Source organism: Chelmon rostratus, chromosome 3, assembly GCF_017976325.1.
Source record: "Chelmon rostratus isolate fCheRos1 chromosome 3, fCheRos1.pri, whole genome shotgun sequence".
In the NCBI taxonomy this organism is placed as follows: Eukaryota; Metazoa; Chordata; class Actinopteri; order Chaetodontiformes; family Chaetodontidae; genus Chelmon; species Chelmon rostratus.
Genome location: NC_055660.1, coordinates 12,220,442 through 12,508,799, shown reverse-complemented (window position 1 = coordinate 12,508,799; position 288,358 = coordinate 12,220,442). Strand labels below are relative to the sequence as shown.

At 42.8% G+C, this 288,358-nt stretch overlaps 8 protein-coding genes across 12 annotated transcripts; 4 read left to right on the top strand and 4 right to left on the bottom strand.

Annotated features, from left to right (window-relative positions):
* Positions 1–1,960: 1,960 nt before the first annotated feature.
* mfng (MFNG O-fucosylpeptide 3-beta-N-acetylglucosaminyltransferase) lies at positions 1,961–20,420 on the bottom strand. The gene is made up of 8 exons (XM_041965570.1): positions 19,678–20,420; positions 14,279–14,324; positions 14,032–14,134; positions 11,294–11,447; positions 6,746–6,831; positions 5,936–6,101; positions 5,738–5,823; positions 1,961–2,876 (listed from the first exon to the last, which is right to left on the bottom strand). The coding sequence occupies exons 1-8, from the start codon at positions 20,038–20,040 to the stop codon at positions 2,825–2,827; spliced, it is 1,056 nt and encodes a 351-aa protein (XP_041821504.1). The 5' UTR covers positions 20,041–20,420; the 3' UTR covers positions 1,961–2,824.
* Positions 20,421–25,342: 4,922 nt separating this feature from the next.
* On the top strand, positions 25,343–38,364 carry LOC121604530 (E3 ubiquitin/ISG15 ligase TRIM25-like). 2 transcript variants are annotated; one of them, XM_041934070.1, is made up of 9 exons: positions 25,343–26,177; positions 27,270–27,365; positions 29,039–29,119; positions 29,537–29,689; positions 30,913–31,072; positions 31,266–31,304; positions 31,903–31,977; positions 34,287–34,364; positions 35,488–38,364. In XM_041934070.1, the coding sequence occupies exons 1-9, from the start codon at positions 25,578–25,580 to the stop codon at positions 36,039–36,041; spliced, it is 1,836 nt and encodes a 611-aa protein (XP_041790004.1). In that variant the 5' UTR covers positions 25,343–25,577; the 3' UTR covers positions 36,042–38,364. The 2 variants fall into 2 exon arrangements, with proteins under 2 accessions (XP_041790004.1, XP_041790005.1); XM_041934071.1 differs by lacking the exon at positions 31,903–31,977.
* Positions 38,365–39,146: 782 nt separating this feature from the next.
* On the top strand, positions 39,147–51,733 carry man2b1 (mannosidase, alpha, class 2B, member 1). 2 transcript variants are annotated; one of them, XM_041933051.1, is made up of 23 exons: positions 39,147–39,260; positions 39,572–39,674; positions 41,164–41,337; positions 41,424–41,617; positions 42,072–42,204; positions 42,283–42,428; positions 42,769–42,968; positions 43,069–43,189; positions 43,766–43,844; positions 44,006–44,115; positions 44,456–44,563; positions 44,803–44,919; positions 45,248–45,430; positions 45,729–45,826; positions 45,943–46,063; positions 46,153–46,271; positions 46,424–46,525; positions 46,858–46,945; positions 47,180–47,260; positions 47,372–47,596; positions 48,968–49,117; positions 49,278–49,380; positions 50,898–51,733. In XM_041933051.1, exons 1-23 carry the CDS (start codon positions 39,150–39,152, stop codon positions 50,996–50,998), a joined length of 2,967 nt encoding a protein of 988 aa, XP_041788985.1. In that variant the 5' UTR covers positions 39,147–39,149; the 3' UTR covers positions 50,999–51,733. The 2 variants fall into 2 exon arrangements, with proteins under 2 accessions (XP_041788985.1, XP_041788983.1); XM_041933049.1 differs by having other exon boundaries at positions 50,895–51,733.
* A 61-nt stretch (positions 51,734–51,794) lies between these two features.
* trmt1 (tRNA methyltransferase 1) lies at positions 51,795–65,063 on the bottom strand. Of its 2 annotated transcripts, XM_041933052.1 has the most exons (16): positions 64,928–65,063; positions 63,309–63,671; positions 62,974–63,163; positions 61,678–61,865; positions 61,048–61,163; positions 58,784–58,896; positions 57,728–57,876; positions 57,244–57,327; positions 56,607–56,676; positions 56,195–56,329; positions 55,966–56,051; positions 55,654–55,762; positions 55,399–55,475; positions 55,032–55,151; positions 54,254–54,368; positions 51,795–52,544 (listed from the first exon to the last, which is right to left on the bottom strand). In XM_041933052.1, exons 2-16 carry the CDS (start codon positions 63,656–63,658, stop codon positions 52,470–52,472), a joined length of 1,977 nt encoding a protein of 658 aa, XP_041788986.1. In that variant the 5' UTR covers positions 63,659–63,671; positions 64,928–65,063; the 3' UTR covers positions 51,795–52,469. The 2 variants fall into 2 exon arrangements, 1 of the variants encoding a protein (XP_041788986.1); XR_006006714.1 differs by lacking the exon at positions 51,795–52,544 and having other exon boundaries at positions 54,259–54,368; positions 55,032–55,146.
* Positions 65,064–68,311: 3,248 nt separating this feature from the next.
* On the top strand, positions 68,312–83,800 carry nacc1b (nucleus accumbens associated 1, BEN and BTB (POZ) domain containing b). Of its 2 annotated transcripts, none has more exons than XM_041934014.1 (8): positions 68,312–68,375; positions 75,418–75,568; positions 76,559–76,801; positions 78,617–78,838; positions 80,395–80,857; positions 82,111–82,408; positions 82,730–82,827; positions 83,054–83,800. In XM_041934014.1, the coding sequence occupies exons 2-8, from the start codon at positions 75,443–75,445 to the stop codon at positions 83,386–83,388; spliced, it is 1,785 nt and encodes a 594-aa protein (XP_041789948.1). In that variant the 5' UTR covers positions 68,312–68,375; positions 75,418–75,442; the 3' UTR covers positions 83,389–83,800. The 2 variants fall into 2 exon arrangements, with proteins under 2 accessions (XP_041789948.1, XP_041789947.1); XM_041934013.1 differs by lacking the exon at positions 68,312–68,375 and adding an exon at positions 68,975–69,064.
* A 14,743-nt stretch (positions 83,801–98,543) lies between these two features.
* On the bottom strand, positions 98,544–110,635 carry LOC121603850 (syntaxin-10). Its single transcript, XM_041933110.1, has 9 exons — positions 110,579–110,635; positions 109,990–110,065; positions 108,577–108,670; positions 107,946–108,040; positions 106,500–106,562; positions 104,724–104,825; positions 103,797–103,903; positions 102,218–102,312; positions 98,544–101,481 (listed from the first exon to the last, which is right to left on the bottom strand). Exons 1-9 carry the CDS (start codon positions 110,611–110,613, stop codon positions 101,405–101,407), a joined length of 744 nt encoding a protein of 247 aa, XP_041789044.1. The 5' UTR covers positions 110,614–110,635; the 3' UTR covers positions 98,544–101,404.
* Positions 110,636–119,016: 8,381 nt separating this feature from the next.
* Positions 119,017–120,568, top strand: ier2b (immediate early response 2b). Its single transcript, XM_041933912.1, has one exon. It carries the CDS (start codon positions 119,158–119,160, stop codon positions 119,716–119,718), a length of 561 nt encoding a protein of 186 aa, XP_041789846.1. The 5' UTR covers positions 119,017–119,157; the 3' UTR covers positions 119,719–120,568.
* Positions 120,569–134,208: 13,640 nt separating this feature from the next.
* Positions 134,209–287,219, bottom strand: cacna1ab (calcium channel, voltage-dependent, P/Q type, alpha 1A subunit, b). Its single transcript, XM_041933435.1, is given in 53 exon segments — positions 134,209–139,738; positions 140,473–140,711; positions 142,728–142,929; positions 147,028–147,063; positions 147,561–147,578; positions 149,626–149,739; positions 152,243–152,378; positions 152,965–153,062; positions 156,393–156,496; positions 158,647–158,754; positions 159,152–159,257; positions 167,559–167,655; positions 168,308–168,435; positions 168,727–168,877; positions 169,000–169,097; positions 169,488–169,553; positions 169,651–169,767; positions 174,256–174,339; positions 174,732–174,842; positions 176,005–176,169; positions 176,282–176,483; positions 176,918–177,055; positions 177,430–177,590; positions 178,174–178,273; positions 180,981–180,992; positions 186,745–186,747; positions 187,776–187,882; positions 188,184–188,243; positions 190,008–190,137; positions 190,354–190,483; positions 190,822–191,129; positions 192,327–192,907; positions 195,252–195,444; positions 196,421–196,533; positions 196,850–196,917; positions 197,134–197,254; positions 198,056–198,128; positions 198,237–198,368; positions 198,600–198,712; positions 199,590–199,702; positions 200,615–200,812; positions 201,314–201,406; positions 201,836–201,880; positions 201,998–202,113; positions 202,273–202,376; positions 204,843–205,030; positions 205,355–205,507; positions 205,642–205,733; positions 224,442–224,581; positions 225,015–225,120; positions 253,943–254,242; positions 286,827–287,074; positions 287,076–287,219. Coding segments are annotated over 53 exon segments (7,689 nt in total). The 5' UTR covers positions 287,217–287,219; the 3' UTR covers positions 134,209–139,009.
* Positions 287,220–288,358: the final 1,139 nt, after the last annotated feature.

Genomic DNA, 288,358 nt, shown 5'->3' with positions numbered 1-288,358 from the left:
AGATTTTAATACATTTAGTTTAAAATGCCAAAGTAACAAACCTAATCTTTTCAGAAAGAGCAATAAAAGACACCTGTGAGATGAGGCTGGTGGACGGGAATAATTCTCACTCCATCAAGCAAGACAGGGACAGTTGGCAGCGGCATTCATGTTCATCTGATGTCCTGAAATCTGAAATGTCCCGTGTTTGACATCGTCTGTCTCCCAAAGGAACCATCCCTTCTGATCATGCTCACGCAATAGATTTAGCACTGACCCTGCCAAGGCTGGCGGTCCCGAATGGGCCCATAATTTTTATTATCGAACACTTTGGCTCATGACCAAATACCTGCACGGCCAGCCACAGCTGCGCTCTGGGTTGAAGTGGCAATCTCACAGATTTCAGTCCTGACTGATTTGGTGACACCTGTAGTTACTGATGGTTACAGCAATTGCAGTTTAATACTACAGGTCACAGAATGCTGGGGGCAGCAAAAATGAACTATTGTCATATTAATAAAGAAGTCAGGCAATAATTGGCCTTTTTCCACCATTCTGTGAGCAACTGTCATCAGATTTCACGCTGCACACGGCACGAGTCTGCAAACAGCAGGACATGGTGAAACTGAATGGAGTTGGTTACCTTGCTGAGTAGTTTGCAGCCTGTCGCCTGCAGCTCTTCATTTACCAGCTCAGCGTGGCTGCTTCTTCTTGTTCCATTACTCCCTGCGATATTTCAAACTGATCTGCCGTCCAAAAAAAAACAGCAAAATGACTGTTGTTTTGTTTCGTAGACACGTTTTTGATGAACGAGCGGCGCCGACTGCTCCGTAACAAAAGTCAGCTGGTGTTTCACCGGTTTAATGCTTTTAATGTGAAGCTGCAGCAGTAGAAAAGGTTCAGTTTGCACCAGCAGTAACTTCATAGAACACTTCAACTTCAATGTACAGTTCATATCTCTGCCAATTTATAATTATTGCAATACTTTCATCAGTGGACCACAGGCTCAATCACCATTATGTTAATAGTGATTTAGCAGATTCATTTTTAATGAAAAAATTCTACATTATAAGTTTAAGCGCTTATTAGCAGATGCTAGCATTTGATGATGAACATGTTAAAACATCAGCACATCCATGATCACATCAGCTTTGTCATCATGTTAGCACTGATGTCACATAGCTGCTTGTGTGGCTACAGACTCATTCTATCATTTTGGTTGTTTTTTTTTTTTGCCCACGTCACTTGCACTATACATGCACCAACGGTTGCATAAAGCACTTTAGATGAAAACACATCCTCCAAATGTTCCACTCAGTATGTGCAGCTCCAGTGAAATAAATCCTCATTGGTCACACATTCTTCTAAACGCTGCTTATCGTCTTGCTTTCCACTCATGAAAAGCCAGAACGCTTTGAAAAGTCTCAATATAAAACTAGTCAATTCTGTAACGGTGCGGCAAATTGATTTCACGTTCACAGCGAACTTTCGGCTCGCATTCAAACGCGCATGTTGTTTACTTCACACGGGAGGTCTCAGTATTCTCGTGGAGACGGGCCGGGGCCACGCGCTCATTGCCGCGCGTTCTCAACCACTTTCCATCCACTTCACGCGAGGCCAGCCCCAGACGCATTCGCCAGCGTATCTGTATTCACCACGTCTCCATTCACAGCAAACAAGCAGCCGGCGGGCCGCTGGCAGCGCGGTGTCATCTCTCTGCACATAGCCTCAGCCTCCCGCTTCAACAATAACATTCGACTGTGTCCGTGTCGCTGTGAGATTCATACTCTCATTCAGATTCTGATCTTTCCAGCTCAATATGATTTGCCTGCAAATGTGAGCCAGTTTTTCAGGCCATGGTGGAGAGCAGGTTTCAGACGTGTCCGCCGTGATCTCCTTCCCGCCTTCACCGGTTTGTCGTTGTTGTTGTTGTTTTCAGTTGAGGTGAAAATAGATAAATAAATGCAGCTGAGGCAACAGGACGAGTGGAAGTTCAGTTTACTTTCAGCCGTGGCCTTGGAGGAGGCACAGCGCGGTGACTGTGGACAAAACTGAGTAAACAGAGAGACAGATGGAGGGGTGGAGGAAAGAAGGGAGCAAGTGAGAAAAGGAGGGAGGGAGAACAGGAGGTTTGGATAAGGAGGGAGAACGGGGTGGGTCAGAATGGGTCAGTGTCTGCACACTTCATAGACACAAGGACATAGTCCCCTTCATAACGACACACACACACACACACACACACACACACACACACACACACACACATCAATGAAAACTAAAAATAAGCCTGCTGCAGCCGTGCTATTTGCACCTTCTGTGTACTTCAAATCATCAGCTTTACAAAATTTGACAATTTGTATGATCATGACGAAAAAGTAAAACAAAACATGAATCTAAATGTCATCAATGTAAACAGAACTTTCTGTCAGTTTTTAGAAATATTTACAATTTCATGTCTTAAGTGCTTCACTCCCACAGATAAAATGTTCCAAACAAGCAAAAACATTCAGTAGTAAAGACACAAGTCCTCAGTTTCTTCATTTAACAGTCTGTTTGTGACTCTGAGCTGAAGAAGAGAAAACTGTCCCCAGTTTAGAGTCAAGATCCTGTTTTCTGTCCGTCTGATCACTCGGAGCAGGCCCAGGAGGACAACTAAGAGCGAGCGGTCGTAGGTCAACAGATTTCCAAATCTTCACTTCCACTTCCTGCTTCTCAGACCGCTCCATCCAATCACATCCATCTGTTTTCTCTGCATTCAGACGATACCCAGGGGAAGTACCCCGACCAGCACGATCACCAGCCTCATCCCGTGAGCGTTTGGACGTGGTAGTCCTCCGTGACGAGCTCAAGGACACCAGCTGGTGAACGGATACAGTATGCAGTGGACAGTCTTAAACCTGTAGAGGACAGACGTGATTAATAATCAATCTGAGCCGAGATGACGTGTTGAGATCCTTTTTCTAAGGTAACAGCAACCATTAATGACCAACCGCGCTCTAGTGCAACGCAGGGCGTAGATGAGAGTATATGAGTCATGTTTTTCCAAACGAGTATCAACATGTGCTGCCGTCTCTGCACAGCGAGAGAGAGCAGCTGTACAGGTCAGAGTCTGCAGCGACCCTCACCGATATATAAAGGTAAGATCAGGTGAATCAGATCCTCTGTCACCTGGACAACAAGGTTCCTGCTAAACTACATCAGAAGATCAGCATCGCCGTTCATTTGAAGTCCACATACTATGCGGTGTGCATGGTGAGCCGAGGCGTCTGTCAGTTTGCAGTGTGTGTTAAAGGGTGCATTAAGTTATCTGTGACTTTGCACTGTCCTCTGTGAGCAGCCAGTAGAGACTGCGACAGCACCGATACAGACGATCTGCCACTACGAGGAAAGAGAGGAAGCTCAGCAGCTAAAAATAGTCGGGCAGAGGCACCTAATGAAGATGTCATGCAATAATATCACAAAGCCTTTTTATGATTTTTTTTTTTTTTTTACCTCCAGCAAGGACATTTTGTTTTTGCTCCTATTTGTTTGTCTGGAATCTCAAAAACTTTCAAAGTTTTGGTTTGGTTTTAAAGGATTTTCTGTTATCACCTCTATGACTACTATTATTACTTCTGTTTTTTCTGTTCATCTAAGTTTTGACTTGACCGGTGGGGGTGGGAAACTTCCAGAGAATTTCATTAGCCTCACTTTTTGTGCTGAGGGACAGAACATATCTGACACTCTGTCCCTGAAGAACCGCTTCGCTGTGAAACCATGTCAGCAACTTGTTGTCAGCGCCCTGACTCCTGACTGTGTCCCAGACTGTCCACGCGACTTGTTTTTTTTTATCTTTTCCTCTGATTTATTATTGATTGCATTTCCCTCTGACGAGATTAGTATTCTTCCTCTGCGGTGCTGCCTGCAAATCTCACGCTGCTGCATTCATGACCTGATTTCTTTGGAAAAAACAAACTTGATTTCCACAAACAGACCGGTTTAGTAAGCTTGACCAACTCGCAGACGAACATTTTACCGGCTCCTTTAAGGCTGCGGCGGTGTTGAACATAACTCTGTGCGACACCAGTGGATGGAAACAAATGGAAAGAGCTCACTGAGGAGCGCTTGTGGTGATATGTTCTTACAGCTGGTGACGGCGAGGACGAGGAAAGACAAACACATCTGTTGTTCCGCTGTGTTACATCAAATTGCTTTTATCTCTGACTGAACAGAGATCGAGCTGAACCGGAGCTACAGGCGCGTCACGTCTTCAGTTTGGATCATCCAAGCAGCGAAACTTGACTGCTGCTGATTTCTAAAAGCAGAGAGGCCCACAGTAAACAAGCGAGATGAATTCTTCGCAAAGACGTCTTAATATTCAATAATAATTTGCACATGTGCTTAATAGGTGATGTCTTGATTGCAGGTTGTAAGCGTTTATTTCCACATTTGGATATTCAAGAGCTGCAGCAAGGTAGCGTCTAATTTTGCTCTGACTTCTCAGCACCTCCAACAATATGAAGAACAGTATAATTGTGGTCGCCCAGGAGAATTTTACTTTGGTGAGTCTTTTTGTAGCACTGCCATCGTGTCAACTGGACTAACGCTTCGGGCCGTGAAATAATGTCGGGAACTTCATTAAATTTGTTCACAACAAATTTAAATTGGTCCAGAGAGGAAGAATCAGAGTTTTCAGACCTTTAGTCTCATGTCCCCATGTCGTGTCTCGTCAGGTCTGTCGATGTGTCTGTTCACAGTGTCATGTCTTGTTATGCGGTTCCTTTCTGACTCTCCTCTCATTTCAGACCCTTGTCTTCCTGGTGTCCTTCCCGCCTGTCTGATTTTCTGCCCCACCCTGATTGTCTCCACCTGTTCATTGTTACCTCATGTATATATAGTCCGCGTCTTCCTTTATCCTGTGCCAGATCGTCTTGTACGTAATGTGCCCTTTTGTGATCGCTACCCCAGTCCTAGTTAATACCAGAGCCTTGTCTTGTCTTGTCCTTTTGCCTTTTGAACCTCAGCACCTTTTGTTATTTGCCCTTCTGCCTAAGTTGCCTTTTTGCCTAAGCGCCTTTTGTTGTCTGATTTTTGGAAAGAACTATTTTGTTAATAAACCAGCCTGTTGAGCTCGCCTTCAGTGTTCTGCCTGTGAGTCCTGAAGCCCTGAAAGCCCGACAGGCTTATCACCCCATCAGGCCAAAATGACGAAATTGGTACAGAATATACCCCATAATCTAACTGTGGGAAATTTTCTTAGCACATTCATGCTCTCAGCAGAAGAGAGAGCGCTTGATTGGTCAACGCTGAGGAACGTGTCGTGGAAGATGTCACACAAGGCGCGTCCAGACTAAATCATTATTTTATCTTATAAAGTCCAATGGTGAAGGATGATCTCACTAGCTTCTGATCAGCTCAGCAGTTTTGTCGCATTAATCATAATGAAGATAACTCGTTTGCCCTTTTGAACTATATTACGGACTCATTCGTTGCCACAGCGGCTAACGTTAGCATTGCTAATTTGATGTCATCTGTGCTCTCCGAGACAATGTTGCAAGTGCATGCTACACACACACACACACACACACACACAGAATGTTAAATAGATAAAACAGGACTCGACTCACAATTGACCATATAAACCGTCAATGTATCAAACCCACATATCTGTGTACACCAACCCAAAGAGTAGTTATCAAGGACTCTACACAGCATGATGTGGGCAGAGATATGTCGATCACATCTCCTGATTCATGAGTCAGGGGCGGTCCAGACAAACCTGGAGGGGTCTTCCTCCTTAGAGAAGCTCCCTTTCACCTCAATGCTGTTCATCTTGTTCTCAAACATCCCATAGCTCAGAGTCACCTGCAGTGGAGAAAACACACACACACACACACACACACACACTCAGCCGTTAGCAGAAGTGCACGTGCGGGCTCTTCCGTGTGTTGTGTTGTTGTGTGTTGCGAGTCACGACCTGGTGTGGCAAGCTTCTGTGGCTGACGAGCAGCAGGTTTTCCAGGTGGGAGTGGAATAAAGGACAGTGGACCATGGAGATGCCCAGCCTCTTCTCCACGATGAAGCCCACCGTGCAGTCGTCGGGGAGGCGGATCGCCGCCGACGTCTGCTCGAACCGGGAGCCGCTGAAATGAACGCATACAAAAGCCCACAGGCACACATTAATGACTGCTGATTTACACATGACAGAATACAGATGACTCACAGATCGAGATTTTAAATGGCTGTTTAGCATTTTTCTAATTTTCCAAAAGAAAAACTATTAAAACCATTAAAACTTTCATCCTAAACTGACACTACTGGTGATTTTGCATGTTTTGGCCACGTTAACTACTGACTGCATGCACTTTACTGCTGACCTTTTCCAAAGAACACTGTAAATTTTTAGATTCCCCACCTTCCAGCCCTGGGCAGCCATTAGTCTCAGTTCTTTGAGAGCAGTATAAAAACAACCTTGCAGAGGCCTGACACTTACTTTAGATTGGTGATAAGTCACTCTGAGTCAGCCTTATTTTTTTGGTCAGAGTTATGATGCTGGTAAGCGCAGCTGAAGAAAGAGTTTTTGAATGGTGGTGCATTCAAGTGTTCGCAGGAAATTGTGACAAGCACCAAACAGCAAAGGAGGCCTTTGGAATCACATCATGTATCATTATTGTGTGTCTGTGTGCGACGCTAACAAGCACCTCAACGCTCTGGACATTTGGTTCTTATGAAGACAATGTACACACACACACACACACACACGCAGTGAGTATCAGGTCTTACATACCTGGCCCAAGGAGCCATTTTCTCCGCCAGCCGCCGACTCAGACAGAATCCTGCTCCTCCAGTAGCGAACCAGAAACGCACTTCCCTCTGAGACGAAACACACATGAACACATACTGTTTATTCATTTTTTTCATGTTCATTTCAACAGGTGCACTGAGCTGGCACAGAGGGGGCTAACTGGAGTCCTCTTCCCATGTGGAAGCTTGTGTAGCCTTCACTTTCTGAATGGAATACAAACTTAACAATGGCTCCTTCTGTCTTCATTATTATTCTTTATTCTACTCTCTCTCTCCAGCCATGTCTCACTTCCCCCTGGCTAACGTTACTTTGGAACTGTCCAGATTTTCTCCATCTGTCCACCAGATGCCCTCAGACTTTACCCACCTGTCCCAGTCACCTGACTCCCACACCCACCTGCTCACCTGTTCCTCATTCCCCAATCACCACCCACAGTATTTATACCAGCCCATCTCCACCTGCCCCTCACCAGATGATCTATACTTTTTCCACAGCCCCAAAACTATTTATATTGAAACCTTTGTCTGTACCTGCCTGCACCGCTTACCTGTCCCATTCCTGTTCAGCTGTGGATTCTCAGTTAATTCTCAATGCTGAATTGTTCCTGTCTACCTGGGATGTCTGCACTGTTGTGGTTTAGGGTGTTAGTTTAGTTATTTCGTGTTTGTGTTATGTGTTAAATGCTTTCCTCACATGCCATCTTTTGCTTTACTTCCTGTGTTTTCCCTTTTGTGAGTGCTGATTTGGTTCACCTGTCCCTCATTAGTCTTCCTTCCCTCCTGTATTTAAGTCTGTGCTTTCCCACTGTGTGTGCTCGCTCATTTTTGGACTTTTGGATTCGGCTCCCTCTTAGGATTTGTTTGCAGTTTGAGTTCTTTAGATTTAATCTTTGCATGCCTCACCCTCCTGTAAGCCTTTTGTTAATTGCCTTTTTTTTTTGTAAATTATTTGAACTGCACCTGCTCCAATTTTTCATAACAATGCATCATTATAACAGTTCAAAACCAAAGCTGTGTGTTTTTGTTGAAAAAGCTATGTGTATTGTTTGTGGGCTAAACATGGCTACACTTGCTCCAGCCAGCAGCTAACCATAAAAGTTAACAGAACATCTCCACATTATATAGTATACAGTATTATATCCCTCTGTTTTTGAGTGCTTCTCACACATATAGACACACATCTACTGTATAATGTGTCACCATCTTCATATGGGAAAAGTCCTTAAAACTTAAAATGCACAAAATCTGTATTCACAAAAGTGTAGAAAAGTGCACACATACACAGAAATATTATGACTATCTGGCTCACACGCATGTCTGCAATAGACAAGAAATACAGAAGAGAAAGAGTGCCTCTATCACTGACCTTATATAATAAAGTGTAATACTTTTCTCTTCCTCTCTGGTTTCCCTTCAGACTTGTATTGATTGATCAGCCTTTTCAAAACCAGCCTGATATGAATTGCGCATCTTTATCTGCTCACTCGCTGCCACTTCTGAAGCAGATGTTTTCTTCAGACTCCCTGCGGTATAAACTGTTCAGGTGATATTTTACAGGAGGAAATGTATATTTCTGGTGATTTGTTTGCGTGTTAGTCACAGTGAGATTAGGAGTTTAGCGCAGGCTGTAATAACAGAAGCACGTCTGTTTTCTTTCAGTTGTCTGTGTGATTTATTTTGTTTGCTTCTTTCTACCAGTTTCCTTTCCTTTACTCTTTCCTTTTGTTATCCTTCCATCCACTCCTCCCTCTTCCTAGATTTTCCCTTACTGGTATTTCCTTTCCTTCTGTCACTTCCTTTCCTTTCAGTTTCTTTCCTTTCTTCTTTCTGTCTTCCTTTTCTTCCCATTCCTTTTCTTTACATGATTATCATTTCCTTTCCTTACGTTCTTTCTTTTCCTATTTCCTGACTTGTTGTTTGCACCTCTGTCTTCCTTCCCATTCGTAATCCTCCTTTTCATTTCTTTCTTATCCTTTCATCCAGTCCTGTGGATCTTTATCTTCTATTTCCTTCCTTTTTGTGTCGAAGGCCATTGCTTTCCTTTCCTTTAATTTCCTTTCCTCTATGTCATTCCTCCTTAATCTAACCATTTATTTCCTTTGGCGCTCTCTCTCTGTCTTTTAATTCCATATTTTTGTTTTATCGTAACCTTTCCTTTCCTTCCTTTTCCTCCTTCCTTCTCTCATCCTCCTCTCGGCCTCTCAATAGTGACAGGAAATCGAAGAATGTAAGAAAAAGAGGCCAGGAGACAGAGAGAAGCCTGACATTCGTTTTTGTTTTCTCCATCACCCATCCAATTTCAGCAAAGGATGGAGATGATGAAAAATAGGAAGAGAACAGTGAAAGGCACCGATGGGAACAGAAGGAAGGAGGAAGGAAAGAGGGAGAGGAAGAGTTCGGAAGAAGAGATAAATAAAGATCTATTTTTCGGTGTAAATGGCTGCAATCAGAGTGGAGAATGTGACACGGGAGAGATGGAGAGAGTAATTTCAAGAAATGAGTGAGAGAGATTGAAAAGTGCAGGGAGAGGGGGAGAGTGGGGGGGTGACATGCTATTCAGAGAGCCTGCTGGAATCAGGATGCACTTTAACTCAATAGGAGCATTAATACTACTGTAAAGCATGTGAACTCAGTGAAACACACACACATACACACACACACACACACACACACATACACACACACACACACACACACCTGTGAATAGCTGTTTGTGAATTTCAAAAACAAACTATCGACCTCCCACAGTTTGACAACCTCCATCCCCCTGGGAGTCTTCCTCATTGTGTGTGTGTGTGTGTGTGTGTGTGGCCATGTATTACTCATGCTGTGGGGACATAAATCTGTTTACACAGTCACATTGTGGGGACTCGCCTTCCTTACAGGGTCAGTCACCAGGAAGTGATGTAGACGCGTGTCTGTGTGTAAGTGTGTGTGTTTTACCACCAATCAATATCCCGACAAGATACTAATCATTCATTGATTACTCGGGTCTGAAAGTCTGTCCCATGCTAACAAAAGCCACAGAGTTACATGTTTCCTGTGCTTCCATACATAAATGCATAGTGTACATCCAGTGTCTCCAGTCATGGAGACTGCGTCTTCCTCTCATGTCCCTTCACTGGTGAAGGCAGTCAAAATAAAACATGTATGAATTTTGAATGGCAGCGGTTAACCTGGCTTGGCTGCGTTTTTGGCACAAAAGCAATAACAGGAAACCTCAGCCTTCTGTCACAGTTCGTCAAGTTCCTCCATGAGCATCAGCGAAGCGCATCGGGAAGAGGGAAAAGTAAAAAGAGAACAAGAGATGTGAGAGAAATGAAAACATTTTCCTCAATGTCTCTGTCACATTTTTGTAGTTTTGCCCATCGTTCTTAACAGACTTAAACCAAAGAGAGACAAGATGGCACTACCCATCCACAAAGACTCCAGATTCCACTCCTGAGGTGATGAAATGGCGCCCAAGTGTCACGTGTCCTGTGTGATATCAGATAAACCAAAACAGCTGCTCTGTTCGATGGGCAATAATAGGTTTCAGTATGCCACATGAAAAGCATATGGGAAGGTTTCTTTTATTGATAGTCTTTTTATTTTCCTACGAGTGAAACAGTGCGCCCTGATCCACAATGACACCAATTATAGTGGTGCGCAAGTTCATCTCATAAAATACAGGAAGTAGGAGATTTAGTTAATTAATTCAAGTTTGAATGGATACGAATGGAGTTTATGATTCACTTAGCATGGAGGATAAGAAGAATTTGACTTGCATTGGAAAAAATGAATGCGCATTTCATGCGGTTGATGTGACTCGACATATTTTTAGAAATAGAAGCATATTTAATGAGAAATGATGACTGTATAAAAATGCTGACTCTGCGAAGGTGAAGGTTAAGATTATTTCTCATAGCTCTCATTGAAAATGCCGTCCTAGAGCTCCTGAACTACCACTCAGCTGTTTTTAAATGGGATGAATGATTATGCTGTATATTTAACACGTGAATATGCGGAAAAAGTGCTTGAGTTTGCTCCCAAAAGTGAAAATACATCCAAATGTATGTTATACAGAATGCTTTCTCCGATGAAGAACGTCAAGAGTTAGAAAAACAGTGGGATGTGTGGCTTTGCATGGCAGCAGTTTAGCCGTCCACAGGGGAGGACTTAGCAAAGAGAAGAGAAGGAAGGAAGGAAGGAAAGAAACAAAGCAGGCAGGAAGGAAGGGTGCAAAGGAACAAGTAGGCAAAGGAGAAAGGAAACAAGTATTGGGAGGATTCATGAGAAGCAGTGAGTGAATAACATCGCAGGTCTGTAGAGATGGATAGAAGATACGAGCAGTCGGTGAAAAGAAAGACGGAAAAACAAATGTGTGGCGTTAAAGACTGTCATGTATCACAGTGGGGTCACACGTAAAAGCGTTTCACTGCATAAAACCTTTTCAATGTGTATCTGTTTGTTCATTTGATGACGTGACGTGACCTGGGATCTGATCATCTGCTGAATGTGTGAAAGTTGAATAAACGCTGAGCTATGGTACCGTCGCATTGCCCTCCAGCAGTTCGTGAGCAGTGATGGGCTTGTCCAGACTCGGTTTGCCCACGTAGATGTCGCTGTCCTGGGGGAAGGCCGACAGCAGGGAGAGGAGGGCCTCCGGGTTCACGTAGTTATCATCGTCCACGTGACAAAACCACCTGAGGAAGAGGGACGAGGGAAGACCAGAGAAGCAGTTGAAGTAAAAAAAAAAAAAAAAAAGTTGCCTAGATTTATGATCAAACAACATTTGAAGAAGATTCGAGAATTTAAAATGCAACAAGAGTAAAACATGAAATATATTTTTGGGGACTTTGTGTGGAAAACAGTTGAGCATCAACAACAAAAAACTAAAATTCAAATGAATGGAATTAATCTGATGCATCATTCCGCCCAATTTACCACCTCGCTTTTGGAACTTTTAACTTTTGTCCCACTGCCTCCGTCAATTAATGCGACTCATGTCATCACCTAAAGTTGGGAACTTGGGTCACATGATAAGAAATGGTCGTATGGAGGGAGATCATAACCAACTGCGCTTTTCAAGGATGGTCAGATGTGGCTTATATGTAAGGTACAGAGTCAAAAATGCTCTGAAAAAACTTGTAAGTGGAGAATATTTAGAATATTTTATCACAGATGTGTGTTATTACTCTTCAAAACAAGGAAAAATACAAGAAAAACACCTGCACCTCAGCGTTCCTGTTGTCCCCATAGCATCGCTTCATTTCTCTGTGAGTGATCAAGCTGCTTGATTTCTTCTGCCACCTTAATGACTGGACATGATGTCGAAGCCTCCTTCCAAAACCAAACAGACTCTCGCTGCAACATTAGAGGCCAAATCGCAAAGCTGCTGGTACCAAACTCAAGTGCCGTCTCGTATCCCCTGCCATCCAAACGGCTGCCCAACATCACGCAAGGCTTCCGTCCAAGCCGAACAGCCTCGCTTCCCTCCTCAGTCCAAATAACAAAATGGGCCCTGGAATCCAACTGAAACGCTCTTTCATTTTCTCAGCCATCCTAATAACAAGACGGCAGTCGAAGCACACCGACGGCAAGCTGCCGGGCCTCATCAGAAATATTACTGAATGTCAACAACACTTTTTTCAGCATCCTGTATGGCAGCCTCAAGCAAGGAAATCAAATAAAACAAATCACAGTGTATTTATGTAATACGAGATGTAGCCTTCTCAAAATATTGGTTTTCTTTGCAGTGAGTTAACTTGTTTTTTTTTAGCTTTTTGATCACTTGAGGGCAATGGGACGAAGCTCTCACCACAACACTGACATGTTACCACCTGTTAAGTGAGCAGCTGCCCATTTACACATCCAGAGAAACGCCGGCCTTCATTTCAAGACGTATTTCTGTCTGTCTGCCAAATGCACGTCCAGTATTTACCCTCCTTTTAGCTCTGTTTTTGGTCTGCACTCACTTCTGAGTAAAGAAACCCCCTTCTGAGCTGCTAAATGCTACAGCACGTCCACATGGTGCTTGCTAACTTTGTCTGTGTGGCGTTTGGTGCCAGGCAGGTAGCATCATGGTGTTTTCTTTTTTTTTTTTAATCCATTGTTAATATAAAAATGCTGACAATAGTCACTTTATTTTTACAGCATATTTGCCCAGATTGCCCTCTTCAGGCTTGGAATGACCAAAAAAAAAGTGAGGGATAGCTGTAATGTTTGAATAAATCTTTTAAACATGATAAAAGGCCAATAGCAAAACAGAAACATGGATGCCTTTAAGTACTCCTCTTTAATGGCTGAAGTTGAAAGTCTCCAAGTTCATCATCAGAAAGTTTTCCGGTTTGAGCCCTGATTTAGAAAAAGACAATATTCCCTCTAAGCTGCTTACACGCATAATGAAAATGAATATTCCACTAATATTCTCTTTGCATGCAGCCGTGCGTGCTCTCAGCCTCCCTCCCTGATTGGTTCAACCACCTTCTTGACACACTTCTTGCCTGTTTACAGAGCTGACTGTAAACAGGCGAGAAGCTGTGTGTCACACACTGATAAAAACCCCAATGGAGACACATATATTTGTACATAAGTACATTTACTCTAGCACAGTTTTGAGGTATTTGTACTTGGGTATTTCCATTTTATGCTACTTTATTCTTCTATTCCACTACTTTTTGAAAGCTACTATTGCTCTTTTTACTCCACTACATTCATTTGACAACATTAGTTACTGGTTGCTTTGCAGTAGTCAGTAGTTCATTTGCACATTCAGATTATTAATAGAAAATACAAATCAATTTACACATTCTTGTGTATTGCAATGGATTAAGAAGCCTGGTAGCCTATAAAGGAAATTAGCTCCACCTTTGCCAGAGTCATCATCAGTGATGCTTACGCAGTAATGCAACACAAATTATAATCCGGTGACATTAAACATATATTTATATTTTTCTTAAAGGGCCATTTTGCATGATGAGCACTTCGAATGATGTAATCCATTGCAGATGTCTTTCATACATCAAGGAAACACCTCTGCTCTGCCCTCTGGGAGATACTGAACTAAATTAGTGTTCACCAACAAGACGTTATTTCCCATAATACATCTGACTGTAGTAATTATCACCTGTGTGTACTTATACATCTATAACCCTAGAAGATTAATGACTTCTTTGATTTTCCCTTTCACTATCTGCTCCTGTAACAGCCTGATTTCCCCACGGTGATCATTAAAATCTGGACTCTTAATCCGAGCTTTGAATGCAGTGGACCTTGAATGTGTCTCACCTCTTGTCTGAGGCCATGAAGCCGTCGTACTCGGCAGACATCTTGCAGGACAGAGCCTGTTGGCTGTGATCTGACTGGCAGCCTGTTACCACCATGTTCAGACCTGCAGAGAGAGAGAGAAGGGGGAGATGTGTGCGTTTGATTTACACAACTGGACTTCCTCAGTTTCACATGTGTGTCCACATGCTTATACTCTAGATATTGATGACTGTGCAATAAGTCAAAATTTGAGAGTGTAAATGCTCACCTTCTGAACGCAAGTCTTCATCCTCTGCGTCTGTGAAAATGAAAGTCTAGAGAAGAAACAGACAAACGAAGAGAAAGAAAGGGATTTAAAGACACCAGCGTTGATTATGTCCCCCTCCTGCTGCACGTAACAGAACGTCCTTAAAGCCCCTTCGTTAAGGAGTGAACACAAACACACTCATGCACACGGGATCGATATCGTTTTGAATGGAGCGAATTCGGTGTGACAAAAACAAGGCTCCCCGCTGTGAGCTCAAGAAATTACTCATTGCACACAAATGCAGAGCGCACACACACCGGCACACGCACATTTAAAATCCAAAGTGGTCAGAGGGGCACTAAATGGACGAGTCAATTTCTTATTTGGCGGATATATGAGTCAAATACTGCACCACAATACTGCTCTCACAGCCCTCACAGCCTGTCCTTACAGTCATTCAGATAGATAGATAGATAGATAGATAGATAGATAGATAGATAGATAGATAGATAGATCTGTAGTACAACACTGACCTCTGGTGGTGTAAAATTGTGAAAACACTCAAGCTTTAAAGGTTCCAAGCTGCAGATTTACTTTTATTTCAGTCTTTTGGGAGAAATTTCGATATAATCTAAACGTTATAAGAACTGAAGAATTTTTTTTTCTTTTTAGAAAATCAATATTATCATACTTTTATCTTTGTATTCAACTCCATGAAGGCAGTGCTGGCATTACTGGCCATGAAAAACAGACAATATATACATGATTGTAGAAATATGCCATCTAACTGTTTTGAATGACTTTTTCCACAGAATTCAATTCACTCAAATAAAAAATGTCTTCATTCATCTCATTTCAGTCGCTTCAAAAGTAATTACAACTTGAGAAATTAGAGAAAACCAATTATCACGTATTTGCTGACTTGCATGGAAATATGGATCATATTATTGGGCTTTTTCTCAAATTCAAATTACAAAATCATTCCCAATCCCTTCAAATTTCACCAGCGTTTCCGAAATTTCACAACCAGTTGTGCCAGATTCATCTGGCGGTCGCTTCACTTAACAAATAGCAATCTGTCTGCATGAGTCACTCAGGCTGGGGAGGTTTGCACCGAGGGATTTGAACAAGCAACCCTTGCGTCACACTCCATCTCCGCAGCCCCTCAGGCTGAACCGTGCGGTGTGTTCGACTTTCTTTGCCAGACGGGCACTAAATAACCTCAGAGTGGGACAAATCACCCGTTAGATGAGGTAAACACAAACCATAACTCATGTTTTATTCAACTCCCGGAGATGTATTAATGTGTCTCGCTGCCTGTTGGTTAGAAAACAAGGATGCTAAAGTGTTTCAAGCATTTTAAAGCATTTCAGTACAGAATTCAGGCAAGTTCCTGCTTTTGCTGCTTTTGTTCTTTATCCACACATGACTACTGACCAGTTTTCAGAACCAATATGAGGAGGAAAAACTTTTTGTGTCCATCACATCATCTCATGAATTTAAATGTCCATCGGGTTTCTGTTTTTCTGTAAGCTTGCAAGGCTATCTAGAAGGAAAGGGCAGAATAAGCATTAATGAGTATTATTGGCTATATTCAAATCCAAAAGAGTCTTCACTGAGGACATTTGAGGTGACTGAAGGTTGTCTGGCAGGCCTTTAGTTTTCCAAATGCTCTTTTTTTTTCATATAAACACTTAAATGAGATGGTAATATTTGTGGAGAGCAGAGAGGAGGTCACAAGTAGATAGAAAATAGAGAGAAAAAGAGAGAGAGAGAGAGAGAGAGTGTGTGTGTGTGTGTGTGTGTGTGTGTGTGTGTTCTAAAGAAATACAGATAGGAAAAGAGGAGATAGTCGGGTTAGAGAGTGAAGCGAACAGGGTGTGAATTTCCCACCATAGAGAGACACTGAATGTATGTGTGTCAGTTTACGTGTGTGTGTGTGTGTGTGTGTGTGTGTGTGTGTGTGTGTGCGTGCATGTGCGTGTGCGTGTGCACAGACAGCATGAATAACCGACATGGAGTGAGAGAGAGGCTTTCCAGGCTGCCTGACAGGCAGCTCCAGCTAATGACTGTAATCCCTGGATTACATGATCAGATTAGAAAAATATCATCCAGGGATAAATTATTTTTGTTATTTTATATCAATGACAGGAATAATTCTGATTCCATAAACCTTTGATGGTCATAGAAATGGGAGAGAGGCCCAGAAACACAGACGAGAAATGTTGTTCTGCTGCCATCCAGTAGATGGCGACAGAGCTACTTTCTCGCAGGTGTTTGTTCTTGCTCTGCTACCTTTGTGATGCTTTGAGTTTTAGACTTTGAGAGTGGGGACATTTTTTTGGACAGTGGGGATATCTTGGCCAGTCAAGACTCCTTCAAATGGCTGTTTAGACTTTTTTAGGGTTAGGGTTAGAATTAGGTTTAGTTTAAGGTTCGGTTAGTCATTGTGATGTTTAAGGTTCGGTGAGGGGCAATAGAACGAATTATACCTGTGGGCCCTTACAAGAATGTCCACACAGACATGTGGCTAAGCTAACCCTAAGCTTGTTTAGACAAAAACCTGTTCATAGACTTACTGTCCATCTGGGGACAGAAACCTTGTTAGGGTTAGGGTTAGCGTTTGGCTTTTTGTTTCAGGTTTAATCTGACAATAAATTCTGAGGTTCCTCTTTCTGTTTCGTCCAGGAGTTTCCACCACATCTCATGGCAAAAATGAGACATTTTGGTTTAACAAGCAGCCAGCCTTCTGTTCTGGAGACATTTCCTCACCATCAGCAGCTATCTTAACCCCGGTGACTGCACACGACCACCAAGAAACCCTCACCAGAGCCCAGAGGGCGATTAGCCTAGCTTAGCATTCAGACACACAGGGAAACAGCTGGCCTGGCTGTTCACAGAGTTTTACAGTAATGTAAACATGGCAGTTTGCAGCTTGACAGCAAATAACCTGCAGTAACAGCCCGGAGCAGTCTTCTTTTTCCAGCGAGGCTGCCTGCCGCCGGTATAGACACTGCACACAAGTGCTGGTCTAATCATAACTCCCTCTAAAAACACAAACTGTTGGTTTCACATGTCTGTCTGTGTGCAGATAAAACAAGTGAGATACAGCGTGTTTGGCAGCTTTAGAGGTGCTAGCAGGACAGAGCCAGGCTAGCTGTTTCCCACTGCTCCCAGCCTTTCTGCTAAGCTAGGCTTATCGCTTTCCGGCTCTGCCTCCATGCACACTGCACAGACGTGAGAGTGGTACAGATCTCACCATCTCGCTGTGAGGAGGACGAGCGTGAGGATGAATCCTGAGGACGACTTCAGTTATCCCCTGACTCCACCGCCATCAAGCTGAAATTTCAATGTCTCCAATATTTTGGTTTTGGCCAAATACCTGCAAGATTTCTCACATTTGCGCTAATCAGCATCCTAACACACTAAATGAAGATGGTGAAGAAGGTAAAGGTAAACATTCCTGCTGACAGAAAATGACAGCTCCGAGTCACTCTGTCACAGCGCTCCTGTTTCTGGCTCGCAGCAGATTCGCTGTTTAGCGGCAGGAGCTGCCATGCTGGTTAGAAATGACTTTTCACCCTGTGAAAATGGACAAAGCATTGTGATGTGTGCGTGTGTGCGCGTGAATGCACGTGTGTGTTTGTGGGTGGAGGTAAGATGAGGTTCATTCTGTTCTGCAATCTGCCTCTCCACTTCCTGTTCTATGACCAGCTTCCGTTTCAGTATTGTTAACAGAGTCACTACACGGCGGCTGCTTCCCCTCGACCCAGACAACCTGCCTGCACAGCTTCCTGCGTGTGTGTGTGTGTGTGTTTCTTGTATTGCTGTGTTTGTCTCATTTTATGTGTTCGTATATGCGCAGCATATAAGCGGGTCTGTTTTGTGCCATATTCTCCAATGCAAAGACATAGGAAGACGGCATGAGGACGTTCCTCTTTCACTCTTAAAATAACGTCTTACTCGCACAGCGATTCTCCACTGTGAGACCAAAAACGAGAAGCTGCTCATCTGTTTCACTTATTTCAAAAAAGGAAATGAACTCTGTCTCATGACTCACAACATGGAGTCAAATAAATCAAAGAGTTGTCAAAGAGCTTGTTTAAAAGACGTGTTTGTTACAGTGGTCGTTATGCTGTTGATGCATATATATTTGAATAAAACACACTGAAACCAAGTCATTCTGTGATTTCCAGCGAAATCCCCCACTCTTCCTGACTGGATAGGCCCTGTGCTGTGCCTGCGTACCGGTCAAAACTGCAACTCTGTGCCGACAAAGCTGAGCTGTATTGATCCTGAAGATGAACTCAGCTTTGATTTTTCCAGCCAGGTTGGACAAATTAAGGCTCTGGAGATTCAAGATGCTGAACTCCAAGATAATGTTCCTGCTAAAGTGTTGTGTGTTGTTTTGACAAGCCACTTATCACTGCGGGGCTGGCGAAGCCTCGCTGCGGAGACAAGCAAAATACCAGCCAGCCGACTGTGTGTGTGTGTGAGAGAGAGAGACAGCAAAATGCTGTTTGAATCTGATTACACTGTTATTTGTCGATTTTTCTTTGGCAGTGACTTATTTTGTATTTCATGCCAATAAAGCAGCTTTTAATGCAACAATAGCTGAACTGAAAGAGAAGATTAGGACAGAAAATGAACCACTGCTGCCTGAAATTCAGCACTCGATACCAGAACTCTTATAATAAAACCTTTCAAACTGGAGTTATGGCAGAATAACAGACATCCAAAGGCAAACAGGGTTTGCCATTTTCTGACTGAGCCTCGCAAGTTCTCTGATGGCAAATCTATCGCACACAAAAACTGACCACAACACCTCATCTCACCTTCACTGGAGTCTTTAAAACCAAAGTAAGCCCTTAAACAGCGATGACTGCTCCAGTTTCGAGTTAAGAAAATCAATCTATGTCGCTGAAATCCCTAAATGTCACAGGTGAGAATAAGAAAACCAGCCGAAGTTGTGCCTTTTCAGACTGACACCAAAGTGTCATCCGGCTCTAAAAAGCAAACAGATCCCATTTCTAATGTTTCTGTGTTTTTGAACTCTTTACATCAGCTGCCAGTAAAATGACCAACCAAATCACTTGGGCACACAACTTAACCTTAATCAGCTAAGTCAATAATCAGACCTGAAGCCTGCAAACATGAAGGAAGTGAATGTTTTTGAACTGCATGTCTGCTGAAAGGCCCCATGATGGAGCAGATATTTTAATGCTTATGCTTATTTTAAGGCTGAAACTGAGTCCTTCTGTATCTCTCAGGACTCTTCTGTGGTGATCAATTCGGGGATCAGCAGTAAACTTTGATGGCGCATCAAGTGAGCAAATCTACTGGTTCAGCTGGAGATGCCGCATCATTCTGCTGTTTTACTGGTGCAGGTGAATTTGGCCCAGACCAGCACAGACACTCACGTGCGCCCTGGTTCTGGAGATCCACGTCTCCAGCAGGAGCGCGAGGCGCGTCTTGTGGAACCTGCGGGTGGTCTTCACGGCGACGAAGATGTCCTCCAGCTTCAGTTTCGGCCGGGTGACATGTGCGCCCTCAGAGCCCGGGTGACCTCCGGCCGCGCTGCTCCCGTTGCTAGCCGGGTCCTGCGCGTCCTTGGCCGCGGATGGAGGCTGCCGGATGGACCTGGGTAGCGCGCCGGGTGCCGGATGATGAGCCACGCTGCGTTTGGGAAAGCTGCTGGTGCGTAACTGAAAGTCCACGTAAAGAATGATGAAGAAGGTGAAAACCAAGATCGGGAGCCTCCGACATATCCATCGCTTATGCATGGTAGAAAAAAAAGTTATTTAGAGTCCATAAAGCGTTAAAACCACGTTCTTGGTCCCATCATAAGAAAATAATCATCAGTCATTTGTTTTTGGACTAATTTCGTGGCGGTTCCTCCATCACCTCAGCGTCTTCCTCCTGTTTGACGTTACCATCGCTGTTCCTCATTCATCAGCTCATCATTTAAGTGACTGAAGGCAGTTTATCAAAACGATTTAGCAATCAGCAACCCGATCGCTTTTTTAGAATTTCGCCCATTGATCCTTCTAAACAATCCACAGCGTGACTCGACTGATTTCCTCTCATTTTCTGCGTAAAAGCCACCGCCACCAGGTTTTTTTGACTTTGTCACACTCTGCCCACTCACTGTCACCAGCGGCAAGCTACACACAGCCAAAGGATGGGACTTCCGGGTGTGCGTTTCAAAATAAACCACGACAGTGCGCATTACAGTATACTTCCGGTTCTATTCAGCTTTTTTTGAGAGTACGTTCAACATGCATCATATAATATGGGACAAAGATACTCAACAACACCTAAATAAGACATCTCATTCTAAGATATCTTTAAATATAAGAGTAAAACAGTTATAATATGTTGTGTAGAAATATTTGTACATGATTAAAATATTGTGCTATTGCACCTGCATCTCTTCTGCAGAAGCCGGACCAACAGGTCATTTCCAGGTGTCACTAATGACCAGATTTCCTTCAGTCAATCAGCCGTATCCTACCTGGTGATTGATTTAAACACAGCATGTATGTAGCATGTGACACACAGACAGTCAGCTTTACAGCCTCACAGAGAGCATCGGCTTGTCTGCTGAAGTCTAGTCTCATTTCTTTTAGGTATACAATACAGTACACAGAGCAATGTGGGGTTATGTGATGATTTTCTATGAGTGAGGGTCATTCTTTTCCTAAAATGATGGAATGTAAGTATGTCTGGACTATAAAGCTTCTAGCTTGAGCCATTTCTTTGTCATGGTCAGTTTCACAAGACTGATGGTTGTTGACAAATGTGGGATTTTTGAGAAATTCAAAGAATGAAAATAGATGTAAAGGGAAGGATTTTTTTTCAGACTTGCAACATAAATTCAAACCACCTAAATGCAGTATGTTGCGCTGACTCCAGCCCTTTTTGAATTGCCAAGCAATGCCTACTCAGGACGACTAATCACAGGTTGTATTCTTCCATGAGTTGTGTTTAACCAAAGAGTGATTTTACGTTGTTGCTTTTAAAATCCCGAAGAGATGAAACTTCTGTAAGAGAAATCATCTTTTTCTTGTTAGAAATCCTCTAACCCCTTTTCTTGCGACCTCTCGGAGGGGTCCCGATCCACAGGTTGGGAACCACAGATATATATATGACAAGCAGGCAAGAGAATCCACAAAATGAGAATCGATCAAAAACCATACACCAGACAACTTATCACAGCCCGCTGGGCCTGGTGTCATCTCGTCGCTCAGCCAGAAACAGCAAACCACAGCAAAAACACTCCGCCTTCTTCCTTCCTCTTCAGCAGACACTGTTGCACAGTTTTCTGAGGGCTGAATCCAAAAACACAGCAAAAACCCACTGTATATGAGCTTTTAAAATTAGGACTTTGCAAGTGGAGGGTTTCATTCCAAAGCACAAGTCCAGGCTTCTGTCAGGATCCAAATCCACAGGTTTAGGCCGAGCAGTCTGTATGGAGCACTAAAGGTGAAGGTTTCAGAGCCGATTTAACACTGATGCAAAGTGGAGAGTGATGAGTATTGACGTTATTTATGATCATATATCACCTTTGTGTGCATCTGAGTTTACATGTGTGACTGACAAAGGGAACCTGGATTAATTAAAAGGGAGTAAATTGATTAAATGTCACAATGATGATGGATTACGGTGGCAGCTGATGAAGTCACCTCGAGTGCGTCCTCATTCGGGAGGATAATTAAGGAATCAGTGTAAAACCTCGCACCTTTGCTCTGCTGGCTGCTCTGAATTAGGCTGACCAACAAAATAAGAGATACTGTATCCTGTGTGCAAAATTAGCATTTTGGCTTGAGGGCGATGCTAAAGAGCAGATCATGAAGCTTGCAAGATGAAAACGGTTCACACTCTGCACATCGTGAATGTGATCTGTAAATTTCAGATCATTAGTGTACGGTATTCGTAGCCGTGCTCACGATGTGGCCCCAAGGATGACAATGTCAGTCGGTCATGTCAACAACCGGCGGATGGATTGCAGTGAAGTTCTGCCAAACATCAGCATTGTGTGTTAGCATTGTCCATGTGAGCTTGTGAGCATGCTGGGATTAGCATTTAGCTCAAAGCACCACTGTGCAGCCTCAAAGAGCCGCTACTGTGCCTGCAGACTCCGAGCCTTGTGAGATTTGTGTAGACGGAGAAGGCAAAGCAAGCTTTTCCATTTGAGGATAAATGAATAAAGACAGACCAGTGACGCTACAGTATAGCCCTGAGTACAAATAACTAAAAATGTGTCAAAGAAGGCAGAATATTTCACAGCGAAGATGTGTGCTGCATTCTGGTTTACCGCCCGTGCTGCATCAGCTGTCTCTTCTTCTGTGAATGTTGAGCGTCTGCATGTATTTATCTAATCTAATCCCACATTTAGTTTTGATGTTAGAAGGTTTTAAACTAATTTTTACCAACAATATGATTTTTATCTGCAGAAGCACATTGACATGAAGTCACCTCATCGATGTTTAAAAGACCCATGAAATGCACGTAGCGGGTTGAGTCTCAAAGAGCTGCAGGTCTGCCTGAGCTGGTCTATAGTAGTCCAGTACTGTATCCGCTGTCTACTGTTCCCTGTGCTGCTGTCTCTGGAGACTGTCACCAAAGAGAGAAAGAGCTTGATACAATTAATTCACCTCAGACCCTCATCGCCACCTTTGTTTATTTGTCCTTTCTCAGAGTTCTCGCCTTACATCCATCCCTCCATCCCTCCCCTCCTTTCCCTCTCTCTCTCTCTCTCTCTCTCTCCCTCTTCCACTGACCAGCTGCTTTCCTCTTCTCCACCCTGTCTACTACTACCTGGCCCAGGGAGGACCAGCCCACCCTACCCCACCACCCCTCCTGGTCCCGCAGGTAAACCAGAGACGCCCGGGGCACACCCTGGCTAGGAAAGGCCCAGGATCGCCTTACGGCCCAGCTGAATAGGGCCCTTTCTAAAAACAGTGAGTACATCACAGCCCCACTTTGAACAAAGGGCCGGGGGAGTCGAGGGACCAGACCCCTTTCAGGGCTTTGTCTGCCCTCCTGCTCTGAGCTCCGAGTCAGACAGAGGCTTGGACAGCGCTCAAGAACTGGGATTGGAGAAAGTGAAGAAGTAATAAGATCAAGGGCTGCAGGAGATTCCACTGCTTTTTGACGCTGTCTAATAAGGAAACATGAACTTTTAAACAGTATGACACCAGAATGGAAATCAGTCTTTGCATAGTAAGCATCGATTTTATATCTACATTAAAACTGGACAAAATTTGCTTGAAAAAAAGGGTTTTTTTTAGACATCCATCTTAGATATAACCCTCATTTTTATTAGTACTTTTAAGTTTGAAGCAGGTTGACTCTAAAATATTGTTTGTAAACATTGTGTTACCTGCTAGAAATCATTTTGTAAAAGCATCAGTGCATTTGAGGAGATCCTGGGTCCCACCGACAAACCAAATCTCCCAGAGGAAACCACTTAACTCCATACACAGGTAAAGTGACCTGTGTGTGTGTGTGTGTGTGTGTGTGTGTGTGTGTGTGTGTGTGTGTGTGTGTGTGTGTGTGTGATATGGCTAAGTCAGGGCAAACTTTAAGTACCTGAAAATCCCCCTCTTAACCTCCAATCTCCTGCTGAACTGCTGCTGAAACTCAAGTCACAGAGGCGGCACAGAATGGCAGAACACATCAGAGACGTTTAACCCACACAACAGTCGTGAGTAGAGTCGTAGAAACTTTTATTTGGCAGCTGTTTACATATTTAGATGGAAAATATAAGAGGTCCTTTCACAATTTAGTGTCACACTTCAAAAATGCTTGCAAGCTCCAAAAGCTTTACAGCTTCCCATGATGCAATGTGTCTTCTGTCTGATAAATGTTTTGTCACACTAGTATGTAAAATGTCCTTTATCCAGCTGTGAGTCATAAAATGTGCACATGTGACAGTAAAGTCGCCAGTTACAGCATTTACACTGATGTCGTGGTTCAGAATAATAAAAAATACAAGAAATCAACATGATTGAATGTGGAACCACCTGTTTCACAAGGGATCGCTACACCGTCGAATGCTCCCTTTCAAAAACATTTCTTTCATTCATTTTAGCAAGAGACGTTCCGATCCCAGGTTTGCTCTTCATCAGGTACAGAGGCATCAAGGTAATGTAGGTGTGTATCTTTGACTGGAATGTGGGGTTAAGATAACTGGTGCATTCACTAATATGAGAGACACTGTGGAGGTTTTACTGTGGTCCTAACAGCAGTGACAAGTGAGAAGTGATATGTATTATAGGAAATGGTCAGCAGAGGGCGTTACAGGCTCTATATACAACTCTGCACTCTCACAACATCACCCCGTGTAAGAGACAGAACAACTTTAGGGCTTTAGGATTTGATTTACCAACAAGGTTGTCCACACAACCATATAAAATGCAACAAGAAGAATACTGTGTGTTTAAAATGATATATAATACACATAATGCCATGTTTATTGTGCCCTGTCCCTGTTACATTGTCACATTTAAATGTATTTGACTTTGCTCCAACAAATTAAATATGTTGTATGCTGTCAACTGGCCTTGTTTTTAATTCTCAAATGTTTCGAGGAGTTGCAGCACGTTGCCACGAGGGGTCAGTGTGACCACATCCACAACCAGCATCCAGATCTGAGACAGTAAACAATAATTCATGATATTAATATGTGCATGGCAGTTATTTTCTGTTTAGATTTGAGCCTTCGTGTTTTTGTCCAACCTTAACATAAAGAATAAATCACAGAAAATACAAAAGAAAACAGAAAAGGAGGCCAAAATAAAAGATAAGGAAGAAGAAATTTTCAAAGTAAAAAATCAAAAATAAATTGAGACATTTTTTTTAAAGTCATCAGATCTTAACGTGAAGTTTAAAAAGTTTTATCACATTCTTCTCTTTCAAAAAAGATGCTTGCGAAATTCATCAGAAAAAAACACTCAGGTCACATGGAGCCTTATTATGAGACACTTTGTACTATAGTGGAAGCAGAAATATCAAGATAAATATAATAAAACCAAAACTATATGCATGATTATGGCACTAGAAACATGTGAGTGGTGAGTGCCTGTTTTGGTCATTTGAACCTTTCATTTCTTTAGTTGCCTGTAAGACAAAATTGAGGGTGGTAACCGGTCGGGACCCTGATGGGCTGGATGACATTGCGGAAGGGCTATTCCTGTATCCTGACCCCTCCCCTTCACAACAGCACACTGGGAGTCAGGAAAAGCTTCTTCATCAACAAGACCGGAGTCAACAGGCGGATCAGAAACCAGCCGAGGTCCGACACCCCGCCGCGCAGATGGCCCAGGCGAATATCTCGGTCACGGAGAGCCAGTTCAGGTGTCCCGTGTGCCTGGACATCCTTAAGGACCCGGTGTCCACCCCCTGCGGACACACCTACTGCATGTCGTGCATCAACAACTACTGGGACCAGGCGGATTCGGGCCAGTTCAGCTGCCCCCAGTGCCGGGAGACGTTCAGCCCTCGGCCGGTGCTGCGGAGGAACACGGTGCTCGCCGAGGTCGTCGACAAGCTCAAGCTGAGCGAAACGCTCACGGCGCCCGAGCTTTACCTCGGGGGAGTCGGGGACGTGCCGTGCGACTTCTGCCCGGTGGAGAGCAAGCTGAGGGCGGTCAAGTCGTGCCTGGTTTGCCTGGCGTCCTTCTGCGAGCTCCACGTCCTGCCGCACCGGGAGGTCGGCACGCTGCGGCGGCACAAGCTGGTGGCCGCGGTGGAGTGTCTGGCGGAGCGGCTGTGCGCGCAGCACCGCCTGGGTCTGGAGCCCGCGGGGGGCGGCTCCGAGGCGGAGGCCACGGTGGAGTGGAGCGGGGACTGCCTGCTGTGCGAGGCGGACCAGGAGGAAGTGCACAACGTGGACGCGCAGAGAGCCAGGAGACAGGTGCAGAGACATGGCTTAGGTTTTATAATACATTGTAGGGCTCTTGGTTCCCAAAGTCGTTCTGCTGGATTGAGGCTCAAACATGTGACCCTCTGGCTACGTTAAATTTAATTTAGACAAACATTCCCAGATTCTTTATATCTGACAAACCACAAGAATTTCCAAAACTCTCAAATGGCAAAATATCTGATCAATAACATTTTCCTTTCAGCTGCCAGAAATAAGCATGATGTGACTAATCAGCCTGAAATTAATCAAAATATAATGGTTTTCATAGGTGTAAGAAGATGGATGTTGCCAAATAATGATCAAGACAAATATGATGGAAACATGCAGACTGGACTGACTCATATACATAAACTTTGGTCCAGCTGATGAGCTGCTTCTGAGTCAGTTTGATGTTTGTTCTATAGTGCACATAGAGCGACGGGGCACTGCGCTTCTAAAGGATCCAGACAGCAAAAAAAGAAATAAAGTGTAATAAACTTTATAACTATGGTTCGGATCGAGAAAAACATACTGGAGGACGCATGGTCGCACCCTGACAGACTGATGGCAGCAGGCTGAGCTGATTTCATTGTGTGTCATTGTATTGTCATTGTGTCATTGTCATCTTATTGTATTATTATAGTCAAATCAGGATCAAATGGCAGGAAAAGCAATAACAAGTGTAGCAGGCAGAATAAACTCCATAACGAACAATAATCAGGTCCAAAATTATGTTTGCATCATAACATCAGCTCATGTTTTTGTTGTATAACTTGCAACAGTGTTTTCCATCAACAATCATGACATCATGGTGGATGTATTATTATTACAATAGGTACTTTTAATATCTAAAACAAGTGTGTGCATAAGTAAACCTCCACAGCTCCCACCCACTGGGAAACCATTAATCCCAGACAGTGTAAATGTTAACAGATGTTAGTGCAATTGTGCAAAGAATCAGTGCAAACTATACAAAACTCAAAATATATGAGACACACAGGAAGAACTGAAAAGTAAGGTTTTAAACACGCTCAGTGCAGGAGAATAAAAACCCGACTGTCTCTCTCTGTCTTAATGTCTAACAATCGTCTGCGTGTCTTTCAGCTCCAGCTCCAGGAGTCTCAGAGGATGATTCAGGAGAGGACGCGCAGTGGAGAGAGAGAGCTGGAGGAGCTTCAGCAGAGCCTGGAGTCCCTCAAGGTGAGACACACACACACACACAGACAAGATGACCGCTCTTCTTCTTTGCTACGCTCAGCTGATACACAAAGTTGTGAGTCCAGGTGTTAAGACACCTGGAATTCACCTGAAACACACCAACAGGGTCGGCGGTTCGATCCCTGGCCTCGGCAGTCTACGTGTCGAAGTGTTCCGGGGCGAGTTACTGAACCCCAAATTGTGTGAGTGTGTGTGGATGGTTAAAAAGCTTGTAACGAGCAGGTGTAATGAGCATCGTATGAATGTGTGTGAATGGGTGAATGCAGATGTGCATTGTAAAATATAAACACATTCCACTTACCATTCAAACATTTGAATTAAGCATCAGTAAGTTTCAGTTAGAGTAAGATTAAAGAGGTGGCTCTTGAGTCTTAAAGGAATTAGCAGTTGTTGCATGGTAGATATTATAGTCAGGTTATTCCACAGTCCTGGTCCATAATAAGAGGAGGCAGCCTCTCCAAGCTAAAGCAGCGGTCAGGAGTTCAGGGGGAGACTGATGGCTGAGTATGAAGAAGCGTCAGAGCACTGAGATGAACAACGATAACACAAAGCGTGAATTGTCTCACATCAGTATCTGTTCTGACTTTTGCAGTATTTCTCAGATGAATGTATGCGCACTTAGGTTCAAATCATTGTCTGTGAGGACACCTGACTCACAGTTGCTCTGCTCTGCCAGAGTCCACTTTGAATTTTGTGTCTTTTAGAATCGGCACAGTTAACTCTTCATTTAATGTCAAATAGTTGTTAGACATCTTATCTGTAACATATTTAAGGCCTTCTGTCAAACGAACTTGGAAGCAACGTTTTGCATTTAGATTCCCTGCGCTGGTGCTTTAAACCCAGCACTCTCTATCCACAAGTCTGACCAGTTTGTTCATTTTAAGCGCACTGTGATCACTCATTCACTTCTTCCCTCACATTCTGTTTATTTTTAACAAATCACAGCGAGGTCGTGTGAAAGTTTGCATATTTTGAATGAAAGATTTGCGCATTTCAATCAAGCTATTATAACGAGTTATGCTGTAATTTTGGGTTGGTTAAGTACAGCATGAGACTGAAGGCGGTTTCCTCTCCAACTGCAGCAGTTATATAGTCTGATCAATGATTGTGATCCCAACAATAAGCAAAGTAACTCATGCCCGTCATATATACAGTAGTCTATCATGGTACAGTCTGTGCTGTGAAAAGCACATGAGATAAAGTTGCATAAATAGACTTGACTTAACTGTCCGGGCACAACACACACACACACACACACACAACCTCCTCTGTAGCATCAGGCTCACACACTCGCCTCTCTCTATCTCCCTCACACACAAACACTCCTGCCTCACAGGAGCAGTTGTATCAGTTTCCACTGCAAAGCTAATTTGAGTTCCAGTCTCTATGCCACTCCCTCAGTCTTCCAGGAAAGCCTTTTCGTCTGCCTCCCCTGAGCATCATCCCCATCCGTGCTGCTCGCGGCGGCTGCTCCAGCTTATTGGAAAACCACAGCATCGGCTCACTAGAACATGAAAGTGGAATCAGGCTCTTATGAGACGCTGGATATCAGTTTCAGTCACAACATAGAGACAACGTGTGCTGCAGCGCATGTTTCACGAAACACATGATGTCTGCTCTTGAACCACTATTGTGCTCCTCTGCGTGTGCTTCAGGTGTCGGCGTCGGCCGTTTTGGAGGACAGTGAAGCTCTGTTTGCAGACATGGCGCTGCGCCTGGAGAAAACCAAGGCAGAGGTGAGGAGCAGCAGTATCAGCTATAATGTTGCCAGCAGTTGTAGCAGCTGGAGTTGAGGGTATGAATAATAGCATTTCTCTTAGAAAGCAGTACATCAGCAGTACCAGTAGTGCCTGGAAGAGTAGTTGAAGCAGCCTCAGAAGCAGCTGAAGCTAAAATCATACCACTAATTGCAGTCCTGCGTTTAGACTGTCAGTTATAGCAGTAGCTGTAAAAAGTAGCACAAGTGATAAACTTCAACACATGCAAGGGGGCTCTTGGGAAGTGTAGTTGTGAAATGCTAACAGTGCTACTGACATCTAAATCCATGTATCGGGAGAGGAATGTGCAGCAATTCAACCGCAGTGCAGTAAAACTTTGCTTTTAAAGGATCGGTACACCCCTCCTTTGGGTTCCAACATGTACTTGTGTCGCAGGTTCGAGCGAGGCTGGAGGCGAAGGAGCGGGCGGTGGTCGGGAGGGCCGCCCGAGACATAGAGATGCTGGAGAAAGACCTGGAGGAGCTGAGGAGGAGGGACGAGGAGATCAGTCAGCTCCTGCAAACCGAGGACAACGCCCATTTCTTACAGGTGAGGCGGAGGAAGAGGGAGGGAAGGGGGGGTGGATAAAGGGAAGAGAGAGGAGCAGAAATAAGGGAAATCATAGGCCAGTGAATATGTGTGTGAAGAAAGTTGTTCCCAAAACAAAACAGATCAATCTGGAAATCAACATATTAGCAGTGCTGGAAGGTAACCGAGTACATTTACTCAAGTATTAGTTAAAAAGTCCAATAAATCTATATTGATTAGGATCACAAATCTGTTTTTATGTTTTTCTTACATCAGCAGTCATCTCATGACCCCTCAGATTGGAAACAGGTTGGAAACAACTGGACTATATTAACTTGCTCCACCACCAACTACAAGAGTGAAATGCTACTTAGGCATTATTAGCTATCTAATGATTTAACATACTCAACATATATTATTATTATTATATGAGTGCAGTCACGGACACTCATATAATAATAATTATATTATTATATGAGTGACTGTCTCGATGACAGTCACGGACACGCCAGTGGAGATTCTAGTATCTAGTATATTATTCTTGTTACTCAATGTTGCTCACCAGATATATTTCTATATAGACGGTTGCTATTTATTGTAGGACACACACACTTTTCACATCTTTAAATCTGCATATTTCATACTGTTTATTATTTATGGTGGATTTATATTGTAGTATAGTGTACATATTTATATTTTGTACACATTTTTTACATATTCTTTAAAACACATCTTATTTTCTATTTCTTTTTTTATTTACTTCTACAATGGGAGAAACTGCAACTGAATCAGTTTCCCCGCAGGGATCAATCAAATATTCTGTTTTTCTACTTTACTCAAGTAGGATTTTGAATACAGGACTTTTACTGGTAATGGAGTATTTACACTGTGGTATTGGTACTTCTTAAATAAGGGATCCTAGTACTTCTTCCACTACTACACATCAGCAACTCATGCATTTGATATTCACACCTTACGTCTAATGCATCCTGGAGACCATAAGTTCACCAGAGTGCTCACTTAAGAAAGAAATGCCCAGAGAGATGAGTCTGTAGATGAATGATGGTGGAGGAGGGATGGACGGGAGCGGAGAGTGAGTCAGCAGTGAGCAGTGGAAAAACCAGCATACGCTTAAGTGCTATTTTCAAATTCAATTGTACAAGGAATTAAGGGAGCGGGGGAGGGCGGGCGGTGGATGCTGTGCCAGGCTGTATTTTCCGCTCTCTCTCTCCTTATCGACCCAGGCGGCTCCTCTGCTATGCGTCCCTCTCACCACCGGTCGGCACTCCAGAGCCCTCAGCCTGCCCACAGAGGCCTTCAGCGGCGCCAGGAGAGCGCTGTGCCACCTCCGCAGCCACATGGAAGAGGTCTGCAGGGAGGAGGTGGACAAGATTAGCCGCGCAGGTAGAGCAGATGACCTCCAGGCAGGAGGACAACAGCCATTAAGGATGATCTGATACACTCAATGAACTAATGAATATACTAAAGGAACATGAATATGAATGTACACTGTACCATTAAATACAGCAAAGGTCCAGCATGAAGGGCGTCGATTTTAGTATACAAAACTCACACTTTGATTACGTTTCTCTTCCAGTTAATGAGAATTACGTGTCTGGCGGAGAGTGTGTAAAAGGTAAGCGTAAGAAACATGATACACACACACACACACACCCTGTGTGACAGTGTCAGGTCTGAGGTGACCCATTTTTACCAGGCTGCAGGTTTTGACATGACATTAAACACTGCGAGGGACAGCTGGACGCCTCAATTATTCACGCTGAAGAGGACAGGACGGTGTCTGATACGACGCGCTCTGGCCCGCGTCCAGCTGTGCCCCGTTCTGATCAGCTCAGTTTAGTTCAATCGGAGGCAATCAGATTCTGTCCAGCTGTTTAAATTTAAATGAATCCGTTTTTTGGGAGTGTCTCGATGACAGTCACGGACACGCCAGTGGAGATCCTGTGTTGTTATGTAACTTAACAAGGCCAGAAACAGTGAGATATCTGACAACATTCGTGTTCTCATTTTGGCCTCATTACATTAAGGTAGACAGCAACATGTACGTCAGAAAAAGCTTTGTCCTGGTTATGTCACAACTTAAAATCCAGTAGCTCTCAATGAAATCTGTTCCTGACTAACTTGAACATTATTTTGCTGTTTTGTTATTATTGTTATTGTTGAGTTCTTAAAAAAAAAAATCAAATACCGTTCATATCCATTGTATTGGGGAGGTGGCAGAAATCTCAGTGCAGGGAACTTCAAACCGCAGCAAATACAACCAACAGTATCTGCAGGGCAGCTTGGGGGTAAGTGGATAAATGAATCAAACTGACCCTTTAACTCACACGCAGCTGACTGTGCCTTCATTAACACCAGCCAGCTGGCTAATTCAGCCAGTGTGTCACCCTTAAAGGAATAGTTTGGCATTTTGGGAAACACGTTTATCTGCTTTCCTGTGCAGAGTTAGATGAGACGATCGATACCACTCTCACATCTGTAATTTAATACGAAGCAGGGGCTTCATAGCTAAGCTAAGCTAACTGTTCCCAGGGCCCCCAGCTTCATGTTGAACAGACAGATGTTAGAGCTCTTACAGCCCGGACAGGCATGAAAACTTTCCAGTTAAATCTTCAGTGCAAAAGATTAAGAATTGTGACAGAAAATATATCCTCCTTTGAAGGTACAAGGCTGTGTACGTAAAAACTTCGAGGTAGACATTAACTACTACTCCCAAGGTACGTTTCAGCAAGAAACGCCCAGTAACTTGTCTTAAAATTCAGTGACGTGTGCCACTAACAGCAGGTGGAACCTAAATGGTGATGAGAAAACAGTAATCTAAATGTAAGTTTAAATTCTCGCTCTGCCAATAGGAAGAGAACCAGGAAGAGGAAGTTTAGATAAGGTGGGGGTGTGGCCAGCTAGAGTCTCTCTTTGGGACCATGCGGCCTGTTCAGGTGAGTTTGCGTTGTAAGATACAGAGTTGGCTTGTTTTTTGATCTTTTTGGTTGTTTTCCTGTTTTGTTTGCTTCTTGAAGGAAATGTTAGGGTTTGTTTTCCTGCTGTGTTTGCTTTATGAAGGAAATGGTAGGGTTTGCTGCTTCTTGAAGGAAATGTTAGAAGAGGCTGTTAAATCTAGTCTGTGGTTTAGGCCTCCACCTTCAGCACCCTCTAAATTTTCCACCCCCTACCCGAACAAGGGTATGTATCCAATCCCTACTTTCATCTTTTGACTCTACCTCTTTATTTTCTATCCCCTACCCGAACCAGGGTTTGTATTCCCACCCCGCTTTTTTGGTGCAGTTGGTGAGAGGCAGGTGTAGATGATGGTAGTGTGGCAATCGACAGTTACATGTGGCATCTAGGCCTGTGGTAGCATTGTAGCAGCTAACAATAGCTAAAGTGGTGAGAGTATGATAGTATGTTAGCAGTTAGTATTGGTAGCTAGCAATTAACATTAACAGTATAGGTGAATCTAGCTTTATTGTCTTCTTCTGTTCCTCTTAGCAGGTAGCGGTTAGCACGTAACATTAGCTAAATGGTAGCATCGGAACTGTATTGTCTTCTTCTGTTCTTCTTAGCGGTTAGCATTAGCAATAGTTAAATGGTAGCATCGGTACTGGCCACTACCTGGAGCATCTCTGGGTCAGTTGACCGTGGCGGTGCTGTTTGGATTGTGTAGGAGCAGTGTGAACTGGCACTAGGGGGGTGACTCTGGGACGCTGGAGTTCCCTGCCTAACCTCCTGGAGGTGTAGTGGGACTAAGTAGGCAAAACACTGTTGAAGGGAGGTTTCCACCTGATGACCCCCAGAGACGTGTTAGGAATCACTGCTCTTTGGCATGTATAGAGGCAGATTAGAGCTCCAAGGTTCTTCACTGAGAATGAATCCTCTTTTTGAGCACAAGTATCTTGTGTTTAAATTAACTGTGGTTGAATTCTGCATCTGTGACGCCACGTTTTGTCCAAACTGTGACAACGAAGCTTTTGGAGGTAACTCACGCTTTAATTTTTGCCTCTCAAGAGCCAGAGGGAGTGCAGGATGGGGGGGGAACACACGTCCCGACCAGCTGCCCTTCCCACCTCGACTGATCTTAGCGTCTAACTCTCAGCAAGACAACAACACAACATATTTCCCAAAATGCTGAACTATTCCTTTAATAAAAAAGCCACAATGTGTAGGATTTGAATATTTCGTACTTTGGCTCCATTTGCTGGAAGCGTCAAGCGAGAAATGGGCTGAAAGCGACACATAAACTGCACCGATTTTCACACAGATATTCTCATTTTCATGCAACAGATGGTAATAAAATGACTTCTAAAAAATTCTACACGCGGTGACTTCAGTATCTGGTGCTGATGCTGCATGCACAAGTGCTTGGTAGGGTTTGCTCATTAACAGGGTGTCATCACTAACTCGAAAATGGATCTGATTTGCTGGATTTATGGCATCATTATTTCTCAGGTTCTTCCCTCTGTGTGGGTGTTCGTCTGCTTGTTCCTTCCTCTTTTGCCAGCCATTCGTATTTTGTACGTTTATTCCACTTTTTCTTTTGTGCAGACAAAAGTATTAAATACCAGTTTCTCTTTGTGTCTTTTTCTCGTGTGTCCCTTATCAGCGGTGCCGGTGTCGTTCCCTCTGTCCTCTTTGTCCCTGCAGCCGGCTGATCAGAGGATGAGGGCAGTTTTCCTCAGGTGTAAGTACCGTGTCCTTCCTCCGTCCCCTCTCCTTCTCAAACTCTCCACCTCTTCACAAATGTTTTTCTCCTCCCCCTCCTCACTGCACCGTTCCTCCTCTCTCTCTTTGACCCTCTTTCCTCGTCCTTTTCCATCCTTTCCTCGTCTTGCCTCTGGTTCAGCAGATAATAAGAGTCCTGCTGTGAAATCTGAGAGCCGGTCTGGGTCCTCATCAATGATGGATGGCGATCATACTGTATTTATGACATCCAGGTCTGTCATTAAGACCAGTGTCTTGTCCCAGCAGAAACAAGCCAGCTGACAGGATGACAGGGCACCATCACCTTGTTGGACATTAATAATTAATTAGGTCAGGGGAGGATTAAGGCTATACGTGTCATTTATCTTACCTGAGCCAAAATGTCAACCAAAACACCGAGCGCCTTAACATCTGTTGACCAGTCTGGTTCCCGCTCAACTCCGCAAAAACTCGGAAAACTGTTTGAGGTCATAGATAAAGTGTGGGATCGCCAAAGTCAGTAGGATTCATCCACTGGGAAACATGAAATTTTACAGTAATCTATCCAATATTTCACAGGTATGGCACTAATGTGGCTATAAGTGAGGAAAAATTCAAGTATTTCTTTTCTTTTGTAACCATTGAGATATCTAGTTGATAGTTCTAAAAAACAAAACAGTACATTTTCAAATCTGAGATGATGGAACTTGTGATTATGTTCAAATCTTGCTTCCTAAATGGCTGAAAAAAGCTGATTATCAAGGTTGTTTCCAGCTAAATGTTGGCCTGTCAGCTAAATGAATAAACGACTGATCACATCAGTAATACCAAACGCCAGCTCAATGACCAGCTACTCCCCAGGACGATGAAGAGTATATCTGTTGGGCCAGCTGCTGCAACATGTCAGGAGTTGGGACACTAGTTGCATCAGTTTCTGCAGATCAGAGCGAAGGTTGTGGTTGCTGACAGTACAGCGACAATCTGTGCATGGCTACTGGATGTTCTGCTCAGGCGTCTGGACCTCCTGACTTGTAATCAACAACCCCGTCACTCTCTCTTGCAGGCATGTGGTGGCTCTAATTTCCTGCCTCTTTATTTTTTTTCTCTTTTGTCCCCTCCCTTAGTTTCATGTCGTCTGTCCTTGGACCCCGACACAGCCCACCCGACTCTGGTTCTCCTTGAGGGGCCTCAGGGTGCCCACTGTGGCGAAGAGCCCCAATCCTACCCCCCTCACCCGCAGCGCTTTGATTCAGTGGCCCAGGTCCTGTGCAGGGAGGGCCAGTTTGGTGGTGCCAGCTACTGGGAGGTGGAGTGGAGGGGTGGAGGATGGGTCGACATCGGTGTCACCTACCGAGGTATCGGACGTAAAGGTGGCGGAAAGCCCTGCCTGCTCGGGCGCAACGAGAACTCCTGGCGGCTGAGGTGCACACACGCTGGATACGCCGCCTGGCACGACAACCGCAAGACCACGGTGGCTGCGCCGCCCTGCCCCAGAATCGGCGTGTTCCTGGAACGGCAGAAGGGAGCGTTGTCCTTCTACAGCGTGTCGGACACGGTGGTGCTCCTGCACACCTTCCGCTGCCCGTTCTCACAGCCGCTGTACCCGGCCTTCCGCCTGGACCTGGACTCCACCCTGCTCATCTGCCCCCAGGAGGGAGGCAACGGAAACCCGACCTGATCTCGCCCCCTCCTCAGCCAGGACCCTTCGTTTAGATACTGCAGGAAAGGGCTGCTCACTTAAAAACTGAAGCATCACAGTCAGGAACTCTTTTCTCTCCCTCTGTGAGCGTCTCTCCCTCTCGATGAAAACATTCTTCTTCTTAAGCATTTTTCAAACAAATCTATTTGATTGTAAATACCTGTTTGGATCACTGTCACGCTGAGCTGTAAAGCACAGTGTTGCTGTTGAACTGTCCCAGTAAGCCATGACAGTGTGACAGCACCAGGACACTGAGGCGGAAACAGCCATCATTCATTTTCTTATTTCCACCTGTGCTCTTCCTGCTGTGACCCGTCAACATGTCTGCTTTGAAACAGGCACATTTAACAGAGATTTTCGAGGCAAAGAAGTGCTGTGATGGATGGAAACATCTGAAAACCGTCCGCTCTTTTATGCTTGGAAATCTTATTATTATTATTTTTTAATATGCCAATCAACAAGAAAAGTATGAATGGGACGATATTTTTTTGCCTGAATCAATTGATACAAAGGTACTAAAAAGTATTCACCCCGATTTGTGTTCAAAATTGTTTTCATTGTACTAAAAAAAAGTACATTTGTGGCATTTTTTTGTACATTGTTTAAGTATAAGAGGGTGGATTTTTCTTATTTGACTCCCTGACAGGCTGAACATTTAGTACCTGCGACTACTTGAATATCCACAGCAAGAGATTTTTCTGTATCAACCTCACTGCCATGTGACATGAGAAACCTCATTCAGATTTTCGTAATAAAAATGTTACCTGCAACAGTGACCTCAGCTTCAGATTTAGAGGCATTAAAGGCCATATTGTAGCAAATGTTTTTTTGAGGCTGTTTGAGGTCATGTGGGTGAGTTTTTGTGTCTTCAGATTAGAATGCCATGAATTAAAGGAATAGTTTGCTGGCAGCCGGTTAGCTTATTTTAGCTGAAAGACAGGAAACAGCATGAACCAGCTCCAGTCTCTGTGCTGTGCTAAGCTAAGCTAAGCTAAGCAGCAAGAAAGCAAAGCCCAAATGTCAAACTGTTCGTTAGGCTACAGTCACAGCGTGGGTCTTCATTCTCAATTTCAAATTTCTGTCTTTTCCATATCATCATATCATAATATCTGTACGTGACTCATATTCAGTAACAATATATGATTACATAATTTAAAGTGATGTTTTAAAGGACGCAAATACACACCATCATTTCCATGATTACCTCCACAATATATGCTAACGCTGTGTGAGGCCATGCAAGCCACCACAACCTGGCAATAACTTGGCGACCTGTGGTGAATGAGTTCAAGTATGCTTACTGTCATGGCAACCCCGGTTAGACATGTTTTATCAGAGAGAAACATGCTTTGCATGCTTCCCATCTTATTATTATCTTATATCCAATCATATTTAATCAACTCTGGTCTCGTTATTACTTCATATCCACTCAGTCAAGGTCAAGATTTGAAAAAACGTGACACGCAATCTTAATCTGATCATGTGGATGAGAGAACGTCAGATGGGTGTTAAATAAGAGGAAGCATATCTGAACGAGGTTTAACTAAGACTGCCACTGTAGAGACAGTTCGATTGTAGCATTAGAAGGACGAAGGATCTGCTCGATCGTAACGCGATTTGAGATGCGGGTGACCCCTCCTCCCATCTGAATGGACGCCATAATGTCGCCACAGGTTTTCTTGTTTTCCTATGCCTCGTTGAAGTTTTGCTTTTGAATGGTGCTATTCCAGAGGATCGTGATCACATGACCAGGCACTGTGTGAGGCCTTTAAACCAGTCACCTGTTTTAATTCCAAAGACACAACAAAATCACACAAGTAAAGAGAATTGAATCCATAACGTGAAAATTTTTCAAGGGCATGTTCAAAAGTAGTCTAAAAGCAGACAAATAAGAGCTTCATTAGAAGGATAGTAAGAAAATGTATTACACATATCACTAACCTAAACCTAACAGGTATTACATCGTTGCTACACAATACGTTGGAAGTTACAATTCCACACAAGCATCTCTGGAAATGATATTTCTGAATTTGCCAACCCGATCGTTTCTTATCAGTCCAAAGTAAGACACGTTTTTGCCATGAAGTGCATTATTCCACAAGCTGTAACATGAGATGGACTGTCCATGCCGCTCTGTAAACTTAATCTTGTAGCATTTTTCTCCACCTGTTTACTCACTGCACTGCAATTACTGTTCTTTCATGTGACTGTAAAATATGCTGTAATTTCTCTGGGTGTTGCTTTTTTCCAAGTTGAGTTCATTCCGCCTTGGCTCACAATAAACTGGCCCGTGGAGGTTTGAATCGGCAGTCCGAGGCTGTTTTGTGTTGTGAACTGGAAACATTAATACACATTAATTTATGGAAGAGTTGTAGCCACAGCTTAATACTGCTCCCCATCACACATTATCCACAGCCTTGTGTTATTCCATTGCCATGCAGATAGCACTACGACATGATGTCTTTTAAACCCTAATGAGCTCAACGGTCTTGGGGAAAGCTAGGTGACTCCCGCGCTGGGAGCTGAACTGTGGACGTTACAGTTACACGGTAATCACCTCAATCATTAGGCTACCAAGGCGCCCTCAGAAGGGGATTTGAGGGTGGAGGTAAGTGTGCTATTTGCTTCATCATTTGACATAAAAATAACTGAAAACAGTAATTTAGCACACCAAGCTGCTAAATATTTGCTGGGTGCTGATTCACAGATGTGGGGATTTTCTGCCTTTATATATGTTTTTTAATAATTATGGTGTTTTTTCACAGTAGGTAAAGCAAAACAAGAGTTTGAAGACCTCACTTGTATCAATTAATTGATTAATCATTGTCTATTAAAAAATAATGAATCAATTTATCATTAATTGCCTAACAAGTACACTAAATATAACATTCCTGTCCAACAGTGTAGCTTATAGTCACCAATAGCATGTGATTAAGCACCTGCCTATCTGCAGTCTCTGTTTTTCCCCTCTGTGCTGCCTGAGAGTCTGAACTGAGGGAACACCTACCAAACAGATTTCGGAAGTCTTGTCATGTGACCCTACCAAACATAAACAGATGTCATATGATTTGTTGACTATTTCCCAACATGGCGGCCGGGTGGCAGCAGCTGGCTGCAGCCTTCGTGTTCGTCGTCAGTGGCGTTTTAAGTTTTCCTCTCGGCCAGGAAACCAGACAGCCCGGAGCCTGCGGATACCAGGTGAGCTGCGTTCATATTCCTGCTGTTTTATGGTCGTATTTGAGATTCAATGAGTGTGTTTTAGTTGTTAAACATCAGCAGATAACTAAAACTGAAGACTTTCTACTTTCAGTTTCACTCATCCGCCTTATTTTGCTTTTCTGTTTGTTTGAAGAATGAGGTCAAACTGAGAATATAAACTTTATGCCTCCTTTTATCATCTCTTAATCTTGTTTTTTCCACTGACTCGCCCTCCTTACCGGTAGAGTGGTGTAGTAACGTCGGTCCAGTAGCTGTAGATGTGTCCTTAGTGTGTGTTTGTGTGTGTGCAGTCATGTCACGCCACCAAGCCAGACATGCTGAATGTCCACCTGGTCCCTCACACACATGATGATGTCGGCTGGCTCAAGACCGTGGACCAGTACTACTATGGAGGTCAGGACACACACGCACACACACACCAGTGCTCGAATGTAACTAAGTACATTTACTCAAGTACTGCACTTTAAGTATAAAGTTTAAGTACTTGTACGTTACTTGAGTGTTTCCATATTATTCCACTACATATGAGAGGCAAATATTGTACAGTTTACTCCACTACATTTGTCTGACAGCTTTAGTTGCCATAGTTATTTTTGGATTGCAATTTCCTGTCCAGTGCAAACCACGTATCTCTGACTTTGAGGTTTTCTAATAAGATGAAGGATGTAGTGTTCCTGTATGGGCTGAGTAATTCTCCTCCTCCTTCAGCTAAGTAAACTCCTTTAAAAGCCTCTTGGATCAGCTGGAAACTCATCACAAAGCTGAAAACAGGCTGTTTTTCTGAGCTCATTAAAAGTCGAGTTTTTAGAGATACGTGGTTCTCACAGGACAGCCACACTACAAACATATGATCTTATAGAGCATGATGCAGTGCTGTAGATTTAACTAGCCAACAGTATATAAAATAGTTAAAATCAGACCAACCATAAACATCTACAGCAGTAAAATGCAACATACACATTCATGCAGCAGCAGCAGCATTAATTAATCCACAAACATCAGACATGACAGTCCCCACAATGTGCAAACAGAACATAAGTAGTACATGCCCCACACACACTTGCTTCCCTCTTTTTTTTTAAAAAAAAAGGAAGCAACATTTTTAATTTGCTTGCAGAAAGAACACATTGAGTAACAAGCTCCCTTTTACAAGTGAGCCAAGCTTACACTTAAAAAAACAAGAAAACAAAAATAAAAATAATTTGCACGAGTAAGCACTGCTAATTTGTGCTGCAGTGACAGAATGCGTAAACTTGATTAATCAGTACGGGTTATTTATATAGCATATCAATTACAGTCAAACCAAATGATTATTATTACCTACACATGGACCATGGTGCTTAAGCATCTATATAAGATTCATTAACTTTTTTACAGCACTTTCTACAGCTGTTTTCTGATGGCTTTGGTGATTTGTCTCCTCCCTCAACAGCATGTTGGAAATGATCCCTTTAGCTCCCTCGTTGCCGTTTTATGTCCCATCATACGCCTTCTGTCAGTGGTCTTCACCAGTAAACACTGAAACTGAAACAGTTTTATAGTTTTATTGTGATTCAGTGACTGGCCTGCTTATCTCAGCATCACATGTGTTGTTTTTATAGTGAGGAACTGCATGTTCAGCAGGTGACCGTCATCTGTTCTTGACCCTTGCGTTAGCTTGAGTAAGCAGAGGTCATCTGCAGTGTGGATGGACTCATAGTGTGTGCTGTGTGTATGTGTGGGAATGTTTTGCAACATGTTTAATTTTCCCAGATGTTCGGTTACCGTAATTTTATTTTTCCTTACAGCTTCTTACAGCTTTCCTTACAGCTTCTTGAAGTTATAATATCACATTTGTCCTCTATATGTGCATGCGTATGTTCATATGTGCATCTGTGTGCAGATCGAAACGACATCCAGCATGCGGGGGTGCAGTACATCCTGGACTCCGTGGTGGACCAGCTCTTGAAGAATCCGGACAGGAGGTTCATCTATGTGGAGACGGCGTTCTTCTACCGCTGGTGGAAGCAGCAGAGCTCCAGCATGCAGCAGACGGTCAAACAGCTGGTTAATGAAGGTACGTGAACCGACGCCGTACGTTAAGATGGAAGGGTTTTATTCCATAACCTGATTTAACACTTCTCCCCTTCCGCCTTCCTCCAGGCCGTCTGGAGTTTGTGAATGGCGGCTGGTGCATGAGTGACGAGGCCACCACCCATTACAGCGCCGTCATCGACCAGATGACCATGGGCCTGAGGTTCCTCAATGAGACGTTTGGGTCTTGTGGTCGGCCCCGTGTCGCCTGGCACATCGATCCCTTCGGCCACGCCCGCGAACACGCCTCCATGTTTGCGCAGGTAGTTCATCTTAAAGGATGAGTCCGACACTTAGGAAATACTTGTCACAATGTGCTCAGAGTTAGATAAGAAGTTACGGTTGTACAGGTGTTTATGTGCAGGACCATTTCTTGGTTGAATGAGTCCTGTTGTCAAGTGGTTGCCAGGAAAACTTTGGTTTAATCAAATCGGATATAAAGAGTTAACTAATGAGCTGTAAAGGTGCTGGTATGCACTAGTTGCTGGCTGTAGATTTCTGGTTCTAGTACAAACCAGAGGGTGAAATCCTCCTCATTTAAATCTCACAAGAAAGCAAACAAGCACATATCAGACAATTCCTTTAAGACACACAGTATGCTGCGGGGTGTAATGCCTTAGCCTTCGTTGTCAGTTCATGAGTTCAAGCACGCAGCCGCCCAGTTGAGCATCCACCTCTGAGCTTTAGACTAACTGCTTTCTGTGTGTTTTTTTCCAGATGGGGTATGACGGCTTCTTCTTTGGTCGTCTGGACTACCAGGACCGGGCTCGCAGGATGACGGAGAAGGAGCAGGAGCTTCTGTGGAGGGCGTCTGACAGCCTCGCACCCCCCATGGCGGACCTCTTCACCGGTAACAAAACTCTACTTCTCTCTTTGACCTATTCTTTAATTTGGTTGATTAACTTTTGCCCTCCCTCCCACTCAACAGGGATCCTTCCAAACGGGTACAACCCCCCTGAAGGCTTCTGCTGGGACCAGTTATGTGATGACCCACCAATCAGAGACGACCCTGACCTAGAGGACTATAATGTAGACGATGTGGTGAGGCGCTTCCTCGCCATCGCCAACAGTCAGGTGAGACGCACACACGACCAGGCTCTCAGCTAAACGTAAACACACCATATATCTCAGACATGAATGGTTAAAGGATATGATGACTAATGACAACTTAACAAAGTCATAAATAATTAGAAAAGCAAGCTCCATTCATTCTCAACCTGAAGCCAATAAAAACAGACTGCCACCAGGAGTCACCAGATATCAGCATTTAATTTGACAAGAAATCCACAAAGCAAACTTTTAATTTTGATTTGATTATATGTGGAAATGTGCTAAAAAATACTCATAAAAAGCCAATGTCATGTTTTTTGTTACCTTTTTGTAATTATTCATTCTCATCTTTTTCCTCTCTCAGGCAAAGGTGTACAAGACCAACCACATTATCATGACCATGGGCTCAGACTTCCAGTATGAGAATGCCAACCTGTGGTACAAGAACCTGGACAAGCTGATCCACTACGTCAACGCCCAGCAGGCGAACGGCGGCAAAGTCAACGTGCTCTATTCCACCCCCTCCTGTTACCTGCAGGAGCTGCACAGAGCAAACTTCACCTGGTAGTGTGAACTTTAAATCAGCTTGTTGGCGTTACGACGTCAGAATTTCACCCGTAGTGACGGCATAAAGAGCTGTCCTGTCATCCTCTTTTCAACCCAGGGCTTTGAAGACGGATGATTTCTTCCCTTATGCGGACGACGCTCATGATTTCTGGACCGGCTACTTCACCAGCCGACCAGCGCTGAAACGTTACGAGAGGATCGGCAACAGCAACCTGCAGGTATTTGAAGGTGACAGCGTTCACACATCATCACATTTGGGAAGTTGTTTTAACTCACTCTGGTTGGTATGCAGTGAAAATGTCGCCACCAGAGGCCGTTTAAAGACATCGCACACCGTCTGACTTGACTCAGCTAACATTTAGCATGTTAGCATGAGAGGACACTATTATTTAGTTTAACTGTTATCATGGTAACACACATTAACATGCTAAACCTTAGCGTGTTAGCAAATTCACATGGATTTTGTGCAGTTAGCATGCTAATATGCTAACCTGCAGCATGTTCACTAACATGGTGACTCATGGTATGGCATGCTCTGTCATTTGGCCCTGTATTATACTTTTGTTTGCATTATGCTATGTTAGCATGAATCTTCAAGTACTATTCATGAATTCAGCCAGGTTTCGTTTTTATAGTCAGCAACAGGTCAAAATGCCACCATGTTGACCTGTTGATGGCATCAGCCAGCAGGATGCATCCTCTGGGACCACAGATGTCTGTATGAAATATTATACTACACCGTCTTACTCTTCTGAAGAGGTCTGCAGACTTTTGTAACTGTGTTTTTTTCACAGACGTGCAATCAGCTGGAGGTACTGGGTGGTCCGGCCTCCAGGAACGGACCCTTTGGGGAGGGCGACAGCCAGACCATGAGTGAGAATTGGTTTTTAATACAGCTGCTGTTAAACATCACTGGTCAAATCAATCAACCATCATCAATTCTCAAAGTCACAGTGGTCTTAATATTAATAAATTTAACTGGAAACCATACAGAGGGTTCACTCGCAGACGTTTGTTTGTGCTGTCGTTGTCAGAGAAAGCCATGGCAGTGGCTCAGCACCATGACGCGGTGTCGGGCACAGAGAAGCAACACGTAGCGAACGACTACGCCAGGAGGCTAGCTAACGGCTGGCAACATTGTCAGGTATGTCGAGCTTCACACGGCATTATCTCGCTCAACATAAACATCAGTTCCACCAGTTCCAAGTTGGGATGCTCTGTAAAACATGAATAAACATATACTCAATTGAAAACCGTACAGAGACAATATTTTTAATGTTTTACCTCATCAGCTTCTTTGATTTTTGTAAATATCTGCTTATTCTGAATTTGATGCAGCAACAGGTTTTAATTTTCCAATAAAAGCTGTTCATTTTGGATGATCAGCTGTTAAGATGAAACTTCTTGTTGTATTATTTTGTACGTCCATTGTTTTTGTAGATCCGATTGTAGAGAATTTAACGCACCTTTCGTTTCTCTCTCAGGTTTTGGTCAGTAACAGTCTGGCTGCTCTGAGCGGTTCGTCTGCAGATCGAATCTACTGTGACAACCTCAACATCAGTGTGTGTCCTCTCACTGAGTCCAGCAAAAAGGTGACACAGTAGATGATTTCCTGAGCTCCTTACCCAAACATCTACCCCTAACACAACCTAATTCTAACTGTAAAAACAAGTCTTAAACCCCTCAACCCCCCACAATATCAGTGAGTTTGGCTCCTCACAGTACGACATTAAGAGCCCACAAATACATACTTAGACTTGTGTGAATCCTCCAAGACAGCTGTGTAAATATATATGTAGTAATCAGCATTGTTCTCACCTTTCTCTCTCAGTTCTCAGTCAATGTTTACAACCCTCTCGCTCGCCCCGTCACTTGGCCGGTCAGGCTGCCGGTGAATGGAACAGCATACGCCGTATCAGACGCTAACGGCAAAGCTGTGGACTGCCAGGTCAGTGTGTGTGTGTGAGACATGGTATTTGACAATGTGTTGGATTATCCAGTTTTTATAGCAACTTGCTAGTGTTTATAATCTATTAAATATGTTTTATTCATATTTCATGATAATGCACTTTTCATATGGAAAGTGTTTTTGTCAAGTTTGGGATAAAAATTGCTTAAGGTGGAAATTTTCTGCGGCCATAGTTTAATTACTTTGGATTAAAGCATTTCATAAAATAGTCCACATCCTGTAGAATTCAGATGATGCATTCATGGTGTGCGTAAAGAAAATGCATAAAGCTCAAATAGATTCAAGCTCCTCTGTGTGTCTGCTCCAGGTGGTGGCAGTGTCCACATCCACCCGGGACGTGAGGAGAAACCGAGGCTTCGCTGTCAATGAGCTGGTGTTCCAGGTGCAGGCTCCTTCTCTGGGCTTCACCACCTACTCTGTGTCCCTGCTTCAGGACGGGCCTCCACCTGCCTCCACACAGCACCGCACGCCCACAGCCATCCAGAACAAGGTCTTTACCACGGCGTTAGCATACACTGGCTTTGGCTTCTCAGTGCAGTGTTGATATGACCACATCCATCTTATTTTGAAAATTCTATAAACTGTGGAGGATTTAAATGAATTTATTCCATTAGATCTTGATTCAATTCGATTTGGGTTTTTCATGCAGTGGCTCTGTTATGATTTAGAAATTATTGCACTGATGAATTTCCCTCAATTAAAGACCTGTGTGTATTTTCTAGGCTTGTAAAGCAAGATGAAGTATCTTTGTATTTTCTCCTGAGTATTTGTGTGTCCATGTTTTCCAGTTCTTACGAGTGACCTTTGACCCCGACACCGGCCTCCTGAGCAGCCTCAGCAACCTGGAGACCAAACAGACCATCAAACTGACGCAGAATTTCTACTGGTTAGTGTCTCTGATAGAAATTCACACACCTGCAGATGCTTTAGTCCAGCTTTTTTCCAGAGACAGCAGACTTTTGCTTGCCTTGCTGAATGCTTGCTGTTACGTGTTTGTTCAAGGTACAATGCCAGCGACGGTAACAACTCAGGGAGTAACCAGCCTTCAGGTGCATACATCTTCAGACCCAACTCCTCCACACCTTTCATCATCAGCAAGACCGCCAAGACAGAGAGCATTCAGGTAGAGAGCGGTGGTCAGCTTGATTTCATTATATTCCTTAATAACTCATTTAACTCACAGGCTGACGTTATTTTGTATCTTCCCTCCAGACCTCAGCTGTGCAGGAGGTGAGACAGTGGTTTGCTCCCTGGGTGTCTCAGGTGGTTCGTCTCTACACTGACAGCAGAGCTCTGGAGCTGGAGTGGACAGTCGGGCCGCTGCCCATCGAGTGAGTGTGTGTTTATCACATATACAGTAAAGCAGTATGTTAGTCGTTAGTTAGTGTTTAAGAGATTTTGATCATTATTTTACTTGTTTATTTTGTTTTCGTATGGCCAAAATGGATCACTTCATCCCTCACTTGCTCTTTTCATCCATCAGTGACGACCTGGGGAAAGAGGTGATCACTCGTCTGGACACCAGCATCAAAACTGGTGAATATTTCTACACCGATTCCAATGGCAGAGAGGTGCTGCAGAGAAAGTAAGCTTAACAGATTTCCTTTTAATGTTGGATTTAAATTGTAACATCTGGCAGATATTAAATTCAGACATTATCTGCCAAGATTGACTAATTTGTAGTTTAAAGCAACAACAAAGAACTTTGATCTTGTGTTGATTTTGGCGACCCCTGTGGACAAATGCAGTAGTGTTTCCAAGAGAGCAAAAGAAAGACGAAACTTATTTTGTATGCCTTATAACTATATAGAAACAGCCAATCCTCTTGCCGATGGTCCTGTTTGCTTGTGTGGGTCATATAGCAACATCAGTATTAAACTGAGACTTGTTGTTTTGTGTTTTTTTTTTGTTCTTAAGGACAGATTTCCGGCCCACTTGGCATCTTAAGCAGTCGGAGCCCATTGCTGGAAACTACTACCCCATCAACTCCCGTGCCTTCATCAAGGTGTGTGCGTGATGAGCTTTTCTGAAATAATCCACCATTTAGAAGAAGTAGCAACTACTTTTTAATAAAGCAACAGCCCAAATGAAAGCTTTTAACAATAAAATCTTTAGATTATCCAGAGTTTAATGGTATAAAATCATCAGTGTATTTAATTTCTTCTCACTCCTCACCTTAACTACTCAGTGTGTGTGTGTGTATCCATCTCGGTGTGTGTGTGTGTGTGTGTGTTTTCAGGATGATGAGCACCAGCTCACTGTGGTGACGGATCGCTCTCAAGGAGGCGGCAGCATCCAGAACGGCTCTCTCGAGATCATGGTGAGTCATGCACATCCTTAATCCTTGTCAGTAGTTAGCCTGCTTCAGACCCAACAAGACTGACACACACTCACATCGAGTCCCTTTTAACTCCACCCTCCTATCCGTCAGCTCCACCGCCGGCTGTTGTACGATGATGTTCGCGGCGTTGCTGAGCCTCTCAACGAGACATCTCACATCTTCCCAGAAGGGCTGGTGGTCCGAGGCCGCTTCCTGCTCTCCCTGGACCGCCCGCCCAGCGCGGCTGACGCACACCGCCCCCTGGCGCAGGAAGTAGTACTGCAGCCGCTGCTGACGTTCACTGATGGAGATCTGCACCCAAACACTCAGCTGGAGGTGAGTGCGGAGGAGCAGTATAACAAATAGACTTTGTTGCTGCTGTACAGATCTCAAAGCAAACATGCCAGGCGCCATCGTGGAGGTCATGTGAAGAGTTGGCTTTATGCAAATAATGTTAGTCTGGACTGGTCAAATTATTTAATATTAGAGGTAAGAACGTAAACTCTGGTAAGTTAGATTTGTTTTTTGCACCTCTGTGACACAAATGGTGTCAGCAAGCATAGCATAAAATGCTAAAAAAGGAGACTGAATGTTCTAAACGTTAATAATGTATAGGAAAGTATGTCCCTTAGCTACAAACTGAACATGATAATTTCACTTGTTTGTTTCTGGAAGCATTTTTTGTTTTCAAACCACTTTTCTGCCAACGGTGGGTGCCGAAGACAAGACAGGAAGTATAAAACTAAATGACAAAAGGAAGGCTGTAATCACATCCAATTTGAATCACTGTTCCTTTCAGCTGTTGTAGTTTTAAGTGGCCTAATGTTGTCTTAACCTTAAACACTTCAGGCTGGCAGCGAAGTCAGGGGCTGAAAAATAAAGCCAATAGGAAAGTAACAAAAACTGCAAATGGCCACTTGAGGCTGGCTCCAAAAGCGGCTCAGTCCCCATAGACCCCCATATTAAAATGGCTAACTTTACAGCAGAAACAAACATGTTTACAGACTGGTGCACAAAACAGTTTTGCTCTTTTGATGACAACTGTACAGGGATGAATTTATATATAACTCACTCGTTTAAGTTATATTATGGCTTAAAGTTAGCTAAATTATGGGCATGGCTGCTTTGAATGACAGCAAGCTGCTAGGTTCCAGCAACTAAGCTTCATTCAGCCCGCTCAGCTCCACCCATGCTCCACCTATTTGCCCATTTGTGGACTAGCCAGGGGTCAGGCACTGCCAAAATGGTGACGGCCAGGGCCACTGTCACTGAGCCTCCCATTGGCTCTACAGAAAGTAATGGCTGACATCAGAGAGACTACATCCATGTTTTATAGTGTTTACTGTCTACTGCCTGTTTGGATCTTTGCATCTCTGCCCTTCTTTTGTACATGTTCATGTTTTCAGACATTTTTTTTTTCATTTCACTAAATCTCAGGAGAGCAGGCTGAGCTCTCTTTGCTCTATATGCTGACATGTTTACAGACCCAGTAATAATAAGTGGCACTAGTGTCAATGTCTAATTAAGAATGACAGAGAAATGACAGCCTGTGATTCATGTAAAACTCGATCGACAGGTCAGTCAAAAAGGAACGGAGCAACTTTTCATTGTTTTTATCCAGCTGAATGTTGTGAATCATCCATCTGGCTTGTATGACTGGGTTTACAGCAAGTCTGTGGTCTTCTGCGTCTGTGTGTCTGTCTGTAGTTCTCTGGGCTGCAGGCTGCGCTGCCCCCTGCTGTCCACCTGCTCACACTGACACAGTGGGACAAAGACTCGGTGCTGCTGAGACTGGAGCATCAGTTCCAGAGCTGGGAGAGCAAACGGTACTCACAGCCCGTCACCGTCAACCTGCAGGTGGGACATTCATTTTGTTTAAACCCATTTCTTGAGTTAATCCTAAAAACACTACAAGATTACTTTGCTTCTTTCTGTTTTATGGATATATTGTTGCTTAAGTAAAATAAATAAATATAATGAAATGTAAATAATTACTAATTTACCCCTCCCCATACAGAAACTGTTTTCCACTATGGAGGTTCTGGGCGTGTCTGAACTGAATCTGTCAGCCAATCAGTGGAAAGACGAGATGACACGCTTTCATTGGACACCACAGACAGGTACAGGACACCTACACCTGTCATTAATATCAGTGCAGTAGATCTGAACATGATACACAGATAGCTAAGATAGTTTATGATTTGAATCTAAATGTAGCTAATTTAAGACTATTTATTCCTATAGGGCTGCTTCTGCTACTTTCTACTGATTGTTATTTATAGTTCAAAGTGTTCTGGCATGTGCATCGAAACTTAAGTGCTGTATCAGCAATAGTATGGAGAAATGTAAAACAATACCCAGCCCTGCACTAGAGTAGAACAAATGTCAATAAAATGTCATCAAACATGCCAGGTATTCAAAACAAGAGTAAAAATCCTAAATATATATATTAACCTGCCCTGACCTTTAACCTGCTGTTAAGACAAGGAAAAGAGAAATCAATTGACAATCACCATGAACGAACACCAGGCAGCCAACTGTCGGTGAGTTTGTCTCATCTGTCAGCTCTCTTAGTGAATTTCTCCATTGTGAGATCAATAAAGTCTTATCTAATCTGGCAGGAAGCGGCTGCTGGTGAGCTGCCAGTCACTGATGGACCTCTTGGCTGGTGGTTAAGGTTCCAGTTCAGTTTGAACGGTAGACTGAAGAGAGGAGGGCGAACACGGAGCCTCACAGATGCATTTTAATTCTACGAGGGTGGTAATCACTGCTCCATTACAGTCAACTTAACTGTAAAGACTATTTCCCTGCAGGGTCTAATCAAGCAGGCAATGTAACATAATGAGCCATAAATGCATTGTTATGGTTCAGAGCTTTAATAGTAAACTGCAGGGTGTTTTAGTGGTTCAACGAGACTCATTTTCTAAGAGGAGGGAAAATGAGTCTCTCTCACCTTCCTGTTGCTGTAGGTAAGTTTGAATACCTTGTATCTATTGCGAGGGGCCTGTCTTTGGGCCTTTGACCTTTTTATTGCTGGCTTGTTACAAGAAAATTGAAGCCAACGTGGAAGTGCCCAAAACTGCAGTTCCTCTAATGGCCACTTGAGTCTGGCTCCAAAAGCGAGTCAATCCACATAGACCTCCATATTAAAATTCTTTATATAACTCGCTTTTTAAAATTATATTTAGGCTTAACATTATACATGATTTTGGGCATGGACGCTTTTAGCAACAACTGGCTGCTAGGTTTCAGCAACCAATGATTGATGATGAACCAATGACAAGTTTAGTTTTGAATGTGCTGTTAAAGGACCAGTATGTAGGATTTATGGGGATCCATTGAGTGTTCATTACCTTAGAATGAGTTTTTTATATCTACAGAGGAAGCAGGTCCTCTTCCATGGTGTCAGCCGCGCTTCTACAGTAGCCCAGAAAGGACAAACCAAACACTGAATCTTGAGAGCACCTTTCACTTTTTTAGTGGCCACCATAGGTTCTCCTACATGTTTGGAAGGGAAGGGTGAGGCGAGAGGTATTCAGTTGGTTGCAGTCCAACACACTGGACCTTTAAATAGTTCCAGGATGACAGGAGATTTTTTTTTCATTTATTCACATATTTTACACCTATTTTTCAGAAGAGAGGCCCCTGTTGAAGAAGTTCGAAGAACCCTCTGTGTGGGAGGTGACCTTGAGGCCAATGGAGATCCGAACCTTCCTGCTCAGAGTCAGCCTCAGATAGCCAATCACATGCCTCCATTTTTTCCAACAAGTTACAGATGAATTTGTGATTCCTGTGGTCTCTCGCTTGTGTTTGATTCGATCAAGCGAGGACAGTTTTACACCAGTTACTGAATGCATGGACACATGAGAAAGGATTACAAGTGTTCATGTTTAGGGCTTGATTTTCAGTGTGAACCCAGGAACAGACAACACTGCCCACCACATGAAGTCAAATCAACTCTGTGGCCGCACCAAGATCAGGGGTGTTATACTTTTATATTAAGAAATAAGTTGTATCTGAAGCTGTTCTGGGTTATAAAGCTGTGATTTGTTAATGGCTTGTAACCAAGAAAGCAAGTCTTCCTCACGTCTGTCCAAACAGAAAAAAAAAAAAAAAAAAGACGATTATTTGCCACTTCGTGACACAGAGTGTCTGAACTTGTTTCTCCTTTTAGACGCTCACAATTTACAGGATTTGCTGCCTTTTGTACTGCAGACACATCAATCCCTCCAAAACTGACACTGGGACATTTTCTCACCCTGACGGCTAACTTTTTCCACTGCATGTACGTCATACATCACACACATCCTCAGACATTTTCTCTCTACAAACAGGTGCCCTCTTGTACTGACTGCCTGAAGTGTGCAATAAGTGCAACCTTTATACTTCTGCAAATGCCGTGTGTGTGTATATAGTGTGAAAATGATTTTATACTGATCATCAAGCAGCTGACAATAAAGTCTAATATTCTTACTTTGTGTTAACCTGCGCTTTAATATTACAGCTACATGTCCACACACTTACTGATGCCTGTTTTCTCTTCATAAGCCGTGTTGCACCGCTGCCAGAGACCCTTTAAATCATCCTTTAAATTCAAAGTTAGGATTTCTGAAGTCGACATTTACATCTATTAAAAACAGCTTCCAGAACAGTTTTAAAGACAAAGTTTTACTGCTGTTGTTTCAAGTTAAATGCTTGCTGGGGTAGGTTTACATGCAGTTCTGTTATTCATCCCGAGTAGTTAGAAAGCTATAAACGATTGTCAAATATTCATTAAATACAGTCTTGAAACAGTGGGTCTGTGACCTGAAAGTTACCAAAGTTTAAATGTCTGTATTTCAGATATTTAAGTTTTGATAAGACAGAGCACCCTGCTGACACACGCACACACCAAGTCATACTAACATCCCACAGTGGTTAAAAGTGATGACTAACACTCAGCCAAAGCACGTAGACCAGAAGAAAGCAGCATGAGTAAATAAAGTCATCGTGGGGACTTTATTGGACTAAAACAGAACTGGCATAAAAAAAAAAATAAAAAAAAAGGCTATGGCTTAAAGCTGAATAATGTTCTGCATGTGAACAGTTTTTAGGTTTTTCTCCCCATCTAAATACAACGTGATCGCAGCACATCATTCTTTATCCAGGCTGCATGCTGCCGTTCCAAGTCCAGAAATACAATGAAAGAAAAAATAAAAGTAAGATAGGATCAATCCATTTTCTCTTCATTCGTCTGCTCCAGGTCGTGGGAGTAGCAGCATTTGTCACCATGGGTGCATGTTCCCTGAAAAAAAAAAAAAAAGAAGACAATAACATAAATCACAAAAGTCAGAAAAGCTGATGTGATGTTAGTCTCTGCAACAGCTAAAGGTACGTTTTGGCTGCAGCTGGTGAAAGCACTCAGCTGCTCTGGCAGAAAACCAGCAGAGAGCAGCTGATGGAGACGACTTTCATTTCCCACCCCAGGATATGAAGCCTTTACAAGTGTAATTACTATTAAAGTAACTGTCTCCCGTAACTTCTGTTGCCAGCATTATCATAAAGAACACGATGAGCTGAAGTAATCCTCAGCTGCAGTAAACTGCTGGAACAAAAACCAGGTTAATATTCATCTGATCTGTTTAAACTGTGCTGTACTCGAATGTCAAAATGTCAGAACATTCCTACAAAGCAAATTATTTTCTAATAAATCCTGATGAATGATTCGAATCCCTGTATCATCAGAAATAAACTCAATCGAACCTGGTATTGAATTTAAGGTCAGGTTTTTAAAAAAAAACACTAAATTTCTGGCTGAATGCAACAAATGACGACTGCATTAATATAAATGGATTACACAAAGCGGGACATCAGGAAGCTTTAGTCTTTATTAAGTCCTGTAGAATGGAGAACAGCAGATGAAGAGTAAATTATAATCCTATAACGCTAAATACAGCATCATTCATTTATTTTTATCATTCATTTGGAGTCATATTTCTGCTCACCCAGCAAATCCAAGTCAAATATTCACTAATTTTAGCTGTTTTGGTCTCCAGCAGCTCCACCAAAACCACCTGCTAAATGCTCCACTATGTTCGCCAGCTAGTCGCTAACTCTGCCTTCAGTTTCGTACTGGGCAGATTGCACACAGTGGGCTGTAAGACATATTTCGCTAAAAAGAGCCGCTGTGGTTGAAAACGATGCTGACGAGAGCGGAGATGATGAACCAAAACCTTAAAGCTGCAGCCATAAAACCAAACCGATGAGCTCCAACAACACTAAAACACTTCATTGTGCTCCTCTGCACGTTAATCACTATGAATAATTTGAACCATTGTTCAGATTAATTCATGTAGCTTTAGTCATTAAGGCTTGGAAACAACAGCACACCTTTTGACTGTATTATACAAACTGACAAAACTGCAACTAAGAGCACAGCTTTCTCCCATTGCTCCAACTTGGAACAGTTTGTGTGTAACATTTTCATCACTGATTCTGTATACAGCCAAATCCTGGAAGTGGCTCTCAAAGCTGTACCAGGTAGGCAGTGAGCACCTCTGAATAATTCATAAAGCAGTAAAGGACTTTGGTGTCATTAGCGTTTGTGTTAAGATGGGCATGTCTTCAGGCATCAGGACAGTTTTATCTTCCAGGTTAAACGTGACTGGATCATTTCAGATATACAGCCACAGACAAACGTGTCTTCCACTGCTGTTTTAGGAAAACAAATGAGGAGCTGCCGTGAATAAAAAAAGAGTTCCACCGACAGAAGCCTCATCAGGAGAAAACCAACGGAAAAAAGACACCAGAGCGCCTTCCAGTCTTTTTGATTGGCAGGTAATGTTTAGTGAGTGCAGTAATGAGCAATTAGCTTTAACTTAACTGAAAGTCCACACATTCAAGATGTGTGACTACGCTATATTAAAAATAACTGACTCATGCATGATGACAGGGCTGATCCCAGCACAGCTCACAGGTTCCTTCATGCCGTTTCCTGCCTGCATCTGAACTGACCTGTCTGAACTTCTTGCAGGGGAAGTCCTTTAGCTGAGAAGAGTCTGTTGTCTGGTTCTTTCTCTTGTTCTGGCACTTCTTCCTCTTGTCCTGCAGGTCAGCAGATATACCACCTCTGGAGGGGAGAGAGAGAGCAGGGAATGAATGGTTAAAGATGGATGGAAGAGGAGGAGGAAGGAGAATGAGAGGGAAGAAATTGTAGGAAGGAGATAATAACAAGAGAAACGATGATGATGGAGAAGTAGGGATACAAGCAGCAAATTAACCTGGATGGAGAAGGGGGGAATTCAATAAATTCACAGCTTTGTTCTCTAAAATGTCAGTAGTTTAAGTGACTCAGGGTGTATAAAAGTCCCCCCAAAAAGCCAGAAATATATCTTTCAGTTTGATTTGATCTGTACTCGGGTGAAACTCTTGTGAAATGCAAACTTTTCCTCTGTACTTTCAGCTTGACATCTCAAGTGTGATGTTTCAGTGCATAATGTCTGGTGATGAATCAGCCCCTTCATGCAAATGTTTACCCTGTAATTATTATTCAGTCTCAAACTCATTTTGTTGATGAATTCGTGCTTGCAATTAATTAATTCTTAGCAGCTTTAAAAATGCAAAGAGACGTCTGTCTTGATGACGGTGTCAGAAACGTTTCCAGACTTTTTGCTTAAGTCCCATTCTAAGAAAATAAAATAAAAAAGGTCTTATCTTGGACCGTCCTATCTTGGACCACTTGTGTGATTTAGTCTGTCAGTGTGTGTGTGTGTGTGTAGGCTGTGTTAGTTACCCAGCTTTGGCACGAGCTTTGGGTCCCCAGTAGGCCTGAGGATTCTCCTGAAACCTGGTCAGGTGGTGTTTACGGGACTGAGGGTTGGCATCCTCCCTCACAGTGAAGCAGGCTTCTAGGCTACACACACACACACAAGCACATGCACGCACCACACACACACCACGCACAATCCAGCATAAAGATGTTCGGTAAACTCTTTAAAGTTACACAAAATGTGAAAAATGTCGGGTGTTCTGTTTTACAAGCTCACATGAATGGCTAAAGAAGTCTCTGAACTGTACTTTTATAAGACAATAATACAAAACTGTCTCAGTTAGTATCAATCGTTTGATTGGTTGGACTTTCAAGTCTCAAGTGGTCTCACCTGGGCTCAGTGGACAGGATCTTGAAGGCGGGGCTAGTCTCTGACAGCTTCTCCCTCTTCACAGGATTGGCCTTCTCCTGTGGCAGACGACCAATCAAACACATATAAGTAAAAATGATGCATAATGTGATTGAGGAGAGCCTAGTTTCATTGGATTCTGGGAATTCAAGCATACCATCAGCATCTGACTCAGGCAAATACAAGACTGGGGGGGGGTCAGCTTTTAAACCTTTTTGGTAAATAAGTAATGTTTACCCAGCAGCGCATAATGTCCCAGAGGGCTGCAGGGGGAGCGTCCGTCTTAATGGCGTTCTTACAGGCGTGAGAGAGGGAAACTCTGTGGCCAGCATGAAGGAGAGCAGACCTGCAGGGAGAGAGAATATTTTATAAATATTTCTGAATTTAACCAAAGACTCGACTCGATTGCTTTATGAGATTTTATAAACAATAAAACAATTGACACATTTATGTGCATGTGAATCACAGCTATTTCTGAAATGTGCAAATATCATAAAATGCCCTGGTGTTTCTTGACAACACTGTATGCTCAATTGAGTGTGTGTTTACCTAAACTGGAGCAGAGGTGGAGTATTGCAGTGTATCGTGCTGCTCAGATTGTCCACAGTGTAATAAAGAGGAACGTCCTCCAGCTCCTGAAACAAACAGTGCATCGACATCATACATTCAATGTGTTTGTCACACAATGTGAAGTTACCTGATGCAGCTAACCGCACCCACAGGACAATACCAGGCAATGATACCAAGCCCTGTAATGAGAGCATATATAAATGAATACCTCCGTCACCATGCTGAGCACGCCCTCAATGCGTTTGGACGTCCCAAATCGGGACGGGTTCCCCGACACCGCAGACAAAACCTTCTGGACGAATGCCAGCTCGTGGATGGGCTCTGCCCACAGAGGACCACCCAGCTGCAGAGAGGACAGACGCAGGCTTCAGCTGGAGTGCATAAGTGTGTTTGCACAGTAGCAAACTACATACAAGCAGCGAGGTTTTGACACAGCTGACACCAATAAAAAAGACATCCTGAGTAAAAAGATGAAATTAGATGTAAATGCTGAGACTAAATCTGCATCGTGTAAAACAAAAGCCATGAAAATCAACAATAAAAGCAAATATAAGCAAGTTGGTGTAGAACTATGAATACAGAAGATACCAATAAGTAATGATGGGGTGTGTGTGTGTAACCTGATGTCTCTGTCCACAGTGCTCACACGCTGATCCAACTGGGGGTCCAGTGGCAGGAGAATACTTCATACTGAAATGACAGCAGGTTCATCTTTACTCCAGACGGACAGACACAGACACAGACAGAAACAGACACAGACACAAAGACACACAGACACACACACAGTCCCCTGGAGCAGATACAACCAAGAGGCAACACTCAGCTGCCACAACTTTGTTGAAAAAGCTGAGAGTCTCCAGCCATGCTAGTGACTCTGTGAGACCATACTTATGCATAGAGGTGCTTTTCACTTCGAATGCTAACATCAGCATGCTAACATACATCAAACACTAACACAGATGCTAAGCAGGTACGAGGTTTACCATATTAACAATCTTAGTTTATGGTGTTAACATGCCAACATTTGGTAATTAGCACTGATGATGGCCCTTGAGGGAAGGTTAAGGAATCACCAAAGTGATTACAGTTCAAAACTCCCTGTAACATTTTAGCTCTGATGTCTCCAACCGTCTGCCAGAGGCCAGGACACCGAAAGGCTCCAGGTGAGTTTGCTGATGGCCAGCGCTTCACCGGACATTTCCATTACACATGAAAAACAACAAAAAAGACTATGCTGTACGGTGTGGACTGTCTTACTGTTTTCCATTGCTGGTTCTCCTGCCCATTCTCTGTAAGTGAAAAGAGCCGCAGCCCACACAGTTGTAGACCAGAGCCTGTTTGCTGCAACACAAGAAACTCAATGTAAGCTTTAAATACTGTGCTTGTGTGTGTTTACCCATCGAAATAACCAGTTCAGTGTGTGTATGTATGCTGTTCATTCAAGCATGTCAAGAGTACAGCTAACCTGTAATTACACTATTCCTTTGGCTTAATATTCTCATTTTGACTCCACTTACAATTCAACGGAACAATCAACACTAAATTTCCAAACGTGTCAATATTTCTAATGTTCATTTTCCTTTTTTCATTTTTTCATATACAAAGAAGATGTCCTAACTGACGTGCCAAAACTATAGTTCACTGACATAAAATCTGTGTAGTGGTTAAAATAGTTTTAATGACTTAAACCAAGGTGTAGGTAAACCTCTGACTTCAACTGTGTGTGTGTGTGTGTGAGCACCTGGCTGAGTTTTTGACACTGGCCTGTCCCGTGAAGACACGAACAAAGACCCTGATGTAAAAGTCGACGCTGACGGACAGCAGGGGCTGGATATATCGATGGTACACCCCGGCCCGCTGGTCCAAACTGTGGAGGATGATACGAAGAGCCTGCAGGGGAAAAAGAACAGGAGACACGCAAATTGTTGAAGTCTTCTTGCATCAGTTATGAAGAAAAACCCTTTTCAGTCTAGTATAAATAAAGGGGAGCTCTTATGTTTATAAGTTACTGTCACAGCAAGAATGAAAACAAAAATATTCATATACACACATCGGTGTGCTTGAACATGAAACACAGAAAACACGCTTTGTCCAAAAATGACTGGTTGCTTGTGTCATTTTTTGACAGCCAGTCAGCCAGGAGCAGCAACAGTGAGCTGCAGCGAGAGGCTGCACACCTCCAACTCCTCAGCAAAGTGAACAACTCGACTGTGCCCCGCTGCTGTGTGAAAAGTGACTTGCACTGTGCACAGTGTGAAAGCAGATCAGGGTGGCTCATGGCATGATGTAAAAAGGGCAAATCTTTATTAAAACCACAGGAATCTGTTTGGCTGCACTGCAAACAGGTACGTCAGTGGATGCTTTCTGACAAAGTAGCTGATGAATTCTGGGAAAATAAAGCACGCCTGCTGTTACGACCAAAATCAACCTGGCCTGACTTAAAATTCATATTACGTGATTATTACTGACGCCAGGGCAGCAAAGCATCATCATCAGTTTGGAAGATTTCTTTCCTTGTGTTTCTGTCTTTGTGAAAATTCTCTACGAGTGAATATGAGTACAAGCGCGTGCACACCCACACAGACACACACACTCACAAAACTCCAGTTCATCAACTTGCAGCCTCAGGCCAGAATCCATGACATGTTTCTGTCAGAGCCAAGCACATACTGTATGCACACATTCACAAAGGATCGAGACATTGTGAGTGCAAACATGGTGACATGTCTGTGCATGCAGTCGATGTGCATTTTGTATGCGTGGGCGTGTGTGTGTGTGTGTGTGTGTGTACCCTCACCATCTCATGACAGTATTTGGCTTTGATGGAGACTGAACCGTATTTGCTGTAGCAGGTCTCTCCACTGTTTCCTGCCATCACCGCCATGTCTGTACATGTTATACACAACAGACCTGAGACAGAGACACAGAGAGAGAGAGACACATACAGAACAAGTGAGTCAGCACAGATGACCTAAGAGAAGGAAATACAAAAGACAACTTTCGAAACATGGGTTAAAGGTAAAGTAACTCTTGGTCTTTGTTCGTTTTAACCTTCTGGTTGCCTCACATGGGTGGAGATTTGCAAATCAGGTCAGTATCCTATTGGCTGTCAGGTCTAAACGTGGCTCACTGTCCTGTCCTATAGCAGTGGTCCCGAACCTTTTCTGTACCATGGCCCAGTTTAATGTCTGACAATATTTTCACGGCCCAGTCTAAAGGTGTAGCAGAAAAAAACAAAATAAAATGATAAGATCGGCATTAAAAACTGTGGTATTTTCTCTTTAATAACAATAATAACAATAATAATGAACGTAAATCCACTTTTTAATCATGTCAAGAGGACCTGGCTGCAGACTGGCACTGTCAGGCACCACCTGTTTTTCAAATTATGTGAAAAAACAAAATAATGGAAATTATTTTTTCTTTCTGTGCGGCCCAGTACCAAATGACCCACGGCCCACGGGTTGGGGATCAATGCTATAAAGCAGATTCATTGTGAGGCTCAAATGGGATAAAACCAAACAAGACTTATTTTACAAACAATATCTGACATACTTCTGATCCAACTGTCAGGCTGATTTTAAGCCATTTGAAATGTCATGAAGAATAAAATGCGATTTAGGTGCATTTTCTTCCCTGAGTGAAAGCAACAAAAATAAATGTATGAGTGATAATCAAATCCATGAAAGAAAAGGTGAGTAAAACAAGGCTTTCAGTGATGATTATTATTGAGCAAAGTGATGCTATTTGAAACATGCCTTCATTCGAAAAAGAAGAGCGATGCAACTGATATTTTTTAAATCCATCACAGTCACCAAGAAGAGAGAGCAGGTACAACACCTGTAGATGCCACAGAGGTCAGATCTTACACTACTGACATCAGTGACTGCATACTCACATCCATCAATCCGGCTGCTCAGAGAACATTTTTTAATCATTTTTGACCACAGCACCAATCCACTGATGCCAAGTCCACACTTCCTTCGACCTCTCAGCTGTTCAGGAAGCAGTCTGAATTTTCACTCTAAACGTGTGTTTCATTTCAGGCTTGCTTGATTTGAACAAACAGGAAGCTCCTACAGGACTGTTCTCCTTTGCCCTACATCACATCAGGAACACGCTAAAAACATTTAAAATCCTGACTGTACAAAACCTTTGGATGTCACATTTAACATCAGACTTCTGCAGATGACAGTTGCAAATGGTCATGCTGTTATTTCAAGCAGGGAAATAAACCACAAATCCATTAATGCCGACATTTACAGTCATTAACCGACACAGTTTTGAGTAATTCAAACACAGCAGTTGGCAGTGTGATAAACAATAATGCTTCAATAGTTAAGCCAATTAAAAAAATCTTTCAGCAGATTTGTAGTGTCAGTAAGCTCTTTAAAGTAAAATAACTTACCATCGGTTACAGTGTACAGTGTGTATTTACAGCTGCAGGCTATAGCTGGTTGATCCAGAATTACTTTGACATTGTGTTGCTAACTGACGCTAGCTGGCTGAATGTGGTAGCAGCTGCTGAGCTAGCTTAGAGAGGCAGCATGCATGTGATTGGTAAAAAAAGAAAATCTGTAATAAAATTATCTTCATAACACACCTCCCTACTGTAAACCCCTTCCTGTTTGTCCAAATGTTGCTCATGAACTGGAGACTGTCCATGGTGACCGACCCTGTCTCATGGAGATGAATACAGACAAAATGCAATCGTTAAACTCAGCCATCACTAACGGCCAGATTCAGGCTGTACATCACGGTGGGTGTTATATTAAAGATAGATGATCCTGATTTCATCCTGTGCAGCCACAGCAGAGCTCTGCCATTCCTTTACACACTTCATTTATGATGACAGGGATGAAATGTGATGTGACATCAGCTGTCCAAATTCACAAAATGATGATTACAAAAAATACTTGGATGAAAACACTGGAAAAACAGCGAAACAGCAGTTTAGCATCAAACTAAATCATACTCAAAATAGACCCAGAGGACGTAGAATGAAAAGCAGAAGAGTCAGAGAAATCAGTCAAAAAATGACTGACAGACCGAACTACCAACCTCCCTCACTGACAGCCTGCACAGCAGCATCCAGGAAGCAAGCAGGGCTACCGTAGGGGTCCAGATCGATTACATCATAACGCTCCTTCTTCCCTCGCATCTCATACATCAGCATGCTGGAGACAAATAAAAAGAAAGGAGAGAAAAGAAACATTAAACAGATCCATGTCCATGACCAATGAAAGAAAAGACAGAGAAAATAATCTAAAAATGGAGCAGAGAGGGATGGAGGAAACAGAGTAGAGTAGAAAAAAAGATGAGTCAAAGCCAGTTAAAAAAGAAGAGCAGATTAGTTCAGAGGAGAGACAACTGAAGAGGATAGAAGAAGAGAGGCATGAAGACAAGCAAGCCAAGGAGTAAAGAGGAGAGCGACTGAAAGGGCCAAACAAGTTCATAAAAGAAGAAAAGCAAAGAGACAGGAATGGAGGAGATGAGAACAGGAACAGAGGAATGAATAGAACAAGAGGGCAAAGGTGAAGCCTGGAGAGGAATGAAGATGAGAGAAGCACTGGATAAATACAAGAGGAGGAGGAACAAATGGAGAGCAAATCAGTGAAGCAGAGAAATAACAGGGGAAGAGGCAGACCAGCAGCAAACAAGCATTTCCCTGAATGTGCTGAGTAAGCGCACCTGGCATCCTTGCAGCTGGCCTGGAGCAGGTGGCTGACTCCGTTGTACTGGGCATTCCTGGCGATCAGCGCCGCGGCCTTGCTGGAGAAGTCGTTGGCGGTGATGCTCTGCAGGCCCGGGACTTCCAGAGCGAAACGCACCGAGCGCAGACCAGACGCCGCCAGCCCCTCCAGAACACGTAGGCCGTGCTGAAACGGAGGGTGGAGGACACAACCTTAAAGCTGCATGAGCTGATTCTTTGGCCACTTGGGGGCAGCAGAAACAAGCTGTAAACACAACACTGACACATCCCCGCCCTACTTAGAGCTGAGGAGTGATCGTTCTCCATGGGTTCATCACAAGATCGACTCCTTTCACAAATGTTGGCATTTGATTCACATAGTTTTAACGAAAATACTGATAAAACAGAAGCTATACAGTTGTAGTAACACAGGATGTTTTGGCAGTTTAAATTCAAACCGTTCTAACAGAGAATGTAACTCCTGTAGTTCAGAAGCTGTAAATATTCCACTAAGGAATTCATTTTTCCATCTGCCTTGTCGGTAAACAATGAGATGAAGCTCAGGTTTTTACTGACATCTCATGTTATTACTTCAACATAATGAAATCCTTCAAAGTTTCAAACTGATCTAATTACCTCTCTCTACCACTTGGGGCCACCAGAGTGTGAAATTGCCTCGTGCAACATTAACATAAGTCATTTGATGGAGGCCTTATCCAAAGTGCTTCACGCCGGCATCAGTCTGTATATTTTTAGGATGGGAAACCCCACTGGGACTCAAACCACCAACCCTGACAGTGTTAGTGCTTTGCACTTAGGCTCACGGCCTCAGAACATTTGTCAAGAAAGAACATTTCCTACTTTTCCTGCCAAGCTCTAATTTCTTTGATTTTCAATATTGGTCAAGCTTTATGTTTATTATGCTCATCAGTTAGTCCATCATCTCTTCTTCTTCTTCTTCCCCTTCTTACCAGTGTTTGCTATGTCAGCAATATAGCATACAATCATACCAGTGTGTTGTACTGGGAAAATTTACATATTGTGCCTTAACAACTGTATAACTTGTTTTTAATAGTAACTACACATGAAGAAAAAATTCATTTACACCAGATCTGTAGCAAAGAAAAAAATTAACAAAAGACAAAATTGTATTTACACTACATGTGCTGCACACATTTTATATTCCTAAACAGATTATTTCCATTAATGACCTCAGTGGGAATTCTTGTGGGAAGATAATTGTAGCAATAAAATTTGCGACTTCACAGTTACACTGTAAAATCAGTCCTACATACCTCATATTTCTCCCCCACTGTTACAGTTACAGGTGGCTCCTCTGCTCCATTTTTCTCCTCCGTCTGTACGTCGGCCTCGTTTGTCTCCTCTGCCAGAGAGACCACCACCCTCTCTTTCTCTCCGGGCACCACCACCTTCACGCCGCGCTGAGCCAGCAGATCTCTGGCAAACTCTGTGATCACAGCACATCTGGAAAGGAAAACGTATTTTTTATAGGCAGTATAAACATTTATATGTTTATAACTTTATATATTATACACAGACTTGTGTCTGTGATGTAAAGTATTTATGCGTCTACAAGGAAAAGGCCAAAGCAGCCAGCATTTATGCTTACGTCAAATCCCTGTTAAACTCCTGGACTGGGTTGTAAAACACCTCATTAGCACTGGGAAACAAGATGGTCGCCTTGCCCTCCTTGACCACCATCTCCCCTGGTAACAGTCCCGCAGGAAGCTTCTTCTCCTTGTCAGCTGCTGTGTCGGTGGGTGCCGGGCTCATACCCTCTGCTGGCGTGGTAGGAGGTTTGGTGGTGGGAACCTCGGGCTCCATGGATCTCGGTCCCCAGCTGGCAGCAGCAGCACTGCCTAAGCTCCACCAAAATGTCTGTCTTGCAGAACGGGCGCACGAAGGATGCAGATGATGGGAGATGATGAGGGGGAAGAGGTGGGCTGTCCGAACCAGCATCAGCTTACGCCCTCTGTAATGAGACAAATGACATGCTGAATGCAATGAATGCTGCAAAATGTTGGTGTGCAGATTAAACATAGAACCCTTCCAACACTCAATATTTTAGGCTCATTGCAATGTCAGTATTTGACAATCAAAAAAACAAAACAGAAAACTACACATTTTGTTTTTTAACATAAACTACACAAAAACAATCACTTTCAATACATATCTCTTTGTTTCTAATGATTTGGCTATCACAGAATTATGACCAAAATTTGAACTGAGCCTGAGATTTCTGAGTTGAAGAATGAACTGCTGGTCACTGCTGGTGAATAAAAAATATAATGACAACATTATGTGCAATTTTCCTTAAACATATATTTGGCATTTCTGCACTGAAACTTGAACCTGAGGTTACTTAAAAGCCAACGTATGCACCAACAACGACATACTGAAATCTGCTGAAATGCTAGTCTGGCTGACTGAACATTACAGATTCTGAGCGGCCTTGTCAGTTAAACAAAAGTGTCTTCTAGGACTGCAATTAATGAATATCTTCAGCATGGGTTCACGTTTTGATTACTTTTTCAGTTAACCCAATTCATGCATAAAATGACGGATAATATTTAAAACTGACCATCACCATTGCTCCTGAAGCCCAGGTGTCATCTTTAAGTTGCTTTGAACAGTCCAGAGACGCAAATTACAGTGATAACACCTAGAACCAGTGAAGGCTTTTATCTAAACAAAACACACATATGGTTGAAAAATGTTGCTGATTGATTTCCCGTCTATCCTCTCATCCACAATTAAGTCATTTGAACTTTATCTCTACTGTCAGCTCATTTAACATTAAGCTAACGTGTTAGTGCCCATTACTGTAAACTAGTAGGGCTGCAACAAAAAACACCCATTATAAATTTCCAGTTCTCAATGTGACGACTTCTTTGTTTTGCAACCAACAGTGCTAAACCCCACAAATACTCAGTTTACAATGATATAAAACTTAGAAAAACAGCAAATCCTCACATTTACGATTTACTATTTGGCATTTGGCTTCAGGACCTTGAGCTGCCTCTCTTTCAATACAACGTATTTGTCATGTCTATACCGCTTTCAGCACGGCTGTGAAGACAAAATGTTTGTTACTTTGGCTAAACTGGTTAAGTGAACGCAAACGTCAGATGTTAAACAAGCCAGATTTCATGATGCGTAATGTTGCAACATACCAGCAGTTGTTAGCTGGTTTGCTAGCAAGATAAACCTTGTAAACGTTGTATTTACCTGTGACACCCTCTCCAGGTGGACACTGCTTTCCTGGTTTGTTAGGGGTTTCACTGTGTGAGCGACACAGATTGTCGTGCGGTGACTGTTTCCTCACTGCTGCAGTGTAAACTCGGTTTAACGTTAACTCTCACGTTAGCACATGGAAGCGGCCATGTTTGGAGCGTCTCTACGGAAACCCACGCGGCCCAGAAAGCGTTGCGACGGCGCTGTCCGCCCCTCCGGCAGAGCCGAGTAATGTCAGGGAAACGGTGTAATGTAAGGACAAGAGGGAGAGGGTCGATCAGTCAGCCGCTGCACACACTGGCCTACTTTCCCCCGCAGTGAACATGTGAGGAGACTGGAAAACACATGAGTCTGCTTTCATGAATAATCTAATTTAATCTCACCGTGCCTGAAGTTGGCGATGCATTCTGATGAAAAGGCTAAACATAGACTATGGATTAACCAAAATAACCCAGACCTATGATGTGAGGAGATAAAAACTGCCTTAGAGAAAAGAAGGTCAGTCCAGGTCAGTGCTGAGCTGCTTATGGGAGCAGTAAAGTGAATTCAGGTCGTTATGGCATGAGTGTACTGCTGCAAAACAATAAATAAAACAGACCGTGTTGCTTACAGTTTTGTGTATAGAAAAGAAGACTCATTGAAGACTGTCATTACTTGATAGGAATTCTATTCTTTAAAGTGAAAAATAAACATTTCAAAGATTTATGATATTTCCATGTTATTCTGTATTTTTTGGCTTTTAGTTTGTCATCAGACAGGTGCAACATTTTGTTATTACTGCAGTGAGCAAGGCTGGACTACACAGAAAATGCAGGCTTACTGTGTGTTTACTGGTTTGTCAAATGCACTTGAGAATATTCACCATAAGCACAATATCGAGGGGCCCTGCTTTACTACCTGTTCCTAAAGCCCTGCCTGGAAGACAGCCAATGAGTCAAAATCCCAGTGTAACGTCTTCATTATTTCAGGTTTCATATTCCTAAATCTGGGCCCAGGTAGTATTCCAGCATAGGAAAATTGTGCACATTGCTCAGGGAATGAAAGGAATGGGGACATCTCAGGACCCCCAAGTAGATCGGTGTGATCCTGTGCCAGTGATGTAAAGTAACTATAAGTTCAATGAATTTGCTCATGTACTGTACTCATGTACTTATGCTTTACTTAAATATTTTCCTCTTATGCAACTTTTGTACTTCTATTCCACCACATTTAATACGCAAATATTATATACAGCCTTATTTATGGTGAACATTATGACATTTGGCAGTTTTAGTTACTAACTTGCACATTCATATTTTACACAAGAAACCTCATCTTTAAAGACTAGATTGCATTGTTGGTGATTAATTACCCACAAGTAAACTATGTCAAATAACTTTGCAAAGTAACTCTGTAGGCCTACTTCGCAGCCACAGTTACCAACGTACCAGTATACCAGTGCCAGTATTTGTAGGCTCAGTGTGTTGTAATGTAACCAACCAAAATGTAACCAATTTAAGACAGCAATATAATACTAATATAGATGCTTCAGAATTGAACTAACAGAAGTTCATTCGACTTTCATGTTCAAGAATAATTGAATAATCACCTGAAAAAATACAATAAAATCCGAAAAATCCAACTAATTAAAAAGAGAGAAATTAATGGCGAAAAATTATGTGACAGCAGTGGTGGTGTTGGTAGGAATTCATGCTAAAATCCTGACTGCAGCCCTGCATGTAATTGAAAAATTTTCACACTTCCACTCCTCCACTACTGCCTCGCAAACGGGCCTGTGTCTGTGATTCATGACCTACATTGAAACGCAATATACATTCAAGCATTTCACACTTGCTGTCAAATCATCCGCCATCATCCGTTTATTTTGTGGTTTGCGCCGAGTTCCTTTAAAATAGGACATGGATGAATGTGGATGGTGGAAAAATTGCCACTACTGTACGCACACGAGCCTGAACATCTGGATGGGGGCGCTGTGACAATAAATGCCCAGAGAGCGTGGCGCTATACATCTGACACAGGAGAATTATAGAGTTAATAGTATTTGGCATGACAGGGAGAGAGAGCGGGGAGCGCAGTGCCGTGCCTGAATGCAGTCTCATCCTGTTTAGTATTCACTGTGCGCAGCGCCTGGAGGCCCCGGAGGGCTCACCTGCCCGGAGTCTAGACGCACTATCACACACGTTAAGACAGCGGGATCGAACCGGCGGCCCCCTGCGCGGTGTCGGTCAGGAGAGAGTCAGTTCCACCACCCAAGGGAGAAGACACTCCGGTGAGTGTGTGGGTTGAGTGGGTGGACTGGTGGGTGGGGCTCAGACAGTCGGGTCGGCTGGGGACGCTGCCTGTCTACCTGCCTGCAGCGGCGCGTCGGCTCAAACCGGCGATCCGTTATTCTTTCGAATGTAATCCCATTACTTCTAAAACCTGTTTGGCTACATTACTCGTTACATTAGACATCACCGCCAAAGAGATCATTTCTAGCCTCTTACAGGCTAGATTCAAAATAAAATAATACGGGATACTATAAAATGAAATGAAATTAGATGTGATGAAATTTCAAAAGAACAAAAACAGCCCAAATAAGCATTGCTTTTGGCTATGTCGCCATTGTTTTGACTGAGTTTCCACGTGCATTAAAGTCAACTTTTCTGCCATTACTCATCCAAATGATTGCGCCTGGGCCAAGTTATTTTTAGTAATGCTGAGGAAAGCAAATTAAATGTGGAGGTGATCCTATAATTTACCACCAGCCATACTATTTAAAGGCTTTTGGTGACAAAAGTAAGGATTTAACAAGGTCTGTTATGATAACCACGCGGGTAAACTCAGCTTTTCAGTTGGTTTAAATTATGACACTGACAAAGCTTCGTTTGGCCTGACTGTATTACCAGGTGTGTGTGAATCATTGCAACGTTTAAATGTAAAAACTAGTTTTTATGCGGGAAGTTAAGGTTTGAGAATAAGCATAATAATTTCTGTTTCACCTATGACGATGGGAAGCAGTCCAGTTCTCCCACTGAAAGTACTGGACACAAGGCGTTACTTCGTTACAGAGCTGGCGAAAGTAACGAGCCTACTCATCTGTCTGTCCGTCTACCTGTCTGTCTAGCTGATCGGTAGCTCTGTGATCTGTCTGCAAACCCTGGGAGAGTAAAAAAAAAAAAAAAAAAAAAAAAAAAATCCCCGCTCTGCTCCTCTGCGTCCCCCTCCTCGATAGCTCTGCGTTCGTCTCCTCGCCTGCATGTGTGGGTGCGTGCGTGCCCCCCGCGCGCGCACGTGTAAGTATGTACGTGTATGCATGAATTGTGTGCGTGCTCCGGCTGCTGGTTCACAGCATACAGTCACAATGAATGGCTGCCTGTAGCGAGGCGGAGGGAGACACTAGACTGCTTATTCCGCGCTGGTCCTCCATTGAAACACTTTCCAGCGGAATACAGCCGAGGGGGTGAGTTGAACACGGCGGGTCACCGAGGACAACGGTTCGAGCTCGGCCGGCGAGACGGGTCGGTCAGTTGTCCCGAGCCCCGAACTGTATGTGTGTGTGCGTGGGGGTGCCTTCGTCATTTCGGATGGGTGATTTTGGATGGTGGGGTGGTGTATGGTCTGCGGCGGTGTGCTTAAGTGGGGGTTAAGCTATTGTTGTTTTTTTTTTTTAGGGTATGGGGTGGTAAAGTTGTGCTAGCTACTATGGGGGATGGGCTCATGGGGACAGACCAAACTTTAACCACTTCACCGGCTTCACTCAGTCGTCGCCGCGGGCTGTCCCCCCTTTCCGTCGGTGAGTGACTTGATGAGTCCTCCGCTCTTCCTTCTCCCGCATTCCTGAACTTTCTCAAAAAGTACTTGTTTGGGGAGGGGGTGCCGTTTTTCCTCTTAAGACGCTGCATTTGAAAACCGCAGGCAGTCGTTGATTCGCCCAGTATCATGGTGTCCTGTCGGTAAACGGGTTAAGATTTTACAGCCAACCCCCTACTTTCCTTTCCCCTCCTCTCCTCTCTCCTCTCGCCATGCCGGATCCATCCGTCTGTCTCGCCCACAGTTGCAGCGCATTTGTGTCCCGGGATGACCTGTTGATGTCGGCTAAAGATGGAGTGCCAGTATCGCCGTCTGCTATAGACCCCTTTCTCCTCTCTGGTAAAAAAAATAATATAACACAGAAAGATTCAGCCGAGTGAACGTAGCCCGTGTGGCTTCTTGAGTTCCGTTTTTTGGTGGAGATTTAATAAATAATTTATTCGCTGTGATATATCATAAGCGACATTTTGGAGGGGAACAACGCGTGTCTGTCCCGTATCGGTAGCTGCCATTCTGCCTGAGGAGGAGGAGGGAGCTCGGTCTAAACGGACATCACACCGTGCTGGCACGGAAAGAGGGGGAGACGGGGAAAGCGCTGAACTGCTGAATATTTTATCCCCTCGACTATTTTTGTGGCAGATTCCGTGTCCCCGGTTCCTCGGACGGTAAACGTGTATGTGCTGGGGGGAGTTGAAACCGGGGTTGGCATACAAAATAAAGAAGAAGAGCTCTCTTTTTGTCCCTTTTCCGCGTGCTGCCCGCTCCCTCCCTCCGCTGAACGCACGCACGCACCGGCCCGGGCCAGCCGAGGACTCCCAAATCCTACCGGGCATCGAGGCTGGCACACGGCGGGGCACTGAGAGCTCTCTGCCCAGCCTGACTGCCCTGCTGCCCCGCTGGCGGCTGGCTCTTTCTCTCTTGAGGCGTTTACCGACGAGACATCGGCTCGGCTAGACTTTCATGTGAGATTAATTGATGTATAATTGATGTGTATAAATAACATTTCGTTTTTGAAGTTTCAGCTCTAGTGGTGCTCAAGGGAGGCTACACTATAGCCACATTTTGGTGCCTTTCTACACACGAGTGTAAATGCAAATACAGCATTTTCAGCCAGAGATGTCTTTAAACTAAAGACCACACAAGGCTTGACTTTATAACATGTGATTGAAAGGCATTTTTGCGAATTAAATGTATAGGTGATGTGTTTTACTAATGCCAGTGTTAGCCTTAGCATAGCTTGCTACTTGCTAACAGGCCACCTTTAACCTCCCTAAACCAGGAAACTGATTATGATTAGGCAGTGACTGATGTTGATATCGCAAGCTTGTGTTAAGATTGATCCAAATAGTTGCTTGGATTGATTATATGCCAACAAGATGACTGCTGTGATCAAGTTACTTTTTTGGGAATTTGGGTGTTAGCTGGAGCATGTGGTTAGTGTGCATAAAGTAAACCCGAGTTTGTGACACTGGAGATTAATTTTAAAAGTTGTACAGGACACACACTCAAACACACACACAGTTTAGCATTAAGCCGGAGCATATAATGGGGCACATGGGGACTGCAGGGCAAGGGTCAAGTGGTGTGAATTAACGCCCCTTGATGTTTCCTGGAAGTTGTTGTGACCTCTCTGACCTGTGAGGAGGAAAAGGTGGCTGGTGGGATGTCCTTGGATGACATCTCAATGCTCCATAGTGTGTTTGAATCAGATCAGGCAAGCAGTTCACTCCTTTGAAACAAAAAGTGTGCTTTTAGGCTACCATAATGCACTTGAACAATTTCACAAATGCTGGTGTATTATTGCAAATATCAGCATCGCCACTGCATTTTCTGTGTTGCTAATTTTTGTTTCCGCCTTTAATAATCGAGGGAAGCTCTTCGTCATACAAATTGCTTGTCTTAGTAACTGCCTGCTTATTATTTATATGATTGCACAAATTTACACCTGGAAACAACCGCTGGCATCTACTAGTGGTTGCTGAGAAGCTCCACTGGGACGCCTGTCAGTTCAGTTTCTCGCTCAAGGCCACAGGAAGTGCAGATGTGAGGCAGCACACAGTGTACATCACACATATTTAATACTTAAGAGTTTTCCCAGCCAGCCCCATGGTCAAAACGAGCAACTCTAAATCTTAATCCTGCTGCTCTATCAGCACATTAAGCACTGTAACCTGTTTTGATAAGATAGAAACCCACAGTACCATTAAGGTCATGATATACTAATTAAAGTAGAGGTAATGTATGTAAACAAATCCTGGATAAGACCCAGAATGCATGGAGAAAATATCCCTCTGAGCCACTAAAGTTGAATAATAATTATGTTAATGTAATGCATATCGATTTCTTTACATCGACACAAACTGTCAAGGTACAATAATGTCAAGGCACAATGGCCAGCAAGCACTGATTTGGTTATGTCAATTGATTTTAACAAAATAAGTAGTAGAAAATGAAATTGTAAATTATACACTCAGGCGCTAATAGTTTTGTTGTTGTTTTGATATTATGGGAAAGTTATTCAGATCAAATTGTACAAAATGCTCCCAATCCAATAAGCAGTCTGCAATCTTAATTGTTTTTGTCCAGAATATGGCAGCCTAATTAATTAAGCATAATAATATTGTAATGGCAGTTTGCACAATTAATACACATATTAATATTGCTTGCTGGCTTTTAAAAACACCAGAGATGCTGATAACCAAGGTTGTTATTTTAACCATAAATGTGTTGGCACTAATAGGATTTTCATCTCAGAACATTAGAAAATAAAATGAAAACACTTTCAATGAAATGTGTAGCACAGGGATTGTAAATAGTCATGCTTTACTCTTTCTCTTAGCCCACTGCCCTACATACAATGCCTATATCTATCAAAATTAATTAGTTGCTATAAACATAAAAATTAATTATGATGAAATGTTGATGGCCCTCTATTCTCAGTGCTACCCTTATGTAGGCGTTAGGCGGGTGCTCAGGACTGCTTCAACACACTTTTTTCAACTAGGAAAGGTCTGATGAGCATGGATGCTACAGCACCCTGCTGCACATTCACACCTGGAAGTTTCCCTTTATAACCACCATCTTTTTTTTTCTTTTTTAAAGAAATTGTTTGGCTTTTTTTCTTCCTTTATGAGACAGCAGAAGCAGACAGGAAACAGGGGAGAGACAGGAGTATGACATGCAACTTAGCTTGCCGGCTGGAATTAAACTGGCGATGTAGTGAAGGGCACACGGCAACGATTTGGCTGCCAATGTGCTCCATACAACCACTATCTTTTATTGTTGGCTAAGGAGCAGCTCCGCTGAAGGAGCTGAATTTTTTCCATGCACCACCCCTGCCCAACATGTTAGTGATTAAATGCTTTTTAGTGCAAATTTTTACTTGAAGATCCTGCTCAGGAACATCTGGATGGTAGCTGTTGAAGGAGCAGAGAGCCATCCCCTCTGGGTTTTTCTTTTTGTCAATGATTGTTGCAGGGAACTAGTAGCTTCATAGATGTAAATGATAGAGACATTATTGTTGGTGAAGGACAATTGTGTAGATTTTGTTTACATTCTCAAGTTGGACCCGGTTGTTGGTTGGTGCAGACTGTCAAAAGTCCCTTGTGTAGTGAGAGCGGGCTGAAGACGTCTGCCTCTAACAGTGTGGCCCAGAGTGAGAAGTCCTCCAATTCCTCAGAGTGACATTTACGAAAGCAGTGGGGTTTAACGAAACTAACACCCTGCGATGCACTGCTTGTCAGTGAAGTCCCAACTGTTTTCATTCTACTCATGATAAGTTGCCATGCGATTTCTTATGAGGGGATAAATTTCGGTGCCTGTAATCCCTGATCAGTCTGCATTTACTTCACTAAGGCTGAACACTCAAACATAGTGCTGAGCAATACAGCAGTATTTCTTACTCAGCATTTGTCATTGCACCCTTTTTTTGTGTCTGACTTGTAATACACAATTTTGTTGACAATACGAGCTCTACATATCAATTACAACATCAAATTTCTACCCTCTTGATTTGTGAAAATTGAGATTGAAGTTGAAACTTGCAGTTGGATGTGCTCTTGTCATGTAGTCCAGTGCGACGGACGGATGGTTTTACACCTTTTTTAAGGTGACCTTTTTTATATGAAGAATATGTCTTTTCTGTATGCTCCAGCGCCCACACTTAAAATGAAGCGGGACACATATATTATTCAAGTGCAAATTAATACAGTTGTTTCTTAAACAATTACATGTATACAGTTATTTTATCTGTAGTTTATGTAGATCTGGGTTGCCCAAAGTGGGGCCTGCAAGCCACAGTTGGCCTGCCATGAGGTTTGATTTAGCCCATTGGATGTTTCTACTGAAGTAGGAAAGTAAAATAATAAAAAAAAATGTCTTATGCTGTTTTATTTTTGTGAGGTAAAAACGCTCATATAAATATGTACAATACTTAATTAGTCAGTCAATTAAGGGAATTTGGGATCCTTGTACAATTTCGCATCTTAACAATACAATAGGTGTTTGCTTTTGGCCCGTGGCCCCCCATTAAGTTTTAGTTTTGTCCCTCCTAGGATAAAGTCTGGGCACTCCTGATGTAAATGAATATGAATACTGTGGTGCATGGTGCTGAAATGATTAGTCGATTAATCAATTATTCATTGCATTGTCATGAAATGACAAGACAATGTTTTGCAAGCATAATGACAAACTTGAAATGAATTAGTTCATCAACCGATGATTAAGGACACAATTTTTAATCAATTGTGTGAAGTAATTTATTGAATATAAATGTCAAACGTTTGTAGGCTCCAGCCTAGCCTCCCTGTTATGAGGATTTTTTTGTCAACCTCATACTAACTCATATAATTACAAAATAGGTTAGGTTTTTTTAATGGTAGGCACTTGGAACGCAGCAGCTTGGGCTCTTGGAATGTGCATTGGGCATTGTCTGTAGAGTAAACAATCAGTCATAAATTAATAGATGTACTGTTTGATAATGGAAGTCATCAGCTCAGTGAAGGAACTTTCTGTGTATGTAGTAGCTGGTGATTGTGTCTTTTTCTGCAGAGCAGAGCTTTAACGATAAATAATCTTTAATGTGAACTCCACACGAAGCTCTTTTACTGAGAAACAGTTGGACAAATACTGGTTGATATGTATTTTGCATGTGACCTCTTAGCGGCACATTCACAATCTCCCATGGACCACTGGTTGGGTGTGACCCAGACTTGATGAACGTTTTCTTATTATCATGAAGTTTGCCTAGTTTCCATTCAGTCAAGCAGATGGCAAGGAGTCATCTTGAAATGTGGAATTTCTGCTGACCTTCCCACTCTGTGACCTTTTGGTCTTTGGCATCAATGTACATTCTCCCCAGCAGTCATGGAGAGCTGGAGGTCATGTAACAGCCTGCTGTTTTTGTTTTACATTTGGTCATAATTGTATACTGTAGTTTTCTGTTGTGTGAGTTTATTGTGTGCACACGACATCTATTGCATGTGTGTCTCTATTTGGAGAGGGATCCCTCCTCTGAAGCCCCTAGAGGGAAATTGTGAGTTGTGATATTGGGCTATATAAATAAAACTGAACAGACTTGACTTGCTGTTTGGGTTACTAGGTCTCGTCTGCAAGTCTTCCTCCCAGTGGAGGAACAAGGCTAATCTCTATCATATTGTTTCCTATTAGTGCTTTTTTGGGGTTGTAGCCAGGCCAGGACCTCAACATCATCTCCTCAGAACCAGCTACTGTCCAAATACTTGTGTGTAGCCACGAATCTTGTACACCATTATTCACTTAGAGGTCATGATCTTGTATTGAAATGTATTTGTTCAGTGGACCAATGACGCACCTCTTTGTTCTTATTTGTTTACCTCTGCTCCATCCTCCTCAGCATTAGAGTAGTTCTGTGTATATATTGTGCATTTATGAACAAAAATAAAGGGTCCACGCGGAAGCGATGTCCTCAGACTTAAGCAAAAAATGACTTAAGAGATGGAGTCCTTGTTTATTTTTTGAAGTTTGACAGCTTCTCCACTTTGATCACAGGCTTCTTTGTTGCATGGTGACGAAGACAAGTGAAGTAGATGAGTTATGTAAGCCAGTGTGTTTTGACTGTGAAGGAGCGTGGAGAAAGTAGGCCAAAAACCACCAAACAGTTTATTAACTGTGAATTAGATGTAATGAAACAAGGTTTCAAAAAAAGAGAAAGATGGCTTATATAACCATCGCTGGTGGCCCAAAATTCTCTTTCATTGGAAATCTAGAGTTTTGAATTAAAGTTGTTTACCAAATAGTTAATTCATTAATCATCATACACTTTACTAACCCTGTTCCTTTATTTTAAGTCTCTTTCCCCCCTCATTTATTTCTTGTTTGCCTTTTGCACAGTCGTGGTCTAGTTGTGCGATACTCTGTCTTTCTGGTCTCATCACTCCTTTATTTACTGTTTGCTGTTCTGTCCTGCTGCCTCATCCCTTCCTCATCAATTCTCTGATATCTCTTCTTTTATCCATTCCTTACACTCCTCCTCACCTTCCCCTTCATTATCTATGTCCCCACCATCCCTTCATCTATGTATCCCTCCTTCTGCCCAGATATCTCCATCTTACTTCTATTCTTCTGTCCTACTCCTCATCCATTCCTCTATGACCCATTCAATGACGTAAATCCTGTTAAATCTACTCTAACCTGTACCTTTCTGTTTTTTGCAGACCCTGTGGTGCTGGGCAGAGCGTTATGGCTCAGACGCTGCAGATGGCGATCCCTAACTTTGGCAACAACATCCTGGAGTGTCTGAATGAACAGCGGCTGCAGGGCCTCTACTGTGATGTCTCCGTGGTCGTCAAGGGACACGCCTTCAAGGTCCCAAACTTGTTTTTTTAACAGTGACCTGTTCAAGGGATGACAGCTCATAGTCAGAGTTGTAGAAATGTTGACCAAGGAGATGCACAGTGTGACCACTGTCCTCCTTTATTGATTACTGAACAGCTGCACTGGCGTAATTAGTGGCTAAGGGATTTGCCTAACGAACTGCATTTTTTCTGGGACATTGACTTATTGTTCATCATACCTGCCAAGCAGGCTCATAGACAAACAAGATACCGGAGTGGCCAAGGTGTAATTAGAATCAAAACTAAAAGAAGTTTAAATAATTTCAGTTTTTATTGTTTTTGCTGATTTGTTGCTTGCCAATTTCTGTGTTTTGGTATACATTTTTTCAGTTGTTCATTGGACCTGTAATACTGGTTGTGAGGGCTGCTGTAAGGTGTAATTAGGTCCTCGGTCGGGGATATTGCCAAGATTTTGGTCAAAATCAATATGAAAGACAGGAAAATATGGCCCAGGTCAAAAACTGCCAGAGTCCTGCTTTAAATAATTTCTAATAGATTTTCTGAGCTCCCTCTGGTCACCCCCTGTGCCAGGAGGATAAATCTTTGGCTTTGCAACTGTTCAATACAATTTGTAAGGCTACAATTAGAAACTTGGCTGTATTTCAGAAGTTGCTGCAACATAATGGGAAATGATTCTTTAAAAGTTAGATACTTTTAGAAAATAAAAGTTCTTTTTCAGTTGCAGTTTTAAATAGAGACGTTAAATGTAGGGTTAACTGTAAACATGGCTGAGATGCAGCCCGTCTTCCACTTCATACATGTCATTTGGGTTTTCTGCGTCCTTATCCTTCACTGCACTCACAGGCAAGTTCAGATCAGTAAAACCAGTAGAAGTTTAAATTTACCCAGATCAGCTGCATTTTTTATATGAATCATGATATTCACGTTGCACGGATTTCTTTCAGAATCAATATATTTTAACACCCGCATGGCTTACCTTTCCCTGCTGTTTACCCCTCAGGCCCACCGCGCGGTGCTAGCAGCCAGCAGCTCCTACTTCCGGGATCTGTTCAACGCCGGGGGGAAGAGCTCGGTGGTGGAGCTCCCCCCGGCCGTGCAGCCGCAGAGCTTCCAGCAGATCCTGGCCTTCTGCTACACAGGACGCCTCAGCATGAACGTTGGAGACCAGTTCCTGCTCATGTACACTGCCGGCTTCCTCCAGATCCAGCAGATCATGGAGAAAGGCACAGAGTTTTTCCTCAAGGTAAACTGCCAATGAAGCATTCAGAAGCAATCATTCAGTTGTTCCTTAAAGTTGAATGCAGGTGTTTTTCTATAGTGGTAATAGCATTTTTTAGGTGTGTGTGTCTGTGTGTGTGCGAGAGAGAGACATTATACATGATGTTGTCATTGGGTTGTCTATGTTTGGAGACACATTCTTGTGACAAAAGAATAGTTGAAACATCGTACTGACACTACGGGTTCCCTCTATAGTAGCAGATGATCTGATTAGATTTGAGTGCCTTGCTGCATAAATCTGCATATTAATGAGAACGAAACTGATTTCCTTTAAAGTACCCCTTAACACCTCCAGACACAGAGTTAATGTGGCAGTAGATATGTGTTACGTGATGTATGTTAAGAAAAATTATAGTATCTGCTACTGCAGGATGTGTTAAATTGCTTGCTGGGCTTGAAATGCAGGTTGTCAGACATGGCGGTGTTTTGTAGAGTTTGGCAACTCCACCGGCCACTTTGGCAAGCTACCAAGGAATATTGTGAACTTATGTTTGATACTAACCAGAATTACCACCTCGCCGTTGTATGCCTGATGATTATAGTGAATAATTTCCAGTGAGAAACATGCTCTCTTCACTTAGAGACTATTTTTACAGAGGAGCACAGAGCACTGATGGAGAGCTTCATCACATGGTGCAACAACAATCACCTCAAGCTCAATATCAGCAGAACCAATAAGCTTGAGCTGGACTACTGCTGTATGTCTATTAGTGTCTAAGTTCATTGGGGGAGACAATAAGCAGAGTCAGATTCCCTTCATGTGTGCACATGTGCCAATATACCTGATCAGACTGCACAAAGTTGTTGTCAGTGTTGGCAGCATGACCAGACATGATGAAACGGTGAACGAGAAAAGTGTTTTTGCAGAACATTCTGATGTCACAGTGAAGCTGACCTTTGACCTTTTGGATATAAAATGCCATGACTCCATTATTTTATCCTAATTGGTATTTGTGTAAAATGTTGTCATTATTGGCGTATGAATTCTTTAGTTATAGCCAAAACCGTTTTGTGACATCATAGTGACCTTTAACCGCCATAAGCTAATCTGTTCATCCTTGAGACCAAGTAAACATTTGTGCCAAATTTGAAGACGTTCCCTCAAGATATTTTTGAGATATTGTGTTCACGTGAATGGATGTTGCGCACAGACAGACATACAACCGGTAACCAAAAGGCCTCCGACCATGGCTGTTGTTGGAAAGAAGGCATTAACATTTGAGTTTTTAGAGTTTGTAGTATAGTGAAAGTAGTCAATTTGTCCAAAAAGGAGGGAACCTTGTCCTCTATATTAGCAAAAAGCAGATATGATTATGGCAAAAAGCAGATATGATTATGGCAAAAAGCAGATATGATTATGGCAAAAAGCAGATATGATTAGCAAACTACCGAAACTTTTTCCAAACCTTATTTGAGCAATAATAAACCAGGCTCTGGAACTAAGGATTTTTAGTATACTAACTACTGAATATGTCGGGAAAATTGTCAGAAATACACATCACACGTTCCCTGAGCCCAGCAGTGTTAAACTGATCATAGCATATGTAAATGAGATTATGAATATGACCAAGTATTTGATGCCAGGTTTTGGTTTTCCATTCTTGATGTTATGGACGCATTTCAGTTGATACTCAGCCCTGCTAAGGATTGGGAATTATAACATGTTAAACCTGTGTAAACATGAAATAGTGGCATGATATATGCGTGTGTTTATGTATTTTCATAGGTAATTATATCAATGAAATAAAACCTATTCTTCTTTATATCACCACACCTCCAGGTCTCATCTCCAAGCTGTGATTCCCAGGGTCTCCACACTGAGGAGACCCCAAGCTCTGAGCCTCAGAGCCCTGTCACTCAAACGGTGGGAGGTGGCGGAATTGGCGTTGTTGCCACAGCCGCTGGAAGACCCACCTCTTGTCTGACGCCCCTGCCCCTGGTGTCCAAGGTGAAGACAGAACAGACAGCCTCCACACCTCAGCCCACCCCACAGCCACAGCAGGTACCTTTTAAACAAGCAGAGTGTTGCATTGATGAGGGAATTAACAGCAACTCGGCCTTTTCTATTTGTGAATTATGTGAAGTAGTCTGAAAAGATAATAAATCATCATTCTGTGTTAACATAATTTAAAACAGGGCATCATGAGTAGGTGGCTCTTTGAGTTTGAGATTTGAAAAGGCTTTGATAGGCTTTCAAGGAAAGCTCACTCCCAGTAGCTCCAGCTGCAAAAAAGAATCATCTTGTTGTAACAGCAGCTGAAAAGCTTTTTTAAAAAACACCATATATACATTTTTTTTATTTTGACGAATCATAACCTGAAGGTTATTTCTGAGATATGTCATAAGGAGTTCTGAAAGTTTTTCTGGCAAAGACATCAATTATCGTAGAGGTCAGAGGTCGTCACTGAAATTGTGTGCAGTCAACCACTTTACAAGCGCTTTAACTGGAGGTGTGAAAGAGCCTTAATGTTGAGAGATGAGTGTGGTTTGTGTTTCATCATATTACCATCCATATTAATTAATGGTGGGTGTTAAAGGAGCACATCCCATAGTAAAGGGTTTGTCTCACATAATTGACTGCCATATAACAGCGACTTAATACACATGCTTTCCGTGTTTTCTTTTCATTTCCTCTCACTTACTTTGAAAAGCAAGTGATAAGAAGTTAGTCCACTTAAAATACAAGTAAAAGAGAAAGTGAGGCAACCAATTTACTGTAATTTAATTAGGGGAAAGCATCTGTGGGCATATGATTTTGGGCACTATGTGCATAGTGTTTTCACTACAGTCCTCACTTTGAATCATCTTTTGATCAGTGAAAACCATAATCAGATTTGTTATTTATCTGATTAAGCATGAAATGTTGGTAAAACGTGATAAAGTCAGCACGTTGGTAACACTGATTTCTGTACATTTCGCCACCAGATTTTTCTGAACAGTCGGCATTTGAGATTGTATTTGTGATTTGCTCACAGTTACAGATTTGTAGAACAGAATAATTTAAAATCTTGCTGGAAATGTCAGCAACGAGTGAACTGGGAGAACTATATGGATTTACATGCCAAAGATTAATGGAACTGCCATTTGGCACTTTGCAAATATGGCTGAGTATTGAACCTGAGTCCCTTTTTGGTGTTTACTGGTCTGTGTCTGCAGCAGCGAGTATCAGCTGTTAGATACCAAAAGTTTGCACTGAATGTTAAAATTTGGCCTGTTCCATACAACAGTATTTTAGTGTATTTGATGTAGGCCAGGTTCTTGTACAGCAGCCTTTGCATTTAATGTGCAAGATCTTGAGATATTTGGTTAAATGAAAAATTGTGTTTTTCATTTTTGTATTGGGTCAAAGTCTCCGGTGTTGGCACTGTCATCCAAAAATGTCACATGAAACTCAGCCTCACTCAGGACTTTCTTCTGACCCTGTTTGGGAAGATAAATATGGAAATTGAAATTGAACCTTGGAAGCCATATCACAGATGGATTTGTTAGTTTTTTGTTAATTATCTTTTTTTGTAGTTGTCTAGAGCTGAAAATGAATAATCACTGTGTCTCCCTCAGCAGGAGGGCTCTCCCTACTCGGTGGTCTGCACCCCAGTGGCCAAGCGCCTGTGGGAGGGGGGCAACCGTGATGGGGGAGGGGGGTCTGGGGGCGGTGGGGGAGGCGGGATGAGGAAGGCTGCACGCTACTCTTCCTCCTCCTCTTCCTCCTCCTCCTCCAACAATGCTACCCAGGATGCCTCTGGGCGCGGACCTGCAGCCAATGCTGCCATGGTCGGCGGCGCCACTTCGGCGGCAGTGGCCGGACTCAACAGTAACCATAACCATAACAACAACAACAACAACGGCGGGACCCCTGAAGGCACCAGCCCGGGCACACTGAGCATGTACACCAGCGACTCGCCAATTAGCTACCACGATGACGAGGAGGAGGACGACATAACGGATGACAGTGCCGAAGAGCAGTACAGACAGATCTGCAACATGTACACCATGTACAGCATGCTGAACGCCGGTGCAGCAGGTAAGCTCTGACAGCGTGAGTTCATTTCAAGGTCCCCGTGTGTTCATGTAAATCTCAAGTTTTTGCCATCTGATCTGCAACTCTTGCTGTAGTGTGTTTACAAGTAGCAGTCCCATAAAGTTTGTTTATCCGAACTTCTCAGCAGTGGAGGATGTTGGGGAGAATGAAATGTTCTAAACACTGAAACCACTGAAAGTTGTGGGTCCTGCCTTAAGCTTATGAATTGTTTATAATTTATTTAATCAAAAGGACTCGGATGGTTGTTTGAATTAAATATCCAAAACACTGATAGCTATACAAACTGGAGTTTGTTCAAAATACATGAGAAATGTGCATAAAATGAGTTGAACGTTATCATAAGCAATTAAGTCATTTTGCACCACAACATGCTTTCACTGTTGTGTGGCCTTTAAGTCTAAAGCCCAGGTTTGTTTTGAAAACACAGGTTGTTCAGGTCATCCTCTGGATCCGCACAAACCTCCAGTGACCTAGAACTGAATCATCGGAGGGTTTGATATCAAGTGGACTTATGTTCTTTAACTCTGACTTACTGAAGTATGAATAAAAGCACTTCCAGAGGATGACGATTTTAATGCATGAATAGAGTCAAAGAAGCGCCCAATGGAAAGTGGAGTGTGATCGCCTCTATTACAGTCCTCTCAACACACACTTTGGAATGAATTATATTGCTTTATGTCATGGTTAGAATCAGAGCTCTAAGGGTTTTTTTTTTTTTTCCAGTTGAATGTTTTGAGAAAAACAACATTACAAAGTTAACAGGGCTTTGGGTTGATGGCTGAGGGTTACATCTTCTTACGGATAACGCTTGCTTCTGTATATTAACATATGGTAGTTATCAATTTTGTCAACATTGAGTCGTAACAGTAATGATGTTTTTGTTCTAAAGTGCAACATGTCTGCATTTAAATGCTGATGTGCACACACTCCAGCCCATCAGAAGTAAGTATTGTCACAGAATGTGGTGTAAGTGTTTACTACCTAAAATCGTATTTTGAGAAGTTAACAATTTGAAAGCCATTATGAAGAAATAAAACATACAACCAGTGTGAGACTGATTTTAATATTTGAGAAGTTTGGAATCTTTTCCTTATAAGAATTTGTAGAAAAAAAAATCCCTCAAAGTTAGATTTTTGTATCCGCTCTGAAACTCAGGCACTGGTACAGTCGAAATTCAAATGATGCCCAGCCCTTAATTGTGAGGAAAGAGCTGATAACTGATAATCCCTCCTCAGTGGTTGGGGAGCGGGTGGAGGCTCTTCCAGACTTGGCCCCGGACTCGGGCGGCGGGCGGGGCGGCAGAGGGGGGCGATCTCGGCAGGACCTGGCGTCGCTGCCCGCCGAGCTCATCAGCCAGATCGGGAACCGCTGCCACCCGAAGCTGTACGAGGAGGGCGACCCGGCCGAGAAGCTGGAGCTGGTGAGCGGCACTTCCGTTTTCATCTCCCGCGCCCAGCTCATGAACTGCCACGTCAGCGCCGGCACCCGCCACAAAGTGCTGCTCAGACGCCTGCTGGCCGCGTTCTTTGACAGGTTAGTGTTCAACAGGTTTCACCTACTAAACATGTGGTTTAAATGTAGTAAGGTGTGTGAGGGATGGATACTGTACTGTATAAGCTGCAGTGAGTGACTGACAAACTGTGTGCTAAACTACAAGCCGAGCCAGTCCACTTTTGGCATTGGATCAGTTTTTCTTATCCATCTACTTAATTTGTATTTTGAAGAAATTGTGTGTCTCAGTATGCACCACATCATGCCTTTTAGTGGCCTTAAAACATCTGTATAAGATCATTTTATGTATCTCCTGTCTGTTGTTAATGTGATGTTTGTCTGCTTTTCTTCGTTTTTCCCCAGGAGCACTCTGGCTAACAGCTGTGGAACTGGCATCCGCTCTTCAACCAACGACCCCAGTCGTAAACCCCTGGACAACAGAGTGCTGCACGCCGTCAAATGTGAGTCACACAGACACACACACACACTGCTTTTGATACTGTAAAGAACTGTGAGTTACATCTGCTGGAGCCGTCTATGAGCAAATATTCCCATTACAGCTTTGAAATGTACTTTTTAAGACTCCTCACCATCCATTCTTTTTCTAGTTTTGCCTGTGGTGTATACCTGTGGTTTGTTTCTTCATTTTCCTGTCTTTCCCTTTTGCATCTGTTCTCCTCCTTGCAGTTTACTGCCAGAACTTTGCACCCAGCTTCAAGGAGAGCGAGATGAACGCCATCGCGGCCGACATGTGCACCAATGCCCGCCGCGTCGTCCGCAAGAGCTGGATCCCCAAGCTTAAACTGCTGATGGCCGACAGCGATGCCTACTCCGCCTTCCTGGCCGACAGCGTGAAGATGGAGGCAGATGCGCTGGGGGCGGAGCAAGGCTTTGATCCCGCCTCCCTGGAAGCTGTGGCGGCAGCAGCGACGGCGGCAACCAACAATAACGAAGTGGGAGGCGGAGCCACGGCAGCAGACACCCTCCAGGTGGCGGGAGGAGATGGCAGCACTTTGTTTTGAGTGAGTGAAAGGACAGTGAATGGACAGATGATGGAGGGAGGGATGGCATTTCTCTGGGGCGATGAGATGAGAATGGTGGCCGCTGTGGTCGCGATGGTAGTTGTCACTCCTAGCCGCCACGTGTTTTGGGATCTGTTTCTTCTTTTACGCCTCTTTTGGTCACTTTGTTCTGCTTTCCTTCCTACACTTGTCCACATTTCTGTCTCTCTCTCAGCGGCAGAATGCCTCTCTTCGGGTTGTTCCTCCTTCCTTTTCTGATAGAGAGAGATTGAAAGGTGGAGAGAAAGGTAGCAGAGGAACGAGGTTGACTAATAGTCCCCCCCACCTCTTCATTCCTCTGTAACCTTTCAACACCTGATTGCTTTTATTTTTATGTTTTTAAAGTGTGTACTGTCACTATGGCCCTTTTCTTACCATAATCAATCACAGACATTCCCTGGGGAGGGGCGGGGGGTGGGGCGGGAGGGTAATCCTTTTTGGAGAAAGCGACGTTTCCTTCTCCAAACTCCGGTAACACTGTTTTGATATTGAATGTATGCGTGGAGAAGCATCCAGACCGCAGTGTTGTAAGTGAGTGGAGGTTGCATGAGCTTGTACAGAGCCCTGTTTTTATTTGTTTGTTTGTTTCTGTTTTTGCTTTATTTCATCTGGACGGCCAGATGAAAGCATCTCTGAGAGCACGGGGTTGATGAGGTCAGGGGTTGAAATGAATATTGATATGTATATTGGCATGGTTTATGATCTCCCTGACCCCGCCGACCCTGTTCTTTAATCCCTGCTGGGCATGCTGGGAACTGACCCACCAGCTTGTACAGAAATGCTGGTGAGTTCTGATTGACAGTGTGGTGGCAAATGCGAAAAACTAAGGTTTGCTTGGTTAAAAACCTTTGCCCCCCCAACCTCCCCCACTTTTGACCTTAAAATGTTTAAAAAAAAAAAAAAGTTTTATTTTTTTGCCTTTAAATTCTTAATCTTTCCTTTTTTAGTGTGATTTTTGCCAAGCCTCCTGAGGGAGAGGAAACTTGTTACCGATGATTGTCAAAGAGTTTGCGTGTGATAAATGCACTGTGTTATTTCCTGCGGTATGAGTACAATCGAACTACGTTTTTGTACGTATCAGAAAGAGAGGAGGGGTGGTTTTATTTAAAAAAAACGCAAAAAAAGGAGAAAAATACAAGTTGCAATTCAATTTATATATCTGTCTATCACCCATTTTTAAAGAATCTGAAGGAAGGTCAAGAAATCAAGTTTCTGCCTTTGAGCTTAGGAACGATCTGTGTGTGTGTGTGTGTGTGCTCGTGTGAAGATACAGCAGCGATGTTCTTTTGTTTTCAGCTCATGTTTAAATAGTTTAAATTGGGTTCTGCAGCCTGGATGCGTGCTCGCCTGGCATGGACAAAGGTGCTAATTCAGGCATTGGTACATTGCAAGGAATACAGCTCCGTGTGCATGTGTAGGTGTGTGTTTGTACGGCCGCATGGTTTGTGTGCGCGCTGCAGCAGAGACGAGAGCGGGAGGCCAGACGGTGTGTTTTCACACACGCTTGGTTGATTCATTCACCCATCACTGCGGTGAGCACACATACACGCTAATACGCATTTGGGCGCTGTCAGCCGCATCAGCTACAGTACACCAGAGCAACGTAGGAATTAAAGGGGAATTACACCAAAGCAGGCGTGGGAGACTGTTGTTCAGCACATGTAAGCATTCGCCTTAAATTTATTTTGTGTTTAATGAGGCCACAGTAGATGTGATGGAAAAGGTAAACTTTGACTGCACTGGCTGGAAGTTGTGATTGTTGGTTTGACAGTAAAATTCCTGGCTTTATGTGAGGTATTTAGAATTACAGAAAGAAAGCTGCTAAATAATGGAAATCACAGAAGAATGTTGGCATAGAAACAGCCCTGAAAGTCATCTTGCAGTCATATTCGCCTTTGATACTTGTGTGGCTGAACGATAGCTTTCAGAAAAAAGAACAAGAATACAGAAGGAGAAATTTCTTCACTTTAGAAAAATTGACCTCCACAATACAGCTAAATACACTCATCAGCTAAACCGTGGAGGGCTTTTTTTTCCCCCTTATTCAGTTTGACGTTGAATGCAGGGGCTCCAATTGAACTTTTTGATCTAGTGCCACTGATATTTTCATGTCAGTTTGACCTCAGTCTTTTGACGTTTTTATCATAAAATCAATCCCAGACAATCAATATAAAGTCAAACTTTCTTATGAAAGACGACATATGTGTCTTTTTGGCACCGGGGAATGAGAGGCCTAATGACAGGCAGTAGTGTGAGTAGCATTCAAGCAAAATTAGCCAGCTGTAAATGTATGTACTCTCTTTTGCGTGTTAAACAGATTTGATCAAAGCCAAAACCATGGGCAGCCCATTAGCTCGTATCTCAGAAATCAACACTGCAGTGTAAAATTAAGAATAGCATCTCCATGTATTCAACATAATCTGCGGCAAATTCAAATGAATTTCCGACTCTATTTTTTCTCACACCAATTTGAGATAACTCACTGTTTTGGTGCAAGTCAAGACTGAGACCAGAGCCGTGTGAGTCCTGTTGTAGATGACACATTTAAGATTTAATCTCACTCATTTTAAAACAAATAGTTTTTAAATTTTGTAATGGGACATTCATAATGGCAGAAATTAGTATTGATGTCAGGCATATCTGATCCCTGCAGCCATAGGTTATGTTACAGCTGATAGGTCAGTTTATTTGTTTTAGGTAACATTAGCTACTAATAGTAATCCATCATAACTTAATGACCATAATCAGTTCATTAAGAAATTGATTATATACCAACAGCTGTTTTGGTTTTAAGCATGAACACTAAAAATGGATTGAACTTTATTGGAAGGTTTGGTCCTTTCTTTGTTACTACTCTTTTGTGTAATGGAAACATTAATTTAATTCTTTTGGTGAAAGAAAATATGAAGTGGCACTAGGTAATGGAAAGTTTCACAGGAGCCCCGAGTGCTGAGTTTTTTGTGTATGACAGAATTTTGGCAAAAATGATCAGATTAGAAACAGACACTGTTCCTGTGAAGGTCTGGAATTTGTGGAAGGCAGATCCATATTCTGCATCGTGATATTGTTATGTTATCATGACGACCGACCTTCAGGTTACAGCATGTTACGTAGACCAGCAAACATCAGTGAATGCCAACCAAGGTCATTCCAGTTTGGTTCGTCAGTTTGCTTTGGTAGTTTTGGCTAAAACTGTGATAACTGCTGGTCACACTGCGTGTGTTTGGTCAGCAGATTCTCCAAGAATACCCTTTAACTGTAACTGTAACTGTAACTGACTGTAGGGGGCAGCAGTTTGCCTTCAGAGTGCGTTAAGTGTTTTATTTCAAAGAAAATCCAGCTACTACATCCACATTTATAGTATATAATTTCCCCTGTGTTTATGTACCATTTACTGTGTGTTTAAAATTGAGTATCTGCCTGGATTAACAAACCAAATTTACTGATACATCAGAGACATTTAAGCATGATAATCTTGATGACTAATACTTTAAAACTCAGTCAAAAAAAGCGTTTTATTGTAAACTAGACATTTTGGACCCAGCTGATGTTCTTTTTTGATTGTTTTTCTACGTGTATTTGGCCTGTTTTGGTGTTTTGTTTTGTTTTTTTCCTCTAAATGAGAAGAAACCTCGTGCACCTTATTGCCAGTATGGCGTCAGACATGGGCAGAGGCCGCTGTGGTGAACTGTTTAATGTCACTGTCACAGCTTTATGTTGATGTTTGGATTGCTGCACACACACACACACACACACACACACACACACACACACACACACACACAGACCCTCAATGTGAAGGGTCTGTCATTGAAACGTCTCTTAAGCGAAACACAGAAACAGCGTTGCATGTTGAAACACCCCGGAGAAGAACCAAAAACAGCCTTTGAGGCATCATCTAACTCTGTCTGAACTGAACCAGTTTTGTAGACCAGTGTTATAAACAATTCTCTGCTTTTTACAGCCTGGCTTTTGAGGAAAGATGTTTACGTGACTGTTTGTTTTTTTATATATATATTTACATGTATATCAAGTTTTTTATTATTCCTTTTAAAAAAGGCTATCAGTCAAAGAACCCTTGGTCCTGAGACGAGCGCCAAAAGGTCCTACTGTCAGGAGGTGGAAGGTAACTTGGGGTATCTTTTTTTTTTTTTTTTTTAAAACACCCCACCTGCCCCACCCTCTATTCTGGGCGCACATGGTACGATCCATGGAGACTTAACCGAGTTCAGTAACTGAGGACAGAGGCGAGAAGAAGCAAGAGATAAAGAAAAAAGTGAAAGGGATTGGGGGTAGTGCAGAGAAGAGTGGGGGGATAGAGGAGACAGTTTGCACATTTCTGTTTTGTTTTCCTTTTAAAAAAATCTTTTTATTCCAATGCTTTGTTTAAAACCGCCGCCTTAAATGAGAAAAAAATTCAGAGAGAGATAGAGAGGGAAGAAGAGGACAGTCTGCCTCCCTGGAGAGGAGGGATGAGTGGGGGGTGGAGGTGGGGGTGGAGGATGGCTGGGACGCTCGGATGATTTGGTGTGAATGCATGCATGCATACTGGTGTGTGTTTCTGTGGGTGTGTGTAGTTAGTTGCAGGGTGGGTTTGGGAGCTGTTTGTAAAGGCTTTGTGTGTGTTCATCTGTGGGCGAAAATAATGCGTGGGTGTGTTTTTAATGTTTGTGTGTGTATGTGTGTGTGTGTGTGTATGTGTGTGTGTGTGTGTGTGTGTGTGTGTGTGTGTGTGTGTGTGTGCATATTAATGTATGTATGCAGTTTTTTTTTTTCCTTTCCGCTCGCTTCCCTCCATCTCCATTTATGGCATGTTAATGTCTGCCTCCTCACTCGAAAGAGCCTTTGACTGTGTGTGAGTGTGTGTGTGTGTGAGTGTGAGTGTGTGTGTAATGCGCATGCCTATGCCAGGCTGGGTCTGCGTCTCGATCTATGTGCTGCATACGTGTGTGTCTGGCTTCATGTGGCGACTGCGCATGTCTGTCACTGTGTGTGGGTGGTTTGGGTGCTCAGCTCTGCAAGGTCTGTATATGTATGTGTGTGTGTGTGTGTCTGTGTGAGTGCGAGTGGGTGGGTGGTTTGTGCGCAGAGGTTGAGATGAGTGGCTGTTTGTTTTTGTCTGCCTCCTCTGCCTTACACACACACACACACACACACACACACACATCTGCAGAGTCACATATCTATATCCACAGCACAGAGTCATTGGTGCCATATCAAAGCAGCAGATGTATTGCAGCCATGTTGCACATCATGGCTGCATCTCTGCTGTTCCTGGATTTTTATAAAAATCATTTCAATGTAAAATACACTTCAGACAAAGCAGATCTTCAGCACTTTTATCTCCGCTTTAATTTCAGATAATTTTTTTGTCCTCCCGTTGCTGCCTGGTTGAACGTCCTGCATGGGACAGCAGCACAACTGCAGCCAGGACACACACACAATTTCTTCCCCCTCCATCTCTTAATTTCTCTCCTCAATTCTCCTTCCCTCCCTATCTGCCCTCGCCTGCCTCTCTGTTTTCTATTTTCTTTGTTTACATGTCTTTCTGCCTTGCCCTCCTCTTTATGTATACATTTGTCTGTCTGTCCCTTGCTGTCCCCTGATGTCTCTCTCCCTCTCTCTCTCTCCATAACACACACACAGTAAAGAGCGTCGGTCCCTCGTTGCTTCATTACGTAAACCATCATTTTCCATCCACCGCTGCTTCATTTCTGTGTCGACTCCATTTTCTTTATAGAATGCAAATCCCTGCCAAACTCTCACCCGTATATCTACCCCTGTGTGTATTTGTATGTACGTGAGAGTGTGTGTGTTTGCTGTCTGCAACAACAACAGATGGGGCTTCCAAATATGTTGCTGAGCGTGTGTGTGTGTGTGCATACATGTGAGCTATTCGAATGCAAATAAGTGGGTGTAGGTACATCTGACCAGGCACATCAGTGCTTGGTGTGTGTGTGTGTATGTCTGTGTGGGTGCTGCCCACCCTCCTCTCATGGGACACTGTGGTCCAGTTGTGTAATTTTTTGTGGCACCTTTAATAATCAGACTATTGCTGAGGAAGGTCTGGCTGTCCCTGCACTCCCTTGGTAGCTACGATGGACCGATCAGAAAGTCCACACGAGAGACGCTGCCAATCATGACGCAAATATCAACCATAGTGTTGGAACAAGTGACCAAGTGGGGTTAAAAGATAATTACAATCATCCTAGACTTGAGCAGAGAGGGGAGGAGGAGGAGGAGGTGGTGCTGTTCTTCCCGAGGAGGAGATGTTTGTTAAGAATCTCCCAGGACAGATGAGGCATTGCGGCAGTCTGCCGTCACATGAGCGGAGCCACAATCCAGACAAAGAGAAAAGAGTGAGAGGAGAGAGGAGGAGAGGAGGCTAATGACAGAGAGGGGGAGGAGGAGGTGATCGTCTCTCTCTGGCCCTGTGCCACCAAGATAAATACCTGGGTTCTTGTTTATTTATGTAGCGTGGCATTTTGCAGAGGGGTGGGGTCGTGGGCTGAATGAATAAACGGTAGACTTGTCTAAATCCCTCAAAACGACTCCAGCAAGACAAGCACCCACTTACTGGACGATAACGGGGATCCAGATGAAGAAGAAACGCTTCCAAAACTTTCGTTAAGATTTGTCGGGAGAACAAGGAAAACAAGCTTCGATCCCTTTTCCCCCACAAAGTTGAAATTGCACTAAATACCTGTAAAAGAGTGGAGAAAATGTCTTTTATGTCCAGAAACACATTTGGCTGAATGTTTTACCCCTTTGTCCTTTTGAAGCACTGCGATATGATAATGTGAAGACATTTTTTGCTGCGACTGTACAGGCGATTTTGGCCTCATTGGCAGTCAGTTTGCCCGGCTTTTGTCACTGTGTGTCATGTTGAGCAGCAGGCGAATCTTCATCTGTAGACAATTACATGCCAGGGAAGATGATGGATTTTTGAATGCCTTGTGTATACATCAGATTTAGTAGCACAGTGGTTCCCAACCTTTCCTGCTTTTGTGACCCCTTACTCGGTACAAAATCATGTGTGAATACAATCCATCGCAAGTTGCATGTTTAGTCGAACCATAATGTCCCATTCTCAATTGTTTCATTTGAATACCAACAATAATTAAATAATTTGATTAGTTTATCAACAGAAAATTAATTGGATTTTGATAATTGAAAATCGCTGGCTCCAGCGCCTGTTGTGATTCCAAATGTAAATATTTGCCCATTTTCTTCTATGATAATAAACTGAATATCATCGGGTTATTGGTTTTTGGACTGCTGGTCCCATTAAGACGAGCGATTTGAAGATATTCAAGCGAAACTGTGGTGGGCGTATTATTACAATTGTCTGGCTTTTTATTGACCAAACAATTTATCGAGAAAGCATTAAGATAAGCGGTATAATAATAATCAGTTAAAAATATCCAAGATTTGATATGAAAAAGCAATAATGTGTTTAACTCCTTTTTTTTCCCCCCTTAAATTCATCAGTCACACATGGGGGAAGCCACAGGTAGGAAACCACTGTAGTGTTGGACCCCAGTGTTGTTTAGCTGTCTAAATGTGGGCTTTAATCGTCTAACACAGGCAGGAAATCAAGATTGAAGTTGAAACTTTTGTACTTTTAAACAGTAACTTTTGTCCCTGTGCAAGATTTTGAAAAGAAAAGAATGTAGAAGTCATGATTAAAGAGGGTTAAGTCAGATCCAACAAGCTTCTTGTCCAAGTTTCCGCCGTCTGGCGGTGCTTGGCCCGTTCTCCTGGGGCCTCGGGTTGTCGGCTGGGTGCATAGGGGTTCCAAGCGGTTTTCACATCCAGGGTTTTGAAGACAAGTTTTAGAGAAATTCGGCATACTTCAAACGAGCACAGCAAAAGGGATATTTTCTTTTAATATCTGTGTCTGTTTTGTTTCCTCTTTGATTAGGAGGAAATTGTGAGCCAGTAGCTGAGTGCTACTGAGACGAGAAGAAAAGGAGAGAGGTTTTCCTGAAGAAGTTTCGGAACACTCCTCTGCCCTGCAAAGAGCAAAACTGAAACATGAAAGTGAACAGCGCCCAGTACCATGGGCTGTATATCACAAAATATCGTTTTTATGAAATATAAAACCCAACTCTGACCTTTGGCTTTTTAGGTCACAGGTTGCAGCTCGTTGCCTCTTTGTAGGGCAGCTATGTCTGAGCACAGTTTTACGTCTAAAGGTTGAGCGGGGCCAGAGCAGACGTTTTTTTTCAAAGCGATACGAAGTTCGGTCGCGCTTCTAGAAGAGCTTTGTACACATTTCAGAATTTTTCTTTTCGTTTTAAACATCTACGTTTCATTTTCTGTTGCTGTTGTGTTTTTGTTTTTTTCTACATTTGAGCTAGTGTACTGTAGTCCTTGAGTTATTATAAGACAGATGCTACTAATAATTCAACATTAACACCTGTACGTAGAGTTGCCAAGTTGTGTAAAAAATTTCGAAAAGGAGGAAGTGGAGACATGGTTAGCTGTAAAATAGTTTAGAGAAAGAGAACCACATATTTTTGCATTGCGATTGTTGTATGACTGAGGTGCTGCGGGCGGGAGGGTTGAGGGTTGGGCTTTTAATGCTGGACCACATGTTTGGTTTTCACTGTACTGCAGCTGTTGTCGGGGCGGGATCGGGCACTGCAGAGAGCAGATGGACGGACAGACTAATAGATGGATGGACTGTCGAGGCAAACAAAACACTGTTGGGCTCACATCATTTTAAGGCTACTAGTCTGAATGTCTGTTTAAAAAATCTCTTCAAGGATAAAATCTTACTCTTCATTGTCTTGTGATGATATAAAGACACTTCTTAACTGAGCTTGCATAAACTTCCATTAAATATTGACCCAAAGTAAGTTTACTTGACCTGGTTTTCGAACCAGCTTCTCCGCAAAGAATAAGCTACTGCTGCTTGAATGTGTTTTTTTTCTTTAGACGCCACCTGGTGGCTAAATGCAGCTACTGCGGCATAGAGACGGGGGGGCTCCGTGCCCGCAGAACCTGCCAGTGCCGCCAGAGGGCGCAATCCCAAGAAGCAGTGATCCTACACAAGCTACGATTGTAATAAACGAGTCTCGATCACTGTATTCATCCGAGCACCTTAACAGCAGACCGCCGGAGGCTCCTGCTGCTCATTTTACAAATCTGACACAAGACACAAACCCGCCAAAATGTCCACCGCATGTGGGCCAAGATGCCAAAAAAAGTTGTCAGCAGATTGAAAGTTGCTGACAAGACTTCCAAAAGAAAAAGAGCACTGCAGCCGTTTTTGTGCTTCGACCCGTCCATCCACAGCTCTGTCCGTTTTTCACTCCTGATCTCCGTCTCGGCTGCCGATCCGCAGAAAGGAGCAAAAGTGACAAGGCGAGAGTGGAATGATCTTTAAAAAAAAAAAAAAAAAAAAGCACCTTTGGGCGAGCGCTCAACTGTCCCGGAGAGCCAAAGCCCTCTGCACCTTTCTGAGCACGCTCACTACGTCACTTCCTGTCTGTGGTTTGGATGCTGGTGTCAGAAGTGGGACTCTTGTTGATTTGCGGGGTGGGGATCGAGATGTAACGTGAGGGTTCTTTTTGTAAGTTCCTTATTTTTGTTGTTTTTATCTTTTTGTACTATTATTCCCTTTTTTTATTTTGTATGTTTTCTCCTCTCTCTCTTTATGACATTTGTTGTTTACTGTAAAAATGATGATGTTGATGTGCCCATCGACCTGTCTCCCCCCACGTGGAAAGTGGGAGCATAGACTGTGCAAACTCTCCTCTGAATGGGGGTGGGGGAGAGTTCAGGTGGGGAGGGGTAAAGGGTGAAGACTGGAGTTTAGACAGGGTTCCCACACAGATCTGGAAATTAGGATGAAGTGAATTCTGATCATTTCTTTGTCTTTTTAAAAGAATCCCAGAAAAATCACCAAGAACCGCGTGTTCATTCGGCAAGCATTCAATGGAAGGCTCAGTGTCGTCCAAACAAGCACAAATCTTTCAGTGTGACATAATCATTGCAGTCAAAAAGAAATAATAATCAATGATAATCAGGCAGATGTTCACGTCTGATTTCAAATTCAATGAAGTAAACAAAGATGGACGACTTTGAACTATCAATTCCATCAAAATGCTTGTGAGGCTTGACTTGTGCTGATGTTTTTCATGGAAATATGTGTGATCTGGTTGAAGGTTGTATTGGCCCTTTTTTTAACAAATTTGTCAAATCCAGTAAAAATGTTAAAGGAAAAAATCCACCCTCAAACGCTTAAACACTGGTGTTAGAAATCACATGTTCCAATGGTGAACATCAAGTCCTGCTGTCTCTCTCTTGAAGCTGCGTTAGCTAGTTTTTTTAGCCACTCTGGGGGCTCATCCAACACTGCAAACACAGAAATACCATTCATGTGGTGTCATGGCCACTTGATGAATAAAAGTCCAATATTCACTTTCCTTTTAGCTCTGTTTTGGTCTCCACCAGTTCCTGCAGTGAAACGCTCCACTATCTTCACCAGCTAGTCACTAACTTAGCACGTCTGCTGTTTGATGCCGGACAGTCGGCGTGCAGTGAGTTAAAGTAAGCTTTTTCATCACACGCCGGCCCACTGATGCTTATCACCAGTCAAACCACCAGAGCCGCAGTCTGTAAACAACCAAAACAGTTAGCTGAACGATGCCAAAATGCTAAGTAAGGTGGCATTCTCGCTATGAGCGACCCCTTTCACATTACTATTGAAGGACTTCTTTCTAAATCAGAATAAAAATCAGAAGGTGATGAAAGAGGCGGCCTAGCATTCTGACTACAAAAACACAAACAGACAGTAAATTTCAACATTTGACAGCAGACTAACTTCTGGAAACAGAGGGTGGATTTTTCCTGTGTAGGGACCCTGCTGAAAATCTGGAGGAATGTCACAAGTTGTGTCGTCAAGTGTGTAAAAACTGGCTAAACTTGAGAACGGAGGAGCGAGGAACGCGGATGCGAGACTTTTTACAATCGAGATTGTGATCCTGAGGTGTATCCTCGCCGTTTTGTCCCTCCCTCTCCTCCCCAGCGCCTTCCTCCTCATCTTCCTCAGCGCTGCGGTCTGACCTCATCGACCCTCGCCCGATCTTTTCCTCTCGAGCTCCTCAAGCTCCGCGAGTCTCTTTTCCTGCTGCCTGCAGGTCTGTAGTCTTCTATCCAGAAACATTTACTCCGCTCTTTCCCAAATCCCCACACACCAGAGACAACACTCACACACACACACATATATATATATATATATATATACTGTATATGTATAAATGAATACAAAACGGGCAAACCTCTGAGATACAGAAGCTCACACACACACACACACACACCTGCAGACTCTCAGGATGTGTTGCAGGACGTGTGTGTGCGTGTCTTCGTGTCACTGATGCAGTTTTAAAAAAAAAAAAAGTACCAGTTTACCTCGGGAGCTCTCAGCCATAGCAGACCTTAATCCCCACAGATATCTCAGCGCTGCGAGCAGCTTCTGAACTGCTGTGGCTGCCGTTACAAAGCAGGTACATTTTTGTTTTTCAGGAACAAACCCGGGAGCCTCAGCAGAGCGCTCCCGGACCATTTGAATGCATACAGCGCAGGGTTTTTACAGAAACGGGACACAAGTCGAGAGTCCATGTCAACACAGTCTTACCTCAGAATCATACTACAGAACAGGGGGGGGCGGGCTTATATATGATCATAGCAGCCGTGAATGACTATTTTTTATTCCTTCTCTTCCTTGTCTCTGGTGTTGTTGGGCGAAAATACTCTGCAGAACTCTTTTTTCTCGTTTTTCCACTATAAATATATAAATATATAAACTGTACATTATGACATAGAAGCACTATCGAAGTTTGATTGTTAGATGTGCACTCGCAGCATGAGGTATTATTCTTTACTACTCTTCATAACCCAGAAAAATGAAAAAGTGAAATAAGAGCTTTTGGAAGTAAACAACAAAGGATAAAAAAAAAAAACAAAAAAACAATGCAGTAGCGTCTACTGATGTCAGAGAAAATACCCAACCTCACCCTGCCACACACACACACACACACACACGTGCCCCACAGACCTTTACCCCGGCCCTGCCGTGTTACCCTGCGCCCCCCAACCCCCACCCGCCCCGACCCCCATCCAACCGGTGGCCATGATGCCCCCTCGCGCCACCCCCTGCCCTGCCCTGTGTACATGCCAGTGTTTCCCCCATGTGTTCCAAGTGCCAATAACTTTGTGAATTCCTAACTGTGACCCAGTAATAAAGATAATTGCACATTAACTACTGTAAAGAGAAAAAGAAACCAGACTGATTAAAAATGAGGAAAAAATCTGAATATCTTAATAAAAGGTTTTTAACAAACAGGATTGACCTTACGGCTGTGTCGGGTCCTTTTTTCCTTTTCTGAGGCTTTCGTCCAAAATGCCCTCCAGTGTGAGTGGATCATGTTTCAGCTGATATTTTAATTTAACATCTTTACAGTGAGAATGTGTAACAGTGGCTATTACAGAACAGTGACTTGTTGAATTTCCTCACATGCCTGCTTTAAAGACGCAGCCATTAGGTGGCCTGCTCATACACTGTATGAAACATGGATGTATTCTCTGGCTACGTCCTCCGCGCTGCCTGTCGCCATCATTCCAGCAAGCTCCAGGCTAATCCAAACATGGGTGAAGAGGTGGAGCTTGGGTGGAGCTGAGGCAGGCCAAATGACTCTAACCCTTAACAGAACACAGGTGTTACAGCGGTTCTGCTTTGCCACATTATGTGGTGATTAGTTTACGGCAACATCACATTGGACGATTATCAAAACAACAGAATAAAACGTATTAACAACAAAAGGTGACAAATAGATAGATAGATATACTTTATTTATCCCAAGCTGGGAAATTGCAGGTGTTAGGAATACGTTACCTGGAGATGCAGGTTGTTGTGCTGTTATTGTTGTGCAGGTGTTTGATAATTAACTAACCTACTGGGCAACTTTTAATTGTGACTTGACTGGCGTTTGATGGAAAGTCAACCAAAGTTATTGCAAGTGGACCACAAATGTTGACCTCTTGGTGGCGCTAGAGGAAAGGTCAGGGGATCGCCAAGCTCAGTAGGATTCATCCTGTGGGGACCAGGAATGTCTGCACTAAATGTCACAGTGGTTCATTCAGCAGTTGATGAGACATTTGAGTCTGGACCAAAGTGATCAACCGACTGACAGCGTGCCGCTAACATGCTAATAAAACCAACAAACATGGCTCCTGGTAAGGTATGTTGCATTTTCTGTTGTGCTAAAGGCAGGGCAATTTTTATTTGTTACACACTAAAACAGAGTTAACGGTTAAGTTAAAAAAAATAATAATAAATTGCTGACTCAGCAGTATCTGTTTGACTGCAGCATCTTGATCATGATCTACTGCTCATGCCAGACCAAGGACTGTGTTTTCTTAGTCTTGGTGCTTTCTTAGTATGTCTTGGGAATTCAACTTCTCATTTCTGAGAATGATTGTGCCACTTCCTTCGAAAGTCACATGGTTTCACTTTAAAGGGCCCTGCTGGCGGTTTTCTGGAACGTCCACACAAGAACCAGTTCAGCTTTTTCGGGTATGTTTGAGATCAATCATCCAAAGTTAAAATATCAGTCGTGATATTCAGATGATGTGACTTGATTCCTATTTCCCACCTTAAAAGGATTAAAAAAACAGATGCTGGTGGATAATTAGTAGATATTTGATGATTCAGAACAGCCACTGTGTTTCTTTTCCAGTCTGACATCTTCAGCAGAAGCCAAAAGCAGTCTGGTCAGCGTTTTCTTTCAAGTAAATTGACCATCAGCGATTCAGCCGTTATGCCCAACATTACTGTGTCAAAACATTTTCAGGAATCTGGAGTTTTTCCTAAGGTGGCTCTTCATGACCAGACCCCTGAGATGGGAGGAGCTGTTTGCATGCTGAAGGCCGACCCGCGCAGGTAAGAGCAGCCATTACTGTGTTTTTTGGATTGTACGTTGGTGGAAAATTTTCGGAAACTGGATTTAGAGGATATTGTGAAATTTGAACTCCAAAATACAAAATTATGACACCCTGATCTGAGAGCAGATCATACTGTGAAATGCTGTTTTACAAAAAAAAAAAAAAAAACCCTTCACATCATGTGTGACTGTCCTGGCTGATGGCTGATAGTTAAATGCAGAAGGAAGCAGCATTAGTGTCATCCTCATGTACTGAAAAAGCTTGAGTTTGAGATCAAACTGTATGCTGTGTGACAGGACTGAACCTTACTTAGTATTTTTTTTTACTACTGACTAATGTGTTGATTGTATTCAATAAACCTTTTAGTCTACGAAATATCACAATTTAAAAAAACCCCACCTTCTTCAAATTGCTTGTTTTGTCGAACCAACAGTCCAAAATCTTCAATAATAATATATTCAACTAAAAGTACTGTACATGAAACAGTAGAAAGGCAGCATTTGCTTGATTAATATTTTCAATTGTTCATCAATTTTAGAAATAGTTGCCAATTAATTTTCAGTCCATCAGTTACTCGATAAACCTGTTATTTGGTTTTGCTGATTCTACAATGGAAATGTCAATGTAGCTTAAGTTTAAAAAAAAAAAACCTCAAACTATCAGTCCTGTAGAGTCTGTTCTAGATTTAGCTCATCGGGCTAAGAGTGTGAGAGCTGGTTAGGGATTTGATTGACAGCTGATGAATTGGGGTGATTCTGTCTTCCGCTCCTGCACAGTCTGAATGAGTCGGACCTGCGGCTGCTGCCTGCTTATTTTCACAGCTCCTTGCGGTTCATGAAGCCACCGGGGACTCGCGCTCTGCTCATTACGGCTGAAGTAAATGTAATTTCACATGATGGTTCTGCTCTCAGAATAGTATGTGACGGCGTTTCCATTTTTGAGGAGTGCCTCTTGATTAAAACTCACTCCTGTAACGTGCAATTTGGTGAAAGCTTTTACCTAAAGTATGAATAACAGAGGGAGCTGGGGCTAAAAACACTGTACGGTTAACTGAGCCGCCGTACAGGTCATGGATTTATGTTTAAAAACATCTTTTAGATACATTTTTAAAAACCAGAGGAGCACTCATGATTAAAAAATCACCGCTGCCGCTTAGTCGCTTCATGTTCAAGTTTAATGAGACTTAATCTAACTGAACAATGTCAGAAATCTCCGAGAGCCGCTAAGAAAACATTCATATTCAGCTCACTTTCTGGAAATGTAATGTTTCGTTTTAGTCAAAGAAGCTGCTGCCACGTGACCTTTATTCTTCATGTAGTGTGTGAGAGTAATTAGCTAAACTATCCGATATAGCAGAGCAGTGAAATGGGAACAATGGCAGCCAGTAATGAATACAATTGTGCACATTCAGATCCTCCCAAAATTCAGCGAGATGTCCCGTTCAAGTCCTCCGACAATAAGTTTGGTTACATTCAGAAGAAAATCTTCACACCGAAAGCTGCTGGTGGATGCTTTAACAGAGTCAAAGAAATTCTGATTGTTGGCACTTTAACTAAAGTTAAACTTAGTTTCATCGGCAGTTTGTAACCAGTCAGAGGTCATTTCCTCAAATCCACCTTTAATACAGACAAGGTTTGCTTTATTTTACCAAAAGTGGACAACTGACAGAGTGATCTTAAAGCCTCGAGGCGTGTTTTTTGTTAAAGTAGCAAGTCATGATGAAGGCAGGTGAGGATGAGTCATAAGATGTTTTGAAAAACGTACTGAGTTTTAAATTTGACGTACAGCAAATGTAGTCAGCTCCTTTCACTGCCTTGACGCAGTACAATCAGCCCATCTCCATTTTGGACAAAACAAAAGACTTTCTTTAAACCCAGATCTGGAAACACGCCAGAAAAGGGTGAGCTCACTGTTAAACTCTTGCATACAGATGTGGTGGTACAGTATCGTGCTGTAAAATCAGATGCAGTCAAATCCAAACTGAACTTAAAAAAAGGGTTTACTGTATGTTAGAAATCCTTCAGTGTTTCAAGATAGCTTTACCTTCAAAGCCTTCTCTGGAGTGTGAATGACTGGAGCGGAAACCGCACCAGTGCTTCATTTATGCTTGCGGCCATTTTCCAAGTATTCCGTTAATTTCCCCCAGCGAAGCATTTAAGGAATGAGTGCTTGAATATGTAAAAGTTCACATGAACTACTGAGAGAATAAGATGAACAGAGCTCTGGCAGGGAGGACACTCTATGCAGTGCAACATCCCTGAGCCCCACCTGCATTGAAGCCTGGGCGTCTGACCCCTGACTCCTTTGGTGCAAGCAAAGGGGAAATGCCTCGCGGGAACTCTCACGTGACCCCTAAATTCTAAATTTTCTCTACAACTGAGTGACGAAAGCGAAAAACCATGAGTGAAGATAAATCTGGATCACGCAGGATTAAAAAAAACAAGATTGAATCTGGATAAAGCCTTTGTACAGAAATCACGTCCATTTACACCAAATTTAAAGCATAACAGTATATATTTATACAGCACTGCAACACACCCTAGCGTGGGCAGCGTTACCTGACATGACACAAAGAAATAACATGACCAGCAGCCTCCAGCAGAGGGAGCTGTAAGCCTAAATCTGGGCTGTGTGCAGACACATCTTGCCCAGCAACTGTTCGTCCTCTCATTAGCTAAAGCTTTTCAATAAAACAGGCAAACCCATTCGCTCTGAGCCAAGGCTGTCTCTCATCACCCAGTGAGACTAACAAGGCATCAGCCAATCGCGTGCTCAACCGCCTGCAGGGGCGCGAAGGCGGCTGGCTGCAGACCTCACTTCACCTCGCGGAGACGGATCAACAATCAGGGCGGGAAATAAAACGTTTCTGTCAGATGGCCACAGAGCCGGGAATCTGTACATGTCTGACGGAGTGGGCAGCAGAGCAACACAAAGCAGCATCTGGTATCAGGGATGGGCAGCCTCGCGTCAGCCTCGCTATGAGTCTGCATGTTTGTTTTGACCACAGACAGCACAGCAGCTGATTTCAGAGGTGACTAACACGTTTGAGCCAGGAAGGACGAGTTAATCGGTGAAATCGGCTGCTGTCACGCTGGACAGACTGAAACGGCTCATTCTCCTGATTTCACTGATGACTTGGTGTTACAATCCCATCCTGATTCACATGTAGGCACGGAAACATACTGCACTTTTCACGATATAAAAATATATTTAAGGCAACACTAAAAACCCCCGCCAACCCAACATCTCCTCCCTCCCACGCTGCTCCTGTGAGATTAAAACACAAATGACTGCTTTGATTTTTCTTGTTTAACGGCTAATAAATCCATAATTATGAATGTCCCAGAACTTCTTTTTGGCTGATGACTCAGCGGACAGTCAGCTTTCACCAGCAAACTGAAATGAATATGCTGCAATAGCTGTTCTCCGTCACGTCTGTTCCTTCTTTAAAGCACTTTGAAAACTTTTTAAAACCATTTCCTTACAAAACAGATCAAGTTTGTGGTTCGTTACAGAGCGCAACATCATTCAAAAGTTATTCATGATGATGGAAACAAGACTGTTTTGTAGTTTGAACAGTTGTTTGGTGTGAATTTCAAACCCTCATGTACATGATAGTAGACGGGAAAATATCTTGATTCGCTGAACTTTTTTTTGCTGATCGGTGTTTTTTACCTGACAGCAGCAGCCTCCAGTCCCGACCCTCCCACTCAGTACCATTATTTCCAAAAACAAGCTAAATGCACCAGTATGAAATAGATAATAACACTGGGGTTTCTCCGTGTGTGGAGCTCCTCTGCTCACAAACAGCAGCAGGGGTTTGTTTTTCCACTTGAATCATTAAAAGCAGGAGGGGAGAAGAATTTCATCCTGACTCCTCTCTGCAGGCCACCAGTTTCTCCTCGGCGTGAAGAAAGGGAGGGGGAGGAGGAGGGACGCGTCCCTCTTCCTGTGTCTGTCCATCTGTCCGTCCGAACGGGGAAGAGTCGCTGAACATAGTCGGGGAGGTCAGAGGTCGCTTCCATCAGAGGGCGAAGAAGAGGATGAGGACCACGATCATGATGGTAACCAGCACGCCGATAGCACACCACTGTCTGCGACCTGGAGAGCACACACGTCTTTAGACAGACTGACAGTAGTGACTTATAATTAGTACAATTAGTCCATTGTTGTTGTTTTTCTAGGCGACATTGACTACGACTATACACACACGTTAATATATACGCTTATTCTGAGTGGATCATTTTCTGATTAAGACATGTGAGATATGCTGATGTCATTCAGGTTTCAGGAGCATTCTTTGGACATTTAAACAGCACATTCAGAATATGTGTCTGAGTTGGCGTTGACATACAGCCTCTTGCCTGTTGACAGTCTAGCCAACAGTTTTCAAGGCTGGTGAGGAGATTCATGCACTAAAGAAAACAAACCTACTTTTCGACATTGTGAAAGACTTGGATATGAACAGGTCTTTGGATACGTGCAAATCAATGCCAGCCTTTTCAAGGTGAATGAAAGAGGGAGGCTGTGTTCATTAACCGGAGTAAACAGGAATATTAGCTGAATATTCATTTCATTATCCACGTAAAACAGCTGAGGAGGAATACTGTGTTTTTCAGAATAAGGGACAAAACTGGAACATGTTGACAGTCAGTGTAACAATCAGCTAAACTCACGGTTCACTTGAATCTTGTGATTATATAAATGTCAATAAAACAACTTGCAGCGACACTTTCAAGAGCTTTTATGTGTTTGGGTTGGACGCAGCCGTTACCCATAAATACAAATTACAATGAGCAGTAGGTGCAGAAATGTAACTGTGTGTGTGTAAACTTACTGCTGGTCATGTGAGACACCTTCTCCAGCTTCTTTAGGACTGAGTCCATGCGGGACGATGTCTGATCCATCTCGTCTCCAAAATCCCCCAACATGCTGCGCAACAAGAGGAGCACATGGTCATTTCAACCAAGTAACATCGCAAAAACTTCCCTGTGGTCACTTCCAGCCGCGGCACCAAACACAACTGTGAAAACATATTCAGATTTTTTTTTCTGCTCTGCTCAACAAGTCAAATTCCATGTTCTTGAAACTTTTTTAGCCATTAAAACTGTTTATTGTGATCAAGCCTAAGTGTCCTTGGCCGCTGCACACATTTCCAGCTCCACCTGATACGATGAGAGGAAAGTTAAATGTGGTCTGAGTGTCTGAATGATGAGGAAAAACTAAACCTCTAAAGGTTTGCTGGCACCCTTGAAGGCCACAGTGTTTACTGCATCCCACACTATTAAAGTATTAGTTAAACGACACATATTGGCGTTTTTGCTGTTCATAGAGCCAGTGGTGGGGCTAGTAGTTTGTCCTGAGGGTGGCGCTGGAGTTCATTGAAATTGAACTGCTTTAAAGACGGAGAGGTCTGCAGGTAGCGACAGTCAGAAAATGTGAACATTCATTCTCTTGTGAATCTGCTATCACTGTGATTCTGTTTATGTATGTTGCAAACTGTGTTTCTCCTTCTCAGTCCTCAGCTCTACCTCCACTGTTGTCCTCTGGAGAACGGATCAGAGTATTTAATTAAAAAAAAAAGCATACAAAGAAAAATATTGGGAATGAGTTGCAAAGCACCCACCGGCTGTAAAAAGGCTTCATTATTCAGACTTGGCCATTAAAAACTCTTATAAATAAGCAACAAAGGGATTCTAATATAACTAACTGCTCTACTCCACTTTTGTTATGATGATTTCCTGCTTTTCCCAGAATTCCTTCAATTAGCTCCCACATAATGGCAAAGACTGTCCTGCTTTCAGCTCAGGGGCGATAAAATGCACTTTGATGGTAAGAGACGGGGGTTGTTACTAATCATCAATTTATCTGCCAATTATCTTCTTGAAAAATCAATTCATCACTTGCACAATAAAATGTCAGGAAACAGAGAAAAGTTACAAATTTTCACAAATACACTTTCCTGAAGCCAAAAGTGATGTCTTCAAACTGCTCGTTTTGTCCGACTAACAGTCCAAACTGAAGACATTCACTTTACTGTCATGTAAGACAGAGAAAAGAAATGAAAAGGCTGAACAGCAGAAAAAAAATTAATTGACTGATTAACTAATCGATTGAATAAAAATATTTCTTTTTATTGTCTCATGAGTAATTTAGTCGACTAATCACATCGAAACCTGAAAGAAGCTGGTTGTTAATGTTTTTAGCTTCATCACATGGACTGAAACTAGAAAGAGAAATTTACTTTGCACTTATGAAAGGCCAAAAAGAAGAAAAGGATTCAGTTTTAGCTGTCTGTGTATTCTTCAGCAGAGAAACAATGGTTTTAAATAATATCCTGTGGATATGCGCCGTGTGTTTTCTTACTTGAGTTGCACACGACAATGCAACGTCGAATGAAGTGTGTGTTTACTCACACAGCCTGCTCGTCCAGCTCGTCCCCGATGCGTCCCGACATGTCTTTGAGGACTCTGATGCTGCCCGACACCAACTCCAGCTGCTCATCCTGCTCCTGCATGATCAGCTGCACACACACAGACAGTTTCTGTTATTTCCCTGGTAAACATGGGTTTAATTCACGTCTGTTTTTGCATTGATAACATTGGAGTTTGCTTGTTTTATTGATTACAAAGCATGCTGGTAATTTGCTTAAAAGAGAGCCACACACGTCTACTGTTGGCAGAGCAGATGAGACTCCACAAGAGCAGAAAGATGCTGCTCCTCGATCATTAAATCAAAGGTATGAACAAGCGCAGCGTTTTCCATTCACTTCCTCCTAAAACCGCAACCTGACACAGGATGTGTGAAGACACATTTTCATCATTCAGCACCACAGGAAATAGAAGCCACCGGCTCATACTCCGACACTGAAAATAACCTTTACACACTGATTTAATCCTCTCTCATTTCATTCACAGCGTGACACTTTGTCAAGCAGATCTCGTCTACCTCATCTTTATAAAAGGGCTGCAGCAGGAATCCTACGCTCTGTGCTCATTTATTATTCCTGTAATGGGATCCTTTGATTAGGTCTCCCTCCCCCTCTGTTAACGTAACCTAATGAAAACAAAAATCACAACATTTTCAGGCTTCAGTCTGGCAGTTCGGATGCTCTCATATTGTTTATGAGAAGTCTTGTATGTATAAGTGCAAATAAAAGTCACATTATAGTTTAAAACGAATCCTTCTCACTTATTCGCTGCTGCTGCATGTCAACTTTTCTTCACGCTTTTTTCACACTCAGACTTAAATAAAGGAGAGAATATAAAGCCTTCCTCCTTTTTCACTGCCTTGTTCCCCTCTTCCTTTCACCCTTAATCAAACCCTACTTTCTTCTCTTCTACCTGCTGTTGCTCCTGTTGCTCCTCGATGTATCTGGAGTTTGCAGACACCATGTGAGCCTCCAGTCCCGTTGACCTGCTTTGGCCTGACGACGCTAGCAGAGCCTGGACAAAGACACACACAAGACATGGAGTTAGCAGGGAAAAAAGGAGTGTGCAGATTTTATTGTAGTAGCTGCAACAGCCAGCCTTTAGCTCAACCAATCCGACCTTTGACAGTTTGCTGGAGCGTTACAGCTGCTACTGACTGCAACACTCCACAAATCACAAGCTGCTGCAAGAGTTTGTGTTTTGTATCAGATGGCAATGTGTCAGAGCGACCTGCAAACATATCAGCTGAAGTGTGAAAAAGTTAAAATGAGAGATGACTGAATCAGGCAAGCTGTGAAAAACTATGAGCTGACGTAAATTAACACATTAAAAAAGTTCTTGAAAGCACGGATGACAGACGACACGTCAGCTGACTCCTTTAAATGACAGGTGACTTCAAACTGCTGAATGTCTACTCGTTACAAGTACTTTGTCATATTAAAACAAAAAGCATGTGTACATGCTACTGTTAGAATGCTAACATGCTGGCATTACTGTATATTGCAAATATAACAAAATTAAAACTGTCCGTTCAAGGTATGGCCAGGTCTGACAACATAACGCTACTCTGGAGAACTAAAACGGCCACCGTACAGACCTTTTTATTTACTTGTTTCTCCATCTTTCATCCATCCAGCGACTTTGTTTTCTGATATGTAATAAGGATTGCTGCCTCATGGGTACCCTACAGCTGTCACTATTTATTCAAAAATTCACATCACCATTATAAAAAAATTCAGGTCAAATTGAAAATCTTATCTGTAATGATGTGCTCAAATTTAGAATTAAATGGGAAAGATGCAGTGCCTTGTACTCCAGCAGGACCTGTTCCTACAGTGCACTGTGTTTAGATATTACAGTGATTGTTTAACAGCATTTTCCCATATACAATCAGTATGAAAACACTTTATCAGACTTCATAAACACCCCAACACGACTCTCCTTATGATCAGAATTTGATATAATATTTCTAATTATTTTATTGCTTTCATGTGTGTGGGGAGCCAACAGGAAGTCAGTTGGCTCAGTCAGCAGAAGTTTCCCAACATGCACGCTGTCAGCTGCCTCGTCTGGAGACTCGACTGAACATGCTCCAAATGAACTGGAATGAACGGGGCGCCATCTTTAAACCCGGTATCCAGTCCTTTCTAAATACCTCAATGGTGACCTCTTGCCCTACCACTAAACTACGCCATTGTTTGCCATCCTAATACCAAACCATCTGATGTGGAAACATTTCCGATTTGACCCCACAGGATTTAGAAATAATTTAAACTTCACAACAGTCCGTCTGGAAAAGTCTGTCTTAGCTGTTTGTACTAAGACCACATTAAAAACAACAAAGCTTTTGAGAAATCTAGATTTTCCTATGGTGAGGGGGGTGACCAATCCAGACCTGCACCAGGGATACTGCTGTTATGTTATGTATGTAGTTTGGTCTGTACCTGTTCTGTATGCAAAGTGTCCTGAGACGACTTCGGTTGTGATTTGGCGCTATATAAACAAAACTGAATTGAATTGTTATGTGTTTTGTGTCTTAGACCACTAGGCCACCATGAAGAATCATTTGGATACTGGTGCCATAAATGTACATTGGCCCACATTTTAGATGATATCTCCTTCTGTTATTTACAACAAAGTCCAAGATGTACAAGCTGTTATTCAGTGTGTGTTTAAACATCCACATACCTCTCTGTTCTTCTTCTCTGCCTGAGCCACAGAAGAAGGGCTGGACAACTGAACCTTCATCTCCTGCGCGCGCGCGCACACACACACACACACACGCACACGCACACGCACACGCACACGCACACGCACACGCACACGCACACACACACGCACACGCACACACACACACACACACACAAAGAAAACCATTACAACTCTCCCTCCACAATGTTTCACAATCGCAGCAAAATTCACTTTAAAGGCCCGGCTCAGAGCAGACAGCTTCATTAATGAGATTTTCTGCTGCTGTTCCAGAAACGCCGGCTGGCAAATCAAAATGTCAGAGGGTCTTTTGTTCCCTCTCAGTAAAGCTCTTTTCTTTGGCTCAAATGACTCAGTTCTCTTCAGATCTATTTAAGGATGCTACCTTTGCCTGTAAGACTTGTGTTGGAGAGTGACTCATATTTTCCATCGTGCCAACAGTGCGGACACTGAATCAATTCAGCTAAAACAGCAGCGGCGCAGGTAAACGAGCTGACAGGTATCGATGGATAATCAAACATACATCTGCTTACAATAAAAACACAGTGAAAACACATAAGGAGCTGCTGCTTTGACTGATGTTTGACTTTGTTTGACCTGCACAGTCTGTGCGCTCTATTAGAAACACTTAAGTCACCAAAACACAACAGAGGCAATGTTTGCATAACTGTCTCTTTTCCAACATGACCACTCGTAACCACTGTTGACATCTTTCAAAAGAAAACATGCACGTTCTGTGCAGCGGTCAAACTCATACTGTGTAGAAATATCAGATGATTAGAAAGAAGTCAATTGTTTTAGTTTTTTATTTTTCTTTCACAGTATGAACACACTATAACCACATGTTTTGCAAATAATAGCAAATAGCATATCGTCCTCTTCCAACATGGAGTAAATCCCAACACTCACAAAATCACTCCCTCGTTCACTATTCCTCGTATGATATGTACTCAGTAGTTTACACTTCAGTGCGCATCAAATAGATTCCTGCAGCTGTTAGTTTTCACATCCATAAAAGAGAAATCTGATAATCTGTCTTGGCATTCAAGACAGTTGACGCAGCAGCACACTTCAATCAAACAACAGGAAACGCGCAGCATCGCCCCCAGATTGATAAACACCTACAGGTCTGTCTACATTGGCCGTCTTTGACACGTCTGTGCTACAATATTTATCTGCAGACATCAAGAAATCTGGGCAAAACTAATGTCAATCGCCCATTTATCAGTCTGTCTTTAATAAAATCCTCTTCATCATATACCAGATAAGGGAATTCATCTACTTCACAAATATTTATGTACACAATGACACGCACGCACGAAAGATCAAGCAAAGACTTGAAGAGTTGACATCCCACAATGGCAAAAACAATGTGCTAGAAAAAACAATTTAAAAAAATATATGATTTGAGTTGATGACATTTACCTGGACAGATTTCCTGGTTCGCTCCACAAAGTCTCTCCTCTCTTGAAGTTCATTGTCACCTAGTTTGAACTTCCCCGGGTTCGACTCCACAATATCTGAGACGGTTAAGGACACACCAACTTGTCTGAGGACCCTGCATGTACTTACTGTTAAAACTCTGCAGCACTCTAAGACCTTTTAATGCATTAATTACCAACAGCTAATACAACTGAAGGACACAAAAAGGTTTGAGAAAGAAAATAACAAAAAGGAGAGAAAGTTTATCAGGAAATTGTTGCGTTCACTTTGAATATCCCTTCGATGTAATCTGATAGCTCTCTTAATCTGTCATACAGTCACAAAAAAGAGCATTTTAATGTTGTCTTCTTCCATAATTTAATTTGTATCCAGTTAAAGGGATGTCACAGCAGAAAATATTGTTATTGTTTAGTGTCTCTCCTGTCACACAAATCCACCATCCTCTGATATACAAGATAATAACCACAATCATGAGTCTGAATAAGTAGAAAGATAAAGGGAGGAGTGGGTGACACAAAGCAGCTGTTTGTTTTAAAAATACTGACAGTCATGTGAAGATACGGGTTGTGAGGATGAGGGAAATTTCCAAGACTTTTTTCAGTTTAAAGGATACTGATGGTCTCACTGAGGTCCTCCAAGTCCCAGTCTATGGCCCTCAGACAGTTCCTCAGCTCATTGGTACTCCAGTCCAGTTCGTCACGACTCACCTGAGACCACAGAAACCAGCAGACACTCGTTAACTATAGATATAGTATAAACATTCTACTCAACCACTATGTGAGCAGATTTCCATTCCAACCACAAAATCCACCAGATGCAATTTTGTTTTCACAATTTCATGTTTCCAACTACCATTACCACCTCATGGTTGTATCTCTCCACCACAGTTGACATGCACGTCTGTCCTGACTAACTACACATATGCAGTGAAGACTTTGAAGGAATTTAATAAAAAGGTGTAAGAGTGTATTTTTGGTGAAATTGAAGTTATCACTAAATTGACATATATGATTACAGAGAACAACTTCCAGTGAAAAACATGCTGTCTTCACTTAGACACTATTCTGACAGAAGAGTAAAGGGGAACGAGAGAGAGCTTCATCACATGGTGCAACAACAATCACCTGGAGCTCAATATCACCACAGTTTCAAGGTGGACACCCAAGACTGGTGTCATCAATGCACGTCCTGTGCATTACGCATTTTTTCCCAATCATTTTTAGCAGAGATTAAAAAATTAAAAACTGATTTTAAAGTTATGCTGGGAAGTGTGCTCACACATTTTTTTAAGTTTATCAAACATGGATCATTAAAGGAAATCGACAAGTTAGTTAGTATGAGTAGATATAAGAAGCAGATTTAAGATCTTCACCATACATTGCATTAGCAAAACATTGCAAACAAACAGCACACAAGCAAATTAAGAAACACATTAACCAGTTTGACAAAAGATATGCTGGATAAAGAAACACACTGCAAATTCAGAAAATATAAGATGCATGTCGTACATCCACCTTTATCTGAGTGTTTGTGTGTGGAATTGGCTGTAATAACAAATCTCCCTCTGGGACAAATAAGTCTACAGAACAAAACAAATGATTTACAATACAACATATGTTTTTGAAGGACACTAAAAACTGATGAACACTCTAGCAATTAGTATAGCAAATGCATCGTACATAGCAAATATATTCTACATGATAGCAAATATGCAGTAGAATTTTTTAAAACTAAAGTAAAGACTCTTGGCTCATTTTCCAACACCTTTGACAAGTTGTGTGTTTTGATGTGTTGTGCACAATTTTCAGTGCTTTTGTATCTGCAGCGTGTTTATTTGTGCCACCTGAGTGTTGTCAAACTGGTAAATAGGTGTGTTTCATTTATTTGCACTGTAAATCTGATGTGTGTGCTGAGCTTTCTTGACCACCATAAAGCTGGGCTTCAGATCCTGCCTTCTGGTTTGCCGTGTGTTAATGTGTGTGTTTCAGGACACTGATTTCTGTAGGGGAGGTGATGGACTGCTCACCTGTGTCCCATCCTGCAACAGTTCCTCCCATCTATGAAACAGGCCACGAGCACGAGTCAGGGCCTTCTGCACCTCCCTGAACACACACACACACACACACACACACACACACACACACACACACACACACACACATTAATGGCACAGAATCGAAAAGCTAGTTTTCACCTTTGAGACACCTGGTTGATTCTGCCAGCAAACACGTTACGCCCCTCGCGGAACCAAAACAAACACAGATTTCACATCCTTCTCTAACTTCACGGCGCCTTGCAAACTGCCTGACAGCAGAGTCCCAAAGCTGCCCAGGTGTTCGCAATGAAAGCCAGATGAAACAAACACAAATGCCATAGATTACTCATTGCGGAACCGACTCGTTATACCGAACAAACACGAACACACTGATTACCTCAGCGCAGCTGGTAGCGATGTGGCTACTTAGCTACAGCTAGCCCTTTAGCTAACTTCGCTCATGTAACTTTGTCCTTGAGTAAAACACCAACTCGCTGTCGAGTTCAGATTTCAATGTGTAATTACTTGAATTAGTTTGAGATAACGCTGAGATGTAGGTCTTATTTTGTTGATTTCTTACCCCTTCACAACGAAAAACGGGTCTTCTACCGACATGATGCTTACTTCCGCTTCACCTCTTGCGCATGCGCAAAACTGAAACCGTCTCCAATGACACTGGGAAGCATGTGTCGCCTGTGGACTTATTCAGACATTTCAATTAAACACAGCAATGATCATGTATGGCACATAAACTATATAAATACCAAAACAATCACTGTGCTTCTTAACTGCACTGCTTTCTTTCCCATGCCAGTTCGCAAAAGATGGAAAAAAGTAGAACGTACCACCTCCGTCAATCGATTCTAGTAAAAATAATTTTGTTTGATCCCGGGATAAAGACGGCTTAAGTGAAGGTTTCAGTGTAACCAAAGAAGGACGAAAACCTGGCTGGAAGATTAGAGGATTGGTCTGACAGAAGAGCAGCAACCGCTACACATCTGTGTGAAATTAGTTGCCATGGTAACACATATGCAACCGCTGCTAGCATTTGCAGTAAATTACAGAGATTTTATATACGGGCAGAAGGCAATGGACTGTATTTAACTCTTTGTATACACATAGTCAGAATATTTCCAAAACAAAAAATACAAATTTTGACTGTAGAGAAAGAAGAGTAGTAGGAGCAGGGCTAATTCTTTGAGGATGTCTTCCTCAAGAATATACATACACAGAAAAACTTAACATCTACAGAACTGAACTACAGTTTTATGACAACTGTGCCACCACGCCCATGTTTGCTTATATTTACTTGAATAACGATGGCTGTAAATGTTCAGTCTACTGAACGCCACAGAAAACAGCATTTTTGCCAAATACATAAAAAAAAAATATGTTGCAGGGTCATGGAGCAAACTTTATCTGCTTACAAACACAATGAGTTGCAGTTGAAAGCTCTCAAAAAGTTGTTTTTTTTTTCTTTTCAAACAAATATGGTTTTATTAATGAGCATTCATTCAAACCTACTAAGAAACCTGCATGTTGGGGCCTCCAAATGTCTGCCAGATGCACAAAAACACAAAATCTGTGTGCATTTTGTTTCCTTACATATCAAGCCTCTGATCATAGACTTTATTTTATGTGACAAAATCTAGATTTTCATTACTTTTTACAAGTAAATTGTTTTGTTTGAGTGATGTTTGGTTGTCATCAATTGTATTTAATCATTGTTGTCGATATGTATATATTGTAGTGGGGGGGGGGATCAAATCTTTGGGCCACAAAAACACAATATAAAGTAAATTAAACAAGCAATGCTAAAAACTTGAAATCATCATCATCATCAATATGATTTTTGATTGGATTTTCAATTTGATCCGTTTGTCAATCAAAGGAAATGGAAATCTCACAGAGGTTGGTCTTCTGGATAAAAATGAATTAGTAAAGGATTCCACATAGATGGACACAGTGGATCAATGTAAAAACATGCACACTCAGCAAATCCTCCAGTGTTCTGCTTCCTGTCACACCCATTTGTCTGTATTCCTGTGGGGGGTTTTCTCTCAATCCCACCCTGTCCTGTCCTACTCCTTCCTTCCTGTCTTCATCCTGTTTCCTCCCCTCTTCTCCTCCTTTACTCCAGTCCCTCCCTTCCTGTCCTGTGAAAATTCACAGCCATTTATGTAGAAACCTCTCTCTCTTTCTCTCTCTCTCTCTCTCTCTCTCTCTCACACACACACACACACACACACACACACATACACACAGTTATTCCCCATCTTATTTTACATTCATTGTCTATCCCTGTTTTTATGTTCATTCTGTTTTTTATGTGAAACACAGCTACAATTCTTGTGTGAAAGGTGCTATACAAATAAAGTTTGTTATTATAATTATTATTACTTTTTGATATTTCTCTTGCTTCAGATCAAGACTTCCAGGAGCCCTGAAAGCCTCACATTCACCTTGTCTGTTGGTTTGTGGTAATTTGAATATAATTAAATCAACTTGTGAATGTGTACCATTTAATCACAATATTAACTTAAGAATAAGACATTAAAGCAGCATTATTACATAATCTCGTGGCCTGATTTTACAGAGAGGCTCTGTGTGAAAAAGTTTTAAGATCTTTGTATTTCAGTTGTTATTGTACTGACAGTACATCATTCTTATCAAATTTTGTTGACTCAAAATGCCACAAATTAATTTGACACAGGGCAAACTGGGGGTCAGGTGATATTCTATCATAAGAGTATCTGTATCTGTGGCAGATTTGATAAAACTACCATGTGTGGTGGTTTGTACAAGACGGGCACTTGAAGCTGACATGCAACAGTATCCCAGTTTCTACTGCAATATTCCAGCATATCCAGGTTTCTCAGAAACAGGATAAGGAAAACACAGGGATGCATAAAGAATACATGCAGCACAAATAACCAATCGTAAGTGGAATACTATGTCAAACATGTAAACACACTGGAATTCACCAGCAAATCTAACCAGATGCCTTGCAGTGTAAAATGGAGAGTACAGGCAGGTATCAAATACACTGACGTCTCAAAATGAATGTGGTGACTATATCTTGTGACTGGCAGGTCTCACAGGTTACATAGTTTCAAAGCATTCACTATCCAAGAGTCTAGTTTTTCATCTATTAAAACACTGTCTCACTCTGTTGTTTTGCATCACACATAAAGCTCTGCTCTGTTCTTCAGAATACTCTGTGTTCGATTGATTAATTAAATATTGAATTTATGAGTCTGTGCATGAGCTCGAAAAGCTCTTCCTATCTATCACACCAAGGCCATGGAAAAGTCTTGATTCTGATTGGCTGGAAGGTGTGGATTCACTTTTAGTATTATTGCACATATAACGCACATGTTTGTCTGCAGTTCTACATGAATGCACCAGAATAAAAACTGGAATGTGGAAACAGATTGCAGGTTAATCAGCTGATGGATCCCAGTCATTCCAGTGATGGAATGCAAACAAACAGTGTGACATAATAACAAATAGGTCGAGTCAATTTTATTGATGTAGCCCAAAATCTAAAAAGTGCCTTAAAGCACTTTGTAATCTGTCCAGTGAAAAGCAGCCTCAAACCTGACTGTCACTTCAGATGAGAAAGATCGCCTGCAAAAAAACAGCAATCTTAGACAGATACTTGATGACTGAAGACATGAAGGTGTTTTTTATGACTCAAACGTTATTTTTACAGCCCACAAAGTTATTTTCCACTTGCTGCATTTGATTTATCTGTGCCGCTCATCCGCTGTCCAGCTCAGCTGAATGCAGATCTGCCTCGGTGGAAAGTTTGAGTCATTTTAAAGCACAGTGATGTAGCAGGAAAAACTCTGCTGGAACCAAACAAAGTCTGAAATGAAGCGAGTCGCTCTGGCATAACAAAAGCAACTGGCTGAGAGTCAACAAGCAGGGAGAAACAGTCAGAGTAATGCTGTGTCTATAAATAGACGCCCTGACCCATTCCCTTACGATGCCTTCAAGTGCTCCTTGCAAGGATGACCTACTTTTACCTATGGAAGCCATTAATACAACTTTCTGCAAAGCATTCATAAGAATATTGAAAAAAAAACAGGTTGTTTTGTTTTGTTTTGTCTTGGTTTGCTGTTTTTTACTTTTAGAGCTGAAGTTCATGGAGCTGCTGTGCGGAAGGAAGAGGACAACACACACGTCATGACCTTAACTGATAGTGAATGATGCCAGGATGCAACTGAGAGCCACAACAAACACCAGGCTGTGCGTCACACAGCTGCAGCACAATTAAACAGGCCCGGCCACATTAACCACCACTAGTCTACACTCACTCACAGTGTCTTCTAAAACCATTCACATCCTGCAACGAATCCATTAAAACAATTAAACAGCAACAGCAATTAAAAATGTTCATTCAGTAACTTTGTTAAAGGTCCATCCCAGTGACTTCACATGTTCCAGACATTTTTTTTAAAAAGGTTCTTTTGTTTACAGCCAACCTGGTTTGCTGCTGTGTTTTCAGATATTTGCCCTGTGATTCCAGGCACCAACTGGTTTCCAGTTATTTCTATAGCATGTGAATATCTGTTAGCAGACTCTGGAAACTTGCTTCAGTTATGTAATGCAAGTTTGCGCAGATTTTTTTTGTCAAAGTTTAATTATAAGAAGTTAATATGACAAGTATCTCAGCAAATTTTGGCTAATTTATACACTGAGCAATATCATCATTAATTTGGCGCTTCCTGCTAATTATTCTCTCGATTAACTGATTAATCATTTGGTCTATAAAATGCCAGAAAATAGTTGAAAACGGCCATTATACAGTCCTGACTCCAAAAATGTTGGGAGTCTGTGTACAATGTAAATAAATACAGAACCAATCATTTATAAATTAACTGTATTTACTGACACAAAGTGTTCTGAGTCCATGAAATATACTCAGTATAGTATCATCCTTTACACAATCATGTGTTCACAAAGAGGTGAACCTCGCTCCATCCTTGCTTGTGAATGACTGAGCCTTTCGAGGATGCTCCTTTCATACCCAGTCATGATACTATCACCTGTTACCAATCAACCTGTTTACCTGTGGAATGTTCCTGACAGGTGTTTTGGAGCGTTCCACAACTTTCCCAGTCTTTTGTTGCTCCTGTGGCATCAAATTCAGAATAAGCAGATATTAGAGAAAATCATTGAAGCTGATGAGATAAAACATGTAAATATGTTGTCTTTGTACTATTTTTAATTGGGTTTATGTCAGAAAGGTGAATGAGAGATTGATGCGAGCAGTGAGACTGAACCAAAACAGTAAAGTTGTGAGCTGTAAAACCGAAACAATGTGCTGGAAGATGCTAAAACACTACAGAGCTGCAGTCAGGTGATGATTTCCTGTGGATTTAACACTGAGTGAAAACATTCATAATACACAAAGTAATTTGATCCATTGTAAATTTAGAAATAGTGATTACAACAGCTTTAAACTGCAAAACAATAATGTAACATTGACAACAAATAACTTGGATGTTCGTGTTTGTTGGATGTTCGTGTGATTGATTACACATCTCAAGCAAGTCTGAAGATCTGCTGATTTTCAACCTTACAGAAATGAATGGAAACCAATGGCCACCTGCGACTATGAGAGAAATACCTTTAAAAAATCTAAAAATGCACAGCCTGCATTGGGAAATCATGACTGGAAAATTAAGAAAGCATGATTTGTAGTTAAGAAGCTAAAACTTTAGCTAAAACACACTGGTAATGTCCTTTAGAATCTTTTTTAAAGGAAGGAAGGAACATGTAACAACATACACAGAGTGCCAGACGTTGTTAATAAAATTGATCATTTTTAACTTTGTGTAAGGTTAATTGTGGCAACAGTCTCCATGCTCTCTGCCTCTGAAAGTTCATATTTTGTCAACTAGGTCATTTCCCAGTCCTACCAACCAGTGTTTATACTGTAGAGGGAAATACTGCAGGGCTTTGAAAAGCAGGCCCCACCCTATGGTCTGCACATACACACACATGCACTCACCGACTTGCACACACATACAGTCACACACTTCACCGCCCATTTGGCCTCAGGCAGAAGCAGTGTGAGTATAATCACACATAACACTGTCGCCATAGCGACCGGTCGGGTACAGACCTGAAGTGAAGCCATGTTTGGTTGTTGTCTTTGCTTAAGAAGCGCTCGGCTTATAGAACCATAACTACCGTGAATCTAAAAAGCAAACTGGGTTGTGATTTAGTCTAAAACTTGAAACAGTTTCCAGTAACAATGGATCAGTTCATATCTCACAGTTTCACCTTTAATGTCAGATATGACGGGTGAGTGCAGACTGTGACTGTGGACATGAGGGTTCAGCATGAATTCTCATTTGTGTCCGCTCATGCAAGCTTTGTCTTTATACTCTCTCATGGCCAGAATGACATCTTTGATGAAATCTGGCCATTCAGATAACATATTTTTCTCAGATTTGAATGCATTGCAATGCATCTTTATGTATTTAAATATGCAGTTAAGTGTAAAACTTACTAACTGAAATCTGATTGAAAATGTCCCATAACATACAGTGGCCACTTCATTAGCTAAAACCCTGATTGGAAAAAGTTGTTGCTCTGGATCACATTTTTAGAAGCAGTAAGACGTTGAGATTTTGGGCAGTGGGTCACATTTTTCTCAACAATAACCTTCATTGTAAATACTGATTTTTTCATGTGTAAACATCACTGCAGACTGTCACTGACAGATGATTTGTAACATCTTGGTATAATTGCCATAAGGACGTTTGGTACCCATTATAGTGTTAGTGTTTCTGATGCCATGTTCACGTCATGTGGGCAGGAAAAGTAGTGATGGGAAAGGTTTCCATGGATACAACTTGCATGTTTTTACAGCACCAGACAACTTGGGGGGGGGGGGGGGTGACTGCCAGTGTTACTGATAACAAGTGTAATTAGCACTCAGAATGAATAGCTATCCAGCACTGAGTTACAGTTTTGTGACAGGCGGGGTTAGTCATGGGTGTAAAAAGCATTCAAAAAGGCAGATTTTTAGTTGCCTAAGTCCCCTGTGTCTGTTTTCACATATTTCCATTGGCTTTTTTTCTTTTTCTGAATTTTTGGGAGATGAGAATTCATGTCTCCAGTTCCCACTTGGACATTGTCGTGATGGGTATTGTTTTTACGCCTACAAGTAAAAAGAAATACAGATTCATTTCCAAACTTCAATGTGTAGCATAGGTGATGTGCATATTGATGCATAGATGTAGCTGAAGGATAAAAGCGGGACAAAATGTAATGATTTTTGTAGGATATGTGGTTTGATTCTATTTTTAGCATGCCATTTTAACATCTTGCCAGACAAATATTTGCCTGACCTGTAGCTTATTTATTGGTGTTTTTTAAAAGAACAATGTGCATCAAGGAGCACTGTCCACGTTAAGGAAAAAGATACAATAAAAAATAAACAGCAAATAAATCAACCACTGGGCCAGTGTTCAAAAATGGAAGAATGTACACAACTAATGGTGCAATCATAATTTTCATGACTGCACTTATTATAAATGCAGTCACGATGTTTTGTGTTTTAAATACTTCACATTGTTAAAAGACAGATGTGCGACTGCAGAATGCGCCCCTTTTTTGGGTGTCAGTGCATAATGTTTACATTTCCTACAGCGCTTGAAAGCATCATCACGGTGCTTCGGACTGACAGCCTCCTGCCGTTTGACCTCAGCCGAGCCGCCGTTCACAGTTTACACCGGTGACAGCTCCATATATGGCGCAGAGATGACGCCATCACCGCTGTGCCCGGGTGCACGCGTTGGGGCGGAGGGGGCTGCGGTTGCGCGTTCGCGTCATGGCTTTTCCACTGTGCGCGTCCCCACGGGGCTTTACTACCGGATGGACCATATATGGAGGCTGAGAGTGCGAGTGTGTGTGTGTGTGTGTGTGTGTGTGTGTGTGTGTGTGTGTGTGTGTGTGTGTGTGTGTGAGAGAGAGAGAGAGAGTGCGAGAGAGAGAGAGAGAGCAGAAACTCCCGAGGAATTGGAGACACGTTTCTTTCTCCCACGTAAATTCTTCGAACTGCCGGCTGCGTTTTTTACCAGAATGTAAACACTGACTGACGTGACCTCACTCTTACTGAACTTTCTGAGCTCGTTTCTTTTTCACGTTTCCTTCTTATATTTACAATCGATCGCTTTAACAGCACTTCCTCAAACAGCGCGCGGCAGATCAGCCCAACACTTCCTCCTCTTGTGTGAAGGTCTGAAATGTGGAGTAATGTCAGAGAATCTCTCAAATGAAACTTACTTCTATAAAACAACGTTTATCATCCTATACAATCATCATAGAATTAATTATGGAAACATTATTTTGTGGCATAGTAAATGCTGAAATGTATCTGTTATAGATTCAAATACGTTTGATTGTTTTAGTCTAGCTAATAATAGCATATGTGTACACTTGTATTACTTTTTGCCTCTGCTAGAATAAAATGTGCTATAAATAATGTTTTGCCTGCTTGCTCGCTTATAATAACCTTGTTTTTTTATTTTTAATTCATGGTATTAAAATTAGAAGAAATTTGCAGCAATTTGAGTAGAATTTAAGACGTCTGTTGAAACACATTTGAGCCATAAAACGAGAAAAAACCCTCTTCCTTCATGTTTATAAGGAAGCAAACAAATAAGCTGAAACTGAGGGAGATGTATGATAAAATGTATCCTTTAAGAGTCGAATCTACTAAATTAGACTTTTATCTAATGAGCTTCGGCAGCGACAAATGATTTGCAGCAGAAGCAGAAATAATAAAAGAAGAGAAAAAATGATCAACTGCGAGAAAAAACGGTAGACGGAACAGATGGTGTGTGTGTGTGTGTGTGTGTGTGTGTGCGTGCAGGCAGCTACAGCAGGTGTGGGCGGCGCCTGTTTGTCACTTACTGAGGAATGAAGTCCACGTTACGTCAAAGAGGAAATAAAACGCCACCCTTCTACTCGCACACTCTCATTTCTCAGAGTACAACAACTGGTGAAGAGCGGAAGACAGATTACAAACTAGAAACTAAAGTCTAACTCGGGACAGATAAAGCTCGTCTGCCTGTTGAGCTTTTGGTGAAAGTGCCAAAACAACCGTGCGTAATTACGCATTTAAAAAAACACACTATGAGTGCCACAACCGCCATGGAAGTCAACGCCGAAGCCAGACGGATCCTGGCCGTGTCGATAAGCAAGCTGTACGCCTCCAGGACCCAGAGGGGCGGACTGAGACTGCACCGGAGCCTTCTGCTCTCCATGGTCATGAGGTCTGCCCGGGACATCTATCACTCCTCCCGGGAGAGCGAGGGGCCAAGCGGCGCGCAGTCGACACCGGAGGAACCGATGGACACTAGCTCCGGCCCGGGGGAACAAACCGGGCTGCCCGAGCCTGCCCAGCCTGAGCCCCAGCCGGCACTGAACTCCGCCGAGCCGGCCTCTGAGGAGCCGGACAGCGCGGATGAAGACAGTGATAGTGAAATCACTGAGGACAAAGAGAACCTGAGCCCGGCGAGGCAGTCCAGGAAACGCCGGGGCAAGGCGTCGGCGGCGCCTGACTTCCTTCCCAGCAAGAGGGCGAGGCTGGAGCCCGGGGAGGAGAGGTATGCGGCCCCGCTGGGCAGCTGTCGCGCCGGTGCCGGGGAGTCCCTGACCGCTTTGTCTCTAAATCGGGTTATACCTGCCTTCTGAACAGATGGAGGGAGAAAATAGCCTCCAATGGGACTTTGGAGCGGAGTGATTCTCACTCCTCGTTAACCTATAAGGGCGGTTTGATCCCTGGGCGCACCGAGGAGCTGACCTACATCGGCGGTCCCGGGACAAAGGGATTATGGCCGCGGTGCGAGATCTCCGGGCGATCGGAGCGTGCCTGCCGGGCTGGGAAAAGCCCCAACAGAGATCACCAAGCAGAGAGAGAGACACAAGCTGAACCGGGCCGGAGGGGCTGGAAAGTTTGAGGAAGAAACCGAAGGGGAACTGGCTGCGATGCTTTTTGTTTCCCGGTGATTCACCTTCAGCAAAATGAGTCCAAACAAGTGACTGCTGCTGACTCAAAGTGTGTGTGTGTGTGTGTGTGTGAATCAGCAGAGAGTGAAGTGACTCAGTCAGAGAAGAAGTGAAGTGGTAAACGGCCACAGAGCAACACACGCACACCACACACGCACACACACACAGGACTTCAGGGAATTTCCTGCCTTTGTGCCGGGCTATCAGACTCAAACACTGAAAGAGGAAGGACAGTTGAGGCAGACTCACTGCCACACACGCTGCTGTGGACTTTGACACATAGATACTACTGCTTGGGGACTGTCCTGTAAACTGTGTTCACATGGTGCTTTGAAAAGAAAAGAAAAAAACAGGCTGTCCATAACATGGTGTTGAAAGCCCAGTCATCTAAACTCTGTGTTTTCATGTCACTGAAATGTTCTTGTTCACGTCTGACCTGTGAAAAAATAACCGTACCTCACATTCCAAGCTGCTTTTTTTAATCGTATGATCGAATAAATTGTGTAAATATTTGGAATAAACACACTGAAATGTCCCTCAGGTGTCTTGCTCTTTTTGTTCTGAAGTGATTAAATGTTTAGGTGATGTTTAGAATTGCTAAGTTACACACACACACACACACATCTTCTTCACCGCCTCCACACTCCTTACACATCTTATTTCAAAATTAAAGGGATATTAAAGGGATGTATTAGGCCACAGTGCACAGGGTCAATCCTTTATAAAAGGGAGGAGGTTGGTACAGGCCAGCGCCAGTCTGGCTCGCTGCTGTTAATCTCATGCTTACGGTAAGACACACACACACACACACACACACACACACACATTCAAACAAACAAACACACACGAACAGCTCCCAGGGTCGTACCATTTCCTGTGGATTATGACAGAATTCTGAATCACATCCTTCCTTCCCAACATGACCTGACACCGATTCAAAGAGGGATAATAAAAGAGTTACGCAACGTCACCACAGCAGCAGGGGCCAAACACAGCTGCTGAATAATACAGAGAGCAGCAGGTAGTGTTTACAGCCTGAGGGCCACTTCATCATCATCATCATCAGCAGCAGCAGCAGCCAGATCGCTGGCAGGTAGCTACACCCTGAAACTCCAGGACAGTGGAGATCTGGTTGTACTGGTTGCTCGGGGTTTCACCCCAGCCACCATCATCATTCTCACTTATTATTTCCAATTTATCAAAGCAGCATCTGAGTCACGAAGAGGAAGGAGGAGAAAAAATTATGATGATTTCAGCCCAGTGAGGCCTTATTTAATGGTTTCTATAGTTTCCTTAAATAATGATTCCAGTTTTTATCACTTTGGTCTCATCTTTGTAGATTTGATCATGATTTCTGTTTCTAATAATATTGAACTGGCCAAACTAGCAGCTGGGGACAAGACGAGCAGTCAGGTCGTAAACAAGCCGAGTGGAATTTGTTTAGGCGCTGCAAAAGAAACTGAATTGTCCTTTAATGAGACGTGTTTCCTGGTGGACCAGGTGGTAAGCCCTGAATGGGCCATCAGACCTGAGGAGGAAGGCAGTTTGACTTGGTTTGACAGGCGGAGTTTTAGTTTCAGTCATAGTGCAGCATGAGGTCACCAGTGAGAATAAACAAAGTGACCACGTGATGGTGTCGTTTTCTAACTTTCAGGCCGCGACTGCTGTAAAAAATGTACACAAGTATGACGTTGTAAAATGCGTAATTATGGATTAGACTTGTGTCTTTTGTGTCTTTTTTCCCTGTTGTGAAAGAAAAATATACTGTTTCCAGGAGGAGGAGGGTGTGAAAGGTTTAAAACAGTCACCACCATCATCATCAATACTCAATAGCATGAGGAAGATGATGACGGAGAGACTGCAGGGAGGAAGGCGATAAGAGACAACAATGGGATGAAAATGATGCAGAAAGGTCATGTGATTATGGGAACGAAATGGCCATCATCGTCTTCGTCATCCTCATTACAGATGAGCTTCACCTTCTTTTTCTTCCCCTTTCAGCTACTTTTCATCATCCTCCTTCTTAAGAACGAAATGCTAGCTTGGCAAAACAATGTCAAGGTCCTCGCCGGCCGCCACGGATGACAAGTCCTACAAAAGATAACAGCTACTGGGCTTGTGTGTCAACAGAGCGTCTCCATGACGAAGGCTGATCACACTGTGATACAGCTGACATCACTGGAAAGAGCTGCATCAGTGGACCCTGAGTTGGGTTTGTTTTGTTAAGTCATCGTAATCCTTGTGTTTAAACTAATGGACCTTTAAAGCATTTAGATTTGACTTTATTCAGTTTATTCTGAAGTTTTTTTTTTATATTTTTGTGTCTGTTGCTTCTGTCTTCTATTGTGAAGAACTAGAAAGGTGCTTTACAGTGACTCAACTTTACTTATATCTATGGTGCCTCTTCGTTATCATACTAGCATGATTATTTTTCCAATGAAAAATAATGAGACTAGATGTCAAATGTCTTGTTTTGTTTGACCATTAATCTACAGTGACGTGCAACAAAGCCAGGCATCAAGTCCTCTCATTTGAGAAGCTTGATACAAAGAACTGTCATTTTTTCCACTGTAGCTCATCATCATCATCATCATCAAATTTCTTTTCCTCCTACTAATAATCTTCACCTTCTTTTTCTACCTTTTTGTCGTCATCCAAAGTTCATCCAAAGAGGGATTTTTCTCTTCACTGGAGGAGGTGAAGAACAGATAAAACACACAATCTGAGAAAACGCTTAGTAACAAAATCATTATTTTCTATTTTTATGCTTATGATTAAATCATCTGATACTAGCTCACATTTTTCAAGGGGGATTCCCACCACCAGGCTGGGAGCCCCCGATACAAAATGCTTCATGTTTTCATTATGATTGTTCATGAATGTTGTTTTCATGCATCGGCGGCTCAACAGCTGCATTATCACACTGTGAGTGTTAATGCCGCCTAATATCCACATGGCATATGAATGTACACAAAAACCCGGATAGGAGTTTTATCACAGTGACCCTGATCTGCCCGTACGTCATTAGCTTAGCATGAAAAAATCTAGGTCATATAGGGGGTCGATGCTTTCATTTTGAAACTCCCATATAAATCCTTCTTTAAGCGGCAATGATTATTCAGATAGAGGGGATTGCTGGCTGTAATAGTGTTTATCATTTTGTAAAATGAGGATTTAAGCCACGCAGCGTACTTTAAACGGCAACATAATTGGTTTATTAACAAAGACAATGCCACTATATGCAAATTAGTTACTAAATTGACATATTAGGTGTATTATTTCACTGTGGATTGTATGATCAGAGAGGAGGGGGCGTGAAAAGATGCGAGAACTGAGACAAAACAGGATTTTAACAGGAAAGTGAACGAGAATGAGGCGTGCTCTCCTCAGGCGTGACAACTCCATTCTGAGTTTTGTTTTGTCAATATGTCAGATGAATCAGCCACGTCTTTCACTGCTGAGCAGCTGAGAGTTGGAGCAGAGGCAGGAAAGAGAGTTTTGAATGGCAGAAATCTGTCTCTCACTGACTCATCGGCATCGATCATCAGCTTTCTCACACTCAGGCCATTCTGTGGTGTGAGGACGTAAAGATCCTAAGCACAGCCCGTTTGGTTTTGTCGATCTGTGAGGCTCATTGGTGCCACAGTAACGCTCCACGCGGTGTGAATCGATCGCATCCACGACTGCTCAGAGGAGATCCAAAGTGGCGCTTCTGTGGCTGTTTGCCTAGAGCTGCAGGTTCTCCACAGACAGGTACGAAAGCAGCGGCACATCGTGTTCCACACAGCCACTTAAACAAGAATACAAATGTCCTTGGGCAGAACATGTGCTCCAATGAAACACCATCACAAACATGCTTTTGAAAGAGACTCATTCTGGCTCCCATATACCACATGTGAAACAGCATTTGCAGCTGGCAGACATGCTGTTGGTATTATTGGTATTGGTATTATTATTAATATCAATGTGCAGGCTTGTGCTTTTACTGTTGTGTTGAAAAGGGCGTTAATGGGGCCAGAGGCGCAAATCTTCCTTTCACAGAAACTGATGGTGTGATTATTTTGTTCCTTTTATTTCACAGTGTTCTGCGGCTTTATTAAGAAAATCTGCCACGTAATATATTCTGTACTTAACAACAGCAAGACAGCGGGTTGGACTTGGTGTCAAGCGCCACCAATTCTCAGTTCTGTGTTACTGTCTGCTCCTTGTCACTTAGTGTGTGAGTGGACTGTTAGAGACAGAGTACAATCATTACCGCTACTGTTCTTGTTCTACAGTATGTAAGAATCATGTTTTTAGTTATTTTGGCCATTAAACTGCCAACAAGACTAAGACAACCCCACTGCGAGGCTGTACATATAGAGGCCGTGGTGCTTTGAGTCACCGTTAAAGCATTACCTAATGAGCGCTAAACACAAAGTGCAACTACGGCAGATGGGAATGTCAAGAGTTTTGCACTATTTGGTCATAAACCGAAGCATTGGAGAAACTGAAATTCTGACCTGATGATGGCACTACATGAAAAGTGAAGGGGCCACCATGCAAATTACGGTTCATCCTGAGGGGGACATGACTGTATGTTACAAACTTCATGGCAATCCAGCCAGTGGTCAGTGAGACATTTGACTCAAATCAAAGGGGCAAAGAGGCAGAGTCAGGGGATCACCAAAGTCAGCAGGCTTTGTCCTCTGGGGACCACGAATGTCAGGTGGTAAACCGACAGACCAACCAGCATCGCCATCTATAGATCAACGCCGCTAGCATGGCTAAAAAACACTTGGTTCCACCTTCTCAAATGTTTGATTTGCTTATGTTTGATTAAAAATTTCGCATTTTAAGGGAATTTGAAGTTGTTACATTGGGAATTTAATAAATATAAAATTAAATGCCCTGTTTCCAGTTGGGAACTGTCGTTTTTTGCAGGGTAATTCAAACAGCTGTAAATAGTGTATTTGCTATTTTTGCTCTGTTTATGCTTTAGTGAGTATTTTCTGCAGCATGACGGTGAATGTGGGACCGAGCGGTTCATGGTAATGAAGGAACATTTCACACAGTGCCACAGTGTGGCCCATTGATGTGTTTTTAATAGTTTCAGGACAACAATGCAGCTCTTGGGCGCAGAGGAAGATGCATCAGGCTCTGGATACACACACAATATGTGTTAGTAAAATCAGCTGTTGTTGCTCTTTTGACGTGATTTTTTTTAAAATATGCACCAGCCTTATAACACACCTCCAACATTTCCTGCTTCCTGTTATTTTCTATATTTCCAATGGAAATATCCTGTTGCCACAGCAGCTAAGCAAACCGCGGACACATTTTCAGCGATGGATTCCCTGGACCAATCCTCCACTGTGGCGGCCATATACGTGAGAGTCTGATTAAGATGCAGAGTGCAGAGGCCAGACAGTCACAGTGACGTGGGCCTCTAACAGCTCGGAGCTAAAAAAAGAACAGCGCAGGAAATGTCTTCACACAGGATACATGCATGCATCGACCGGCGCGCTCCTGCCTGTGATGGCAGCAGATACAGTGTGACCAATCAGAGCGAGGGAGCTGTGTGCAGATGTGTGGGGGCTGATACAGGGTGTCTGATCATGTAGCTCATGGCGTAGACCTCTATTTTGATGACGGTGTTGTTGTTTTAATTTATATACCGGAAATTAGTGCTGCGGTACGCGGGTTGAGTCATTAAACTAAATTAAATGACACATTTGCGGGCGACACATTATCATGAATAAGTACATGACCATAAACATTTATATATTAGGGAGTGTATAAAATTGTTAATATGGGGTTGATTGAAATTTCCCCATTTTCTTGGGAGCCTCCAGCTGAGTTAGAAAACAAACAGACAAACAAACAAAACTGCAACACACAGGAATAGTAGGTCTGTTACCGTCCACCAGTTTTTATGTGATTCTTTTTGGTTTTGTGGAAACACAGAAAATTTGATTGATATATGAAATACCACAAAAGTTTTCAAGCTTGGCTGAGATGGAAAAGCCTGTGTATCGATAAAAGCAAAATGCATCAAAGTGTAATGAAATGGCAGTAAATCGTGACGTTAGTATGATTTAGCAGCAGATGAAACGTCAGCTCTGTGAGGATGATGAGAAGACTACCGTTCTCACTGATGCGTGAAACAAACAGACATGTCATGTTTCCATCATGTTCTCTGCATGGTTTTCCTCCGTTTGAGGTTCCACTCGACCTATTTCAATCACACCATCTCGCTGCTGCAGTGGTTTAAACGACCTGGACAGTTAACGCCACCAGCTGTTTATCTCCATGCACCTGACTCTAAATATTCACGTGATGGCAGTGGATGGAAATGCACACTAACTCACATTTTCTTTTGCAGATTTTCTGGAAATATTCAACCCCACACCCCCTCATAAATTTCATACAGCCCCTAAGTGATGACCATCACTGTACTGACTGTATTCAACGTGATCATCATTTTATATATTTTTATCAATTAATTAATGGACTAAAAATCTCAGAGAAAAAAATGGTTTTTTTTTTTATTTCTATAATTACCAAATGGTACAATTTTAGATCATTGGCACAATATATCAGTTATTAACTTCAAATGTAAAAAGCTCCGAATCAATATCAACCTCACACAGCCCTTACTGATCACAGGGAAGTGTGTGTTCCTATGAACAGGAAGTCCGTTGAAATTTGGTTAGAAAGTGGCTTGTGTGTTTCTCTGGAAATAAAGAGGAAATTATTATGTGCTGTATGTGTGTGTGTGTGTGTGTGCGCGCAATCATCTGAGGATCACATGTCAAGAAGCTGTGAACACATGACCTCATGCCTCTCACGGCGCCGATTGTGCAACTGAGATGTTTCATTACAGCAGAGGACTGAGTAACTATGAATGTGAATGAGGGAGAATGCCTGCATGTGTGTTCATGGGTAAGTGTATGTGTGTGTGTGTGTGTGTGTGTGTGTGTCTGGCAGCAGCAGCAGAGCTGGCAGAGACAGGAAGTGATGCGTTGATGCCGGCGGGCGACAGAATGTGTAGGTGGAGTCTATTTTAAGACTCAGCTGCAGAACAGAGCGCTCCAATACATCTGGCTTTGTGTGTGCATGTGTGCATGTGTGTGTGTGTGTGTGTGTGTGTGTGTGTTCATGATGCAGCAGGCAGGCTAATGGCCAGAGGTGATGCTTTTAGTGTTTTTTAATGTCCTTAAAGCCCACAGATAATTTCATCTTTTCACAAAAATCAAATCAGGGCATGGATGTTCTTGTATTTTAAGCCTTTTTAGGTGTGAGGCGAATGCAGAGGTGGCAGACAGACAGACAGACAGACGAGTTGACAGGCAGACAGAGAGGAGGAGGAAGGACAGATGTGAGGAAGGCTGCAGGAAGAGCAGCAGGCGTTCAAAGAGAGGAAGGGGAAAAAAAGAGAATGATGCCAATAAAACGTGACTACAAGGGGAGGGGGAGGTGTAGGACACAGCAAATGTGTGTGTGTGTGTGTGTGCGTATCTTCCACAGCCCACATCAGTGACGTAGTGCCAGACGTAGACAGAGAGGAGGAGGAAGAGGAGGAGGAGGAGGGAGGAGGCAGTCTGAGGACACTCAGTACTCAGTGCGGGGGCGTTTGATTTCTACATGTTTTAAATTCTTAAATAGAAAGAGAAGCAGCCGGCTCACCTGCGACGAGTCGGCTTCCTCTGAGGGTCTTCAGCTCTCTGCAGGAACCAGCCGGCTCATTGGCTGCTGCTCACTGGTCAACAGGTAGGACTGAGGAAAACACAGGTGGTTTTCAAAAACAGCAACAAAGCGACGCCCTCCCTGCCCTCACCTCCTCTTGGATGAAAGGTTCGGTACAAGAAATCGAGCATCCCTCAGATTTTTAGGCCATTTCAAATTCCTTTGCTTTCAAAATCAGGACAAAAGTTTGAAGACCACTGCTGTTAAATGATTCTGGAGACTCCAAATAATTCATGTCCCACTTTTTTCTTCTTCTTCTCTTAATTGGATATAAGCGCCCTCTCTCTCTGATTATTATAAGAAAATGTTGACACTCATTTGGCTGGCAGTCTCCTGGAGAATAACACAAACAACTACAATCCATTAAATTTACAGTTACAGTCAATCAGATTATTCAGTGAGTGTGTTATTTGTCTTTACAGTTAATGGAATAATCCATCAAAAAGAGATTATTTAATCCTGTCATACATAATTAGCTTTATAAGTGAAAATGCACTGAACAGCAATTCTTGAATCACACAGTGTCACGTTTAACAGCAGAATTTATGAATCTGTTGTATTGAATTAGCCACTAAATTAGTTTTCCTCTCATCACATTAGTGTGACATAATCTTGTTACATGTGACTGGCTGCTCTGTGCCACCTGACGTGTGAGTTACTACACTGAATAACAGATGTTGATATTGTCATCGTCCTTGTTGTGTGTCAGAAAGACGTCAAAACTGTCAAGTATTCACATAAAGCAAACGAATTCAAACCAGTAAAAGTCCTGCGATGGAAATTCTACTCAAGTCACCTCCAACCGTTTCTCCAAGCAGTTTCCTGCTCACTAATGCAGCGTCTGAAACATGATGGAGGAAAAGTGGAGAGCTTTACAAAATGGAACTTGCAGTTGGATCAGTACTCGCATGTCACTACTGGTATTCTGAGTTCTTCCAGGAGAAGCCTACTGATGAGTTACAGTCGTTTTACCCTCAACAAATCCCGTGAAAAATGTGGAAAAACACCACCCTGATGCTTCAGTTAGAGGCTTATCCTTGGATCTTGGTGTGTATTTTTGATTTATTAGCTGCTAATATCCCAGGTCAAACAGTATCATACTTTAGTGTATTAGAAATATAATTGAAGTCATTACAAGTACATGTTTTCTTTGTGTGCTTAATTTAATGTTTGACATATACTTTTAAGTGTCCTTCTAAATATATGTTATTAAGTTCTACTTAATTGAGTTCACAATTAATATACTAATTCTGCAATACTTAGTGGTTTTTCAAGTTTAAGTACTTGTAAAAAGTGTACTTTATTGTAAGTGTACTAGAAATTGTACTTAAGTTTTCTTTTAAAATGTGCACTAAATTACAAATACTTTTAATAGCAATAAAGTGTACTTATGAACTGAATACTCTTTCTCAAGTCCTTTGTAATGCACTGATTACATGATCAATTAAATCAATCAATTAAAATTTACTGTCACTTCATTTAAAATATATTTTCAACACATAGGTGATATAAGACAGTTGTACTGCAAGTGTCTGGATCTTCACTGGCGTACTTTAGAACACCTGAAGTTTGTAAAAGCCAATTTAGCACTTACACTTCAAGTGCTACTCAAGTAGGACTCATGGATGACTTGAGTACACTGAAGTATACATGAAGACGACAAAAAATAGCACAAAGTGTACTTAGCACATGCTTCAAAAAGTTTATAAGTGTTATATTTTTTCACCTGGGGTATGGCACAAAAGGATAGATATAAAACAGAATATTTATTTTTAAATTTTATATTTATATTTTTATTTTATTTATTTTATATTCACTTATTTGCTCATGTCTGTCCATCCAATATGAAGCAGGTGCAAAGATTCAGCTAGCTTAGCTTAGCATAAAGGCTGGAAACAAACTAAATCTCACTAATTAACAGGTTATATCCTGTTTGATCTGCACACAAACTGAAATGTGAAAAATAAAGTTGAGCTTGACAGGTGTGGTTTTCTCATCTATCTCCTGGCAAGACAGCAAATATGCTCATTTTCCAAAAAGGTGAACTTTCCTTTAAATACATCTTGCACCTGTAATCAGACCATGAAACTGTGTGATTATGTGATGTCTGACTGAAGCGTGTGATTGAGTGCAGGATCAATAAAGCAGACAGGAGGATGGGTAGAATGCATTCTCTCTGGTTTATTCAGGTTCTTTAGGAAGAGTTCTGTTTGAAATTACAAAATGCACTGGTAGAAACAGCAGAGATAGATAGAGAAAGAAACAGAGGGAGAGAAAGAGATGGTCAGAGAAAGAGAGAAAGAGAGAGGGAGAGAGAAAGAAGGGATTTCATAGCCGGAATAAACGGGAATAACATCACCAGATTCAGGTTCAGGCAGCTCTTTACTCTCAAAGGGATTGTTTTTCATCAAGGAAAAGTTTTGTGTTCCCTTTCCCCCTTTTTAAAATCATTTTTTTCTTTTTTTTTTTTTTGTAATGTTAGTTAAATTGTTATCTATCCTTGTTCCCCCACGGTTTCCCCCCCTGTGAAATAACTGGCAAATATAACAAACAAACATTCTTTGATTTCATCACCAAAGTCATTTCCATTTTTTTTTTTTATCAGGATGATTTTTTTGGGTCATTTTTGTTATTTTTTTTGGTTGGGTTTTTTGGAATTTTTTGTTTTTAAAAATAGAAGAAAAAAGAAACACATTGCTCTTAAAAACATCTATCTATATATATTTTTACATATATATACTTTTTTCTTTATATTTATTTTTTTTAATTCCTGAAGTTGACTTGTTACCCCACATAGTGGCATGCACATTGCACATGCAAATCTGTAATTAAATACTTCTCTTTTATCTTTAATTGCCATGTATGTTTATTTTTTCTCTTTTTTCCCCAACTTGCTGAGTGAATCCTGTATGGTTTTCTACTGTGGCACTGGTTCGGTTTCTACTGGGTCGAGTGTCCGATGGTTTGCGTGGTGATGAGATGAATGTAAGTAGTTGCTTCAGAGAGGTTCCCCAGTCAATCTGTATGGCGACAACACTTTTATTCCTCTGGTATTTGGATCCTTGGACATGATGTTTAACCCTTTGTAGCCAGTTTTTAGCACTGGATGCATTCATTTTTTGGGGGGACAGTTTTGTTGCACTTTATGTTCCCAACCTGTATATTTGGAGCTCTTACGCCTTTAGCTTGGCTCGTTTGACCCAATTTGACAATTTCACCTCAGTGTCACCTCAGTATCATATAGCTGTAATAAAGCACGAAGGAGTCAGGTTATATACAGGAATATAAAGGTTATATTGTGATGTAATTAACTGCAAAGTGACATCAAGTAAAATGCAGGTTTTAAGTGGAAACCAGTGTGAACACCACAGAAGTAGAAATGTCCCTAATCTTTGGCTAAAGTTGACAGGATCAAATATCTGTTGACACCTAAGTCTGTACTTCTGTCAAACGATACCAGAACTTTGTCTATTAAAGGAGCTGCTGATTCATCACATCTAAACCAATCGAGTCCAAAAAGCCACATGAACAAAATGTGTCCTTTTCCCCCTGTTTGGTTCAAGGACCCCAAACTCTTCTCTGACTAGTGTTAAAGACAACAACTCTAATGTTTTGGTGAGAATCATCAGGACTGTGCTACAAAGGGTTAAAAGATCCTGCCGATTTCCTAATCCTGTGGCACCTGGAGATGTTTTGGGGGAGATCGCCCTCCAGTGTCCGGGATGCTAACGTCGAGACACGAGGACAGATCCTCTAGAAGCAACTTGTCTCCACTGTGTTGATGGTGATGGAAATAAATGGAGAGGAGAGAGAAACTGAGAGAGAGAGAGAGAGATGGATGGAAACAGAGAGAGGGACCTTGAGGGTTGCTATGGCGACAGCAGGAGACATTTATGTCTCTGAGGAATCAATTTGCTGTAAATCAGCACGTATCAGCAGAGACGTATGGAGCCCAGCAAGTGTCACGAGGGAAAGTTTTGATAACGTGCATAAAATTTACTGCAGTTTCTTGCATCAGTAAGTCCCGCCTTCAAACTAACACAGCATGGAGCATCGGGCTAGCCCCTGCAAGTGCCGCCACATTATCCTGACGTATGATTGGCGGGACCCCGGTTATTTGCGTCGTGCTACTCTGCTGTGTTGTGATTGGTCGGACTATTTATCTTTTAAATAAAACAACAACAACACAGGAATCTAAGAAACTGTATATATATATTCAATAACTTATCATATTTAGTGCAAATTAATTGTAAATTAGTCAAATCTCAAATTTTTGATGCTACATTGGAAGTTGGTTCAGTACTTTGTTCACGCCGCCCTGCCCCAAAGAGCAAAGAAAAAGTTAGCAACTAGCCTGTAAACATCTACCGCAAGACATTTTCTTAGGAGTTGGTGCAGACCATAACAGAGCTAAAAGGAGCGCGAATAATGGACTTAATTCATCAAATTACGACTGCAAATTAATGCTAATGTTGCTCTGTGCTAACTGTTAGCTAACTGTTAGCTAACACTTTAGCCATAAGCACCTCTTATGGCGATCATATATCAGTTTTTTTTATTTGGGAGTAAAAATTATTAATTCAAGTGTATTAATAACGGATTAATGTGCAGAATTCATCAAGAAATTCACCCTGAAAACCTGCTGGACTCCGTGAAGACGTGAAGACAAAGACACACAGCACAGCGCACACACACTGCAGACAGCCGTTCAGACAAAACACACCCACACATGCACCATGCATGAACTCATTCAACCCATACAGCACACAGACATACAGCAAACCTTTCAGAATGAGCCATAATGGAGACAGCTCAACCCCACCACCCTGTGTTTGCGGCTGGTATTACATGAGGGGTGAGGAGGGAGAAGGAAAGATGAAGTCGATGAGAAGATGCTGAGAAGAGAGAAGAATGAACCCCAGAGCTAATGAACATCATAACACAATGAGTTTTTCAGAAAGTTTATGGATTATATACACAAGAATTACAGAGCCAAAATATACAGTAGATGGCATGGGAGAGAAGAGGTGAGAGAAGTGACATGATTATCTACTGACCCGCCTCCACCCTCACCCGTCCAGGCTTGACTTAATGATCCCAGAGGCAGGTGAGGAGTGGGCGAGCGAGGGAGGGGGATGAAGATGCCGATGAGGACGTGAAAATCTTAGGTGTGTGTGCGCTGTGATTGTCTCAGAGGGAGAAATCATCGTGTCCTGTACAGTGTAAGGCACTGAGGATTACCTACTGTAGCTGATGGTGTCAGGACATGTGCGCACGCACTCACACAACACACACGCACACGCACACACACACGCTAATACACTAACATGCAAGTTCACTCACTTACACTACCCATCTCTTACACACACACTTAGTGCTGAAACTATTAGCTATTAATCGATTATCCTGACCCACAGAAAATTAAACAATAAAAATATTGATAATGGATTGTTGGTTAATCCATTAAGCAATAATGCCAAACATCCTCTGATTTAGGAGGATTTATTATTTTCCTTTGTCTGATATCAATGTAAACCAAATATGTTTGGATTTTTGATTATTCATCATAAATTTGTCGAAGATTTATTTGATTCTTTGTCCCGCAGAACTTCAGAAGTTTGTTGTTATTTGTTTATATGTGGAGGATAGCGCATATTCATGAACATTAATGTGCAAAGCAGTTTCCTAGTAATACAGCAACATAGACCTTCAGTAAAGTATTTTCATTTCTTATAATGTGCACACTTAACTGTACCCTGCACTTTACTCACTTTTACTTTGCACACTGATTATTTAGGTAACTTCTTTCTAGTTTTACTTATTTTATTTTACATAATAAAAATACTGTGACATTATTGACAATCTTGGATAGAAAAATTCCTTTGGGAAAAATTAAGTTTCATGTTCATCCTCTCTTAATGTATCTTGTCTTACTGGTATTTTAAAACCACCTATGGTAAATGTGCGACACCCAATATGTACCCATAGTCCTAAAACAACTAAAAATATTTTAAAACTGTAAAAACAATGTTCTGACTACCTGATTAATCATTAAAGTAACTGGCAGATTAATCAATAATGAAAATGATCCGTTTCAGCTCTAAACACGCCACTCAAAACACCTTCACACACATCTATACACTCACACTCACACACACACACACACACACAGTAAATGTTTCCCTGTCGCATCAGTAGCCCCGCCCTCTCAAACTGGGACCAAGCGTGGGCGGAGTGACGGTGACAAAATGGCTTCTGAGCATGAGGATGAGCCCGAAAAGTGGTCCAGTGCCATTGTGAAATTGTGTGTTAACATCACTACGACCTCTGCTGTTGCGCCCCCCCCTCCCCAAAACTCCACCCAAACAGGACCCCTGCATCACTAGAATCTCGCTCATCGCCTTTTGACCCTCCCGCCCCTCCCTCCCCGCCTCGCTCTTGACCCCCTACACACACACGCATGCACACATCTAGTGCTGTACAAAGGGGAGACCACGGCGTGGCTTCAGCTACATAAGCACAACTTTTGGCAGCACTACTGTACATTAAAACCCACTGTGTAGTTTTTTTTTTAAAGAGAGCCCTTTTTCGTGTTTTTGTCGACACGTTGCCTCACGACTGACCCACTGACACAATTTCACAGCCGACTGAGTGGATGGGTTGGTAGTTTTTCCTTCGTCCCATAACGAAGAGGAAAAAAAAAAAAAAGATTAGTCAGAGGTTCAGACGGATGGGAGACAGAAGCCGGAGGTGAGGACGTAGAAAGCTGATGTGGAGAGAAGTGATGACTGAGCCAAAACCTTGCAATCCCCCGAACGCCGTTCAAAAAAGTCAGTGAAGAAACAAAAGATCAGATGTTCAACTTTTTTTTTCTTTTTTTCCCCCAAAGAATGGGATTTGTTCTCGGAAAAGCACACACACACAACATGCTTTCACACAGGGGCAGTGTTGTGTGTCGGCCATTTTGGATCCGCTGTTACAATTCTGGACGAGCGAGTGTTGTCGTGGAGCCAAAATGGAGGTGTTTTTTTTTTCCTGCCTGCCTGTCAACACGCTTGGTGTCGAGCGTTGGCGCGTCGGCAGGCTGTCGGGGAGGTGAGGAGTGTGTGATGTAGGTTAGTGAAGGGGGGAGGGTGTGTGTGTGTGTGTGTGTGTCAACTTTACAGCGTCTGATGCCATGCCAGGTAAAACCATACAACAACTCAATCTGAGGCCTGCTTGTTTTGTAGCTGACTCTTCCCTACGTGGTCTAACTATCTAGCTACCTAACTCTAGAGGGACCTGAGAAGTAAGCAATCGCTTTGCACCTCTGTAAACCTCTCACTACACCGCCTGAAACTGGACCCACGACACATCTGGGATGGACACAAAATGCCTAACGGGGAGATGAAGCCAAGAGGGCTTGCTTGCTAGCAGAATCCGGTATGCCAGCGAAGACCATTTGAATCTTGAATCTCGAAAGTCGAAACGCACGCTGCTCTGACTCGAACCGTGTGGGTCTCTTTCACTGCGTGCGCTTGCATGGGAGTGTTAAGCGACTACGCCCACCGGACGCGATGGTGATTTCACTGCTTCAAGTCCAGCCTCTTGGTTATTTCCCCACTGTGGCCCAGTCTCAAAATCACCGCTCTCCCTGTTTCTATGCTAGCACGGGAGCCGGTGGGACTCGACTTTTAAGGCGTAGTGTGGTTGATCTCAACTACTACAGAGGGTGAGGGAGGGGGGCGGATGGGAGCGGCTAGGGGCGAGGAAATTGGGGGGGTGACGAATGTGACTCTGATACAGAAGGCACTGTGGCTCTGTAAGGGGGTATTTGGGAAGCGACCCCACATGCCGTAACCTCTCTTGATGGGAGGTGAGGGCGGAGGGGTTTTGGGTTTGGGCCCCTCGACTCCCGCCAAACAAGTGAACGATCAACAAAAACAAAACCCCCCCCATCTCCATCTTCACTACGCTGTGCTCAACCACTAGGCCTGGAGGCAACACGTTTCGGGAGAGGAGAGACGGATGGCGAGGGGAAAATCATCTGGAGGAGGGGAGGGGGAAAAAGACAGCGACATGAAAGAAAGGGGTTTCACTGTGGGTGCGATGTCAAGTGACGTGTGCAAACTTGGTGTCGATCTTCACATTTTCTCAGATCCACGTGTTCCCGTTTCATCAATCCGTTTTACAGTAGCACAGCGTTGCAGGTTCTCCTCCGAAATAATATGACGAGGATGCTCATGAGGTCTGCATAGAGTCAAAACACGTGGACTGGGGTTTGTTTTCTGGCTTCTGCAACTGCGGAGAAAACAGCGCGAGTTTTCAAGAGTAGCTAGATCGTCGACCGTGTCATAAGCATGAACGGTATGCAAAATAAATAATTATCTGAAACTCTAATTATACTCTGTCTGTTATCTATAACTACATCTACTGTATTATATCTAGATTTATATGTAGTTTATCATCTATATTTATCTATACTTTATCATCTTGTCCTAGAGTTATTGAATATTCAATAATTGCTGTCCCTCATAACAATAAGGATGAAGTTATTATTCCTAAGTGTTTCTGTCCTGTGATGCCTTTAGTGTCTTCAGTGTCGCTCTCTGGCAAAGCTGAAAGAACAGATGTAAGAGCAAATGGACAGAAAAAGAAAAAGATGAGAGAGAGAGAGAGAGGTTGGTGGATACTGAAGCGGGTTTTTGGCAGAGGAGGTTTCAGTCTCGCTACAACCTCATGTGATTGGATCGGTGATTTGGTGACTGTTCTCTGGTTATCCAGACCTGAGAGAAGGGGCTGGAGGGGAGGTCAGCATTGGCACAGACAGGCAGACAGAAGGACGGACTGACAAACGGACAGATATGGCGTCTCCAAGGCTGCATCCATGTTTCCTGACGAAGACTGGACTTCATCTAGGCCCATATATCTTACAAAGATATAAGAGGCAGGTATATGGAGGTTTCAGTCCAGGTCTAGAAACAAGGATGTGGCCTGGAGGCTGTCCTTTCAAGGGGAAGGCAGGGCGGATGTGTGCTGATAACTGCCCCCTGGTGGCAAAAAAAGAGAACAACACCACCTAATACTGACACCAACACTGTACCACCAATACTGTGCTGTCATTGCCGGCAACCGATCTCGATACAAAACTACAGAACCCGACAGAGGAAAAAGATTTAAATTCATAGTTTTTTTTTGGCTGCAGGTGGAAGAATTCAACCATGGTAGAACTTTAACTTCAGTAAAACTGTGTTGTCTGCAGTGTAAAAGGCAGACAGACTCTTCCACGTTCTCAATGATCTGGTCTACCCCTGCCTCTGAGCATGAATTCTTGATCTTTGGGTTGGCTTGAAAAGAGTACTGACCCGATGAATCCTTGCAAGACCTCTACCTCCACCATTCTGAAGAGAGAGTGTATCTTAGGAGTTGCGTTACAACACGCAACGCTGCTAAGTGAATGTTCCCAAGCCGTCATTGCCCCGAAACGTCGCAGGAAGGCATCAGGAACCCGGTAAACGTCATTGAGCGGGGGGATAAAAGCAGAACGGATGTAAACAAAATGGACATAGCATACTTAAATTCCAAGTAACATGACAACAAATCTACAGCAACAGTTCTATCACTCAGTCAATCAATCATCACCATCATTGTCATCGTCATTTTGCATTGACATTGATATCATTATTCATAAGACTATCATCATTAACATTAATAAATCAAGTGTGGTAGAAGTCCGCTTCTCTCCACCCTTTCTCCCTCTTGTTTCTCAAGCACAACAGGAAACTTTTATGTGATCCTGCTGCGTTTCCTGTCTTTTAATAGGTTGTAGAAATGTAGCTTTTGAACCGTGTCGGCAGAAAACTGAAACAAACAAAAAAACAGCCGACTGTCAAAACCTGTTTTTGGGTAAAAAGAAAACGGAAATTACATTTGAGATGTAAGAGAGAGAGAGAGTCTGAAAGAAGAGTACTTCTTTTGTAACCTAAATGCAAAGTTTCCTATAAAGCCCCCAGGTCCCACCCACACCAGTTAGATTTCCTCTCTAGTATGTATTTAATCAATCATGCAGGTTTCCATCAAATTTTGGACTCCGTAAAAGATCAAAGGAGGCTGAGCGAATGCAACAGAAGAACCAAGCTCCAATGTCCGAAGAAGAACAAGAAGGAGAAGTAATCGATAGAAGAAATACTGAAGAAATTAGTCTTTTTCCCCATCCCTCCTTTCCTCTCCTCCGCCCCATTCAACCGTGTGATGTCATTTCCTGTCAGGTCATCCCTCGCCGTGCGCTGGGTCGAGTAACTGAGGAGGAAGGGGCTTGACGAAGTGTCCTACTCCCTTCTCAAGTTACCTGAGCTCACCCCCACCCCATGGAGCGCTCGAACCCCGCCCCCCTCCACTGCCACCACCGCCAGACAGGAAGTGATGTCACACCAGTTCCGTCAGCATTAAGTGAGTCTTTAACAGTAAACAGAGATGATAAAACTCATCAATTATCAGCCAGCACTGTGATTGGCTGGTTTTTGCAGTATAGGCGGAGCTTCCTGGTTCTGTCCCTTGGAAAGGAAAAAGGTTAAAGATAAAGTGGTTGTTCTCCCTTTTTTTCTTTTCATTGTTTGTCATGTAAAGTTTTCATTTTGTTCTTCATTGTTCAAGTTAGATTTTCTGGAGGCATAGCTTGGCATGTAAGGGTTAGGGGGTCCTGGCTTTTTGTTAATTTATTTTTCTTTAAACATATCAGTTCAAGGAGCAGAGTCAAAGCAGTGGACTCTGTGTTCCAGCTCATTTTCAGGCTTTTACATTAGCAGACTGGCCAGCAACAGATAGCGCACATCTGACGAGACTAACCAATCACGCGACAGTCTGGGAGAAGCGCTCTTAGGCCTCGTAAACCATGATCATTCCTGGCCATTTTACATGCTCCTCCGTCGCTTTTCTGTCCCCACACCTCTCTCTCTTCCTCCTGCAGCCTGGCCGTGCTGGTCAAGCATTGAATTCTGTAGTGTAGTTCTGAGACAGAGAGAGGCAGAAGTAAACCGTGCCCTGGTTGGCAGTCTCTTTTTCAATTCATCCATGTGCTGCTCTGTCGCTGATTTGAGTCTTACACAAAAACTGTAAAAGGCTATCTCTGCAGCACCTTCACCCCCATCCCCACTGCCCTTTCTGCACCTCTGCTCTGCTTTATTAAAAGTCTACATATCCAAGGCCAGAGCACCGGAGGCTGCTATTCTTCTTCTCCTCTCCTGCCCTTATCCCTCACTCCCTGTGGTTGCTAGCACCAGTCATCCTCGTCCGTCTCACTATAAGGTTCATGCAGGCCCTTGCGGGGCCCTCGAGCATGGGGGGGGCGGTGGTGCGGGTGGGGGGGCACCCCAGGTGGCCCCCGCCGGTGTGGAGAGGGTGAGGATGAGCGGTAGCCATTGGGCACCCTACGAGGATGCGGGTGAGGGGGCGGAGGGGGCCCGTGGCGGGCAGTCCTTGGTGATCGTGGGTGTGGGTGTGGATTTCCCCCATGTGGGTGTGGGTTGCCATGAGAGAGGCTTTGCTCGTAGGCGGGGGGCTCATGGTGTCGCTCGTACTCGTAGTCGCGCTCGTAGAAGGGCCCGTCGCCCTCCAGGCTGTCCCCAGGCGGAGGCCCGCTCCAGCGGCCTCGGTGAGGGGACCTAGGTGAGCCGTGGAGGGGTGAGCGCGGGGACTGGTGCCTCGGAGAGCGCGGCGAACCGTGCCGGGACGAGGAGCCCCCGTGGTGTGGAGATGCGTGCCTTGACGGGGGCCGGTGGTGGTAACCCCTTTCGTGGTCTGGTGGGGAGAAGTGTCTGGGGGAGGGCGAGCGCAGTCGGCCCGGCCCTGGGGGACCGTAGCTGGGCTTTCGGACAGCGGGGGAGTAGGTGACATGTGGACGGGGGACAGCAGGGGTCTGGGGCAGCTGGCGACGGCCTCTCCGCGGAGTGCTGGTCCCCGAGGTGGAGGGGACCGGGCTGCCGCTCACCGAACTACTGCCCTACAGCAAAATGTAAACAAGGAAAATCAAAACGCACCACAACAACAACAGAGACCAGAGTAGAGCAGAGTGGTGGTGAATAGATAGACAGACAGACCGATAGATAGATAGATAGATAGATAGATAGATAGATAGATAGATAGATAGATAGATAGATAGATAACACCATTGAAAATCATCCAAAAACATAGTGATGAGGCAAAAAATTGACACCAAGAAGCCACACATCACATTGAAGAAAAATGGACAGAGAGAGGAACAGTGATAAATAAAAAAGCGCAACACAAAAAAGAGAGATTGAAGTCCATAAGTAGGTGTATGACGTTGTGTGAACTCTACTAACTAGATAAGTGAACAGTTGCGGTGGGTGCAAAAGGCAAGAGCTCAGGATCACTTCAAAAATAATACTCTTTTTTTTAAAAATAATTTACCTCAGCTCCTCGTAGCAGGTATACTAGGATTCAAAAGCTAAAAATCTATGTCTACTGTAACAGAAAAACAGCTCATTGGTATGATGTAAAGTACCATCGTCAGCACTGAAGTATCCATAATGACAGACCAGAACATCCTCAAGGCTATTAAGGCTTTTATCAAACCTCTATTGAGTAACAGGCTTTACATAAGGTTTTCTACATATATGGAAATTAACAGGAAAGAACAGGAAAGAAAGAGTTTGAGCATTGGGAAACTGGCTTATATTTCAAAAAATTAATCTCGGCGTCTTTGGAGCCCACCTGTCTGTGTCCTCGTCCATCAGGCCCCTCGCTAGGCGAGCGGGACCAGTGGCGGTCATGGGGATGCCTGTGGGGGTAGTCATGGCGGTCCGGGCCGTAGCGCTCCTTGTCCATGGAGCTGTGATGGTGGTGATGGTGATGGTGGTGACGACGGTCCTTGGTCCGGCCGCGGTCCCGCTCACGCTCCTTGGGCGGAAGGTCGCCCGACTGCGTGGTGGTGCTGAGGTCTGTGCCCAGGCCTAGCAAGGAGATGTCTCAGTTTACATTTGTAAATAGAGGATCATTATTCTGTCAAGATCTCAGTTACCTGATTTGACGACAGACACATTAAGATTACAAGATGTCTCACAAGTTAAATGAAAAGAAGTTAAAACAATTAAAACGCCGTGTTTAAAAGGAGAAAAAATGAAATGCCTATTCATGCAAAAATCCACTACACCTGTGCACTGAAATCTAGAGCAAAGAAAACTGATTTATAACACCATTACCATGACCGAGTCCAGGAAGGAGAGTAGAGTCTCCTCCATCAGATTAGAGGGCTCTCCAATTATCAAGGGGATTTAGAGTTTAACTATGCCCGCCTAGTTGCATGAGTTTTATAGCTGAAGCATGCAATTTGCACTCGCAATTAGTGATGAAGTGGGCTATCTGCTTGCACAACGGTCTTTTCAAGGACTTTTTTGTGCCAAGACTTGACTCACATAAAATTTAGTGACTATGATGACAACTCTGCTCTCTTAGCTCCATCAGTGCACAGATACTCTTAATTGCCTCAACAACTGCTACTGAATTCCCCTTGACCAAGCTGTAAAGCAGCACTGCATACCGCAACTAAGCTCATACACTTACATTATAGACACTACAGCACTGTTACATCATTATTGCATGTCTACAGAAGGCCTGCTGTGTCCTTTCTTTTCCGTAAGGGCTAGCATCTCTTACCAGTCAAATGCTTTCTAACGAAGGATTTGGAAAAGAACTTTACAGGAACTTGCACTGAGTTTGCCTCTGCAAACATGGCTTGTAGGAAAACATTGGAAGGACCAGTTCCTCCTGAAACAAAGTGAAAGGCTTGCACAAGAATATTTGCTGCGTCCAAAATCCTACACTAACACGCTATTCAGGACACTAAAACAGCATGTGACATGTTTTTTAGAGGCTTGACAACTTATGACAAGTTTAATATGAAACCAATTGTACCTGAGGAGCATAGTGTAACTGGGCAAATATTACAGTATGCGAGCACTGGATGCTACGCCAGCAGAAACATCCCACAATGCAATGCAGTAGTGATGACAACAACAGCAACATAACGGACAAGGACAGCCACTGAGGCAGCATTGGCCTGAGGAATGCTTCAATTTAAGTGTAAGTAGGGTTTAATTTTGCTAGACTTAATATATCTTAAAATTTAGTTAATCCGGGTTGCCACAGTTACGCGCCTCCAACCACAATGAGGTTTTTGGGAAGTGACATGATACATGCTAAGCAGGGCGTCCCAAAAGATAAGGTGCATACAACTGTTCACTTAAAAGCATGTTGAATGATACAACAGATACTGGATACGTAGGGCATAGTTGCGATTTTCAGACGCAGCAGTTGTCTTGTTAATAAAACCTTAAGCATCAGGAAACATTGAGGGAGGCAGCAATGCATTCCTCAACAGTGTCTGAGGAAAAGCCATGTTGTCTATCCTCTGTATGGTGGCCATTATAGGACATCTCACACTCAGTCTCAGCCTAAGCTGTACGTCGTCAGCTTGCATAGCTTGTTAACTTATCGTTAAAATGCTAACGTTTAGCATGTGAGTATGCATGCTCTTAGTGTGAATTCTAGTACAGCTGAGCCATGCTACGTATGTTAGAAATTTAAAAAATGTGACGTTAAAATACCACATACTAATGCAAAGTCTAGCATGTTCATATGCTAACGTTAATGTTAGTATAACATAGAAAGTTTATCATTAGCAGCGCTCAGTTTGAGTGTTTTGAGTGTAATGTTACATGCTAATTTTAACGCTAGCACAGAAACATGTGCACAGTTAGCAAGCTAACAGCGATTCCACCAGTAGTTTTTAAAGGATCTTGCCAGGGATGAAAGTGGTGAAGAACTGGACACGTTGAAACTCATAGCAATCCATAAAATACTGTTGTGGTTCAGATTTCACTCTGTGGCATTTAGAGCTGTGTACTTTTAGATGTGCAGGTTCCAGTCAGACGTCAGGTAGCCATTAAAGGTAGCTATGAGTGACTCACCCGTGTCTGCATCAGTGTATCTGGTCAGGGAGCGCTGCGAGGCACGGTGACTCCTGTCCCTGTGTCTGCGTCCCCCTCCGTGTCTTCCCTCCTCAGACACCACCCTCTCCAGGGAGTAGTCGTCCAGCCTCACGCCCCGGCCCGTACGCCCGTGGACCAGGCTGGAGGTGGAGCGGCGCATTGGACTGGTGTCGGTGATGGTCTGAGAGGACGGAGGACAGAGCAGAGCCGGAAATACAGAAAGGGAGAAGATATGGTAGGAGAGGATGTGATAAGGTGAGGAGAAAAGAGGTAAAAATAGTGGGAGGGGGAGAGAGAAGGAGAAAAGAAGTGAGATTTAATGAATCCTGACTGGAGCTCATCCTCAGCTGTGAGACGGACGACGCTGTCAACACTTAATAAGCTGATTCTAGTGAGTGTACGACATGACTACAGACCTGCATATGGTGGAGTGTCTGTCAGATTGTGCATGGATGTGTGTATACGCATGTTCCTATTGGATGACAATATCTGACATGGGTCAAACACCAGCACCAAGTTAGTAATGATTTAGGTGGGTGATGGTAAACCACACAAGCAAATTGCTTTGATAATATGAACTTTGGCTCTTGTGCTGTCCTGTGTGGCGACCTGCACCCATCTGATCTGAAACAACACGCTAATATGATCTGTGACTACTATCTGACCCATCTTAAATCATATCACGTCATCGCCGTTCATATAGCTTGATCCATAGCACCTGAAATCCCAAACTGCTAAGCCTTTGACAAGCACGTGTAATACCATGCGTCTTCATCAAAACATGGAAGAATGAAACAGACAGAAAGATAAACAGGGAACTGACAGGAAGAGAAGGAAAGGGGCAGAGAGACAGAGAGCAAGCATGAAGGAAGGCCATAGAAACCATGCCTCACATGCACAAGGCAGAGAAACCCCCTGCACTTTTCCAAATGGCAGCCATATTTCATTTAGATTACACTGAGGTTGGAAAGACATTTTTTTTCCCCTCCATTTCAAAGTTAGTGCATCATCAGACCAGCAAACCTCAGATGTTTGACGCTTGTTGGAAGAGTGACGACTGGACAAACACCTGGACATTACATTTATTTTTCAGCTTTTTTCCCCTCACATGTGTTGAAAATATTCTGGATAATGACAGATCTAAATTCTATAACTAGCTTTAGCGCATAAAGTGACATGAATATAGACAGCAGGCAAAACCTTTATTAACAACTAAATTCCAAAGAAGAATCACCTACAATAAGCATATTGCTGCATTACTGCTACTATAGAGCTTGTAATAGCTGATTAGTAGAATAATTAAATCTCTGATTTGGAGGCACATCTGGCTTAATGTTAACTCATAGATCAACACAATACTGTTCATTAAAATCCACTTTCCACTCAAATTTATTTAGATATTTGTAGCTACATCATTTGTTATTACGCTAATCACAAAAATGGCACATTTACAGAATATATTTTGTCCAAAGACTGCTTCTCTTGGTGATTTCAGTCAGTTTCCCAACACAGAGTCGGACATGAATCAAATATGGCAGCCAGGTGGATAAGGTAAACTGACATTTCACAACCGTACACCCTGGTCAAAATGCTCTGCAAGAAACCAACAGGAAAATCCAGCAGGAGCGATTATTGTATTTTAAAATCCTTTCAAAGTCGTCCAGGTGTAAGATTTGAATATAAAAAATTGCATGTTGAATTTAGCTGATGATCCGTCTTAGTGACATCAGTGCAGAGAGGTATTCACTGTGGCCCTCTTCCTGTCCTGTATCTTGTATGTGTATGTTTAGAAAATCTACTGTGCAAAAGTAGTGTATTTGCTCAAATATTGTTCAATTTTAACATGTTTGTGGTCATGTTTTTGAAACAAGACACTTCAGATATGATGACAGGTAAATGACAAATAGAAGAAAACTGGTTCCAGTCCAAGTCTCCAGAATGTATTCTGGAAGCAGCCCTGTGTGATTTTCTCGCTGGGGTCATTATCAGGCTTTTTCGACCAGGACAGGACCCTGCTGACACTCTGAATCCCCAGAAATCTTCACATCACCGTGATGATAAAGCACACATGAGTCTGCAGGCAGCGGGCTGGACAACGAAGGCTCAGACGGACACAAGAGGATTCACCGTCCTGAGAGGAGCTGCGCTACACGCACACGGTCTGTACGCCGCCTGAGCAACTACACGCAAGCCATGCATGCCCACTGGGTAGCCGGCAGCGCAGCACTACATGTGCGCACACGCTTAACACGCTTACACGCACACACACACACACATACATTTTGTCTGAATAATCAATGACAACTTGAATAAAAAGTAAATACAGTTAAATATCAATGAGATGATTTTTCAGAAGGCTCATGTCTATTGTCTTTTGCATTGTTCGGGCACTAGAGAGAACAATGCTGTGCACCTGCCGTGTGACTCTTATAAAGCATTTCAGTCTATATATTTCAAAGCTTCTTTCATGCAAGAAATTCAGCTCAAACTACGTGAGTGACTGAAGAAATAAAAACAAAATAGACAATTTAAACACATTAAAATGTTAAAACAAGGAAGTTATAATTAATTTAATACCATTAATAATAATTCTGGTTTTAGAGGCCTACAGCTGTGTCTCTTTGCACTACTTTTCCAAACAGTTGCAGTTTAGATGTTTATATGTAAGGCTTATTTAAGGATGAATTTGGTTTTCCATAAATGGTATAAAAGACTGAAAAACTCATGACACGTGTGTCACATCACATCACATCACGACGTGTGTGATCAAATGAAGTGCTGCCTGAGTTCATTTTTACATTAAAACCCCCAGCTGTAAGAAATCATGCATTGACATCATTCAACTTAAGACAGAGAGAAGTGTTGAACATGACGCAGCCACTGTAAGAGCGCCCCACTCTGGCCGTGTCCAACTTTCACTCCACCTTTCAGGCACTACAGAACGATAGCCTTTTGGCTCCAGCGACACTTTCCCTCGTTAACACACCACTTCTCCTCCATCACATCCACGGCAGGACTCAGCTCTGCCACGTCATGCATGACTAACGACATGCCGGCACGCTGCCAAACCCAATGTACAGGCCAACAGTTGCATCAGGCCAGTCCATGCTTTCATCATACTCTGTTGACCTGGTCTGCAGCAATGCAACAGACTAAAACACACATGTGACACACACAGAGGAGCACGCGCACACACATACACACACACACACGCTGCATACAAGCAGGGCTCGAGGGAAACTCGTCACAGAGAACAAACAATGGAGAGCAGAGCGACCTCAACACGAGCAGACACAGGAGAGAGAAAGAGAGAGTGAAGAAGAAAGAGGAAGGCTCACAGAAAAGCTGACAGGGTAGATAGAAAAAGGGAGATGTGATCAAAGTAGATCTGAATAGTGACAATTAGGTTACGGTTGATTTAAAGAGCTTGGAGTACCAGGTGGGTGGGATCACTGCATCAACACAACTCAGATGGTGTCTCCTTCGAATTGCAGAATAGACTTATGAGACTAAACAAACCATGAAAAGTATCATGCAAATACTTGATTAAGAGAAGAAGAGAGGACATCTGAAAAATTTGTCCCCAGCAATAATTGTGACAAGGAGGCACCCACCAAAATCTAAAGGACAGCAAATTTACACTGTTAAAAGAGACTTTTATGGTGGCGTACATGTCAACACCACACCCACACATGGCCGTCAAAGTTTGGGGATCATTGTTTACCGAGCAGGTTGTGATTCTTTTGTGGGTCAAAATGCAAATGCAGAAAGAACTGAGTGTGCACTGTTGCATGCAGGCGCTAAGTGTCCAGTGGCTGTGACCAGAGCGCTTTTGAATTATCACAAAGTGTATGTGCATTATACAGACTGAGACCTGACTGACTGGTGAGGAAATTCACTCAACCATCAACCCACTTGGTCTCTGACTTTGCTCTTTACAAATTTCAAATATATTACATTCCAACTGATAAAAAAATTAGCATAAATAGCATAAAAAACTGTGTTTGATAAGATGAAAACCTGCAGGATTGTAACTTTAAGCTGTCCTGGATACCAAATGGGTTGCATCTGTGGTACTGAATAGTCTCTGAGAACACAATTACCACCACCTGACTTGTCCCCCTGCAGGTCAAACCCACCCATGTGGGATCTCACGTGCGGTAAAACTACCAGCAAACTACATTCTAGTGCAGATCCAGTTTGAAAAATGATTGACAGAGAGACAGAAGAATCAAGAGGGAAGGGAGAGAGAGAGAGATAGAGCTGGAGAGGTACATACACTGAGGTTATTTCCACGAGGCCTGTGTCTCCTCCGCTGCAGAGCAGGCAAACACAGAGATGATACGTAGAGCAGAGCAGTGTAGCACACACACACATAAACACACACACACACACGCGCACAGAGCGTGGGCCCGACATAGCATACCAGCCAGGACCGAAAGAGAATAGAGACAGAGAACGAGAAAGAAACAAATAAAAAGAAAGACGGAATGGGAAACAATGACAGAGGTATGAGGAGGTGAGATATACATTTTGGGGGAAGGAGGAGGGGAAGGAGAAGATGAAGGGAAGAATTCAAAAGAGAGGAACAAGGTAAAAAGGATAAAAAACAAACAAAAATAAGTGATCAAGGGAGGACAGAGAGAGAGACAGAGAGAGAGAGGACCCAGTTAATTTAAAGAAGGCCAGTGCATAACAGCGAGGTGGATGAGCCAGTGAGCGAGAGAGGACAGAGGACAATATAAGATGCATGTGAATACACACACACACACACACACACTCTCTCTCTCTCACACACACACACACACTTACCGAAACAGCATGAGCTCTCTGTAAGGCAGAGCAGTGTTAGAAGGCAGTAAGTAACAGTGTACGGATACACACACATATATATACTCTACACGCACCACACACACACACGCACACACACATTTTCTACACTCCCACAGCAGTCTACCTTTATGTATGTTGAGCTGCTATGCAATTATATTAACATATCTGATTATTCCAAAGAATCACCTAATTATAGTCACACTAAGACTTGTACTGTATGTTCCAGCACTATTAGCAGAGTAATCACCTAAATATAAGGAGCAGTAATGAAAGCTGGTGTTTATTCTCCATTTGAAAAGTACGCAGGGGTGCATTCATAGCTAAACTGCAGTATTTTCTGATTTTGTTGTGTTGCAGCACACTGGATTTAAAATGAAACAATAACTGTAGTGCACAGTACATTTTAGAGGACAGAAATATTGACATATTATTTAATATTTAGCCGTAGATCATTAACTGTTCAAACTAAGAAGAGTTAAGTTTTACGAGTTACAGATTTTACACTCACTGCACCCATATTATAAATAAGAAACTTGAAATACTAAGACAAGTTGTGACGCCTTCCCTACTCTCTTCACACACCTCTGTTTATGTGCACATCACGCTCCTCCTAAACGCTCTCCTACCTCATCCTCTAAATGTTCATACAAAACCTCTCCATGGAGTAACCAGCACACCAAAGTGAGAGCAACGTGACTGGATGCAGCGGCATGTCGGAGCGTGGCAATGCTCGGATGCATGGATGTGTGAGTGCAGGTGCAACTGCAGCCAGAGGCTTCATAGCAAAATGAAAATTGTGTAAGTTCATTACCGAACAATATATAAAGGAAGCAAAAACCCAAGATCAGAATCACACAGGACCTGTGATCAGAGTTTTCTCACCGCCTTCATACACTCCCTGTTTTGGCAGTTTATATCCCTTTTGAATTTGCACTGAGAGCAGATTACCATACAGCAGACAGCGGACAGGCGACGTCCCTGTATCACCCACCATCTTTTGATTTGGATGTGTTTACAACTGTAACACAGATATAATAACCGGATACTGTAAGGACAGAAATTTGCATCTGTCGTCTGTCCCCGCCTGATTTTAACATTTGTTTTGTTCTCAGCTTGTAGTTAATAAACGTCTACAGAAAAGGTTAAGATCTAAGCATCCACAGTAATGTCTGCTACACCCCTCTCTGTCTCTGTCTCACACACATCCAAGAAGTGCCAGTTCGAGCAAAACGGTGATGCAGTTGCCGCTGCTGAGATCAATGTAGCATAAAATGATTTCCAAACACAAAGAACTGGCAACCTGCGGTTTATGCACCTGGCCTCCACGTGGTTGTATTCGTTAGAAATGTTTTTTTACGCTGCAGATATGCTTGTGCATCGCACTTCATATGTTTTTTTTCTCATTTTCATTCTTGGAGAGAAACATTAACTCTGGCCACAGTTTACACAGGACAGACACACCAAGGATTTGATGGAAATGGAATAGGGAACAGGATGTGCTTCGAGCAGATATTCTATACCTATAGGTCTTCTAGATATATATCCTTATACGTATCTAGAACACTTATCCAGCCCTCCGACCAATTTTGCTCACTGCTCCAATGTTAGCGTCAGAGAGTAGCTCTCTTGGAGCTGAGCAGCGGAGGGTCGGCTGCTGGATGAGTGGAGGGTTATAGTAAGGGAGGAGGAGGTGGAGGGGTGGGGGGAGGGAGGGAAGACAAACAGTGAGACCAGACAGACGGAGGTGAATTTACAAAAGTCTCATTGCTTCTTTGCATCCTGTCAAACATTGGGTAGGAAGCGAACCATGTTTCCCACGAGATAAAAAATAAAATAACACATGAAAGCGTTGAAATTATCAAACGTACACGTTTTTGTTTTTTTTGGACTAAATATTCAAATATAGCAAAAATGATTCTCTTCTCTGTTCAGATGCAAGGAGAGACTTATTTAATTCACTTCAGCTGTCCTCACTGCTAACAGGCATAGTAATGGGGAATGATGATGATGATGATGGTGCGGATGGTGGGATGAAGGTGCTCACTTGGTTGTCTGCCGAGAGGCGGGGCATGGAGAGGGTCCGCCCATGCCCATCCATTGGGTGATAGGGCTCAGTGTCGGAGTACCCGTCCCGCCCCATCTCCCTCATCTCTACATTCTGCAAAACACAACGAGAGGGGGCGTGACCACTGCCTGCTGAGGGAGGGGACGCTGACAGCTCATCGGCTAATCGAGGGAGGTGCTGGCTGAGGTGGACGTGAAATAAATCCACTGATTTATCGTGAAAGCTAATCATGTTCCTTTTTTGCCTTTCTTTTTAATTTCAGACATAAAAGACCCCAATTCTGTCTTCATTTATGCAACTTGTTGTTGCATAAATTTACTGTTTGAACCTTTGTTGAAACAGAAGAGGTGGGTAGTGATTTTTTTAATCTCATAGCCTCATACTCTATTAATCTTTTGGATCAATGTATAAGACTGTTCTGAATCCGACCTCTGAATGCTCATTCTGGATTGTGGGACAAAACCAAACCCTTTCTGCTGGAAAAAGCTGCTTTGGAAACACTGGGACTTTTCTGGCATAAAGCCAAGGATCCAAAACTTGGGCAGGAAAATATCTCAAAAACTCTTTCCAAAGAGTCCACGGCACAATTCCAAATCCATGCACATCTTAGTATATTAGTTATGGCATTGAAGAGAGAGATGAGGGGCTGGGGAGTACGGACGTCCCAACAGACAAGTGAAAGGAAGGAGGCAGTGAGGAGGAGCAGGTGTACATCACAAAACACATCCGCCACCTCCAAGCCATTGACTCAAGAGGAGGCTGAAGAGTGACCAGGGAAGAAAAAAAAAAAAGAAGAGGAAGATGAAGACTAAGAGAATACGGGAGATGTGAACTTCGAGCAGGAAGATGAAGAAAGAGACAGATTTGCAAAAAGAAAAGAGTTCAAAGGACAGAGAGACACTACAGCGTTGCTCGCTGGAGTAGCAACATCCAGCGCTTCAGGTACCGGAAAGATTTCAACTCTCAGCTAATTTATTGGAGGTTGCGAAGAAAGTGGATGACAGAGTGGATTATAGGACTAATAGTTCTTAATCTTTCCACAAAGAGGACACTCAAACAGGGCGTTAAGGTGGAACTCTTAAATTCCTTTGCAGCTGTGTCAAATCACTTCATATCAGAGATAAGAAACTGGATTTATGTCTGGCAATTTCTCAAGTTTTTATCATGAAAGACTCCAGTTAGAAACACATTAGGCCCCGTGGATTCTGTTGAATCATCTGCTATCCCTGAAATGCCCATCCACCTTATGAGGTTAGATATGAATCAGTCACGATCACCGGAGATAAAATACTTACCCGAGGAAGAGGAGAATCAGGGGTTTGTAGAAAGGCTGTGCTTTTGCAATAAAGCCCTGACTCTTCAAGGAGCTCAGAGGTTTATATTATTCAGATTTTTATTTAAGGATGGGGTGGATGAAACTCACCAAAATTTAGTTGCTGCTCATTAAAAAAAAGGTTTCACATCTTAAATAAACAAATATTACGATGAGTAGTGTCAATAAGTTCAGCAAGAATGTGAATTTAGATGGAAAAACTTGCAGCTGTAGATCATTCAACAGGTGGAGATTTTTAATTAGTATTACATAAATGAATTCATATCAGCTTCTGTGACTGTCATATGTGTGATGATTAGAGAGGTTTTCAATATGAACAGTGCAACAGCAGGAATCCTGAGGAATGTGTCTTTAATATTTCTGACTAACAAAATACCTGCTGAACACAGGAAATTATTGATTATTGATCATACCTAGCTACCAGAATGTAACCAGCGTGGCTGGAGATAAACTGTCAGTGTGAGCGGAGAAAACTGACTGTATAAAAGAAGAAGGTCTGAAAAGTGAAGCCAATGTGGAAGTAACTGCATTGTTTTCTATTGGCCAGCAGGGTGCAACTTCACTAGCTACAAAAAGAAGTCGTTTGCATGTAAGCTTATGAGAAAACCTTACTTCACACTTGATATGTTACCTCTGTAACAAGTTTCCTCATGAGTTTGTGATCTCAATCCCCAGTTTCAAGTTTTATTTAATACAGCATGATGTTCATTTTTATAAATTATGGTCCCGCTATGCTTCAGGACAGGGCTGTATGATTGACAAGTCGCTGCCACAGCAACCTGTCAGGTGGGATAGAGACATAGCAATGCGTAACCGTGGCACCGTGTTAAATAACTGTGAACTTGTTTTTTGGGTGTTGTGCTTGTTTCTGTACTGGAGCGTTGACCCTTTCACAGTGCATTTTCAGATCATGAAAGTTAATTACTACACTTCAGTCGCCTTAAAAAAGGCCTTCTCCGCTAAGTAAATTTTTTTCACTAGCCAAAATTAGCATCCAAATTTATACCACGATTAATGTGAATCACTGACCTTGCTAATCAAGCTAGCTGGTGAGTGTTAGTTGAGAATTTAGCTCCACCCCCTCGCCCAAATATGGTCACTTCAGGCTTTCAAACTCAAGGCTTCAAAACAGTAGCCCACAAGCCAATGTGTGACATCACGGCGGCTACATCCACTTCTTTTACACTGTCAATGGCGGAGAACATGTTTAGGCTTGAATCAGTGTGTTGCTATGGTGACGACGTGTGTTTGCACTTATCATACCTGCGGGTTGTGACGGTTGTCATGGAGATCGTCGGGGTAGGGTCTGTCGGGGCTCCAGTTACGCGTCTTTTGGAACATTTCCTGGGCTTTGGTTGTCATCCACGACTGGCTCTCGGTCATGCCACCCTCTGGAGGTCTGGCACCCACACATACACACAGGTCAGGGAATTAAAAAACTGGCTTCAACTGAAGAAATTCACAGCTGACTTGCAATCATACGATATATTTGACGAATCACGTCGCTGATATAATGAAAAGATCTAAACATTTTTTCACACTTTTTCTCAATTTCTTTGCCAATTCAGCTCAATTTTACAAACAGTACTCGTACAATATCAACTCTCACACAAAGCTGAGTAGGCTTTTTTTGCAAATGGAAAGGCAAATACACACACCCTGACACACAAGGGAAAAGACATAATTAAAAAACATGGTCAAAGAAACCCAAAGCTAGGGAAGCTGGAACAAGAAAACAAATAGCCTAATACATCACAGAGATGCATGTATCATACTGTACTGTACTGTCTGAATGTCATTTTACCTTCACTTCACTCAAATCGTCACAAAGGTGTGAACTTTAAATTCATTTGTATTCATAAGAAATGCTTTCATCTAATTTGAATAAAAAATCCTCCTTGTTCACTCTGGAACATATGCATGTGGGCAGGTATTCACATTTCCTCTTGTCTCACATGTTTCAATGCACTCGTCTTGTCACTCACATGCTGTTGAGGTTGTCCGGCTGGGTGCTGGGGAGGCCGTTCAGGCCTTGGCCCCCCTGGCCGTCCGTGCCCCCTCCCTCAGAGGGCGGCTCCATGCGCTGAAACATTAATGGCGTTCGGTTCTGTGTGAGATACACGACATGGCCTGCAGGCTGGCATCAGGCACACTCAGGGGGCAGACACAGGACACAAACGCAGGATGCACTCGCAGCATGCACCCACACGGGGGCGCCATTGCCAAGCACATGGCTGTGGGTAGCCAAGGTAAAGTTCCCTGACAGATTACTGATCTGGGATCTGCTAACAACACTGCAAGAAGTGTTTAAAGGACCCCTGTGGGGTTCAAGATTATTCGACTTTGTCCTTTACATCAGTTTGGGTTGATGTTCAGGGAGGGAAAGCTGATCACAGATCTGTGTTAGAGGGAAACTTCTACCTTAGGCATTTGAGGTAAGATTGCTCTTAAACCATAGGTCTGGGACCAGATTACCATATACATGAAACACACAATCAAACAAGACATTTTACTCAAAAATTATAGTTTGACAATCTGCGTGTTCATTCATCTGCCAAGATTTTTTGAGTAATATGCCATTTTGTAGGATGTAGACAACTGATCCTGAACTAGCAACTTCTGCCTCCATCAGGTCAGAGGCCAGGCAGGTTTCCTCCCAGGGGATCCTGGGTAATGGAGTCCTCTCAGGAGTGGCTTAAAGGCAATAATTCATGACTGCTACAGCCTGTGTCATGTCCCTCCACAGCCTGGAAGCTAAGGGCTGAATGCTCAATGAGTGCAGACGGATTGAGGCCTGTTCAGCAACAGATACACGTCCAAGCGTCCCCTGAAACTTTAGGCTGATCTGCTGGACAGGGAGCTCATCTGGCTACAGATACTGATAGTTTGACGAGTCAAACAGTTCTTTAGAAAGACCTGTTATTTGGCTGGTGAATGTGGTAATAGAGGCTTTGCACTTCCACTGAAGAGGTTAGAACAAGTTATGGCCAACTTAACTTAGCCAAAAAGCTGATGCTAAGCACAAAAACAATTAGGCAGCTGTTGTGAGTGCATGAAATATCAATTCTTGGTCAAATAAGCTCAGAAATTCACCATGACTGCTGACATCTATTGATGCCTTCAAGTTGTTTGTTTAGACATTTAGTTAACAATTAGAAATTCACACCTATCCTCGCTCAAGAGCTGTAGTCTTCCAATATGGCTGCCATAGGGTACATTATGTCAGCTGAAAGCCTTTTATTTCCTCACTTGGACACGTGACATACATGGTCAGACAGACATTAAAGTGCTGCCTTTTAGAGCGTGACAGTTTGTGTAATCCTGCCCAGTCATCATATTCTGTGCCGCAGAGGTAAATGGCTCAAGTTCATCTCTGGACGGTCTTGTTTGACACTGGCTAGTTCCAGTGACGCATCCTGAGAAAATTTGTGGTATAAACATTTGGATGGATTGTGCCAGAAACATAAACACCTAACAGAGACACCGGCTTTAATGGAGCATGTTTCAGCAGTGGCATATGTATCAATGAATGGTTCCAGGGTTGACTGATTACATACGGAGCCACTGGTCACAGGAACCTCCACTCAACATCCCACCCACCACCACAGCAGACAGACACCTTCATGAACACACAGACAGGACAGAGACGACATGGAAGACAGGAAGGAGGGACCACAGAAAACAGACTGAAGAAACAGGAGAATGACAGACAGCAGACAAAGAGGAAAATCTGAGACCCAACAACAGCTTAACAAACACTGAAGAGGACAGTTGAGACGGGATGAGGCACAAGCAATGCACAGGAGGAGGAGGGACGGAGGAGGAGACAGACGAGCGTAAGAATGAGGAGTTAAAGAAAAAATCCACCCTCTGGTTCTCTTACACTGTTACACGAGACCAGGAGTTACTTCGTGACTTTCTGTCTGAAAGAGGTCCTTATGCCCCCGCTACAATTCTGCTTTACTGTAACATTTAGTCTGTTTTATAACATATATAGATAAATTGGTTACATTATTGCATCATCCATACTTTAAATCAGCCATCTAACGATGAACACTGGGTTGTGTCAACATCCTTTATTCAAATCACAACAAATATTATTGCTGCATTGTATTTTGATTGGTTGAGGGTCCGTCTGAGGGAGAGGATTTTCCCAGAAAATTACCCTCGACATTTGAGTCTAAGAGGTGAACATCGACCTAATGTTTTAATATTCTGCTATAAAACTTGGAGATGTACTGTAAATATCTCAGCATGATAAGCCAATTTATTAGATTTGTGTTAGCAATAAGAAATTAAAGAAAAGATAAATCACAGCAAAACCTTTATAGCTGTGTTACATTTTTGGGTGGATTCTTCCTTTGAAATGATTCTTCATTATAAAAACTGAGACCACATTGGAGGAATGAAGTGAGAAACTGACAGACACACAGACTGGTTAAAGGCCTTGTGTGCTGCTGATGTTGAGAGAGCCTGTGTGGACCTGTCCATTCAGTCCAATGGGATGGCTGCATTCAGGAACGTACCAACACTAAACTGCTGCTGCAGTTTGAAAGAGAAGAGACTAACATACTCTCCATTCACCAATGCACTCCTTTGTTCCTCAAAAGGGAAATCCCATGCCAGGAAGTATGTATTTAATATAGACGAGCAAATTTGGACTTTGCTCTATCATGTGAAATTTAGGATCAAGTGCTGAAGCATTGGATGGCTTGCTGGAGCGAACAGGAGGTATTACATGAGTGGAAAGATGTTTCGACAGGTCCACAGCATGGGCTGAGAATATAGAGACAGCGGGAGCGAGTGCATCTCAAAGGCATTCATCGACAGGAGGGGAAGAGCACTGGTAGGGAACAAAAGGTAAGGCCATGTGGTATCATCATCATCATCATCATCATCATTGTTCAGAACATTACCAACAACAAAAACCGTAAATCGGTAAACCTTTGCAACACCTTATCAACCTCACCACATTCCAACAGCCCACGGAGAAAAGACAAAGAAAACCTGAAGCAGCTGGAAAGGGAAAGGTTGCTAATAAGCTAGAGAAAGGGAAACAGCTAGATACCTCTGCTAGAAAGCATGGTGAGAGGAATAAGGCTGGGCAAGGGAGCAAAAAGGTGCTGGAAAAAGGACGCAGATTTCCAGGTTGCATGCTAATAAAGGGTTCAGCGCAGGCGGAGAGGGAGGTAGGGAGTTTGGCAGTGTAGCTGAGAATTTTTATAGGATTTAAATGTATAAGACATGATTCTTATGCTTTTAAATCCATATTTGGCAGAAGACAGGCAAAATTCAGTCCAAGGGCCAGTGGAAGTGGAATCAAAAAAGATGGCCGGGAGGAGGAAGAAGAGAGAAAGGAAAAGGGAATAAAGGTCTTTTTGTGTGGGGTTAATTTCTCTGAGATGGAGTCTACCTGTTCCTCTCGCAGGGCCTGCAGCTTTTTCGTCTTGCTCTGCCGGTAGTATTCCATGATCATCATGGCGGCGTAGATTTTGCCCACCGTCAAGTCTGTGGCTGCTGAAAAAATGACAAGTTACCCTGCAAGATTAGACCCGAGTGGGATGGGACCCTGAGCCGTGGGGGGAATGGGAGTGGGTGACAAGACACATTGAAACACAAACCACTGACAATTCACAATAACGTGCAGAGTACACCAGCAGGTGGGTCAACTCTGTTTCGTGTTAGTCTGTGGCGGGACAGACCTGAGCTTCAAAATCAAGAATTTAGACAAAATGTTCAGTTCTCGATTTGGTTTCAGTTGACCGACGCAGGTTCATCCCACAATATTTGGTCGGTGGTTACAAATAATTCTGATCCAAATCTGTATGAAGCTGAGCTCTAAAAATCTAAAAAGCTTGAGTGGCAAACAGTTTAACAAGCTAATGACATGATTTACACTTATATGCATAACAAGGCAGGAAAAGAAGAGGGTCTGTTTGTTTGCTGATGATGTGTTTCTGAGCACTTAAAGTGCAGCAAACACATGTCTGGCTCCAAGACAATTGCCAAACTCACAAACAGCTGTGAGACATTTAAACTGTGCAATATAAAGGGACAAATAACACTTTGTGTAATACTCACTGTAACAGGGACTAATATGCTCTTTAATTGTCTTGAGACATTCCCAGTGAAGCCTCAACTGAAACAGAGCCGAGCTCACGTGCTGGTGTGCAACAGACAAATACAATATAACAACACTATACAATTATTAACACAACAAAGGCAAAAGTCTTTTCACAGGCAGATGCTGTACCTACACATTATAACATTCTCTTAGTGCTTTCCTGCCATCTAACCGTATCAAAACGTAATGTCTCAGTTTTAGACATAATACTAAGGCTGAGGACTAGGTAGCCACCCCACTAAGAAACCCTGCGACACCTCGGTCAAATGATCCCTGGAAAACAGGAGCTCAATTTTTTTCTAAAAACTCTGGACATGTATCCCCAGAGTTTGGATGGAAAACATACAAAACATTTAAAAATCAGAAAAATACTGAGCTTTGTTTTGGTCTACAAGCGGCATCACTGCCTTACTGAATGAGCGGTGCCCTTTTCAAAGTGGCATAGCTACAAGTCAGATATTAACGTCTTTTAAGATATGACCACGCATATCTTATTTTCTTATTATATCACTCGGCAATAAGACATGACAATGCATATCTTAAACCTAATTAGCTGCCATGCGTTTAGCCAAGCAACTTGCAGGTATGCTAAACATGCATCATTATACTAGTTTGTACTCATATCAGCACTAAAATCCCTTAAATAATCCTCTAAACATATTTACTTGAAAACCATCACTCATCACAATCATTTTAATGAACTTGTTAGCCTAGATATATTTAACAAGTTTATTTCCTGTAGTGAAAAGACTTCTATAGAGGATCTTCTATAGCAGGCACCCCCTGATACCAGGACTAACTGCATGGGTGGAAAGATCAGCAGTGCAGATGTGTGCAACTGTGTTCACTCTGATGTGTCCTACGCGTCTGTGTCCACGTGTATCCCGGTGTGCCTATAATGAATGTATGGTGTGGTGCATTCCTGTATGGGATGTGTATCTGTAAACACAAATAATGCAGGGACAACTTGAGCTAATTAGTAACAAGGTGCATCGTCCATTGAAACTCGAAAGCCACTATCTGACCATTGGTGGAATGATCTGTTTGTTTGGCAAGAATACAGCATAAAATGCCTTATTCCTTCCAAATTTCCAGGTGGTGTAGGGGGTCAGTCACAGTCGCAGGTTGTCATTTATGCTGGTGATTGGTTGGCAAACATCAAGAAGGTGGGTCTTACCAAGTCTCCAGTGAGAAGAGACTGGAGGGCAGGAGAGAGGAGACTGGCATGTTGCTGTTAGCCTCACCCCGCAAGTATTTTTGTTTATTGTCTGTGAGCACCTATTTTAAACAAGAGGACGGGGAGCCTGGCTGCCAACTATCTGGCCTGTGATGTGGGCACCTGCAGGAAGCATGGATCTACAGAATGTGTATTGGCGTATGTATCGATGTATGCGTATATGTGTACAGTATGTGTGTTTTCGCTGTGGTAGCCTGATCAGGAGATGCGAAGCAGTGAATGACACTGGCTGGTGGAAGCTGTCCTCTTGGTGAGTTGGTGATCGGACACACATATACCACTATGTTCAGTTTTCCTGCAACTTACCCTTGTGTGGCGTAACCAGCAGGTCCAGTGTCTTCTGTGATAAGTTTGGCCAAATGGCCATCATCTCCTTTCTCAGTTCTGCATCCATCTGGTGCTTGTCTGCACCGCCTGGGTAGCCCAGCGACCCAGAGTTCCCACACACACACGCACATCAAAGATTTGTACACACAGGCAGCACACATGCATACATCCATACATATGCAGACACCCCACATGCATAAACACAAGGCAAAGAAGGTAAAGATCCAAAGGTAGGCCAAAAAAAATATGTTTGGCCATTCACACATGTACACATTCACCCAAAACAAGAGAGTAATTTGTTAGTGTCATAATTGGCAGAGTTTTGTTGCATTTGCTACAATAATCTAGAGTTGTTGAAGAGAAACAGACAGAAATTGAAAGGTGACAAGTCGTATTTGTGAATTACACAGGAAGATCCACGACTGTCAGACAGGAAGGTAACTGAGAAGAACAGTAAATGGATTTAAGTACTTTAGGGCCATACCCTTGGCAATCTTTATATCCAGTGCTGTCCTGATCAGAGCCATGAGGGTCGAGTTAAAATGCACCGTGTTGTCATCGGCAACCGGTAGATCCATACGCAGCAGCCTCTGTGGAGAGCCAGTCAGGATGAGAGCATGAGAAAGGTACGTGTCCTTGCTAAAGCGTGGTGTGCCTGAACCTCCAGGAGGGGGATGGGGTGGGGGGTTGGGGGCGGGGTTGAGAGAGCTCCATAGACAACAGCCAATTAGAGTTGGACTGGATTCGTCCAGGTTTTATTTAATGTTCTCTGAGATGGATTAGAGTTGAGGCAAGGATGACTAGGTGTCACTGTGATTCTTTCAGATACCGATAGGATCAATGTAGCCTAATAAGTCGAGTCAGTGAATTTCAAGTCGAGGCAAGTCCTCTGATAAATGCGTCTTATATCAAGTGACTGTTGAGTGTCTATGTGTAATGTCTGCCGCACATTTTATCAGTGCATGCATTTGCAAGTGCAAGAGCATTTGCTTGAGGACCGAAACTTGAACGGGTAAGTCACTGTGTCTCCTGTTTTTCCAATGATACTCTATGAGACAGCACAGCTATCCAATGAGGGCCATCTGCTGCTAAGCAACTGTGAGAGCCGAGAACCACAAGGAAGAACAATCGGAGCCAAAATGGCCTCCGACCCAACCTGTGCCCATGTTCCCTAAATGTGTGAATGCGATGGCGCATTTACACATCTCTGTTGTTACACACATATAGATATATATATAACAGTACACATACACCAACCCCCGCCCCCACCCAAAACCCACTCCAACCCCAACAACCCTCCCCACCCACTTACACACAGTTATTTGCACAGACTGCAATTAAGAGCGCTTAATTGGAGTCCTTTGGAGACAAAATAGGTTGACTGGAGAACAATAACAGTATCACTGGAATAATTCTGTGATTTTTCAGGAGACTGCTGTTAATTTTTATTTAACTAAGGCATCTTCTATAGAGCTCCCCCTACCTGTAAGGAGGGTCCCTGTCTTTACATGTCTATACCAGGTAAAACCAATGGAGAAACCTGCGGATAGAACGAAACATGCTGGCCTGGCTGGGGCCGCTTGCCGTTCTTATCCCAATCAGTTGGCATCCATCGGATTTACCTACGAACATGAGCGTTGGGCACTAAAGATGGCAAGCACGGCAGTACGATGGCGGTGGGGTTGTGTACGTGCTCGTGTTCCTGAGTGTGTGCGAGTGTCGGGCATGCCCAAAGCCATGTGTGCGGAAGGCGGAGGGCATCGGCCAACATCCACAGCGCTCGGCAGGCAGCAGGCAGACAGGCAGGCTCAATGTCGCCCATAGCCATGCGACAGAGAGTGCGAGGATTGCATGCAACACCACACGACACCCCCCTAGAAAACTCTCACAAACTCAGACACGCAGCATGCAACATGCCTTAACTTCACTCCCATTATCTAAGACCCAACTTTTTCCCCACTACCACCCCTCCCCAACTTCCCTCAAAACCCACTTTCACAATACAAGCAGCCGTGCATCCGCGCAAAGAGAGTATCCTCAATCCAACTGGATTGATCCTACTGATTCACAGATTCATTTCATAGCTTTATTTTCGCTCTGTACGTTTTTACATTAATGTTTCCCTTAACCAAAGTCAAATTGGACAGCGATTTCATATCAAGTCAAGATCTCTCTCAATGCCAAACGGGTGCAGTGTCTTAAGGGGTTGTCAGAGTTAGAGAGGATTAGAGTTGTGGCATTCGCTGAAAGAAGAAAAAAAAAACCATAGAGAAGATCAAAAAGAGATGATTGACGTTTCTGTTTTGTTTCGGACCAACCAGACTTTATAGTAGTAGTACTGTAGGGTAAGGTGAGGGGAGGGGGGTCTATCAAAGGGGACACATGGTAGGGACAGCAGTTAGTGGAGTTAAACTAGGCGGCGCTAAGATTGGTCATGAGATGTAGTTACAGATAAAAAGGGAAGGGCGAGAATGAGGAGGGAGAGGAGGATCGTGAAAACACTGAAAGAGTAAAAGAGGAATCAAGAGACCGTGGGTCAACTGGAATTAACAGAGAGAAGAACAGAGTGTGTGTGTATGTGTGTGTGTGTGTCTGTGTGTGTAGATAGAAAGGAAAGAGAAGAGAAAGGCTGAAAATTACAGAACAAGACAATAGATAAAGACGAGGACTAAAAACAACACTGACATAAGCTTCCTGAGAAGAGGTCAGTTCAGAACCAAGGTGTTGTAGCGATACACATTTATCAAAACTACTGGTTCCAGTAAGGGTGAGGCCTAGTGTCCATCAAAGGGGAGATCAAGAACTTTGGAGTAAGAGTGATCGGTGTCAAAGTGGTTCAAGATGTCTAACCATTGCCTCTCTGCTCTCACAAAAAACCAGGAGGACTTTCTGAACTCAAAATGTCCTTTAATGGACCTTTTCCTGTGAAGCTGTATCAATGAATACTGGAAGGCTTTGATGGCTGAAGTATGTGATGGGGACCACTGCCGATACAGGTTGACGTTCTGGAGAAAAAGAAGACGAAAGAACAGAGAGGACAGGTAAGAGAGACAGAGACAGAGCGTGTTAGATGGACAGAGGGATGTTATGAAGGGATGAAGATGGAAGCCGACTGCTGACAGACAAGTGGAAGTAGAGGTGCAAGGACAGAAGAATGGCAGTTCAAAACAGTGAAGAGGAGAGCAGAATGAGGAGAAATGAGAGAAGAAGAAAGAAAAAGACACAAGTGAGAAAAACAAAAGAGAGAAAAAGGACAGGGGGTGAATGGGGTACTGACACCCAGACTGAATAAAAGTTGAGCGCAGTGGAGAGTTTGTGTCAATTGATCAAAGTCATCCTGCTCACTCACTATACATACTACACAATGAGCAGCAGGCTTGTGTACAGGTGCCGGTCAAAGGAATAGCTACACTTTGTCAAAGTCAGTAATGTTATGCAGGAAACATCACAAGCAAGTTAGCAAAGTTATGAGAGAGAATTCCATCTGAATACGAGTCTGTATCAAACCTCGATATGTCTTTGGTACCAACCAAAAATCTGTGCACAGAATGTAAATATTTAAGTATCAAAAAGTGTCAAGCTGAAAGCTGGCATGAGTTGTCCAGTCCAATTGTCTGATCAGATCATTCCTGATTCTAATAAAAGTATGAATATTGTTTACTTTACTCTGTGGTATAATTCTGGTAACAACAGTGACATAATAATAAGAATAAGAATAAGAATAAGAATAATAAAGGAAGGAAGCTTTTGGGGTTTAATGATGTTATCGTAGGCAGATTAGCTTCACAGCTGATGACACACTTTGCACTGTTAATTGCTGATGACAGGATGATGCTACTTTTCAGATCATCTTAGCACCACAAACATGATCTGCAAGATTGCGGGAACTCTTTGCTGAAGCACCAAATCATTTTTTCAGTACTATGTCTGGATGTCAATAAGAGAGAGAATGACAGAGAGAAGACAGACAGAGTCTGACTCCAGTGATGATGAGAGAAAGAGTGGACAACAAGACAAAGAGACAGCGGGATGCTGAAATACTCGACCCAAATCTTTACCCTGGTGGTCTGAGGCACAAAGAGAAGCCAAAGACATTCAAGTTTGCTTGGGTGTTAAAAAGAAAAAAAAACATCTTGAAAAAAGACAAAAAAAACTAGAACGGCCAGAACTTGTCCTACTTATTTTATTGTGCATTATTATTATTAATTGTATGTGTATGTGGGCATGTGTATGTGTGCACTATAGTGCCATCCACAGGAATAAGAGACGTAGAGGACTGAAGACAGACACCCTTGCCGGTCCTTCTGTACCCGCATCGTAAGCAAATAGTTGCACTGTGTGAATATGACCCTGGTTAAAATACTGTGTCTGTTGGCCTCTACACTGCAGATTTTTACATGAACACATTATCTACATTTCTTTTCATGAAACAATACTGTGGATTTTTCACATGTTAGCATACATAATTCCATATATATGCTTCCGTAAATTATCAGTGATTACCACAAACAATTGGTAGTCCTGTGGTCTTTGTCATCAGGATGATATTTTTAAAATGTAGTGCAAATTATCAGACCTGCAACACATAAAGAGAAAATGTGGCCTGATAACATGAGTTATAAAATTGGTATTAGATTTTTGCCAAAAATCTTTAGTTTATTCTAAAAATCTGTAACAGTTTAACAAAACACGCTGTAGAATCAGGAATATTATATAAGCTTATTTAAGATTTTGTGGATTTATACAGTAAAATATGCAAACATCACTTTAAAAACTATCCCAGGAACTTTTCTTAGATTCTCAGTTCCTTCATTTGTTTTGGAAAAGGGGAAATTCTCTGTTTGTCTGCCTGGACTGTGGGTGTGTTCGTGTGTGTGCATGCGTCCGTGCAGGTTGCAGAAGGACTAGCAAAGCCTCCTCCGTTCCCTTACTCCTGCGGCCTGACGGGAGGGAATAAAAGAAAGAGGATTGACTACCACTCCACTATCACTTCACTTCACTGCACGACAAAAGCCCATCCCTCCATCCCCGCGGTCGGAGAGAGAGAAGAGAGGACAGCGCCACTACCACCACAACCACCACTAACAGACAATGAGGAGAACACCGCTGGGAGGAGGGAGAGAGGGAAGGAGGGGGGTGGACGAGAGAGGGAGAGGAGGAGAAGGAGGAAAGGGACTGGGAGGTTTCAGCAGAGGAGAGAGAGAAGAGGATCTCCTCCCCAGCGATGGGGAGGTTTAAGGACGGAGATGGGAGGGGGAGGAGTACGGAAGAAAGGAATGATAGGAGAAGGGAGGGGACAGAAGGAGGTGGGGTGGTGGTTGAGGAGGGTGGGGGGGTAAGGTGGGGGGCGAGTCTACCTTATAGGCGACCCGGGCGGGACACCTCTTCCCGAGGCCTAGCGGCGGACACATGTGTCTTAGCATCTGATACATGTCTGTGTAACTGATCCGGCCGCTGGGGTGGCCACAAACACACACACACGCACACACACACACATCACATGCGCACATGCATTCAAAAGTCCACGCGGCAACACACACACACACACACACACACACACACACACACACACACACACACACAACAGACAGAACAAACGTAGACGGACGACGTGAAAACGGGAAAAGAAAAACAATGAGGGGCAGGGGGAGGGAGGACGAAGGAGGGAGGACGCACAGAGGTGTGTTTGGAGGAGGAGACATGAGGAGAAAACACAGAGAAAACCAATAAAGGAAAGGAAGAGGGAGGGAAACAAATACACAGAGGTTATTGTTTAGATCGCTGTGGATATGTGGTTGCTGTGGTGAGAGAGAGAGAGAAAGAAGAGAAAGAGAGAGAACGAGGGGGTGTGTTACGTGGCTTCTAATCTGGTATATCATAAAGTAAAGGGAGGGAGAGGAAGGAGAAAGGTTGGGGAAGCAGGGGAGGGTTGGAGGAGGAGGTGTTATTTAGTTTAGTTAGTTGTTGTTGAGATACCGTTCTATGCGAGGTGAAAAGGGGATTTGGGATTTTTTCGATCTTTGCCCTCTTTCGCCGCTCGGATAGAACTGGCAGCGGAGCTTCTAGCAGGCAAAGAAAAGCACCGCTGCAGAGATCGGAGTGAGTCACAATGACAAGTCAATGCAGTCCGTTACTGAGGCTGCGTGTCTACCAGGAAGCTCTGCTCACAGCTGTGCCTCCAGATGTTCATGGGAGCCCCCCCCGATGATGACAGGAAGGGATGGGATACCCCAACAGTGCTAAAAGCAAGGTCTTGGCTTTTCTGGTCTGATCACCCTCATCACAAAAATATGTTTTGTCACTGACCTCTTCTGGTATCTAGCTATGCAGATAGTTTCATATTTATGTGTCTTAGGTTTGAGATGTATGACATTTCTGTCTACACTATAATTACAGTGGAGGGGAATGGAATTTAGTTTATGGTGCTCACAGTGTTGAAACAGTGTCCCAGTTATTCAGGATAATCTACAGACCTCACTGGGAACAGACTCAATGGGCCCTTCTCTAATCATGTAAGTGCTGCGACAAATGCAGTCTTAGACCCTTGGAAGGTGTGGATGTCTGCAAGCCCACCTGCTATTCTGATTCACACTGAAAGCGAATACACATTAAAGTGTCGCTGGTCTGCAACAGCTGAAGCAATCACAGCAAAGCACAACCAATAGCGCAGACAATGAAAAGATGCTTCTTGAGGAATCACACTGTTGCCTTGTGTGAACACGCAGCACCACAAATCTGCAGCCAGCGGCAGACGCTGTGGGTTTTTAACAGTGCATATGATTACAATAGAATTAGATAACAGAAAGCAAACCTATGTGGTTCTAGATAATCATTGTATTGCTCCTCCCAGGTTCTTAATCTCCTATGCATTTGTTTTTTGCAGTCATGTGATCGTAACTGTACTTTTTTGTTCATTATGTGGAAATTAAATAAAACATACAAAGCCGAGCTCACTTGAACCATGTAATATTGTTCAAGCCACATGAGGGCCTCTAGCAGTTTATATACATGCAATACTACTATATAAATGCACATAAATATAAATACTCACAAACATAGCATGTGGGTACTGATACAGACCCAAGGTCTCCAGATCTCTGCATATATAACTGAAACTACATGCATAGCTAGATATCACCAGAGTTCAGTTGTAAAATGTTGTTTTTTTTATGATCTGGATGAACTGAGCCTTTAACCTCTTCTTACATCTAAGCCAAAGACTGCAGCACCGTAAAAAGGTTCTTTAATTCTTCGATCCCATGAGCATCTGTCAACACAGGAAGCTATCAAGAGGTACCTGGTGGACACAAGACCATTTTATATCCGGTGTCCCTGCCCCAAACCACACACACACCCTGCCCCTTTCCTTCTTTCCCCATACACCAGAGCCACAAACAGAGCAGGTTTGGCTATATTATTACAGTATTTCAGGTAACAGTGACTATAAGCTGTTACCGTAAGGCCTGTTACATTCTCCACTCAAGATGTGCCAACACAAGCATGTGTGATAACCAAGCTCTCTGCTTACATACTGCGCGCACTGCACAGGGGAAGTAACATCATTGCCATGTGGGACTGGAGTATTTACCATAAAAATGGTCAGAGAGAAGGAATGCGTGGTTTTATTGTACACAAAAGAGCATTTGCAAAATACGATGTAAGCTACAGTAGATCCCTGTGGGTTGAGACAAATTCTATATTTGATTTGTTTTTATAGAAAATAACTTCTTCACTAGTGGTTGTTCACTTTAGTATCTTGATATTGCTGCAGGTTTTAGCAATGTGTCACAAATGTTGGACTTATGAAATATATTATTGCGAAAGAGACACCGATTGCATTGCCCTTTGCATTGTTGTGTGCATTCTTTATGAAGAGCTTGTAACAGGCCCAAAAGTCATTCTGATACCTTGAAACCTTAAAGCCACTATGAGTAGTATTTTAAAACACTGACTTTCAGCGCACTGTTTCACGAGGATTGTTTCATTCTTCTACAAATCAGCCATCGGGATAAGATTTTAAATCGCATAAAACATCTACACAAAGTGGCTTTAAGATTTTCAATTAAATTATAGACTAATGCTTAGCACAGTGGTTCACAAACATGTGCCATGAAGGCACAAGAATCTGCAGTTTTTTGTTCTGATCAACCACAACAGCAGCTGGTACCAGCTGGTTTGGGTTTATCAGCGGATTCGCTGTGCGGGTGACATTATCAAAGCCTGCAAACTCTTGAGCCTTGATGACACGAGGCTGGAAAACACTGGCCGAGCTAACAGCTCCGAAGGTTAGCATGGTGACAGTATTCAGACCAAGCCCTCTCTGCTATGTCTCTGTACTACAGTAACCCTACCTCGCTTACCCAAACCCCAACTCAAACAAGAACAATGCACATTGCTCGACCATTTTCTGCCCAGGCAAAATTAGACAGCAAGCAGAAATAAAAGACAATGGCTGACTGGAGTCTAGACTCTAGTGTTTACATACGTAATACTGAATTAAAAGTGAACACATCAGTATCATTTTCCCAGCGTTCAGTCAGAAGACAATAGCGAGTGCAGTGCACCACCTCATGCTTCACACACCACTATTGGTGTGTGTGTGTGCGAGTGTGTACAAGAGTGTGTGTGTGTGCATTTCTGCATTGTCCCAAACATTCTCATTGTCATGTCAGAATGCATATACAACAGAAACCCCCACCCAAAATGAGTCAATGGTGAAATGGGATTAAAACAACTGAATAATGCAAACCCAAAAAAATCAAACCAAATGAAATACAAAGTTGAAGTAGGAAAGAATTTGTTTTAAAAGTGATAAAGAGCGACATTCATTCCAGTCTCTTAAAGGCGAGCAGGTTGCGTTTAAGTTTGTGCTTTAGGGGTTTGGTCCAAACCTTGCAGGCCACCCTATGTGGGCATTTCTTGCCAAGGCCCAGGGGAGGGGAGATAACTCGCAATAAACTGTACATATCCTTATAATGTATGCGCCCGCTGCAAGAAAAATACAAGGAGGGGAGGTTAGGTGAGGGAACACATAGAATACAGATAGAGAGAAAGAAATAAAGAGAGTAGAGAAGGATGATAAAGAAGAGAAAGGCAAGAAATAGGAGAGAGCATTTATTTACACTGAGAAAGAGGTGTACTCTCCTGCATGCCCACACACTCATTACAGAGGGGAGAAGAGGAAGAGGAGAGGGTTACATTCAGCTGTGCACAAATTGTGCAATTTGAGAAAGAAGGCAGAAAAGTTAGAGACAGGGAGAAAGCTGGATAACTCTTTGCTCAGACGGGCCAGCTTCAACTAACCCACTGTTCAACATCATGTGTGATGTAGATCATCACTTGATGTAGATCCTGTTTCATCATAACACTTGTTGGATGAGACCAGTCTTTGCTCCGTTTTGGGACGGGAGAGAAAGTCAGGGGTTAAGAGAAACTTTACATTCAGAGACTGTCCAAACGTGTGCATGCACACCTAATGTTTGCTAAATTAGCTTTATGTTACACATCAGCGCTTTGTGTCTTCTTCAAACAATACAGTCTGCATGTCTGTATATTTGCTTCTTCGTGTGTGCATTTCCGCCTTTGTATTTGTATGATTTCTACAGCATGTAGCATACGTGTGTGTGTGTGTTTCACTCACCAGGCGGCAGGGTCGTACTCGGCCCATATCCTTACGTACTCGTCCAGGTGATGCGGCCCCAGGATAGACGAGTCTCTGGTTAAGTACTCAAAGTTGTCCATGATGACGGCCACAAACAGATTCAGCATCTGGAACCAAGTTTGTCTTGTCAAGGTTTAATAATCAAACACTGATAAAAATCAGGGATCATGGATTTCAGATGTAAGACAGATGTTAAATTGGGCTTAGAGAACTGTTTCTTGAGTTTATTGTCATTGAGAAACATCTAATATTATTAACTTGAGGTTTTCATGTGCGCCCACTGGTTTGTGATGTAGCAACCAACAAAAATGTGTTGTTTTCTGGCAAGGAGAAAACATTGGATCTAATATTAAAAAAAACAAACACCAAAATTCACATTTTGACGTAATTTTTCTCACCAGGAAAGAGCAGAGGAAGATGAAGGAGACAAAGTAGGTGTAGGCGAAAGTGCTGCCACATTCAGGTCCTGTGTTCCCTGAAGCCCGGTCACACTCCTTACCACCCAGGCAAGCCAACATGATCTCATGCCACGCCTCGCCCGTTGCGCTCCTGCACGACGGGAAACACACAAGATGAAAGAGTCGGCAAAATGAAATGAAAACCAGTCCTCCTGTGGGTGGGCAGAGGCCCGTGTGAGCAAACAGTCGTGAAAGAGAAGCTAAAAGAATCACCTGAAGAGCAGCATTAGGGCCATGATGAAGGTTCTGAAGTTATTGTGCTCATTGATGGCTCCTTCTCTCTCCTCGTCTAGGGCCAGATTCCCAAACAACTACACACACAAACCGTGGAAAAAGAACCGCAAAAAGGAAAAAAACATTACTGTGGATTTACCGCTCTGATGGTAACGTTGAAACAATACAGTAACAGGAGTGCAGTACGAATTTAAAATGTTCATCTACATTTAATTATTTCTCAGCAAATTTACTTTTTTTTTTCAAATGTTCTTTATCTCTGCTGCTTTTTTTCTTCCTGCTGCTATCACATGCTGCTGTAATGCCCAAATTTCCCCCGCTGGGGATAAATAATGTTTTATCTTATCTTATCTTATCTTATCTTATCTTATCTTATCTTATCTTATCACAGTAAATCCTAAACATCATGTAAAAATCCAAACACATACGAAATTCAAAATTCAAATGGGCAGATAGGTAGTACTCACCTGCATGCCAATGATGGCATAGATGAAGAAGAGCATGGCAATGAGCAGGCACACATATGGCAGAGCCTAGGAGAGACCATGAAGAGAGAGGAAGTATTTGTAAGAGTTGTTGCATGTATTCTGAGTACATGTGCATTATGTGTGAATCTGTAAATGCGAGAACCTTGAAGGACTGGACGAAGGTCCACAGCAGGATGCGGATGGTCTCTCCCTGTCTGAGCAGCTTGATGAGACGAGCTGCTCTGAACAGCCTCAGGAAGCTCAAGTTGATGAAGTTATTCTACAGCACAGAGGGAGGACACAGTCAGCTTCGCCAAACACACGACACCAGCACAGCCTCCCTCTACCAAACGCAAAAACCCATAAACAACAGCGGAAGAAAGAGAGGACACAGAGAGAGGGGAGGGAATCAAACCCAACAAAACGTAACCAACTGCAAAAATAATGGCTCTGAGTAGATACAAGTATAAATGAAAGAAAGACAGAAAAAAAGGTTAAAAGACAAAGAAAAGACAAAAAAAGGAAAAAGAGAGGAAATAAGGAAAATCATAACTCAAAGAGTCTAAAGGTCATCATCCAATCTGGTACAGCAGAAGGCTTTTTATTTTTAAGAAAACCAAATGCACTGATCTCTGGGGGGCAAGCAGGCCACACAAGATGGAGCACAGTGCTCTGTGCCTGTCAACCACACACACACACACGCACACATACACACATACATACACTACACACCAAAGAGCGTGGCTTAGGGTTGTCTGTGACACCTATGACACCTAACTCTTAAAAAATTCAGGGACAGGTTTTTTTTGTTTTTTTTTTACACTTCTTCCTACTCCCTTTCGCTCATGTAATCTGAGATCAGCATGAACTGAAGAAGGTGACTTTTTTTTCTTCTTTATTCTTATCACTTTTTGTCTGTTTGCTCTTTCTTTGTTTGTTTTTTTACATGTTCGAAATAAAGGAATCAATCAATCTCATCTCAGAGAACAGCAGCCATAGTGTATCTGAGTTGGATAAAACTGGTGCATTTTCACATGTGGGTTGAAGCTTGGATGTTTGTTTTTTTTTCTTCAGGTCTGGAGAGTTCGGCATGCTTGACAAAGTGCTGTTATGGAATTCAGACCAGAAAACTGGTCTACCATAAAACGGTGTCTGCTTTGATCATGCCCTGGTGCTGTTGCACACTAAATGTCGTCCGTGGACAGTGTTACAGGTCTAAATGACACGTTAGCGTCGTACCTTGTGGGGCGCAACAGGAATCTTTGTGCTGATATTTTTAGGATGCTTGAATTGCATTGTGACATGCCACACCCCTTCTGACTGGTCCTGATCCATAGTTGCATGGTTTTGTGACAAAAGTGCCAGCATAAAAAACAATGAAGGAAAGAATATACTATTCCTGATGTTTGCAAGCCTTGAAAAACACTCAACTGGCATGACGAATAGTGTTGTTGAGAATACCTGCTGCAAAATCTATCAATGGTCTGGAGTGACACTTAATGACCCCCTCTGCTAGACGACTGAAGAAACAAAGCTGAGTACAAGCTATCTACACCAAGCGTGAAAATGCCCTTAAACAATAAGACGCTATGTTCTCGACATGGATTCAGCCCAATTATTTGCAGATTTTTGCTGGTGGTTCTTCACAGTGTCACAGAATAATGTAATGTGCAGTGCCCAAACTCCCTGGTGAGGCCATGGCATTGTGTGGTTGACAGGCAAGGCAGGAAGAGGAAGATGAAGAGGGCGAGGAGGGAGAGGAAGGAGGAGGGACTAGCAAGCAGCCTCAGTGCAGGCATGGTTTGGCATGGCAGCATACTCTTTGAGGAAAGAACTGGCCTACATGCAGACCCGTAGGGGCCAGTGGGGCCGAGCACATCGTAAACTGATTCACACATTCACTTATTTAGTTGCATGAAGAGTGTGAGATTTTATGTTTTTCAATTTGCCTCAGTTTGTGTTAGAAAATGAACAAGAGCGAAATACCTGCCGCTAATTTATCATGATAGCACAAATATGCATACTGTTGCAAAGGCTATGAATTGAATATCAAATGGCATCAACTTGTTTAATTAAAAGTGATCTTTGAGATGATTGGCACTAACTCCCACAGATGCTGTGGGTAAAAAAAGAAGGCAACAGAAAGATGGCAACAGCATCAAACTGCACACTGATCCAGATCCAGCACACCTTCTAAAAACTGTCCCCAGCAGCTTGTATAACAGGTAAGCAGCTAAGATTTGCATCCCCAGTTCTTTATCATTAATCTAGCTGGAACATTTGCTGGACCAGGACCCTTTTCCTTGCATTGTGTACAGATTAAGTAAATATTGTACCGTATCTGAACTTAAATATTTTCTAAAGTTTTGTAGTACTGTTACATAAACATATATCACATTAATAATGAATTCTCTACGCCATCACATACAAAGAGTTTTAAAGGTCATCATCCAGGAAGCGCATGCACTGGGGTCAAGGGTTAAGACTGGTCAAGGGGCAGCAGGTGACTGGGGGTCAGGAATGGGTCGGGGGTACGCATGACCAATGAGGATGCAGCAGAAAGCTTTGAGAGATAAATTACAAACCAACCAGATTCTACATGTGCGGAGATGTAGAAAGATGAATGGGGAGGGAGGTGTTTTTTTTTTTTTTTTTGGTAAGTTGTAGTACATTGTGAGTGGGTGAGAGACATTTTTTGGGGGAGGGTTGGTTATGTGTTTTATTGGGCAGGGGCATGGGGCGAAACGCACACCACCACCACCACCACCACCATCATTATCATCATCATCATCATCATCATCATCACAGCACCACCACCACATGTCATGGCGCAGCACGGATGGAGAACACGATGAAGGATTTCATAGTGCATTTTGATTGGATGGATTTTATCAGAGGAGGAGGGAGTGGGAGGGCCGTAGGGAGCCAACAAAGTAGAGAGGTTTAAAGAAAGCATGTAAAGAGATAGAAGAGGAAGACAGAATCATTACGGGTGTCATCAAAAAGGCACTGAAACACAACTTCAAGTTAACAACAACAGGTACTGAGCGTCCTGAGATACCATGTGTTCAACCCCTCCTGATGCCAGAAAACCGCGTTATACTCTCTCATTCTGTTCCGTCAGCAGTGGATATGGAGAGAATTTTTTCCAAACTGGTCCATGAAGGGGCTCTGGTCCCCCTACAAAGTCATCTAATTTTGCTATGTTAAAGTATTTTATGTTAAGCTATTAAAGTAGAGAGGCTTTTGCAATGTTCATGCAATAAGTCCTCACAATAACATATTAAAATTGTTAATTTTGATTCTCTGATTTCTTTCTGCTTTAACCGTTTAATGTTTATAGAGGTTGTTGCCAGTTTGGAAATTAGGAAAGTCAGTTGTGAACTGCCTGTCCTGTACTTACATGACAGAGACTGTTCTCTGTATGCAGTTATAAGCTATGTGGTTCCCTTAAGTCAGAAGCTGTTGAAAGTCTAGAGACCACAGGCTTGTCTTGGCTTCAGCCTAGTGAGTCTTCTTCTCTGCTTATTTAGTTTGTCCCCTATTTGCTGCTGTCAGTCAGAAGAGTAAGAGTCAAAGAAACTGGTCTTATCAGGCAGGTTTTGGTTCAGTTTTGGGGAAACTTAGTCTTTAGTACTACAACAAGATAGAGCCATCTTAGTTAAGCTAAACTATCTCCGTCAACGTCTGAATACTAACCAACACTAACGCGAGATCTCACTTGATGAGTTAGCTTGTGCAAAGATCAGATGTGCTCAACCTGCAGGTTAGCTGCTACAAGCTGACAGAGAATCAATCAGATGTCTGAAATGATCAGTTCACCATTGACAACAGCGCTGATGCCAATTAACGTCTGTTCAGACAGCTAAGATGCAAATTTAGCACCTTCTGTCTGGTCAGAGGATGCCTAATATAGTCAGAGTGAATTAGACTGCAGTAGGAGTCAGAGAGATTTTGTTACGCAAAATCCAAATCTCTGTTTCGTGTAAGGTAAAAAACATAAAGCAGCCGGACAACAGAGAGGGGCTGAAATTGCTATAGAATTCAACCGATACTGAGCCGTCTAATCATATTAATTAATTATAAAGTATAAAGTTTGTACAGTATAAAACACACACATGCTGATTGGCATACAAACAAAATCAGTTAGTGAGATTAACATGAATGTTCTTACACACAACAGTTAATTAAAGGCAAAATCTGTGATTGGTAAATTGCAATTTAACCCAAAACATCATAGTCCATATGTCTTCAGTTGCATTTAAGCACATGTCCTGTAATCTGAACGTGGAATTTTTAATCATTTGGTGATTGAAGGAATGCTGCACACCAATCCAGACTTTTATCTTTTCTCACTTTTTCTGGATTGTGGAATGAAACGTGCCATAGACTGATGTAAGGACAGCATACAGACACACACACACCACTGGGTGTTTGCAAGGTAGAACTAGTTAATGTTAGTGTCTTTGTTAATCTCTTTAGCATGACAAATTAATCTATACTACTACATTTATTCGCTTTCTTCAAGAGTTAAATTAAAAGATCAATAGTGAGCAAAGCTTGGCATAAAAAGAATAAAAAGGGGGAAACTTTTAAACTCTGTTAAAAAGTAACAAAATCCACCTACCAGCAACTCTAACACTCACTAAGAACCACTTTATATCTTGTATGTTTAATCCGCTGAACTAGTTCCATGTGACAATTCATCAGCTAATGTTCGGCTGAAGCCAACAAGCGCCATCTCGTCCAAACAGTCAACAGCACTTACCCATAGCTCTGTCACTAATATGTCAGTGATGCTTCCAAGGACGGAGACAAAATCAAAAATGTTCCAGGCATCTCTGAAGTAATTCTGTTGGGAAAGAAAGAAAGGTGAGAGCCATTAACCCAGTGAGAAGATAGAGTAACAACAGCCAGTGGCATCCTCCCAGAACTGCAGCCAGGGGGCAGCAAGGGATGCGCCCCTGGCCAACAGTGGCGCTGTCACAGCGGAGACAGCATGGAAGGAGGCTGATAGCGTGACTGCTGTGCAACACGGTGTGCTCTGGGATTTTCAGGGACAGGAAGAACATGCTCTAAATCTGTCTACCAAAATAACCCACTTTATGAATGAATAATAGGATGAAACACTGAGGCATATAGACTGGGTCAACCTAGATAGGGAATATGTGCATGTCTGTGTATATATGTGTGTTGGTGCTGCGTGTTTGTGGCTGTTTTTATGGATGTGGTGTTCAGCCTTACCAGAGGGCCGAAAGCAATGATCTTGAGAACTGATTCCATGAAGAAGAAGGTGGTAAACACAATGTTAAGGTTCTTCAGGACTTCATCATACGTTGTTGAAGCACCGTCAAACTAGAGATACAAAAAAAGAAAGAAAAAAGGATGAGAACTGTACATGCAGAAGTAAAAAGTGTGCAAAGTGCAGAGATCTTGCAGCAGACTTCACTCCCAGACAGAAAGCTTGGTTTATGAGGGCAGCTTGTGCCTCCACCACACAGCTGAATCATTTGGGTCTGTATCTCTTTTAACACTGTTTTGTGATCACAGTATTCAACCTCATCCTCTCAGAATTGAAGAAGAAGCAATAGGAGAATGCATCCGTGCCAGTGTCATGGAAAGCTGATGGTGAGTCCAAGCAAGGAGCTGGAAAATATGCTAAATCATCACCAGGCAGCAGACAAAGACAGGGTTTCTATTCTGCCAGATTAGGAATTAAAAAATGTAAGATAAGATGCAAGAATGAGCTCATCAAAGTCTCTGGAAAGCCACGTTTTTGACATACATTTCTTAATATCAAAAACATGCATCTTGTTCTTTGACCACGTGTTGTTATCTTAATAAACATGCAATGATTTCAGTATACTTACCTGTCAACACCTTTTTCTCTTATTCAAATTTTTTATTTTGCCAACTCAACATAGTGACAGAACTCTCTTCCTCACACAATGATTACTTCAGTATTAAATCAAAACAAAACTTGCTATATTGAAATAAAACAGTTATATCAGGAGTAATTAGTAATATTTATTTATTTTCTAATTATTAAAAAAATGTTGGATAATGACAACAGTTTGAAAAAATTAGTATGTGGTTGCCAGTTTTGAACCAGGACATTAGCCTTTAATTTAAAGATACATTAATCAGTTTTTGTCACAACTCCACAAGCTACGATCGACATCACATAGTAAGCCCTTGTTGAGTAGATATGGCTAACGTGTTAGCAAACAGTAATCTATTTACAGACCCAGCTGTCACAAAACAACTTTAACATTCATTAACTCTCTTTTTAGCTTTGTTTTGGTCTCCACCAAGTCCTGAGGAACATATCTGGCTCTTTAGCTCTTGCTATTTAGTGCTAAGAGGGTAGCGTACAGTGTGTTTAAATGAATATTTTGTTGAAAAGGGTTGGTGAGAGTGAATAAAAAGAGTAAATCTGCGAGCCATAAAAGCAAAACAATGATGTAAAAGATGCAAAACTGCTCCGTAAATCTGCTGTTTGTGTGAATGCTCGTACCTTCATCATGAGGACGATGGTGTTGAGCGCAATCAGAGCCATGATGCTGTACTCGAAGGGTGGAGACACCACAAACTGCCACATGCGATACTGGAAGCTGAGTTTATTCTTCGGCATGTGGCGAGTCAGAGGCCTGGCGTTGATGGCAAAATCTATACACGCTCTCTGTAGAGGAAAGGAAAGAAAAGGAAAGGACAGGAAAGAAGAGTGACAATTACTTTGGTCCTAACTCTTTAAGAAGCTTCCAAAAATAAATCCTAACCATCTAAAAATTCACCTCATTCTTTTCTAAGCTATAGTCCTCCATCATCTTATCCCCCTGTTCCTGGAAGGTGATGATGATGAGAGCCACAAAGATGTTTACGAAGAAGAAGGGGAAGACAACGAAGTACACCACGTAAAAGATGGACATTTCCATCCTGTAACCTGGGCTAGGGCCCTGATTCTCATAGGTGGAGTCCACTGAGTGCTTTAACACCCTGCGACAGGAACAGAGAAATGAAATTAGCATTAAAAATTAGTTATGGGTTCTGGAAGGTTTGTGGTCACATCAACTTTAATGTGTGCATTAGTATTAGTATGTGTTTTATCTGACTATTAAATAACAGCAAATTCCACTCAAATCTGTGTAAATGTGATGTTTCAATCAATATTAGTTGTGTACTGCTGTGCCATTAAATATACAGAAATTCCCAAGTAAGGTTAACTGGTTACAGGAAATGCATCATTAATCCACAGGCTGTTTGTTGCAGCTTCACATTTATGGTTTATGGTTTAAAACCCATACAATTACATGTAGTTACACACATTTATGCAGCCCCAGTAACAACAACTTGTGGGTAGGGTCTCTAATTGGAGAATCTATTATGTTAAGAGGTGTGTGTATGTGTCTATGTGTGTGTGCGCCACTCACTGCGGCCACCCCTCTCCAGTGGAGACAGTGAAGAGGGTGAGCAGGGCCCAAGCCACGTTGTCGTAGTGGAAATCGTACTTCTTCCACTCCCGCTTCTGAGCTTTAACCTCCTCTCTATCGTACACCAAGTACTCGCCCCTGAAGGAACGCAAGCAGGGTTAATAATGAAAACACAAAATCAGCATCAGTCAGAAAAAACACCCACAAATGGACGTGCACCAAAGCACCAGGATTACCACATGTCAAGCATCTCTATCATCTGTCTCTATCAACATTCCCAGCAAACCCCTCTAGGTGGCAGTATCGCCACAACTGACACAACTGGTTAAGGGAGTTGGTGATTTTTTTTTTCTCATCAACTATAGTTCAAATCTGCAGATTTCTTTTTCATATAGCAAATCAAAGTATTTACTTACAAGCATGAGTAAAGTATCTGTGATGAAAGCACACACTGGCATTCTGAATGAATTGCTCTGTGTTGTTTGGAATTGTGTTTGCGTTTCTGAACCAACCTGCAGTCACGCTCAAACTCTTTCGATTCGTCCGTGCAGTAAAAGAAACGGCCCTTGAAAAGCTGCACGGCCACCACGGCGAAGATGAACATGAAGAGCATGTAGACGATTAAGATGTTCAGCACGTTCTTCAGAGAGTTGACCACACAGTCAAACACAGCCTGCAAGGCAGAGATGGAAACATATCCAAACACACGTCAGCTGTATATGAAGGATGACTACACAGAGAGGGCAACGCTGAGACAACCTTAGACTTTATATATCACAAAATACTAGATGCAGAGGTTCATGATCAGTGCTGCAGTATTCTGTAGACATTCATATAATCCTAAATGATCTAGATGAGTATTTGGAACAGCCGTCAGTAAACACAGTTCCTTACATTACATTTTGCACAGTGTACAAACTTTCTTGGAATCAGGGTTGTTTGACAAAAGCCACGAAAATAAAGCATAAAATAGCATGTGCCATTGTTTCAGTAACTTAAAAAACTGTTGCACACACATTTTTATACAGAGATATACTGTAAGCTGTGTCCCACTTCAGGGGCTGCATCTTTTAAGGAATTCAGTGATGGGAATACACAAATTCTTGCAAAAGCCAGCTATATTTTTGTGCTGCGTTCACAGCAGCCGTTGAAATGAGTCTGGCCTTGTTCACCTGATGGGACTTATTCTAGAAAACGAAACCTGACGTATGCAGCCGCTGAACAGAGATGCACCAGCAGAACTGCCGAGCCCCTACCTTTAGCTTGGGGAGGCGTTTGATGGTCTTCAGAGGACGCAGCACCCTCAGCACACGAAGGGACTTGATGGTGCTGATGTCTTTGCCCTTGCTGCTCCCCCTAGAGTTTGGCCAAAGAAAGACAACGTCAGAGGAGAGGCAGCAGAGTGGAAGAACGAAGAGACGGAACAATCATAAAGGGCTCTTACGGCACCCTCTGCTATTATCATCAACTGTTTTAAACAGGGGACGAGGTGGGATGAGGGGAATGTCCTCAAAGTTGAATTTATCTTAACCTCTACAGCGACAATCGAAGTGAAAGCAACACATATGACACTTGCAGTACTCTTATATGAAGAAACATTGCATTGGTGTGGAAAATCAAAGCTCTTAGAGTCTCTTCTTCTGCAGAAAAAAGAAACTTTTAAGTGCACGTCAAACATGAAACCGGTGGGAGGGAAAGCGATCAGTCGCCCGGCTGTTTGGTTTCATGGACATCAAGAAGCAGCATCATCATCATTTACTAGAATCTTCACCATTATACAACAGACGTTCACTCATTCCATATCAACAGGCATCTCCCGGCAGAGTGCCCAGCCAAACCTCTTTCTTTCTTTTTCAGTGACACGCTGTTCGGTTCTTCGGAAGGAATGGGAGTTTTAGACGTGGACACATGAAGTGTGAACTTTAAGTATTACGTACATGGCTAGGATTATGCTGATATAATCCTGAATTAGGAAACACTAAATGAATTGATTCTGACCGGTTTCACATAGCTTCCTTTCATTTAAATCCTGATTTTAGAAAAATTTCGTGTTTTTCCTCAGCCAGGACTGCGACCTGAAGCGAAGTACAGGAAACGGAGGCTATGCGAGACTCTTGGGACATGTGATGTCGCTTGCAGAACAAGACATCTCATGTCATAACACAAACAGACACGTTGCATCAATAGCGTCAAACGAGCCATGAGAGCGACCGGAGGACACGATTTGGGGCCAAAAGACAAACTCCTTCAGTCGCGTTGTTTAATGCGCTTGTTTCCTCCCCGAACCCCATAACTGAGCATTCTGCCCATGATTTGTACGACCATAGACCAATATCAGTGAGGAAAAATAGGGGTGTCAAGGGAGTAAATAGCTGAGTTGATCTTTACTGTAAGTGGATGGGCGATTTTCAAAAACACAAGGCAGGAGGTGCCTGGATGCCTGCCAAGCCTGAGCAGGAGAGAGGCCGTCCATCAAGGCTCGCTCTTTAACTATGAACTCAGTTCCTGTGGCAGAAAACGTAAGACAATTCAATTCAAGGCTGACTGATTGAGTCTGAGCCTTGGAAGTTCTACATGTATGTGTATGGGGGTTTGTGCGTGTGTGTGTGTGTGTGTGAGACAGAGAGAGAGTGAGAGTGAGACTCAATCAATAATCAATAGGCCTTCCTCTTTGAAGTTGAGTAGGACTGAGGCCTCTCTATCAGAGCAGCTTGAGAGTATTAGAATAAAGCCCTGTAAGGCCATAGGTGTTAAGAATTAAAAACACCCCTACACACACGCACACACAAGAACTCACACATGCACACACACACTAGCATAATAGTACAGGCAACAGCTCTTTGAGTCTCACAATTGATGTGTGTATAGTGTGCTGTGTTATTCTGCAAACCCTATTAAAAATATGTTTGACTGAAATGTGGTGTTCCTTAAATAGCTAATTAAGGGGATGCTGCACCCACTGTCTATGTTTCCAGCATCAAACGCTCAACACCTGTAGGACTAAAAGGTGGCTGTCCTTCACTGAGCGCAGCAGCTGTGGAAAGCTTGGATTCACGTCGACAACAGATGCCAACAGTGGAGGTTTTTCACAGATGTCTCAGCACCCATGCATGAAACTGTTGAGCTTAGATGTCTATGGCAGGCTCCTCATTCATTTCAGTGAGACCATGGCTCTGGGCAAAAAATGCAAAGCTGAAGTTGGTCTAATTTAATGCAACATCACCAGGCAACATGCTGTATTATCGGCCAATCAAATGCATACAAGCGTACACTTTAGTAGATTATTTTACAATCTTTACAACCTCGCAATTCTCATTCTCAGCACATTATTTAGTGACATAAGCATGCCTGATGCAGCCAAAAGGCTCAGTAATAGTTCCTCCATTTACCTGGGCAGGTTGATATTAAGCCAAAATATGAACCCCTCTGAAGTTTTTTTTTTTTAACATCCAATAAGTCTTCAAACTCAGGCAAATTATATTAACTGAGCATCCTGGTCTGTAGTTCATCTTCTTGCTGGTACATGTGATAAACCAACAGATGCACCTGCTCAGAAGATTGATAGCATTTAGCCTGCGGATTGGGATGCTAGCAGTGTAGTAGCCTTATTTTGGTAAAAATAAGTGAACGTACTGAGCGTGAGGATGGACTGGGGTAATATCATTGTAATTTTTGTAATCCTTTGTACGATATGAGTTCAAGCTGACCACAGCCCTGTGTGAAGGGCAATACAAACGTGTCTTAACAGCCACCTTTTAAGCTTACAGGGCGTGATTGTTTGATGACCAAGACAGACTGTGTGGAGAATCACGTCGATGTTAATTCTCAGACAATATAATATATAGTGAAAAACAAATCCTTTAAATCAAACGCATCAACAAAACCGTTGTGGCGTTTGGATGGTTTTCTGTGGCATGTGAAGAATAAGACAAAGTACGTCACGGCGAGAATGAGTACGAACGACCAGAAGAACAAAGAAAGAAAGAGCGAGAAGCCAATTTGATCCGGTGGTGGAGAACAGGGGACAGAGCGGAGGAGGAGGAGGACAGAGGAAGAACTTTACCGGGTGGTGCTCCTGTGGAGTTTCACCGAAGGTGGAGACAGCGAGAGTCAGTGACAGCGACAGAAAGAAAGATGGAGACAGAAGAAGAAGAGGAGGAGCAGGAAGGGAAGGAGAGGAAAAAACACATAGAGAGACAGACAAACACACAGAGACAAACATTGATAGAGAGAGAGAGAGACCGACAAAGACAGACACAAGACAAGAGAGAGGGGTTTGGTAGAAACAGGAAAAAATACATCCACATGAGAGACAGACAGAGAAGGAAGGACAGCAAGATGGCCATATCTGCTTAGAAACCCCACCCACTTACACACATACAGTGTACACACACATCACTCCCTCCCCCTCCCACACTCATCTTTTGTCTCCATGACGACTGGATAGGATGTCTACATACCTGTTTTCTAAATTTGTTATTAGGTAAGGTGCTCTACCTCTCAGTTGGATTATTTGCTCCCATCCTGTTACATTCATTTATTCCTACAAATCTTTACTTAAAAAAAACTCTGTGCCAGCTGATTTTATGACATCTGATCCAATTACAAATGTGTGGCCGCTTATTTAAATGAAGAAGTGATCCTTTTGACACAAGATTCTGTTTGACTGGATAGTTAACAAACCTACTGATGACACCTTCACAGAACACAATAAGCTCACAATAAAAGGTGTACCTTTTAAAATCTGGTGAACGTAAATCTGGTGTAAGTAAATCACGTTGGACAGACCCCACAAATCGCTAAAGAAATAGTGGTGGTGATACTGGACTTTTTTTGCAATGATAGAAAGCTTTTAGTCTAGACTGTAGATATAATGATATATAAGCATTTTCTACTTTCATGCTATTAACATAGATTTAGATAGGTCATATTGCCAAATGGGGTTAAATGTGATAATGTGATAATCACAGAAAGTTGAATATCCTAAAAAGAAATTGACAATAATTTCTAGAATCTGAAAAAGGATAAGATCAGTTAGGTAAATCACCTGAAATGTAATATTATCTCATGTCAAATACGTTTACCTTATTCATTCCTCCCCTTGCATTACAACATTAAAGGATTGGAACTGCACTTAACAATCATCTTCATAAAACATCCAAACAGCAATTCTCAGATCTATAATAAGAGCACTTCAGTGGATCAAGCGCCTGGCCGAGACTCTGGATGTGCAAACCCTCCTTCCCTCCCAGCTGTCTTCTGCTGTGGCCTGCTGTGCTACCAGCTCTGTGAGGAATTACCTTCACGGTTGGAAGAGGAAACTCGATTGCTGCATCCATTTACACCGATTCTTATCGTATCACACCATAATGATCAATTAGACCAGGCCTACAGCACAAATTGCCCTCATTACATCTGCAATCATCTAGTGGGATTTTATCAAAGCTCTTTTGCATGCACATCTGCACAGGGGAGGAAAAAGGCTGGTTCCAGGTTTTCTTGACATGTTAGAGCACATAGGCATACACTCAGGACAACCATCATGAGTGGAGACTCAAGAAACCAGGACTTGTGTGTATTGTTCCATACACACATACCATCAATAGAAAGAAAAGGCATTCTCACAGAGTACTGCGACTGCATGCAGTTCTCAGTCAGTGTTTCATTCAGCATTTATTTGGTGGATGAAAGGTGCCAGAAGCGCAACTGTTGTGTTTAAAACCCATAAAAACATGAAGCCATTGCACTCCGACCATGCTAAAACTCCTCTCCATACAATGGTTCTGTGATGGACCCGCTTTGAAACAACGTCATGCGTCAAAGTTAATCTTTAATGGCTGCGTGTTAAGCCTTCGCCCCTTAAGCAAAACTGTACTGTAGCTCAGCCCTGGAGCAGATGGTGGGAGCGAGGAGGCAAAGGAGGAGAGGTGGTGGAGAAGGAGAAAGGGTGGAGAGAATAGGCGAAGGTGAGGGGGCTAATGGTGGTAAAAGGGAACGGAAAGGTGATTAAGAGAGTGAGGGACGGTATGAAAGGGAATAAGGGAAGGTGACCAGTGAAGGAGGGGAGGAGGCATCCTTATTTCAGCGGGGAGTCATGCTGTGGAGGGGCAGCAGTGGACTGATTTTAAACTGGTTTTGTTTTGTTGCTCTCTGCAGGTGCTGTTCAGCCAACCCAATGGCCAGAATATATGTTGGCATTGTACGTTTCTGAAAACGGATATGTTGAAACGCTACGTTTCCTTATGTCCAAACTTTACATTTCTTTATGTTTCAATTTTTGGATAAGGTCTCGTTAGGTACAGGCACAAAAAATGCTTGGTTAGGCTTAAGAAAAGATCGTGTTTTGGCTTGACTCAATCACAAACAAAGTGGAACGGAGGTCTGCCGCTGGACAGTCGTCTCGCCCAGCTGTCAAGCCACCGCCATCAACTCGCCTCCTTATGAGAAACTCAGCCCATATACGTGTGCCGGTGTTCTGAGCTACGTCACTTGGATCTCTACTCTAGAAACATTCACATGATACATCAGAAATGTACAAATTTTGCATATCTGTGATTTGCAAAAACACACAATGTCAACATTATTGGCTTGGCTTCTTAGCCAAAGTGATGTTTAACTTTGAACAATTTCACTTTTTGCTGCATATTTATGGGGTTCATGATCCGTCCACCATCATTACATTTTGTCTTTCTGAGAACCAGAGGCTGGTGCTGCTTTGATGCATTTAATTTGTAATTCTGCTGTATGTAAAACTGTCACGTTCAGGTCAAACTTTTTTTTTTATGTTTGTACTGGATGATACTTGTCTTGTTTCCAGTTATTGATACTGGTGCTACTGGTAGATCTGATTCTGTATGGACGGTGATAGTGAAAGTTCACCACTCTTGAACTCAGGTGTGAAATGTTCAACCAAAGTATTTTATCACTTCAAATTCACGCCACCTGTGTCCTGAAAGCTGTGCATGAAAAAACTTGTATGTGCACCTTCCCCATCCTGCTTGCTGCTTGATTTACCTTTGCTGCTGCTGGCTCCCTTGTTCACACTGCATTCAGACTGTGAGTAACCACACTGCTTATTTATACGTGGGACATACACCAATGGCTGTACATGATGTCTGAGCATCAAGGAAACATGTCAACCATTGTTAACATTGGCTTATAACTTGTATTTGCTATTAAAAACAGAGGCGTTGTGTGTTCGGACTGAGTGCAAAAAGAAGTCATCAACACCGTTGGCTGCGGCGCGGCGTGAGATGTCTTTTTATATGAGATGGAAGTGAATTGTTTTCCAAAGCATTGTGGGAGGTGGCAAAAGAGATTACCCTGCAATGTGAGAAAACAAAGAGGTGGAAAACTGAAAATGATTTAATTTGGCCAGTACTCAAATTGCACAAGGGCTGCCTTGGTCCACAATGAAAAGCAAGAAGTGGCAGAGGTGGTGCTGCACAAATTTTAACACTTCCATAAGTCTTCATAGTACTATTGGACATATTTTAGCTGTCACTTGTGAGCCACATATGCACTGATTGTGCAGCTCAGACTGAGATTGATCTCCAGATCTTTCCTACAATTTCTTACTTTTTTCTTCTTGTCTCTGTAGATTTAAGTGAAGCCAATCAATTTTGGGAAAAGTATGTTTTTTTTCTCTAGGTAAAGGATAAGGATAGCCAATATTCTACTTTTTTTTTTTTTTACAAGACCAAAAATAACAATGAATTGCATTAACGTGTTCCTTCATTACAAAGAACATAGGCCCTTTGTAGGCACTCAATTCAGATGAGGAAACATTACCAGAAAACCTTTATTTAAAATTAGATGTTAAATACAGTGTTGATCTGATAAACACTGTTCCACTGCTGTAAAAGCTCACTTGTTCAACAAAAGTATATTTATTTGCATTAAATGTTTACTCCCGCTTGAGTAAAGTTTGTCAAAAACTACAGCTTCCAGGGTGTTTTTAGAAAATTACTTCACCTTTTTTAAAAATAAATAGATACAAATGGGCTTGTGTGAGTGCCAAAGAGAGGGCGGGATATCAGAGAGTATTGACAGATGGGCTAACACATTATTTGTTTTGATCTTTTCATGGAATTTATCGACATTAAGAAAAATCATGAACGAGACCAAACTAATTTCAACTCATGCATCTTGACTTTCATGCCACCTCAAACAAACCTGCTTCTAAACCTGATTTATATGTATTTCCATTCATTTATGACACAATGGCACCACCTCTAGAATTTGCTTTGCATTCAATCTGAACACACTTTGACAGTAGCTATTAGCTCTAAGATCCTCAGAACATATTTGACTGGATCACGGCCTTTGCCTGTGACTGACTCTGAACATCATTCACATGAGTTGAGTTGAGCGATGCAGTCTGTTGCATCACAGGCTGTGTTCAGGTTCATGCAGTCACCAAGGCAGACATGCACTGAGCATCCACAGAGCTGAGGAGGCTGCACACACAAGCTTCTTTCTCTCTCATTCACACTTCTGTTTTTTAGACACAAACACATATTCAGCCCCTCCAGTTGCATATATCATACATATTTAATAGATATGTATTTATCTATCTATTACCTCAGCATAATAACAAATCATTCCACCCACCACACCCTGCCCCGGCATGCCTCCCTCCTTCCCTCCCACGTTCAGTCTGACTTCCCCAGGTCGTGCAGAGGAAGATGTGTCAAATACCTGAGATTCCGGTACGTTAACATGGTCAGAACGACGGGTGAGTATGTGCGTTTGTGTTTGAGTGTGTGTGGATAAAAGAGGGAGTGGGGGACGAGGTGATGAGCCCTGGTGGAGTTCCTCCCTGTGGCGAACAGATAGCCTGGGCTCTTAAAGGGTTAAAGGTGTCTGGGGTGCCCTCACCCCCACGGACTGACCAACAGGAAACTTCAGCCCAGAAGATGGGGGAGCATGAAGAGGAGGGATGCAGGAGTGTGGCTGGGTTGAAGGCAGGATGTTGGCTTTAATGGTTGTTGGAGAGGAGGGGTTGAAAGGTATGTGTGTAGTGGATTTTGGAGGAACAGCAGGGTTAATTACAGATTATAGGGGTTATTTTGAGACAAGGGTGGGGAGGCTTGGGTGGGGATAACGGCAGGCTGGGAGCAATGGGGGGACACTTGTTCCCATCATACAGCACACAAATTCAATGCTAGCATGCTAACAAGGTAAACTTAGACTGTGGACCTTGAATCATTTATACAACATACCTGCAAACATTAAACAAACATTGTGAGCAAGTTAGCATGCTAGAGTTAGCATTTAGCTCCGAGCACTGTTGTAAATTGGTAAAGCATCATAGTGCTTCCAGCTTGGCCGGAGATGTTTAGTTCTGCATTTTTCTGAAGGATCCATCAGTTTTTTGAAGATGAGGGGTTTCTGGCAGGTACGATTGGTCTGACCATGATGTATAAATTGTGCATGAGCAGCTTGGAGGTGGAGCAAGTTCACAAAATATGATTTCTGAAGCAAGTAAAACCTGCTTCTGTTTATTTAAGCATAAAGGTGGTTTGGAGAAGTTGACTAAGAGCACTGCAAGTGATTCAATATTCGCTTGGTCTCGTACTTTCTTTGCTGTATGTTAGGAATAAAAGGTGTATTAGGGGGGTGAAGTAGGGAAATCGGGTAGACTCCTATGATAGATAGGAGGAGGGGATCTTATGAAGGAGGGGGTTGAAAGGTATCTGGAAGGTATGTGAGGAGATCAGCAGGGACCAAAGCTGTGGAGGGCCTGGAGGGAGTGTTGGTAAGCAAAGGTTGGAAGGATCAAAGTCAGGGCTTTAGATGCAAGAAAAGAGGAAGGGATGACTCACGGCCTGGTTGGTGGAAATATCAGAGCGGCATGGATTGGCAAATAGGGGACACAAGGGAACAGGAGCAAGGAAGATTGGGAAAGAAAATGTTGAGAAGGAGCAGGTGATGCTTTATATTTTATTAGTTCAGACAGAAAAGGGGAATGACGTTCGGAGTGGTTTTTGAGGTGAGGAAAGGTTTGGGGTTTGTGGGGTGAAAGGTGGGTCAAGAGTGTGCAACTACACTCTAAAAACTAATTGCACTTTAGCACTTTTACGGTTTCTCTCTTGGAACTACAGGAGAATTATCCAAAAAGTTACAATGTTTGCCAACTTCTGCAATAATTGTTTCGAAGGACTACCTCAGGGTGCCCTCTGAGGTTTCACAAAGATTGCTGCATCAAGGAGAAGAAAAATGTTAAGAGGAGCCCTTTTCCTTTTTAGAGTGTAGGTCAGAGGTTGGTGATGATCATCCAGAACATTAGGAAAGGACTTTAGTTAAGGATCATGGGTGGCTGTCCAGATGAAGGTGGCGATGAAACGTAGAGAAAGACCTGCTGATTCGATACCACTTGTGATGATGACCAATGAAGAAATAGAGATGTGAATGGAGGAAGGGTAGACTGCAGGAGGGAGATAAACAGACGATGACAAGACTATAGAAATAAGTTTGAGGAAGAAAGAGAGGACCGAGACAGAGAGAAAACAAACAAAGAAAAGAACAAGGCTAGAGTAGAGAGAGAAAGCAGAAAGGGACAAAAAGAACGAGGGAAAAGGAGATATAAGAAAACAGGGGAGTTTAAAGACATAAAGGAGATTAAAGGAGAAACCGGCAGAGTGAGAGGAAGACAGAAAGAGTGGATAGAAAGACACGGACAGGTGGTGATGAGTTCTGAAGTACAGCAGGCTGAGAAAATAGAGAAAGATCAGCATTGCTTGGTGTATCGGACGCACGAGGCTGGGAGCCAAGGGTCTTTCTGCCAATGGTGTGCGTGTGTGGGTGGGGGTGGGAGTGGTGGAGATGATGAAGAGGAGGGTGGGGGGGAACTTACGTGAAGGCGAAGGCCACCAGAGCACCACTAACCACTATAAAGTCCAGAATGTTCCACAAGTCGCGGAAGTAGGAGCCCTGGTGGAGAAACAAGCCCAGCACCACCATCTGGAAGACATGGAGCAAACTCAGTACAACGCATAAACACATGCATACACGCACATATAGCATCTGAAACAGCACACTCATACACAAGACGGTGCATTTACTAGGGCACAAAAACACACACAGTGCAAAGGCACAAAATACACTCATAAGCATGCGGCCATATTAACACAGAGAATAAACACAATCATACGAGGCAAATACACAATCTTTCTTTCTCTCTCTCTCTCACGCACGCATGCACACACACACACACAAGCACACACACACACACACACGCACACACAGAGTGATACTTTGTTACCTTGATCAACATTTCAAACGTGAAGACGCCTGTGAAAACGTAGTCAAAATAACGCAGCACCTGCAGAGCAACGCAACACCATGAGATATAATTACCATAACAGAAAGAGAGCGAGAGAAGCAGAAAGATGAATCAGTGAGGAAAGAAAAGGAAGGAACAGAGCAAGACAGAAAAAAGACACAAACAATCAGACACCAACCACATCCTAATCCTAAATCCAATCTTAATCCTGTTTTCTTTTTCTATTTTCAGACTGCTATATCACAAAATCTATTTGTCATATCCAAAATCTCTTTTCAGTGTCTCTCTCTGATTGGTATTAGAGTAGAATAATTATTATTCACAATTTTCTTTTTTTTTGTATTTTCTGTTTCTGCTTTATACTCACGCAGCGGCCATTTTTCTCTGACGTCAAGATCAGGGTTTGAAGCTCAAATTATGTTCTCAAAAGGAAAATTGGGTAGGGCCATCGGACCATATTTCAAGAAAACAACATATTTCATACCCCGCCAGCTAACGTTAGCATTCAACCACTACCCAGCTAACATTACTGTTTGAAAATGTTACACGGATGGAAAAGGCTTAACACTATTAAATGGTCATGTTAGCCACAGGTTGAGCACCTGTGTTAGCTGTTGTCTAACGGTAGCTAACAGGTTATCAAGCATGTTGTTTTACCTTGAAATATGTTCAATCTTAAATACATCCATTGGAGTTACTTCAAGGCTTAAATAAATGTGTCCAAGATGCGAGCTAATGTTTCAGAATTCATTTACAGCTTTCCTGTCGTATAATTTAACACTATCAAATAATATAATGTTAGCTAAGAAGTGGGTGAATGCTAGCTTTAGCTGTTGCACTGATATTTCAGAATTAATTTACACTTCGCGTGCCGTATCATTTAACGCTATTAAAAAGTAATGCTAGCTTGGAAGCGGGTGAATGTTAATGTTAGCTGTTGAGTCACGGTAGTTAGTATCTAACATGTTGTTTTACATTCAAATATGTTTAAACCCGATTACATTCACTGCGTTTTAATTCCAGGCTTAAATACATGTTTATACGTTTATACAACTTTCAACCAATGACATTAACCTTTTGATAAAAGCGTTTGAGCTTCCCACCTTGAGCATGACATTAGAGGAAAATGGCCACCATGTGAATATCGTTTAAGGGAAGCATCCTGCACTCAATCTTATCCCAAAACATTTTTCTTGCAAAGGTTGCTCAGAGGTTGACCCAAAACAGCTGGTTTTCATATATCATCCAGCATGAAGCCAAAGACCTGCCAAATGATGCCATCTGTGATGCTATTAAAAAAAAACACTGTGAAAATTACACATTACACAAATTGCACACAATTACACAAAAAAACATGTTCTCTTATATTTTAGAAAATATTGTCTTTAAGTCTTTAAGCAGTACTGTTATACATAAAACTTAATACTTAATCTGTATAATTGGCAGTTTCAGTACACACTTTTATTGTAAGATGATATCCTGAACAGTTTTACATAGTATGCTAGTGTACAACTACACCAGGATCCTGCCCAGCCTTGGTGCAAGATTATCATCAGGACTATTATTAACCTCTTCACTAACATGATACTAATCTGAACAAATCTCACTTAATTTTGCTTTAAGGCCAAGTCTCTCCTAAACCAGCCCCTGCACTCATGAAAATTGGCCAACGTGTCCTCATTTTGGAAGATTTTTCGCATCTTTATATCCTTAGGAAAAATTTTGTTTTCAAAAGGATGTAGCCACGCACATATTCACAGCAGGACAGAAAGACACAAACACACACGGTGCGTGATGTCTCACATTGTTTCGTGGTGAGTCAGGCCAGACAGGGTCCTCTGCAGCGAGGGCGATGCTGCTCATAGCGATGACAGACAGGATGCTGAACTCAAAATACTTCAGAGTCAGGATGTAGTGACAGCACTTCCGAAACCTGGTGCAAACACACAGACGCGCACACATGTTGACACAAAGAAGCACACAGAACAAACTGTTTAAACACTCCGAGGCCCAGAGAGAAAAAAAGTTCATTATCAACAACTTCTGTGTCCTCAAAAAGGACATGGTACAGTGTTTTATAACAGTGTTTGACCAAGGTTTTACACACACACACACATGCGCACACACACACACACACACAAATACTCACGGGTTGGTTGTGGACATTATGAAGCAGGAGCTGTAGGGAGGCATGGGTTTGGGGCCGTCTTCATCCCCTTCCTCGTCCTCCTCCTTCTTCTCCTCACTCTTCTTCTGGTCAGTGTTGGCGTTCTTGTTCACTGAGCAAAACAAAGAGGGAAAACAGAGGGAGGGGAATGGAGAGACAGAAAGAAAGCGGTCAGCATCACCAGAGCGAGACAGTGAACACCTGAAACACATTTAAGCACTGTTTCAAGGAATGAGACTGAATTTACACCAGTGACAACCAGAAAAGTTATGTTTCAAATGGGGCACAGGCCTTGATCTTAAATGGCCAAGCCTCTGCCTAAAATGATGCAGGTCTAGAGAGATTTGAGTACAGCCAATTCTCTGCTTTCATAATGACAGCTGACCTTCATAGTCTATATAGCTGCTTAATATCTCCTTTACACATGACTGATCCCCCCAGGCTGCTCACCTTGCAGGATGGCGTTTGTGGAGGGGTAGGGGTAGACAGGTGGCATGTCTATCTTTGTGTACTCGGGTTTGGCCATGCTGGTCAGGATCAGGCTGTCCATGCTGTGGAGCAGGGTGTGGGTGTCGGCATCGCGGCAATTCAGCATGTTGTTGACGTGGTCGGGATGGTCGGGATGATCCGGCGGGAGGGCGTAAGGGTGCTCGTGGGCACTGGCCAGCTTGCTGTTGTTGCGGAAGTTGTCCAGGTCCTCGTTGTACTGCTGTATGGGTCGTGTTGTGGAGAGGCTGGGACAGGTGCTGTGGTGCTCCCTGATGAAGGAGGCGAGGAAGGAGAAGGGACGGAGAGGAAGAAGGAATGAAACAAAGAAAGATCTTATCAAAAACTCTAGATGTAGCACTATGCGTCACAAGATGTGCACTGCCTCCAGTACTGTTAGTGCCACCGCATACAGAACATACTAATAAACTATTAATTAGCACACACAGATAGACATACAGGATCTTACATTTTTGGACCAGTTGCAACAAACTGGAGAAAAAAAAAGCTGATACTGACACAATGCTGGGGTAAGACAATGGCCTTTGCCTCTTAATGGCCTTATTTGACTGACATGGGGTAATGTGAAGGAAAATGAGCTTTATGCACAATGAATTATCATATGTTGTGTAAATGTAGTACATGTAGTGTGTCATACTGGAAACCGGCTTGGTCATCCCATCTGATGACAACACTGGTACGAGAGCTTTGCAAAGGCAACTGGACTTGACTCACAAACATACTGGTACGAGATAATTTTTTTGATTATTCTCACCTACGTTGTCTAAAAGTCTAAAATGTTCTCTGCAGGACTTGGGACATCATTAATGCTGGCATTCCTGATCCTTGTGACATGTGGTGCTCGAGCACCCATCGAAAAAGTTGGGCACCCACAGGGAAGGTCGTTCAAAAGACGAATGAATGAATGATAAATTAATAAATAATGATGAATACCAAGGTATGGTATTCATGTGTGTAGGTATCGGCTGTATTTTCTAGTGTTCTGTTTTGGTCAGCATTTAAAAACTCAACATTGCATCCTGTTGTACTGCAGCTTGTTATAATTCGTAGCAGAGCAGTGTCACACTTTCTTGCTGTTGTCATCTGTCTACATCTGACCGACTGTCTTGCCGACATTACAGTCATTACTAAAGCAAGCTCATTGATAGTGATTTTATGACCACCATCACTTTCGGTGGTATTCAAATTAAATTTGGGCACCCAACTCTACCATACATGTAGTTAATCCCAGCAGAAAATTTTGGTGCAACCAGTTTGTGTTGAGCTACCAGCTGAGCTGCCAATTGCACGTACTGCTAAACAGTTTCAGTCTGGAAAGACACTGAAAGAGAAAGACTGTCAGGTCGCTCCCTGATTCCTGACAAACACAAACTGAACTGGCTTTTAATTCTTGTCAGGTTGTAATTTGGGACATTCATTCAGAGAAAATAAAGCCTTCCTTCACTCACTTTCTGGTGCGATGCCCTCTGCTCCTCTCCTGGTTGCCGTGGCGATGCCGTCTGGTCTTCCGTCCCTCCCCTTCCACGCCTTTCTCCCCCTCTCCCTCCGTCCCCCGTGATCTGTGCCTCCTGCCTTCCTCCCCCTCCTTGGCTGCCCTGCGGTGCTGTCTGGACCTCCTGTGTTCGTTGGTCCCCTCTCCCCCCTCACTGTGGTGGGGAGACACACTGCGAGCCTCCCTACCTTCCCTGTTCCTGTGTCTGTGGCCCCGGTGGCTCCTGTGGTTGTGCCTCTCCTCCCCCGTCTGGCCCTCCACATTGCCCAAAGATGTGCAACTGAAGCCGTGCTCCATGCGGGTCTGGCCTATCCCTCCACCGTCTGGCACAATGGCTTTCTGATGATGGTGGTGGTGGTGATAGTGGGCGGCTCTGCGGTAGTGGTCTATGTCCTGGCGCCGGTACTCCTGGTCCAGAGGCAGCTCACCAGGTTGGGTCTTGTTGGTGTTGTTGTTGCGGTTGTCCTGCGGGTTGACCACCAGCGGCCGATCCAGGTGGGTCTTCATATCACCGCGTCCTTTCCGTGGGTAAGACACCTGGGTTGGGGTAATGGGGTAGCAGATTGGATGAGTAGGTGCTGCTAAAACATCAGATTTATCGAAAAGGATTCCACCCAAAGTACAAAAAGACATATTTTCCTACTTACCCCAAGTGTTTTCTAGCCATGCAAGATAGTTTTGGTTTCACTTGTCCAGGTTTTGAGATATTGACCTCTTTCTGTTTTTGCTGACACCCCAATGGAACTGAAGGAAATTTAATTTGTGGTGCTTATACATATATAAGTGTATAAAAATTACACTGAATAATTCAACAGCAAAAATGGTTCAACGGTCAATGTCCTCACTTTTTCCATAAAAAAACAGTTCACAATGTCTTCTGTGGATTATCCACAAATTAAATTCCATTGACTTCCACTCTGTCGGGGTGGCAGCAAAAAATTCTGACTGCTTCTCAAAACCTGAGCACATGAAACTGAACTTATTCGCACAGCAACTGCTAAATATCTGTTGGTGAGCGAACTGACCCTGTGAGGCCAGATCACAACCATAACTTTACTCATAACTTGAAACACACACACACACACACACACACACACACACACACACACACACACACACACACACGTATGCATTTATAAATAAATGTTTGAGCATTCACATGTGGGATCAATCCTTTCTTTGATTGGTTTGCTTAATTCAAATTAATATGAGACTGAGCCATGTGGCTGTAGATATGGATATTATCAGCAATTCTTTCCATAATTTATTCATTCACTAACTGTCACGTGTACTAAATATACATTTTTGTTTTTTTAATTCCTGAGGAGATGGTGATTTTATGGTTAAAGTAAAGGTGGTTCATTGAATGGATCAAATATTTGGAATAGGCAACAATAACAAAATAGGCAAATTGAAGAGGAACATCTTGCCAGTTTTGGACAAAAACCATGTATCTGTGACAGTTAAGGAAATAGCTCTTATTTCCTCATTGACTTTCATGCATATTTGTATCTGTATAGGTGGGTTGTAACAGCCTTCAAGAAGCAGAGGATCATCAAACTCAAAACACATCATAGTTGCATTTACATGGTTTTACGTTGCAGTAGCAGATTGCTTCAAAGCTGGCACAAAGGACATAATACAGGCTTGCTGTGGCCTACATTCAGGCAGTTTATACCCAAATTAAATCTCAGTTTTCCCAGAATAATCCCAGAATTTGCAACACTTGCACAAGCCCCCGCCCGGATACCTCCCCTGAGCCACAGACATACACAGTTCGGCAAACAGCCCACCATTTTTGGCTCCACATGAACAATTTAAAATAAAAATTGCCATGAATCTGTCCAGAACCACAAAATAGCAAACAGATCCAGCTGTGAGTATACAGTTTGCCGAGCCATATCCAGTCGACTCCTGATGACTTTTTATTCTTAAGCCCGCTCCAGTTTTGAGTCTGCAGCCATCTTTGGGTACAGCTCTGGATTTCTCTGCATGCCCCACTTTAATAATGCATTGCTCCCAAGCACGCAGCTTCAAGCCGTCCCATATAGCAGCAGCTAGCGCAATAATAACACTCTTCCACAGACTTAAAGGGACATTACACCCTGGAATCAAAACATCTGAAGTGCAGCATGACCTAGAATACACAGTGACAAAAAGCAGGTCAGGCCTTTGTGTTAGTCCACAGTTTCCACAGTATATCACTAAACATAACATACAGATGGGGTGAAATTTATTAGAATTAAAGAGTAGCTTAACACCAGGCTGGAAAGCAGTGTTCTAATATGGTAAATCATCAATGGTAATGTCACCACACTTCTACATCACTGCAGCAATGTGAAAAGTCGGAGACCAGCAAAAACTGTTTTCCAGCTGATGTTAAACAACTGTGATCTTAAACAGGTGTTGATGCAAAGTTCATAAAGGATGATGGATGGGGAGGATGAACTTCATCTCAGGATTCATCAACTTCCAAACTTTAGGAAAGTACATAAAAAAGTCCATGTTTTCCTTAAAATGTTGGAGCCTGCAACATACTGGGGATATATCCTTTTAGGAAACATGCTTAGGTTATTTTGAATTTTCACAAATACCTCTTGCTATTTCATATCAGATGTTCTGGTCGCTTCCACTTTTTGATTTAGAACTTTTTCATCTGACATCCAAGATGTGTTCATTGGCTGGGAAAGTTGATGAAAGTGAAATGATTTGAATCAATGCGGGTCTCACGTCTAGACCTCCGACTGAACATGGGTGATAATGTCCCTTTAAGTGGTATCATATCACTCTGCACACATTACAACAATTATTAACCATATATATCAGGAGTAGACTGCATATATATGTATATATGTGTGTCTCGTGTAGGGGAGGTGCTCACCTCCTCTCCCTCCCCTCCCACCTTCCAGTCCTCCTGCTCCAGCTCATTGTAGAGCGCCTCGCGGCTCGTCATTAGGTTCTGTCGGCGGATCTCGCTCGTTCTCTGCTCCCACACTGACTTGTTGCCCTTGATGTGGTTCTTCTGCTGCTCCTTACTGTTGGGAGGTGTAAGTGAAGGAGCCATTGGAGGGCGGGGGGGATGGAAGTGATGGTGAAGAGGGTAAGGACGGCAGGAGAAAGAGGGAAAAGAATTACACACTTTAAGGTGGAACTGTAAGATTCCTGTGGTAAATTAACATTAAGTACAGTATACCCTTAAAAAGGAAAGAGAAAACTCCAGTAAGCTGCAATTTCAATGTGAGAATGTGCATTTTGCACATAAATGTGCAGAATGTGTGAAAACATGAAAAGAAATGCAAAATCCTTGAGCTGCATGTTGATTTACTCATGTTGTGTTCTGTGAATAAAAGGAAGCGTCTGAGCTAATTTCCAGGCTTTAAAACACACAATTTCGAATCCATGACTAGAAATCATCCACACCCCTGCTACAGTAAATGACTGACAAGTTGGTGTCTAATTGACAAGTATAACTGCAGCACAAAACCACCAGCTTCTAATCTAGCCATCAAAGGTTCGATTGTAGAGTCCGGCGACTTCGAAAGGAGCAGCAGGGTTTTTGTGAGCATCATTTTGATGTGTCCTATTGTCAGCGATTCTGCTGCCAGGAGCAGATTTTACAGACTGTCCGCCTCTCGCTCTTCTTCACTTCACAAAGCCCTGAATCTGTTCCTTTCACTCTCAGAACAATCGCTTAATCATGTTTTAGAGGACGAGAACGGGGAGAGTGTGATGGCGGGTGTTTGTGCGTGTGAGTGTGCGCATCACGTGTACATGAATGCCTGCCAATCACAAATAACCGATTTGAGAAAGTGTGTGCAATTTTTACAAAAAGACTGAGGAAGAGAGACTTTTGTCCAGAAGAGTGTGGTTGTGTGTGTGTGTGTGTGTGTGTGTGTGCATGAAACTATTTTGTTTATCAGTGTGTGCACGTGTATTTTGGGGTAATTCAGTGTTCATGGTGAGTATGCAATGCAAAGTGTATATTTTTGTATAGTATATATTTTGTATGTATTTGTGTGTACTGTACAGTATGTGACTGTGAGTGTGTGTACTCACGCAGCAATAGACAGGTTGGCTGCCGATAGCGGGCTAACCTCCGCCACTTCCTTAGCCTTCTGCATTGCTGTCTTCTGATTGGCTGCTTCCTCCTGTTCCTCCTCGTCCTTTGGGAGAAGAAAAGAATCATCTCAGTCTCTTGATCCTGGTTTAAATTTCAATACACTGGTATGTAAAATAATAAATAAATACAGCTAATCAAGTTTTTTGACACAATTTGAAGACGTAATCCTAATCTATCTTTCTGATATTTTCAGCATTTTACACATGAATCCAGGATCTACAATTACAGGTCCAAACAAAAGCTCATTGTTACGAAATGACCCTGAAGACATCTTTCACAGGTTACAATATATTTACTTTTTACTGATTTTTATTAAAATAAAAAAGCAGAATGTATTTTTCTCTGGTTTGATCCTGCACCTTGGTGAGCTCCTGGGCATTGGCCAGATTGTCCACAGCGATGGCCAAGAAGACGTTAAGCAGAGTGTCTGTGGTGGCAGAAGTCAAGGAGAAATAAAGATGCCAGGACAGCTAGAGAGGAAGACGACGGGATGAAGAAGGAGTGGAGAGGAAGTGGAAAGGTTTTGACACAAGAAAGACACAAGCTCATGCAAATGGGAAAAAAAAATATTTGTGTTCAGTATGTTTACATATTTATATTGTGCATTTGTATACATGTATATATGAGCGTGAAGGCAGGATACAGTTGCCAAAGAGTGTGAGGACAATGAAGAAGATGGAGAAGACCATCCCTTTGTCGTTCACTCCTCCCTGGGACTCAATGCCATCGTACATCACCATGTTCCAGTCCTCGCCTGTCAGGATCTACACAGAGAGAACAAGCGCTTAAACAGACTTTAATACTAAACAGAAGGTCAAGGATCAAATCTTGGTCTGAGGTTGTGTTTGTTATATTGTTAATAAGCCCAAAGATACTTCTCACACACTGATGCATGATCACCAACATACTGTACACGCACACACACACACACACGCACACACACACAGAGCTGGCCTCTGAGTCACTCAGCGAAAAAAGAAGCAGCACAAATGGCTCTTCACAAAAGCTGTCTGTCTATCTGAGCAGAGAGGACACAGAAACATGGAGACTGCAGTCAGAACTGAACAAGTCATCTGACAAACTGGTGACATGACAACAATAGGCGTCATTTAATTTCACTCTCAAAAAGGGCTTCAGCAGTCCTGAACATGTACGTGAGTGTGCATGAGTGTGCTTACAGCCATGTTTGGAAAACACAGTAAATACAATGCGACTCACTGGTACCTGTTTTGCAGAGGGACGTATTTTTGAACCGCACTGTAGAATTTATTTAGCGAAATGGATCTTTTTTTTTTTTACATAAACTGATACGAAAACTTTAAGTGCGATTTTTAAGGGTGATTTCAACAAACGGATAGCTCAGAGTTTATTCAATTTAGTTATTTGTCCTGGTGTTTGTGGATAACATAACCAGCTAATTTATCATGTTTACGAAAATGACAATATGGGCCACATCATACAAATATTAGCTAATATATATAATATATATATATATATATATAATATATATATATAATATTTTCATGCAGAACGATAACGAAAATGTAAAAGCTTCTCTTTCCTACCTGAAAAACTGTCATGATCGCTGCGGCAAAAGTGTCAAAGTTAGTCGGAGGGGTTCCGTCTTCAAAGTTGAATCTGAGAGGAAGAAAAGTGAAATGTCATGACAATCACAGACACAGAGAAAGTCAGAAACATGAAGTTAATGCAGAGACGTGAGCCTGTTTTTAAGTTTGTGATACTGACTGTCCTCCGAACAGCTGCATCCCCAACAAGGCAAAGACCACAATGAAGAGAAAGAGGAGGAAGAGCAAACTGATGATGGACTTCATGGAGTTTAGCAGGGAGACCACCAGGTTTCGGAGAGGAGCCCAGTACCTGAGGAGGGGGAGGGGGAGGAGGAGGAGGATTGAGGAAAGGAAGTGCAAAAGCAGAGAAAGAGAAAGAGACGAAGGAAACACAAACACAAAGAAATTAAAGAAGGGAAGAGGACAGGACAGAAGGCAGAGATAGAGGAGGGGAAGATGAAAGAAATATGTGATTTTCATACTTTTCAACACTAAATTGTTATTGTGTTAGAGTATTTGTGTGTGTGAGAGAGAGACTCACTTGGTGACTTTAAAGATGCGGAGCAGTCTCAGAGCTCGCAGCACACTGATCCCGAATGACGTTCCTGGTTTGATGGTGGCCCACACCACCTCAAAGATACTGCCCACGATTACCTGCACACGCACGCACACATATGTAATACGGTCAGATACTGTTGAGCACGTTCAGGTGTTTGACAAAACTGTGATTATTTTTTCTGTGAAAATTAGAATTGGGTCATCAAAGCAGAGGCCTTTTTAAATCCTTCCTGAATCTAAACTTACGGTAGCTTATAACAAGTTTAAGCTACAAACACAATAAATAACTAAAACTCTAAGACAATAAAGAGCTAAAAAGGTTTTGGCACATGGACTACATATTAGCTGAATTATCAATATATATATGTCAATTAAAAACATTTTTTGAAAGATTTGATAAATGGTTGATCAGAACAAGCTAACAAACTCCACATTTTACCAGCTTGTAACGAGATCCTACAAAGACAACCTGAATCCAACTCTGTTCAGTGACACTTCAAACCTCCGGGGGTTATAGAAGCTTTGAAATCATCACGGAGATTTTTTGATCATTTTTGATGACTAATCATCAAATCCAAAAACAAACTAAAAGCATTTGTAGCTGAGACCACTGCAGCGATGCATTCAGAGTATTTATCTCTATCCAGTGCTAGCTGACTGAACACAGCATTACATGTTGTCACTCCACCATGCACGGTGTGTCAGCATGAGCCTCTGCATCTACACTAGCATGACGAATGAATGTGAAGTTGTAGCACATATATCAGTGACAAATGCAACGCTGAATCGGCCCATTGTTCATTTTTCATGGGACAACATGGGAAAATTTCTTTCTCAAATCTGTTGGTTTTAATTTGAGTGTTGGATTTGTCATCAGAACCTGATACTTATGAGCATAATTAGTTTTTTCACTCAGTGACTCTGTGTGTTTGTGTGTGTGTGAGTGTGTGTGTGTGCCTGCGTGTGCACTCACCACACAATCGAAGCAGTTGAATGAGGAGTGGAAGTAGGGCTGGATGCCCAGACCATACATCTTGATCAGCATCTCAGACATGAACAAAGCGAGGAAGATAAACTCTGCATAGACTGGAGGGGGGGAAGGGGGAAGAGAAGGAAAGGAGGGAGGAGAGGGCAAGGAATGAGGAGACAGAAGCAGAGAGGGGGTTAAAAGGGGGGACACGGGAAGGTGAATATGAGATAGGGTGAGGTCATGTAGAGAGAGAAGGAGTGGGTTGAAGAAAGAAAGTACAAAGTGCAAGAGAGAGGTGGAGAAGTCAAGAAAAAAGATGGAAAGTGAAGAAAGAGAAAACAGAAGAGAAAGAAGGGAAAGAGAGATATGGAGAGAGTAAGATGAGGGGAAGTCAATAGCGGTGCGAGTCCAGTAGTGTATGACAGTCTGGTGATGAATGGACTCCATCAGCAGCTACAGCTTCATATGCTAATGACACTGGACAGCGGCCAGGGCCAACGAGCTGACTCTACCCACAGCCTTGTGTGCGTGTGCATGTGTGTGTGTGTGTGTGTGTTTGTTTGTGAGTAAAAGAAGGCGATGATGGACCAGATCCTGGTTAGCAGAGAAGGTACAACATGTTTTTTGCTATTTAACAGAGTTAAATTTGTAAATGCGTTGTTTGCACGTGTGGGAAGAAAGAGCAGATTTGAAGTGTAAAAAGATGATTCAGGTTGGGACGAGGTGTGTGTGGACAGCAGCGGTGATTAACCTGAAAAGTGTTCTGAGACACAACTGTAAAAATAACCTGGCGTCAGGTGTAGATCTGGTGATGGCTTTGGTAACATAAAGGTACTCTCACATATGCCAACTGTGCCAAAGGACTGGTGCGTGTGTTTGACCACAGCTTAGAATAAAATCTGTTTAACATTTTCCTGTTCAAAAGATAAACGTGCAAAATATGCAAAGCTTTTGAATTTCTCAGAAGATGCCTGCAAAAAGTCTGCAGTATGTGTGGATGTGTGTGTTACATGTGTGTGTTTACTCACAGAGGAAGTCAGAGAGCAGCTCAGGCTGGTTGTAATGCACCGCAGCCACACACATGGTGTTGAGGCCCACCAGGCACAGCACCGTCCAATAGAAAGCCTGCGTCTTCACTATCTTGCGGATGAAGAATCGCATTCGTCGCTCCTTCTTACTGTAATTGGAGCCCTCCTTACCGCTCTTTATACTGGAGCGGGCAAAACCTGGGGGGAGGCAGGCAGACATGACAGTCCATAGCTGAGTTTGACTGATTTAATTTTTTTCCTCGTCTTTTTTTGGACCCATCACCACTCCCACTTTAGGGGACATAAGGCTCTTCATTAACATAAGATGACATGAGGTTTATTTTTAGCTCTTTTACATCCTCCACCCTCCCATCAACTAATAATGTCTGCCCTTTTGCCAGTCGGCGGCAGGAAGCACCACCTCAACATTTATCCTATAACTGGCCTAGTGTTGTACAAGTTATGGCGCTTCCCTAATTCACAATCCTGATCTGAGATAACCAAAAAACGTTGCATTTTGTTGTTTCTCGCTGCAGAAGCCAGTACACTCAACAGTGCTGCAGTTTGCCTTGAAACGAACAGAAACTTCCCGCCTGAACAGACCACCTGGAATAAACCCTCCTGAGCTGAAGCTACTGGTGTGAGGATGCTTTGAAAAACCTTTTCATCCTCACGCGTCCATCCCTCTGTTTTTCTTACCTACTGCATCTCCCATGTTGTCCTCTCCCTCCTCAGGGTTCAGCAGCTCCGTCTTGTTGTTTTTGGTTTTGATGGTTGGCCTTCGCCTCGAACCTAGCATGAGAAATAAAGTTTGTTCCTTCATCTGTCTGTCTCTCAAATGTTGCTGTCTTACCCTTCCCACAGTCTGTCACTTGTAGGTGTATTGTGCAAAATCACACATTTACACATTTTGACTGAGCAATTCCGAAGTTGCTTAGTCATATATTGTCAAACATAACAGTAGCTTAAAGATGTTTTAGCAGTCTACAGCGTCTGGCATCCTTATTTTTCCTCTAGGAAGAAAAACTGAAGACATGCATCACAGTGCATGTGCATGATTCGTCTCACGATACAAGCTGTCACTGTGAATACACCATTCTCCTTGTGGCTCTGTTTTCACACTGTCTTTTGCTGACTGCACTAATGTCATTATGCACTAATGCTGCACCAGTGTTATCCACACACACACACACAATTAAAAAAAGAAAGAAGGTCGGTTACCATCAAAGTTCCCTGTGGCGTCGTCCTCAGCCAAAATCACCTCCTCTGCACAAGAAAATAAGAAAGGAAGATGTTATCACACTGCTTCAGGATTTAGTTGGTTTTCTCACATGCATTATGTCTACACATGGGAGCGAGCAGTGTGTGTCAGTGTGCACTGACCTGCTTTGCAGATCCACTCCAGGTATCCGTTGAGCTCTCTCTCAATCTGCTGCTGTCGCCTGAGCTTGAGGAACTCGCTCCTGTTCTCCACTCGCTCTCTCTCTTTGGCAAATTCACTGTGGACACAGTCGCCATTATTCTACTTTAATGCGAAGGCGAGATGCTACAGAGCACACAGGAGTATACAGTATTCTGTTAAAAAAAAAAGGTTGAGGAGGGCGTTTCAACCATGTAAGAATGACTGCGAGTGTCGACAGACACGCAGAAGAACATACCCTGAGAGTACACCCAGCACCAGGTTGAGCATGAAGAAGGAGCCGATGATGATGAGAGGGATGTAGTACATCCAGTTCCAGGCACTGCCCTCCACATCATTACTCTGCAAAAGCAAAACAGAGCGAGAGACACAGACAGATGTGTTATTAATGATAATCTAATATATAAAAATGTGCATATTCTGTTATTCTGCTTAGGACTGATGGAAAAGGCCAAATACATTTTTCACTTTTAATCGACCTTTGCTCTTCTTGCAAACAGATTCTTAATTGTGTCTGTACTAATATTTCATCTCCAACAGGTACTGACTACATTTCTGAATCCAGGACCGCTTTGGTGCGGGTTGATTCTTTCATTGTTTTAGCTCTAAATAGTCCCTGTACCAAGTTAACAAACCCCTATGAAAAAACACAACTTCCATTTACATTCAGTGTTTCTCACCAAAACACACTACGTGCATCCTGGAGTTTCCTTCCTCGTGAGACATTCGCAAAGCAGATTTTTTTAATCAACTTAAATTGTGCATTATTTACATCCACTGATTTGCGCTGGTCAGGTTCTTGCCCAATTGCATGTGCGTCTTGCCCAACTGCATGTGCGTCACGTGTGTGCACGACATTAACAAAGCAGGGAGCCACACCTTTTTAAAATTCTTTTTACTTACTTTAATTCTTTTATTTATTTATTTGTTGATTTTATTCTTCTGTGTTAAGCTTCTTGTGCTCCTTTTTGGATGTTGGAAGGCGCTATAGAAATAAAGTTTGATTGATTGATTGATTGATTTAAACATTGCTCCATCGCTGTATTACTGGACAAAAACTCCAAAGAGTACCTTAAAGGGTCACTTGTTCCTCTAAATGATTGACTTCGATTTCAGAAATGCATGACTCTGTTATTTGTTATTCGATTAGAATTTTGATTTCAGCTCACACACAAGAGATCTTAATTCCAATCAAATTGCTTGGTTAATATAATGCAGCTAACAAGGGACAAAGACGGACTGAAGGATGTTAACGACTTTCTCTGTACTGCACGAGAACCAAGGACAGCTGAAGTATATATGTTATGCTGCCTCAGGAGTGACCCATTTTCTTAAACTTCACTTGAACTAAACTTTAAAGCCTGAAAGCCTGACCTGGATGCAAGGACGTTGCGTTTGCGTGCAGAAGCAACAGAGAGACGCACGGCATGTGCAGCGTTAGCTTGCAGCAATGGCTTCCACAGACACCGATGGCACTGAGATGTCTAGTGAGCAATTAAAGGCAACAAAACTGACGGACACTGTGTCACTTCCTACTGTCACCAAACAAATCCCGCTGACAATCAGAGAAATAAGGTTACTGGAGGATATCGTGTTTCTGTGACCCGTGTCAGCTGATTATTATCTGCTGCCGGAGTGCTGTGTGCATTTGTTAGGTTTTATACTGGTACAGCGCGAGCAGCCCGTTCTCTATTAAACTTTCATTGGTTTCCTCCTGACTGCCTGTGTGAGAGTGGAAGTCAGCCTCCATCCATCAGAAAAGATGTTAAATATAGAGCGAGACAGACCAGAATAGAGAGTGGAAGAGAAGGAGGCGGAGAGAGAAGGAGAGCGACTCCGAAGGCAGGAAAAGGACAGATGAAAAGACGGATAAAGGAAGTCAGACAGAGAAGGATAAAGAGAGTGGGGGACGGAGAAGGGCTTTTGGATCAAAAATGGTGTTTTGAATCAAATCTCAAACTACTTAATGCCTCATTTAGTTGAATGAAACTCAAACCAGTCACAAACCTCCACACCCACCTACCCCCACGAGTCCTTCAGTGTGCTAAAAAACGTACAGTACAGACCTAATACACAGCACAGAGTACACAGGGAACATCAGTACTATGATAACTGTGAGAAAGGTGACAAGATTTGTAAGCTATGAGCGTAGATTCTCTGTTGGCAGGGAAAGCATAACCAGCAACCAATATCTGCAATATGTTTGGTATTTTTGTGTGCAAACAATTATGCACAAGGCAGCATTCAGACCAACAATAACGCAGCAGTCTCCTTCATTTCAATGAGACCACTGCACGGGCACAGTGAGGGGTCCTGATGTACTGATGCTCTGCACGAATGAAGTTCCTAACAGATTAATAAAGTTCTTTGAACTGAACTGAATATGGTGGTCAATCAAATATATGCAAGTGATCAAATCTGCTCGTTCAGGTCAATACAATATGCAAGTCCATTTAAGTCTGTTAAGCATGGTTAACGTTTGATCATACCTGATCATTATCAATAGATACTGCTCAGCACAGCAGTCGGACCTGTGTTTTACAAGAATAATGAATGAAGCCTGGTTGTAATTAATATTCTGGTGTTTCTCCTGGTGACATGTAAGTCAAGTTAAGTCAATTTTATGTCCATCCCAGATGAAATTGATATAGTGTTAAGATTTCTGAAGGATGTCAGGCTTTAGCTAGCTTGCAGCTATCGAACATGTGACACTGCTGGTGTCTGAGACTCCTTGACGTTGAACTGTAAGCTAAACAAGGCTACATGTAGTTAAATGTTCAGTTTGGCTCACTGGACAGGCTAACTTACGAAGTAGAGCATGTCTGTCCATCCCTCCATGGTGATGCACTGGAAGACGGTGAGCACGGCGAAGAGGATGTTGTCGAACTGGGTGATGCCGTAGTTTGGTCCAAGCCAGCCACCTCTACACACCGTGCCGTTGGGACACAACCGGGACGGCAACTCTTTGCCGCATGGTAATTCGTCCACTACCTCTCCTGATCAAAGAGACACAGAAAGAGACAATGAGGGATGTAACACAACCCAAGTTAGTTTTGGATCAGAAAGCAAACATTTAACAATGCTTTTCCTACTGAGACATGTTAAAAATTTTCCCTGAACAAGGCCCATGGCACACCTAAATGACACCAACAACAGCTTTTCCTGACAAGTCGCTGTGAAACAGGCTCAGCTTTTTTTGGACTTTAACGTCCAGTGAAGGCAAACTGTAAATGGATAAACTAAGCAGAAATAACTCAGTGAAAGCCTCAAGACTGTTTGGCTGATGGCAACAATTGCACATTCTGTCTTTTTTTTCTTACGTGTGACTTCATCATAGCAGGTAGTGTGGAACTTTCCCATGTAGAACTCCAGGCCGATGATGGCGAACATGAGGATGGCCACGAACAACAGCAGGCCAATCTGTAGCAGGGGGATCATAGCCTTCATAATGGACTTAAGTACCACCTGCAGGCCTGGAGGACACAGTGCACAAAAACAATCAACGATGCATGATTGGTTTGATGTTACAGACCAAGAAAAAAGGTGTGCACTGTCAACATTTGCTGCTGTTATTCTGGTTTTTGGTTATAAGTGTGCACACACTTACTGGGAATCCCTGACACCAGTTTCAGTGGTCGTAGCACTCTGACGGCTCGTAGTGTCCTCAGGTCAAGCTGAGAACCAACTGACGACAAAATACTGCAGAGAGACAGCAGGAGAGAGGCAGAAAAGTGGAGACATCAGAACAAACATCAGTTTAACTGGTCACGTCAAAAATCATCAACTTCGCCAAAACATTTACAGCTACAAACTTCTTCGGCACGGAATACCAAGACGACTGACCAACTCGTGAACTGCGGCAAGTGATGACGAGATGTAACTTGCTACCTGTCAACCTTTCCACCTTTCTACAGTTCCATGGCAACTGGCATGGCATGATGGCTGTTTTCATTATGTGATGCAGTCAGAAACAAGTGGACCTTGATGGAGAATCTTGTGTCATCATATTAAAATCAGCCATCATATTAAAATTTGTGCACCTTTGTAACATTCCTACTTGCACTGAATTCCTCGATTTGGCTGTAAATTACCCACTGAAGCAGCACATCCTTTTTTTCTGAATTTCTTTGGCTACACAAAGCGGCCGTCAACTGCACAACCAGTTGCAATTGGCTTGATCTGTACAAGAAAGAAGATAACTAGGCACTTCCGTTCGACGTGGACTCTCACTGGCTATTGTTGGCTGTGGATGTCACATGATAGATTGTAAGTGGTCGAATCGAAGTGCAGCGGCCATTTTGAGAGAGAGATGCTTACTGGAGTTTAAACAGAGAAACATGAAGATTATCTAATTTGAGATGATAACAAAGCTTTCTTGTTTTGAACGAACTATTTTCCTGTCCTGGATCGTCTGGCCCAATGTAAATAGACTGTTTTTTTTTTTTGGAGTGTTAACGATCAGTGGATTACTATGATAATACCTTCTGTTGTGATTGCATCGTAAAAATGGTTTGCATCAATCGAATCACAAGACTCTTAGCTTTCCAACAATGTATGGCATGAGTATAAACCTAATAGCAGCAGTTGTGCACATAGATGGGCGGACCACTTAACACTTCAAGACTCGCTGGAGTCTTTAGAGGAAATGTCCAGCAGCACCATGTGTAATCAGCCATTTTCGGATCTTTTCTGAATAAATTCCTCAAACCTAAAATGCACCTGTAATAACGTACGAAAGAGGCGCATTTTGCTGCTGTCACAGAATGTGTCTCAGGTGCACGTCTCTGCACGTGTTTGCAGAATACCTTTTGGTTTCGTAAATCTGTACCGCAGAAAGGAGAGCTGCCCCTTAAATCAAGTATCCCTGATAGTCCCATAGGATTTGTGGAAGACCATGAATTGTGAGCGAGCAGGATGAGATGCAGTTTGGCCACTTTTAGCAACACTATATAACAGCAACACCCAAAGGAAGACAGAAAATCCAAGAAAATGAGCAAGAATCAGACAAAGTTGATATGAATTTTGGCATCTCTTCCTCCCATCGCCCCTCTTTCTGTTCTATCCTCCGTAGTCTTCAGCTCCACTCCCCTCCTCCATCTCTGTCCAGGTTGGTTGCTAATTCCAGTAAGAGGTCATTTATTAACAGACGTGGTACTGGCAGCCAAGCCCCTCATTCCCTCAATGGCTTTTTAACTGCCACGGCTAAAGGCCATGCTACAGACCTGAAAACACTGGGCCTCAGCAAAATAAGCAAACAGCCTTGGGTCCAGTGAAGATCCAACAGGACACACATAGAGATTGTGGTTTGACACGATCTCTATGTGAGCGAGAGCACACAACAGGGTGCACCTGCGTGTGATGTAATACCTACTTTTTTCATATGTAATCTATATCTTGTTCCTGTTACACAGCGTGGTGCGCATTTTCTGCACATTTTGTGTGAGCATATAAGCTAATATCACACCGATTTTGCTCACATTCTCATTTTCTCCTCATATGTTGCCAACACAAACCTACAACCAACACAAAAAGCTTTTGTTATTTAATGCATTTCTAGTTTTGACCCCTCACTTCTTGTTTGTATCTTGTTACTATTTGCTGCTCCAACTGCTGGCTACCATTAAAGCTTTGGGTACATTTTCACTTTCAGAGAGCTGGATTTGTGCATGAGTGAGTAGAAGGATGACGCAAAAGGTCTGTTTTGATATCTTGAATGTAAATTCTGACGTTTTCTGCCTCTCCGCCTCTCTGTTATCATTTTCTCCTTTTGCACTCTGTATATTTTTGTCCCATTTCGCTGCTTCTTTTTTCTCCCATACATCTCATTGGAAAGCAAATGCAGAGCTTCAATATTCTTCCGTGCGAGACGGCAACCATCCGCTTCTGCCAGACAACCCAAACCTCCAGGATGCAGTCACCCCTGGCAACGGCTGAACCTGCCCACAGTGCACTGAGGTGGCCGGTAGAGGGAGCAGCAACTGTGCTACTGGTTGTGACGGGGATGGAGGGGGAGGGGTACGGAGGGGTGTCGAGAGAGAGGGAAACCTTGGAACAACAACACGAGTGTAAAGGAGAAACAGGTTAGGAAAAAAAGAACTAAGTAGCAGAAAAGGAAAAAATGGCTAGAGAGAGAGGATAAATAAGGATGTGGAATGAACTCTGATTATTATGACTACATATCTTTTGACTTTATAAATGTAATATTATCACAACCGTTGCTTTAATCTTCTGACTGGTGAGGTACCAAGATTGAATGAGGGACAAGAAGAGAGCATTAATCAAAGCTACAGCACTTACAAATTCATAATCTCGAAATGCCCAATTTTTACCACCGTGCATCAATCAGCCAAATTTTAAATGAAATATTTGTGAGTTGCGTTGCAACAGACGTGGAAATGATCATTTTTAAAGATGAGGCAGTAAAAGCTGTCAAACCATAAAGATGATGATGATATTAAGTTTGTGTTGAAGAAAAACTTTAGAAACGTTCCATACTAGGGGAAAGAAAAGATAGAATTTGGCTTCTTATGGCAGCCTTGTGAGCACAAACATCAAATCCATTGTTAACACTGATTGATAAGCAACATTCAAGAGGCTAATAACTCAGCTAGCTTCATTAATGTTAGCATTCCTCTGTAGATTAGGTTGTGATGTCACTTTTTCGAAGTACTATTAGTCATGTTATGCTTTAACTATTTCTTTAGTGAAGACTGCTTGACATTCAGTCTGTTTCATGGCTTTATCTGCTCATGCTAATTGATGGTGTAGCTAGCACAGTTGAAGCTGGGTCTCATCAGAAGATGCATACGTCTCTCTCAGGCTATTTGCGGTAAACAATAAAGTACTTGTAGCTGTCGTGAGAGAAATGCGCCTGTGCTTCTCAAATTTTCAGTTAATATGCTAATTATTGGTTAGAACTGCCTCCCACAATTACCCTCTCGTCTCTGTTATTTAGCTGCTGTTCAACATGTACACTGTTTGACCAACACTTAATAAATCAGTCCTTCAAGTGACAGGGATTCTACAAACACGTGTGGGACATTTGTTAGACTATTAGACACTCGAGATGAGAGTCCCTGAAGGAATAGAGACCGGGAGGGAAGAGACGGAGCATCCCTGGAGAGACAGAGTGAGAGAAAGAGTGAGCAGATTGAAAGGGAGTGATAGTCCTGTGTGTCAAAAGTGTGAGATTCAACTGCTGAGAGAGAGAAACCCTGAGAGAGGCAGACAGGAAGAGAGAGAGAGAGAGAGAGAGACTCCAGGGAGAAAGAGAGGCAGAGTTTCATCTGCGGAGGGAGATGAAGGTGTTTGGACAGTGATGACAGAGGCTCTCACTGCTGGGAAACACCTAACAATCAACCTGTAAAGTGCACGCACGCATGCACACACACACACACACAAACAATTTAAAGAGTGCTATAATATGCTAACAATATGTTGAACTCTGAATGCAAAACTACACGTCTTAATACATCAAAATAAATGACAAGTTGGAGATGAAGGATGTCAAACGGTGAAGCCGAGTCACTCGTTGTGTCCATCATTTTCTATGTCACGACATATCATAATGTATTACACCCCTTATCCTTTAACCAACCACTGCCTAATGTGTGGCATTCACATGATGAAAAATGATATCAGTAGGTAACAAATGACTTGGTTATCATGATAATTTCAAAAAGGAAATACCTGTTGTAAAAATAAGAGTATACAACTGAAAAACCTGTGGATAATGGGAACGTGTGGTGTCTTCCAACTTTGGTAGGTAAACAATGTCATTAAAATAGTTATAAAAAAAAAACCCTGATTATTTAAATCTTAAAAAAAAGGTAATAGACCATGAAGCCTATATTGTAATTTATCATGCCACAATATTAATGATTAGGTCTACTCTATTTTTTCCCCCCAGTATTACTGCTGCTCCCTTATATCCCCAAATTGTCTCCCAGTTCACTGTTGATATTAAGAAAAGAGTTTGAAAATATAAGCGTAGTCGAAAACAACCAGACATTCAAACACTGAGGTGTGTGATGTCTTGTCGTCTCTGTCTCTACAGAGGGACACCAGCATGATGATGATGATGATGATGATAAGGATGATGATGATGATTGATGGCTCCTATGATGAACATCTCTGAGGTCACTCGCCACCTTCACTTTGCCTGGTCTCTCCCCGTTCACGGCATTGCCATGGCAACCAGCGATTCCTCTCTTCGCCGAGTCTCCACGGTTACCGACCTGCTCTCATTCATAAGCGTTGCCAGGGCAACGCAGCCCCGGCTCATTGATGGAATCTCGGCACTGCCGCAGCAACGGGGATGGGAAGTGGGTCTCCTAACAATTGATTTTCAACCCCTTCAAACCCCCGCATCACCCCACCACCCAGCTGTGCACACAAACACACACACACACGTACACACGTTATCCTTACCTACCCCCTCACATCATATCGAACAGCAGCTCCTGTGCAGCTACAAGCATACAGTATGTGCACACAAGCGTAACCTCCCTTGCAAGCAGACACACACACACACTCACTGACCAAACAAGTGCAAGTGCATCTGTTCACTGCTTACAAACACATGCACTCACATCAAATGCATGCGTATGTGCGCACTCTGCACAAGTACACACATAGCAGGATATGATGACAGTGACGAATGCAGCGCAGCACAGGTAGTATTGGATGACCCACTTTCTCTGTTCCTGCTGGTGTGTTGAACACTGAAATTGTTGTGTCTTACAATATGTGCACAGACACATGAATCCAACATACAGGACACCTACAAACAATAGAATCAGATATACATAAAGTGTCTGATTCCAACATGTTCTTATTCCGAGAGCGTCAAATACAGATGCTTTGTCATGCCCCTCGGCGTCAGACGCACAAGGTTCCCTTTAGTGTCTGTATGAGATGCACCGGGCTTTCAACTAACTCCGCAACAATATTAGATGGGCAGAGCAACCGCCGCCCAATATGTTTTCACACTAGCGACGCTGGACTCTGACAAGGAGACAAGATCACATGACCCCCATTTTTGCAAGTTTACACTGACTACCTGTGTATTGTTGATTTTAAGATTAGCTAATCACCTTTTCTAATTTAGCAGACAGTTGAGATCCCTAAACATTCCTGGCAGTTCAAAGGTCCAGACTGAGAACTTAAAGAACTTGTGTCTTTGTCATCAGGGCTCTGAGCCTTTGGAACTGGTGGGCAAAACTAAAAAATAAGACTGAAGTTGTAGTAAACTAGAGGGCAGTGCTACATACCTGAGATCTCCATTTATGTGCTGCCAGCTTATCTAAAGTGCCACCACTAAACAGAGGATAGATAGCTTAGTCACATCTTACATTCCCATTATATAAATATTAATGTTCGATGTGTAGTGGCGTATATGAGCTGATATCTACTGATAATGATACTTATATGGTTTCATAAGCACATAATATACTACTATATGTATGTGCCTGTGTGAGTGTGTTGTATGTGTGATATCACAGTGAGACTTCTTTGGCAAAAATAGTAAAAATACACACTCGCAACATGCAAGAGACTGGGACGAGTTCCAGCAAGTGACATGTGCATGAGCTGTATGTGCTATATGGGTATATTTGTGTGTGTATGTGTATGTGTGTGTGTGTGTGTGTGTGTGTGTGTACATGGTTTATGTGTGTATTGTGGAAATAGTGTGGGAGTGCCATGTGTCATCACAGTGTGAGCTCCTGTCCCCTTACTGTCTCCCACTGAGCCACCGCCCCACCCCCCCCACCCCCCCACCCCCCCTCTCTCTCTCTCTCTCACACACACACACACACACACGTGATGGACAATGTTCCAGTGTGACATAGTACACAGCAAAGGAATTTGAAATATAAGTTTGAACATAGTAAAGGACATCAACGAAAGGCATCATGCGACTGAGGTGTCATAAATTAATGAAAATGTCAAGTTCCCTTAGCTGTCAGCTGGCACGTATTGACTCTTGGTCTTTCAGTTTCTTATTCGTTTGTTGTCTGCTTCTGCTAAAACTTTGTGAGGGTCATGAGCTGCTGGAGCCTTTCCCAGCATGCATGAGGTAGAAGCCCAGGACTAACACGCAAACAGGTGCCCTTGAACAAAACCCTGCTGAAGACTGTTCATCTCTCAGTTAGTGGGGGCAAAAAGAGCCGTGGAGTGAGCTCAGTTTTAAAGAGCTTAAGAAGAAGGACTGTTATTTAAACATTTCCCAAGCAGAAGATTATCATCTTACTGTCTAACTTATCCAGAAGCAAACATTGAGGTGAAATCAGCAGAGATGTCCGTTATGATCCTCCGTTAGTATAAAGTGTGTGTGCAACCATCTATGCCACTTCCTCACTATGATGAGGAAGTGGTTCAACAAGATTTAAATGTTTACCTGGGTTTAAATCTTAAATGTCCATTAGTTTTAGTTCCCCAATGTTTTTCAGAAGATTTGTTCTCAGCATCTTGACCCTTTAAGACGAAGCAATGTCTAGTTCTTACTCCCCATCTCCGGTTGCATTTGTCTCCCACTTAGGACCAATTAAACCTGTTTACTTATTTGCACAGTATATTTACACTGTAGTCCAGTAACTCACAAGAAGAAAAGGATAAAGCAAGAACTAAAGTAAAAAAAATAAAACAAAGATAATAATAATGTTGCAAAAGCAGTGTTTTTTTCTGGTAACCTATCCTTTGAATAACCTTGTGACCCTTTAGAATGGTCTGTCTTGTGACCCCTGTGGGGGTCCGCAAAACCTGTCTAATGGCTTGTAGTTGCCCCATGTTGCCCCCACGTCTCTAAAAAACACAAGATTTTCCTTTGATTCCATTTCCTCACAGGAAATACCTACAGGAAATGCCCTGACTGGGCCAATGTAGCAGAACTGTAGGCTACATTCTGGCCTCAAAGTATTTAAGTATTGTACAGTAATGGATTACTTTCTGCTCTGTTTACAAATGTTTGCAGGGCAGCATGGATACAGTTAGGGCAGTAAAAATCAAGGGTAGAAAACAAAATGATTTTGCTCTCCAAACCTCTCACAGCGACCATGCTCTCCCTCTGTCCACAGTTATGGGACATTAAGCAGCGCTTTACGACCGTTATGTCATCGCTCACCCCCGATCTCCAACACCAAGGTGGTACGCCCCAATCGCTTTCACTGATTGGGAGAGCCCATTTGCTGGGTGCAGAGGGGTGTCGGGAGAGAAATAAGCGGTAGGAGAGGAGGTATTTATTGTAATGGCTCCATCACCTCAGGGGTTGGGGCTTTTCCACCAGCTTGTGTCCTCAGACCCCTCCCTCTCACTTCATCAAAGACAGTTTTGTTTGTCCATCTTTTGCATTTCATTGCTCTCTGCCTTTGTTCAGCCCTCTCTCCGTCTCCTGGTTGCTGAAGCTTTCATTGGCAGAGGCAGGATGGAAGCACTCTCATTCTGACCACATTCCCCATCCTCATCCCCCCTTCCTCTTCCTTTCCCTCTCTTCATTTTCTCGCTCTCGCATTATTGCTGATCTCAGCAGAGTGCTAACACTCAGCTGACGGACTCTCTCTCTCTACCTCCACCCCCAACCAAACGCCCTCATTTTCTCCTCATCCCATTCTTTCTCCACCTCTCCTTCTCTCTCCCTCTCTCCATGCTTCTGCCTTCTTCTAATTTAACTTTATATATGATCAGGTGGAGGAAGGATGGGGAGAAATGAAGGTGGCCGGTAAGGAGGAACAGCCTCATCCTTCCTCCTCTCTCTTCAATGTCTTCGCTCCACCGATCCAACCCTATGTCTTTTAATCACATATATGTTTTATTAACTTTATTTACCCGGAGAAGGTTTGCTGAGTGCGCATGCTTTTCTGCAAACAGCTTCTGGCCACTGGAGGGTTTCACGGCACCATGAACGCTGAATTTAAATAAGTCACATGGAAATTGTCATTTTTAAAACTGTGGAAAGATCAGTCGGCAGTTTCTTTTTTTTTTACAAAATGAAGAATTTTTTATTGAGGATATTTGCTTGCTCCTTTGTTGTCACTTGCCCCAAACTGTTCCTTTAAAAGGTGCTTATGGCAAAAGCAATAGCAGAGCGAGGGACGTTCGATCTGCTTTACTTTGTATTGCTACAGTATGAGATCAAACCAGTAACCTAATTCTCTGGTAATGTAGCCATTTGTCAGTCTTGCTCCATCCTTCCATCCATCCTTGTCCCTTAATTATATCAACACTCATCTTTTTCCTCTCTCCTGTTCACCAACGTCATTCTTTCCTGTCTATAATCCTGCTCCAGTTTTTCCATTCACCTCTCTCCCTTGTTCTCTCTCTCTCTGCCGGGCTGGCTGATTGGCCCACCTGTCCCTCCGTCTCCTGCCAGCATGACTCTTGGACCTCACAAGGGCAGGACGTCTGGACTTGTGCGTCCTTGTTTGTGTGTGTGTCTTTTCTCTCAGTATGTTGGTGGGTGTGTATGTTTGTGTGTATGCAACATGCCATGTGGTTGAATGTTTGTGTGTAAAGTATATTTGTGGTTTGCTGCTTTCTCTAATCAACCTTGCTGTGAGATCCAGTCAGTGACTTGTTGGTGAAGAAACAATCTAGCAGTTAAAGAGCCAGATGATTTTATCATAAGCTGGTGGAGACCAAAAAAAGAGTAAGTATCTAAGCATGAATGTTTTCACTTCGATTCGTCAGGTGGTGACTCCAAGTCAGCGATAGATGAAATGATCACTTCCCCAAAAAACGGCTGTGCAGGCTGTCTGTTCAAACAGCTTATTACAACCCACATTTACATTTAGTGTTAAGTGGCAACCTCTAGTGGCCCTAATACTTATTATGTGAGTAAAGGAGGTGTCAGGTGTTTTTTTATAAAGAGTGACAAAGTCTGCGCATGCCAGAGGTGGGGTGGATAAGAGACCATGGTTAGTGTGAAACTGAAAGTCAGTGTTGACTTATTTAAACTTACATCACATGCTTAACTTACATCATGTGAGTTAACTTTCGTACATAACTCCAGTTAAGTTTTGTATGTAACTTAAGTAATCTAACAAACATACTTATTTAAAGCCAAACTATGAATTTCCTAAACCTAACCGAGTAGTTTTGGTGCCTAAACCAAACCAAACTGCAAAGTTAAATTAGTTATTGGATGTAACTTCAGCGCTATGAGCATGTGTACCTGGCACTGGTACTCTCTGATGGCCACGTACAATGTTTTGGGAGTCATTGTCAGTCTGCTCTGTCATTTAGGTAAGAGGATGTTTTGCCCGGACAGCAAAAAATTTAAACCTGTGTATGGATTTCTGTTGAGATGACCAAATCAAGATTTTTGCAATATGTTTACAACACAATCAGTTTAGTCATGGATATGGCTGCCAGATGGGGTTTTGCATCACCCAAAAGGTAAAATGTATTGATGGCCTGAAGGAGAAAACTTATTATGGTATACTTTTTTCCTTCGCTGCCAGAGGGGTCAGAGGGCAGAGTCAGTTAGAAGCTGCAGAGCTGCAGAGCTGGAGCTGGTAGAGATCAAGTGTCTTGCTAAAGGACACTTCAGCAGCACAGATGCTTGTCAACACTGTGGGTGTGATGATGAACTGGTGTAATGCCTAACTTTATCACCCTCCTGCCTCCACATTGTGTGTCTGTAGGTGTGTGTTTTTGTCTGTGACTCTATTTCTTTTCACAAGGGTGTGTGGGTGTGCACAAAGCACCACACACTGAAGCAGGCTTTTAGCAAAAATGATTTTGTTTAAAGGGACATATCACCAACGTTATTGGACTACTACTATACTTTCTGTTTTAAAACGGCTGGTTGATCCGTGACAACGGAGGTTAGAGAGCAACGAAAACAAAAGCAGTTTTAATACAGCAAATGTATCAATAATCGATACAAATTAATTTAAAAAACTGAACTCCTCAACGTAAACCAGAAACTCTAATTATAAGACAAGAGTAACATTTAACATGAGATCCCAACCCAACATCTGACAAACTGCTATACAACTGTTAAAATAAACATTCACAGGCTACTAACTAGCTCCTACGTTAGATTTAACTTCCCTAGATTAAATTTGTCAGTGCTCAAAAAAGAATAAATTATAATTTCAGGTCTGATCTCACTCACAGAAAATAATTGTTTTTGATGGTAGGTTTCTGTTGGTAAATGCTTGAGGTATAGCAACAAACTTGTGCTGTGTTTATCACTTTATTGTCATTCTTCAACATGCACGGCTCTGCTTTCATGCTAGCAATAATAAATATGCAACGTCCGGTTAGTGATGTTCAGTGAACAGCATCCGTTAAGACTTTCAAAATAAAGCTTGCTCATGATAATTAATAATGAATATGCGGTTAACATTTCTGAAACTGAAAACTACTTGGTTAGGTTTGGTTTGGTTTAAAATAAGCACTAGGTATTAAGCATTAGGTATATTTTTAAGTACATTAAGCTATGTACATTACTTCATTTAAAAAAGAAATAAACATTCACGTTTGGTTTCACACTTATCCATCCAATCACACCACCCTCCTCCATAGGTCTGCTTTTCTTGCTCTTTATACTACGTCATTTGACGCGTTGGGAGTGAGACCAGGCTGTCTGGAGAGGACTCGCCTTCAAGAAAAATGATTAAATGGAATTAAAAAGTGACGCCAAGGGGTCCTTACCAAGCGTCCGAGTTGAGAGTGACAACGGGTTGGGATACAGAGATGAATGCACTTGACAGAGGACACACCACTAACCTTCAAATTCCTTATCTATTACTTTTTGCATATCAGATCAGCTCTTTTACTATTATCAAAGGACAGCTCTGATAGAACAGGTCTTAGCACATTGACTGTTATGAAATGTACGGCCAATACAGTGCATGGCAAGCAAACACCCTTTACGTCATGTGTGGTCATATGCAGCAGATAGTCCTCAGAGCACAGAGTTGGAGGGTATAGGAAAATGTATAGGAGAGTGATGAGCCTGTAAATGACTGCAGAGCAATAATGATAATGGAAGTGATGGCAAAGGGACAATTTTCAGCCAGGTTCTCTCTCTCTCTTTCTCTCTCTCTCTCTCTCTCTCTCTGACCTCATTTTTCTCTCCCTGCTGGACTTCATTTCATCACTCAATGTTCATACAGTATTTTCTCAGAGGAGGTGCTGTACTTAATGTAACACCTGCGTGTACCAATTCTCAATGTTAAATTAAATTTTGATTTGCTGTTGGAGAGTGACCTGATGTTTCATTCCCGGTCAGGAGCTTCCCAGGCTTAATGTGTTTTGTCTAGAACTATTTTTTTAACAGCCTGAGTCGATACAGCTGGATAAACATCTTTATGAAGACCTGTTTCATTTAATCTGTCCCGTTTCTGACGCAGAGCTCAGCTGTGAGTCGTCCCCACAGTGAGTCAGAGGTTCCTGTCTCCCCCTGTGTTGAATTCTGATGTCATTTGGTATCTCTGCCAGATACACTTGTGACTCAGTATGCCATCTTTTTTCCCCGACATGAAGCAAGATGTTTTTCTAAGTCCCTTGGGTTTTCTTTGTCTCGTGTGTGCAGTTTGTTCATTCTCTCCTTGCAGAGGAGACAATTTCAGTCTGATGCATGCACACAAACTGAACCGAGTTTAAACAAGCAGTTTGACGTCAGTAGGCCTGTGTCTGTCCATCTCGGTGCCTTAGACCAGGCACCGAGTGTCAAACCTGAGTTTATATTGTTTCATAGCCAAATAACTGACAGATGTTTTAGTTGAATTCCACTTCGTTCACCTCTGTGTCATCATCAACACGTAGCCTGTCAGTGTTTTTGGGATGTTTGCATTGCACATTTTAGGTAACCTGGTAATTCTATGATAAATATACTGGCATTTTCATAACATTTGAGTCACTGAGCTGAGCATTTTTTTGAAAGATTAATCCCTGACGTCCCCAGAAGGTTCTTTAACAACAATTACTGATATTTTGAAAGTATTTCTAGAATCCAAAGGATTTTTTACCAGTTCAACTTTGTTTCCCAATCCACGTAACAGGAAATGACATTTATAAAGTGCTTTCTTGTGTATGAAAATATGAATTATGGTATTTGTTTGTAATATGAACCAAGTAGATGAATCTGATGATGGTTAGAAAAGTCTTTGAGGATTATGAAAATACCTTCAAAACGGCAGTAAATATCGTCAGACCACTGGAGTTTTTCAAAAACTGATAGATTCGTCTTTTAGAGTCCATATTGTCCGATACATACAATCTCTTTTTTCTTTACAGCGTAAGGCACAGCTATTTATTTAGCCAAACTTTCACTTATGCATGCCCTGACCACGTTTTTGTTAACCCCCCTGAAAACACACACACAAAATACATCTAAACTGTGCACAAACAGTTTCGATGCAGTGTGTTTGCCACTGCCTTCCGGTGCAAGAGCAAACTACAGACTTTCTACAGCTATTCCACAAAAACTGTGCTTGACACTCAAAAGATACGCTTGCAGTGGAATATTCCTTTACGAGCATCTAAGTGTTTTTTGCTGCTCACCATGTGAAAGCAGTAATTAGTTGCAAATGTTCATAACCTCTAAGAGTGAGACAGAGCAACCGATCCTGGAAAATATACATTCAACTGTACAGTATGCTGTTTAAAAATATATATTACTTTGTCTATGTAAAACGAGAGAGGTCTATTTTTGAACACTGTCTCTGTAAGCATCCATTAGAAGAGTCGTGGGGACGTCTATGGTGTCCTCTCATTGACTGACTGGCCCAGAGTCTACCGTAAATGATTACATTACAGCGTGACGTCACAGCAAGGCACTAAAAATCAATGGAGTGTCATCCCTGCATACTAAATACACTAGTCACTCTGTGTGTGGGTGTGTGTGTGTGTCCTCTCCTCTTTTTCCCCTCTCTCATTAAGTCTTGTCCTCATCAAGCATCTCTATCTCTCTCTCTCCCTCCCGTGTGTTTGCCAAAAATGAAGTCAGCACACATACATACACACTTCACAACACAGTGGCAGAAGCCTTCTCAGTCACGACTCGCACAGCACATGCACACACTCTCCCAGAAACCAAGAGAGGAGAGAAGAAGCGAGAAAGAGGCAGACTGACACTATTAACACTTTAAATCAAACTAAGAGTCTGAAGCCTTTGTAGCAGGTTCTTCATGCTGCAGTGTTTGTTACATACTGCATTATGTTACGTGTTGGACCAGACGATGATGGTTTAGATGGTCCTGGAGGTTTACCAGTAATGCTGCAAAAAATGTAGCCTGTCCACAAGGTGGAAAGGTTGCAGGGTCATTAAAATCATGAGGGGTTATCACATCGGGATCATGAATGTGCTTTGCAAATTTAATGTGAATCAGCTTTTATTTGCAGGCGTCCTCTGTGCAAAATGTAAATGTTGGCAGAAGGTCACCAAAAACATGAAGAGGAGGAGGTTCATTCTCTGGAGACCACGAGTACCCACTGGAGAACTGTTGAAATACAGCTAATTTTATTGCTAAAAGGGAAATTGTGACCTGTGGTGCACATGGATGCATTAATAGATTTGGTTATGGCGTGGCAGTCGGGCCTGGCTGCCAAATTATCCCAGTGTCTGACCACAGTAATACACACAGAAAATACACACAGAAAAAAATCATCCCCCGCGGCAGAAAAAACATTTTTCCCACTGACTGCTATGAGAAAGGTGACATCTGTACTGCTGATGGGAAACCTTGAAAGTTAACTGCTTATTATTGTGTTATTATGTTTTTTTAGAACATGAAAATTAGATGTTTGAAACATCTTCCTAAAATAGTTATTTTTAAATCATTTTAATTTTGGCCATGCAATGTGGAAGCAAACCAGGAAGAGAACCAGCTATTCTGGTCCACTGGATTAGCTGCTTTCACTGAAATGAATGAGTGCCATGTTGGAGTCTAGGATTCAACATATTCAAAGGAGCTCAAACTCAAATCTAGTAAAGCAGTGAGTTTTCCTGTATTGCCAAAAGAGGTGCAACCTTCGACCAGGTCTGAACCCCCACAGGACCCTTTGGGGAAGTTTCCAAAATGTACAAGAACACAGCAAGGAAACATAGAACATATGCTGCCTTCTTGCAGCCTGTGTTCATACCAGGCCCTTGCATTTAATTTAATTCTATTTGAATATACATGAGCATCTGAAATATAACCATAATTGTTGATGTAAGCCATGCATAGTAATAGTGTGTATACACATACAGTATCTAAATAACGAATGTGTGTACACGTGTGTGTGTGTGTGTGTGTGTGTGTTATATAGGCTGTGCTGAGTGATTGATCATAGAGAGCAGGGAAAAGCAGGTTACTGCAGCGTATTCACACACACACACACACACACACACGCAGCTTCCCTCTTTGAGCGTGCTCCTTTCGGCGTTTGCTCTTTCTCATTTCCCTCTCTCTCCCTTCCCCCCTTCTTCCATCTCCATCTTTGCCTTCCCTCCTCCTCCTCCCATCCTTCCTCTAAACCTCCCTTAGCTCTCTCTCCGTACCTCACTCTCACTCTCACCTCCCCCGTCCCCACACCCATCACTCTCCCTCCTTCCTATGGTCTTCCTCCTCGAGCTCTACCTCCTCTCTGCTCTCCATCCCTCTCACGCCTTCTTTAACAGCCAAACCCATCTTGTGTTCCCTCTCTCTCTCTGTCCTGTTATCCAGAGCCCAGGGGAACGGAGAGACACCATCACGTGTCCTCTTCTTCTTCCACCTCCTCCTCCTTTTTCCTCCTTCTGTTCTAGCTGCAGTCGTACAGCTCCACTCTACTGCTGCTCTGGCAGGGGAGTTTTCACCTCTCACAGGACTCCTGATGTCTCTGCTGATTTATCTCTGTAGCCATACTATCTATCTATCTATCTATCTATCTATCTATCTATCTATCTATCTATCTATCTATCTATCTATCATTGCCTCAATTTTCCTTTGTACACACAACGTTGTACTGTACCAACGATTCTGTGACAACTGCAGCAAGTGTTGGGCTTTTTTAGGATCGCTAGAAGATGAAAATGAAAATAATTTAGGCCCGGTGCCTGAAGTGAGAGGGCTGTTAAAAATTGTGAGGTGGTTCATAACATGAAATTAATTAACTGCGCAATAGCCTACGATAGAAAACCTCTTACGCACAGCAAAAAGCATTGTCCATGGTTCTGAAACAACAGCGAAGTGATCAAAAGCCAATAATTTTTGTTTTTGCTATTTTTCTATAGATACATAAAGCTGAAAGGGGGGGCTGATGGTAAGCTGCCTTAAGGTGCCGGCCCTGAAATAATTACACTGCAAAAAGCAAATCTAAATAAGATTTAATATCTTAAATCAAGGCAGCATGTCCTTGTTTTTTGTCTGACAAGATATATCTTCTTACTAGCCATTTATTATGTTTGTCCTTAATTATCTTAATAAGATATTATTACTTGTCATTGATTGATTATTGATTTTATTACTGGTTCTGAGTAAGTTAATATGCAAAACTAGAATTTCCCGAATTATAAAGCTGTTTAATCAACAATGACAAGTACAAAAGTGCCTCAGAAAGTCAGAATTTCTATGTACTCAAACGTACTTGTTTTGAGTCTGCGGCATCACTTTTAAGAGAACTATTCTAATTATTTTAATTGTTGTTCCTGCTCTGTTTGTTTATTTTAAGGAATATTTTCCGCATTTTATTGCTTTTTTTCTTGTTGTCTAGCTGAGTTTTTGCAGGGTAGTGAACAAAATTAGTATTTGTCTGGTTAAGGAAAAAAATACAATCTACTACTCAACAGGTCACTGTTTGGTGATAATGATGTGACTGTTGGAAATAAACAATATGTTGAATTTATCATGCAAGCTGGTGGAGTGGAGGTAATTTCACCCAGCCTTATTGGTTTTCCTGGCTTTCATTAGGTATCGATCGGCCTAGTTTTGTTCCAGATTTGGAAAACTGGATACAGCGTTCCAAGATAGCGCCCCTTTCATTCCTACGAAAGTTGCATATGCTGAAAAAGTTTTTCAGGTGTTCAGTGTAGGCCCACAGATCCTGCCCACTACAGACTTCCTATTGGCTCTGAGCACTCATAAATGGCATGAAATCATTTTCTGTTAGAGCTCCTCTCGACTTTCCCAATTTATTTGTCTGAGTGGATTAAATTCAGATATAAAGAGTTAATACGGTGTGTTTCTAATAAATAATAATAATAATAATGATAATAATAAAATGTGTTCACCATTTTATTGCTGTTCTTTTGATTGTGTACGGGATAAGGTAATTTTGGGCAAGTGTCCTGGGGCTCGTCCTGTTTGTCAGCATGGCTGTGGCTTTTTTCTTAAAATTTCAGGTAGTTCAGGTAATCCAACCCCGCACTACTTTTACATAGTCCGTAGAATACTCATCTGACTGGACATGAGATAAAGCTCCTTGTATTCACTCAGAAAAGTAAGCTGAACCTTTTTGGATGCAAGAGAGAGGGTCCAACTGCAGCTGTGGAAGAACTCAAGTAAACATTTTTTTTTCCCAAGGTCAGGAATGACCCTTCAAGATCAACATTAGGAGAGTTTCTCCATACATTAATTTAAGTAGTGTTAATAGAATGCTTTGTGGAAGCAGCAGCAGTGAACAGGGACCCCAGACCCTCAGAGCTCTGTTTGTTCTGTTCTGCAGTTTTTTGAGCACCACGCGTGCACTTCTAATGAGAAACACAGAGGTGGCGAAAACACTGCTGCATGTGAGCATACCGTTAGCTATGGCTGGCTATATTTTCTGCATGATTCTACAACGCCGTGGAGGCAGTTAACATCTTGTGAAGATGAGTGAAAAGATGAAGGGACTGAAGCGGTATGACGCCGGGGCTAACAACTCATTTCCTGCCTCAAGAAATGAAAAGTCACAGATTCGAAGCTTTAGTCATCTGTGCGTATTATTCTAATAATGTACGTATAAATTGAACAGAGAGAGAGAGAGAGAGAGAGAGAGAGAGACAGACAGACAGACAGACAGAGACAGACAGACAGACAGACAGACAGACAGACAGACAGACAGAGAGACAGACAGAGACACAGAGAGAGAGGAAACTCTGCTGCCATTCTCTCGGCTATTGCCATAACAACAAACCAGCTCCCCCATCTCTGGGAGAAGTGACATTTCACTTTGCCCTGGTTGCTGCTCCCTGCAGTGCTGCTCTGATCCAGCCTGTGTGTGTGTGTGTGTGTGTGTGTGTGTGTGTGTGTGTGTGTGTGTGTCCTCATTAAAGGAGGATATCGTCTGAGGGGGAGTGGTCCTGATCACACACACACACCTTGTCAAACCAGACCTCTGCTGTGTCTGTGTGAGTGTGTTTGAGATCAGAAAAGAGAGGAGGGCACGTTACTGTAAGATGTGTGCACGCACATGCAAACATACACAAACACACACACACACATCCACACACACACACAGACACAGATTCAAAGTAACAATTCAATGTAAAAACAAAGATCTGTTATCTTTATGTTTTTGTAATATTGTTATCAGCATCAACACTAATAACACCAACTGATTGAATTTAACTAGATTCACAGAAATGATGGTGTGCTTATGTGTGTGTGTTTGTGTGTTGGGGTGGGGGCATCCTGTATATTTCTGTATTTCTGTCTTTTGCCCTTGACAAAGACTACATAGATCGCACAACAAACACAGACAGTTACACCACCTGCCTACACACACAGCCAGACGCTTATTGAATTATTTAAGCATTATTCTTTTTGTTTTTGGTCATCTGATTGTCACTTGCAGAGAACTTCCCAATATTTTTTGACAAATAAAAACTGAGAATAAAAGGCAAAAAAATAGGAGAGTATATGAGTAACGCAACAGATATTTCATGTTTCAGAAATATATCATATAGCCCTTTTAAACTTGACAATACACTTAAAGTACCTAGCACAGAAGTTTTCGCTTCCCCATATTAATACTGATCCTTTTACTCAATGGGTTTAAATGCACTTTAATCAACTGATCGCAGCTTTTGGCAGAAACCTGAATTCAGAAATGTCTGTGTAAACTGGAAATGAACCTCTGTTAGAGGATGAAGACAAACATGTTTGATCCCCTTTAATGTGTCATGGAAAGAAGGACTGTAGCAGAACAAAACTTAATTCTGACATCTAAAATTATTCAGTCGCGAGTCTGAGAGGAAATCTAACAAAAAGCCTCAGCAGGATTACCCCAACTGACCGAGAGCTAGAGAGGAGCAGGTAGCCATGGAAACACATCCTACCCATTTCAGCATCCAGAGTGAGGTACACATCAGGCACCATGTTGACAACAACAAGTAAAAACAGAGAAATAAAACTAAAATGTGAGTAAAACTAATATGAATAACTTAAATAACATATACAAAAAACTAAGACTAACATTAAAGTCAGGTTGTAAGAGGTGTTACTGTGGACTCACCCGGTGAGCACGACCACGAAGTCCATGACGTTCCAGCCATTCCTCAGGTAGGAGCCCTTGTGTAACGCAAAACCCAGAGCCAGGATCTTGATCCCCGACTCAAAACAGAAGATGGCTATGAAGTAGGGCTCCGTCTCCTCCTGCAGGGTGGAGGAGGCAGCAGGGAAGAGGAGGAGGAGGGTTGAACGATGGGTGGAAAGAGGGCAAACAGGTGGTGAGAAAAGGAGAACAGGGTCAGCGACAGGTAGATTGTGGGTCATGTTGTGTTCACGAGGTGTTTTCTTGATTGAGAAACTTGAAGTTATTTAAACACAAAGGAATATTTATTGATTTTATGCTAAAAATGTCAGTTTGCATAGGATATGATACAAAACTTGCAGTTTTGTGTTCTAATAGTTCAGCATCAGAATGTTTTGTGCCTGTGAATGTATGTCTATGGATTCTGTCTACTTTAAGTCACTTGTCTCTGTGTTTGCAAATCTTTGTGTATATTTCTATACGTACACATACTGCCTATATACGTCTGCTTGTGTACTGATTTGTGTGTGTGTGTGTGTGTGTGTACGATGTTACCAGTCGTTCAGACAGAGGCGTCTTGTCGCCATCTGGAAGATGCTGTTCCAGAGCCAGGACGATGCAGTTTGCAATGATGGTGGTGAGGATCATCCATTCAAACGGAGTGCAGCTGGAGTTAAGGCCAAGATCACCGACAAGTACACACACACACACACACACACACACGCACACACACACACACACACACACACACACACCTCATATACATGCACATTCAGTCACACTGCAGAGATCAAGCCACTGCTGTGAATTAAGACATCCTGATGGCAAGGTAGCAATCTGACCTGTGACATTTTCCTCTCTCTCTCTCTCTCCATATATTTCTTAAGCTCTCTAATGGCAAACTGTCTGATAAAGGTGAAATTGCATTAAAAAAATGATTGCTTCTTCATTCAGGAGTTGTGACATTTTCAAAATTGCATTAAATGATTTGTCCGCCATTCTTTTAGACCCAAAAAGTCTGTTTGATTCTCTTATATTAAAGTCCAAAACAATAGATGGATAGATGAATCTAATAGTGAGTCCAGTTACAAATTAATCATGACAGACATGAAAGGATAGAAAATCTGTTGGTCTCATTCTTTGTGTTTTTGTATCTCTCCTTTTCCTGCAAACAACACTGTGACTCATCTCTCTGTTTTAAGATCTTTGTAAATACACTTCACTCCTTGAACTTTGTAGTAGCTGACTTTGGTTTTACACTGTATGTAAAACCTTGTTGTCCTTTCATATGCATGTCACTGTTTTATGTGGCTATTCATTCAACAGAAGTTCCTGAAAATTCAATTTTTCAGACTTTCCTAAAAGACAGACGAGCGAACAGGCTTGAGGAGAGATTGGACAATGGGAGCAAGCCACAGAGTTCTCCTTCTGCAGTCCCGCAGCCTGAAAATTCAAAGCGCAGCAATGACTGACATCATTTAATTTCAACTGAAAAAGGTCAGTTTATTAAAGCTGTATATGTGAAAAAAAATCCTCTACACACACACACAGGCTGACTCACAGAGGTCGCCTGGTGGAGCAGCCAGCTTTTCACTGCGCTCCATCCAGTCAAGTGCGTTGTATGTGTTGTGGTGTGTGTGTGTGTGTGTGTGTGTGTGTGCGTGTGTGTCTGTCCATGCCTGAGTAATGGCCGCTGGAGGGGCTAAGATGACTGGATACATCCAGACAGATCAAGCCTGTGCCTAATTGGCCAGTCATTATCCTGTTAGCCTGTATGTGTGTGTCTTTGTGTGTGTGTGGTGGGAGTCCGTGTCTATTGTTGTCTTTACCAGATGCAACGCCGACATTGACACTATGGCCGGAGGACGGCCTCTGTGTGTGTGTGTGTGTGTGTGTGTGTGTGTGTGTGTGTGTGTGTGTGTGTGTGTGTGTGTAGGATAAGAGGCCGCCGGTTGATGTGAGAGGATCAGACAGGTCGGTCTGAGGAGTACACACTAACAAGACGATGCTGAACTACACTGCACATGCCGACTGGCAGACACCATGCACACACATATGGAAACATATCGCACCCGAATGGCGTTTAGGAGCAAAACTTGGAACAAAAAGGGATTCCAGCTCTGATTTCCTAACTTTTATTGCTAAAAACTTGACGTCAAGTAAAGCCTTTAGTGTCAGAATACATATTAAGTGAATTAGCCACATTTTTAGCCAGCCTTCTTCTTCTTTAATATCTGGTAAATACTGCCACGCTAGCACATTGGTAACACGCTGCTATCCTGTGGGCAGATTCATTGTGACTAGTTTGTGGTTCTTACTGCAGGATGAAAATCACTCCACATGCAAGAGTGGAAATGCTGTCGACATGTTATTTTGATCTTATTCCATTCACACGGTGCTCCCTCTACCCATGTTTGTTTTTTCACTATAAGTAAGCAGGATATGAACAACTTGCTGGATTTTGTTGCAAATCAATTTACAGTAACCTTATGCAGCTCACAGATACTGTGTGTGTGTGTGTGTGTGTGTGTGTGTTTTCAGACTACATGCTAGTCTGCTACACCATCTATTATTCAACAGACACACACTCTGCTGGCCTAACAACCTGCTGAAAGCAGGAGGTAACACTGCTCTGTGTGTGTGAGTGTGTGTGTGTTTGTGTGTGCGTGTGTGTGTGTGAGTGTCTCTCTCTCTGTCTGTCTCTCTCTCTCGTTTCCTCCCATCTCCTCACCTCCCTGCAGTGTCTCTCGGTCCAGATCTTTTGCTCTTTCTCTCTTTTGTCCTCTTTCTGTTTTGTTATTCTTTCTCTCTTTCTGTTTTGTCTCCTGCTGACTCTCCTGATTTTTTTCTGTCTTTGTCTCACACTTCTTCTCTAGCATGTCTTGGCCTTTTTTAGCATTTACTGGAGAGAGACAGGAAGACATACAGCAAAGGTCTGTGGGTTGGAATAGAGTCTGGGCTGCTGCTGAAGACTCAGCCTCAGTGGGACGCTCCTCTTTTTGTATTCTTCTTTATTTATACCCCACCTGGCCTCCTCCATTCCTTCCTCCTGCTAACTGCAAACTGTAAGTCACCCCTTCATTCTACCTGCACTCCTCCTTCCATCCCTCACTGGTCACCTCCAAATTATATCTTCCCATCTTTTCTCTCCCACTTCAGCCTATTCCTTCTTTTTGAAGAGGGGGAGGAGGATTATGTGAATCGGAAGCAATTAGGGAGTAGAAATTTTTGGCAACAGTATTATTGGTGAGCACTGCAAAAATGTGTGTGTGTTCCTCTCTCGTTAATTAAAATGGCTTTCTGATGGCCACAAACAAGCACTGCCCTGCCAAATAAACTGACCTCACATCGCACACAGACACATACTCAGATGCGCACACACACACACACACACACACACACACACACACGCACGCACAGGCACACTGTCTCTCTCCTCCTTTCACTCTTTATCTCTTCTTTCCACTGCAGGCGGCTACTCAAAGCAAACAATTAAAACACACACACAACAACAAAAGCAAGTATGCAAACACATGAACACATGCGAAAGCGTGAGCACACACTCACACACACACACACAATGTAAGCACACATTATTACACTAACTAATGCATTGATATATGCAGGTAATGCTTTGGTCTACACATACACACACACACACAGGAGAAAGGAAATACCCACATCAGCAATACTTTGCTGCTCCATTTCCTATTATTGTACACAAATACACACACACACAAACACACACAATGATTCTGCCAGCAAGTGTATTAACTTATTACAGAGAGAGAGAGATGATTGGGATTTATGCATATGCTCCATTTTTCAGGCAACATTTCAAAATGGCTTCATACCACAAGGAGAAAGTCAGCAAACATTTTTTTGTGATTATGATGAACTGACCCTTTCAGCATTAAGGCCCCGTCCTTGTAAAAGTAAAATTGCAGTTACACAGACTCAAACATTCTGCAGTCCCGGGAATTTGGGAATAGTGAGGTCCGAACTGGAACGCCTTTACCTCAGCCCCCTGGAGTCCAGACTGGCCCCATGACGGGGGTTTTCTGACGTGTCCTGATTGAGTCACAGGATTGTTTCTGCTCGGTATGGAAGTCTCCTTTATGCCTGTAAGTCTCCTTAACACTACCCAACAACTACACTGCTGTATTACAGGTCTTGTGTTTTTCCATGCACTTTAACACTGCACAATTAAACCTACATATTATTACACCTAATCATAATTACTCTTATCTGTAAATTAAGTACTTCTGCAACATGATGAAACTACCCCTACACTACAAGACCCTGTATGTATGAATCAGATTCATGTATGGATTTTTTCAATTTTCTATCAATGGAGTGTTGGATAAAAAAATGGGTAAATGAAAATGAGAAAGATCATGCCTGGAGATGGCTGAAAGGGCGGGATCAGCTAAGTTGGCTGGCACTTTTTTTGCTTGTAAAAATACCCAGACATGTTCTGTATAGCCTATTTAGCTAGCCTATTTTAGCCACAGGGAGTTGCACTTAAAGTCTATATGAACACTTGCAATGTGCATTCACTGACATCAGAATAAAATTATTTCTCTTTCAGTATGTGTTAAATTTTACAATTTTCATTCTAATTTCAATGTACGTATTCATTTTTCTGCCAGTATTGCAGTTGAAAAGTGACATCAACACACACTCACTCTACACCTCCACACCAATACAAACACTACAATACTACCTGTCCCAGCATTCCCAGTTTAATGCTGCCTGTGTTTACCCACTGGGGTGAAACATTTCTTTTATGACGACAATAAATTATCCACCTGTTAAAAGTTCCCCCTTTGTCTCCACAATACAACCTTAACCCTTCACAAAATTACCCACACCTCTCCAAACATGCTTTAGTCTAAGTCATCGTGTGAAAAATGCCCTTTGTACCTGTGCTTGTCTCTGTGTGTGTGCGTGTATGTGTGTGTATATACACAGGCTGTGTGTGTGTGTGTGTGTGTTCACCCGGGTGTGTTTGCGTGTGTGTGTTTTCAGCTGATGAGGCATTTTGGCGTGGCGCTGAGGCTGTGCTTTAGGGGAGCCGAGCCTGATGAGGGGGAGATTTTAAATCACACCAAATGAAGCTTTATCAAATAAATGAAACTGTGTAGCACTCGACTCAGCAAGAGTCAGTTCCTTTATGGGAGTGACGCAAGCGCTCACTCTTCTTTCCCTCTCTCTCTCTCTCTCTCCCTCCCTCCATCCTCCTTCACAAATATGCAGAGCTGAGAAATAGCAGGAAACAGGTAGATCCGCAGTCCAAATCTTAATTCCAGTAAGGGTTTAAATGCATTATGTACATTCACTGACTCACGTTTTAAAAGTGTGTTGAGACTGAATGCAAAGTGAATTTTAGAGCAGACACAAATGCATATAAGGTCAATGTAAAAAGGCAGACTCAGTGCTAGATGAGGCAGAGGCGCAGCCCTGTGAGTGAACTATCTGCACCTGGTCTAACCATTCTGCTTGTGCCTCCATCTACGCCCATAGTGGCAGATGCTGAATGCTCTGCAACACCCTGCTTTAGTGCAACGTTACATCACAGCTGGGCGTGGTCACAAGTACAACACCACCACCACACCTGACCACAGCTACCTGTGATTTGGGGTGTGGTAAAATAAAATATAACAGATCGCCTGAGGTCACGGCAGAGATACTAATTATCCATACAGGTCGCTCGTGCTGCTCATGATCCATATTTAGATTACAGTGTATATGTAGCTGGCAAATACATAAAAAACATTCATCTTAAATGAGAAGATTAAGGAACCTGAGGTTCACTCATTCTCTCATATCTGAAGCCCAAGTCTGTACCAGTCAACCCTGAGTCAGACCAGGTCCAAATTATATTCTATAGTCTAATTACAGTCTGATCAGATCTCAATTGGATCTAGTACTAGTAGATGCTCCCTCAGAGAAAACTACGAACGCATTAGAGTCAGTGGGGAAGTGGCCAACTTATTTCTTTGTCAAACACTCTTTTCTGCAACATGTTAGGCCCCCAGTAGCTACTTACTTTGCATCAAAATATATAATATATATAGCAGCGATGAGTACTTTGCTGACAGTGCTGACCCCCTTTAAAACACATACATAATCTTCATAATCAACAATAAGAAACAGCACAGACAGAGGAGGCTGTGGCGCTGGAGGGAGCTGTGGCAGCAATCAGCATGTGCATGAGCATCATCAGCACAGTGTCAAAAGTCAGGCTGTAATGTCCATGCTGTACACCTGCGTTAATATGACTGTAAGCGCCACACAGTGGTGAACAAGCCAATGATTGTGATCAGCTGATATGAGTGCGACTCCGGCGTTCTGTCTGAACTAACACCGTGCTCCATTTGTTTTATATCCTTGCAGTTTTCTATTTCCATGATGCATCCTGCAGCTTTTGCAGCTGCACATGCCTGAAGTTTCATCTTCTCCTCGCCTTCCTCTCAATCTCCCTCTCCTGTTTATCCCTCCCTCTGCCTCCGCCTTCTCTCTTGTCTCTCAGGTTGAACACTCCTGGCTCTCTCTCTGCCTAAGACCCCAAAATCACTGAGAATCACTCTCTTTCTCCTCTGTTCTTATTCAGCCATCTTGCCTCCTCTCCATCCTCTCCTCCTCTACCTCCACTTCCCCTCCTCCCTCCCATCCTGCTCCACTCTTCTCCTCCATGAACCGCTATATATAGACATGTGAAAGATAAAAGGGTGCGTCTCTCTCACTCTCTTTCCCCTGACCCCAGCTCTTTTTGATTTGTGGAAGAAGCTTGTTTTTTTGCCGACTATCTGCTGTGCCACTTCGCAGGCTGGTAATGAGAACTGCATAGATTCCTCTCTCTCCCTCTGTAGCGCACGCACGCAGCACGCACGCACGCACGCAAGCACACGGCAGTCCATCACTCTCTCTTTTCTTACTGGGCTGAGCTGAGCCATTGTATCCACCATTTTCAAACTGAATGGAAACCACACACAAACACGCTTACTGACACTCAAAATCAAATACACACATGCATGTATAAGCCTGCAAGAAAATTTTTCACACAGAATACACACACACACACACACACACACGGTAACACTTGCAGCATCTTCCATGATGCAACTCAACGAAAGAGTCCCGTCTCTAGGGTGTGACAGCTGTGTAGGCGCACGCACACACACATGCATACGCACGCACGCACACACACACACACACGCACGCACAGGTGTTGTAATACAGGGGTTTTCAACCTTTCATAATTTAAGGCCCATTTCTGAGGAAGACCTTCTCAAATAAATGAGAAAAACATTACAAAAACAGGAGAACAAATAAACTGGGCTGTGAATATGTGTTAGACCAGCTGGACCAGATTAAATATTCTTCTTACCCTCACGCTTTGGAGCGTTTACTGGCACAAGTTTGTCGCCCACGTCACTTTTTCATTTCAAAAACGATCCACGTCACTGCATCTGAGGGAACATTAAGTGATTTTTTAAAAAAAGTTTGTCTTTGCCTGATGATGCGTTGATTTTTATTCATGTGAAAAAAAATGTTTTAATTGTTCTGGACCAGTTTTCTCCTCTGTTTACTTCACTTTAATTCACTGTCTACAAAGACAAGGCCAGAAACTAATGTTAGATGAGATCAGATTGTAAATATCACCATGGAAATTGGGTCATTTGGGCAGCAGAGAAATGCTGAGTATTGAAAAAAAAAAGAAAATATATAAAATCAGATACACCTAAAATAGTAGAATTGTTGGCGGCACACTGAGAATTTCACTGCCAGTGACTGCTTCACTAACTGTGGTGCATATGACAAATTAAGAATTTAAACTTGGATACACAGAGAATGAAAAATGAGAAAATGTGAAATGAGGAACAAAGAAGAAAAGAATATCAAAAAAGTGTTAAGTTAGTTAAAGGCTAGTTAAAAAGTGTCAAAAAGTTCAAATGTATTTTCACAACTGGTTGAGATCAACTCTGAGAAGTAGCTGCTCAGGATGAAGTTAAAGGCTAATCTCCCTTTTTAACCGACATATGAAACTCTCAGCAGCCGCCACAGCTTCGCTGATTTTAACTCTGGCAGGTAACTCTGCACAAGCAGCTTCTTTTGTAGGTCAACCATCATCTGGAGTACTGTTCTATTTTAACAATCTAGTCGTCTTCTGAATTATTAAATGTGGTGGCTGGTAAATTTACCAGCTGCAGAGGACAAAAAGTTTCTTATTTTGACTTTTCTGGTCGACTTGTTTATTTGCTCTCAAATTTGTGACATCCTCAATCACATTTCCGGCATTTCTCCTTCTATCACGCAAAAAAAGCTTTTCCACTAAAATGGTCAACATTGTGAACTGCATCGGTGGCAACAATGGATAGCTTCCGTTTGCAATGTTTGCTTTCAAAAACAAACTGACTAACAGGGTATGAAGCCACCAAAAACAACAAATCAACAACCAGTTATGTGAAGGTGGACAAAAAGATCTCTACTTAATATGATCAAATCTTCAAAATCCATCTTCCAGATTAAAAATCTCAGGCAGCTACTATTTCTAACCCTCCGTCTCTTATCCAGCCAAAGGCATCACATCTCTCCACCATCTTTCTCTCTTAATCTTCCCTCCCACTCTTTCTAATGCTATCCTTAGGTAAGACCTCTTTCTCTTTCTCCTCTTACTCAGGACCAAGATACTCTCTACTCTTCTTTTCCATTCATTTCTTTCCATCCATTGTTCCCTTTTACTTCTCTCTCACTCCATCATACAGCCTTATCTCAGCCAGGCCAACGGCTGCAGCATCAGCATCTCCTCACCAGGATAGGAGGAAGTGAGAGGAAGACAGAAGAGAATAAAATAGAGTAAGTGAAAGACAAATACAGAGGTAGAAATTAGAAGAACGGAGGAGAAATAAAAGAAAAAGATGGGATGAAGTTGTAGAATAGAGATGGGATGGAGGGGAAAGAGAAGGGAGAGAAGAAAGGGAAGGAAGAGTGGTGAATAGGAAAGAGATTAAGAAAGTGAAGGAAAGAGGGCAATGAAAGGTAAAACATGAAGTGAATATGGAAAAAAGAATGGTAACGAGTGAGCAAAGAAGGAATGATGGATGAAGAGACAGACAGTAATGAAGGATATACAGAGGTAAGGAGAAAAGGAAGCAAAGAGGGAAAGAAGGAGGGGGTAATGGGCATAAGGAGGAAATAAAGATGGACACATGCAGGAAGAGACTCAGAAAAAGGCAGACTTGTGGATGTAAAGAGGTAGAGATGGAGGGAGCGATAGGGTAGAGGAGAGGAGGGGAGGATGAGGGGAGGCAGGGACGGGTGGAAGAGGAGATGGAAGGAAAGATAGACAGCGAGAAGGAGGAAGAGGAGGGAGAATTGCAGTATTTTTATCATTCTGAGTGAGTGGGCTCCATAAAAGTAGGTTACTGTCAGCAGACAAGGAGAGGCTCAGACACACACACACGCACAAACACACACACACACGGCTACATGTACCATCTCCATTTTAGCTCTGCTGAAGCAGCTGCAATGTGTGTGTGTGTGTGTGTGTGTGTGTGTGTGTGCGTGCATGCGAGAGCCTCGAGCATGCTCAGTGAGCCACCAGCTAAACTGTTGGTTCCAACATGAAAATACCAAGTGGATTGTCTAAATGGCAGCGGTGGATGTTTCAGCTAGAGAAACAGAGGCAGAGAACACATCTGCCCTCAAAGGCTTGTGGGGATGCAGCCATCAAACACACTGGACTTACGAAACAGGTCAGGTTTAGACCAGACATGGTCTAAAATTCTAACAACACAGCTTCATGAACCCTCCACAGGTTTACAGCTGAGTCAAAATGCTAAGTAAGTGTATGAATATCTCCATTTATGGTAAAAGGAATACAGAAAATCTACAGTCCTGTAAAAGTTTGTGTATTGTTCCTTCATGGAGGATTGCAGCTGTGGATTTCTTCAACGACCCAAAGACACCCCCTCCGTGTCGCACCATGACCACGGCGATATACGATGAGCAAAAAAAAAAGCAGTGAACGCCGCGCCTGAGCATTTCTGCCTTGGAGCCGCAGCGCTCCAGTGAAACAGACAAATCTGCAGTGTGCTCGATAATGTTAACCAACGTTAGCTCAAAGAATCAACGTGTCATTTTCAAGGAGTTATTCGGCAATGCCGGTGCATTAACTTTGACTCCACAGTCAAACAATGCATACCTTTGCTTGAAATGGTGATATCCTACATTAACCTTCTCTTTCCTGTCAACCAACACAATATCAATTAGTCTTGATGGGAACGCTTTTCCCCTTTTCTTCTTAAAAAAATACACTGCTTGCTGTAGCTTGCACAAAACACGCGACGTGGCTATTGTTGTTGTAACTGCTGCAAGTGCATATCAGGCACAGAATGTAATGGATTTCCTGAAGAATTACTGCTGCTGAGCATGGTGTAAAAAGTGGAATGAGATGCTCACATAGAGTGTATGTCTTAATGAAATGAATCCAGCTCTGGAGCCTACGTATGTTCTTGCTTTATTGGATTATTCTGGTCTATAAAGCTGAAATTGGCCTTTTTGCCTGGTTTGCAACCAACTTCTCCTGATACGTCTGCTTAACCTTGGTGAATTATAGTACTTCATTTTTTTACTTACTTTTCTTCTAAAGGATTGACAGCAAAAAAAGAGTTTTACCGATGATGTTTGAGAGTGATGAATAAAACCCGTCCCTGCTCAAACTTGCTTAATAATTACACAGGTTGAAATTGAAAGATGAAGCACACATACACACACACACACACAAACACACACACACACACACACACACACACAGTACATGGAAACATGTTCAGGCCTACAGGTCAACCAGGCAGAGTCAAAGTCAATGAGGTGGGATGGAATGTCAATGGAGATGCAGTTGGAGGAATAAGCATCCAACACAGTCACACACAAACACACACACACACACAAACACACACACACACACACACACACACACACACACACACACACACAAAGGTCTGATGTGTGAAGAGATGGGCTAACTAACATCCCACAGCGTCCTGCTAGCTCAGCAGCCGTAAAACTGTCAACAGAACTGATGACCGAGTATTCTGTCTTCTCGCTCTCTCTCTCTCTCTCTCTCTCTCACACACACACACACACACACACAAACACACAACATTCACCTTAGCCACAAATCTCTGAGCATCCCCTCCTCCCCTGTCACTCGCTGAACACTCGTACACACACAAATTTGCACTCACACATACTCACAAATTTCATGTAAACTCTGCAGAAGGTGATGAACTCTGAGGACTTCTGCGCATTTTTACAACAAGCATTCAAATGAGTGCATAAAAAACCTTAAATCAGAGGGACGCCCACAATCTTTAGGAGCGGTTCAAAAGTGTTAGAAGTACCGTAGATGCGGATTTACAGTGAAAGCATTGTAGCGTTGAGTTGGATAATCAAATTGAGAGTGCAAACAGTGGCCAAACATGGAAACCAGGCAAAGGATGATGTGGATTTGATCAGCTCTGTCATTTAACGTGCTTTCAGACAGTGAGCGGATGTCACAGCCTCCATTATTTTCAGTGTGAACACAACAGCAGCCGTGCCGCCAACGTCAGCACCAAGGACCATACCTTCTTCTTGCATAATCAATCAAGCAGTGTCGCCTGGGAAAGTTAAAATACGCTGTCACTCACCGTAATATGGGTTTTTGCGGGATTGTTGAATATCAACGTTCTGTTGCTCAGAAGCCTACATGTAATCTGACAGATGCTAGATCAATGTTTTTGTTGAGTCTGATGGTAGGAAATCTAACTAAAACTCCTGTTTCGCTCTTTCAGATGATGGCTGGCAGTGATGCAAAACAAAATTTGGAATCTGAGGGGAAAAAATGCAAAATCAAGACTGAGAAACTGACGTTGTAAGATAACTTGTAAGGGTCATCTTCAGACCTTCATCAGGCTCTATGGAGAACATGAAGGGAACAGTACAGCTATAAACCTCTCTTTGCTCCGCAGCTTCGGGTGATAAATTGCATTTCTCCAGAACAATCCTGCCTTCGAGCACTTTCACTTGATCCGTATTCAATCCAACTACACATGTAAACTGCAGCGTGTTGGAGGATCCATGTGTGTCTGATGCGGCGATCAATATGATCCAGCTACACTCAGCTGTCTGAGGCACACGGAGGTTACACAACGTGGATACATGTTACTGGTTGTACTAATGCTACTGTTGCTAGTTTGATTTCACACATTCTCAGTCACTTTTTTTTTGTATGCTGCTTTGTTGAATCACACATCAAATTGTGTCTTTTTTCTTTGCTTCCTCTACTCTGTAGACCCTCTGCCCCTCCTTATTCACTCTTCACAGGTCCTTAAATACAAGCAACTTGTCATGATATGTCAGTAGCTTAGACTGTATCCTGTATATTGTACTACCTGCTTGCTTTGAGCTTGTATATAGATAATGTATGTACGCATCTGTGTGTGTGTGTGTGTTTGTGTGCGCGAGGTGATTGGTTGATAAATGATGAATGTCCAGGAAATGAGGAGTTCAGCAGCGAGGAGAAGCAAACACATGACATCAGCAGCTTCTACATTAGTCACCAAATCACATCTGCAGAACGGAGCACTATCCCATTATTTAGTACACTCACACACAAGCACACACTCGCACACCTGCACACGTACAGTACCTATACACACAAAAGCAAGCACACATATGAAAACACACACTAAAACAGCACATACGTGTACAGCTGGAAACAAACAGGGAGGCATAGCTACCGAGTACTAAATATGTATGTGTGTGTGTGTGTTAGGGGTTGTATTGGAAGACAAGGCTGGTTGTGCCCGTGCTGCTGTGGTGACTCATCAACCCAGTGAATCACACAGAGATCTGATTTAGAAACAGACTGCATCCACCTGACTGCTGCTTCCACCGGCAAATTCACACACACACACAGATACACACACATATGCATATGCACACCCACACAGACACATTTATGTGCACTCACAATCAGACGTGTAAAAAATACACCCACAGACACTTAAACACACACGCTGATGAAGACAGATATTCGATGTTTACTAGGTTGAAATCGCCTTTGTTCCACATTTAATATTCAGTATCTTCACAAAAACGGTACATTTTTCACGGCTTAAAAAAACCCGACATTTTTATTCCAATCTTTTAAACAGCGATCATACAGTTAGAGGACATTAAAACTCTCTAGTGAAACCAAAACTAATGAGGTCCTCTTATGTTAGTATCCCTTCAAGACCACCGCAACTATTTAAAGGCAAGCGAGAACAAACTGCACCTGTCGGACCTTTAAATTAAAGAGTCGACTTATCTAGAATATGATTGAGTACGTAAAACAATAAATGCGATGTGTGAAATAAAACTTCATTGTATGTTTTACAAGCTGGTGTCAATTAGACAGTGAGGAAAAGCAGGCTGTGACTGATGTCGTACAGGATTATTAAGAGACAAACAAAAGCCCAATGCTTTCGTCCACTAACTTCACAAAGGTGGCTAATTCAGAAAAATATACTTTGGAATTTTGCACTTTGCTTTCATTTTTGTCACTACAATATCAAACTATTCAAAGACTCCTCATTTGCTCTCTCAGGTTCGTTTAGTTTGTGAAGTGGTGAATTGTTCGCTTGCAGCAGTGTCTGCTCATGTCATCTGGTGGGTGTTCTACTGTGTTTTTATATCGTAAATCCTTGCTGCAAACAAAATCCCTCTGAGGATTTGACCATGTTAAAACTGAGCTGAATTGTGCCTGCAGATAAAGTCGGAGAGCCTTGAAAACCTTTAATAAGGAGACGACAGCCGGTTATTCTGCCTCCTTGTCCTCCTTTAACACTAAATCCGTATTACGCTGTGGATAAGTCTGCAGCAGAAAAGAAGCCTAACTTTAGCTCGCTCGCTGTCCCCGATGATTTTGAGTTCGGCTTCAAGGGATTTCGCAGCGAACTGATCTCCACGCAAAACCTTTCAATTACCAGGTGAGCTCAAAGTGAGGAACACCTGTCTGCCTGTGTGGAAGCGTTTCAGAGGAGGAGATGCGTGCAGGGAAGTGCAGTTCAAATAATTAGCCCAATACCAGAATCCCCTGTCGCCAAATAGTTAATTAAAAGCTCGCCCAGTGTGTGTATATGAGTGTGTGTGTGTCCAGAGGATTAAAGGCTGTAATTATAATTATGTCCTCTCCTCTCTGTCTCTTTTTTTCCACCTTCTCCTAACACATACTCTCTTGGTAATTTTACTTACACACACACACACACACACACACACACACACACTCCCCTCTCTGGACCACCATGGTCGAAATCAGCGGTGGTTTTCTTCCAATTCTTCATGCCAGATTCTAAATAGTCACATTAACAGAAGGCGAGGTCTCCCTGTCACTGTAATAAGTCAAGTTTTCTGTCTGCAGCCTTTACTGCTCATGTTCTGAGCCGGAAAATGGAAAATGTATCATTGGTAGAATGAGAAATACTAATCATGATATGAATTTACAGCACATATAATCGTCTATACTGTGTTTTTTGGGGCTAAAATTCAGAGTAGGGAGGATTTTTTGTGATGTGAAACCATCTAGAATTCTTGAATTTGCTCAAATGTTGACCAACTGTGCTGAAGTTTCCTTTTTCAAGCTTGCTCTGAAGATCTCTGTTAAGGCATCGTGCCTTACAAAAGCATTGTATGGGTTTGTAAGTGTTACTGTGTGAAGACTGAATCACGAAGTCTGAAGCATCAAATGTGGCGAGAAAATCTCGAGCAGAACATGAAGTATCCACACACTTTTTTCATGGTATAAGAAAATAGTCTAAATAGCTTAAACAAAACATGACTGTACTGTATATAAAAATGCTGCAGAACATTTTTGTCTCATCTATGTTTCGCCCCTTCTTGACTTCAGTTTGTAAAATATGTCCCCAGTCAGATCTGCCAATCTCTCCATCAGTCTGCTGCACCACCCCGAGCCACTCAGCAGCTCAGTGATTGGAGGAGCCCTGGGAGACTTCCCGACATCGACGCCTCGTCCTCTCTGATTCAAACAGGCGCCCTTTGACCCTGAGATCTGAGGCCGTATTGACACTGCGACCCTGGTTAAAGAAGCAGGCCCGCTGACTGAGGTAAGAGTCTGTGTGCAGACGCGGCTGAGACAGTCCAGTCCGATGGATTGATGCTGCGAAGTTCACAGTTTTTGCTAACAAAACTCCCAAACACAATTTCTTTACATGGAATGTAATAACATACTATGGGTGACATTAAAGATGCCTCCTAGAGTTCTGGTTCAGAACTTTAAGACACAAGTAGATCATTTGTATTCATGTGATGCAGAATCAAAAGCTGACATGTCCAGGTGCGTATCCCACTTGACACCTGAAATGCAGGTTTTGACAAACTAAGTTTTGAAACATTGCTTTTTAATGCTAATTTCTTCTATTATTATTTTGTCTGAAGCTGTTTTTGGCTAACACTTGTATTCTTACATTAGATTTAGTCACTAATTTTTTTTTTTCATTTCTCAGTTGTGCCTTCTTAGTATGATACGTTCTTCTATGGAAATAAATTGCTCCTGTTGTTCATGAGCTTGAATTTAACTACACTGTCTAACTTAACTGAGCACACAGGATCATTGCCACACAGACATGGACAGTGTTGGAAAAAGCATTACCTCTCAGTTCACATTCGATATTTCTTACAGTGTGGAGTGACCAAACTGCAACTGATAAACCAGGACTTACGTGACATCCTTAAAAATGACTCTTTAAAATCTCAGTTTCTCTAAAAACAGTAAGCGTCATTGTATTCAAAAGTGGAACAAAGCATAAATTATACTGGGAGCTGATACACTGACCGACAAGAAGAAGAAGAGAGTTTCTGTGGTCAGACTGAGATGTTGCTTTGTGTTGTGGCTGGAGAGGGCGAGGTCAGACGGACATTTGTCGGGCTGCCCCTTCTCCTCCAGGACGACTGCAGAGGTCAGCAGTCGGGGTCAGGGGGGAGGCGCTGACAAACAGCTGCTGATGCTGAATACACCTCCTCATCCTCCCCCTCCTTTTTGTCTTTCAGGCTCCCTCCCACTTCTGACAAGGCAGATAAAGTACAGAACCACCCTCATGCCATCCAAAAGACACGTACACACCAGTGAATTTACTCACTATGGGTGGCTGTGGAATACCAACAGCTTTTAGACCAGTTTTACTTCTGGTTCTGGTCTTCATAAATACTGTAGACTTACATTTGTGTTCATGACTGTGTGGAAAATCTTCAGATACACCACCACGAGACATGAAAACTTGCCATTAAACCCAAATGATTTGGGTTTTTTTTTTTTTTAGGTTAGCGTCCCAAACTGTAGTCTTCAAATTTCTTGTTTTGTCCACAAGTCCACAAGGCAAAGATTTTCAATTTACATTGATATTAAATGTCAAGAAGACGTCAAAATTGCTTTTTCCGGCTCTTTCAGTTGCTTCTCACAGTATCATCAGTGGATGGAGTTTGCTGAGACATCATGGAACTGTGGAAAAGGCTCCTAAATGGATCTTAAGTTTTTATCAAAATTGGTTTGTTAATTGTCTCTTGATTGACTAAATGATTAATCAGCTAATTGCTTCAGCTCTAAAAGGCAAATTGGGCTGATTCCATGAATAATTAAGGTCTGTAAAAATAATTTAATTCAACTTCAGGTTTTACCGGAGACACACACTGCCCAGTATTTATCTAAAAGCCTAAATTGGCCCACTGTGGTAAACCATTATATTGGTCTAACCCCGTCATACACCATAAAATCCAGCCTTCACTGCCCTTTACCTAATTAAAGTGTCATGTCACTTATCCATCTGTCCTCCTCCCTCGTCCCTCTCCTCTGTCACAGCACGACTCTCCTCCTCTCAGTTATCCACTTGTCCTCCTCAGCATCTTTGCCTCGGGGCCCGTTGATTGACAGCTGTGAGTGACCCCAGGGCCCACCCTCTCAGAGTGACAGGACCAATCCCCTGGCTTGGCCAAGTGACACACTAACGTGGCAGACTGATTGCCAGGCTGATGGGCAGGCTGCTGATGCTGCAGTGTCCCACTCAGCTCGACTGGACGCTCAGCTGGCACTGCGTTTAGTTTGCACACCGCTGACCAAACGGCTGCTCCCAAAGGTTAATGAGAAGAGGGGCTTTTTCTCAGTTTCACTACTTGTGCAGAAAGGCATCAGGGGTGCCTCTAAAACGAAATCCAAAAGATCTCTGTGTGATGATGCAAGATTGCAACATATTTTTATGGATTTTACCTCCAGTTCTTACATATCCTAAAAGCACAATTTTTAATATCATATATTAGAAGAAACCAATGACAAACACAATATTCAGTTAAGTTTAGGTGCAGGTTGGGGGTTTAAGTGTATTATACTTTGAGGAAAGTCAAGCAAACAAGTTTAATTAGGTCATTTTTGGGTCAGGGTTTTCTCTGTAAACAAAAAACATAGTTGAATCCAAAAGTTCCTTAAAGTTAAATAAATTGTCTCCTCCACAACTCACTAAGCAGCACTGCATTAGCATGCTATTCAAAAAGAAAATCAGCTGTAGTCTTAAAGTTCAAAAAACCCATCCTTCACTTCGAAGAAGGCATCCACTCCACTTACATGCTTTTGAGCAAGAGCCTGAATCCCTGCCAGCTGCTCAACAACCAAACCATAGCCTGGATTCTTCAGTTTATCAAGTGACTTTAGAGAGGGATTCATTGGTCCTGTCGCTGCACAACCGACTCCACCCATTGGTGACAAACTGCAGACGATCAAAGAGATTTCCACCTGACACAAATATGCTGCGGTATCATATGCCTTCTGTCTTGTGCTATACTGTATATCCACGTACAGTATGGCCGTCACAGTTCATCTCGTGAGGAGAAAGACAAAGCAGAGGAATGGCATGACGTCTTGTTGCTGTAACTTCAAAGGGTTCAAGTGTTAAAATTTGCCTAACTCAGCAAGAAAAGTTATTCTAACAATCACTAGTAGATGAAATTAAGCACAGCCCACTTTTAAACCTTCCATTACTTGTTGACCCTGAAGATGAAGGCACGATCTGTATGATTTGGTTTTGTTTTTAACCCTGGTCATGCTAAAATCCCAGCCTTTATTACATACAGTAAATCTGATACTTTATGGTGTAAGTGCAGCACATATGCGCTCCATAGACAGATAGATAAGATGAGGAGGAGATAGGTGCTTTAGTTTAGGTAAGGGGCACACAATCACACTCCTACTCCACTGCCTTGCCACAGAAAGGAATGCTGGGTAATGGATAGCCTATAGCAGCTGCAGACTCCACTGCAAAACAAAACCAAGCTTCACATTTGCTTTTGATATACACCCGCTCGCCAAGCTCTCACACACACACACAAATAGGAACGCACACACGAAAGCAGCAATCACACCTGAACACAGTTGCCCACACTGTGGGCTGTAGTGCAGACACACACACATTCACATGCCTGCACTTGGCCCTGTTTCTGGGGAGAGGCGCCCTGGGCTGCAGGGGGGGAGGAAACCAGCCCAGATCAAACACACACTGAGCCTGTCACTACTCTTTCATTCCTCCCTCTCTCCCTCCATCCCCCTCCACTGCGTATCCCTCTCTTTCTCTCCGCATATCTCTGCTCCTGCCTCCCTCTCTCTGCCTCTCTCTGCTCCGATCTGCCTTCCACACTGCAGTCGGCAGCAGCCAGAGTAAAATGGAGGGGGAGGGAGGTGGTGGAGGAGGGCCGGGAGGAGAGCAAAACAGAAGAGAGCTGAGAGGGGTGTAAGAAGAGGAAGAGAGGGAGAAGGAGGAGGAGGAGGAGGAGGGCAGAGCGGCTCAGTCAGGAAGAGCTGGAGAGGAAAAGAAGAGATAAATGAGAGGAAGATGAGTAGCTGAGAGCATCTTTATTTTTGATAATATTCTTGCTCTCTACGTCTTCTCCTCCTGTCCTTACTCAACCCTACACACCCCTCACATCACAAACACACACCACTCCTCTCCTTATCTATCTGAAGCCTCGAATAATGTTCTATTGCAGCTCAATTACAATAATTACGATCATTAAGGTGATCATTTCCCGACACCACCATTCATTACTTGGGCAAAATAACTATTAGAAGCAGACTGGCAGGGATGGAGGGGAGGACGGCCCTCGTTTTCCTCCCTGCACCAGAAATTAATTCTCCCCAATTCTTTAAATCCTGTCAGCATTGTAACTGTAAGGTTGCCGGTTCAAATCCCCCACTGATGGCTTTATAAAAGTTTCACTTTGCTTTGTAACAGAGTCAAAATTTGCACTAACAGTGAAACTTGTGTTACTATGGCTGCGACTCACAGCTCTTTCATTATCAATCTAAGTGCAACTGAGTTTCTTGATCTATCAATTATACACTCGAAAATACCAAGAAAAGAGAAAATGTCTGTAATCTTTTCAGCATTTTTTCCACATCAAAACCAAAAGATATTCAAAAATCAGACAAAGGTTCACAAGTGAGAAGCTAGAACTGTGAAATGTTTGGCTTTTGATTGGTTTTCAATTATCAAAAAAGATTAATATGCTTTCAGTCTTATGATGATGAAGTCACGAAACATTTCAGCCATAAAGATTTTAGCCATGAATTATAACTCACTGGAAAACAATATGGCCTATTCCAAGGGGTTTATCCTGTTACATAATGCATTTGAACAACAATATTATTACATTTAGAGGAGCAAAAAAAAACACTTTCAACAGGTCATTTTACATGCTTCTCTAATATGTAGGCAAGACAAGTAAACTTTAAATGTTGACTAAAGAAAATGTTGAAAATTGAATTAACAATAATAGACTGTTGAGCATCTGCTATCTTTGGCTGAACTGTGCAGGACTTTAAAATTATGGCGCTGTTTAACTGTAAATCCTAAACCGTTGATGAAGCTGTGCATCCAGAATGAAATGAAATTGAATTCAAAGTTTGTCCAACGGGAAGCTTTTGCTGGTTTATCTAACAACTGACCATCGTTTCTGACTGCTCAACACAGATTTTGAGTGTAAATATAAAATGAATAATGCATTCTGACTAAGAAGATGACTAAGACATCTTTTGGACACCTGAGATGCAGACGAGTGAGCAGGAGAAGAGACGTCTACAAATATAGAAAGCCACCCACATACAGAAACAATGCCTACTAATAACATCTATTTTCTGATGCGTGAGTTCAGTTGTTGTGCAGGTGCACGGAAGAAATGCTGAATCCAAACATTCAGAAAATGCCAGAATGCACAAACTGAGGACAACCCCTGGTTCGGAAATGGGTGAGTCTGGAATGAGAAGACACCTGGTTCATCTGGCCTCAGAAGAAACCATCTAGGTTGGTAAAACAGGGGTTGTGGTGGAGAGAGCCTCAGTCTCCTGTGTGTGTGTGTGTGTGAGTGTCTGTGTGTGTGAGGATGAGTGTGTGTGTGCGTATGAAGCCCCCCTCCCTGCGTTGGTATTTAGATATCAATCCTGCCTCAAAGGTTGGTTTCTTCTGTGTCTTTCTATGTCTGTGTGTGTTTGTGTGTGTGTGTGTGTGTGTGTGTGTTTGTGTGCGTAATCAAGCGCAGTTTCATCAGCATGCATGCTGTGAGTGGAAAAACGTAAATGTGCTTGTGGCATGCATTTGTGTGTGTGTGTCCGTATGTTTGTGGACACCCGCAAGCCTGTGTGTGTGTTTGTGTGTGTGTCTGTGGGGTGTACACATGCATGTGTGTCTGCATCAATCTGTCCTATTCTCCCTATTCTACCTCTCACTCACTCTCCATCAATAGAATAAAAAAAAGAAAACGCCACCACTGTGCTTTTCAGCTAAAGCATCTGAGCACCAGCACACGCACACACACGCACAGACACACAAACACACACACACAGGCTGGCTAAAGGCCAATCAATAATTCACATAGTGCAGATTGAATGTAGATCAGTGACTCAACATGGGGGGGAAACACTATGGCTCTCCACCTCTACCGCTCTCTAATTCCCCTCCTTTCTCCACATTTCCGACTTTCTTTCGATCCAGCGCCGTCTTTCTTTCTTCGCTGCCCTCCATCTTACTCCACTTTTCTCCACCTCCTCTTTCTCTGCTACCCCTCTTCCTTCCTCCACATCCTTTTAAATCTTTCCCCCTTTCTCTACTGTGTGTCGTCTTCTTCACCCGCTGCCTTCTACACCTCTTTATCTTCTTCTTTCTCATCTCACCTGCGCTTTGTCCCTTCCTCATCTCTGGGTCGGGTTCTGGAAACCAGTTCTGTTTTTAATCCAGTTCCAGGTCGATCGTTTTCTCCAGCTAAAACTTTGCAGGGGCCAAATTACATCAGCTGCAGCTAACAAAAACATATTCTCTAAGTAACTTGGCTAAAAGGCCAAAGTGAAACATGGTTTTTGCATCTCACAAGAACAATTTCTGTCAAATCAGCTGCCGTTTGATGCCAGTTTGGTCATCTTGTTTCGGTATTGGAAGTGTCAATGGACAGAAGTGATGGATGTTACAGTGTGAGTGCAGAAGTCAACTGTTTTGGCCGTGCAGAAAGAGAGATTAAAAATTATAGCATGTGGCGTGAGTTTACCGTGTAAAACTCATCTTTTATATCATATCAATGCTTCACCCCTTTAATTCTTTTTTCTCATCTTGTCTTCAGCTCTTTTCCTCGTAAGCACTTGTTCCTTTTTGCTCTTCACTTTTCCTCTTTCCTGTCTTTCTTGTTCTCTTCCTGTCGCCGTCTCTTTCTTTGCCTGCCCTCTTTTTTCCTCTTATTGATTCATCTCTCTACCTTGCTCCACCATATCTTTACTTTTCTACACCCCTTTATCTGTTTCTTCATCTGTGTGTCTGTTTCTGCTTCTTTCTGCATCCCTTGATTTGTCTTCACCTCTCTCCAAATCCCTCTATCCGTGTCTAATTCCCTCCATTTGTCTGTTATGATCCACTTTCTTCTCTTTACTCTCTTTAATTTTCATTCACTCCCTCTCTCCACCCGTCTCTCCCTCCACCCCTTCTCAGTCTCCCTCGTCTAAACCCTCTACCTTCTCCATCGCCTCTACGAAAACACTGTCTTCTCTTTTTTTCTCTCGCACTTAGAAAACACACAGCCTGTCTTGTTGAATTCCCTCCTAAAACTTAGTTTGAGGTTTTCTTTCTGTTAATTTCTTTAGTGATTTTCCCTGTTATGGCCCCTTCAAACGCACACTTGCATATAACATATTCACACACACACACACATAGCGGCGGCAGGCCACACTCAGAGTTGAGGAGAGGACAGCAGGGGCATCACATTTCACCCCAGTGCGATCCAGACAAACACACACACTGAGGGAATTGGCTGTGAGGATCACATATCTGGAGTAGAGTTCTGTCAAAACAACGACTACTATGGTGCTTGTCTGTCAGGATGTTGTATCCAAGGAAGGGACACAAAGATGTATCGACAGTACATATCCATACGGACGGATGCAAGTGTGCATTTTTAAAATATGTACGGTATGCATGCATGCGTCCAATTCGTTATTGCCTTTGTCACAAGTAAGTCTCAGGTCTTGGCTATTAACTTCCAAAGCAAGTCCCAAGTCCTAATGTTTGTGCTTCAAATTCCGAACAAGTTATTGTGTGCCTGTATTTTCACTTTCAAACAAACATTTAAAAGCTGAATGATCAGGTTTGCCTTTGTGGGTCATTCTCCATGACTTGGAGAAACCTTTTCAACCTGAATGCTTTCATGTTCAAACGCGATAATCTGAGATATCATATATTGTCCCTGTTGTACATCTGTTGTCAGGACGATGAAGAGTTGGTATTAGATCATTCCAAGTCAGAAGGATAAAGTCCAGGTGAAGCTCGGAGGCACTGATAATAAAGATTGGAGGTCTTGATTTTGTCTCAAGCAATTATGTATATATGATATACTGAAGAAGACACAGTGCATCAGGGTAAACAGCACAGGTCTGTAAATGAACTTTCATGTTGTTGACATGACAGATTTTAACAGATTTTTTCAAATGAAGTGCCTGAAACGTGGTTGAAGATTTCTTTTGTATTGTGATCTTTACTGTACTGTAATGGTTTCATATGATTATGTCACCAGACAGCCCACTACCTTACGGGACTATTGGTGCCTAAACCTAACCGAACTGCAGCCATCACCTGAAATGTTTCTAAGCAAGCTTTGTTTTAATAGTGTAACTGGATGTTGCATGTTTATCATTGCTAAATTGACTGCAAGAATGAGAACCAGTTCTTTTCACGCCGAGGTGAGGCAAAACGTGACACTGACAGTGGAGCGAGTTGCACCAGATTGTATTGTGGTAAATGAGACGAAGAGAGAGAGAGAGAGAGAGAGATTGCACACTGGAGCGTGAATGTCCCAAATGGTGCTTTTTCTGCCAACCACTGGGCTGCACTGACTCTGTGTGTGTGTGTGTGTGTGTGTATGTGTGTGCGTGTGTGTTTGTGTGCTTGTGTGTTTGTGTGTGTTGGGATGCAGGCAAGCCCCCTGAGGTAAGTGATCCTGCTGAACAGGTGTTACAGTATCACCTGCCCCTATCCATCCACCCACCCGCCCGTACAAAGAGATAGACTGGTTGTCATAGAAATGTGGCTGTTGAAATCATTTGATTCAACACTTGTGTATGCGTAAACAAACATATAAATGATGCATGGACACACACACACACACACTCTCACTGGTGGCTTGCCTTCATCCGTCTGGGGTGGAGCAAGCAGATCCGTTCAGATCAGTAATGGCCGAAAGTGTGTGTGTGTGTGTGTGTGTGTGTGTGTGTGTGTGTGTGTGTGTGTTTGCTTTCTCGTATCTTATCTGATTATGGTTATTCTTTCATAGTAACACAACAGCATTTACTGTAAACCTGACACACAAAGTCTGTCACACATGTAACAATCGCACACGCACGCACATGTAGATCACTGGGTCCAGCTATTACACAGTTCAGTTTCACTGGAAATTTATTGGCTTTGGTTTTTGAACTTTCGTCTGCAGTTTTCACTATTTCAGACAATTCCTAGATTAAAGAATTTATTTAAAAAAAAAAGCTAAATTCTGCATATCGTTAAATTATCAATATTCTGATGATGCTTATGTTTGTTTTGTCCACTCAAATTGTTTGGGGGCACTACTCAGTTACAGGTCATGAAGACAAGGTGACATTCTTCCTACTGATTGTCCTAGAGTGGGTGGGGGTGGGGGCTGAGGGTAGGGGGTCTGTCTTTAATCTCTTCTCTCTCTCTCCCTTGCTGCCAGATACTGTCTACCTCTCCACTTCTCTTTCCCTCACATGATACCAGGCAGCGTGGCCAGAACCCAGCTGGGAAAGTGTGAAACCCACAGACAACGAACGCCCAGGACAGATGGTCAAAAAGAGAAAGAGACAGAGAGAGAGGCATACAGTATGTACTGATGCTATCACTTTAGTATTATATGCCGCTTTGACGAACGAGATGGAGAGATTTCTATTGTGTCAATAAAGCAGGTTTGAAATAAACTAAAGCAAGATGAGAAGACACAAGAAAAAGCCAAATCGGAGCACAAAACTCTATTTTAAACTAAATTGAAGTGGTTCAGTTCATTCCCGGTGGCCCCGCTGGCTTATCTGAGTGACCGGCTAACGTTACTGTGAGGCAGCTGTGTTTGACAGAGCCAGAAAGCAGCCTTGACATCTTAATCAGTGACTTTTTTCTCTATGATATCGAATCCAAAATGCTTCTACACATTATTCTAACACGGTTTGGTGTCGTGATTCAACATAGCACGTTAGTTTTCTTAATTTTGCATTAGTGAAGAGAGACCACAGGGCATGCAATGGGTTAGACAGATATGCTTGTACAAAATAAAAAAATTTATTATTTCTGGAGACTTAGTGGAGCACGATACTATAACCGCATTTCCCTCCATATTTTTATGTGCATTGAAATGCCAGGTATTCAAGACACATTGAATTATTGGGGAAAAAAAATAATTAATTAATGGCAGATATGTGGACCAACTGTAACGTTCCTCAAACAAATAATGGGAACAAACAGAAATGTCATGTTTCAATCACGTTTTCAACATTGCTTTCCACCATTTGAGGTTTGACCGGCGTGGTTACATTTACATAATCTTGTTTGGCTGTCGTCTTCTTCTGGTTTAATGGCACCCAACTGGAGAACCAGCTCCCTCAATTGTTTAACTCGTAGTGTTTGCAGAATGGTAGCAGATGGAGACATGCACGAATTCACTTTGGATGATTTTCCAGGAGTTAAAATTTGTGCCACATTTAAATGGAAACTTAGCTTTTATTTGTCACCTATCTACTGTCTTATGGACATTTTTTTCCCCAATATAATCACTGCGCTATGATAAACAATACTGCCACTACAGTTTCTAAATGGAATAAAATTTAAAGTGGCAGGCGAGTGAAGACAAAACGGGGAAGAAGAGAGATAGAGAAGATGGAGGACAGAACATTTAAAGCAGAGTTGCAGGGGAAGAAGTGCAGCGGAGAAGAGGAGATGAAAGGAGTGGGGAGAGAGTGAGAGAGGGAATGGGGAAGTACAGGCGGAGGGAGGGGAGGGAGGTATAATGAAGTCCTCTGGGTCTCTGGTGGAAGAAGCCACAGCGCCTGCCAGCCAACACAGCCTGGCTCTGTACAGATGGCGGCATGCTGGGGTATGCTCAATTCGCTTTCAAATCAGGAAGTGGATGTTCTTTAAGTCTGAAAATGTTTTGCAATGAAAATGTCTCATATGAAGTAAAAAACAGTACGGATTCTGTTTTAATGCTGATGTTTCAGAGGCTTTGGACAGGATACTCAAATAAATGTGTTTGCCACTTGCTTTGTTTGACCAGGTGAAAATGTTGCCAACTCAGAAGGCATCAAATAACAGCCTCAAGAGTTCTGAAAGAGATGTATGATGCGGTTATTTAGAAGTAGCTGTTAATACTGGAGAAAACACAGTGATTTACTGGTGCACGGAACTAAACGCTGCATGTCTGACGTCCAGCGGTTGCTTATGCTGATAAGAATCATAATGCCACTCTGATCACATTACATTCATCAACTAAAAGATGAGGAAGCTTTTGTGTTGCACTTATTTGTATTTGTGTTACTGCCAGTCTGAATTATTCATACTGAATGTATCTGCACCTTACGCATGTTCAGCCAACAACGGCAAACCCTTGTATATTAAAAAGCCAAAGCAGAATAAAACAGGAGATGGGATGCGTCACGTTTTCAACATTTAACCAAAATCACGTTCCTTCCTCAACTTTAACCAAGTCCATAGTAGTCAAAACCTAAATATAACCTAATGTGGGGTGCAGGACTCAATGTCTGGTCTCCAGCACCTGCGTTTTGTGCCATCAAGCATCCACAACAACCTCCTTCTGAATTACATCAGAACATCGCACTTCCTGCGTTAAAAAAAACAGAATATTTTTCCTTTGGTTCAACCGTCAGTGTGACTGCACAAGCACAACGCTTTTCATGATGTCCTCATTGTTTAATCCCACCCTTTGTAAGTTCATCATACAGTAGGTTGGGTGTAGCCGGATCTCCACAGAGTAGGTGCTGGTCCGCACGCACCCATTATCACTCTGAGAAAACTCTCCAGCTTTTTTGTATTCCTTAAACCAATCACATTCATCTTGGGTGGCACTAAGCCCACGATGCAGCGATGGTGACTTTGCAAAACAGTGTCGGGGGCAATTTGTTCAAGGGGGTCATTTGCATGAAGGGAGGTGAGACCTGCGAAAGAAAAGCAACAGCTCCTAGCCTGTTTAGGTTCGTACTGTTAGCGACCAGGTCAGGGTAACTTGCTATTTTCAGCAGCATGTAGGTTGCTAGCTCGGAGGTTGTTGTTGTTTCCCGTAACGACAAGGATTTTGCAAACAGTAACACACAGATAGTGGAAGGGCATACAATTGGCCACAGTCTATATCCGGTCATATATCTATATCAACTGAAAAAAGGAGACATCTCACTAAACATAACTAACACTCATTAGCAATGTACCTTTCTAAACCTTCGAATCGCGATTCCGAGGTAAACACAAAAGCACTCTCACCTTCACCTTCCAACCTGCACTGTAGTGCCAAACCGTATAGATGACACCACAAATTATAGGATATTAATACATACCGAAAGGAAAGGAACTCAAACCAGTAGATAAAATAAAATGGAAATAATTTGAAAAAAGAGGAAAATGTGTGTGGTCATTGTTCGTTTCTGATTCAAATAAATAAAAATCTGATGTAGACATTCAATCCAATTTGCTTTTCAGTCACCAACATGCACACATATCATATGACCAACGTGACTCTCGCATCATTTAAGGTGTCACATGGCTCGACACATCAGACTACCTGAGATCAGCTGCTGCTGTTCATCTTTGTGCTCACTGAATGACGCTTCTTCTGTCTTTACGCCTCCGACATTTGGAAGAATCTTCTCCATCAGTTCAGTCATAGCTTTCAGAAATGGCTTAAAAAAATTTCAAGGCTCATCTTCTCCTTCTCGTTTGACCTTTTAGGCATCCAACAGTTTTCTCTGTCCTAACCTGCATTTAGCTGTCATTTATTCTCGCCGTTTTGAAGTAGTCACAAGTCTGACTGACTGATGGCCCTGTGCTGATTTAGGGATTCTCACGAGCTCTGTCGTACTGTGAGATCACCTTAAAAGACCCAAAGGGAGGCACCTCACCCTCTCTGACTCTCTCACGAAGCAGCCGCAGTCACAATGATTCTCTGCATCGGCGCCACAAACACAAACTGGCTGCTTCAAAGTTTAAGTAAAGACCATAAACACGTCACTTTTCTATCCTTAATGGAAGTTACCATAGATTAAGTGCTAAAAAATAACTTTTTTTTTGGCTGGCAAACGCCCCCAGGGAAGGTTGTTACATCGAGCTGTTTGCCATGCAGGTAGACAAAGTGGTAATGAAATCAGTGGTGACAGTCAGCATGAAAGAGTTTTTTAAGTCCAGAGAAATCAAGTGTGATCCTTTCTTTCTAAAAACACACCACGCCGTGTGGCTGAACTGTATTCTGGATTCATGAAGCTGCTGCTGGTGAAGAACTCACTCTGCCTCTTCAAAGATTCATCCCATTGGGATTATAGAGAGCCGTCTAAAATGGCAGAACATGATACGGTAGGTGCCAAAATTTGATTAAAGGACCACCAACGAAATGAGCAACTGTCCCCGCGCCTCAGACCTCCAGGGGCTCCGAAAGCCCCAGTCGGCATGTGGCAATTTGATTAATTGCACATTTGTTCAGGAATAAACACTACTGAAGCACAAGTTCAGCTGAAAGCATGAACACTTTAAGACAGGTCTGCCATTATTACATACTTTAGAAGAGTTTTGTAAAGGGGGAATTTAGGCATGAGGTAAGCACCATGTCATCTCAAGTGATATAAAGGTCTTAAAACTGTTAGTACATTATTTTATTCAAATTAGTGCCACAGAGGAAAATCTGGGATCAAGTCATTTCCAGGGGTTGTACATCTAAAAAAGCTTGACCGTTCTGGAGGAGTAATGGCCAACAAACCACATAACAACAACACCCCTGATTCAAGTCTTATCAAATTCCCTAAAAAAATAGGCGTCTTCTAATCAAGGAGGTAGTGACTCAAGGCCAGGCCACATAATTATTCCAGGTTCGAGCAGCAGTAAACCGACCTGTCCTGACAATTACAGCTTTTTCCACTGCTGTCCTGCAGGACGAGCCACAGGCCGCCCTATATGGTCAGTAGTAATTAGAGCGGGAGAGAGTCATTTCCTCTCCCTTCTGGTTGCATGGTGCTTAAGCCTTCATAATGCTGACATCAGCACTCAGCTCAAACTACAACTATAGCCTCAACACACACACACACACACACACACTCAGGTCACTAACAGGTTTGAGCTAAATGCTGTATTCAAGATGCTTCTTAATCACCAGCAGCATCATCATGATTGTGATTGCTGGTGTCATGACAACTGGCATCATCGTCAGCATCATCTCTCATTCCATCAATGGCAGCTTTACCAGATGAGCCTGAGGCCAGCAGGGCTGGACACAGCAGTGAGAGTGAAGTGAAATCATGTATTCTGTTATGTATCAATCAACAGCACACAGCAAAACGCCAAACAACACACGCACACACACACACACACACACACACAAACACCCCATACACCTTCAAAAAAATACACCATGTAACATCTCACAACACTGCAAAACAGAAAAAAATACATCATAGAGTGCCATGACATTAAAAAAAAACACCACCACACACTGCAAATCACCACAACGACCACAGCTTGCATCCTGCAGGTGTAGGCTAATTCAACGCCAAACCGCTCCACACAGGCCACACCTCGCCAACCACTCCAGCACACACACCACAACTCAGTACCTTGGCAGTGTGCTCGGCATTGCTTATGAAAGGATATGGCCATTCGGTGATCTTTTTGGCGTACTTCCTCACCACGTTGTCTTCGCTGAAGAGGAAGAGGGAGCGGTTGACCGTTAGGCAGCTCTGCCGGACGGGTATGGGGTTGTACAGGGCCATGGTCCGGGCTCTCTGGGCCATCGACTGCTTGTACATCCGCTGCGCTCCGGGGGGCCCCCCTTGCCTGCTGCCGCCGCGGCCGGGCCCCCCTTGTCCGCCGGCACCCCCGCCACCACCGCCACCACCACCTCCTCCTCCTCCTCCATACCTGTTGGGTAGCTCGTCTCCAAAACGCGCCATTCTGCAGACACCAAACGCCAGAGGTTAGGAAGGAGCCGGGGGGGAACCTCAGAGTGACACCTCCACATGCCACCACCCCATCAGCCTCGGCTCCAAACACACATGCAGAACGGAGTTGGGTTCGCGTCCTTCTCTGGCTTATCTCTCCGTCTCTTTCTCCTGCTATCTATCTGTGTCTCCTTCCCAGATCTTCAGCGACGAGAAGATACCTCCATTTGTGTGTGGAGAGGGAGGGAGGGAAGGAGGAGGAGGAGAGAGGGGAGGGAGAGGAGGGGAGAGGGAAAGCGCACGGTGTCTCTGCTCGTGTGTTTGGAATATGAATGGGAAACAGCGCGAAGTGTTTATGTAATTTCTGGCAAATCACTTCTCTGACAGCGGAAAAAACAACCACGACTGGTTTTGTTGGCGGGTGAGGAAAGTGTCAAAAGATTTTAGATCTTGTCAGAGCATCGGCGTTTTCTCTCCGTCGACAAGGAAGGCATCCTGTTTTTCTTTTTTTGGTCGGGAAAAACCTCTCCAAGAGTGAGCCGGTTCTTGCATCTCAATAGGCCAACGGATCGATCACCGTAAATGCATGCGATAAGGATGCATAGCTGTGCGTTTAAATAAATATTGCAATTATCTCCACTAAGTAGGCTACCCTTGCTGGAGACTGCGTCTTTTTTCCCTCTCAACAGTCTAGTGCATCTTGCCAGGATCTGCAGTTGTCTTTTTTCCCCTCCCCAGGTCCCCCCTTTTTTCCTGCGAGATAAAAATAGAAATAGATAAGAGTAAAACCTTTAATAATTCATTTAATCTTGTGCCATGTATCCGCAATGTTTGATGTGGCACGGCAGATATCCCCGTTGCCACCTCTCACTGCCACCACGCCACTCGGGTTACACGCAAACGTCAACCGAGGGGGGCTTCCCCAAAATCCGAGCCTGGTGACATTTGTTGATACTCGGTGATGGACGGTGCGGCATCCCCCCTCCTCCTCCTCCTCCCCCTCCTCCTCCTCACCAAGGCGTCGGTCACTGATTTTGGGCGTGATTGCGCGCACTTGGAGACGAAAATACACCGGTGCTCAATCTACCAATTTATACCCTCCCACCCCCCGAAAAAAAAATGAGTTGATGAAGTTAAAAGAAAAATAATGTCCACAGCAATCATCTATAATCCAGGGTTTGCGGAACATGAATCCCGGACGAGTAGGATCCGAAGGAGCAGAAAAAGACCACTGGGGGAGGCAGCATCATCACCATCATCAATTCTTGTTCGGGAAATAAGACGGCGGCGGTGCGGGTGTGATGTAGCAGCGGCTCGCATCTTCTCCTCCGCCACCGGGCAGAAACCGTGCACCATCCCCGGCCAGCAGCATCGCATCGCCCCCGAGGCTCCCCGAACCAGAGAGAGGCGGCCAGCCCCGCAGAGCTACAGCAAGTCCAGCGTTTCTTCTCTCTCTCTCTAGCTATCTCTCCCTATCCCTCCCCCTCTGTTTTTTTCTTTCCTCCCTCGACCCCCCAGGGGTGCGTGAACCAACGCGCAGTCGGTCCGGAGGCTGTATATTCCCGTGGAGAACAGCCTTGGAAACGGAAAAACCCGACGAGCGAAGCGCCTCTCGGGCTCTCCTGCGCTCAGTCAGCCGTCGGGGTTGAGCCGCGCACTGAGCATCTGATCAGTCTACGGGAACCGAGCGCCGCGCGCAGATCCGTGGCCAAGCCTAGCAGCGCACGACGCACAACGCCTCCCCGGAGCCTCCCCCACTCCAACCCACTCCCCATAACGCACGACGGAGATGTATGGGCGTCAGCTGGGTACGGCAAGGTGCGGCAGCTCGCCCTACCTACAGCCCGAGTGACTCTCAGTGTCATCCTGTAAGTGTTAGAAAGAATAAAACACCAGCCCAAAAACGTCTAATCCAAAAGCTTTCGTGACTAGTATTACCTGGTGATACACCTCCACTAATTTTGAATTTGCTCACTTATTGATCAGCAGGTTTAACAATACTGGTCACCGGTGATAGTGGACGCACGCTGTGGACTTTCCATCGCTGACGGGTTTGGTGAATTGAGGCCCCTTGAGGAGATGCCGCTCGCGGCTTTCTCTCATGGTGGCCAAGTGTCAAAAGCACCAATGGCGCAGTCCAATTCGCCCCATTCGCTGTTTACTCAAGCCCACCAGGCCAAGCAGAAGGCATTGCCATGAGCGGGGTGGGTGGAGGGAGGGAGGAGGGGGTGGAGGAAATATACAAGGAGTTGCAAATGAATGTGGATTACTGTATGGATATGAAAATGATTCAGGGCCCACTTTTGGTGTGCAGAAGACTTCAGGGGATCCCTGAGAGCTGAGTTATTTCACTCTGTTGGAGACTATACAGATGCTTATTTCCCATCAATAGTTCTATTGTCTCTGCTTTCATGCCCCATCTGACAGTATAGACATTTATGTAATCCTGTACCAAGCCAAATCTAACAATCTAATTCTACTCTATGGAATTCCTTGAGCGAGCAAGAGAAAAACTGCCTCCTGATTCGCTCGACCATGTGATTTTGAGCTTATTGTGGACTTCCGAAAAGGCTTAATAGGTCAATGTTTTTGGTAGAATTTTTCTCTGCTGAGAAATGTATGAACAAACATGTTGCCAATAAACTAAGTTGGACCAACATTTCATCTGCACAGCCAGCAGGAGAGCCGGGCGAGTTTGGAGTGCTGCACTGTTATTTTATACGTGCGGTTATTTTGAGGACAGTTTGAAAGAGGTTTTATCTCCCCTCATTCCTCCCTTCTCCTCCAAGCCGTCTGTCATTCTGGCCCTGGCATCTGAGTCGTCTTTGATGCAATTCAGCAAGCTGTTTGCTTGGGCTAAACCGACCAAGCTGTCACCTCTCCAGAACAGGAAAATGAAGGTGGTGGTGGGGGTGGAGGGGAGTAGGGGGTTGAAACTCATAAAAACAGTGGCCAGAGAATCCCTTTCAAACTGATTCTTTAAGATATTTTTATTCATAGTTATATAATGAAAATGAAACCAACAATCGAGTTAAAGAACAATAAAACACACCAACTTTAGTCACTTTAGCGCTTTGACGCTGTCCTTGGTGCTGAAACAGCTCCTGACACGTCTCCAAGGCCTTCTGGTGCCGTCCAGAGCGCTGAAACAAGACTACAAAGCTCTGCACACCACCTGCACGGCTTTGGAAGAGATTACCTTCATTGGTTAGTTACTGTACCTCCGGCCATCTGTTAAATGCTGAGAAGTGTTTGCGAGTTCTGCTCGCTGTTTGCCTCCTCTACCAACTACTTTGGCAGGTAACCACCCGTCATTTGGAGGCCTGATTCTGTTCTAAAAATCAGTTGGTGGGATATTCAAAGTGGGCCATATGGTGGGCTTTGGGATGGATCTGAAGGCAAACTGTAGACTATGCAAAAGTCAACAAAGTCTAACGCAATACTGTGGCTATTTTCTCTTCCAGTGTTTCCGTCACGTCAAAGTTAGGATCAAATTAAGTAGGTTAGCTTTTTCAACCTGCACTATATATAATCACTTTCCATCTCACAGAAAGACAGTGGCATGAATTAGACATAACATTTTAATGCATTTGTCACACGAACGCGAACAGATTGGTTGAGCAAGTCAGTGCGATTTGATTCAGTCAGCTGCTCTAAACGATGGAAAGTGAAAAGGGTTTGCTGCACACCAAATTTCAAGCTCGGCATCTATCCAAACTTCTTTTAAACATGGAGGAACCCTGAACCTTGCCCCTCCTTGTCCACGCTTCTCCTCACCTGAGCGACCATGGTGAAGCTCACAATGCATTTATCGCTATTTCTAAACTGGGCTGGGCTTTTCAGATGAGCTGAGTCTGTTTGTTGTTTTGTTTATCTATTTACAATAAATGTGTGCTGATCACTGGAAACACACAAAACAGATCTTGGTCAGAAATAAAGTGGTTCAAATAAATCCTATTTATGCTGTCAAATCCATTATTTGGCCTTTTTTTTTTGGTCTCACACACACCTTGACACAATTTCTGAAGACAGGAGATGAGTTGTTTTTGCTTTAATCTAAGCTCTGACTGGGCTCTGCTGCTACCCTGAGGTCACACGCAGTGTGTATAACCCACCTGCTGTGGTGGTCTCAGAGCGATGCTATTATTCACAAGATGCCTGTTCAACGTCCCAACGTGTGCGCATCACTGGATTTGCTCGTCATCTGATTCCCGTAGACTACTGGCTACTAACAGGCACGATAAAAGCCCGTTCCCGCTGACAGCATGGCAGAGAGAGTGAAAGTGAGTGTCGGGAAGAGGAGGGTGGTGGTGGTGGAGAGATGGCGAGGTGGGGGGGGTGCTGCTGCTGGTGGACAAGCCTGCCCGTGATTTGCACGATCACGGGAAACCACGCGGTGGTCGGATGCCAGAGATGACAAGCTGCCCCCGTCACTTATTGATAATGAGGACGGATGTGGAGGAAGGTGACGGATGGACACATTTCGCTCTCTCCTTCCTTTTCTCTCTGTTTTTTTATTTTGGCATCCCTCTGTTATCGCTGCTGCTGCTGCTGCATGCCCATGCAGATTTCCCAGGCTCTCTCTCTCTGCGAGTGTGTGTGTGCGTGTGTGTGTGTGTGTGTGTGGGTGGGTGTGCTGCTGCAGCTGAGGGAGTCGTGCTGAGGCCCTGATGCGCAGCATTGTCATTCAGGGAGCGTTCACACAGGCAACCCCCGCAGGAAGCCCTGGCACCTCCCCCTTGAAACGACGCCCCCCCATCCCTCACCCCCTCCTCTCGCCTCCTCCCCCCTCCCTTTGCTGCTCTCTGATCTCACTCAGCAGGCCGAAGCTACAGAGCTGTCTGAGAGGTGGAGAATGAGTGCAGAGAGAGAGAGACAGCACAGCAGGATTAGGGCTAATTCACGTTCAACACATAAAAAATGAAAACAGACGTTGTGATTCACTTAAGGCTGGCATGCCAATTCCAAGAGTTTTATTGCAAAATTCCATTTACTTTTTAGTTGAAATTGTTGCAATTTCTCCACACAAAGTACTTCAGAAAATAATTGTGTTTTATACCTGATAAGAAACTTAAAGTGGCAATAAACATGATTCTCATTGTACTAAATTGATCTCAAGATCAAGTGGTTCTGTCAAACGCAGCCTCTTCATCGACTGCTGCCGCTGCACTTTGTCAAATGCCGTTTTTTTATTTTTACTCTCTAATGGCTGTGACTTCCAATAAATACAGCAGAAATTCAAGTAAGTAAAAAGTACACAAAAAAAATACAACTGCTGGAATGGATTTAAAGTTTGAACAGATGAACCATGATAATAATCCGGGAGGTGTATAGAGCTGCAGACTGGGGTGGTGACTCTCAGTGGGATTTACAACACTTTCATATCATTGGGAGCGATTTGTTTCATTGTTCGTGATTTAGAGCTATTTGCACATCCAACCATCTCAGGTGTTGATGCTTTGGAAAGTGTCACTTCAGCTTGAAGAAAATCATCAGATTATTGATCATAGTAACATTTTGTCTGTCTGGACCTCAATCAAGATTGCCTGTGCAAATTAAACCAATGAAGTTTTAAACACTGATGTGCATCATTATAGAGGAACCATATTTTTTAGGTTGTGTACAGTTTGAAAGAAAGTACCTAATAAATAAACTAGCTAGCTTTTGTTGTATTGCCTACAAGTGACATACAGGTTTTCCTCCCTTCCACACACCCCATTTAAGTCTGAAAGAAGCAGCTGGGTCATCAGGAGCTTGTAGAAAGTTCCCCTTCTTCTCCTCTTCTACTATAACATACACAGCTGAGATTCTCTTGACCGAGACAGCTCATCTGTAATGACAACAGCTGTAGGAGAATATTGTGGTTGTGCCTGGAAACGTCCAGGTGTGAATGCATTGCTGTGGGAACATGAGGGTGCTCTGGTGTAAAACATAGCCTGCATGATCAGCACAACCCTGCCCTGGATACAGAAAGGTTTGAAAAATGAAGCAACATTTCTGGAAAAAAAACAAAAAACAAACATAAAAGTGACACAGCTGAGTCCAAATAAGACTAAATCAGCATGAAGAGGTGGAGACAAAAGCAGTGGAGGAGTGGAAAACAAATGGACCTGAAGGTGTAACAAGCATAACTATTATTAGAACTGCTGTTTACTCCAATGGACCTATTATCACCCCTACTTCAGCTGCTGGTGGTATTACTGCTGCTGCTGTTGCTACTTTTACTTATCGGAGCACTGCTGCTGCCACTACTGGAACTAAGATGGCAGCTGCACTACAACAGTATGCTTTAGTTTAACAAGGTTTCATGCAATCCTCATGCAATGCAAAGCAGAGAAAAATATTGCTCTCATCCAACTCTATTGATAGCAGTGCTACCTGTATACCACAACAGTTACACAACTATAATTCAGTTACACAAGCTGTGGTCACTTAAACATCAGACAATCTCTTTCTTCATGCAACTGTACAGTGAGTGAACTGAAATTAATATTTCTTATTTCTACTCTGTAATAGAAATTCTCACATCACACCCACCCACACAAAAAGCTTAAAAGCTACGAGCAAACTGAAAGTACTTGGTCTTTGTTTGAAACATTTATTTCCTGTTACAATGGTGTAATTTCCTTGCACCTGTTATATTTGTGTTCTGTATAGAGATATGTGTGTGTTTTATATTTGTGTACAGTATGGTGATATGTGTGTGTTATACTTGTGTACAGTATGGTGATATGTGTGTGTTATATTTGTGTTCAGTATGCTAATATGTATGTGTTATTTTTGTGTAAAGTATGGTGATATGTGTATGTTATATTTGTGTAAAGTATGGTGATATGTGTGTGTTATATTTGTGTACAGTACGGTGATATGTGTGTGTTATATTTGTGTACAGTACGGTGATATGTGTGTGTTATATTTGTGTACAGTATGGTGATATGTGTGTGTTATTTTTGTGTAAAGTACGGTGATATGTGTGTGTTATATTTGTGTAAAGTATGGTGATATGTGTGTGTTATTTTTGTGTAAAGTATGGTGATATGTGTGTGTTATATTCGTGTACAGTACGGTGATATGTGTGTGTTATTTTTGTGGAAAGTATGGTGATATGTGTGTGTTAGATTCGTGTACAGTACGGTGATATGTGTGTGTTATATTTGTGTAAAGTATGGTGATATGTGTGTGTTATTTTTGTGTAAAGTACGGTGATATGTGTGTGTTATATTCGTGTACAGTACGGTGATATGTGTGTGTTATTTTTGTGGAAAGTATGGTGATATGTGTGTTATATTTGTGTAAAGTACGGTGATATGTGTGTGTTATATTTGTGTACAGTATGGTGATATGTGTGTGTTATATTTGTGTAAAGTATGGTGATATGTGTGTTATATTTGTGTAAAGTATGGTGATATGTGTGTGTTATATTTGTGTACAGTATGGTGAATTACCTAACAAGGTAAAAAAAAAAAAAATGCTGCTTCACTGCTACAACTAACACATGGCAGTATATTCTGAGCAAAATGAAATTTGGTGTGTTCTGGAAGGCTCGCCGACCGAACCGCTGCCAAACGTGACGCCGCGAGAAACTTCCAGCAAAATGTGCTCACTGTGATTTAAGATAGATTTCAACAGCATCCAAACAGCTGGAGTTAAAAATCAGTGAGCAGCTTACAGCTAGCATCCCAGCAGTTTTAACGACTGCTTTAAGACGAGCTGTTTTTGACAGGTGGAAAATGGTACCAAAAAATGCTAGCCAGAGAGGAAGAGAACAAGGGGTGTTTTGGGGTGTTGTGTTAATTTGTGTGTGCGTGAACGCGCGCCTATGTCTGAAGCTGCCAGACTAGGAAGAAGTCTATAAAGTGGGTGGGAGAGAGAGAAAAACAGAAAGGGAGGTGGTGAGCAAGGAACAAATAAATAAATAAATAAATGGACGATACTGCATTTGCCACTCTTGGTACTACTACAACACTAGTATTACAGTGAAAGTTCTAATAATAAAGCCGGGGGGTGCTAGCAGCACATCCGCCTCCGCCACTGGTGGTGAGGTAGGATCGGGACACCATCAAGGAGCTTTGGAGCAGGTTATCAGGATCAGGCATGCTGGGTAAGCAGTGTTGTTACTGGTAAGAACAGAATTATGGTCACATGACTGATGATGAACTATGTGATGATGTCTTGCTTGACAGGGACTGAGGCTGTCTGATCATGACAATGCAATGCTGCGCCGCCTTGGTAACAAATCTGCCATTTTGCTTCTGAGAGCACAACAATTTTGGTTTCATTTGGAATAGCGTGCCAGCCTAACACACACTCACACACACACACACACAAGGCTTCACTCATAATGCAGAATAGCTGTGTTGTTCTGGACTTGATGGGTTGGACGAGAACAGGCAGGATTTATGTAACATTTGGTCACATGATGCTTCTTCAAAGTTAAGAGACTGTGCGTGCGTACGTGAGTGTGTGTGTGTGTGTGTGTGTGTGTGTGTGTGTAGGGTATATTCAGAAAACTCAGCTCTCAGTGCTTATGATCATTACGTGAAGTGTGTGCGTGCGTGTGTGTCAGAGAGAAAGAATAGTGGTGGTGGTGGTGGTGGGGGGGGGGGGGGGTTGCAGACAGGCAGAGAGATATAGCGAGCTGATGTAGCGTCCAAGCTAATTAGAGGATTGCTCTTTTTTTGGCTCCTTCTCACGCCGACTCAACCTGTATTAATTGATTGGCTGGTTAATGGAAGTGGAGAGAAGGAACACGGGAGGGAGGAAGAGAATGAGGAGGAGGAAGAGGAGTGTGCTGGTCTCAGCGAACGGGCCCGGCTCTGCTGTGTGGAGTAAGCATTCTAGTCAAAGAATCAGCACTATAGGACGAATAGAAAGAACGAGAGGGATGAAGGGAGAGGAGAGAACAGCAGAGCGAAAAGCAAGATCAGAGATGGAGAGAAATGACTGTGGAAGAGAAGGAGGCTTTTCGTATTTTTTAATTAAGTGCACTGTGACACCGCACGGTAGATCACCTAGAGTGCACGCAAACACACACACACACACAGCACCAGCGACAATACAGAAAAATCCTACTGAATTCTCTACAGCCATTATTAAGGCAAATTCTCATTAACATGATTATTCACTGCCCGTATAGTTGCACATTTAGACACCTATATCTGCTTCTCTGGAGTGGTTCAAGGCTTGCAATGTGGGAAAGAAATCATCCGTGAAAGGGCGCAGACCCTGGACAAGAGACTGAATGAACAGCGGAAACAGACAACATCATCTGCCTGTAAACACCACAGCAAAGGGGCTAGGAAGGGGTTAAAGGTCATTGACCAGGAGTCAGTGGAGGGTAAAAGAAAGGACATTCATGCCTGACACAAGAGACCGTTTAGATCCACCTGATACTGCTCGACTAGCTGAAAAGTGGATCTTAAGTTATGTTTTTTGTTTTTTATTTTTGTCAAGCTACTATCTTTAAGGTCATGAATGACTTTTATACAATGTCAGCTCATGAAAATGATATCAGTGCTAACAGCTTTTACAGTACAGTACAGTACCGCCGCAGTGAGTCAACAGTTTGTGATGCCAAAAATGTTGGCCATCCAAATAGATGCCAAAAGCAAAGGCTGGGATAAGGTCCAAACTAGTTTATTCAATGTGTCATCTGACCACGTATGAAGGCAAATGTGTTTAGAGTGGTTCTGAACAGCAGAGCGAAATGACGGCCTTCACAGGGAGGGCCAAGATAATCACTCAAATGGGGATCTTTCCTCAGAGGCATTCAGAGTGGCTGTGGGGTGAGGTAAAGCGGGTTGTTCACTAATCCTTAGTGGTTCAGCTCCTTCTGCCCACATGCTGAAGTGGCCATTGGCAAGACACTGACCCCCAAGTTGCTTCCAATGGACAGGACCAGCACCTTGCATGGCTGCTCCGCCGCCATTGGTGTGTGTGTGTGTGTGTGAACGTGCCTGCGAATGGGTGAATGAGAGGCTAACTGCAAAGTGCTTTGTCCGTAGAAATGAGCTATGTTAATACGATCCATTTAACAACACTAGGATGCAACTGTGTGACAAGTGAAAATACAGAGCTTGAGAGAAAAGTTTTTAAGAAAGTATTCTGATACTTAACTGTGAGTATCACTAGCAGCAGGACTCATGTCTTATTATTTCCTACTGCTTTCTGACTATCTCATGAGATGCAGCTTGCTAACTTTGAAATAAAATCCATCAAGTAAAAGTTAGCAAATAGCGAATGATTTTAGGTGTCCAATATTTTGGAGAGGAAAGCAGCAGGAAAGGATCAGAAGTGCCAAAATGTGTCTAATATGATGATGCTTTAATATAACAGAACTCTGTCCAAAATTCCTAAGTGTTAACAGTTTGTGTTATTGCTCTATGCAGAAAGCTGATTTATTGAGTAACGTAAAAAGCTCAAGCTTGTGAGCTCTGGTATATAACGATACATCACATGCTGACATCATACCGTTTTCACCAAAAGATGCATTAATGCAATAGTCAACATCAAACTTTAATCTATTCCATTATCGGAATTAGTCTTCACTAATATGTTAGGGAGTGGCAGAGGCAGAGGGAGAGATTATGCAGACAGACGACCATTACTTCTTCCACTAGCAGAACTTCAGAGTAGCATAAAGCGTTCTTGCCTAAAATCACCAGTAAATATAATATGAAACCCCTTACAGGCCAGTCCAAGATCCAAAACCATGTGGGAGAAAACCCAGAATGCTCATCTCAATGCAGCACAATATGTGGCAACCTGCCAGAGTCTGAGGGACAGCCAACGGAAAGGCAAGTCAAGCACGTCAAGCCCATATGTCTCAGGATGTCTAATACCCACCGAGGGGCTGTAATAGCCATCCAGTTGGATAAATATTAAATTTACAGTAGAGTCAACTCAAATAAGACTGCTAAATATGCTCTGTTTGGTTAACCCTTTCACTGTGGGACTTATCTTATTCTAGAGAGGCCTTTTTGAAATAGTGATGTTGGGTTAATGTTAAAAATCACTCTGGAGCCAGCAAAGAGGTCTGCTGGAGAACGAGCTAATTAGGGAAACTTCAACCAGGCTAAAAATAGATTCAGTAAAGAGTACAAGGAAAGAAAATTAGTTCCAGCCAACAAATTCATCGTGACACGAAGTTGTTTGGATCTATGAGTGAGTGAGGACGTTTTTTTTAGCAACCAGCCCAAAACTGAACATGTTTCCTAAAATATCCTCCGATCGTGCCATTTTAACGGGCCTGCAGTTTGACGTCAGTCTTCCTAAAACTCCTCATACTATTATAACTGTTACTACACTTACTCTAGGTGATGTGTAACTGGAGGAAACATCAGGATTAGTCATTTTAGCCCACAACACAGCCATTTCAAAGAGGCTGTGGTGTGGGAACCGCTGCTCCTCACCGTGAGTGAATTATGACTCCCAACACTCTGATTAAAGAGCAGTCAGGACGATGCTAAGATCCACAGTTTTCTTCTCCTAATGCATCGTTTTCGTGTTCAAAATAAGCTCTGTGTTTGGGTGAAATAGATGTTTTTAAGTATTAAGTATTCCATTATAGAATAGACGAGAGAAGAGCTTTCCTGCAAAGACAGAAAGAAAGAAAAAGGGAGGCTTGATGTCAATGGTCCAACGTGACATACTGTAGATATGATGATGAAGGGCTGGAGAGAGAAGGAAGGAGCAGGATGAAAAGGCAGATGGATGAAGTTGGGTAACCAAAGTGGGTTGGCTGAGGGTCCAGCTTGAATTAAGCATCTTAACACAGACTAATTGCCCACGTTGATACAGTCCAGTCTGAGAGATTCTACTATACTACAAGGAAGTTTAATAAACAAGACAGACCAATTGAGATTTGTCTTTAAAATCATGGGTAGTCTAGGAAATAAATCAGGCTGCCTTAAAAAAGAAACATCACACAGAATCTAAAGCCAAACCTACAGAGAGGAAAAAATGACATAATATCCACTGTGTTGCTTTTTCCATGACGCTCCACCCTGAAACCAGCCGTCACACTCAGCTTCTTCCCATTTCCCAGTTACAATGTTATTCACACATGTAATTAGCTGTTTGTATGCACCCCCAAGAGTGGAGGATGTGTCACTGAGTAACCCTGTGTGATGAATATGTTAAACCAATCAGACAATTAGCAGCAGATTCATGGCCACAGATGCAGCGTTCCACCTGTGATAAAGTGGGACAAAGCAACGATGATCCCAGTAGTACTTTGAGCAATTTTTCTTGTCATGACATTAAAGTGTACCCATACTTCTGTGTGAGTCCCAGTTTGCCCAGAACAGAAGTGTCGTCTGTGCACATTCAAGAAGCTGCTGTGGGGAGGGTCTGTCGAGCCCCAACACTTTTTCGAAACCAAAAAGGCAACAGCCAAAGGAGTAATGTGATCATCATTGGTTAACTCGCATCGGCTGTACGTCGAGCGTATTATTTGTAATTCCTGGAAAAATGGTGTTGCTATACACTTTTTATGGGCAAAAAAAGTCCAAATCACCCAAAATACAGTGTACAAATACAGTAGATATGTAACTCGAGGAAATACCTTTTGTCAGAAGGAGCAATGTTTCCACCTGTCACATCTGAAGAATAACAGTTTATTTTGCTAATAAAACTTCTTTGGATGACGCAGTTCAGTGTACCTGACATGTCCAGTCCCTGCACACACACGACAAGTGTGTCTGGCTAATTAGACTCAGGTTGAAGTTATGCTGGATTCACATGAGGTCACCAAATGTCATGAACCAATAAGAACGATCGAGGTCTATGTCTCCCAATGGAGCAAGTGCAACAAAAACCAATAGGAGGGCCAGACAGGTGTCAATCAAGCATAGTCTGCGCATGCCTACACAATCTTAAAACAAGGATCTGATCGGGAAAAATAAACTGTGTGAGTCGTCCATAGGTGTGTGGGCCTGTGTGCATACCACTACAGCATGCACACTTGGTCAAAATTAAACCAGGATGAGCACACAGCAGAGTCATAACTGTTGAAGTAAAAGTGGGAGACTGCGCCTACCTGCACCCAGTAGCCTGTGTCATCCACCTCCCTGTCCTACCAGACTGGAGAGTCCTATGGCCTTTTTCTGCATTGTTCAGATTTCTACAGGAAGTCTGGGGGTAGATGTAGAAAAGGCCAGAACTCACTCACTCTAACTCTCTCTCGACACCTGACCAATCAGTGTCGAGAGTCAGAACATAGGGCCCTCTTGCTCATCACTTAAGCAGAAGAGAAAGGACAATAGCTTCAAGCAGACTTTTTACTGTTCTAATTCCTAATTTTCTGACTTCTTGAAGTTATGAGTGCAGCCCGAAACTTAAGTGATAATTACTCTGTAGCTGTTATGGGTCTGGATGCCTTGCTATCTGAAGAAAGTCACTCTGCAGTGCAAAGGAAGACGGTTAATAATAACTTTAAAGTGAACTTAATTAAAACTTTTCTCATAAACCTTGCTTCCATGACCCTTAGACTGTTACATGCCCATGCCTCTTGAATATTACCATATTAAAAGGTGGGAAAACTTGAGCAGTGAGTAAACACATGTACCAGCAACCCCAAGAACCGTGGATGATTCTGCAAAAGCTGGAGTTCCTTCATTTACCTCTGAAATGACTTCTTTCTACGCATTACAACCATAGGTTGCAGTTCTGTCAGATGCATTACAAGCCCACCTAGCACCCCGACCACAACATCTACCTCACTACACGCCAAGTACACACAACTTCCTGCACTGAAACATCTGCACTGGGTGTGAATGGTGCGTTGACCATTCACCCACTAGGAATTTTAACTATTGTGTAATTAATGCAACTCTGCCCAGTCCACACAGGCTTACAAGACAACATAAATTCTTTTTAGCTATTAACACAGGGCTGCATAATTTTTGTAAGCAATAAAAAAGTCCATAAATACAGATGTATCATTCACAACTTTCACACTCAAATCTTCAGACAACAAAAGTAAGAAATAACTGACAAAACCATTTAAGTGCTTGAGACCTAAATAGTCCAACTTGCGTTCTTATAAACACATCAAATTTAAACAACCATTTAAGTTTTGATCAACTGCACACCAGAATACTTCATGGTTTTAGCTCAATATCATCATAACTTGAACAGTACAAAGATGTTAGGGTGGTGTCAGAGACCCAAGAGTGTATGCACAAAACCAGGGTCTACCAGGGTTCAATTATTTGTTCCTACGTCTCCAATGCTCCCCTAAAAACCAGTCATCATTGCCTCAATGGGCAGTGGGTTCAGCAGCAGTACCAGTTAGCACTGTCTAACCAGTCTCCAAAGGAGCTCAGGTTCAATTCCCAGCGCGGGTGTGTTCAAAAAAAGCTAGTCCAGGTGGGCTGGAGAGTTATGTGAGCGTATTTTTGGTACTGTGTGTTGGACTGAACCTTCGTCTCTCCAGGTGGTTTCCCTGCCTGCCACCAAATGCATGGTGGGACTGGTAACAGAAAAAAAATGGTAGAAAAATAAATTACTGGTTGTTAGAGGCAATGTCAGCAAAGGCTGGAAGAGACTAAAGCTAAAAATAAATAAAACTCTCACCGCTGCCAAAAAGCACACACAAACAGTTGCAATACTTTCTCTGAATTCTGAGTTGAGAGTGAAGAGGAAAGACGTGAGGATGGACAGAATGATGGAAGGTGAAGATGGGGAATTAAAAAGACGGTGAAAGCCACAGGAGATGAGGTAGAGAGGAGGGCAAAAAGGAAAGGAAAGATGACAAGAAGAGGAAATAAGTAAAGAGGAGGAAGAGGAGAGGAAAAGAAGCAGAAAGGATGAAAGGACAGAATGGAAAAAGGAGGAATAAGAAAAGTTGGGTGTGTGAGGAGACAAGTGACCAAAAGAGGACAGAAACAAAAGGTGAGGAGCTAAAAATGTGAAGAAAAGCAGCAGAGAGGAAGGCAAAGAGAAGGTATGGTGGAGGAGGAGAGATGTAGAGGAGGCAGGAAATAAGGTCAGATAGGAAGTGAGAGAAGAGAGATAGCGAAATGACAAAAAGGAGGCGAGGAGAGGAGCGGGCGAGCGATCGAAAGGGAAAGATAAGGACGGGGAGGAAGGTGAAAAGGATGTGAACAGGGACAGAGAGGAAGATAGTGAGAGGGTGAGGAGGAGGAGGATAGATATGAAGGAGAGAGGGAGGGCAGCAGAACAGCCTGTTTCCTCTGTTCCCTCTGAACACACACCTCCTTAGCGCATATACAGTGTGTATACTCTGCCGTGTGAATGTGTGTGTTACGTTCTTGATATCTGAGGTGTGATTGCAGGTGAAGTTTTTTGTCATTTTCAAGTTTGCAGTTTTCAGCCCCAACTGACGAGGACTCAAGTGACTTGAGGCAATTTATCAGACTTCATGCAGCTCGCGCTGGAGCCATAAAAGAATTGTGCAACATTTTTCCCACATAGTGAGCAGAAGACTTGGAAGCAGACTTTGATGCAATGCAAAATCAGTGGAACGCTCCTTTAATTTGCCATCGATAGAAAAGTCCACAACAACCAAATAAGGAGTAGTAATAAACCACAATGATCCACTCAGGATACATTCTAAATTTAAAGGCAGCCAATTACAGTGCACAGGGTGTGAGGGCGGGACTCTATAACCAGGTCAGGTGTGTGTGCAGCCGACTTTGAAGGCAGTGTGTTTACAAACCTCGCTGACGTTCCGACTCATTCCGCCTTTAAAGGTCAGGTGAGGGTTTGGGTTACATGCATCGTTGTGATGGTGAGGGGGCGTCGAGTGCGCGCGTGTGTGTGTGTGTGTGTGTGTGTGTGTGTGTGTGTGTGTATACTGTAAATAGACTCATTCCGCCTTTAAAGGTCAGGTGAGGGTTTGGGTTACATGCATCATTGTGATGGTGAGGGGGCGTCGAGTGCGTGTGTGTGTGTGTGTGTGTGTGTACTGTAAGTAGACCAAGACGCTGAGGTAAACCAGGCAGTGATAAAGGGACAGGATAAATCTGCTCTCTACATCTGTTTCTCATTCCCTTCTTGTCCATCCCTCCTTCCTTGTCTCTCTCTTTTCCCCTCATCTCATCCTCCCTTTCTTTTCCACCCCACTTCCATCCTCCCTTGTTTCTCATCACTCCCTCTATCGCCCTAACCCTAACCCTTCCTCCTCACCCTCCCTCTCTCCTTTTTACACGCTCCCTTCTCATCTCATTCTATTTCTTGCTCCGTTCCTCCCTTCTTCCCTCTCTTACCCCTCCACCTTTCTTCATCTATGCCTGCATCTTCTCTGATCCATACCCTCACATTGCACTGAATGCCATTCCTATCTCCTCACCCCTCCTTCATTGCCCCCATATTCCTCTTTCCTCCTTAACCATTCGACTCCATCTGCTGCCTCCTCTCACCTGATCTCACCTCTCTCTGTCTGCCTTTTGTTTTAGGCTCATGTTAACTCTGCCTCCACTACATCTCACCTCCTTTTTCCTTTTTTCATTTCTATTTCTCTGCCTCTCCATCACCCCTCTTCCTCCTCCTTTACTTTTTTCTCTATTTTTTACATTTAAGTTGCAGCACTTCACAAGTCAGCAACCATTCTCCAAAAAAATTACCATGAGCTTTAATCATCAGAGCTGAATTAATAAAAATATGGTCACTATTCTCCTGGAATGTTTGAAACAGTTTGGTGAAAGCTTTCATTTTCCAACACTATGGTGTGTGTGCAGCTGCAGAATAAAGCCTGGAAGCAGCATGGTGAGCTTGCTGTGCTTTGAGAGCTACAGATTTCAGAGGAGGTCCAGTATAATAGATGCCTCATCCTAAACGTCTGAATTAGTCTTGTGGGTCTAAAAAGAAACATTCAGTAGCTGCATGAACTATAATTACTGTGAGTCCTTGCCACAGCAATGCTCCTGATCCAATCTGAAGACTTGGAGCTGCGAGCTGAGTTGTTTTCAAAGGGGGTGAAGAGGATGAAACATCATTGGTAGTGTTCAGTGATTTGGGAGACAATTTGAATTGTACAGTTTCAAAGTGGGAAACAGTGTGCTGCAGTCATAATTCATTTTAAGTAAGAAGACAGGTGGATTTTTACATAAAAATCTGCTGAGTGCAGCTTTAATGGGCTTAAAAGCCATTTAAAGTTTAAACTCATTTACTAAGTCAATATATCACACAAGTATAATGCGAGTGTGTGCGCCATAAATGTCCCCAGCGCAAAGGTTTCATTGAGAAAAAGGCTGAGGCATGAAGGGTGAGGCGGTGCCCTCACTAAACGGGAGTGGCTGGCAGCCGGCCAATCACAGAGAGCGGGCGACCCTGAGTGACAGCTGGAGAGAGAGGCAGGGGGAGTAAGAGTGTAAAGAGCTCTTAAGAAAAACAGAATGTCGTTTACCACAAATGATGCAGTCACCCTTGAACCAATGAGGAGGGAGCACTCCCTTGTTCACTCATTCGTTATTCCCGTCATAAAACACTCTAGTTCACTCCACAGGGAGCAGTAAACTCAGATTTCGGACACTTATGACTCCTCATAGCTTTGCATCATCACTGGCAGGCGTTGGGGTCATTTATCACAGGCATCACTCATTTATTCAAATGTCAAATGACCCACTATGGTTACGCTCGTCTCGATAAGTGACCTCTTGTGCTGTGTGAATAATGATTCTTTTCTCTGAGAAGTGAAGGCAGAAGTGGTGTGATGTGTGGTGCTATAAAAGCCCTCACAGGGAGGAGGATGGGGCGTGAGACTTTATCACAAGGACTGCACTTTGAGAGATTACACTCTGATGCTGTAACCACAACCACTTTTGCTAACCTAACCCAGTAGTTTTAGTCGCCAAACAGACCTGACAGAAAATTAACACCCTGGTTTGGCTTCCACATGGAAAAACAATGTATTCATTCAACTCCACCCATAGGAATTCAAATACTCGTCACTCTGTATTTACACCTGTGCTTTTCTTACTGTGTGCGTCCCTCTCCACTCAAACGTGTTTTAATTATTACATGACTTCACATGCAGAATGATGTCGACTTCAGCACTGTCATGTGTTACAGTTCTGACACAATGTCATCCCGCCAGTAGGAACATCAGATTAAAAAAAAAGAAAAAAGGCTTGTTTGGGAAGGCAGTGATCATTAATCTATTTAATTGTGGCAACTTGTTCGATGGTTAACAGGAAGTAGTGGACGCCGGTTACGTCAACCAGTGTGGACCAGTAATTTCAGCACCCCCTGCAGGCTACTGAGGATAGTTTGGTCACGGCTGGAACACAACTGTGTTACTACAGAAAGTTTTTCACTGTGTTGCATTGTATTAATCTTTAAAAAAAAAACTAAAGTATAATTTTGTCAACCTGGATTTTTTTGGACGATCTTTGCCAGTAAGACTTATCGTCTGTTTTTTGTGTCTCGGCCACCAACGTGTTTCACTGCGCGATTACTATCATGCTTAAACCATCCAACCGTCCAACATGTTGAATTCCAAACTCACCAGTTAAGCAACAATACAGTCACATGTTGTTTCGTAAGATAATTAATCCCAGAAGGACAAAGAATAAATGTGTAGTGAACCTCTACGAAGGCAGAAACGTTGCTGCTTTACATGGTGAATTGCACTCTACTAATTACTTTTATTTGCAATGCCAGTGAGAAAAAGAGGCTTTCCAAATCTCCACCACCGCCATTATCAGCATGCTGTGCAGCCCAACCCCAAAAACCCCACCATCCAACGAGGCCTTCCCTCCAAACAAAGAAATGGCTGTGTCATTACAGGAAGATAGCTGTGACTAAGACTATTAGCTAATTGATGGCCTGACTGTTTTGGGCACTGCTGTTGCCGGACGTCCAGGCTGACACAACAAAACGAACACACCCAGCTTCAGCAATAAGCATTTCAGACTCAAACGCCCCAGATGCCTACAAAATATTTGTCAAGATTCGTTTGAACGATGCAAAAACATTACTAGCTTCTGACTGAGGCTGCAGAATAAATAGCATTTTCTATCATTCAGGTGTTGCACTTTAATTTGAAAGCACATATAAACTCCCAGTATAGAGGAGAAAAATCGCTGAAAATGCAAACCTGCTTGCGCAAGCCAAAATGTGAATGGAGTCTATTAGAAATGGTGTAGATGAAGCAGCAGCCAAATACCCCCTCCTGCTGGGCTACAACCCAAAATCCTCCACCTCAGAGCCCATGGCTTGATTTACAGCCCCTCCACTGTGGAAATAGGAATTTGTTGCATAGCACGGTACTCATACTTTTCACCAGATCTCAAGAGGCTGTTGTCTTCTTAAGAAAATCACCATCATTGGACATAAATGTCACGATCAAACCTGTGATTGTGTGTCAGTGCTTCTCTGACAGCAGGTGTGGAGAATGTTGTGGGATGGTAGGGGTTAAGTGTTTATTTATAAAGTATGAGGGTGTGTATTAATGCATGAAGAACATGTATTTCCCTATGCGTGGCTTTGGCAAAGGATATTTGTTTAAACTGCTGTCTTTGTGCACAGTTCACTCCTCAGAGAGAACAAACACGCTCCCAGTGGATTTCTCCTCATTAAAATAAAGGACGAATCAATGATTTCTAAACCTTCTACTTATCCAGGAAAGGAATTTGCTGAGCAGTCAGGCTTTTTCTCCAGAAATGCTTTGCAGTTTCTCATTTCTCACATTTATCCCCTCACACATATTTTCATCTGAAATCTTTCCTCTAGCCAACTTTAAATGTGTTTTGCATATGAGATTTATGTACCTTGGACTGTTGGTGAAAACTCCTTTTTGTGAAACCTTCTTTGTGGCCGACTTTGTAACACAAGTTGTAAAGCAAATGAAGCACTTATTAAATGTCTGTTGAGAACAACAGGAACACCGACTAGAGAAAATGTGACTCATGGCATGCTGTTGGCTTTAAACAAGGTCCAAGAGTCTATTGTTTGTTGTTTACACGTTTGTCCCAAAAAAACATGAAGACACCATAGCATGATGGTAGCAGTGTGGTGGAGCTTTGGTAGCATGACTGATTCATCTGGGCAGTCCTCTACTGACACTCTGTGGCCATATGTGGTACTGCAGGTAAGTGCAGCCTACCTATTTCTGTATTTCTGCACACTAGTTACTTTATATACTTATGCTTATAATAAAAATAATAGCAGAAAATATATGATAAGGTTATGTGTGGTGGTTATATGTAAGGTTAAGATTTTATTGACTTAAATGATCCCTGGGTAGATATTCAGCTACCCAGCAGTGTAGAAAGTAACTAAAATTAGCCTAAACTTTACCAGCTGCAATATTTAAGTGATAATCAGATCAACGCATCAATACTTGTAACCCAATAATGGCATATATTTCATTTGCATAAGGTGTGCATGTACTTTTGGTACTTTAAGTATATTTTGGTGCAACTTCTTTTGTACTTATGGGACTTTTACTTGTAAGAGGGTATTTCTACACTGTGCTATTACTGCTTTTACTTAAAGGACCAATGGGCAGGATTTAGTAGGGTCTATTTGCAGAATATGGCAGAATGTTATACAATATTCATGTTTTCATTGGTGTATAACCACCTGAAACTAGAATCTTTGTCTTTTTGTTACCTGAGAATGAGCTCTTTATGTCTACAGAGGGAGTCTTCTTCCATGGAGTCATCACGGTGGTGCAGTCACCATGTTGCATCACAATGTTTCTACAGTGGCCCAGAACACATTGCTGAAAGTAGTCCTTAATGGTAAAGAAAATTAGTGAAGACCTGCATGTATTTGTGTCTGCTGGCACCTCGTGGTGACACAATCTACTGCAGCTATTAATTGTCTTTCTCCTGTCATCAACCTAAAAATCATCAGTTAGTATCAGAGGCTGTTAGTGTTTGCATGAATGTGTGCACCATCGCAATGCTTAAAAAATAAAATGTAGGTCAATTGTGCACTTGGCCTTTCTCTTCTTCTTACGCACATGCTGAAGCACTGATTGCTCTCACAGAACCATAATTACCACTGGCTTTTCTCCTGACTGACGTTTCTCTGTCCTCAATCTCCACCCTCCATCACTGCCTCACTCCTTATCATCAAAGCTCAGTCCCATATTTGACCTCCTTCTCCTCTCGTTATTTTCCTTCAAGTCCTTCATCCCTCGTCTTGAATTGTTCTGTCTTCACTTTCACTCATTTCCTGTGTCCTTTTCCCTCCATCTGTCCTTTAATATCCCATCTCTCCCCTTGATGACTTGAAGTTTTTGGTACAGTTTCTCTAATCGCAGAGAGCTCTTCTGAAGCAAAAGGGCATGAAGTTTTTTAGCCTGGATGTTCATGTTTAAACAAGGTGGCCCACCAATATGTTTCTCATGGCAGAAGTAGCATCATGTCAATCTATTCCAATTCTGGCTGCAGAATCAGCACTCCCTAAGTTAATGAATGCACAACTTTCGAGATGTAACAGATTAAAAATGCACAGAGATAAAATAAAACACTCCCATAACATGACCACCAAAACTGTTAAGAAGAAACTAATCTTACGCCACAGAAATGACACACTATTCCACTTTTGCCATAAAGACAAGCAGCTAAGCTCAAAAAAATCATTCACGGCACCCACTTAGTGACAGCTACTTTTCTCCCATTTGGTGAAAGAACTACAGACGTGTCAGCAAAGCAGTGGAAAAATGTCTGCAAAGCCACTACCTGCTATACAGCATATGATGGAGGCGAAAAAATTAAAAAGAGCACCAGCTGCCACCAGTTTTAATATATGACTCAGATTTAAAGTATAACTACAACTCCTCTGTAATAAAAACACTATTAGCTATTTAACCACTTCGACACTTGTTAACAATCCACTCCGAATCATTACTCAGAAAAAGAGCTCATTTTAAACAGTATGACAACAAGGTCTGTCGTGGAGGTAACCATGGGGACATGATGCTCTGACACTTCCAAGTTGTATATAGTAATCGGTTTTTGTGTTCTTCCCATTCTGCCAACTTTGTGTCAATGAGCCCCACCTTGGCCACACCATTCAAAACATCCTACACACAGCACAGCAATGGAGCTCCAAACCCTTGAAATTAGTTTTCCAATCCTTAAATCAAGTCCAGTGTGTGTGTGCATGTGTGGGCACGGAGCCCACCTGCGTCACAGTGTGTGTCAGCATGACGCACTTAGTCCCATATCACCTTGCTGTTACACACACACACACACGCACAAACACAAACACACACACACAGAGAGAGAAGGAGAGAACTCTGATTTATTCTCTTGAACACAGAAAATCAAACACATATCACAGCTAAAAAGATCACTTATCAGCATGAACACAAGAGGGCAGCAGTTTCCCACATGAGGACTGGTGCGCTTCCTCCTCACACTGGGCTTTGGTCCTGTGTGTGCGTGTGTGTGTGTGTGTGTGTGTGTGTGTGTGTGTGTGTGTGTGTGTGTGTGTGTCGGCCTGAGTGGTTGTCAGTCACAGAACCATCAGACCTTTGATCAAACTGACTGGCTGGTGAGGCGTGTGTGCGTGTGTGTGTGTGTGCGTGTCTGTGAAGGTGGGCAGTTCGAGGTGAAATAAAGGAAAGGAAGTAGGGTGAGTCACCGAGGATTTGGATGAAAGGGATAAATGACAGAGAGATGAAGGCTCCTGTGAAGTAAGCCTAATAATCAGACACTGTCCTCACCAGACAAACAACAATATTTGAAACTACCTTTGTTTAAATTTTCCAAAAAGGCAACCCCTCAGCTATTGTACCAATAACTGTCCTCTCTCAGAAGCAAAGTGTTGCAACGCTGTTAAACCAAGGCAAAACCTCACTGGGACAAGGTCAGTAAGGACAAACACCACATGTGACATCAAACCAGGAGACCAGCAGGAGCAGCTGAACATGGTGATATATAATATGTGCACCAAGTGTTTAAATCAAAGGGGAAAATTAAGGATTCAACCTTCAGTTTCAAAGATAAATACAACACACCCTTCTCATGAATTAAAGGTTAGAACTACAAAACTGTAACTCCTGGGGGTTAGAGCTTTACAGTGCTTCATTTGAACTGAAACAAACATCAAGCCCGTCTCCTCCAGACCACGTTTACATACTGCTGCTTTGATTTGCCAGCTACCTTTTGATGGGCAACACAATGGCTTCCTGTGTTATGTTCACTGACAACATCTTATCCAAGTTAGAGAAGGTAAAGCAATCAATAAATCAAATGCTCTGACAGAAACAAAGAAAACAAATCTGGGATCTGTGGCTGTTGCAGGCCTGTGATAATCACATCAATTTATTCCTTTCAGATGACATGATTGCCTGCCTGTCTACCTGTGGACCGACCGACCTGCACGCGCTCTACCCGTGACCTCACTGCACATGACCGGAGTCTTCCACAAGGCTCAGCAGATATACTGCCAATGCTATATTGAGCTAGTCGTACGAGAACATCTCCCAATGCTAACGAGCTATCTTGACGGCTGTGCATCCCATAGCCAGGTTCGTTGTTTACATTCATTATGAACACTTGAAGTGTTTCCTGACATGTGAATGAGACGTGAGGTAGCTGGATAGCGATGACAGTGACGCCCTGCGCTCCAGTTGGCCCCACCTGAGCCGACAGACTCTCGTTCAGCAGCTAACACAGTAGCACACAGCACAAAACCACAGCAGAGAGCATTCGTAACAGTTATTTTGCCTGTGTTTCTATTGGTTATTTATGTATTTATTAAAAGAACAGTCTAATCACTCATCCTCTCCTCTCTCGTGTCAGGTGTTTCCTGGGAGTGGTTTTTGGAGGAAGGCGTGTTTTTTTTTCTTTATAAATCTAACTTACTCTTGCTTAGTGTGCATGGTGGCAGACATTGAAGCCGGAGACCAGTGTTCATAAACTGCGAGGTTTAGGCTACAAAAGCAATAAGTTTAGAGAAAAATCACTAAAATGTTAAAAGGTAACTTCTTAATGCTTGTGCTACTTGTGATTAGTCGCTTTTCCATATGACACCAAGACAATTATCTCTCCCCAAACTTAACCTCATGCTGTCAGTGCCAAAACACAATAAAAAGTTTAACCATGCATAGGTTGCTGCAAGCTGGTATTGCATTGCAAGAGTTGATATTGTAGAGAAAATGCATGCAATCAGCTACTGCCAATAAGAAAACTAATTCTCAGACAGAAGAGTAGACAAGGGAGGGAGAGAAGTGGGAGGAGAAAAAAAAAAGTAAAGAGGAAAGGAAGGAGGCAAGGCATGAATGGGTGGTAAAAGGAAAGACCGGAAGAGTCAAGAGGAGAGGGAGCTGAAGAGGTATAGGAGGAAAGGAGAGGCCTGAATGGAATGGGTAGGTGGAAGGAGAGACATGGAGACGGAGGATAAATATTAAAACGAATGATGTGCACTCTCCAGTCAGAAGTGCAGCTGGCAGCAGAGTGGTGTCGCCAAGCCAGCAAAACAAACTGAGTGATGCTGGCACTAATACAACACAGCAGAAAGACAGTCACTGAGGGAGAGACAGAGCCTCAGGGAGGAGGGGAGGGACACTTTTCTTTTTCCCTCCTTTATTATAATAAAAAAAAACTGACACGCACACAACCCTGTCTCCAAAACATTTAACAGTGATGTGGCTTTGCCAAGTCTGGCAAGCGTTAGGACGTCAGGAAGGTGGTCGGGGTGGGTGGACTCACAACTTTGTGTAGAGAAACAGGAAATGTTCCTTCGAGCTAATTTGGTGCTAATTCTGAGACTGAATTAGAGAGACTGACCAGCTCCTAATGACAAAAATAGCTGAAATTTCCAAACATAAAAGAAGGTGGGGTCTCCTACTCTGTTTGAACCCTGGCGAAGTCGAAATAAGTCATTCTTTAAATATTGTCTCATGCACAAACAACTAATAGAGGGTATTTGTCATGGGTTCCACATTGCTCTTATACATGAGTGCATGAAGTTTGCTTTTTTGGTGAGAAAATGTTTGTTGCTGTTGATAAAAAAAGAAAAATCTACCACTTTTTTTTAACCGTTACTAGTTTGCAGAGTTACATATACAATCAGATGTGGGCTAAAGTCTAACAGTCAGGAATTACTCTCCTTCACTGGTGAGCAACATAGTAAAAATTCAGTGATGCAGTTAAGAGCAATGAGGGTTTTCCCAGTACAAACCCAGCATGTCGGTATGAGGCAGAGCCAAATCTTCAGACTTCGCTGTCATTGGATGTTGACCTGTTTACTTATTTACAACCGGATCACTTGTCTGTGTGTAGCCTCTGATGTCGCTGTGCTGTGATGTCAACAAGTAGCTTTGTTAGTACAATTTGATCAAAATGCTAAAAATCATGGACAAAGGTAGGAAAATAACACCAACGTGGCAATAGACTGTTAGAATTGGCACTCTTGTTTCCCAAGAGCAAATCAATGGCTGAAACATTCTTTTGTAGATTTTTATACTTTATTAAATCATAAAGGCAATTTTCTCACCATCCAAGTACAGCAACCAGGTCCTAAAGGCCTGTAAATGTCACATTTCCTGTGTGACTTGACTTCTCCATGTAAGATGATTGCTTGTGTGCATGTAGATGTATCAAAGGGTCACAACCGTCACTTCGATGCTTATAGTCAGTCTCTTGATGGAACGGTGAAAACAGAACAGGAGTCACCCCAAAATGAGTTCGGAATGACAAACAAGCTAAACTCTCTGTGTCTCCGCCCTCTGAGGACCACTGGTGGACGCAGGTCTGACAGGCTACGAAGGGGACAAAAATTATTTATGTAATGTTTATTATGCACCTGAAATGAAGGAAAAAGAGAGAGTGTCTTTCATCTGATCATCTCACACACACACACATTTACAGACACAAACACACGCACACACACACACACACACACACACACACACGTACAGTGTGGTTTGTGGGGGTGATAGCTTTTGGCAAGAAGTTGTAGCTGTAGCGTGAGGGCACTGCAAACGGCTGCCACCTCCCTCTGAGGAGAAAGAGGAGGAGGGAGACAGACAGGGTGGAGGGATAAAAGTCTGAAAGAAACATGGAAAGAAGAAGGTTTTGCTTTGATGATTTTTGGTACTACTTGAGCCGTATTTTCCAACTTGTCCATGTTAATTGTTATTGCTGTTTTGTTTGTTAATTGTGTTGTCATTGGTCAGAGGAGTTTTTTAAGTGAAGCAGGTCGGGAGAGTGATTCCTCACGCTGAAAATAATGAATTAATCTTCTGGTTACAGGTTTGTTCTGGCTGGAGGGCTTTTCGTTGTTTGACTCTCAGTGTTTTAATGAGATCTGTCTCACTTCAATGACATCACATCATCCCAAAAACAAACAGACCTACAGGCACTTTCACTTCTAAATCGCAATGTCAGCCAGGGAATGGCAGATTGATGCGATGTTTATTTCAGCAAGAAAAATGCAGCGGCCGGCTTGTTTTTGCATCGTCGTGAAATAGACAAAAACATCATCTCTTGCTTCAGCGTGTTTCCAGGTGAGTACGTGAGGCGGTGACCCTGCCATTCTAGTGAATTGAGGAACTTATCACTGTCCCAGTATCAGGAGGTTAGGAGAGTGTCCCACTGCACGTATCCGGTTAGAAACACCAAGGGATGCCACTGAAGAACACTTTATTAATCTATGCCACACTGTTAACACACTTTAGCTGAAGCTGATATGTGCTTCTGCAAGGGATAATGTGGACACTTCTTCATGTCAGTCAACACCACCCTCTACTGGGCTAAAGTGGTGCCTGTACGGTGCAAGTTTAACCTACTTCTCTGCAGGCTTCACACCACGACACTTCCTCTAACAAATGAACACGGTGACAGTAACACACTAATGAACACTATAACTGCGAGAAATAATGATACAACATAGCAACAATGTAACACGTGGTAAAGCCATGGTATGCAAATCTACCCACAAGCAAACCATAGCAACGTAACAAAACTCTAGATAAACCTTCAGTGGAGGTGACTTACAGCTTTAAGGAACACACACAACTTCAATAAATTCCAACCAAGGAGTTGTAGGCTACATATCCCCTCTAGTGCAACGTAAGTCTAACTCCTTGTCTCATTGCGCAGCTTATTAATTGCGTCGCCGATAGAGTCAGAAGCTGTGTAATCCTATTGGTTGCTGGCTGAGGTAGAGAGAAAGTGTGTGCAACTGGACGGCAAGACAGCAAGACAGCTGCAGCGCTATCCTTTTAACACTGCCTGTTTTTGCTCTCATGTTTTCCAAACCACAGGCTCTCTCAGCTTACCATGACCTTTAAGAATGTCACAGCCTAAACACACATCTACAGTAAGTGACTGCGAGTGACAACAAGGAGGTTCAAGAAATACGAGCACGACCAGGACAGTGTCCGGTCTGACCTTCAAGACCGGCTTTAGAAATTTGTTGTTCTGTTCTTATAGAGCCCCAAAACTGGCAAAATGTAGTAATCAGACGAGTCAGAAACATAATCGAATATATCAATAAATAATAGTTAGTTCAATACTCAAAACAAGAGTGTATAAAGAAATACAAAGCTTGATATTTTCCCTTTAATAAGTTGCTAAAACTAGCAAAGTTTTTTTATTTCAGCCATGTTATACACCACTCCACGGATGGCGACATTGGTCTGTTGCTCAATAATCCACTTGCCTCAGCAACATTCATGGTCGCCAGTGGATGATTCCTACAGATCTCAGTGATCCACTGACTTGTCCTCTAGTGCCAGCAGCAGGTCAAGTTTCCCATTTAACCTGTGAAATATCTTAACATCTGCTAAGCACAAACTTTTGTGCAGATATTTATGGTACTCAGATGATGTATCCCAATGACTTTGGTGGTCCGCTGACTTTAGACCCAGCACCACCATGATGCTCAAATTCCTGGTTTTAAGTGGATCACCATGACATTAGAGTTATGAGTGCAAAACACCTGCAAAGCTAATGACATTCTTATTGGCTTTAGCTGTATTGTGGTGCTGATAAGCAAATGCTTGCATGCAAAAAGTCTAAACTGACATTAGCTCAAAGCACTGCTGTGCTTAAGTCTCTCAGAGCCACTAACATGGTTCTACACTCTTAGTCTTGTGTTCCTTAACCCTGAAGTAGTTGATAAAATGAACAACGTTCAATGTACAACAGAATAAAACAGTGCTTTCATTTTCCTGGTCAGGACAGTCTCGAAACATATCCTCACTCTAACAGCCTCCCCAGTCTCCAGTTTATGAGGCAGGGCCTGTCACCCTGATTTACACATACTTGTCCACAGGGTACAGCACAAAACAACATGAAGTGTGAACAGAGCACTCTGGTTGCTTTTTATTTCCCCTGTTTCAGATGGATTTTTACTGATGGTGAAGACATTGTGCTGGGTTTCTGCAGTCTTTGCACTGAGTTATGAAAGCTCACACCTCTACAGTCACATTCACAACACTGCAATTATTATCATTTCATACTATTGCCATCATATCACAGGCTTACTACACTTGTCTTAATGTGTAATAACTGGTTATAGTTAATCATTTCATGTCAGTCAATTACCTCATTATTATTATATATTATGTTACCATTATTTATTAACTTTATATGTTTTTTTTTTGTTTGCTTCTTGTGCTGCTTTCACACTACTTTCCTTCCTGGGGATATATGTTATCACATTTCATCTTTTTTTAATAACTAATATGTTCTTTTGCAATTTGATTGATTTCACCATTTTTTGGCAACATATGGAATCTCTGTGTTCTGCCGATAATGAACTCATTGAACTGAGCCGACGCCAGAGACAGCGAGACAGGTGATCCAGCAGAAGCCGTAAACATGCTCTCAATCACAGTTAGAGGGCGATAATGGCAGAGGACGGATGAAATGCTGCCACCACTGATCTTGTTGCAGTATGTGCCATTTGGGTGTGATCAACTCTTTGGTATGGACTACCTTAGAGACTGAGGGGGCATTAAAAGAGAGGGAGGGACAGAAAGGGGAAGAAGCAGACAGTCACACAGGACCAGAGGGTAATAAAATCCATCTAACCTATCAGCAATCTTTCCATCAATGGATCTACTGCGTGACAGGGTAAGAGGGGTTTTAACCTGTCATGTCTAATAAAAATCAGCTTAGCCCCCCAAGGCTTCCCTGAAACACCTGGTCTGATCTGCAACTGGGTCAGCAGCTGTCTGTCAGCCTGTCTTTCTGCTTGTTTGTCTGTCATAAAGAACAAAGCAATATAAGTCACCACCCACTGCCTCCGTTACAAATCTCAGGACTCGGTAGGCTCAAAGACATGACTTGCGGTGGGAAAGGCCCAGTTTGGTCAGTGGCTGGTAAGAGAATTACCTCAGGTAACTTTAAGAACAGCTGCTGTCAACCCTGTGGCGTCGTGGGTGAACAGTCTGCATGTTCTCATTGCAGCCCAACTCACTTCCATTTCACTGATTACTTCCCCTTCTCTGTTTGAAGGTGTGTTAGTCAGTCAAATCAACTGCTGAAGAGTTTGATTGCAAGAAAAACCTGCAGACTCTCTGTGTTCCGTGACTGATTGAGAGATGCTGCACAAAGAGTTCATTTCCTGTCTAAGAAATATATGTGGCAACTACAACCTCAATTCCTTGTCAGTTTGCCTCATCAACTTCATTGACTTTTGTAAATATCTGCTTATTCCAAATTTGACGCAACACATTTCAAACAAGTTGGGCAGGAGCAACAAAAGACTGGGAAAGTTGTGGAATGATCGAAAAACACCTGATTGGAACATTCCACAGGTAACAGGTTGATTGGTAACAGGTGATAGTATAATGATTGGGTATGAAAGGAGCATCCTGGAAAGGCTCAGTCGTTCACAAGCAAGGATGGAGCGAGGTTCACCACTTCGTGAACACATGATTGTATAAAGGAGATTAATATATGGGCTCAGAAACACTTCCTCAAACTTTTTTATCCACACAGTGCTTTTCGTATCGGGTTGTGTACAGTGCATACACTACATTGTGAATATGGTTTCTCTATAAGTGGTATCAATGGTTCCTGTTTCAATTAAGTAACTCTAAAATACAACATTGATTTCCCTACATAATGTAAACAGAGTTAAAAAAGAACAACAACAAAACATTTGGACATTTTAGTGTATGAGTCTGCATGACAGAGCTGAGAAAGGCAAAAACTGAATTCTTAAATGTCGTTTTAAGACTTTTCTCGACATCTGGCAACAGTCTCCGCTGTGTGTGCTAATCAAATCTACAAATGCAGCTTGTGTTGTTAAAGAAAACATTCTCCTCCTGAGCTGTCTTTCAGAGACATAAAATCTATGAAGACAAAGCTATCGATTTTCTTCGCTGTTTGAATCACTTTTGTACTAGAAGCTCGAGCACTATTTGGACACGATGTATTGGTCTGGGAATAAATCCGGTAGCTTCCGATTCTTAGGGCCAAATAACCATCTGACAAACCTCTGGTTGGAAATTTTAGCTCTGTTCTCCATCCTTGGACTGAAATAAACATGAAGCACCAGAGAACATGTACTAGAAAGGTCTTCTGAAGAGTGTTGGTTCATCCTATTTCTTTGCTTTTTAACAGCACAAAATGTGTGGAGTAGACTTGTCTCCTTCTGTTCCTTTCGTCCTTCAGCTCGACACACCGCCTTCACATTTTTGTTCAAACTACAATGAGCAGTGCTCAACAACCTGCCACGTTACATCCTTGTTGAGTTTCAACATGCGACCGATTTTTGTTTGATATAAACTAGCACAGTCTTTTAAGAATGTTTCCTGAACCATATTACAAAATATGGCGCACATGTCTCACACGTCAAAGTGCTGAATGCCAGACAGTTTTATAGCTGTCAAATACTTTTATTTGACATGCAGTCTAGTAATATGACTCTACTTTGCAGCAGCTACTGACTAAGTTGAAGTCTTTTTCCATGAAGACTTTGTTTACACCCTGTATTTGATAATTATGGCTGGGATAAACTGGGACCTTGTTAGGACTACTAGATCCCAGCTATGATTACAGCAATTAGCGTTGAACAATAGTAATTATGTTTAATGGCTGTTCGTCGGTCTCTAGGTAACCTGCACAGAGTCCTGTGTTTGGAAGGTAACAGATAAGCTGCAGCAGGTTTGCACATATGAGATATAAGGTGTGCAGGATAATGACTATTGTCTCTATGGGAAACAGGTGGAGGAGGTGGTGGGAGGGTGAGAGGCAGATAGAGGGATGGACATGGTGGAGGGAAAGCGCTCCTTGATGTTCTGACACAAGCTGATTATCTGATACTCTACGTTTCCTGGCCAGGTTCTCTCCTTTGTACCTTTCACCAGTAGGCAATTTGATTTCTGTTTGTTAGCAAAATGACCAAAATGCATCCCCCTTGGAAACCTGCCAACCCCCACTCCCCATCCCCTAGTGGCAGAGAGAGTGCAGGGGCAGAGGGGCTGTTTAGTTGAGTATGCTAGTCTAGTCTGTCTGACTTATTGATCTTTTATCTGACTGAGGTTCGTGCAATTTTGAATCTATGGCCCCGACCACGGCTCTGAAATATCAGCAGCCCAACTGTGCTGTGTATGTGAGAACATGGCGCTGTCCATGGTGCTGAAGTAGAGGGCTGATTTGCAATAGCACCTTTTTCTCTCAGTCCCACCTTACTGTCAGTTTCGTCTTGGATCTATAATATTCTCAAAACTGGACACTATAAATATTCAGTTCTATACTGTGTAGTGGCCTCTACGCTGTATAGACTAGTGTCACTGTCATGATCAAAGTAACACGTAGCAACGTGTAATCCCTGAAGAGCGAGAGGATCACAGAGACACACTGCTGCTTGTGGTATTCCAATAATGTTTCTGTGATCATTCAGTACCGTCTGTACTGCTGAAAATACAGCCCCAGACCAGGTCAGGGTTAGTATTATGTTGGGTTTGGGTTTGGGCCATTCAAAAATGAACAAATCAGACTGCCTCTCACCAACTATGCTCCCATTCCAAAAGAGCGACTTATCCTGGGTGCCCAAAGTTCCAGCATAAACTCATATGCTAGTTGACTGGAAGTCATGTCTAAAGTTTGAATGGTGTTGAAAGTTAAGATGAGCACCAAACTTGCCTTAAAAAACAAAACTGGTTCTTAAACAAAAATTCAAAGGCACAAACCTGCATTAATAAAAACATAGGTGGAGAATCAACTATGACTCCCAAGGAACATTTTGGTGAAAACGACACAATCACAAAGGTTTAAATTTTGCAGTGGGCGCCACTTAAAGTCAACAGAAGCCAAAGATTATACTTTGTAGAAACCTGATAAGATTTTGAGCAGTATAAGTCGGTTCACTCTTTTAATCTATGTTAAATAAATTCAGCAACAATGAGGTGGAGCTTTGCTGACGATTACAATAATCAAGCATACAGAATTTGCTATACTGCTTATTCCCCTCTTTTCACCGTAGCGATGGCCAGCAATGGCTGGTCGATGAAGTAATAGTACACATGAAAAGAGTTTTAACATCAACAAAAAATAAAATATTAGAACTGATGGCCATAAAATAAATGTACAGAATAATCAAATTATCCAGGAGACTTCCATGCTGCTCTATTGAGTAACCTTGAGTAAACACAGCTCCCCTCCTTCATAACTCTATTGTTATCTCTGTAAAAAGTGAACTGTACTTACTCCCATTGCTTCCTCCTGGCCTGTGGTGTGTTGTGCCGCTTGTGTGCCTGGTGGGCCAAGATGACATCACGGTGGTCCACCAGTCCTCCTCTCCGGCGTATCAGCGGGACTGTGGGGTCATTGCTGCTGGTTACCAGGGATATGGATCCCCGGCTTGAGCGCACCCCGTAGCCACCGCCTCCACCTAAAAAGGGCACTTCTCTGTACTGCTCCACCCGGACGTCATAGACAGCATGATAGTAGGTGGGGGTTGGGGCCCACGCTGCTCCCGCTGATTGGGGGAGGGTGGCAGCGTAGTGGGCGGTGGAGGCCCTGAGATGAGGAGGAACAGGACGAAGTCTGGGGCCAGACCACCGAGCCGCCATGGTCCTGATAGAGGGGGGACAGCATGGAGCTGGAAAGAGGAGGAGAGGAAGGAAGTGAGAGAGGGGAAAGAGCAGTCAAATAATTAAGAAAATTAAAAATGACTTGAACTCCAAGAACAGATAGTGATGATGAGATGAACAAAAAACAACATTTGATACCTCAGTGTCTGAAATCTTGTTATGGTCACTTTTCCTTTGGGTCAAACAATTTTTGTAACCTTAGACAAGCATGAGTACTTCAGCGGTTGGCCCACCGGTGCAGAGGTGTAAAAGTTGGCAGATAACTACTCATCATTATCACTGTCACTTATCATCTGCACAACCAAGTGCAACACCATGAACGCCTTCAAGGAGAGGCTGTCGGAAAGCGTGCACTGTTGCGGCCAATCTACGATTCATTGCGTGGAGATAAGACAGATAACGACAGATGCAAATAACTTATTGTTTTTGTGATGAGTGGAATGCAGCCAGGATGAGGCTATGGCAGCAGGCTTTTCTCCCCAGCTCGCAGTGTGTCTATTGAGGACAGGTAGAAACACTTATGCCCTCAGACATGGTCGGAAAACACGTGATACGTCCTGGTTCGTTTCAAGCATATGGTCGGTCAGATCTGATAAAACTGGAAAATGAAAGAACCAGGACTTGTAGCCTTAAATGAGAAAGCTGTGTGGTGCACCTATACTCTTCTTTATCCCCTCACAGAAACAAGATGAACTTCTTTAAGAAATTTGAAATGATGTTATTTTATTTCAATTATGTGATATGAAGATCTAAACCAAGAACTCTGTATTCCATTAAATCAGATGCTGCAGTACACTCACTGTAATCCAGTAGTTGACTATATTATTGGATTATTGGCTGACGTTGTGGAGGAAAACAAACACCAGTGTACATGAAATCAGGATGATGAATAATCAACTTGCATAAAAAATATTTTCTGCTGAATTTTTGTGACTGTTGACCAAAGTAACATCTGAGAGAGGCTGTAGCCACAATCCTGAATGTAGAGAGAGGGACAGTCAGGAGGGAATCAGTTCAGAGAGCACATTTTTGAACAGACAACGGAAGAGAGGATGGATGGAAGGAAGGAAGAAAGAAAGGAAATGATGTGGAGGGACTGAAGGAACTGAGAAAAGGGAACAGAGGAGGAGAAATAGCCAAGAAATA

What these genes read in the sequence shown, in the direction of transcription:
- mfng (XM_041965570.1), bottom strand. Translation starts at nt 20,040, where the DNA reads ATGCATAAGCGATGGATATGTCGGAGGCTCCCGATCTTGGTTTTCACC. An exon ending in TTCATGGCCTCAGACAAGAG is followed by an intron (nt 11,448 to 14,031) that starts GTGAGACACATT and finishes CCTCTTCCTCAG; the next exon opens with GTGGTTTTGTCACGTGGACG. An exon ending in AAGGAGGAAGACCCCTCCAG is followed by an intron (nt 2,877 to 5,737) that starts GTTTGTCTGGAC and finishes TGTCCTCTACAG; the next exon opens with GTTTAAGACTGTCCACTGCA.
- LOC121604530 (XM_041934070.1), top strand. Translation starts at nt 25,578, where the DNA reads ATGGCCCAGGCGAATATCTCGGTCACGGAGAGCCAGTTCAGGTGTCCC. An exon ending in ACAACGCCCATTTCTTACAG is followed by an intron (nt 29,690 to 30,912) that starts GTGAGGCGGAGG and finishes TTATCGACCCAG; the next exon opens with GCGGCTCCTCTGCTATGCGT. An exon ending in GGACAAGATTAGCCGCGCAG is followed by an intron (nt 31,073 to 31,265) that starts GTAGAGCAGATG and finishes TTTCTCTTCCAG; the next exon opens with TTAATGAGAATTACGTGTCT.
- man2b1 (XM_041933049.1), top strand. Translation starts at nt 39,150, where the DNA reads ATGGCGGCCGGGTGGCAGCAGCTGGCTGCAGCCTTCGTGTTCGTCGTC. An exon ending in TCACTGAGTCCAGCAAAAAG is followed by an intron (nt 44,564 to 44,802) that starts GTGACACAGTAG and finishes TTTCTCTCTCAG; the next exon opens with TTCTCAGTCAATGTTTACAA. An exon ending in ACCCAAACACTCAGCTGGAG is followed by an intron (nt 47,597 to 48,967) that starts GTGAGTGCGGAG and finishes GTCTGTCTGTAG; the next exon opens with TTCTCTGGGCTGCAGGCTGC.
- trmt1 (XM_041933052.1), bottom strand. Translation starts at nt 63,658, where the DNA reads ATGCTGGTTCGGACAGCCCACCTCTTCCCCCTCATCATCTCCCATCAT. An exon ending in GGGACATTATGCGCTGCTGG is followed by an intron (nt 55,476 to 55,653) that starts GTAAACATTACT and finishes CGTCTGCCACAG; the next exon opens with GAGAAGGCCAATCCTGTGAA. An exon ending in AAAGCTCGTGCCAAAGCTGG is followed by an intron (nt 54,369 to 55,031) that starts GTAACTAACACA and finishes TCTCCCCTCCAG; the next exon opens with AGGTGGTATATCTGCTGACC.
- nacc1b (XM_041934014.1), top strand. Translation starts at nt 75,443, where the DNA reads ATGGCTCAGACGCTGCAGATGGCGATCCCTAACTTTGGCAACAACATC. An exon ending in TCAAGGGACACGCCTTCAAG is followed by an intron (nt 75,569 to 76,558) that starts GTCCCAAACTTG and finishes TTTACCCCTCAG; the next exon opens with GCCCACCGCGCGGTGCTAGC. An exon ending in GCACAGAGTTTTTCCTCAAG is followed by an intron (nt 76,802 to 78,616) that starts GTAAACTGCCAA and finishes CCACACCTCCAG; the next exon opens with GTCTCATCTCCAAGCTGTGA.
- LOC121603850 (XM_041933110.1), bottom strand. Translation starts at nt 110,613, where the DNA reads ATGTCGGTAGAAGACCCGTTTTTCGTTGTGAAGGG. An exon ending in GGACCTCAGTGAGACCATCA is followed by an intron (nt 108,041 to 108,576) that starts GTATCCTTTAAA and finishes TAACCGTCTCAG; the next exon opens with ATATTGTGGAGTCGAACCCG. An exon ending in AGCAACAGGAGCAACAGCAG is followed by an intron (nt 103,904 to 104,723) that starts GTAGAAGAGAAG and finishes GTGTGTGTGCAG; the next exon opens with CTGATCATGCAGGAGCAGGA.
- ier2b (XM_041933912.1), top strand. Translation starts at nt 119,158, where the DNA reads ATGAGTGCCACAACCGCCATGGAAGTCAACGCCGAAGCCAGACGGATC.